Source organism: Prionailurus bengalensis, chromosome E2, assembly GCF_016509475.1.
Source record: "Prionailurus bengalensis isolate Pbe53 chromosome E2, Fcat_Pben_1.1_paternal_pri, whole genome shotgun sequence".
Lineage (NCBI taxonomy): Eukaryota > Metazoa > Chordata > Mammalia > Carnivora > Felidae > Prionailurus > Prionailurus bengalensis.
Window position 1 is genome coordinate 47,119,484 of NC_057352.1, and position 288,358 is coordinate 47,407,841.

The following is a 288,358-nucleotide window of genomic DNA, read 5'->3' on the forward strand; positions in this document are numbered from 1 at the left end:
GATGCCTGGAGGGCTAAGTGAGTGAAGCGTTGGCTTGGGCCCAGGTCATGACCTCCAGGTTTGGGAGTTGGAGACACCACTGGGATCTCTGTCATCAGCACAAAGCCTGGGATCCTCTGTACCACCAACCGCCCTCTCAAATATAAACAAACATTAAAAAAAAAAAAAAAAAGAACTTAAGTCAGAGAAGCTTTGAGACTGCTACAGAGAACATGAAAATTCTGGTCTTTGTCCATTACTCGGGTAGATGGAATTCTGCAGTCAAGAAGAACCAAAATTTAACTCGAACTGCACTCAGTGTTTTAAAACTACAAAACGCATACAATGTAGCAAAAAATTCGCACTGTAAGAAGTTACTGAATTTTCACTTTTTTCTTTTTTGAGTACCTGTTCCTTGCGTGACACAGTGGACGAGAGTTTCCATAACCCATTTAACCAGGAGATAGGATTACCCCCCGCTTACCTTAGGGAAACAACTTGCACTTTGTAACTGGGCAGGAATATCGTTTGGTTAGAGAGAAGGGTAAAGGAAACGAAGGACGGTGGTGTGACCCTAGCACAGGCCCGCCATTACTCTTGAGGAAACTGCCTCACCCCGACAGCTCCTCGTCCACCTAGCCGGGCAGCTTTTCCCGCGGAGTCTCGTCTTCCGGCCAGAAGTCACCTCGGCCCGCCCACCCGGAAGCCGTCGTCTTAGCAACTCAGTAACGTCCCTCCAGCAGTCCTTCGCCACGCCCACCGATTTGGGCATCTGGAGCCAGTCTGCCTTTGATTGGCCCGTCTCTCCTTCACTCTAGGAGACGTTGGGGGCGGCGAGATTCCAAGCCTCATACTTGAATTTGTGGCGCGTAGAGTCCCTGAGGTGCACAATTGAGCTGGGCGTCTTACTGGAGACAGCAATCTGTGGTAAGCGACACTGAAGGGAAAATGACAAAAAGGGCGGTCGGAGGTGGAGGGACAATGAGTCAAAGAGGCCGTTTCGATCTGGCGGACTTCAGTCGGGTTGCTTCACTCGCCTTAGGCGAGACCTCTGTTCGCGGACTCTTCAGTCTCTAGATTCTGACCTGGCGTCGTTTTTCTCTGGATTCAGAGACTGCACGTCTGCCCCCGTTCAGTCGCACCTGAAGGAAGGCTCCTCTTAAGGCCATCTTCTCTCTTATTTTAGTGCCTCTCCCAGAAACCACTCTCCAGCTCTGACGTGCTTACAACTACCACCAACTACACTTTATTCCCCACTGACGTCTTCCACAGTTCTATCCTCGTCTCCCTCACCAGCAGTATCATAAAGAAACATTACATCTTCCTTTGTCTCTGGAAAAAATGCCTTGGCAGAGATTGGTGAGCGTCCCGAACCTCACAAATTGAATCTAGAACTTTCCTCATCGAGAAAGAGGATGCTGCTGTGCTAATTATCCTAAGTGGGAATGTAGTGAAGGTCACGTGGAGAGCGCACGTGACAGCGCTCTATAAAGCACCACAGAAATGTAAGTTAACTATTGTTGCAGTTGCTGACTCTGAATGATGTTGGATTCATATCAAAAACACGGTTATTTTCTTGGACCCATCGATACATGCATTTCATATATGTGTTGGAGTACAGTCAGACTCTGAGGCTTGATCTCAAACAAAAGCAACCACTGGTTAAAACCTCTTCAGTAAATTTTACCTTCTTTGTCTGGAATGACGATTTCCCCCCACTCCCCAATGTATTTAATGTCAAAGTGAGATTCGGGACCATTTCAGGAGTTTTATGGTATAAATGGACAGCTTTCCTTAACATCTCCTGTCTATGACTATGAAAATCCTCGATTTCTAATTTGAAAATTTAACTTGTCGAGTGCCCAGCCTCTAGAACTTGGAAGTGTGGATGTCGATAGGACTCCAGTCCAGTTCTAAAAGTTTCTTTCTATTTTTTAGTTAAGTAGCAAAAAAACATAAGTGTTTTATTTAAAAAAAAAAAAGGCATTTAGCTTCTGAGTTGTTTTGAGACTTAAGTTCTGAAGGAAGTGGGGATTGAGAAGTCTGAAGCAGTTGCATTAGTAGCAACACTTTTAAATGAGCATTGGTTTAAGAATTTTAGAGAAGTCACTGAAATGCTTTTTAAAGTGTTAGGAAAGCCCTCCACAGGTGAGGGTAGTATGTGGGTACACAGGTATACAAGAAATAAGTTTACAAGATTTTGATTGTATCCAGAGTCTTCTTGAATTAACGTAAAAAGTAGAAAAATTCTTAACACTTAAAGTAATTTATGTGCCTTAATTTTTTGGATGTTTTATATTGAAATGATTTTTAATGTGAAATTCCACCAACATGTCCATTGTACATTGTCTTCTGAACTATTTCCAGCATTATTTTTTCACATTAGAAGTTTAGTTCACCTGAAAATTAGTTTTGTGTATGATGTGAAGAATGGCTTTAACTAAATTTTTTTTTTTACTTTGACGTGAAACTTTTTTATTTTTTTATTTTTTTAATATATGAAATTTATTGTCAAATTGGTTTCCATACAACACCCAGTGCTCATCCCAAAAGGTGCCCTCTTCAATGCCCATCACCCACCCTCCCCTCTCTCCCACCCCCCATCGACCCTCAGTTTGTTCTCAGTTTTTAAGAGTCTCTCATGCTTTGGCTCTCTCCCACTCTAACCTCTTTTTTTTGTTTTTCCTTCCCCTCCCCCATGGGTTTCTGTTAAGCTTCTCAGGATCCACATAAGAGTGAAACCATATGGTATCTGTCTTTCTCTGTATGGCTTATTTCACTTAGCATCACACTCTTCCAGTTCTGTGCACATTGCTACAAAGGGCCATATTTCATTCTTTCTCGTTGCCACGTAGTACTCCATTGTGTATATAAACCACAATTTCTTTATCCATTCATGAGTTGATGGACATTTAGGCTCTTTCCACAATTTGGCTATTGTTGAGAGTGCTGCTATGAACATTGGGGTACAAGTGCCCCTATGCATCAGTACTCCTGTATCCCTTGGGTAAATTCCTAGCAGTGCTACTGCTGGGTCATAGGGTAGGTCTATTTTTAATTTTTTGAGGAACCTCCACACTGTTTTCCAGAGTGGCTGTACCAGTTTGCATTCCCACCAACAGTGCAAGAAGGTTCCCATTTCTCCACATCCTCGCCAGCATCTATAGTCTCCTGATTTGTTCATTTTGGCCACTCTGACTGGTGTGAAGTGATATCACAGTGTGGTTTTGATTTGTATTTCCCTGATGAGGAGAGATGTTGAGCATCTTTTCATGTGCCTGTTGGCCATTCAGATGTCTTCTTTAGAGAAGTGTCTATTCATGTTTTCTGCCCATTTCTTCACTGGGTTATTTGTTTTTTGGGTGTGGAGTTTGGTGAGCTCTTTATAGATTTTGTATACTAGCCCTTTGTCCGATATGTCATTTGCAAATATCTTTTCCCATTCTGCGAGTTGCCTTTTAGTTTTGTTGTTTCCTTTGCAGTGCAGAAGCTTTTTATCTTCATGAGGTCCCAATAGTTCATTTTTGCTTTTAATTCCCTTGCCTTTGGGGATGTGTCAAGTAAGAAATTGCTGCGGCTGAGGTCAGAGAGGTCTTTTCCTGCTTTCTCCTCTAGGGTTTTGATGGTTTCCTGTCTCACATTCAGGTCCTTTATCCATTTTGAGTTTGTTTTTGTGAATGGTGTAAGAAAGTGGTCTAGTTTCAACCTTCTGCATGTTGCTGTCCAGTTCTCCCAGCACCATTTGTTAAAGAGACTGTCTTTTTTCCATTGGATGTTCTTTCCTGCTTTGTCAAAGATGAGTTGGCCATACGTTTGTGGGTCTAGTTCTGGGGTTTCTATTCTATTCCATTGGTCTATGTGTCTGTTTTTGTGGCAATATCATGCTGTCTTGATGATTACTGCTTTGTAGTAGAGACTAAGGTCTGGGATTGTGATGCCTCCCGCTTTGGTCTTCTTCAAAATTACTTTGACTATTCGGGGCCTTTTGTGGTTCCATATGAATTTTAGGATTGCTTGTTCTAGCTTCGAGAAGAATGCTGGTGCAATTTTGATTGGGATTGCATTGAATGTGTGGATAGCTTTGGGTAATATTGACATTTTAACAATATTTATTCTTCCAACCCATGATCACGGAATGTTTTTCCATTTCTTTATATCTTCTTCAATTTCCTTCATGAGCTTTCTATAGTTTTCAGCATACAGATCTTTTACATCTTTGGTTAGATTTATTCCTAGGTATTTTATGCTTGTTGGTGCAATTGTGAATTGGATCAGTTTCTTTGTCTTTCTGTTGCTTCATTATTAGTATAAGAATGCAACTGATTTCTGTACGTTGATTTTGTATCCTGTGACTTTGCTGAATTCATGTACCAGTTCTAGCAGACTTTTGGTGGAGTCTATCGGATTTTCCATGTATAATATCATGTCATCTGCAAAAAGTGAAAGCTTGACATCATCTTTGCACATTTTGATGCCTTTGATTTCCTTTTGTTGTCTGATTACTGATGCTAGAACTTCCAACACTGTGTTGAAAAACAGCGGTGAGAGTGGACATCCCTGTAGTGTTCCTGATCTCAGGGGGAAAGCTCTCAGTTTTTCCCCATTGAGGATGATATTAGCTATGGGCTTTTCATAAATGGCTTTTATGATATTTATGTATGTTCCTTCTATCCCGACTTTCTCGAGGGTTTTTATTTCGAAAGGATGCTGAATTTTGTCAAAAGCTTTTTCTGCATCAATTGACAGGATCATATGGTTCTTATCTTTTCTTTTATTAATGTGATGTATCACATTGATTGATTTGCGAATGTTGAACCAGCCCTTCAGCCCAGGAATGAATCCCACTTGATCATGGTGAATAATTCTTTTTATATGCTGTTGAATTCGATTTGCTAGTATCTTATTGAGAATTTTTGCATCCATATTCATCAGGGATATTGGCCTGTAGTTCTCTTTTTTTACTGGGTCTCTGTCTGGTTTAGGAATCAAAGTAATACTGGCTTCATAGAATGAGTCTGGAAGTTTTCCTTCCCTTTCTATTTCTTGGAATAGCTTGACAAGGATAGGTATTATCTCTGCTTTAAATGTCTGGTAGAATTCCCCAGGGAAGCCATCTGGTCCTGGACTCTTATTTGTTGGGAGATTTTTGATGACTGATTCAATTTCTTCGCTGGTTATGGGTCTGTTCAAGCTTTCTGTTTCCTCCTGATTGAGTTTTGGAAGCGTGTGGGTGTTTAGGAATTTGTCCATTTCTTCCAGGTTGTCCAGTTTGTTGGCGTATAATTTTTCATAGTATTCCCTGATAATTGTTTGTATCTCTGAGGGATTGGTTGTAATCATTCCATTTTCATTCATGATTTTATCTATTTGGGTCATCTCCCTTTTCTTTTTGAGAAGCCTGGCTAGAGGTTTATCAATTTTGTTTGTTTTCAAAAAACCAACTCTTGGTTTCATTGATCTGCTCTACAGTTTTTTTAGATTCTATATTGTTTATTTCTGCTCTGATCTTTATTATTTCTCTTCTTCTGCTGGGTTTGGGGTGTCTTTGCTGCTCTGCTTCTATTTCCTTTAGGTGTGCTGTTAGATTTTGTATTTGGGATTTTTCTTGTTTCTTGAGATAGGCCTGGATTGCAATGCATTTTCCTCTCAGGACTGCCTTTGCTGCATCCCAAAGCGTTTGGATTGTTGTATTTTCATTTTCGTTTGTTTCCATACATTTTTTAATTTCTTCTCTTATTGCCTGGTTGACCCATTTATTCTTTAGTAGGGTATTCTTTAACCTCCATGCATTTGGAGGTTTTCCAGACTTTTTCCTGTGGGTGATTTCAAGCTTCATAGCATTGTGGTCCGAAAGTATGCATGGTATGATCTCAATTCTTGTATACTTATGAAGGGCTGTTTTGTGACCCATATGTGATCTATCTTGAAGAATGTTCCATGTGCACTGGAGAAGAAAGTATATTCTGTTGCTTTGGGATGCAGGCTTCTATCTGTCAAGTCCATCTGATCCAATGTATCATTCAGGGCCCTTGTTTCTTTATTGACCATGTGTCTAGATGATCTATCCATTGTTGTAAGTGGGGTATTAAAGTCCCCTGCAATTACCACATTCTTGTCAATAAGGTTTCTTATATTTGTGAGTAATTGTTTTATATATTTGGGGGCTTCTGTATTTGGTGCATAGACATTTATAATTGTTCTTCTTGATGGATGGACCCTGTAATTATTATATAATGCCCTTCTTCATCTCTTGCTACAGCCTTTAATTGAAAGTGTAGTTTGTCTGATATAAGTATGGCTACTCCAGCTTTCTTCTGACTTCCAGTAGCATGATAAATAGTTCTCCATCCCCTCACTTTCAATCTGAAAATGTCCTTAGGTCTAAAATGAGTCTCTTGTAGACAGCAAATAGATGGGTCTTGTTTTTTTATCCCTTCTGATATTCTATTTCTTTTGGTTGGTGCATTTAGTCTATTTACATTCAGTGTTATTATAGAAAGATACGGGTTTAGAGTCATTGTGATGTCTGTAGGTTTCATGCTTGTAGCAATGTCTCTGGTACTTTGTCTCACAGGATCCCCCTTAGGATCTCTTGTAGGGTTGGTTTAGTGGTGATGAATTCCTTCAGTTTTTATTTTTTTGGGAAGACCTTTATCTCTTCTTCTATTCTAAATGACAAATTTGCTGGATAAAGGATTCTCAGCTGCATATTTTTGCTGTTCATCACATTGAAGATTTCCTGCCATTCCTTTCTGGCCTGCCAAGTTTCAGTAGAGAGATCCATCACAAGTCTTATCGGTCTCCCTTTATATGTTAGAGCACGTTTATCCCTAGCTGCTTTCAGAATTTTCTCTTTATCCTTGTATTTTGCCAGTTTCACTATGATGTGTGGTGCCGAAGATCGATTCAAGGTACGTCTGAAGGGAGTTCTCTATGCCTCTTGGATTTTAGTGCCGTTTTCCTTCCCCAGATCAGGGAAGTTCTCAGCTATTATTTCTTCAAGTACACCTTCAGCACCTTTCCCTCTCTCTTCCTCCTCTGGAATACCAATTATACGTAGATTATTTCTCTTTAGTGCATCACTTAGTTCTCTAATTTTCCCCTCATACTCCTGGATTTTTTTATCTCTCTTTCTCTCGGCTTCTTCTTTTTCCATAATTTTATCTTCTAGTTCACCTATTCTCTCCTCTGCCTCTTCAATCTGAGCTGTGGTCGTCTCCATTTTATTTTGTAGGTCATTAATAGCATTTTTTAGCTCCTCCTGGCTGTTCCTTAGGCCTTGATCTCTGTAGCAATAGATTCTGCTGTCCTGTATACTGTTTTCAAGCCCAGCGATTAATTTTATGACTATTATTCTAAATTCACTTTCTGTTATAATGTTTAAATTGTTTTTGATCAGTTTGTTAACTGTCGTTATTTCCTCGATGTTTTTTTGAGGGGAATTCTTCCGTTTTGTCATTTTGGATAGTCCCTGGAGTGCTGCAGAACTGCAGGACACTTCCCCTGTGCTGTCTTGAATAACTTGCGTTGGTGGGCGGGGCTGCAGTCAGAACTGATGTGTGCCCCAGCCCACCTCTGGGGCCACAGCCAGACTGGTGTGTACCTTGTCTTCCCCTCTCCTAGGGGCGGGATTCACTGTGGGGTGGTGTGGCCATCTGGGCTACTTGCACATTGCCAGGCTTGTGGTGCTGGGGATCTGGTGTATTAGCTGGGGTGGATCAGCAAGGTGCACAGGGGCGGGAGAGGCAGGCTCAGCTCGCTTTTCCTTCGGTGATCCACTTCAGGAGGGGCCCTGCGGCACCAGGAGGGAGTCAGACCGCCGCAGGAGGTGTGGATCCCCAGAAGCACAGCGTTGGGTGTTTGCACGGTGCAAGCAAGTTCCCTGGCAGGAACTGGTATCCTTTGGGATTTTGGCTGGGGGATGGGCGAGGGAGATGGCGCTGGTGAGCGCCTTTGTTCCCCCGCCAAACTGAGCTCTGTTGTCCTGAGGCTCAGCAACTCTCCCTCCTGTTGTCCTCCAGCCTTCCCGCTCTCCGAGCAGAGCTGTTAACTTATAACCTTCCAGATGTTAAGTCCTGCTCGCTGTCCGAACACACTCTGTCCGGCCCCTCTGCTTTTGCAAGTCAGACTGGGGGTCTCTGCTTGCCTGGTGGGCTGCCCCTCTGCCCCAGATCCCTCTCACCAGTCCGTGTAGCGTGCACCGCCTCGCCACCCTTCCTACCCTCTTCCGTGGGCCTCTTGTCTGCCCTTGGCTCCAGAGACTCTGTTCTGCTAGTCTTGTGGTGATTTTCTGGGTTATTTAGGCAGGTGGAGGTGGAATCTAAGTGATCAGCAGGACGCGGTGAGCCCAGTGTTCTCCTTCGCCGCCATCTTCAAGTCAAATTACTGTTAATAAAAACTCAGCTGTTGTGGTAGGAAATAAGTCTAATATTACCTAACACAAAAAGAAAATTTTAGGAATTTAAGATTATAACTAAATTTATAATTAAAATGAGATCCTATGGAAGATAAAATATATCTCAATATGGTGTAAATCCCGTTTTTATTTTTCAGAAAATTTTCATATTTCTTGTTCCTGCATTATGGAAGAAAAAATAACCTAAAATGCTTTCGCTTCCAAAAAAAAAAAGTGTGTATGCCATATAAATGGGAAATGTCTAGTGTCCAGAAGCAATTAAGGGGGGTGGGGAGCAGTAAGACTATAGGCTTTATCCATTCACCTACTGTAGGACATCTCGGTTGTTTCCAAATATGGGCAATTATGAATAAAGCTGCAATAAGCATCCATTTGTAGGTTTTTGTGTGGACATGATTTTTCAACTCTTTTGGGTAAACACCAAGGAGCATGATTGCTGGATTATATAATAAGGGTATATTTAGTTTTGTAAAAAACCACCAAACTCTTTTCTAAAATGGTTGTATCATTTTGCATTTCTGAGCAATGAAGGAGAGTTCCTCTTGTTCCACAGCCTCACCAGCATTTGGTATCGTCAGTGTTTTGAATTTTTGGTATTCTAATAAGCGTGTAGTGGTGTCTCATTGTTTTAATTTGCAATTCCCTAATGCATTATATGATGAGTGGCTAAATGTCATCAACATATAACGTATCATGGCTTATAGCCATGAAATTTAAATGAAGAATTACTATTTAAATAGTAATTAATATGCCCTTCTATCTGAAAGTTTTTGATTTCTGTAAGGGCTTTTGATAGAATAGATACATTTGTTTATTTCCCCTAGGTGTTTTAAAAGAAATGTAATATTTAAGACTACTCTCAGCTTTTCATTGGATTTCTTCAGTGTGTAGCAGGGACTTTTCATTTTTTATTACTAGATTTTTTTTCTCTCTCTCTCGTTGTTGTTTATGGAGTATTATGGGGCAGAAGAAAGGAGGATTGATTTGTGAATGACAGATTGACTTAGCTAGACAAGCCATATTCAGGTCAAATTGTTTGAGGGTGACCTGATAACATTGTGCAAAGATTTCATTATACTTTCATTTTATTGTGTTTAATTATTCTTGTAGGACAAATGGAAGGTGTAACTGCACTTGGTTTTGTGGCATTTCAATGTGAAGGGCATTAAATATAGTAAGTTTCTACACTGTTAAACATGAGGGAGAAGATTTTTAAATTTGTCTACCTTCCACCTATGAATTTTACACAAAAGTACAATGTAGTTAATCACTTAAACCTCTAGATCCATTTTGCCCTACTATATCTAATTGAGTTATATTTGAGATCCAAAAATTAGAATGACAATTTGCTTTTGCTGAGGGATATACTGTAAGTTCCAAAATATGTTTCATAGTTGTAGATTTATATAAATGAAACTGGGGTAATGGGTGGTAGATTGGTATTTGAATAGCTCTTTTCCATTGCTGTTAGGCTTATTGTATTAGCAACTGTGTTAATAGGCAGGATGTAATAAGATGCAGGTCAATCAACTTTTCCAAAGGATAAACTCTTACATGAAACCTAGAGTTTTTTGGTTATTGTTTTTGTTTTTTTAACTATCAATGTTTGATGCAGATTATGTACTAACTTTGTAGCTCTAGGACAAGTGTTGGTTGCTGGTGGCTACATTTAGAAAGTATTACAGGAAGGAAGAGCTCAGAGAGGAACTGTCATTTTTTAAAAACAGGTAATTTAAAGGTAATTAAATGTAAAGGTAATTTAAAAAGACAATAATTTTGAGAAATGTAATTGTTTTTTAATCTACCTTCTAAAAAAAATCAATAAAGGCTTTGAATGACAAATGCCAATTAAACTTTTAGCAAGGTTCAAATCAAGGCCTTGACCTTTACACGCATTGATAAAACCTCAAAGTTAAGATGTCACAGAGTGAAGTTCAATTATTGGAGGTATGGTATCTATTCAATTTCTTTCAATTAAACAGAATCTTACGGAAAAGTCTCTGCCTCTCCATCCTTGATAGGGCAAGTAAGATGTTCATAATTAAAAAGAAAGATAGAAACTATGGGGTCATTAAAAAAGATACCTAAAAACCTAAGCATGTCTAGAAAAGAACTGTGGCTCCTGGACTAAGGACCTGATTAAAATAAAATAAATAAGCCAAGCAACTTTTTGAGAGAAATGTTATATTTTAGCTTACTAGGTGCATCACAGTTTTCCAAAATGGTTGTACCAGTTTTCCCTCTAACAAATAGTATATTGGTTGATATGATTGATCAATCAGTCAAATAGTACTTAATCTTGTAACAGTTTAGTAGTAGTTTAATTGGCCTTTCCTTGGTATCTAATGGGACTGAATATATTACCTTATGTTTTTAGACATTTATTTACCTATTTTTTGAGAGAGAGCATTCCCATGAGCAGGAGGAAGAGAAAGACAGAGAGAGAGAATCTTAAGTGGGCTTCATGCCCAGTGTGGAGCCCAATGTAGGGCTCCGTCTCACAACCCTGAGCCTAAATCAAGAGCCCAACGCTTAACTGACTGAGCCACTCAGGTGCCCTGGAATTGTTTTTTTAATGAAGGGTCTGTTCATAACTGTTCTTGTTGCTTTGGTTGTTTGACATCTAGTGAAGAGTGTCAAGTGCACTAATCTTTAGTGTATAGTTCAGGAAAAAAAATTTATGGTTTTCTTTATAAATATATACATCCAGATCAAGATACAGAACATTCTCAGCATTCTATATTTTCCTGTGTATTCCCAGTCATTACCACCCATCTTCCCAGAGATAACCACAATTCTCATTATCAGCATCAATGAGGTTTTATTCAAAATTTTTTATTGTGTAAAATATACATATACACATACATATCCAGAAGTGGAATTTCTGGATTATATGGAAGTTCTATTTTTAATTTTTTGAGGAGTTACCATACTGTTTTCCATAGTTGCTGTACCATTTTACATTTCCACCAACAGTTTCGAGAGTTCTGATTTCTCCACTTCCTCACCAACACTTGTTATTTTCTGGATTTTTCCCCCTTGTTCGTTTTTTGTTTTTTTTTTTTAATTTTTTTTTTTCAACGTTTATTTATTTTTGGGACAGAGAGAGACAGAGCATGAACGGGGGAGGGGCAGAGAGAGAGGGAGACACAGAATCGGAAACAGGCTCCAGGCTCTGAGCCATCAGCCCAGAGCCTGACGCGGGGCTCGAACTCCCGGACCGCGAGATCGTGACCTGGCTGAAGTCGGACGCTCAACCAACTAAGCCACCCAGGCGCCCCGTTCGTTTGTTTTTTGATAGTTGTGCTTTTAATGGGTGTGAGTTGGTATTCTCATAGCTTTGACTTGCATTTCCCTAGTGGTTAGTGATGTTGAGCATCTTTTCATGTGCTTATTGGCCATTTGTGTATCTTCTCTGGAGAAAGGTCTCTTTAAGTCCTTTGCCCATTCTTGAATTGGGTTGTTCTTTGTTGTTGAATTTCAGAAATTCTCTTCACATTTTGAATTTTAATTCCTTATCAGATAAATGGTTTGCAAATATTCCATTCTATGGGTTGCCTTTTTACTTTGTGGATAGTGTCTTTTGTTGCACAAATTTTATAATTTTCATGAAGTTTAATTTGTATGTCTTTTCTTTTGTTACCTGTTTCTTTGGTGTCCTATACAAGAAATCATTGCCCAATCCAATGTTATGAAGTTTGTGCTCTGTTTTCTTCTAAGTTTTATGTTTTAGGTCTTACATTTAGATCTTTGATCCATTTTGAGTTAATTTTTGTGTATGATTAGGTAAGGATCCAGTTTTATTCTTTTACATGGGGATATCCAATTTTCCCAGCACCATTTATTGAAAGGGCTGTCCTTTCCCCATTGTATGGTCTTGTTACTCTTGTCAGAAGTCATTTGACTGAAGTTATCTGATTTGTTATTATATAATTCTCTATAGTAACATATTAGTGTACTATGTATTTCTGTGGTTACCTGTTGTATTGTTTTCTCTTCCATTTGTCAATTTGGGTTTTGAGTCTTCTCTTTTTTTTTTCTTAAGATAGTTAAAGCGTTACCTATTTTGATTATTTCTTTGGAAAAACTGGCCAATACTTTCAAAAGTATGTTATCATTTATTCTGGTCTCTATTTTTCTTTGTTATTTCCTTCCACTACTAAATACTAGCCAAGTTTCTTTTTTTCCTAGTTCCTTGTGCTATAATGTTGTTTATTTGAACTTTTTTTTTTTTTTTTTTTTTTTTTTTTTTGACAGAGCAAGAGAATCCCAAGCAGGCTGTGTTCTCCGTGTGGAGCCTGATGTGGGGCTCCATCTCACAAACTTGGAGGTCATGACCTAAGCCTAAATCAAGAGTCAGATGCCACCAGACACCCCTAAACTTTTTTCTTCTTTTTAACAAAATTTTTTTTTTTTTTAATTTTTTTTTTTTCAACGTTTATTTATTTTTGGGACAGAGAGAGATAGAGCATGAACGGGGGAGGGTCAGAGAGAGAGGGAGACACAGAATCGGAAACAGGCTCCAGGCTCCAAGCCATCAGCCCAGAGCCTGACGCGGGGCTCGAACTCCCGGACCGCGAGATCGTGACCTGGCTGAAGTCGGACGCTTAACCGACTGCGCCACCCAGGCGCCCCTTTAACAAAATTTTTAATGTTTATTTTACTTTTTGAGAGGGGGAGGGAGAGAGAGACTGAGTACAAGCAGGGAAGGGGTAGAGAGAGAGAGACACCCATAATCTGAATCAGGCTCCAGGCTCTGAGCTGTCTGCTCAGAGCCCCACACAAGGCCCCCCACTCGTGAACTGCAAGGTCATGACCTGAGCCAAAGTCAGACGTTTAACCATCTGAACATCCCAGGTGCCCTCAAACTTTTTTTAAAGTACAATCATTTATAGCATAAATTTCATTCTAACATCTGCTTTTGCTGCATTCCATAGGTTTTGGGGTGTTGTGTTTTATTTTTCTTTTGTTTTGAGACATTTTGATTTCATATTTGCTTTCTTATTTGGCCCATTGCTTGTGTGGTGGTGTGTTTAATATTTACAAAAAAAAATAAAAAATAAATTTAAAACAATCGTTTGACCATACATACATGTCTGGATTTATTTCTGGGCCCTCTATTCAGTTCCATTGGCCTGTACGTCTGTCTTTATACAATTACCACTCTGTTTTGATTACTGTAGCTTTGTAGTAAGTTTGAAATCAGGAAGTATGAGCCCTCCAGATTTGTTCTCCTTTTTCAAGATTGTTTTGGGTATTTGATGTCTCTTGATATTCCATATAAATTTTAGGATGAGGTTTTCTCTTTCTGCAAAAAGCATCATTGGAATTTTGATGGGAATTGCACTGAATCTGTACCTCACTTTGGGTAGTATTTGACATCACAATAGTATTAAGTCTTTCAATTCATGAGCATGAGATGTGTTTTCATTTATTTTTATTTTCTTTAATTTCTTTCAGCAATGTTTGTAGTTTTCATTGTACAAGTATTTCACCTTCTTGGTTAATTCCTAAATGTTTTGTTCTTTTTTTGCTATTATAAATGAAATTGTTTTCGTAATTCCCTTTTTAGATTGTTCATTGTTTGTGTGTAGATGTAACTAACTTGTGTGTGTTGACTTTGTATCCAACTTCTTGGCTGAATTCATTTGTTCTAAAAATTTTTTGTGGGATCTGTAAGGTTTTCTACATAAAAGATCACATCAACTGTGAACAGAGATAATTTTATTTATTTTACAATTGGGATGTCTTTTATTTCTGTTTCTTGCCTAAATTCTCTGGCTGACATCAAGTAGTTTTACTTGATTTTGAACTTCATTTAAAAGTATGTGCTATTTTGCAGAGGAAACCATCAACAAAACTAAAAGGCAACCGATGAAATGAGAAAAGATACTTGCAAATGACATATCAGATAAAGGGCTAGTATCCAAAATCTATAAAGAATTTGCCAAACTCAACACCCAAAAAACAAATAATCCAGTGAAGAAACCGGCAGAAGACATGAATAGACACTTTTCCAAAGAAGACATCCAGATGGCCAACAGACACATGAAAAGATGCTCAACGTCACTCCTCATCAGGGAAATACAAATCAAAACCACACTGAGATACCACGTCACACCTGTCAGCGGGCTAAAATGAACAAATCAGGAAACTACAGATGCTGGTGAGGATGTGGAGAAAGGGGAACCCCCTTGCACTGTTGTTGGGCATGCAAACTGGTGCAGCTGCTCTGGAAAACAGTGTGGAGGTTCCTCAAAAAATTAAAAATAGATCTACTTTATGATGCAGCAATAGCACTACTAGGAATTTACCCAAGGGATACAGGAGTACTGATGCATAGGGGCACTTGTACCCCAATGTTTATAGCAGTGCTTTCAACCATAGCCAAATTATGGGAAGAGCCTAAATGTCCATCAACTGACAAATGGATAAAGAAGGTGTGGTTTATATGTATAATGGAATACTAGTTAGCAATGAAAAAGAATGAAATCATGCCATTTGCAGCAGTGTGGATGGAACTGGAAGGTATTATGCTAAGTGAAATAAGTCATACAGAGAAAGAACTTGAGAACTTGAGAAACTTCACAGAAGACCATGGGGGAAGGAAAGGGGAAAAATAGTTACAAACAGAGAGGGAGGGAGGCAAACTACAAGAGACTCTTAAATACAAAGAACAAACTGAGGGTGCATGGAGAGGGTGGGGGAAAGGGGAAAACAGTTGCTGGGCATTGAGGAGGGCAGTTGTTGGGATGAGCACTGGGTGTTGTATGTAAGCCAATTTGACAATAAATTATATTAAAAAAACTATGATTAATAAAAAAATTATTCAAAAAGTATGTGCTATTTTGTGTCTAGTTTCTTTTACTTAAAATAACACATGATGTCATTTATATTTTTCATTGTGTGCACAATTGCCCTGTGTGAATATATTATAATAGTTGTTTATTCACATTGAGGTTGTTTGGCTATCAAGCTATAAATATTCCTATACATGTCATTTTGGAGACATATACACTTAGTCTTTTTTATGTGTATATATATACATATATCTGTATGTGTCAGTCTGTCTAGGAGAAGAATTGCTGGGTCATACAGCAGGTATCTGTTTAAGTTTAGTAAAAATTGCCAAAGAGTTTTCTAAAGTAGTTGTACCAATTTACAGTTCCCTCTGTATTGTATAAGTTTCGCTTGCTCTACATCTCTTCCCACATTTGGTATTGTCTTCAATTTTTACAGTTTTATTTAGTGTGTCAAGTTACCTTTCCCCTTTCATTGAGGACTTAGTTTGCTGGATAGTTCTAAAACTACCATGTGAAAAGCACTTTTGATTTTGTTTTAATTTTCTACCTCTGATTGGAGAATACTGCTTATGTTGTTTCTACTTTATGGAACATATTGAAAGTTTCTTTGAGACTTAGAATATTTGGTCAATGTGAATGTTTCATGTACACTTGAAAAGGAAATTATTTGTTATGGGAGTTTAAAGATGTAGATAATGATATAGTTTTGTTTAGTTCATGTCTTCCACAGATTTTTAAAAAATATTTTTTGTTCACTTGTCTTACACTGAGTTTAGGTATATTGATGTCTTCTGTTGGTTTTTCTCTTGCATTTTTATTTTCCTTGATTCATGTTATCAAAGTAGTTGCTGTGTTATTTAGCATGTAGATAGTCATAACTATTATATTTATTTTGAATGTGGCTTTAGGTCATAAAATGTTTTTTTGTTTTTTAAAAATTTTTTTTTTAACGTTTTATTTATTTTTGAGACAGAGAGAGACAAAGCATGAATGGGGAAGGGTCAGAGAGAGGGAGACACAGAATCTGAAACAGGCTCCAGGCTCTGAGCTGTCAGCACAGAGTCTGACACCGGGCTCGAACTCATGGACCGTGAGATCATGACCTGAGCTGAAGTCGGCCGCTTAACCGACTGAGCCACCCAGGCGCCCCAAATGTTGTTTTTTAGTATGTAATGTTTTTTGGCCTTAGTTCTGCCATGTCTAATATCAGAATTACAACACTGACTTTCTTATTGTTTTCATTTGTCTTGAACAAGGAGCTTTGTCTATCCCTTATATTTTTGCTTTTTGAATCACATTATTTTAGATGAGTTTCTGCAATACATTGAAGAGTTGAATTTTGCTCTGTAAATCAATTTGAAAGTATCTCACTTAAAAATAGGTAAGATAAGTCTTTATGTGCTGTTTTTATACTGACATTGTGTATATATATTTATCATATGTATTACATCTTCTCTCTTATTATGTAGTATATATTTTACTTCACCCTCTTTTTGTTTTTTCTTTGATATTCTAGAAGGTTTATATTTTTGTTCTAGTGGTTATTTTTATGGTAGTACTTATAATGCCATTAATTTTTTTATCCTCTTTTTGCTTACTTACAATTTCATTGTTTGGTTTGTCAGTTTAAATAGCATACCTTGATTCCTACCCTCCTATCACCTTTCTTTGTATGTTGCTGCTGAGTAGTCTGATACCAGTTTGATTTTGCTTCCTGTGTAAATGATCTCAGAGCTTTTTTTCTTACTCTGTAACTAAACCAAATGAGAGTTTATCCACCCAGTGAGCAGCAATCCAGTAAAAACTGACACTGAGTTTTTACAGTGAAGAAAGATGGGCTCTTTATCTTTTAGGACAACAGGGAACTAATTTGAAAAATCTTGAACTTCCTGATTAATTACAACCAGAAGTATTTAAAGGTTGAAAAATCAGGGTAATGTCTCAGGGCCTTGGATCATGCTGATGGACTGGGTCCTATAGATCCTCTTGTTCCTTCTGTCATCTCCCTATCTGGTTTTAATGTGATTGTTATAGTGAGGTTGTCATTCTGCATCAGGAGACTAGTCATTCTGCTTAGAGTCCCGGAACTACAAAATACTCTCCACGGTTTGCATTAGTAATGTATCTCTAGAGTACTAAGGCAGATGTTCTATATCCTGTAACTACTACTAAGCTGCAAAATATTACTACTTTTCTTGAAAACATGGAACATTATATTTGTTATCTCAAGCAGAACAGCATGCCACAGACTTTTGAGGAGACAATTTTATGTTATTTACTAAGGCAGTTTTACAGGTTTCTTTAATATTAACAATGGGCTATGTGACTCTAGTCAGAAGTAACTGGGAGCCATATGTCTCAATTGTGGGGGTTGTGGGGATTTGCATCCCCAGTTGCACCTTTCAGATCTAATTATGTATTGCATACATCCTAGAATTCAGTGTTTGTGTCAATTGCCCAGGTTTTTCATAGGCCTTTTTAATGTATAGATTCATGTCTTCTCTTATTTCTCGTTCTTTTTTTGTATTCAAGTTTTAAATACTAGCTCCACAATTTTATGTGTGTTGGATCCTCTTTCTCTTTCTTGTATGTTAACACTTTCTCCATGATTCTTATTACAGTGTTTCTTCATTTTGTTCTTTTGCTGTTTTCATCCAATGTCCCTTACTATATTTTCATTCAAGCCTATTCTCTGTTGAGTAATTTATAATTTATTCTTCATTTCTAAAATGATTTTTGTCTCTTTCTTCTCACTTTCTTTTATAGACCAGTTACCTCTCATTTCACATCTTCCTGATGTGAAGATATGAGACCCATTTTGGTTCTGAATTATTAAATGTTTTATTTGAAGGTTTTCCCCAATATTTGTAAATACTGTTTAACAACATAAATCAGGTTGAGGTATTTTAATAGTTGTCTCTACCTTATGACTGCCTTTCTTTTTTTCTTTTTCTTTTTTTTTTTCTGTTTTAGAGAGAAGAAGAAGAGGAGACAAGAGGAGAGGGGCAGAGGGAGAGTGAGAGAGTATCCCAAGCATGCTCCACACTCAGTGTGGAACCCAACACAGGGCTCAATCCCGTGACTCTATGATCATGACTTAGCCAACATCAAGAGTCAGATACTCAACCAACTGAGCCACCCAGGCGTGTGTCTGTCTTGTCTTGTCCTTTCTTTCCTTTCTTGCTTTCTTTCAAGATGTGTTTATCAGCTGAAGAGTTTTCTTTCATTCTTATGTTCCGTATTCTTTTATAAGTCTTTTTACAGTTGTTGCCAGCTGTTTTATGATCAGTTATAAAATTTAATTTTTTCTTTACCAGCAATAATAGTTTATATAGAAAATGGCTAGAGCGTTTACAAGGCTTCTTAGTTGAAAAGCCCTCTATTCTGTTAGTATAATGAAGTGCGGTATCTTGAATCTATGGTGCATTTGTTTAGGAGGGTGACAGGGTTTGACCTATCTCTAATTTTGTGCTTTTTTTTTTTTTATATCTGTAGGACCATTGTTGTTCTTTCTCTTTACCACCAAGCATCCAAGAAGTAGTACTTCTACGTCTCCTCCAGAAGTGATGCTTCCCCAAGACTGTCACTGCTGTTTCTTGTGATTGCAAACCTCTTCTTTTTGATTCCACAGTATTTAGTACTTGATCTAACAGGTCTTAGACATGTTTTAAGGACTTCCCCATTTCCTGGTGCTTATTTTATCTGTATTTTGCCACCTTCTCTTCTCTTATACATAATTTTCATTTATCTCTCTTTTTAAAGCATGGTTCCAGAAATGGTTGCTGGAATTTGTTGTTCATTTCTCTACTTATGTGTATTTGATGTTTATGCTAGTCTTTGTCTCTTGGTTATGGTGTAGATGTGGATTTTGAGGGTTTTTTTTTTTCACTCCCTTTTTATTTTTACAGTTTTGTTAAAGTTATGTGGAGATCTTGGATTTAGGTGGTAGTTCTTATTTTATAGGAAATTGGGGTCCTCTTCTATTTCTTTGAACATATTAAAGATATTTTTGAGTCTGGGATATACAGGTACTGATAATTCCAGGTGGAATATCAGTACTGGAATTATCAGTACCTGTGTATTCTGTAATCTTCTTTTAAATTTTAGTGTGGTTTTGTCTATTGATAGGCTTAGTAATGGTCAATGGAATATCAGACATTGCTTGTGATATTTAAAAACATTTTTTTAGTGTTTATTTTTGAGAGAGAGAGAGAGACAGAGAGAGAAACAGCAGGCGGGAAGGGGAGGGACAGAGAGGGAGACACAGAATCTAAAGCAGGCTCCAGGTTCTGAGCTGTCAACACAGAGTCCTTTGCAGGCTTGAACTCTTGAACTGTGAGATCATGACCTGAGCCGAAGTCAGCTGCTTAACCAACTGACCCACCCAAGTGGCCCTTTGACATTGATTGTGATATTTTGAAGATCTGAATGATAACAACTTTTCCCAAGGAGGTTTTTTGTTTGTTTTTGTTTTTGTTTTGTTTCTGATAGGTAGTTAGAGACAGTTATATGTAATACAACCTGAGATTGAGCTGGTATATAGCTGGGTTTCATTCTTCTAATACATTTCTGGTTTACCACTAGCAGTACCCAATCTCAGAAATTACCCCCTTCCACACAAACCCTCTCCCCACACTGCCGTCTGTGACTGCTAACAATTCTACTTAGCTTCTCAGCCTCCTGACTGAGAATTGGCAAATGACTTAAGAAAACTGATCCTCAAAGTTGAGCTTCTTTCTATGTACTTCTCTTTTGTATCTCTTGGCTGCTTTTGGTAGCTCCCCTGTGCCTTTGCTTAGTCGTTTTACATATTTTACTTAGTTTTTCTAGTTCTTTTTATTGGAAAAGTTAGTTTCTTTTGAGGTAATCTGTCTTATCCTCTCTACTGAGTTTTAAATTTTAATTATTATGTATTTAATTTGTATATGCATCTTTTGAACATTTTAGGTCATTTATTTTTTTCTGTGCTGTGAAATATGTTTACACTTAAAAATTTTTTTTATATCTATTAAATGTGTATAATCTCCCAAGAAATGAAATCCTCATAGGTTCGTTTTTGCTGGTTCTCTTTCATGGTGCCTTGTTTACTTATGTATTTAAGAGTCCGATAACATTTGTGTTTGCTGCAGTTTGGCTCCTGGGGATACTATCAGTTGTGCACCACTTTATGTTTGCTTATTTATTTATTTTGGGGCCCATTCTGGTGATATGAATTTAGCATATATATTTACAAGAGTCCTGGGTTGTCTACAACTCCTTGTGGTTTTATGTTTTCCTTGCTTTCCTCATTGCCAAGACAACTTTCCTTGCTGTCCCTTAGGCCCAGATTCCTGATCGTCTATACATTGAGGGGAGTAACCCTTTGAGTTCCCAGCTTAATGGGAGGAGAGTCTCCAGTTAGACTCTTAGGCGCTGTTCATGTTTGTTTTCTAATCCTCATCCCAAATAAGATTTATAAGTTTTAACTTTGGTCAAAATTGTTGACCAAATTTTCTCAAAAGCAAAGCAGATTCAGTGCTTAGCATTTCTGAGTTGCACTTTCACTAATTTTGAGTTGATTACTTCTTACTATTTTTATCAAGTAGGATGGTTTTAAGAAGGCATTTTTGTATATTACCCTGCAGTTTTAATTGTTTTCAGTAATGGAGTTGTTGTAAATACTCTGATTCTCCATATTGCCTGAAACAAAACTTTTTGTTTGACTACAGAATTTAGAAAGCCAGTAATAAGAACTTCCCTTTATTTGTCACTGGTTCCCCCCCCCCCCCCCCCACTGTGCTACCACACACACATCCATACACTCATAGTTTTAAAAGGAGACAGTTTCTAAACTTTGCTTTTATGCAAAAGGTTTTGAAATGCATCTGGCATTGCCTGTAAAGTTGAGTTTTACTTTTTGGTGCAGGATTGTAAGTATTACTGCTAACATTCTTTAGAATCTATGAAGCCCTTAAATAATTTTCCAAAGGTCAGGATTTATGCTACAATCAATTTATCTGGGATAGTTCTGTAATTCCAAGAATTTACTTGTACCTAAGTCATATTTGCTTTAATAGCGAAAAGTAAGTAAAGGTTTAACATGAAAAGCAGGAATAGTCCCCCTTTCTATTTTTGTACAACTCCTTACCTCTCCATATCCTGCGTGATTAAAAATTTGGTAAATTGGTGGAAGTTTTTCATGAGTTTGTATACTCATGTGTTTAAATTTTCTAAATACTTTCAGAATTTATTTTCTTCCTCTAAGCAATAATAGGCTGAAGTGAAGGACTTGTTTCAAGATGATTTTTTTTAAAGTCAGCTTCACACCCAGCACAGAGCCCCATGTGGGGCTCAAACTCAGGACTGTGAGATCAAGACCTGTGCTAAGATCAAGAGCAGGGACACTTAACCAACTGAACCACCCAGGCACCCCAAGATGATTTTTAGTTTCCTTTTACGAAAGATTACCTAATCGCTATTTGTTGATGAAAAGAGATATTTTGTGGTAGAGTAATATATAACTTTAATATTCCTTTAGTGTTTGGCTTTGTAAATAAATATGAAAACTGATTGTCTCATAACATTTTTTTAATTGACTTTCTTCTTTCCCCAGAAAGTAGCAAAGTAAATATAACCATCATTCTTTTCTAATCTTCATGAATAATTTCTCACTGATCCTGGGTGAGAGACTGGTTTCAAGACCATACTATAGTATCCACAAAGATAAAGTTTAGACCTTGCAGTTTAGGCCTCTGTGAAAGAGCTTCTAAATTATAGAAGTGAAGAGAGCTTACATTTAATCTTTGGATAATTCCAGTTGGGGACTTGAGAATGAAGCAGTTAGAGGAAAAAAGATTCCTTATTAGAAGCATAAAACCTACTGACTATATCTTGGCCAGTGTTCCCTTTTTTCCAGTAAGCTGTCTGCTATACAGAGGTGTATAACCCTAATGGCTTGTTGTATGCCATTAAAAGGTATTGTACACTCATAAAAGAATGACATTTTGATCAATGCTGTTAAAAGAATTACTGTCTTGACACAGAAAAGCTTTCCTGCTGCAAGTTTAAAAATATGCCTTTAAAAGCTTTTTATTGAATACCTTTGCATCCCTCAGAAATGTGCCATTTTGGCATGAGGTTACTCTGAAGTAGTCCACATTGTAACTTAAATGCAAAACCTCCTATTTACCTTTAGAAGTAGCAAAGCCAACACAGGTATTTCCCTACCAAATGGAGCTTAAAGACATGGTAGCATTTTAAACCACTGTATCTTATCTAAAAATAGAATTAATGTAAAGAGGAAGCTGAAAACCAAATTATTCCTTCATGTATTTTTTTTTCATGCTGTTTTGTATAAACTATGTGGTTTTAATTTCCCTTTGAATTTAAGAGTCAGGCCTTTTCATCCAGTTTCAGAGATCTTTTCTCATCACCTGGGAATTGGTTCTTTCAAATTTGAATGTGTTGAATGTTGATTTCCACTTTCTTTTTCTTTTATTATATTTTTGTTTAGGGGTTTATGAAAACCATGTCATAGTAGATACAGTCTTCCAAAACTGACAGGTTCTTCTGTACACAATCCTCTACAGATTTTCAATGTATCATTGCTATAATTTTAGCTTTATTTCATACTTTGAAAACTTTCTACTATTGCCTAACTTCTGACTTCATACTATATTTTCCTGACTTATGAACTGAGCATTCTAAAGTCCCAAACCCTGGAAACCACAGTTTTCTTAAAAATATCACTACAGAATAACTCTTTACTTGATAGATTTTAATTTTTATTCTTTTTGAATTTGACATTTAATCTCAGTCTTAGGAGGTTTTTATACATTTCAGGGTATGGGCGTATTTTAGGTAACATCAGTTTTTATGTAATACATTGGCTTTGTTCATCTGTTTCACCTATAAAAGCAGGTGTTTTGTTATCAGTAGTAGTGTTCATTGTTTTTATTATTCACTACCCACTAAGTGGCAGCAGATTTATATGTAATACTAATAATACTGAAACTCTTCACTTTTATTATGTGCCATATTCTGTGTTAAAGTACTTCACAGGCTCAAAGAAGTTCTATAACTTGGACAAACAACAAGTAAGTTGTGGTGTTGGGACTCAAATATAGGTAAGTGTGACTCCCAACTGTTGTTGGGATTATGTTATATGTACAATTCTAACCCTTTTTATATCTATTTATTTTGTTCTAGGTGACATTATCCCCATTTTACAAGTGAAGAACCTGAAGCTCAGAGTAAGTACTTTGCCCATTGACACAGCATAAAGGAGTGACAGAGCTGGCGTTTGAAACAAGGTCTGTTTGACTTCAAAGTATGTTTTCCACTACATTATACTAGTTATTTTTCCTCGGCCTTCTCATCACACCTCTTAATTATCATTGTGTATTTAAAGATGATTTTTATTAGAAATTTTGGAATAGGAATTTGTTTCATGATATTAACTTATGATTTGGAGAAAAGTATAATGAAAATATAATTAGAGTAGGTAGCGGGAGACCTGATTTATTGTAACGTCTCTGATTCTGGCCATGTGATGTTGGACAGCTCACCTTTTTGGTGTCTTATTTATAACATGAGGGCTTTGGGTTAGATTTTGGTTTCCTCAAACTTTAAAATCTAATTTGACTCTATTTTGATTTAATGTTTATACTTTTTTCTTTTACTATTTCCTTTTTAAAACAACAATTTTTAATGTTTGTATATTTTTGAGAGAGAGAGACAGAGACAGAGCATGGTCAGGGAAGGGGCAGAGAGCAAGGGAGAGACAGAATCCAAAGCAGGCTCTAGGCTCTGAGCTGTCAGCACAGATTCTGAAACAGGGCTTGAACTCACAAACTATGAGAGCGTGACCTGAGTCAAAGTTGAACACTCAACCAACTGAGCCACCCGGGCACCCCAACACTTGTTCTTTTTAGCACAGATAAAACTATCATCTGCATTTTAGCCCATTAAATATGGTAGTTTATTAAAGTTAGAGGGCAAGAAGCCCTGATTATTATTCTTTACTTGCACCATTACATCTGATTTTGAAATTCAATAATGGGAAGAAATTCCATATAAAGAAGTAATTTTATAAAGAGCATTCTTTCTTTTAAACTGCTCAAGATTCTCATAGTTTTTACAGTCAGAAATAATAATTCTGGAAATCTAAATATTATAAAGGAAATAAATTATTTTTAATAGAAAATGTTTCCACCAAAGAAGACAGGAATAGATGACTGCTACCTTCAAAGCACAGTTCTTTTTTTTTTTTTAATTTTTTTTTTCTTTTTTTAACGTTTATTTATTTTGAGACAGAGAGAGACAGAGCATGAACGGGGGAGGGGCAGAGAGAGAGGGAGACACAGAATTGGAAACAGGCTCCAGGCTCTGAGCCATCAGCCCAGAGCCTGACGCGGGGCTCGAACTCGCGGACCGTGAGATCGTGACCTGGCTGAAGTCGGACGCTTAACCGACTGCGCCACCCAGGCGCCCCTCAAAGCACAGTTCTTAACTGTACAATAATACTATTAGCAACTATCATAGTAATGTTATTGAGAATTTCATGCTACTGTATTGTACTAAGATTTTATATGCATTGCCTCATTTAATACTCAGGAAAATCGCTATGAGGTAAGTACTATTATCCCTATGTAATACACTAGGAAATAAAGAATTAAGGTTAAGCATTTTCTCCTAAGGTACATCACTGGTAAGTAATGAAGCTGATATTTGGACCTATGGAATGCCACAGAGATTTTCCTCATATTTACAACATAGAATAATTATAAGAAGTTGTCATTGGTAATGCTTAACTCTATAAATATGATTTAAGCCTGAAACATTTGTGGAAAGAATAGGTCTGATGATTTGTGATGAATGGCAGTTTCCAAGTTCTCAGATTTGATCACTGCCAGTTACATAGTTAATTGATGTAGTCATAAAGCAAGTTAAAGTTATTGGATAATTTTATAGCACTACTTATTTTCTGAAGAGTTAGTAAGTTCACTATAGTTTCAGAAAAGCATTCTTGGGAGTTTGAGATGTGGTTGGGTGAGTGTTGATCTATTTATTTATACACATATGTGCACATGCAAGGTGTAGCTGTAGATTATGGTAATTAACAATCTTAGTTTGCCCAGGCTTTGGTTTCTAAATCATGGAAGTTTCTGTGCTGTGACTAGGAACCTTGCTAAAACAGGTGAAGAGGGGCAAGTGTGTGTGTGTGTGTGTGTGTGTGTGTGTGTGTGTGTGTGTGTGTGTGTGTGTATAATATGGGTATGTGTGTATAGGTAGATGTGTATGTGTCTAAAGTAATGGTAGTAGTTAGACTATAGGGAATTCAGATCTTGCAGAGCATAAAACAGCTCTGAATTCAGTGCCTAGACTGATATTTGTCTGTTTTATTAGCAGAAAGCTCAGTCTCCTGTGTTTTCCCTGTTTCAGATAACCTTTTTCTTGTCATCTAAGAAATTAATTTCTTTGTTGGAATCATTGCAAGTAAACCTGATAGCAGGAGTGCTGTTATTGAGGCAGCTTACATAGTGATTTGCTAAGTACAGCCTCTTCATAAAAAGTGAAGCAGAAGTCGATTTATCGATCACCACCAGGATTTCAGTAACCTGTTGAACTACCTGATTTTTTTCCCATTTTCTTAAAACCCACCATTTTTATTTCTTTGTACAATCGCATTTAGTTGTTTGTTTGGAAACATTTACATGTATTTGCACATGATGTAAACATTTTTGTGTGTGTATTTGCTTTTTTCTAGAATAGAGTTGGAACTGTGTAAAGAACTATTGTTAGGGTAAGCCACATGAAATTACCATGATTTAACTGTTTTGACTTAGAATAATGGCAATTTCATATTGCTGATATTTAATAGTTCATTCAACTTTTGGTTATTTGGGAATACTAGGCTTCTCTTTTAAATCTAGAGAAGATTCCTTTGAAATATTGGTTAATGTTAGAGAGGAACTGATGTGAACTTTGGGCTGATTACTTTGGGCTGCTCATCTGCTAAAAATACATTTTAAAAGGTATAACTTTTAAAATGTGGTAAAAATGAGCATTGCACAGACATTAATATTAGACAAGCATAAAAATTTTTATTTTAACTGAAAGGTTAAGACCGAATTTAACCATTTTTCTTTCTCAGAATTTTGACCCACTATATTCTAAGCTATAGTGGCTTATGTAAATGTTCATTTTGGAAGAAGAATGCTCTGTTACTGGAGTCAGATTTAAAATTGTTGTTGTATTATTAACAGAAGCAAATACTAACCAAAAACATTACTTTCTGTGCCTTTTAGACATTCTCAGTTGAGGTTTGTCTACTTGATAATTTAGGCAAACAAAAAGTAAGTGAATTTTTTTGAAGAAATGAAGGCAGTTACTACTTGCCTCAGCCTCGTATGCTAATTATCAAAATGTTGAGATTTTTGTGATATGTATAAAATTGTACATGTGAAATTTTTTTTGAGCAAGAGCAAGCACACACATATGTGTGTGTGCACTTGGGAGGGGCAGAGGCAGAAGGAGAGGGAGAGTCTTAACCAGGCTCCTCGCCTAGTGCAGAGCTGGGCTGACTCTGCCCTTGGTCTCCTGACTGTGAGATCATGACCTGAGCCGAAATCAAGAGTTAAGACACTTAACTGACTGAGCCACCCAGGTGCCCTTGTACATGTGAATTTGAAAGTGTACTTTTTCTTTTTTTTTCTTTTTTTTTTTTTTTGTTTTGGCTCTTGCCTTTTTAATCCCACAATTGTGTAACCTGTGTCTCATAAAAAGGAAGGGAGGGGTGCATGGGTGGCTCAGCCAGTTAAGCCTCTGACTCTTTATTTCAGCTATACTCATAATCTCACAGTTCATGGGTTCAAGCCCCAGCTCTGTGGTAACAATTCAGAGCCTGCTTAGGATTCTCTTTCTCTCTGCCCTTCTCCTGCTCATGCAATGTTCTCTCTCTCTCTCTCTCTCTCTCTCTCTCTCTCTCTCTCAAAGCAGATAAACTTTGCGGGGGGGCGGGGGGAAGGAAGGGAACCCTCTAAGGTTCCTAGTAGTGGATACAGTAGACTAAGCTGATGCTGAGCTATCATTCCACCTTACAGAAATAGCAAGCTTATACAGAATTTTGAATAACTATAGCTTTAAGACTTTTGCATCTCTTAGACTTTAAGAGAGGTATATCATCTAATAGTATCTTACAAAGTTGGAATTCATATATGAGTCTCAGTCTTTTTCCCATTATGATCTTTCATAATTAGTTTCAGCAGTGTTTTAGTATATCTTTTGATTTGCCTTTGCTATCAACAGCACATATTTTGAGTGCCCTCTACCAATGAAATATTCTACTCAATCTTCTGTATTTTTCACAAACTACTTTGTGACTATTAAAGAGTAATGTTCATGAATTATGGTTTAGTAGGACTTTCTAGAAATAAAATATCTTAATTTTCAGGACTATTTAAAAAATAGTTTTGAAAAAAAACAAAAAATAAAAATAAAAAATAGTTTTGTAGGTCTTTAAAATAGAAATAATTGTCATTGTTATAAACTATGTTATGAGAGACCCAAACGTTTTGTTCTATTGCTCTAATGTGTCTAACTTGAGTCTCCCTTGAATAGTTGAGCTTGAAAAGCTGAAAAACAAGTATGTGTGAAGCTGAGATGATCTTGATCAAATGGGAATTTGATACTATAGCTTTTTGGAGAGACTGAATTCATGGGGCAGTTGACTGGAGGACATGATGTGTCTTTGATCACAAAGTTTCTTTGATCACAAAGATTCACATATTGCAAGTGTACAGCTCAATGAATTTTTATAACTTAGTAATACCTGTGTAATTAGCACCTTGATCAAGAAATAAAACATAACCTGCACCTTGGAATCCTTCTTAGTGTTAATGCCTCACTGAACATCAGGCTCTATCTCCCCAGCTAAATTTTAGTTGAGTATTAAGTAGTTATCTAGATTTAAAAAATGTATGGAGAGTAGGATTACTTAATGTTTGCACAAATTATCCAGATAGTTACATTATTTTTGTTTTTGGCATACTGGCTGGACATATTAATATTCAGTTCAATTCTACAGAATTTTAAATGGAGTCTCCTTAGTTGTCTTTGTGATTGCTGAATAAGGACATAAACAATTTCTGAGTGTGATCCTGATTTTTCTGATTAATTACATTGCTTGGACAGTCACTGACATTCAAAACTGATTGGATTGGCCCTTTAAGTTTCTCTGTTTTGAGCTGCTGAGATTACAAAACTCATTCGTATGCAGAGAATTTGCCATTCAGACTGACAGTTCTGTCAGGTCAGGTGGTAGGATTTTCATGCATGATGCAGGTACATTGCTTTTCCTAGTTTCATTTCATTTTGTTTTTTTTTTTCTTTTTTTCCTTGGAATCTAGGTGGAAGCTCTGGTATGTGAAGGTGAAAAGCTAGAACATCAGACTGCTATCTCCACTTAGCTTTAGTTTCTCTACTGTGTTTCCATCCATGTGTGCTGGGCTTTTCCAGTCACAGCCCCAAGCTCAGAGTTTTTCACTAATGTTTGGTCAAAGAAAGATCTGTCGTCTTTGGAAAGACTGAAATGAGTAATAGTCTTTCGACACTATTGGCAAGTGGCTTTCACGGTCCATAGCAGATGTAATGAGCTACATCTGCCTGCTTGGAAAATTCTGCTTTTGATTGTCTGAAAGGATCTCTGGAATATGGGCTTGAGTGTCTGTGCAGTAAAACAACAACAATCATACAATCTTAACAAACTTATTGCAGTTTAAACTTCAACACTTTTTGCAGAAACCTGGCAAAAAAAAATATAAACTATTTGACAAAGCTTGTTTTATATCAGGAACTGAATTTATGGCATGTTGGTTCTACAAAGTCAATTCATTCATGTTTAAAAGCAAGGAAATTATGTACACTCTACATTGTAGATTGTATATATTGCTCTTCTCAGACCAAAAGTAAGCCATTTTGTGTAAACTCTTATGAGGGAAGTATTCTGTCTCAGGGTGGATAATGGCTCTACCATTATGGGCTGGGATAATGGTATTTTATTAATTTAACTGAACAGCTTTAATGTATCAGTTTCAGGAAAGTGTTTTCTTTGAAATAGTTTGATCACTTTTTCAAAGAGGACATTGGGAATAATTTAGTTGATTATTTTCATATTACCTGCAAGCAAGCTCCAAGCAAAACTTGCCCAACCTTCTAATTTGTAAGCATAACTGAGTAGTGACCTCTGACAGCCAGTTTTGACTCTTCTTTACTGTTTGGATAAAGGAAGTATTGTTGCTTTTGAGAAACACGATGTAAGTAAGAAGAAATGCAGAGAGGTCATTCAGTAGCATTGTACAGATCAGTGGAATTACTATCGGCCATTGTAATAGTTATAACTATATAACAGAGCAAGTGGAGGATGTGTATTAAAGTGTGAACTTTCCACATTTACACCACACCAAAGATTCTTTGAATTTAATATGAGAGTCTTGATAGAAGGCGGCATAAGTCTCCCATAGGCTGTTGTGGCACATGGAATGATATTTCGGGCATACAGAGAATCATCAACACACAACCCAGAATGAGGGTGACAAAACATAAGCATCTAAAACAGAATCAAGATGAGAATGTCTCTTTTATCCATTGGGAGTTAACACCAGACTCACCTTCTAGATTACTTATGATTTATGAAATAAGCTTGTTATATATGTTGTATGTGTATATTATTGATTAGTAAATAAAAACCAAAAGAGGAAAGGAAAAGGATGGGAAATTGTGACTTTTCTGAGAGCACCATGTATACAAAACTAGGGTAAAGAACAAGGAGGGGGGCACCTGGGTGGCTTAGTCGGTTGAGTGTCCTACTCTTGATTTCACCTCAGGTCATGATCTCAAGGTTTGTGAGTTCAAGCCCCATGTCAAGCTCTGCGCTGACAGTGCAGGGCCAGCTTGGAATTCTCTCTCTCCCTCCCTCTATACTCCTACTCTCTTTCTGTCTCTCTCTCTCTCTCTCTCTCAAAATAAATCTAAAATTTTTAAAAATACTTAAAAACAAAGGACAAGGATGAAAGGAGTAGATATTAAGGAAGGATCTTCACTAAATTGGATAAGACCCTCCCTTCCCATTTAATCCTAGTGTTTAATCAGATCCTCCTCTTATTGTCTTCTCTTTGTGATCCAAGTGTGTTTTTGTTAACTTTATTAAAATATAATTCACATACTATACAATTTACCCATTTAAAATGTACAATGTAGAGTGCCTGGGTGGCACAGTTGGTTAAGCATACGACTTCGCCTCAGGTCATGATCTCATGGTTTGTGGGTTTGAGCCCCACATCGGGCTCTGTGCTGACAGCTCAGAGCCTAGAGCCTGCTTCAGATTATGTCTCCCTCTCTCTCTGCCCCTCCCCCACTCATACTCTGTCTCTCTCTCTTTCTCAAAAATAAATAAACATTTAAAAAAGTTAATGTATAATGCAGTGATTTTTGTTATTCTCAGAGTTGAGCAACCATTGCCATAGTCAATTTCAGAAAATTTTTATTTCCCAGAAGGAAACCCCACACTTACTAGCAATCTCTGCCTATTCTTCCCCAATACCCCAGCCCTAGGCAACCATTAATCTGTGTGATCCAGGTTTTAAAAGTTGTTGATTTGAAATTCCCAGTATAAGAGTTTCAGTTAAAGAAGAAGAAACCATTCTGGAGGTAGTTGGTGGTGATGGTTGCACAACAATGTGAATGTATTTAATGCAATAGAACCATATACTTTAAATGATTAATATATGTATTTTATCACAACTAAAAATATCAGTAAGTTTTATAAGTCAGGATCAGAGAACTAAGGACAATTTATACGTGGCCTGCTCTCCCCCCACCAAAATAATAAAAAGCAGAGAAATTTTTTAAAACTGAAATTCCCATTATAATTAGAAAAATGTGACTATTCTCTTATAAATTAAAAGGACTGATATAAAACTGCATTTTTAGGTATATCTAATTATAGTTTCTTTTTTCTTTTTTAATTTACATCCAAGTTAGTTAGCATATAGTGCAACGATGATTTCAGAAGTAGATTCCTTAGTTCCCCTTACCCATTTAGCCCATCTCCCCTCCCACAACCCCTCTAGCAATCCTCTGTTTGTTCTCTGTATTTAAGTCTCTTATGTTTTTCTCCCTCCCTGTTATATTATTTTTGCTTCCCTTCCCTTGTGTTCATCTGTTTTGTATCTTAAAGTCCTCATGAGTGAAGTCATATGATATTTGTCTTTCTCTGACTAATTTTGCTTAGCATAACACCCTCCAGTTCCATTCATGTAGTTGCAAATGGCAAGATTTCATTCTTTTTGATTGTTGAGTAATACTCCATTGTATATATATATATACCACATCTTCTTTGTCCCTTCATCCATCGATGGTGCTTTCCATACTTGGAGTATTGTCAGTAGACCTGATAGAAACATTGGGGTGCATGTGTCCCTTCGAAACAGCACACCTGTTTTTAATTTTTAATTTTTTGAGGAACCTCTGTATTGTTTTCCAGAGTGGCTGCATCAGTTTGCATTCCCACCAGCAGTGCAAAAGAGATCTTCATTTTCCACATCCTTGCCAACATCTGTTGTTGCCTGACTTGTTAATGTTAGACATTCTGACAGGTGTCAGGTGGTATCTCATTGTGGTTTTGATTTGTATTCCCCTGATGATGAGTGATGTTGAGCATTTTTTCATGTGTCAGTTGGCCATCTGGATATCTTCTTTGGAGAAGTGTCTATTCATGTCTTTTGCCCATTTCTTCACTGGGTTATTTGTTTTTAGGGTGTTGAGTTTGGTAAATTCTCTATGGATTTTGGATGCTAACCCTTTATCTGATATGTCATTTGCAAATATCTTCTCCCATTCTGTCAGTTGCCTTTTAGTTTTGCTGATTGTTTCCTTTGCTGTGCAGAAGCTTTTTATTTTGATGAGGTCCCAATAGTTCATTTTTGCTTTTGTGTCCCTTGTCTCGGGAGGTGTGTTGAGTAAGAACTTGCTGCTGCTGAGGTCAAAGAGGTTGTTGCCTGCTTTCTTCTCTAGGATTTTAATGGCTTCCTGTCTTACATTGAGGTCTTTCATCCATTTTGAGTTTATTTTTGTGTATGGTGTAAGAAAGTGGCCCAGGTTCATTCTTCTGCATGTCACTGTCCAGTTTTCCCAGCACCATTTGCTGAAGAGACTGTCTTTATTCCATTGGATATTCTTTCCTACTTTGTCAAAGATGAGTTGGCCATACGTTTGTGGGTCCATTTCTGGGTTCTCTATTCTGTTCTATTGATCGGAGTGTCTGTTTTTGTGCCAATACCATACTGTCTTGATGATTAAAGCTTTGTAGTATAGCTTGAAGTCTGGGATTGTGATGCCTCCAGCTTTGGTTTTCTTCTTCAAGATCGCTTTGTCTATTTGGGGTCTTTTCTGGTTCCATACAAATTTTAGGATTATTTGTTCTAGCTATGTGAAGAATGCTGGTGCTATTTGATAGGGATTGCTTTCTTGCTTTCTTTTTTAATGTTTATTTTGAGAGAGAGCACAAGTAGGAAAGGGTCCTAGAGAGAGGGAGAGAGGGAATCCCAAACAAGCTCTGCACTGTCAGTCCAGAGCCTGATGTGGGGCTCAGTCTCATGAACCATGAGATCATGACCTGAGCCGAAATCAAGAGCTGGTCACTTAACCAACTGTGCCACCCAGGCATCCCTATATATAATTTCTTAAACATGATTTTCAAAAGGTTGTTTTTATCATCAGTATGGACCTGTTAAATATGCCCCCCCTTCCCACTCTCATCCTTAACTTGAAGATTCAGAATACTTATTTTGTCTGAATCCTAGAGTTTTCGGACTAAGAGATTCTGACTCGGGGCGCCTGGGTGGCTCAGTCGATTAAGCGTCCGACTTCGGCTCAGGTCACGATCTCACGGACCGTGAGTTCGAGCCCCACGTCGGGCTCTGGGCTGATGGCTCAGAGCCTGGAGCCTGCTTCTGGTTCTGTGTCTCCCTCTCTCTCTGCCCCTCCCCCGTTCATGCTCTGTCTCTCTCTGTCTCAAAAAATAAATAAACGTTAAAAAAATTAAAAAAAAAAAAAGAGATTCTGACTCATTTTGACAGCACTTATGAGACACTAATGTGTAACTCAGAAAATACATTTTTCAATATAATGTAAAATATATTTGCCTGGGGGATTGGACGCTGTATCCACTGAAGAGTACATTCTCTTCCTATAAGTTACAGGGCAAGCCAAAATATCAGTAAAATGCCTTATACATGTGGGATCAGAACAAGGAAGCTGGTTTTGTGGTTCAGACATTGAGTTACACCACTCTCGTGGTGAAATTGGTAGGCAGAATAGCCCCCTACCCCCCCACCCCCCACACACACCATCCCAACAATGTCTGGGCTCTAATCTGAAGTCCCTGTTACTTTGCACAGCAAAGGGTACTTTTCACATGTGATTAAGTTAAGGTCCTTGGATAAAGAGATTTATGGTGAATTATCTGGTTGGTCCAATCTAATAACAGGTTTCCCTATAATCAAAAAAAAAAAAAAAACTCTTTGTGGTAAAAGGTAAATGGGATTATCCAAGAACTAGAGAGACTACAGCACATGGACTCAACCCACCATTGCTGCCTTTGAGGATCATGGCAGGGGACTATGAGCCAAGGAATGCTGGTAGCTTCAAGCAGCTAGAACAGTCAAGGAAGTAGATTCTTCTCTCAAGCCTTTAGAAGGGAATGCAGCCCTGGTGACACCTTGATCTGCACTTTGAGTCTCCCAGTGAGACTCATGTCAGACTTCTGGTATATGAAACTACATGATAATAAATCTGTGTTGTTTTAAGCCACTAAATTTGTGATAATTGGTTACCAGCATTAGAAAACTAATACACAGACATAATTTTTTTAATGTGTGGATCTAGATATTGAGCCTTGGATGGCTAACACATTCTCTCTTAGAACAGTACCTGAGTGGGACTGCCTATGTTTGTCTCACTGACTCTTATTTGTATCTCAGGTACTTCCCTTAAAACCCTTTCTTGAATAAATTATCTATTAAAATACATTTAATAAGAACATAGACTTGAGGATTCAATGGGTCTGGTTTTGAATTCTGGCTTTGCCCATTATACTAGTTGGAAAACCTTGGACAGGTGACTTAATATTCTAACCCTTGGTTTTGATGAACAAAGTGAAAATAATCATAATACCTGTACTTTGGGGATGTTTGGAGGATAAAAACGGATAATATGTGTAAAACGGCAAAATGCTTGATATATAGTGAGCCCCTATAAGTGATAGCTATTATTTTTCTTACCGTCTCTTAAAGGCTATAAGGCATTTGCCGATAGAATGCTTTCCAATACTTCCTCAGATATAAATGTATTACAAACTATATGTACTACGGTTACAGCTCTTGTGTTTAGGTGACTATTCCACAAAGTTCTCTCCACAGCCCCTTCTTCCTGATATTGAGCCTTTATCCAAGAGCTTTCTTTTGGATGTTTCAATTGGTTAAAAGGTGTTAAAACATCTTTTGGATGTTTTAATTGGTAAGTTAAAACTTTGGCTTCTAGTGTAATATGTAACACCGTTTAATATTTATTTTCATCTAAGAGCTAATGTGAAATAGAATGCATTAAGGAAAACCTGGGGTTGTTTTTTCCTACAATTAATAAAAATTCCTGACTGGAATTATGTCTTTAATATTTTTAATCCCTAATGTCTATCAAATGGCTGACACATAATAGGTGGCAATAAATGTTAGTTGAACTGAACTAAACTGAGTTCTAAGCAGTTATTCTTTCACAAGCTGTTTTGAATGTGTCCTTTTTGTTACTACTCTAATTTAAGTCCGTAATTTTTTGTACCCCACCTATGACAGTGGTTTTCAAACTGTTCTTTTTGCTACTTATCTTTTCCCTCTTTAAATGGTCTTCCACAGTACCACCAAACCAGGCAACGACTTTGGTATATTACATCCTCCCTATTTAGTCTTCTTTACCTTCGTCCCATTGCATATTGCCTAATAACCATATTCTTAATCACTTCCCAACTTTTTATGTCATTTTTATGACACTTAGAGTTGATGATATTTCTGTGGCACACTAGGGTAGAAGGGAAACAACCTTATGGCTGAAGGGTTTGGACTCCAAGAGCTAAGCTTATTAACATCTCAGTGTACCTGTCACCCAGTTAGGGCACACAGAGTTAGGAAGCTCTATTTAATCTAGCTTTTCAGACTGGATACAATTGGAATGTATCCCTTTACATAGCTATTTAATAAACACCTTAGCCTGTGTGCATGCTAAGCTATGTGGGAAAGGAATTGGGAGCACCAGATCAACTTTTTCCTATAGAAACCCTCAGTTCCAGGTAGACAAATCTGTTTATCAGTCTCGAAATGAGACTGCTGTATTTCTTTAATACTTTTGCTTCTGTCTTTTAGTGTTTTGAATGACCTGTTTTTTCTTCTTTGTCTGAATCTTTGTACTATCTTCTCCATGGTGCTGTCCCTAATACAGTTAAAATATGCAGTTTTATATGTTGTATTGTTTTTCATTACATCACTAACTCATTCAGTTTAGTGCCCTCTGTAAAGCTTGGATTAATTCTTAATTCTTATTCAGTTATTTCCTATCATATTTGTCATTTTTTTCCCATTATGCATGTTCCTATGGTTTTTAACATGTTTATGACTATTCACCAAAATATTTACCCTACTCCCTTTCCCTACAGCTTTATATCGTATAAATTCTGAGAAATATTTAATGCTATTACAATAAACATAAAATAATAGTCATTTACAGATATATTTGTTGGATAATAGCAAAAATTTTTTGAGCTCATATTTAGACCAGGTATTCTAATAGCTTTCCATGTGTTTAATATATTTAATCTTAACAGCAGCCCTATAAATATAAAATCTGTTTGGTTCCCCATTTTACAAATGAGGAAATTGAGGCACAGATAAGTAACCTGCCAAAAGTTTTGCAGCTATTAAGTATCAATGCCAGGATTAAAATTTAATCAGCTAATGCAGGCACTCTTGATATGAAAGCCCATACTGATAACCATATATAATACTGTGCTGAAAAAAAGACAATTTGTAAATGTATGAGCAGACCAGTAGGTCCTGAGACTTAATACTAAGCTTTCCCACTAAGGTGAGTTAGGCTACATTATAGTTAAAAAGAGAAGTAGTTATAAAGAATATAGAATCTGTAGAGTATGGTGAGTGGTCAGTTTTATAAAATTTGTGAGTGCTCAGTATTATAAAAACCTAAAGTTTTAAAGATTATTCTTTATGGAGCACCTACTCTGTGTGCCATGAAATGAACTGGGTACTTTACATATATTGTCTCATATATTGTCTCTTTGTGCTGTGCTGCTTCTCTGATGATAGGGTGTTCTGGCAGAAGAGCAGAGCGTAGGCAAGCAAGCTATTGCTAGGTAATTAGCTGTAATTAGAGCTGGGCTTAAATTTGGAAAATAGTGCTGTGATGATGCTACTTTTCCCTTCAAATTAAAATTTGAGGAAGGGACAGAGTTGCGGCAAGATGGCGGCTTAGGAGGACGCTGGTCTCACCGCACGTCCTGCTGATCACTTAGATTCCATCTACATCTGCCTAAATAACCCAGAAAACCGCCAGAGGATTAGCAGAACGGAGTCGCCGGAGCCAAACGCAGACGAGAGGCCCACGGAAGAGGGTAGGAAGGGCGGCGAGGCGGACTGGCGGGAGGGAGCCGGGGCGGAGGGGCGGCTCGCCGGCCAAGCAGAGCCCCCGAGTCTGGCTGGCAAAAGCGGAGGGGCCTGACGGACTGTGTTCCCACAACATGCGCGACTTAGCGTCTGGGAGGTCATAAGTTAACAGCTCTGCTCGGAAAGCGGGAAGGCTGGAGGACAAAGGGAGGGAGAGCTGCTGAGCCCCCTGACGACAGAGCTCAGTTTGGTGGGGAACAAAGGCGCTCGCCAGCGCCATCTCCCCCGCCCATCCCCCAGCCGAAATCCCAAAGGGAACCGGTTCCTGCCAGGGAACTTGCTCGCTCGCGCAAACACCCAACTCTGCGCTTCTGCGGAGCCAAACCTCCGGCAGCGGATCTGACTCCCTCCCGCTGCCACAGGGCCCCTCCTGAAGTGGATCACCTAAGGAGAAGCGATCTAAGCCTGCTCCTCCTGCCCCCAAGCACCTTGCCTACCCACCCCAGCTAATACGCCAGATCCCCAGCATCACAAGCCTGGCAGGGTGCAAGTAGCCCAGAGGAGCCACACCACCCCACAGTGAATCCCGCCCCTAGGAGAGGGGAAGAGAAGGCACACACCAGTCTGAGTGTGGCCCCAGCGGTGGGCTGGGGGCAGACATCAGGTCTGACTGCGGCCCCGCCCACCAACTCCAGTTATACACCACAGCACAGGGGAAGTGCCCTGCAGGTCCTCACCACGCCAGGGACTATCCAAAATGACCAAGCGGAAGAATTCCCCTCAGAAGAATCTCCAGGAAATAACAACAGCTAATGAGCTGATCAAAAAGGACTTAAATAACATAACAGAAAGTGAATTTAGAATAATAGTCATAAAATTAATCGCTGGGCTTGAAAACAGTATACAGGACAGCAGAGAATCTCTTGCTACAGAGATCAAGGGACTAAGGAACAGTCACCAGGAGCTGAAAAACGCTTTAAACGAAATGCATAACAAAATGGAAACCACCACAGCTCGGCTTGAAGAGGCAGAGGAGAGAATAGGTGAACTAGAAGATAAAGTTATGGAAAAAGAGGAAGCTGAGAAAAAGAGAGAGAAAAAAATCCAGGAGTATGAGGGGAAAATTAGAGAACTAAGTGATACACTAAAAAGAAATAATATATGCAAAATTGGTATCCCAGAGGAGGAAGAGAGAGGGAAAGGTGCTGAAGGGGTACTTGAAGAAATAATAGCTGAGAACTTCCCTGAACTGGGGAAGGAAAAAGGCATTGAAATCCAAGAGGCACAGAGAACTCCCTTCAGACGTAACTTGAATCGATCTTCTGCACGACATATCATAGTGAAACTGGCAAAATACAAGGATAAAGAGAAAATTCTGAAAGCAGCAAGGGGTAAACATGCCCTCACATATAAAGGGAGACCTATAAGACTCGTGACTGATCTCTCTTTTGAAACTTGGCAGGCCAGAAAGAATTGGCACGAGATTTTCAGGGTGCTAGACAGGAAAAATATGCAGCCGAGAATCCTTTATCCAGCAAGTCTGTCATTTAGAATAGAAGGAGAGATAAAGGTCTTCCCAAACAAACAAAAACTGAAGGAATTTGTCACCACTAAACCAGCCCTACAAGAGATCCTAAGGGGGACCCTGTGAGACAAAGTCCCAGAGACATCACTATAAGCATAAAACATACAGACATCACAATGACTCTAAACCCGTATCTTTCTATAATAACACTGAATGTAAATGGATTAAATGCGCCAACCAAAAGACATAGGGTATCAGAATGGATTAAAAAACAAGACCCATCTATTTGCTGTCTACAAGAGACTCATTTTAGACCTGAGGACACCTTTAGATTGAGAGTGAGGGGATGGAGAACTATTTATCATGCGACTGGAAGCCAAAAGAAAGCTGGAGTAGCCATACTTATATCAGACAAACTAGACTTTCAATTAAAGGCTGTAACAAGAGATGAAGAAGGACATTATATAATAGTTACAGGGTCTATCCATCAGGAAGAGCTAACAATTATAAATGTCTATGCACCGAATACCGGAGCCCCCAAATATATAAAACAATTACTCATAAACATAAGCAACCTTATTGATAAGAATGTGGTAATTGCAGGGGACTTTAATACACCACTTACAGAAATGGATAGATCATCTAGACACACGGTCAATAAAGAAACAAGGGCCCTGAATGAGACATTGGATCAGATGGACTTGACAGATATATTTAGAACTCTGCATCCCAAAGCAACAGAATATACTTTCTTCTCGAGTGCACATGGAACATTCTCCAAGATAGATCATATACTGGGTCACAAAACAGCCCTTCATAAGTTTACAAGAATTGAAATTATACCATGCTTACTTTCAGACCACAATGCTATGAAGCTTGAAATCAACCACAGAAAAAAGTCTGGAAAACCTCCAAAAGCATGGAGGTTAAAGAACACCCTACTAACGAATGAGTGGGTCAACCAGGCAATTAGAGAAGAAATTAAAAAATATATGGAAACAAACGAAAATGAAAATACAACAATCCAAACGCTTTGGGACGCAGCAAAGGCAGTCCTGAGAGGAAAATACATTGCAATCCAGGCCTATCTCAAGAAACAAGAAAAATCCCAAATACAAAATCTAACAGCACACCTAAAGGAACTAGAAGCAGAACAGCAAAGGCAGCCTAAGCCCAGCAGAAGAAGAGAAATAATAAAGATCAGGGCAGAAATAAACAATATAGAAACTAAAAAAACTGTAGAGCAGATCAACGAAACCAAGAGTTGGTTTTTTGAAAAAATAAACAAAATTGACAAACCTCTAGCCAGGCTTCTCAAAAAGAAAAGGGAGATGACCCAAATAGATAAAATCATGAATGAAAATGGAATTATTACAACCAATCCCTCAGAGATACAAACAATTATCAGGGAATACTATGAAAAATTATATGCCAACAAACTGGACAACCTGGAAGAAATGGATAAATTCCTGAACACCCACACTCTTCCAAAACTCAATCAGGAGGAAATAGAAAGCTTGAACAGACCCATAACCAGTGAAGAAATTGAATCGGTTATCAAAACTCTCCCAACAAATAAGAGTCCAGGACCAGATGGCTTCCCAGGGGAGTTCTACCAGACGTTTAAAGCAGAGATAATACCTATCCTTCTCAAGCTATTCCAAGAAATAGAAAGGGAAGGAAAACTGCCAGACTCATTCTATGAAGCCAGTATTACTTTGATTCCTAAACCAGACAGAGACCCAGTAAAAAAAGAGAACTACAGGCCAATATCCCTGATGAATATGGATGCAAAAATTCTCAATAAGATACTAGCAAATCGAATTCAACGGCATATAAAAAGAATTATTCACCATGATCAAGTGGGATTCATTCCTGGGATGCAGGGCTGGTTCAACATTCGCAAATCAATCAACGTGATACATCACATTAACAAAAAAAAAGAGAAGAACCATATGATCCTGTCAATCGATGCAGAAAAGGCCTTCGACAAAATCCAGCACCCTTTCTTAATAAAAACCCTTGAGAAAGTCGGGATAGAAGGAACATACTTAAAGATCATAAAAGCCATTTATGAAAAGCCCACAGCTAACATCATCCTCAACGGGGAAAAACTGAGAGCTTTTTCCCTGAGATCAGGAACACGACAAGGATGCCCACTCTCACCGCTGCTGTTTAACATAGTGCTGGAAGTTCTAGCATCAGCAATCAGAAAACAAAAGGAAATCAAAGGCATCCAAATTGGCAAAGATGAAGTCAAGCTTTCGCTTTTTGCAGATGACATGATATTATACATGGAAAATCCGATAGACTCCACCAAAAGTCTGCTAGAACTGATACATGAATTCAGCAAAGTTGCAGGATACAAAATCAATGTACAGAAATCAGTTGCATTCTTATACACTAACAATGAAGCAACAGAAAGACAAATAAAGAAACTGATCCCATTCACAATTGCACCAACAAGCATAAAATACCTAGGAATAAATCTAACCAAAGATGTAAAGGATCTGTATGCTGAAAATTATAGAAAGCTTATGAAGGAAATTGAAGAAGATTTAAAGAAATGGAAATACATTCCCTGCTCATGGATTGGAAAAATAAATATTGTCAAAATGTCAATACTACCCAAAGCTATCTACACATTCAATGCAATCCCAATCAAAATTGCACCAGCATTCTTCTCGAAACTAGAACAAGCCATCCTAAAATTCATATGGAACCACAAAAGGCCCCGAATAGCCAAAGGAATTTTGAAGAAGAAGACCAAAGCAGGAGGCATCACAATCCCAGACTTTAGCCTCTACTACAAAGCTGTCATCATCAAGACAGCATGGTATTGGCACCAAAACAGACACATAGACCAATGGAATAGAATAGAAACCCCAGAACTAGACCCACAAACGTATGGCCAACTCATCTTTGACAAAGCAGGAAAGAACATCCAATGGAAAAAAGACAGCCTCTTTAACAAATGGTGCTGGGAGAACTGGACAGCAACATGCAGAAGGTTGAAACTAGACCACTTTCTCACACCATTCACAAAAATAAACTCAAAATGGATAAAGGACCTAAATGTGAGACAGGAAACCATCAAAACCTTAGAGGAGAAAGCAGGAAAAGACCTCTCTGACCTCAGCCGTAGCAATCTCTTACTCGACACATCCCCAAAGGCAAGGGAATTAAAAGCAAAAGTGAATTACTGGGACCTTATGAAGATAAAAAGCTTCTGCACAGCAAAGGAAACAACCAACAAAACTAAAAGGCAACCAACGGAATGGGAAAAGATATTCGCAAATGACATATCGGACAAAGGGCTAGTATCCAAAATCTATAAAGAGCTCACCAAACTCCACACCCAAAAAACAAATAACCCAGTGAAGAAATGGGCAGAAAACATGAATAGACACTTCTCTAAAGAAGACATCCGGATGGCCAACAGGCACATGAAAAGATGTTCAGCGTCGCTCCTTATCAGGGAAATACAAATCAAAACCACACTCAGGTATCACCTCACGCCAGTCAGAGTGGCCAAAATGAACAAATCAGGAGACTATAGATGCTGGAGAGGATGTGGAGAAACGGGAACCCTCTTGCACTGTTGGTGGGAATGCAAATTGGTGCAGCCGCTCTGGAAAGCAGTGTGGAGGTTCCTCAGAAAATTAAAAATAGACCTACCCTATGACCCAGCAATAGCACTGCTAGGAATTTATCCAAGGGATACAGGAGCACTGATGCATAGGGCCACTTGTACCCCAATGTTCATAGCAGCACTCTCAACAATAGCCAAATTATGGAAAGAGCCTAAATGTCCATCAACTGATGAATGGATAAAGAAATTGTGGTTTATATACACAATGGAATATTACATGGCAATGAGAAAAAATGAAATATGGCCTTTTGTAGCAACGTGGATGGAACTGGAGAGTGTGATGCTAAGTGAAATAAGCCATACAGAGAAAGACAGATACCATATGGTTTCACTCTTATGTGGATCCTGAGAAACTGAACAGGAACCCATGGGGGAGGGGAAGGAAAAAAAAAAAAGAGAGGTTAGAATGGGAGAGAGCCAAAGCATAAGAAACTGTTAAAAACTGAGAACAAACTGAGGGTTGATGGGGGGTGGGAGGGAGGAGAGGGTGGGTGATGGGTATTGAGGAGGGCACCTTTTGGGATGAGCACTGGGTGTTGTATGGAAACCAATTTGTCAATAAATTTCATAAAAAAAAATAAAAAAAATAAAAAAAAATAAACACATTTTTACAAATAAAAAAAAAAAGAAAAAAAAAAGAAAAAATAAAATTTGAGGAAGGAATATGTCAATATTCTGGAATAAACCCAGTAAAGGCAATATTTGTTGTTGCTAAACTGTTACCTTGTGATCTTGGCTGAGTTTCTTTCCCTTTTTGTGCTTCAGCTTTATCTTCTGCAACCTATATGAGGTTAATAGGCATCTATTTATATCCAGAGATGTTTTATGATGTTAGGAGTAGTGTTTAGACTCTGGAAGTTAGTACTACATAAATACCATTTTTTAGTTCTTAGTCTGAACACTGACATTTGACACCACCATGTTTTTCCTTTATAGCATCACACTTTCCTCTTTTTTTTTCTCCTGACACTAACAAAGAGATTTGTTCATAGAGAACTGAGTCTGAAGATGACAACTTTTCGTTGTGTCTCAATGGCTTCAGCTCCACATGCGGTTTCTTCTCTGTCTTTAATTAAACTTGTTTTTTTCCAGAGTTGTAGCTGGGAGCACTGTGTTGACACAACTCACTCTTGTACAGAGCAGATTAAAATGTCAGTGTTCTAATGTTCTCATCTGTGGGAAAAAGAAAATATTTGGGGTATTTTATTTATAACTTTTAGAAGGCTTCTCTGTGGAGAAAGATTACTTGTAAGATGGAAAACCACTTGACAGTTAAAGGGGCAGAACTCTAATAGTGGTCTAACAAAAAAAAGAAGGAGAAAAAGCATGAACACCTAATGACACTCCTTTCTAGGATTTAAAACACGTCTATTTTCTTCTTAATTTTCACTTAATTGTATTTAATTCCCTAGTGTCCTGCTTAATCTTTCCAGATGCTGTATATGCAGAATATTGACAGTTTCCGCAAAAGGCAGTTGGTCAGTCATTACAGGAAACATATTTTATGTGGAAGAGGACTACTAGTCAAGGGAAATGGAGTTGGTGTGTTGAGCCTTTAACCTTCACATAAGTCTGAATGTATCTATTTTTTACAATGGAGTCGTTAATATTTGCTAGTTATTTATTGGTGAATAGGCCAACAAATTCAGCATGCTTCAGCTTGAGACCCTTGTCTGCCTATCAGACATTCACAGGGTTTAAATGACATCAGTTAATTCTGGGTGCCATGCAAATTTTGGAAGCCGTAGTAAAGAGATGTATTTGATGTAAATGTATACAGTAGGGACCTAATAAGGGACATAAGGTATGAGGTAAGACTTACTGAACCCTTGCAGTGTATCTGAAATATTTGTGATTATATATATCGATGTATTGACTAATCTTCACAGCTCTATGAATAGATAATTTCATCTTGATTTCACAGATGGGAAACTGAGGTCTGTAAATGTAAAATAACTTGCCCCAAGCAACACAGGAAATAGAGAAGCTGAATTTGAATCCAGGGGATCTGATTCTATAGCCTCGTCTATTAGAGAGTTTCTGAAAGTAATGAAAGTCTCTGAAACTTTTGATACTGCAATTTGGAAACTTTTACTCTGGCAGTGTTGTTAACCGACATGCAATATTGAGTAGATGAAGAAGATAAGTATTTAAATGACAAGGCACATTTGTTATGTTCATGTGATAGGGGTGGCAAGGCAAACTTCGGGTTTATCTTAATTGGCATAGGAATTATGAATTGTTGTGGTTTGCCCATATAAAGGCAAAAGGTAGCTTTCCAGAAAGGCAGACATTTAGCATTCCAAGTGCCCGCTCCATACTCCTGGTTTTGGAAGTTAGCTGCCCTCTAGCAGAGCATCTGCCTTTCAGACCTTATTTAGAGATTTGCCTGATTTGAGTTGTCCCCTGGGTTAACAGCTGCGGAATCTGTATTTCTTTGGCATTGCTCCCTTCTATGTAAATTACAGATGTTCTGTAATGCCCTTTTGGGCTGCATTTGGAAGAAGAGGAAAGATCGCAAGTTTTTTTTTTTCTTTTTAAAGTGACCTATTATCCTAGGTTCTCAGTAGGAGGAAATACATTTACTGAGTTTTTTTTTCAAACCGTTTATGTTTCCATTCAATTGTTGAACTACTGTCTATAGCCCTGGTGCAGTGGGATCAATTTGTTGGCAAGGGTTATTCAAACATGAGCAGAATTTGTGTCCTCTTTGGATTAAAGTGCTAAAGCCAACAATAACAATTTTCATGTGGGAACTGGTGCTGGATACCCAAGTCAGACTGTACTTGGTGGTCTGTAATTTACTCTAAAAAACATGTATTAGAGGGGAAGGAGGGTTCCCCCCCACCCAGGTTTTTGTTTGTTTTCATTTTCAGTCTTTTGTTATTTTTAAAAAATATCTATTGTTTTTAAACAGACATTAGAGGTCCCTTGCATTAAGTCTCTTGATTTGGAGGTGGGAGTGTAGGGTAAATGAAATGAGACATATAATAGAGTTATTTTTTTAATTAACACTATATTAAGATACAATTTATATTTTAGTAAATAAATCTGAAGTGTACATCTTGATGAATTTTTGTACTGATTTCTTCTCCCATTTACATTTTATTTAACTTTTACTCTTTTATGCTGTATGGTTGGAGGGGAAAATGATAGAATCTTGAAGACTGCTATTCTTAGTTTAGATTTTTGGATTTCAACCTCATTTGGACCCTCTTGTATCACATGGCACTTTTGCTCTGTGTTTCTAGTTCAGCTTTCCTCTTCCATTCTTTCAACAGTTCCTTTAAGTCTGCCACTATCCTCAGGGCTTTTTTCTTACTATTTCCATATTACTTTTTAGCATGTGACCTTACCTCTTACTTCACCAAGAAAGTGAAGGCAGTCAGGAGAGAATTCCCTTATCTCCTATTAACCCCTCCTTTCTCCCCTGCATTTTAGAAACCATATCCTCATCTATCCTTCATGTCTGAAACTGTGCTTTCATCCCCTTCAATCTTTTCGGTGATTGCCTTTATCAATTTATCCCCATTTTCCCCTTAGCATCTCTATCGACTTCTTTTTCTAAGTAAATATGCATAATTCAGAATTCTCAATTTAAAAAAAAAGGTAATATGAAGTTTAGCTTTGACCCTGTACCATCCTCTAGTTACTATCCAACCTTTATCCTTCCCATGTTTCCATTTCCTCCTCTCTCATTTGTTCTTCTTCAACTGCAGGATGGTTTTTCCTGAAACCAGTAATGCCAAAACTAGCAAATACCTTTTGCCAAATCTAGTAAATACATTTTTATCCCTTTTGAAATTTCTTTCTGTTGGTTCACAAACTCTGGAGCTTTCTGGGTATGATCTGAAACTGGCCACTTTAAGAGAAGGGCAGGAAGAGACCAAAGAAGTAGGAAGACCACACCAGATTGGTAGGTGGCAGTTTTAATAAGCAAGGAAATTTACTCATGGGCCTCTTCTTGAGCAGTCACAAGATGGAGAGACCTTCACACCTACCCACCAGAGACTTAAAATTATATAGAGGCCATAACTGAGCTCAGACACAGTTCAGTCCAGATGGTCTCATCACCTTTCCCTTGGAAGCCTATGTCCTTGGAACAGTTCCTACTACAAGAATGGTAGGCAGTTCATACATTCCAAGGACTGGGAAGGAGGTGATGACCATCTGATTTCCCAGGTCCAACCAGAGGGTCAGCCCGTAGTCACAACCTCTTGATTATCTCCTCTGACACTTTCTTGATGTCATTTTTGCAATATTTCCTTCTTCCTCTCTAATCCCTCCTCAGACTCCTTTTGTGAACTCCAGTTACTCTGCCCCTTCCTAAATGTACATTTCCAAGATTCTGTTTTTTTAATTTTATTTTTTATTTTTAAAAATTTACATCCAAATTAGTTAGCATATAGTGCAACAGTAATTTCAGGAGTAGATTCCTTAATGCCCCTTACCCATTTAGCCCATCCCCGCTCCCACAACTCCTCCAGCAACCCTCAGTTTGTTCCTCATATTTATGAGTCTCTTTTGTTTTGTCCCCCTCCCTGTTTTTATATATTTTTGTTTCCCTTCCCTTATGTTAATCTGTTTTGTGTCTTAAAGTCCTCACATGAGTGAAGTCATATGATTTTTGTCTTTCTCTGACTAATTTCACTTAGCATAATACCCTCCAGATCCATCCATCCATGTAGTTGCAAATGGCAAGATTTCATTCTTCTTGATTGCCGAGTAATATAACATTGTGTATGTATGTATGTATACATACATACATACATACATACATACATTGATGGACATTTGGGCTCTTTCCATACTTTCCATACTTTGGCTATTGTCAATAGTGCTGCTATAAACATAGGGGTGCACGTGTCCCTTCGAAACAGCGCACCTGTATCCCATGGGTAAATGCCTAGTAGTTCAATTGCTGGGTCATAGGGTAGTTCTATTTTTAGTTTTTTGAGGAACCTCCATACTGTTTTCCAGAGTGGCTGCACCAGCTTGCATTGCCACCAACAATGCAAAAGAGATGTCTTTCTCCGCATCCTTGCCAACATCTGTTGTTGCCTGACTTGTTAATGTTAGACATTCTGACAGGTGTCAGGTGGTATCTCATTGTGGTTTTGATTTGTATTTCCCTGATGATGAGTGATGTTGAGCATTTTTTCATGTGTCAGTTGGCCATCTGGATATCTTCTTTGGAGAAGTGTCTATTCATGTCTTTTGCCCATTTCTTCACTGGGTTATTTTTAGGGTGTTGAGTTTGGTAAATTCTCTATGGATTTTGGATGCTAACCCTTTATCTGATATGTCATTTGCAAATATCTTCTCCCATTCTGTCAGTTGCCTTTTAGTTTTGCTGATTGTTTCCTTTGCTGTGCAGAAGCTTTTTATTTTGATGAGGTCCCAATAGTTCATTTTTGCTTTTGTGTCCCTTGTCTCGGGAGGTGTGTTGAGTAAGAACTTGCTGCTGCTGAGGTCAAAGAGGTTGTTGCCTGCTTTCTTCTCTAGGATTTTAATGGCTTCCTGTCTTACATTGAGGTCTTTCATCCATTTTGAGTTTATTTTTGTGTATGGTGTAAGAAAGTGGCCCAGGTTCATTCTTCTGCATGTCACTGTCCAGTTTTCCCAGCACCATTTGCTGAAGAGACTGTCTTTATTCCATTGGATATTCTTTCCTGCTTTGTCAAAGATGAGTTGGCCATACGTTTGTGGGTCCATTTCTGAGTTCTCTCTTCTGTTCTATTGATCTGAGTGTCTGTTTTTGTGCCAATACCATACTGTCTTGATGATTAAAGCTTTGTAGTATAGCTTGAAGTCTGGGATTGTGATGCCTTCAGCTTTGGTTTTCTTCTTCAAGATCGCTTTGTCTATTTGGGGTCTTTTCTGGTTCCATACAAATTTTAGGATTATTTGTTCTAGCTATGTGAAGAATGCTGGTGTTATTTTGATAGGGATTGCATTGAATATGCAGATGCCTTTGGGTAGTGTCGACATTTTAACAATATATGTTCTTTCTATCCAGGAGCATGGAATCTTTTTCTATTTTTTTGTGTCTTCAATTTCTTTCATAAGCTTTCTATAGTTTTCAGCGTATAGATTTTTCACCTCTTTGGTTAGATTTATTCCTAGGTATTTTATGGTTTTTGGTGCAACTGTAAATGGGATCAATTCTTTGATTTCTCTTTCTGTCGCTTCACTGTTGGTGTATAGGAATGCAATCGATTTCTGTGCGTTGATTTTATATCCCGCAACTTTGCTGAATTCAATTGTAGCAGTTTTTTGGTGGAATCTTTGGGGTTTTCCATATAGAGTATCATGTCATCTGTGAAGAATGAAAGTTTGACCTCCTCCTGGCTGATTTGGATGCCTTTTATTTCTTTGTGTTGTCTGATTGCAGAGGCTGAGACTTCCAATACTATGTTGAATAACATTGACGAGAGTGGACATCCCTGTCTTGTTCCTGACCTTAGGGGGAAAGCGCTCAGTTTTTCCCCATTGAGGATGATACTAGTGTTGGGTCGTTTATATATGGCTTTTATGATCTTGAGGTATGCTCCTTCTATCCCTACTTTCTTGAGGGTTTTTATCAAGAAAGGATGCTGAATTTTGTCAAATGCTTTCTCTGCATCTATTGAGAGGATCATATGTTCTTGTCCTTTCTTTTATTGATGTGATGAATCACGTTAATTTTTTTTTTAATTTTTTTTTCAACATTTATTTATTTTTTTTGGGACAGAGAGAGACAGAGCATGAACGGGGGAGGGGCAGAGAGAGAGGGAGACACAGAATCGGAAGCAGGTTCCAGGCTCTGAGCCATCAGCCCAGAACCCGACGCGGGGCTCGAACTCACAGACCGCGAGATCGTGACCTGGCTGAAGTCGGACGCTTAACCGACTGCGCCACCCAGGCGCCCCGAATCACGTTAATTTTTTTGTGGATATTGAACCATCCCTGCTTCCCAAGTATAAGTCCCACTTGGTCGTGGTGAGTAATGTTTTTAATGTATTGTTGGAGCCGGTTGGCTAATATCTTGTTGAAGATTTTTGCATCCTTGTCTATTGGTCTACAATCTCCTTTTTAGTGGGGGAAATTGGTCTATAATCTCCTTTTTAGTGGGGTCTCTGGTTTTGGAATCAAGGTAATGCTGGCTTCATAGAAAGAGTTTGGAAGTTTTCCTTCCATTTCTATTTTTTGGAACAGTTTCAAGAGGATAGGTGTTAACTCTTCCTTAAATGTTTGGTAGAATTCCCCTGGAAAGTCATCTGGCCCAGGACTCTTGTTTTTTGGCAGATTTTTTATTACTAATTCGATTTCCTTACTGGTTATAGGTCTGTTCAAAATTTCTGTTTATTCCTGTTTCAGTTTTCGTAGTGTATATGTTTCTAGCAATTAGTCCATTTCTTCCAGATTGCCCATTTTATTGGCATATAATTGCAGATAATATTCTCTTATTATTTGTGCTGTGTTGGTTGTGATCTCTCCTCTTTCATTCTTGATTTTATTTGGGTCCTTTTCTTTCTGATCAAACTGGCTAGTGGTTTATTAATTTTGTTAATTCTTTCCAAGAACCAGCTTCTGGTTTCATTGATCTGTTCTAGTTTGTTTTTGGTTTCAATAGCATTAATTTCTGCTCTAATCTTTATTAATTGCTGTCGTCTGCTGGTTTGGGGTTTTATTTGCTGTTCTTTTTCCAGCTCCTTAAGGCATAAAGTTAGGTTGTGTATCTGACGACATTCTTCCTTCTTTAGGAAGGCCTGGATTTGTATATACTTTTCTCTTATGACCACCTTTGCTGCGTCCCAGAGGTTTTGGGTTGTGGTGTTATCATTTTCATTGACTTCCATACACTTTTAAATTTCCTCTTTAACTTCTTGGTTAGCCCATTCATTCTTTAGTAGGATGTTCTTCAGTCTCCAAGTATTTGTTACCTTTCCAAATTTTTCTTGTGGTTGATTTCGAGTTTCATAGCGTTGTGGTCTGAAAATATGCACAGTATGATCTCGATCTTTTTGGACTTACTTAGGGCTGATTTATGTCCTAGAATATGGTCTATTTTGGAGAATAGACTGCACTGGAGAAGAATGTATATTCTGCTGCTTTAGGATGAAATGTTCTGAATATATCTGTTAAGTCCATCTGGTCCACTGTGTCATTCAAAGCCATTGTTTCCTTGTTCAAGATTCTGTGTTTATCTGGCTCTTCAATTTTATGACAGTCTGGCCCATGTGTACAAGAGTTTAGTTATTGCCTGTGCTTTTTATGTCCTGATACTTACTAACGCTATACCAAGTCCCTGTCTTGATCTACAACTTTCTGCCCGACAATTGTATTTGGTTGTGTCATAGACACATAGGAAAAACTGACATTATTATCTTACCCCAACATGGCCCTTTGCTAAACTAAGCCTACTTCCCTTCTCATAGTCTCTATCCTAGTTGGTGGCACCTTCTGCATTCATTCTTTAATTCAAGAGCTTTTTTTTTTTTCTTTTTTTCTTTTTTTTTTTTTTTTTTTTTTTTCCTTTTTAATGTTCTGGGCAGGTCCTAAGTTCTGGAGTATAGAACTACAAGGACATTATAAGGTCCTTGCCCTTAATTACAGAGACTAATTAAAGAGACAGACACAGGAACAGAGAATTACATTATAATGTAGTGAATATAACGGTAGAAGTGTGTCATATGCATTTGTAATGTAATACAGAAAGGGACATACTATGCAAATTGTAGATTTAGGAAAAGCTTCTTGGAGAAAGTGATGCTAGAGTGGAGTTCTCAGAAGTAGGAGCTTACCACGACTTCTCCCTTTGCCTTTTCCTTTCTCCTTCGTTATTAGCTAAGCCTAATAATTCTAGACTCTTAGTATCTCCCAAATGTATCCCCTCTTTATCACCCCTGCTACTGCCCTTGTTTTCAGGCATTATCCATTCCAGTGGATTATAGCAACAGTCTCCTAATGATCTTCCTTTCTCCATTCTCAATATTCTCCCTAACCCCATCAATTATCCACATTGATACTATAGTAAATCTTTATAAAAAAACAAAACGAAACAAAACAGAAAGCAAATGCACAATACAATCATGCCCTTCACAAGAATATATATCAAGTAACATATCATTGCGTGTATCACATTTTATTTATCCATCAGTTCATGGGCATTTGGGTGTTTTTCTATTTTTTGGCTATTAATAATTTGCTATGAACATTCATGTAGAAGGTTTAGTGTGGACATATTTTTTTCATTTCTCTTGGATTTATACTTAGGAGTGCAATTGCTGAGTCATACATCCTTTTAGGCACTGCCAGACTATTTTCCAAAGCAACTGCCGCATTTTATATTCCCACCAGCAATGTATAGGTGTTCTAGTTACCCACATTCTTGCCAGAATTTATTTTCCTTTTTTTTATGGATACCAGCCAGTGATACTAATACTAATGGATGTGAAGTGCTATCTCATGGTGTTTTTGATTTGCATTTCTTTGATGGCTAAGAATGTTGAGCATCTTTTTATGTGTTTGCTAGCCATTTGTATATCTTCTTTGGGAAAATGTCTACTGAGATCTCATTTTTAAAGTTGAGGTATTTATCTTTTTATTATTGAGTTATAAGAATTTTTTTAATATATTCTGCTTGTAAGTCTTTTATCAGATATTGGCTTGCAAGTATTTTCCCCTTTTCTGTGGAATTGTGTTTTCATTTTCTTGATAGCGACTTTTGAAGCATAAAATTTATAAATTTTGAAGAATCTCAAAATACTTTTTTTTTTTTGGTCCTATGTACTTTTGGTGTCATATCTAAGAAACCATTGCTCAACCCAAGATCACAGAGTTTTATCCCGAAATTTTTTTTCTAGGAATTTTAGAGTTCTTATATTTAGAACTATGACCTATCTGTAATTAGTTTTGAATATGGTGTGATAAAGGGGTCCAACTGCATTCTTCTGGATATCTAGTTGTTTTAGCACTCTTTGCTGAAAAGACTGTTTTACCCCCATTGAATTGTCTTGGCACTTTTGTAAAAAAAAAAAAAAAAAAGTCTATTGACCATAAACATAAAGATTGATTTATGGACGCTTAAATTTTTTCAATAAATCTATACATCTATCCTTATGACAGTACCACATTATCTTTATTACTGTAGCTTTGTGTTAGGTTGTGAATTTGGAGGTATGAATCATCCAATTTTGTTCTTTTTAAAGATATTTTTGGCTATTCTACATCTTTTGCATTTCCTTGTGAGTTTTTGGGTTAGCTTTCCATTTTATGGGAAAAAGCAGCCAATATTTTGATACACATTGAGTTGAACCTGCAGACCTATTTGGGAAGAATTGTCATCTTCACGTTGAGTTCTTCAGTCCACTAATGTGGGATGTGTTTGCATTTATTTAGGGCTTCTCTAGTTTTTTTTTGACAGTGTTTTATGCTTTCACTGTATGTTTTAAATTCTTTATTTCAAAGTATTTTATTCTTTTTGCTGATATTATAAATGGAATCATATTAATTTCATTTTTGGATTTTTCATTTTACATTTATTAGAATTGTATATATTATATAATAGATTTTTGTATATTTATCTCACGGAACTGGTTTTTAAGATCTAATAGATTTTTTTATCTTAGAATTTTCTATATACAAGATTATATCCTCTACAAATAGGGATAGATTTACCTTTTTGCTTTCAATCTGGGTGCTTCTTCTTTTCCTGATTAATTACCCTGGCTGGAGCTTCTAGTAGTGTTAAATGCAAGTAGTTAGAGTGGACATCCTTGTTTTATTAGGGAGAATGCATTCAATCACTCATACCATTATGTATGATGTTAACTGTGCGTTTTTCTTGGATTCTTTTTATCAGGATGAGTAAGTTCCCTTCTATTCATAGTTTGTTGAATGTTTTTTTTTTTTTAATCATGAAAGGATGTTGGCTTTTAACAAATGCTTTTTCTCTTTCTATTTAGACAGTTGTGTGATTTTCCCCCTTCTATTGATACTGTGCAATTTGTGTATTACATAAATTGATTTTGGGATATTGAGCCATTCCTACATTGATATGATATACATATGACCTATATATATATATGTATATATATACATCTATGGTATATATGTGATAAATATATAAATAAACTGGGCATCATATGTAATCCTTCCTATGTAGTGCTGGATTCAGTTTTCTAGTTTCCTCTTCTTTTTTATAGTATTTCTAGTATTTTAATATAGAAAGTTGATCTATTGATTTAAGATCTTTTTTAATGGAGGCATTATAGCTATAAACTTTTTAATTGAAGTATAATTGACATACAATGTTATATTAGTTTCTGGTGTACCACATAGTGATTTGAGAATTCTATGCACTATTGGGCTTACTATGATAAGTGTGATTACCATCTGCCACCATACAAAGTCATTAGTGTTATTGACTATATTCCCTTTGCTGTATTCTCATCCTCCTGGCTTACTTACTCACTTTACAACTGAAGTTGGTATCTCTCGATTCTCTTCACCTATTTCCCATCCCCTAACTGATGGCAACCATCAGTTTTCCATATTTATAAATCTATTTTGATTTTGTTTCTTGGTTCATTTATTTGTTTTTTATATTCCACTTGTAAATGAAGTCATATGGTATTTGTATTCCTCTGTCTTACTTATTTTGCTTAGCATCATACCCTCCAGGTCCATCTAAGTTGTTACATGCTTTAATGACAAGATTTCATTCTTTTTTATGACTGAGTAACATTCCATTGTGTATATATATACTTCATCATCTTTATCCATTCATCTATTGATGGACACTTAGGTTGTTTTCATATCATGGTATAGCTGTAAATTTCTTTGTTAGCATTGCTTTAGCTGCACCCCATAATTGTCCCATATTTTTTCTTTTTTTGGTTTTCATTATCATTCATCTAAAAGTATTTTGTAATCTCCTTTGTTATTTCATCTTTGATTAATTGACTATTTAACTGTGTTGTTATTTTTTGCATATTTGTGAATTACTCAAAATTTCCTTCCATTACTGGTTTCTAATTTCAGTCCACTCTGTATGATTCAGTCATTTTAAATTCATTGAGTTACTTTATGCTCTAATGTATGGCCTGTACTAGAGCATGTTCCATGTGTACTTGAGAAGAATATGTATGCTCTGTTGTTGGATGGAATGTCTTATAGATGTCTGTTAGGCTGTGTTAGTTGGTAGTGTTATTCAGGTCTTATATTTCCTTGTCATTGTTTATGTAGGTGTTCTCTCTCTTACTGAAAATGAGGTATTGAAGTCTCCAAACACTCTTTTTTAATTGTCTATTTCTCCCATCAGTTCTGTCAGTTTTTTCACTCACGAACTTTGTGGCTTTGTTGTTAGGAGCATGTATGTTTATAATTATTAAATGTTCCCAATGGATTGACATTTCTACCATTATTAAATGTTTTTATTCATCTCTAGTAATATTTTGGCTTTAAAACCTACTTTGTCTACCATTAATATAGCAGCTCCAGCTGTCTTATGGCTTCTGTGTGAATGATATATCTTTTTCTATCCTTTTACTTTCAATCTGTTTAAAGGGTATTTCCTGTAGAGAGGTATAACTGATTTTTTTTAATCCAGCCTGACATCTGTGCATTGTCATTATAATAATACAGCTGTGCAGTAAATTGTTGGTTGTGTTTCATTGCCTAAGTAAATCCCCCAAATATAATGTTGCTCATGAAGGCTTAATATGGAGTACTTTCTGAATTTATTCTTTTTCCTGTCCCTCTTCTAGCATTTTGAATGCTGCCATTGTTAGAAACTAAAGTCAGTGTGCCTCATATCATGTAGGTTGTCTGACTAGTAAAAATGTGAGAAAACTAGGGTGTTCAGTGTTAGCCATTGTTGGATTACATTGAGTCAGTAAAATATAACATATGTATTATGCAGGACTTTTTTTTTTCTTTACCAGAATTCTCTCTTTTCTAAACCTAACAACGTAACAGTTAGAATTTTGGCTTTGGAGTTGCCAGGAATAACTTTGTTTTACATGTATAATTAACCAGATTGAGTAACAGGGCAAAAGAACAGAATTTATTTCCACACTGTGGTAATAATAAAACTATTACTAATTTTGGAACTCCACATTATTTCCATAGTTGGATATGTCTTAATAAGGGAGTGGCTTCCTCTCTGTAACTTAAGGTCACACTAAAAAACCTGCTTTTGCATGAAGCGGGTTTAACTTATTTTCTAAACAAAATAATTTTTTCAGCACAGGATGCTTAGGTACTTATTTTTCTTCAGGGTACAATCTAGAATCTTTTAGTAGGAAGGTAAAGTTCAGAGTTCCTGCTTTTGTTGATTCAGTGCTTTACAACCTGAAATGTTCCTTGGGGCAAACTATTTCTCAATTGCATTTTCCTACCTATGCTCTGAAAATGATAATTAGACACCATAGCTGTGAGGTAAATTCAGTGTTATATCCTGCTTATTTAAAACCAAGGATTTTGGGGGTGAGGGGAAGGTACTGGGAAAGAAGAACAAAAATATAATTTAAGCATTTTATAATCCAGACTTCTATGTAGTAACATTTAAAAATAGAACTATAAAGTGGTTTCTGGGTGATATTTTTAGATTTCTGTTTAATTTTTGGTTGAGAATATCAATATTCCATCAGTTTCTTTGCATTTCTTAAATAAAAGGCCCCGAAGAGTTCAAATTTTAACACTTTTGAGAGTATTTGTTGCTTAACTATGTATTACCCTCAAACTTTTTTGGTCTGTGTTCACTGAAATTTTAAAGCAAAATTAAAAGAGCACCAAACGCTAAATACTTTATCTAGCAGTACCTGATATTTTTTATGTTGAAAAGCTATGTAGCTTAAAGTTGATGGCTGACCACTTTCCCAACAGCCAGGCAACAAGTCCTTCATCTAAGGGGAATCTGTAATGTACCTGACATGGTCTCTCACATCGTGGTTAAAGAAATTCAAGAGCTGCTTGGAAACACAGACTTTTTTCTTCAAGTCTGTAAGGAAGAAACCAGAATTAGAAGAAGGAGTAATTGATAGCAGTTAAATACTAGAAAATTTATCATTACATATACTTACTTAAAACTTACTCTAATAATATCTTTCAATATAGTTTATGGTTTATTTAAGAAATATTTGAGAGTCTGTTTAAATGGAGACATTTATCTTCATTTTGGCCTCCTAGAAGATGAGCCTTTTTCTTATATTTGGGGACTCCTCTGTATAAGGCCAAGTTCACCTGCCACTGTAGAAGCTGAATATGCTTATATTCTCAACCTTCTTACAAGGAGTGCAGGCCTATAACCTAAGCTCTGCTAAACAGAAAGAATTTTGCATCAGATCTGCCTGGTGAAGGTCTAGAATTTTTTTTTAATGATGGGTTATGGCAGCAGAAGCAGTGAGTAAAGCAACATCTACTTTCCAGGCATAGCAACCCTTATGTCACTAAACTCCATTTTGGTGGTATCAGCTGCACAGACATCCAGAGCCAAATATGGCGGTTTTCTCACCAGACTGGTTCTGCAGCATGCTTTTTGGGCTTTGTTTCTGACTGGGTAGCCTATCTGTTTAATTAAATGAGTTGATGTCTATTGCTTGCCCTCAAAATCCCTGACTAATATAGCCCACCCTCTACCAAATGTTCTAGGCATTAGGGTTATTATGGTGAAAAGAAAGACAAAATCTATTGGGGAGAGACTAACAGTGAGTAAAAATACAGACAATACAGCTGGATGGCTCAGTCGGTTGAGCTGCCAACTTCGGCTCAGGTCATGATCTCCCCGTCCGTGGGTTCAAGCCCCGTGTCAGGCTGTGCTGACAGCTCAGAGCCTGGAACCTGTTTCAGATTCTGTGTGTGTGTGTCTCTCTCTCTGCCCCTCCCCTGCTTGTGCTCTGTCTCTCCCTCTCCAAAATAAAATAAACCTTTAAAAAGAAATACAGACAATACAATTTAGTGGCATGAAGGAAATAAACAGGGACAGATACAGGAGGAGGAGATTGGAGATGGGAGGCAAGGGATCCTTAAAAAGGCTAAGAAAGTGGGGTACCTGTGTGGCTCAGTTAGTTAAGCATCCGACTCTTGATTTCAGCTCAGGTCATGATCTCATGGTTTGTGGGTTCAAGCCCTGCATCGGGCTCTGTGCTAACAGTGCAGAGCCTGCTTGGGATTCTCTCTGTCCCACTTTGTCCCTCCCCTTCTTGTGCTCTGTCTGTCTCTCTTTCAAAATAAGTTGAAAACAAAAAAGAAAAATGAAAGTAAAATGATTGCCCTGAGACTAGTAGGCTGAGAGGAAGAGTGAGCTGAGTGAAAAGGAAAGGGATATGATGAAAAAGGATTTGCAGCCAGAGACAACCACATTTGCAAAGCAGGTGAGAATGAACTTGACTTAATTATTAAACAAATCAAAAGGAGTATTGTGGTTGTCAGTTATGTTTGTTTAGCTTTGATTAATAGAATTTCTCTTTTTAAAGAAAAATTCATTTGATATGGAAATTTATGCTATAATCGATGTCTCTATTAACTCTCATGTAACACTGTTTAGACCCAAAAGCTACATTAGTATCACCAGGGAAGCTTTCTGTAAATACACATTTCAGCATTCACTCATGGAGAATCTAATCAGTCAAGTTTGTTAATCAGTAGTAGTAGGCTATAATGTTATATGGGGTAATACTGGCTGCACAGCAGTAACTTACTTTAGGTTTGGGTAAATCACAAGGGAGTAACAGCTCTGGTTACTACAAATGGTGTGCATAACTCATGCATTTAAGATTGGTATAACCACTTTACTTGACAGACCTAAGGCTTTTACCTGACTAGAAATAAAATGAGAAAGTAGCCTTTCTTTCATTAAATTTTGCCTTTTAATGTAGAGGTCTATGCTAGTTGTCTTCTGCAAAGTGTAAGGTTATTGCTAATAAAAAATCACAGGTGGGTTTTTTTTTTTTGTCTTTTTTTTATTATTATGTAGGACCCACTTTTTCTGCAGAGTCTCCAGGGATACTGTGGAGTAGCTTCAGGCTTAGTTAATTTGAAGGAAACCCCAGTCCATCTTTTAATTAATACATATAATATTAAATATATCCTACAAAAGGGTCAACCTAACTAAAGAACTCTGAGCAAAAGGTGTGCTGTGTTTTAATTATGAGGCCATATGTGACTTAGAGTTCTAAGTCAGAACCAATGCATGCAAGTAGGAGCCATGTTATGCTTATTCTGATCACAGTCAGAAATTAGATAATTTTTCTACTGGAGTATAAAATTTTACCAGAAAATCTTTTGCCAAAAATCCAACATCATATTCAAATGTGAGAAAATTGTTTTCTTAGATCCTTTGTTTGTCATGCTGGTGTCTAGTACATTTTACCACACTTTACTCCCCCGAGCTGGGAATAAACATGGCACTTCTTTCTGAAACAGTACTTTCCCTTGATGCTCATGATATAAATCTAATTTTCATATGGAAACAAATATAGGTGTTTCTGGACTAGGGAAAATAATATTTTTATAAAAATGTGTTGTAAATATGTAATGATTTATTAATTGTTTTAAAATACTTAAGCAAATGCTCCAAAATGTTCCTAGTTTTAATTTCCATTATTGTACATATTAATTGTTGTAACACATAAACAAATTCTTTGGAGCCTCAATAATTTTAAGAGCATAAAGGAAGTCATGAGACCACATAGTCTGAACCACTGGACTAAGTGAAAGACTACTTTGTCCTAACTAAGCTGGCATTTATTTGTAACGGTCTTGTCCATGAAAGATATTTGTAACTGTTTATTTCAGTTTGACTTTTACTTCTTATTTTCTTTAAATTTTGCAGAGTTCATATAAAGTAAAGACCTAGGCTGAGAATAGAAAGTGAATAAGGATGCAGGTATGTTCCTATGATAAGAAAATAATTGAAAGTATTAAGAAGTGCCAAAAAATATATTTTGCTTCTCTGATAGAAATTAGTAATATTTGATACATTATAAGCTTCTTTAAAGAAGTATATTTTGAATATATCAATGTTTTATTTTTCTTTTAAAACATTTAGTTAATTTTTAAGGAAACTGTTTTAAAATAATTTTTAATGGTAACACATTTCTAGTTTTTAGTAGAAGTCATGGGGAGAATGATTGTATTTATATTTGTTTTACTTCTAAGCCTGTAGGAAATGGTTCTGTATATACTTCAAAAGTGATGAGTTGATCATTCATGTTAAACCTTTTTTTTAACTTTCTGATATGAAAAAAAAAAATAAAACATTACTTTTTAGAAAGATTTCCCACTTCTTTTTTTTCTGAAAGAACTTTAAAAATATAATTGTCAGTTGCAAGAATAAATGTCTCACCAAAACTCATAGGAATATAGACTTTTGAGAATTATTTCACCATTAATTGAAAAATGTCTGTGGAAACACTTGTTAGCATTCCAAGGGAATGAATATTTTTATAGTTTAAGCAGGCATCCTCTTCATGAATATTAGGCCTAAGGCTTGAGAACATTTGGGAACTAGTTAAATTTTGAATAAAGTCAAATTCTTCTTTTCCAAAAGCAGTAGCTTTGGTGACCATATGTTAAGATGACAGTCACTACCAAGAAATGACAGGAAGTGTCAATGGTACTGCTTGAGAGAACAACAAATTTCAAAAAACTGTAAGAGGGTAAAGAAGAAAAAGTGAGGGGTGTTTGTGGTGGAGTCCTTTGGTAGTATCTGGTGAAAATATTCTAAATAATTCAGGGCCATTTTACGTTTTAAGAACTAACCAACAAATAGGGCCAGCAAATCTCTACTTTGCTTAGCTGGTTAGCTAGTTAGTCCCCTAGATCATTATCACTATCATTGATCCTCTGAGTGCGTGGGTGAGGTTGAAAGAGGAGGATGAAGAAATACTTGTTGATCACATCAACTACCTATCAGATGTTCATTTAAGTGCTTTGATATCTTTTTTTAATTTTGGAATAAGTTTAGATTTATATGAAAGCTGTATATCTGTTACCACATTTCACTTTCTCATGTTATCATCTTATCTGCTTGCTTGCTTTTAATTCTTGCAACCAATCCTTGAAAGAAGCTACTGTTATTTTGTTTTCCATAAGAAGAAACTTGGGCCTCATTGTGAAGAATAACTTACCTATTAATTCAACAAATTTTGAGGGCATACTGTGTGATAGACATTATTTTAGGGTAGCCATGGGTATATAAGTCTAAGATGTTATGCCTGCCTTCATGGGGCTATAATATTTATATTATTGTTTGTAATACCATATCAAACTAATTTCCTTTTTGTGCCTCTAGGAAGTCCTTATAAGAAAAGCACTTATGGGTGAAATAATATTGAGTATCTCCCTACCACCCCACATTTCCTCAAAAACATCTGTATACTTAACCACCTTCACAAACTGCTCTGTAATGTTAATGTATGCCACTTAGGATTTCTGCTCATCTGTTATTGATATATGTTGTCATCCTCTAAACATTCTTTGTTATAGCCTAACTATATTGGCTCTTTGGTAGTATAGGTTATATGAAAATATAATTCTTAGCATCTTAAGGTTAGATTTTCAGTGAAGGAATATAACCTCAACTCCTGTTAACTGTAATGGGAATCCCGTGACTACCTTACCACACCCCTCGCTGAAAAAGCTACTATTCCTGAGGGGGTCACTGACCTTTACATCCATTATAGAAGTATGAGAGGAGCGGGGAGGGAGAAGTGCGTTAAGTGATAGGTTAGCCACAGAGAGACAAAAGAATAATCAGAAGACTTAGAAGCTGGGGGAAGCTTATGAAAGAATGGGGAAGTGAGATTCTTGTAACAGGGATCCCTGCTGTCCTCTGTTTTCAGCATAGCAAAGCAAACCAGGCCCCTGTGGACACTAGTACTAAAGAATGAATTATGGACCTGAATAGTAATGTGTTGGTGCTAATGATTTCATCAGTGACCATGGCCCTTGTCATTCCTTTGTGTGTGTGTGTGTGTGTGTGTGTGTGTGTGTGTGTGTGTGTGTCTGGGGTGATTTCTTTATTAAACAACCTATTTGGCTTAAAAAATGTAGTTTTTCCAGAGTCATTTGGTCGTCATGAATTTGGCAATGTGAAAAATGCACTTTACATATTTTTCTGCAGTCATACTCAGTAAAAAAAAAGGTTACATCATTAATTTTTGTGTTTAGTCCCATGCACATACAGCTTTTAGCCTAGCCCTTTTTCTTACAGTCTTTTAGACCTTCCTTCAAATTATTATATAAAAAACTGAATTTTTCACTTTTCTCTCTAAACTTTTTTTTCCACATTGCTCCTATAATCATTTAATTCATTCTCATACATCAGTTTTTATAACCTTATATAGGCAATCAGATTTCCTTTTGTTCATATTTACATTTTTTTCAGAAATCAAGATTTTAATCTTGATATTTTTGAGTAATACCTTTTGTGGCAGTTATGATTTATAATAGACTCCTACTTATCAAGAGAGATGTTCTACCACTATTAAGGCTAAAAGCAACAATGAATAATTTTTTGTAGGCCTGTTACTTGTTGTTACTCTGACCAATATCTAAGATTTAATCCAAACTTCAGTTTCGTTTTAGAAGAATATATGCTTTTCATGCTCTCTCTTTCCCAACTGCATCTTTATGTCATGAATGTTTTTCCAGAGTCTCATGGTCTTCTCAAAACTTATTCTGATTTCATACTACTAACTTTAAAGTTTTCTAAGATTCTCTCTTGGGATCCTTTAAGGAGTTGGTTGGAATGGAGGCAACCAAGAATTATTATTCAGTCTGTTCATCAGTATGTGACATTGGCCAGCATCTTACTGAAGACAAATGATCTCTTAGTTTTAAGTTAAAAATCACCTAATTCTCTTGATACTCCACTAAATTCCAACCTATGAACAGTGGGGATGGAGATACAATGCTATGCTATACTTTACTGTACTATACTAAAGTACACTACAGTAAATGAAAAGTGCAAGAATGGGCTAGTGTCCTCAATTTGCGTGAAGATGTGTGTGAGAAAAGTGTACCTGGAAGATGTGGCTATCCTCCAAAGAATATCTTTTGTACCCAAGAGTACCCCTTGGCACTAACAATAAAGAGCAACTTTGAGCTGGTAGTATGCAGTGGAAGATGAAGTGCAGAATTAATAATTATCTGTAAAAGTCTGGATGGTCAACTGGATTCATCTGGGACATCAATCTGTTTTTTTATTCTTCTACCACTAGAGCATGACCTTTATGCAAGTGATAGAATTTGCATTTCTGTTAAGCTTAAGACTTCTAAGAAATCCCCTTTCTTTTCTACACAGGGTCAGTTTAAGATCTCTCACTGAGACTTCTCACATTGTGTTATATACTGAATACTGCTTGCTAAGTTTAGATTGCCAATTTCTATCTAGTGGTTTTATCTTATAGAAATTGCATAAGCAAATAATTCTGTTGCCATTTTCCTTAAGGTGTGTATATGCCTTTCAAATACTTGGTTGGAAACAGAAGACTGTTCCTGTCTTGCTCATATGGGTAAAACTCATTTACTGTTTTTCCTTTTAAACTGTTAGCTCAAGTGACCTTACACATGAGTCCCAGCTGTGCATTAGCATTGCTTGGGGATGTGTTTGTATCTTTTGTCTAAAAATACCCAGCCGGTAGGATTCATGATCCATGAAAGCTAATTGAAACAATTTCTCTTCAAGTTTTGGCAAGTGAAGCATGCATTATAAGCATTAATATCTATAAATTGAATTGTTAATGAATCTAGACACTAATAATGAATGCAATTTTGCAAGCTTAACTAGAAACACTAAAATTATCAGGATCTGGAGCAGAATTTTCAATCATTTTTGCTTATTAAATAGCAAAGCTATGCTTTTAATAAGCTAATCATTTTTATTTGACCCCATAGGAGTAGCTCAGTTGATTAGAAACAGGTTTCTAAAAGCAAAACAATGTTGTTTTTCTCTTACTGTTTTAACCACCAAAGCACTGAAATTTTAAGATGGATATCTGATCTCACAGTCTGTGTCTTCTAATCACATTTGTACATATATTCAGTGCTTTATGGAATATTTACTTATTTCATTTCGCCTATGTTATACTGTATGTCAGATATAGCTATTGATATAGAGATCTCTTCAGTTTTTAAAACAGTCACTGTCACACTCAGTTTAAACCAGTGGTTTCATTTCACATGCAAATATCTAAGATTTCATTATCAAGATGATACATTGTTGAGCTTCATGGTTGCCTGATAGTTTTATTGTTTTCTGAGACTTAGTAACTCCTTTGATATATATTTCCATTTGAGTATCAACTCCTATAACTGCAGAGACCCAGTTTAAAAAGCAGCAAAATTTAGTAGGTAATGTTAAACAACAATGAAGTGTTTCCTTCCTAGTGCTTGAGTGACTTGAGATAGTTAAGTCATGCACTTAGGGGCATACTTAGTGCCTTTTAGTAGCTGTACATCATAGAGTTCCCAAGTGGCTTGAAAGAGTTAATGCGCCTTTCTGTGTTCTTTCAGTTACTACTCAGGAATGACTTAAGCACACTGGGTAGTGAAACAGTACTAACTCGGAATTTGTGACATCTCTTGTGTATATTCTCATAGAGGTGACTGAAAGCTTCCTACACCTACAGATTTAAGGATATTGGCCATTCTTTGGCTTTAAACTATGAAAAACTAAGAAGCTGAAGTGTAGAAGTTGAGTCTGATAGTAAATATGGAGTTCTGCTTCAGAGGCTATGGATTGGAACTTTTATGGAAACAGAGGAGCAGGGTTGTTAGGTTTCTTCGGTATTGGTTTTTTTCTTCATCATTACATATTCCTCTGCCAAATTTGAGAAACAACACATTAGGAGAATGAAATGTATGACAAATATGTATCATATGGAACTTCTGAGGAATATGGTATGTATTGCATTGCAATTGATGAAATTATTTTCAGGATTTGTCATCCAGCATAGGTATGACAATTATGGCATGCAGGGTTTTTTTCCTCCCAGTAGCTATTCACTTCACTGAATGAAAGCTCATACCTGGATTTTCTTAAAAATGGCTTCATCAAAATGGCACTTGAATAGTCTTACTTAGAGCATTTGTACTGTTCTTCCAAAATGGTGATAAGTTTGTGTATGTGACTGAATCAGCCCAGGAAAAACTTCGTAACCACAAAGCTCAGGAAGAAAAACAAACAGCAAAACAAAAATCTTCCCCAACAAACTGTTCAAAGAACATTCATTTCGTAGTTAATAAACTTTTACTATTTTCTGGGATTTTTAATCAAGATTTTAAAGTGTTTTGTATTGAATTTAGTCTTTCTTTACCTGTAAGAGATAAAATCTGGGTTGCCTATATTTTTTTATACCACTAAGTTTTTATTAAATGATTCCCTGGATTGCAGTCCTGCCTGGATTGGACTACCTAGTTTTATTAACTTCTTAGAACATCTAATTTTTTTAATGTTCTTTTTTTTTAAGGTTTTTTAAATGTTTATTTTTGAGAGAGAGAGAGAGAGGGAGCGCGAGTGGGGGAGGGACAGAGAGAGAGAGAGGGAGACATAGAATCTGAAGCAGGCTCCAGGCTCATCAGCACAGAGCCCGACGCGGGTCTCAAACTCACAAACTGCAAGATCATGACCTGAGCCAAGGTCGGATGCTTAACCTGTAGAACATCTAATTTTCAACTGTATGAAAATCTTCTCTAGAATTGTCAGATGGTTACCTTTTGACATGGCTACTTGCAGCAGAGAAATAATCTGTGCTCCTGGATAAGCAAGTTTTTTGCTTATTCAAAACTTTCTGCCATTATTTGGTCAGTTTCATGGAAATTAATTCCGCAGACAAGTCTTAATAGTTAAGATCAACCTGTTATAAGTAAGTATACTTTAGAGTAGCACAGGAATCCTACTTTTCTTTCTTATCCAAATATTTGAAAATTTTTTTCTACATCAGTTCAATGTTTTGAAGTTTTTATGATATTCTGGCCATGTGATAGTCTAATTTAGAAAGATGACTCAATATCTTTGTAATAAAATTTATTTCTATTTTTAGTTAGAAGGAAATGTGCTGCATTATCACTGCAATATTTGATTTCACACTAGCTCTGTTTCTCAAAAATGTTTCTTTTTCTATCTGTAGTGTTATTTATAGAAGGGCCAAAATATATGTTACACTGAATGACATATTCCATTCCAAGGCAGAGTATGGTTGAAAGGATGTCTCTAAGTGTTTTCTTTTCTTATAAGTGCTTTAGGAAGATAGCATCCTATAAAAGAAATTAAAAGCAGTAAATGAAACATGAACATTAGAATAATTCATATTGTGAGCTTAATTCTTAAAATGTATTTTTCATAAAATATATTACCATCTTCTTAAAATAGCCCTTTGTAGTTAAAATAGTAGAGCTTGAGGGTTTGTAATTTTTAAAAGTCTATTTATTGATGCATACTTTAAAATTACAGTATTAATAATTTTATATTAAATCCTGAACTATACCCAAAGGTTATGGTTAAACATGACCAAGAACTAGAATTCTCTTTAGATCCTCTCCTCTGTGCTTTTCACAGTCTCTTCCTATGACTCATATACGATAAAAAATCAGTGGGGAATACTTTCACATTACTTATATGAGGATCCCAGCAATCCAAACATATATCAACATGGATAATTATGATACTTGGAAGTTATGATTACTTGTTAATAGTGTTCTGAGAAGTTAACTTAAAAGTGCCTTAATGACATTATGTTCCTTATGACATCATTTACTTTCATCATGACCACCTGTTTGCCTCCTTTGCATTATAGTACACACTTTAAGTAGATTGCAAGACTCTATCAATTATAATTTTATCTAAAAAAAAAAAGCAAAATAACTTTATCTAAACTACCATAGATTAAGCCAGTATTTTCTCATAAAATAAGTAGCCCAGGTTTAGACAGTTCCAAGCTGTTCACCTACTTGAGGAAGTCATCTAGGACCTAGGTTCTTTCTGGCAACTTCCTATTCTTTCATCTTTAGTTTGCAGCTTTGTTTTTTTGTATTTGTTTTTGTTTTGTTTTTGTTTTGTTTTGTTTTTAGTCAAAATGCAGGCATTATATCTACATTCCAGGTAAGAAAAAGGGAGAGATAGCTAAGGAAAAAATTCATCTTGCTAGACTTGTGTTTATCAGGGAAGAGAAGCCCTCTTCAGGAACTTATAAGTCTTATTGCTAGGACTGTCACTTGATCACTACTAGCTGTGAGGGGAATCTGGAAAGGTGAGAATTTTTTTAAATTATATTTTCCTTTTTTTTAAAAAAATATCCAATACATTCTCAAAATGTCAAAGTATAAATCTATAAATCTGTGAAAACCTCCCTTTCCTATCACATCTCTATTCTTCCACTTAAATGCCTTTCTACCCCACTACCACAAAATAGGGAACAGCTGATGTTAGTCTCTTTTTTCTTCTTCTAAAAATTTTAAAAATGTGTACTCAAACTGATTCACATATGTATTCTCCTCCCCTTTTTAATTAATTAATTTATTTTTTAAATGTTTATTTGAGGGAGAGGAAGAGGGAGAGACTCCCAAGCAGGTACCACATTGTCAGTGCAGAACCTGATGTGGTGCTCAGTCCCATGAACCATTAGATAATAACCTGAGCTGAAAACAAGACTAAAATACTTAACCAACTGAGCCATCCAGGCACCTCTCCCCCACATTTTAAAAAACACAACTGGTGTACGAGGTAAAGATCTTTAATTTTCACATAGCTCCCCCCATCAAACTAAACCAAACAAATAAATGCAGGATTCTTTTAATTCAAAGACTAATAACATCTGCCATGGATTTAGTTATTTTTTGTCTGCATGGAGTCCAGTAGTATCCAGATAGCAGTGAAACTTTTGGTTCTTTTTAGCAACTCATAAAGGCATAAATGTTTTTCAGAACAGATACCTGAATTGTGTGTGTAGCAGTGCCTTGTACAGAGAAGTTGATCAATAAATGTACAACTCAATTAACAAAACTACTATTTGGTAAATTGCTCAAACCAGAAACAAAGGGTCATCCTTGATTCCTCTCTCCTGATCCTCCAGATGCCTCTCTTTCTCTTATATATCACATCTATTCAGTAAATCCTACTGGCTTTATCCTCAAAAGATATCCCAAATACCTCACCCATTCTGCCACTACCTCTCCCCTGGGCCTGATGACCATATTCATCTCCCTGCTTCCCTTCTTGCCCCTTTAAAGGCCTTAAAAATAAATTATTTCCCTGCATAAACCTTTCCAAAGGCTTTCAGCTATAATTAGAATGAAATCCAAAGACTATACAGAGTCAGTGAAGCCTTTGGGATCAGGTGTTTGTCTTCTTCTTATCTCCTATCACTCTAAACTTTGTTTCTGTTGAAATTTGTTGGACGGAAATATTGCTCCTGCCTCAGTGTCTTTGCATTTTCAGTTCCCTTTGCCTAGAATGGTCTTCTCTCAGATGCATGCAGAACTCTTTAGTCAGCACTCAGCTTACATGACACCTCCTCTTGGCAACTTTTTTATCATCTATTCTGCTCTTTCTATTTATACTCCAATATTTTCTATTCCATTCCTCTATTTTCCTCATGACACTCATACTATCTAAATATTATGGTTTGTATACTTGTTAACTGTTTTTTCCCCACTAAAATGTAAGGTCCTGAGTTCAGGGACTTTGTCTTATTTACTTATTCATTCTGCATTGTGCCAGATCCTATTTTTTTGTGCTCAGATAATAACAATAAACAGAATGTACCAAAATTATTTCCTTCATGGAGATTTTATTTGTATATGTGTGTGTACATGTGTGTGTATGTAGGAGGATAGATAAAACACAAAGAAGTAAAATATATAGTACTTAAAGTCCTATGAAGAAAAATAAGAAAAGGAGATGAGGATCACCTGGATGTTGACAGTTTTCAGTTTCTATTTGCTATGTTCACAGTAATGTGTATAAGAAGCCACCTAAAAATTAGTGAGTCACAACACCAGACATTATCTGTGGGTTTTCCAATGTTCAAATGATCCTGGCTCGATTTGGTTGCACTTTATGGCTGAGTTTCAGGTATGTTTCATGTGTCTCGCATTTTTCTGGCATCAGTGGAATACCAGATGATGTTATATTCAATGGCAAAAAGCATGAGTACGTGAGACCAGGCCTGGAAGTGCAAGCCATTTTAAGTCTGCTTGAACCGTGTCTCTTAACTTCGCAATAACCTAGACAAATCATCTGGTCAGGCCTAATATCTAGGGGCAGAGGAGTACATCCTGGCCACTATGAGGTCAGAGTGTGGATATGTAATACTGTTGGAGAAGAGTGAAAGATTGAGACTGAGAACGTAACCTAATGTAAGGCCAAAGAAGTCTTTGGTGTCAGTTGAGTCAAGTGAGAAGTGAAGGAGGGAATCATCTGGATATTTGGGGAAAGAAGGGTCCAGGCAGACAGAACACTAAACACAAAGTTTTTAAGGTGGGAATATGACTCTCCTGTAAAGAGGAACAGCAAGAATGAGGTCAGTGTATGGAATAGAGTGAGTGAGAGTAACAGACAGAAGGTCAGAGAGACTGTGGAGGATGGAGGGAAGGTGAGCTTGTAGATCAACTAAAAACGTGAGCTTTTCTCAGAATGAGATGAGAAGTCATAAGAAGGTTTTGAGCATAAACGAATGATCTGACCAGGACAGAGCCTGGTATAGGGTAATTTCCCAGTATTTATTTGTTGAGTGAATGCCTGATGAAAATACTGTAACTTCAGTAAACCTGAATAAATAACCAAAGCCTGAGAAATAATAGTTATTAACAATAAAATAGACATGACACATAATAAGGAGAGATTCTAGTGAGAAAGAAGTAAGGTATTGCTTGCCAAGTGACAGCCTTTGGTGAAATCTTTGAGTGGAACCCAAAGAAAGACCCATTGTGTTTGAAATTGAACTCCTTATCTAGACAGTGCAAGAGTGAGCTTGGTGGCCATCCTTCAGGAATCTAAAGGGGTTGGAGGGCTTGTAAAATGATGGGAAGGAGGTGATTTTAGATAAGAACATTTCACTGTAAATTGTTAAAGACCTGAACATATAGGAAGCACTTAAATACTTATAGACCTAAGAATATAATTGAATTGCATAGTTTTCGACCCTGACCCAAAGAAATCGGGCAAGACTTAAATCATGTGCTATGGCTCCTGTTACCATATGCAATTAAAAGAAATTTGTCAACTTCACCAACCCATGATTTTAGTTCCCTTCCTGGCCTAATGGGCCAGCTGTTTCCAAAACAACAATTTTATTCTTTTGTCCATCTCTCTTCTGTCTTGCAGCATTTCTATCAGAAGAAGATTCTTTTTTTTTTTTTTTTTTTTTTTTTTTTTAGCACAAGCAGCGGGTAAGGGCAGAGGGAGACAGAGAGAGAATCTTAAGCAGGCTCCATGCTCAGCTCAGAGCCCGACATGGGGCTGGATCCCATGACCCTGGGATCATGACCTGAGACCAAATGAAGAGTCAGATGCTCAACTAGCTAAGCCACCAGGCACCCCACTACCAGAAGATTTTTAGAGATAGAAATAGTTTTTGCAAGACATTTACTTTCTGGTTGGTTATCTAAGCTAGCCATGAAAAATTTTCCTGAGCAATATGAAGATTATTTTTCTGAGTATCTTTTGCTTAAGATTTTTAACAAAAGTTAAACTGGTCTGAAAATCTCAGTTCTCCTTTCAGCCCTTGTTTTGCGCTTTTCTTGTTCATCTTTTAAAGATAACAGTTGATCAACAAAGACAATATAAATCACATTTCTTTGATGTCATAAGTGTTCTTTAATCAAGTTGTACTTTAGTTTCAGAGAGAACTTTGGTTCATATTCAGACTTAGTCTGGTATTAGAGTTTACACTCTGTACACTGTACTGTCACATCACACAAGTTTTTAAACACACAGATTCTTATAATGATTTTATAATCAGTAATTATCTGTAATCACTAACATATCACATTAATATCCTTGCTCATTTTGGCTTTGTTCACTGTTTCCTCTTGGGTTTGATGTTCTTCTTATTAGAGTACATCTTTAATATTGCTTCCAACAAAGGCTGTGGATAGTAAAATTTTCATTTTTATATGTCTGAAAATACTTTTTCCTCACCCTCTTACTTATATGATGAAGTTTAAGTTTGCATTTATTCTGTGCTCCACATTTTAGTAATATTTGTTATTAATGAGACATCTGTTAATTTGGTAGTACTTTTTTTTTGTAGATAATGTATTTTCTGGAAAGTAGCTCTTGTTTTTCTCTTTTTTCTTTAATGCTCTATGGTTTCATTACAGTGTGGGTCAGAGTGTGATTTTTTTTTTAACTCCTACATGATGCTCGGTGGGAGTTTATACTCTGGCAATTAGTATTTTTCTGTGTTTGGAACATTCTCAGCTATTATCTGTTCATATGCTGCTACTTGAGTTTTCTGTACTCTTTTCCTGGTGCTTCTTATTATGTTAGAATTCTGTATTTTATCTTCCATTTCTACTGACTTCTCATTCATATACTCCATCTTTTTATTTCTCTTATTGCCCTTTGGGAGATTTCTTTACCCTAATTTTGGAATTCACTAATTCTCTCCTTAGCTTTGTCTAGTGAACTATTTACTCATATAAATGGATTAAAATTACAACAGCCATTTTTCATGCCCAGTTCATTTTAATATTTTTCTATTTTATGATCTCTTTATTATTTTATTAGTTCTCTTTCTTCCCATTGGCTCTTAGGACATTCATAATCTATTTAAATTCCCTCTTAAATGTTCTGCTACCACTATCTTCCAGGGCGAATGAAATGTCTTTGAGTTGCCTTTATTGACATCAGACTTTTTTTTTAAGTAGTTGTTAAAATAATCAAATATTTTGTTCATATAAAAGAGAATAAAACATGGGTATGTGGCTATAAGAGTAATAGAAAAACATCCACATACATGTACATACTACCCAATTTAGGAAATAGGACATACCAGGGGCACCTGGGTGGCTCAGTTGGTTGAGCGTATGACTTTGGCTCAGGTCATGATCTCACGATTCATGGGTTTGAGACCCGCATGGGGCTCTCTTCTCTCAGCACAGAGTCCACTTTGAATCCTCTGTCTCCCTCTCTCTCTCTGCTCCTCACCACCCCCCCCCCAAATAAATATAAAAAAAAAGAAAAGAAAAAGGACATACCAGTATTTTAAAAGCACCTTTTTGTCAGTCCCCTGTTATATCACCTTTGTTTCCTCAGAGTTAACCTACCATCCTGAATTTTGTTGGAATGAGTCTATTGCTTTCCTTTAGAAGTTATCTATGTATGGATACAGTCTTCAGTTTTGCTTGATTTTGAACTTGATATGTTCAGAAGCATCTTGTATGTATCCCATGCTGCTTTAAGTATACAATTATGTTTGTAAATTTCACTCATGATGAATGTAGCTACATTTTCCTTTTCATTTCCACTGCTGTATAACATTTATCCATTTCATTATTGGTGGAAAATGAGGCTTTTTTATGGTTTATGCTTTTACAAACAATGCTGCTAAGAAAATTTTTATATAGGTATCTGATGTACACATTCATCTAGGCTGTATTTTCTAGGCTGTGTTCACCTAGGAATGGAATTACTGAGTCAGAGAATAATAAGTGCTTGTTCAGCTTTATTAGAAACACCAAACTTATTTTCCAAAGTGCCTATACTGGCTTTTGCTTTCATTAGCAGTATGCATGAATTCCTCTTGTTTCACATTCTGGCAGAACTTAGATTTGTTAGGATTTTTTAATATTGTCATTATTTAATGAGTCTTACAAGTCTGAAATGGTATCTTTTGGTTTTAATTTGCAGTTAACTCATAATATTGTCATATGTCTACCAGCCATTTGTGTTTTCTCTGAAGAGCTCTTCTCTTTTGCTAACTTTTCTGTGTGTTTGTCATTTTGTGTTGATTTGGGGAATTATTTATATATTTTAGATGTAAATCCTTTACTATTAGATTTATACATATTGCAAACATTTTCTTATGTTGTGTGGCTTATCTTTAAAAGTTTTTTTTAGGGCGCCTGGGTGGCGCAGTCGGTTAAGCGTCCGACTTCAGCCAGGTCACGATCTCGCGGTCCAGGAGTTCGAGCCCCGCATCAGGCTCTGGGCTGATGGCTCGGAGCCTGGAGCCTGTTTCCGATTCTGTGTCTCCCTCTCTCTCTGCCCCTCCCCCATTCATGCTCTGTCTCTCTCTGTCCCAAAAATAAATAAAAACATTGAAGAAAAAAAAAAAATTTAAAAGTTTTTTACTATGCTTTGTTTTACAAATTTTCTTAATTTTAATATGATCCAGTTATCAATCTTTGTTTTTAATTTAATTTAATTTAATTTATTTTATTTATTTTATTTTATTTATTTTTGAGACAGTGAGAGACAGAGCATGAGCAGGGGAGGGGCAGAGAGAGAGGGAGACACAGAATCTGAAGCAGGCTCCAGGCTCTGAGCTGTCAGCACAGAGCCCGACGTGGGTCTTGAACTCATGACCTGAGCCGAAGTCGGATGCTCAACCGACTGAGCCACCCAGGCGCCCCTTTGTTTTTTATTTTTAATAGTGCTTTTGGTCTTTTGTTGAAGAAATCCTTCCCTGCTTTAATATTATAAAATTTTTGTTACGAATTGTCTTTTAAAGCTTTTGTAGTTTGCCTCTCACTTTTATGACTGTAATCTGCCTGGAAGTGATTCACTGTATAGTGACAAATAGGGAACCAGTTTCATCTTTCTCCATATTGAAACCCAACTGCCCCACCATGGGACTGGTTAGTCTAATAACCTTTCCTTATTTATCATCAGTGCCAGCTGTGTTATAAATGAAGTTTTTATAATAGATGAGTCTGTTTCTGTGTTCTTTTTCTCATTGATCCCTGTGCTACTGCCATTGTGTCTTTATCTTGGCTGTAATAAGTGTTGGTATTAGAAAAAGATTTTTAGTAAAACAGTTCCCCAACTTGTTCTTCTTCATGAGTGTATTGGCCATTCTTTGCTTTTTGTTTTTTCATATATATTTTATAATCACCTGTCAAATTCAAGGAAAAATCTATTAAAATTTTTTAATTTATAGTTTAATTTGGGGGAGAACTGCTCTCTTTAAAATACAGAATCTTTCTATCCATAGACATGCTTTATTATCTCTCCATTTATTTATATCTTTCTTACTGTCTTTTAATAAAGTTTTACAATTTTTTCATAAATCTTTTGTATGTTTTTGCTGTATTGGTAGCATATATGTTTTTGTTGCTATTATAAATGGTATTTATTATGAAATATTTTGAATATACACATAAGAATAGAGAAAAATATAATGAACACCTATGGACTTAATCTCAGCTTTGTGAAATATTATCACTATACCTGATTTCCTGCTGTTGCTCTTTCTCCTCCAATTAAGCATTGTGAATACAATTACTCTTCCCACTGTGTTCCTCTCCTATCTCATTCTCTTCCTTTCCTCCTTCTTTACTGTTTTACAAATCCAGTGTTTTCATTCTAATATATGTTTTTATATTTCCACTACATGTTTATGTATCTGTGAGCAATATTAAGTATTGCTATATGTGGTTTATAATGTGAATAGATCAATGCTTTTTATTAAAGCAGTAGGGTTTTTTTGTTTTGTTTTTTTGTATTAGTAGAAAGTTGTCTCTAAAGAAGGTCTTTCTACATATAGTATTGACAGTTCTTCTTTTTCTCCTTGGTTCTTACTAAAACATTCTATCTTTGGAACCCATACTATTTTTCTCTCTGAGAAAGTTCTAGAGAGAGAAAGGTATAAACTTTTCAAATGAAGGAGATTTGATCTCAATCATGTACATTTCCTCACTGACAGTTTCATGTCATATGAGAAATAATTGAGTTAATTATTTTAACTAGGTTAAATGGAATTTTGCTACCATTGACATTGGGCATTTTTAACTTTTGCCTCATTCACCCATAGCCCCACTTCTCATACACTTGAGCAGAAGGAATAAATGATAAGCAAATGACAACCTAAATTACATACAGTGTATTACAAATTCCTTAAACCAAGATAAGGCTGGATTTACACAAAAATTTTCTCTTTAGCTTTGACACTGAAGATAAAGAAGAAAGGCAAAAGTCACTTTTTTACTTGGTTAGTTACTATGTCTAGAAGTAAACTGAAGGATTTTCTTCATTGAATTAGAAGTCTGGTTTAGCTTTCTCTGGTTGTGGATGTATCCTTTCCCAAATTTAAACTAATTCAAGTGATGTTTTTCCTTCTTTGAGCTAAATATCAACCCATTTGTATGTTTCAAGGAGTGATGCATGGATGCATATCTACTTTTGCTCTCTACTACTGTAATGCTTATGTACATGTCTAAAGGAGCTAATTACTGCTTTGCCCGAAAAGAGTATAATAGTTTTACCCATGGGTAAAGGAAATCAATGGACATTTAAATGGAGCACTTCATGAAATAACTTAGAATTCATAAGATAAATTCCAAATACTGACTTCAATCACATCACTTTTTCTATATTAATGGTACTGTTAGAACAATTAAGTCAAACCAGGATTATTTGTTTTGTGGGTCATTTTAATAAGACAAGTTAGGTGCTTTATACAAAGATCTATTTAAATAGTAACTCAGTGTTTATAGTCTTTTATAAAATATGCTGAACCAAGACTGATAAAATTTATCAAAATAGAAATTTAAACCAAACCCCCCCCCCCCAAATTACCTTGTTTTAGAAGAAAGTAATAAAATCAGAGAGGGAAACTTATTCTAGAAGATAGAATAGAAACTGGCTGTTTAAAGAGCTGTACATAAAGTCACACTGTGCCTATAGTTCTAAACATAGAGGGTAACTTTAATTTTAAAATCTGAGAATTCAAATATTTTATCCAATGAATGGTAAATATTTTTATTTCCCTTCCTGAAAACTGTCTTTACCTGAGTTCTGGACATAGGGAAACACTACAATAGCAATTTCTGACTGCTAGCTTTGTGACTACCCTGTGTATGTATGTATGTGGTCATGAAGCGATTACTGCAACATTTCTTTTTGTCTTCATCAGAGATAGAGAGCAAAGGATACACGGTTGCTTAGATGGAATCTGCAGGCTCAAAAAACGATGCCTGAGTTGGGGCTACTTTGGTAGTAAATGGGGATTCCTGTGAGCTTGTCCATCTGTACCTTTTTAATCCCTTTAGGTATATAGCAAAGGCTTCCTGCCATGTTTGCTTTAGACACAACTGTAAGGGTAAAGAGAAAAAGACCACAGAAACTCTTTGTTTCTTCGTTGTCCTATCTAGATAAACAAGGGCTTGCTGTCTCAAAGGAGACTGCATATATAGAAAGCCAAGCTGTCTATATAACCTACCAAGGACCTCTTGACTCCAGTCCTTTTTATTTTATTATACCTATTTATTACCTTTTTTTTTTTGTGGTTAAAATATTTTTTAAATAGGGAATGTTTAGACAGTATTAAGTTTGAAAGGGAAAAATAGTATTCATGGAAATGTAATACTACCTTTATATGTAAACCACACAGGCCTCTTCTCCAGAAGCAACCACTAACACCAGTTTCTGGTGTGTTTTTCCACAGATGTTATATGTGTATGTAAATATATAAAAATACATAACACACACATACATTCCTGCTTGGGATTTTGTCTCCCTTCTCACTCTCTCTCTCAAAATAAATAAACGTTAAAAAAAATTTCTTTTAGGGGAGCCTGGGTGGCTCAGTCGGTTAAGCGTCCGACTTCGGCTCAGGTCATGATCTCATGGTTCATGAGTTCAAGCCCCGCGTCGGGCTCTGCGCTGACAGCTCAGAGCCTGGAGCCTGTTTCAGATTCTGTGTCTCCCTCTCTCTCTCTGACCCTCCCCCCATTCATGCTCTGTCTCTCTCTGTCTCAAAAATAAATAAACGTTAAAAAAAATTTTTTTAAATACATAACACACACACATACTTATACTTATGCTGCACTTATGCATACATACTGCACTTATGATAGTATCCTTTATATATTGTTGTACACTTTGCTTTTATAACTTAACAAGACATTTCAGTTCATTGCATGTTAGTACCTGTAAAGCTGCCACATTTTAAAGAAAACACATCATGCTGTTATATAGACTTTATGTAACCAGATCCTTCATTTCTAACATTTAAGTTATTTGTAGTTTTTTTTAATTAATTCTGTTTTGATAGAGATCATTATATGATCGTGATTTTGTGTATGTATGTCTAGTAATTGCTACGTTAAAATGTATGTGTATTTTACTGGTTTTCTCTATTAGTGCTCTGTTTTTCTAATTGAGTGATTTCCAGTCATATAGCCATTATTTCCTACTCTCTGCTTTTCTTGGTTTAAATTTGTGGGGTTTTGGGTGTTTTTTGTTTTTTACTTTTTAAAAAAAAATTATTCTGTTTTATTTATTTTTGTCATGTAAGCTCTACAGCCAATGTGGGCCTTGAACTCACAACCCTCAGATAAAGAGTCACATGCTGTACTGACTGAGCCAGCTGGGCACCCTGAGTTTTTCTTACTTATTTGTTGTTTTTACTCTAGAAGCTTAGATAATTGATTTTAAACCTTTTCTTTTTCTAATGAAAGCTTTTAGAGCTATAAATTTCCCTTCAAACACTACTTTAGCTGCACTCTGAATCTTTCAAATATTGTGTTCTTGTTATTCTTCATTTCAAAACATTTTGTGATTTTCCTGGGGTTTCTTATTTGACCTATGCGTTATTTAGAAGTATGTTGTTTTAATGGCAAACACTTGGAGATTTTCTAGATACCTTTTTGTAAGTGATTTCTAATTTAATTCTGTTTTGGTAACAAGTATACAATTCAAATGAAAAATATTGTACAATTTCAGTCTATTTAAATTTTACTGTAATATTTAAGTATTCACTGAGATACAGCATATGAACTGGTGAATGTACCTTTTGAACTTGAAAAAAATGTATATTCTGCAGCTTAAAGATTGTCTCTTCTATAACAGTTAATTTGGTCAAAATGGTTGTTGAAGTTTTCTATTCTCTACTTTTCTTAAAATTTTTAATTCCAGTGTAGTTAACATACAGTGCTATATTAGTTTCAGGTGTAAGATAAAGTGATTCAACAATTCCATATGTCACCCAATGCTATTTATAACTAGTGCCCTCCTTAATACCCATCACCTATTTCACCTATGCCCCCACCCAACTCTCGTAACATCAGTTCTCTATAGTTAACAGTCTGTTCCTTGGTTCCTCTCTCCCTCTCTCCTTCCCTCTCCTTCCCTCTCCTTCCCTCTCCCTCCTTCCCTCTCCCTCCTTCCCTCTCCCTCCTTCCCTCTCCCTCCTTCCCTCTCCCTCCTTCCCTCTCTCTCCTTCCCTCTCCCTCTCTGTCCCTCTGTCCCTCTCCCTGTCCCTTTCCCTCTCTTTCTCCTATGTTCATTTGTTTTGTTCCTTAAATTCCACATGAATGAAATCATATGGTATTCGTCTTTCTCTAACTTATTTCACTTAACATTTTACTTTCTAGCTCTATCCATGTTGTTGTAAATGGCAAGATTTCATTTTTTATGGTTGACTCATCCATTGTGTGTGTGTGTGTGTGTGTGTGTGTACATATATCACACTTTCTTTATCCATTAATCTTTCATTGGACAGTTAGGCTGCTCCCATAATTTGGCTATTATAAATAATGCTGTTGTAACATAGGGGTACATGTATCCCTTGGAATTAGTGTTCTTATATTTTTGTAGAAAATACCCAGTAGTGCAATTACTGGATCATAGGGCAGTTCTATTTTTAACTTTTTGAGGAACCCCCCATACTGTTTTCCATAGTGACTGAACCACTTTGCACTCCCACCAACAGTGTTCCTTTTTCTCCACATCTTCACCAACACTTGTTATTTCTTATGGTTTTGATTTTAGCCATTATGACCGGTGTGAGGTGATATCTCATTGTAGTTTTGATTTGTATGTCCCGGATGATGAGTAATGTTGAGAATGTTTTCATGTGTCTGTTGACCATCTGTATGTCATCTTTGAAGAAATGTCTGTTCATGTTTTCTGTCCATTTTTAATTAGGTTGTTTGTTTGTTGAGTGTTGAGTTTTATAAATTCTTTGTTTTGGATACTAACACTTTATCAGATACATCATTTGCAAATATCTTCTCCCATTCTATAGATTGAGGTATAATTTTGTTGATTGTTTCCTTCACTGTGCAGAATAAGTTTTTTATTTGATGTAGTCCCAATAGTTTATTTTTCCTTTTGTTTCCCTTGCCTCAGGAGACATATCTGGAACAAAGTTGCTACAGACAATGCCAGAGAAGTTACTGCCTGTGCTGTTTTCTAGGATTTTTTTGGTTTCAGGTCTCTGATTTAGGTCTTTAATCCATTTAGAGGTGACTTTTGCATGTGGCGAAAGAAAATCATCCAGTTGCATTCTGTTTTGTATATAGCTGTCTAGTTTTCCCAACCCCATTTTTTGAAGGGACTGTCTTTTTCCATTGGACATTCTTGCCTACTTTGTTCTGGATTAATTGACCATAAAATTTTTAGTTTATCTCTAGGTTTTGTGTTCTGTTCCATTGATCTATATGTCTATTTTTGTACCAGTACCATACTGTTTTCATTGCTACACCTTTGTGATATAACTTGAAGTCAGGAATTGTAGTACCTCCAGTTTTGTTTTTCTTTTTCAAGATTGCTTTGGTTCTTTGGGGTCTTTTGTGGTTTCATACAAATTTTAGGATTGTGTGTTCTAGTACTTCTATTCTCTACCTTTTTTGTCTAATTTTCATAACTTACTGAGAAGGGGATATTAAAATTTCTAATTATGATTATGGAATTGTCTATCTTATTCCTGTCAGTATTTTGAAATGTATTTTGAAGCTCTGCTGTGAGGTGGATACATATTTACTATTGTTGTGTCATCTTGATGAATTGACCTTTTATCATGAAGAGATGTCTTTCCTTATCTTTGATAATATTCCTTGTCCTGAAGTTGATTTTGTCTTATCTGAATATAGCCAATTTAGCTTTTTTATGCTCAATGTTTGCATGGTATTTTTTTATTCTTTTACTTTTAACCTGTCTGCACTTTTATATTTAATGTGTGCCCCTTATAAATATTGGTTCTTGTTTTTTATTGTTTCACAATTTCTGACTTTTAGTGAGAATGTTTTGTCACTTACATGTAACCTTTAATATGCTTTGGGTTAAGCCTACCATCTTGTTATTTGTTTTCTAATTGTCTTTTCTTTGTTCTTTTTGCTTTCTTTCTTGCCTCCTTTTGAATTAATTGATAATTTTTAATATATAAAAACTGGCTTATTAGTTGTCTTTTGTATTGCATGTTTAGTGTTTACTCTGGAGTTTACAATGTTCATCTTTAGATTATCACAGTCTGCTATCAAATAATACTATGCTACATCACATAATTTTACTTCCCCCACAATTCTTTGTGTTTTTGGTTTCATAATTTAAATTTTATTTATATTATAAACCAACTGTACAATGTTTAAAGAAATTGAGATATGGAAGAAAAATACATTTTGTGTTTACCCACACATTTTTCATCTCCAGTGCTCTTCATTCTTTGTGTAGATTTGGTATTTCCTTTAGCCTGAAAAACTTCTTTGAACATTTCTTGCAAGGCAGGTCTTCTGACAACAAATTCTCAGAGCTTTTCTTTGTCTGGAATATCAAATGCTGTATTAGAAAAACATCTTAAACTACAGATTTTAGATAACACTGTTGATGGTTCTAGATAAACTACCTGATTTCCTTGCTTTCCTTACCCCTCTTTATTCCTAGCTCCCCTTGAAGCCAAGTGCTTCATTTCCAAATTACAAAATGCCTTTAATCATTAACCAGTTTGGAAAATGAGAATTCATTAACCCTTTCCAGACTACTTAACTTCACAGCTTTGTTCCTCTTTTGTCCCAATTTTTAAGGAATGCCAGTGTGTCAAATTCAATGTAGGTGATCTGCTTAGAAGGACTCTAGTTTCGTCTGCTTTGAAGATTTGGTAGGGTGGGCTCAGTTATCACTACAGGTCTTTTTAGGAAGAGGTAACATGAGGGCATGGCAAGGCACTCTGTAAGACTAAGGCTATCTTTTGTTTGTAGTGATTAATAGTTCTATTGCTGTACATGAGCAGTTGAGACCATAAAAGGAATTGAGGGGTTTTCAAGTTAGGCAATATTTATTTCCCTAATTTACAGTTTAACATCTTTTATCTCTTGATGTCAAGATAAATAACTTTAGTAGAAGTGTATAGTAACCAAGCTTATCTCCATCAACTTTAGGAGACTGTTCTCCAACTGCCAGTCTTCTCTCATTCTACATGGAGTCCATCAAGAAAACTTGTCAGGTCCACCTCCAAAATATATCCCAAATGTGACTACTTTTCTTTACCTGTTGTGCTCCCGCTTAGGCCAAGATACTTTGTTCTCATATCTACACCTCTGTAATAAGCCTCTTACCTATCTCCTTGCTTTCATTCTTACCTCCTGAAAATCTGTTCTCAACACAATAGCTAGAATCATCCTTTTAAAATGAGTCAGATCATATCACTTCTCTGCTCAAAACCGTCTAATGGTTTGCCTTTGCACTTAGAACAGCTTCCCGTCTCTCCCATGGCATATAATGCCCTTCATTGTCTGGTCCCACCTCTCAATGCCCTCCATTTTACCCATCACTGATTCTGCTCCAAGCACACTGGCCTCCTTGCTTTTCCTTGAATACCAAGTATGTTCCATTTTATGGGCTTTATGCTTACTGGTTCCTCTGCCTGAATGAATGTTCTCTCAAATAGTCTCAGAGTTCGCATCATCTGTTTACACAAGCCTTTGCTCAAATTTATATCACAGAACACTTCTAAAGTAGGAACTCTCCCACTTTGCCCCCTTGCTGGTGTTGCTCTTTATCCCTAATAAATGAAGTGTAATATCAAGAATATAATTCAGGCTAAGTAAGGATTTTTAGCAGAAGTTTTTTCTGGTCATGTATGAAGCATATGTATACATTTTTAGTGTGCATTGTATACTTCTTAAGCAACTGGTTTACTACCTATTGTACATTATTAATTATATAACTGACAAAGTTACTGGAAAACTTAGGCAGTGACAAAAACGGTTATTAGCAAACTTTGTAACCTACCAATAGTAAATGTGTATCCCTACATTATAAATTCATTATTTATGATTTCATTCTGTTTCCACCTTGTTTTTCCATCTTTTGTTTCACTTTCAATTTATTTTCTAGTATTACGTAGTGTTTTTTTTTAAGCTGTGTTAAATTCTTTCTGGAACAAGGCAAGATATAAATAAATACATCTAGAAGTTACAACATTGTGACAGAAATGTAGGTTGATAGAAATGCCAAACAAAATTGGATAAGTTCTGTCTTTCATATGGCCAGCAGAAAAAAATGCATAGTGACATTAACAAATTTTAATATATAAACTTATGGAAGAGATTTAACTTTTTAGAGTAGAGAATATCTATGGGATAGTGTGTCCAGTGTATCTTTTCTAGAACTTTGTCCTTCCATTCTAATGTTTAACATATCTCTTGGTCCTAGATGTGCACTTCAGGAATAGCCAGCTATTTGTTAAGTTGGACACAGGTTCCCACCTACCTAGGCAGACTTAATATGCCCAGAAACAGATAAATAGCTCATTAGTTGGGCCAGTGAAAATCTTTGCTAAGAATTTTGGATTTGGGCCTGAAAGACTAAGATTAAAGCTGTGAAATGTTTACTCCCTAGCTCTAGACAGCCGTATTTTGCTTTATGTGGGAAAAGTCAGACTGCAGTGATATAGGGGATTAAGCTGGCCTGTGGAGATAGATGGGATCTGAGAAAGAATGTGTATAGATTCTAACTGTGCCTTGTCCTTCATTTTATATAATTCTTTCTCACACTCCATAAAGACACCCCAGTATTATTTTAGTAAATTCCTCATTTTGCTAAGCCAATTTGAGATAGTTTTGGTTATTTGTAACCAGAAGAGTCCCAACTGATTTAGGTAGTTATAGTTAAGGTGAGCAATATGAAATACATGTGGGTATAGAATCCATATCTTTCCCGACCTGAAACTGAGAGTCTGCCCAAAAATACAAAGCTCTTATTTCTAGAATTAAATTATGAAGATATACAAATTGGTGAGTAGTTAAGAATATGTAACAGTTTTCATTAAAGCAGTTTTCTTCAGGTTTAGACTATTTCAGATTTTTTGTTTAATATTCTTATTTCAAAATCTGATGCCTATTCTTTTGTAGGAGGCAATGAAGTCAGAACTAATAATAATATGAGGTTATATTTGGATTAAGAAGCCCTTGTAATAAAATGAACTTTCGTGTAATATACATCATTTCATGTGACTAAATGTTTGCCATGTCCCTAGGGACAAAGATTTTATCACTGGCAGAGTGTAGCAGCAAGAGCTTTCCTCTTCTCTTGCAATCAGCACTTTGTTTAATGTTTAAAAATATTTGGCAAACACAACAGAAGAAAGGTTGTAGGTGTTACCTTTAATTGGACTTTAAAAATTAATATGGTGAAACAGTATGCTTGGGTTTGCCCTTTTGCCATTGACCAGATAAAGAGAAGCCTGAGTACATATATGAGCTCTTATTTTGTTCTTAATGAAGGTAGAAATTATTTGTTCTAAATGGTACTGTGACTAGTTACATTTTTAAGTTGTGTGTGTGTATGTACACAATCTATGTTCAATAAAATATAATGACTTTATGTATAACAGAGGAATTAAATAAAAACAGGTGATCACAGACCACATATTTCTACTAATAATCTCAAAAATTTTCCCCCAACAAAGATGCTAGATGCAGGAAAACTGATTAATTTTGTTTGCATCTCCTAAGCCCATGGCAACTTCGAATGGATGTACAAATGAGACAGCAAAACAGAGAATACAAAGTAGTCATGATAACACACAAAGTGAAATTTTAATTTTTGACTTTTTGAATTAACTAAAAAGTGAAAGCACATATTTCTTGTAGCTTCAGAATTAGTTTGATGCGACAAGGTAAATGAGGGTCTTTCTTGATAAGAACTATGACTCTTGACTTCTCTCTGGTATTAATGTTCCAAGCCACCAGTTTATGTCACATCCAGCTCCATTAAGAAAGCTCTTCTACTCTTTAGGTACTGTTACGATTTCTATCAAGACAGAAAAAGTCTGGGTAATGAACTACTTTTTTCTAGTATATTGGGACTTAGATTCCTTTAGTGGGATCCAACATAATCCATGCAAAGATTGTTATCTGCTCGTCAGGGCTTTTCACCTAACTGAGGAATTGTTTATAATTCCTACTAAATTTGCATCTGGAAGCAGGAGCATCCATTGGGCCTAATGATAAAAGTATAGAGTTAGAATTCCAGCAGAACTGAGTACAAATCATTACTCCTTCCGTTAATAGTTATACATCCCTGAGAAAATTATTTAGCTTCTCAGTCTTGCTTTTCTTATCTACCACAAAAGGTTGTAATAAGATATTGTATTCAAGCTATTTTATACAATACCAGGCATTTTTAGTATCCCTAACATTGCTTAATTCCACCGTGTTCCATATCTCTATCTTCCTTGATCACGAATCCAAATACTAGCCCCTGTTGTAGTCCTTTTTTTTATCTTAAACTTTCATCCAAGTAATGCTCTGTGCTTGGTCTCATGATCTTTCAATGCTTTTCCTCCTCCACAACCTTTCCATTGTGCCCTGTGGAACTTGTCCTATGAGAAAAAAATTACCTTAGTTCTTCAGCCTTTTTATAAAGTTATTCTTGCACTGGTTTCACATTGGGAGCTACCTTAAGAATTTGATTACCCCTGGATCCCTCTTGAGTGGAAACTACTTTGTCTTCCTTGTTGTACATTCACATTTCTGGGATGTTGGTTGCTCAGTATTGTTCAGTTTCCTTTTTGCTGCTTATAATCCACCACTCCTCTATCTTCTGTAAAAAATGATCCCGTGACACAACTGTCTTTCAACAATCTGACTATCTTGCTTACTTGTGGTCAACTACCAATCTCCAAATTACTTTTCTATTTTAAATAAGGGCTTATACCAGGTTGATGGTCTTTTTCCCTATTTTTGTATTATTTTGTTGTTCTAGATGCCATCGATATACTCATTGGAGATGTCTTATCTGATAACATAATCACATAGTTTCCTGACATCCTTAACTTCAGTTACCTTCTGTGTCTTGATGACTCCATCCCTGAAATCTCATCTGCTATTGTACAGTGTATGGAGATATTGTACAAATCAGCCAGTGAATTATTTCCTACATGTATTCCATCTCAGTCCACCCACATGAAAGCCGTTATACTGCTATAGCATGCCAAAAAACACTGACTACTAATTTTGTCCTTTTTGACAGCCGGTTGTGAGTGAATCAACCCCAGAATCTCACCCTCAGATGTACTTTCGGGGACCACTTCTGTCACCACTTCTCTGAGGTGAGAAGAGAAGCACCTCAAGAGCGCAGAGCTTAAGAAAGATTCGTGTGCAGTGACTTATTAAGAGAGTACTCTTCAAAAGAAAGGAAAGCAGGAAAGGGCAGAGGAAGAAGATAGGCAAAGATGTGATCTCAAAAGAAGTCTAGCCTAAGCTTGATCCCATAGGGAGATCTGGAACGTGAATGGTACCACAGAATTATTCCTTTTATGGGACAGTCCCTCTGCGAGACCAAAATGGAATGGCTTGGCTTTTGTAACCTTGTATTTGTTACTTAACTGTGTGGGCCTCCTAAGTTGGTTGATTCTTATAACCCAGATATTATTGGGCAAAGAGACTCAATGACAGGAGTTCCAATTTTAATTAGGTTCCTAGTGTTCCATTGTAGGATTGCACTTGTATTGGTTTCCAATTTTTTTCTATGGTAAACCAAATGTTTACAATATAAATCATTCTTTAAATAATGGAGCACATGTAATTTTTTTAAAGCAATAACAGTTGGCAAATATGAAAAAACCCTAGATCATCAGCTTTTTACTGTGTAATGCCTCTACAGTTAAGGATAATTGAGTTAAACTTTGGTTTAAAAGAAAGAAATCTGTTGAAGTTGTGTGGATCTAGAGATGAGAAATAGATATTAAGATGGAATCAAATATGTAAGGAAAATCTTGATAACTAAAAAAGTAGAAGTTTAAATTTGTTAGAGAATAAATATAGTTCTTATGTTTAGGTAGCACATGAATTTTCTAATCCCTTAATTAATATATTGAAATGTAAGGCTTGGCTAAAAAGTAGGTTGAGGGATCCTCTTATTGGCTCAAGTATGTGAAATCAGACCTATATGCCATAATTAGGCCATAATAAGTAATATAAGAATGTGTATATACTCATAAATGAAAAGGAGGCAGCACAAAAGAAAAAAAATACTCTCCAAAAATAATTAAGTTAAGGGAGATGGTTTATAAAAAGAAGAAAAGAAAGTTGTATGTAAAGCTAACACTATGGAAAATTGAAATAAAAATTGTATGCTTTCTTCCAAGATTATTGAGGATGTATCATAAGGTATCTCTGTGGAAAAGTGAAATACTTAGAAAAAAGTATTTTGAAAAACAATACCTCTTACCTATATGGATGTATATATGATTATATAAACAGAAAAGATCATCTCTTTCCATAAAATTCACAGAAGCTCTTATCCCTAAGGGAGAGAAAAAAAGCTGTATTTAAGGAGCTATTAACGTTACTGGTAGTGACTTTTTTTAAATCTGGGTAGTGGGTTGTGTATGTTATTTCTAATATTATGTTTTCAGAACACACCTTTAGAAGTCTAATGTGTTTCTACATAAAGATATAATTAAAAATAGGTTTGGTTTCAATACAACAAAATAATTTTAAATAACCAATAAATTAAAAAGAAATCATAGTTATAAATGTAAAGGAGGAACAAAATAGTGTTGCCCAGCTTATCTGAACCATGAACTGGTTCAGCTTACCAATTCCAAAATATTTAAAATAGAAGCATTCTAAGTTAATTTATAATTTAATATAACAGGCTATTGTCTGGTAAATCAGCATCTAAAATTTAAACTCATTGCACAACAGAATTTGGAATAAGAAATATTTGATAATTTTATATTACGGACATGAGAACATCATACTGAGGCTTCCATGATGTTCGACCACATTTAGGAAATGTAGAAATGGTGGAAGGGAGAAAAGTGGTTGCAAAAGCATTGTCAATCTTGAGATAAATGGTCATAAAGGTATTTAGCATTAATATTAAAAAAAAAAAAAAGCATTGACCCTGAGCATGATTCTGTTAGTCCACCATCAACCACTCCTAAAATAATGAAATAAATACCAAGTGGCAAAAAAGTGGTATATTCTTAAGACTATAGCAAGACTATGGGGCGCCTGGGTGGCGCAGTCGGTTAAGCGTCCGACTTCAGCCAGGTCACGATCTCGCGGTCCGGGAGTTCGAGCCCCGCGTCAGGCTCTGGGCTGATGGCTCAGAGCCTGGAGCCTGTTTCTGATTCTGTGTCTCCCTCTCTCTCTGCCCCTCCCCCGTTCATGCTCTGTCTCTCTCTGTCCCAAAAATAAATAAACGTTGAAAAAATAAGTAAATAAAAATAAATAAATAAAAAAGACTATAGCAAGACTATAAACATTAAGCTGCTTTAGAGTTTTAAAAAATGAACAAATCATTGTAGAAGAACTTCATTAATGATTTATAAGAGAGGATACACATCACGTTAATTAAATTCACAGATGATACTAAATTGAATAGTGTTGACAAAACCAGTGAGGGCAGATAAAAGGGACCTAAAGTGGTTAGAAATATGGGCAGGAAATGAAATGTGATTCAACCTGGAAAAATGTAGCTGATACATCTGGGAAAAAATAATCAGAAACACAGCCATTCAATTGGCAGGATATATAGTACTTGGAAGGCAGTAATACCCAGAGACTTTGAGATGATAGTGGGTCGCAAATTATATATGATCTTGTAATGGAATATGAGCGTAAAATCAGTCAATGAGATTTTAGTCTGTATATGCAAAAGCTTCATGTCATATGGCTGGAAGATAAAAGTTACTTAAATTGTACTGCTGAGATCACAACACGAATACCAGTTTAAGTCATAAATGCCTCAATATGTAAATTGAGTAGTACTCAAACTAGAAAATAAATGCATAATGGGATTTAGACTCCAAATTAAATTTGAAGGAAAGATTAAAATAACAAAAAATATATTTGTCCATCTCTAAGTCCACTTATGATAACATTTGAAAAATATTTGAATAATGTAAACATCATGGAATCCAAGTCAATTTTAAGGGTAGAATAAGGAGTGTATAGTCAAGTAATGGGATGAAATTAAGTAACAGAAACTTAAGACTGAATCTGGGAATTGTTTCCTGACAGTGAAATCTATTAGTCTCTGGAATGGATTCCCTAGAGGAGTGAGGGGAAGTTCCATTGCTCTAGTCATTGGACTAGATCAAGGCTTGGACAACACGTTATTTTTAGAAAAAGAAAAAAAAAGGCAAAAACTAATTTGACCATTCTGCATTGGCAGGGATGCACACAATAGCATTGCTGGGTCTCATCTAATTGTTGTAGATGGTCTCAGACTTTCCGGACATATCCTGTAATTTTTTAATGAATGATTTCTAAAAGACCAAATTTATATTTTCCAGCTCATGGACTTCAGTTTCCTGGATTTTTTTTTCTTCCAAGTCCTAGGAATGCTAGAAAGAAAATACCCCTCCTTTTCCCTGTTGATGAGATATGGCCTTAAATATTCCAAGCCTTTTGGATCAAATCAGATGAGGTAGCTGAAGTCTCACTTACACCAGTGCATTGAAAACATATTTTTACTGCAGTTTTGCAACCACAACTATGCAATATATAAAAATTCATTCACTTCCTTTTCTAGGTTAATCCACAGAGAGATTTTTACCAGATGGTGTCCTGGAGGTACTATTTACTTTTAGCAAAGCAATATAACTGAGTTCGAAAAATATAAAGTATGCATTTCATCCCAACATTAAAACATTCTGTCAATTGTACTCTTAAATTATCTAGGCTAAAGTTTGTCTGTAACTTTATTCTGTGTCATAGCTGACTGAAATGAATGTGGAAGAATACTTGTAAATGACAATTGATTTTAACCCAAAGCGTGATTCTTCCAAGCAAGACAAATTAAAATTAGATTTTGTGCCAGACTTTAAGAGGTAAATTTTACATACATGTATACTTGTTTTAAGGTATATTACACACACACACACACACACACACGCACACGTGTGCTCACGCACACACCACACTATATTTCACAACATTAGTCCTTATTATTTCTGTGGAAAAAAGTAAAGAAAATAGGGGCTCCTGTTCTCAAAGTGCTTAACAGCCTAGCTGGAAAGAAATATTTAAAAAGCAAATATAGGCAGTGCAGATATATGTAAGTTATTTAATAAAAGCATTTAGATGGAATTATACAAATTATGTAGAAAATGACAGATTTTATTCTGTGGATTAGAGAATCTGTTGAGTTCTAATAAGAAATAAGCTGGTGAAATGAGACTAAAGTTGTAATAGAGAGTGTATTAGGGTTCTCTAGAGAAACAGAATCAGTAGGATGGAGATTTGTTAGGTAGATAGATCAATAGATAGATCGATAGACTGATCGATAGGTATAAATCAGTCTATGTTTATTGTGATGATAGAGGTTGGCAAGTCTAAAATCTACAGGTCTGTTGTTCCAATTCAAAGGCTTTCAAGCAGAAAGGCCCAGTATTACTACAGATTGAAGGCCATCAGGCAGGAGAATTCTGTTTTCCTTTGGGGGAGAATCAGCCTTCTATTCCATCCAGACCTTCAACTGATTAGATGAGGGTCACCCATTTTGGAGTGCAGTCTGCCGTACTCTGTGTACTGATTTAAATGTTAATCTCATCTAAAAACATCTCATAGAGGGGCGCCTGGGTGGCGCAGTCGGTTGGGCGTCCGACTTCAGCCAGGTCATGATCTCGCGGTCCGTGAGTTCGAGCCCCGCGTCGGGCTCTGGGCTGATGGCTCGGAGCCTGGAGCCTGTTTCCGATTCTGTGTCTCCCTCTCTCTCTGCCCCTCCCCCATTCATGCTCTGTCTCTCTCTGTCCCAAAAATAAATAAACGTTGAAAAAAAAAAATTTTTTTAATAAAAAAAAAAAAAAACCATCTCATAGAAACACCCAGAATGTTTGACCAAATAATCTGGGTACCACATGGTCCAGTCAAGTTGACATGTAAAATTAACTGTCACAGAGAGTGAGAGGAATTTGAGTTTTAGAGAACAATTGTAAGTCTTTGAATAGGAAAATAACATGATAGATAGCACTTGAGAACTATTCTAATAGTTCTCAATAGTTCTCAATAGATAAATAGCACTTGAGAACTATTCTAATAGCACTAAATAGAAAAGACGAGAGAAGCCGACTTGATTCTAGAGAAGTTGGTAGCTTTGGATAAAGAAAGGAAGGAGAAGATCCAAAAGACATTTCTAAAGGGGAAAGGATCACACCTTGTTCATGAACTATGAATGTAAAGGGAATCTACTAATTCGTACTTAAAGATATCAGTCTGGTGATTTAGAATTAAGTAGAAATGGGGACATTGAAAAGATTATTTATGCTTTATTTCATTACCAAAAAAGATTTCTTTTGTACACTCCTGAAAGAACAATTTTGAAAACCACAATTTTGTTCCTCTTCACCCTTAAATATATAAAAAAATATTTTTTGAGAAAAATAAGTGATCACTTCTGATTTTGGTATAATTAAAGTGTAATGTAATATGTCATATACAATTAAATAATATAATAGATTTTAGGTGTTAATAAGCCATCCAAGTAGAAGCAACATGAATTACGTAAGTACATGAGAGTCCAACACTGCCCTTTTTTTCTTAAGTAAGCAGTATTGCTCCAGGAATGCAGCAATCACTTTCTATCACAGAACTAGGGCACCTGCCTTTTAGTTTGGGGATATTTACATTTTTTTGTTTTTGTTACAAACAAAATTCGAAAGTCCCTATAGGTAAGAAAAAAAACACATAAATTAGAGGTAAATCTTGACTTTAGAATCATGCACACTTTTAAACAACATGCCCTTAATCTCAGATGCAAAACTCATATTTGCTAAATAGATATCGTATGTTTGTATGTTACTAACATAAAATACTTCTGAGTTATTATTACAGGCTAATAGCCTGTCGGGTAGCAAACACTTCAACTCGCAGAGTTTTTACTTTGTTGTAGTTATTCAATTATTTGTGCTGCTTTTTGCAGGAACTTGTAAATTCTTCTTCCCCAAACCCTGCACGTTCCTTAGATGCCAATACTGAAGAAAGTGCAGGAATCTGAGTGGTAGAGGTCTGAATCTCCGGCTTCAACCAGACCAGATTATTTTTGTTGTATTGAGTTTCTAAAAAAAAAAAAAATTTCTTTTGTCCATTCCTGAAAAAACAATTTGAAAATCACAATTTTATTTCATTTTACTCTTAAATATATTAGAAGTATTTCTATATTTGACAGAAATATTTGTCAAAGAATATGCATAAAGGTAAAGCTATATTCTAGATATTTTATAACCTGTATATAGCTCTTGGGAATAGACCCCTTTTAATAACATAAAACCATGATTCCACTTTTTTAAACAGAATTATTGAAATAACATTCTCACACCATTCAGTTCACCCATGTAAGGTGTACAGTTCCATGGTTTTGATTATAATCACAGTTATGGAATTATCACCATAATCAATCTTAGGACATTTACATCAGCCCAGAAAAAAATCCACTCCCCATTTACCCCTAACTCTGCCAGCCATCTACTTTTTGTCTCTATGGATTTATCTATTCTGGACATTTCATATAAAAGGAATCATATAATATGTAGTCTTTTGTGACTGGCTTCTTTCACAAAACATCATGTTTTTGTGGTTCATCCATGTTGTACCATGCAGTACTCCATTCCTTTTTATTCTTGAATAATATTCCATTGTGTGTATATTACCACATTTTATTTTTATGACATAATTTTCACACATTAAACTTGCATTCCAGGTTTTAGAAACACATGTATGAGGGCAGATTACATGTAAACCATGCAAAATTTTCAGTTGATTCAGAAATGATATGTTAAACATTGTAAGAAAGGCCGAAAGAAAGTTAAATGATCACTATCTTAAGAATACTGTTTTATGGTTTACTAAGTTCCTTCCCATATTTTCTAATATTCTAACTTTAGTATTCTTTGGATAAGCCTCTTGTTGTTAATCCCAAAAAATTAGGACTTTATGCAAGTTATATAACCTTTCTGGGACTCAATTTACTTATCTGAAAAACGAGAATGATAAAAATAGAAAAGTATAAATGAAATAATATGTACAGAGTGTTTAAATGAGACCTGAAACATAGTTATTTCTCAATTTAGTACTCTAAGATCAGAAAACTAATTTATTGCCTCCCAGGAACATGCTTTATAATATAGCCACTAGCCACATTTTAGATGCTCAGTAGCCACAAATGACTAATGTCTATTGTATTGGACAGCACAGATAATATTTGTGTCATCATAGAAAGTTCTATTTAACAACACTGCTATAGGAACTTAAAATGCAGAATTATGGATAGGACGTGTACATGGCTACCAAACAAGGAAGAAAATTTCAAGGGAATGATTTTGACAGTATCACATATCCTCACAGTGGGTTGGGATGTCTTCCTTCTGTAACAGACAAAGCCTGTGGATAAGATGCTACTTGAGCCAGACCTTGAAGTATAGGAACACAGAAAGGAAGGGGATTATTTAGTAGTATCAGATTCATTGTGTATATATACCAAAGCATGAGGCATTTAAATGAAGAAAAGGATTAATGGAAGAGTAATGAAAATAGTATTAAGGAATTAAGGATTATAGAAGATTTTTTCCTTGTGTAAAGTGTTTTGTGCTTTCTGTCAACACTGGAAGTCATCAGATTTTGAGAAGGGAAAGGATGTTAAGTTCTATATGACAAAATGGTTAGGGTGGATCACAGTCCAGAAGAATTATTGAGATGTTGCTACAGGCCAAGTTCGGACAGTCAGCAGCCTGAATTATAATAATGACACAAGAACACAAAGGAAGGTTTGAAAGAATACAAAAGAAGAACAATGATTGGTTGGAATAGGGGAGACTTGATGAATGACTGGGTTTAGAGAATGAGGAACCAAGAAACTAAAAAGATCTGAAGTGTGGAGCCTATAAGAACAAGAAATAAGATGCCACTTTATTTTTTTTTAATTTTTTTTTAGAGAGAGCATGAGAGTTGGGGAGAGGGGCGGAGGGAGAGAGAATCTTAAGCAGGCTCCATGCTCAGCACGGAGCCCAAGTGGGATTTGATTCCGCGACTCTGGGATCATGAGCTGAGCTGTAATCAAGAGCCAGACGCTCAACCAACTGAGTCACCCAGGTGCCCCAAGATGGGCACTTTCGAGTAAAATATGTTAATTTCAATTTTATACCAAAAAGGAAAAATTTAGACCTGGGAATAATTTGTTTCTGTCTCAAAGATTAAACTAACTCATTTTCAAAGATGATGGTCTAGTTTTAAAAGAACTAGTATTATTTGAATGCCTTTTATGTAGCAGGCACCATATGGAGTGGTAATATACTTTATCCTTTTTAACACTAACTTATAACAGGGGCGCCTGGGTGGCTCAGTTGGTTGAGCATCCGACTTCAACTCGGGTCATGATCTCGCGGTTTGTGGGTTCAAGCCCGCATCGGGCTCTGTGCTGACAGCTCGGAGCCTGGAGCCTGCTTTGGATTCTGTGTCTCCCTGTCTCTGACCTTCCCTCCCTCTCTCTCTCTCTCTCAAAAAAAAAAAAAAAAAAAAAGAAAAAACAAAACTTTAACACTCACATATATATAACTGTTTAAGGTAGGAGTATAGTAATTATCCATATTTTATAGAAGAGAACATTGACATTGAGAGAGGTTAGTGGGAAGGAACCCACTACTTGTTAGAATCTTCCTATTATTTTTTTGTTGGTGCAATTCTAATTGTTAAAAATTCTTCTTGAAATTTGTTTCTCTGTAACTTTACCATCAGGTCTGCTTCGGCTCTGTGAAGTAACCAAACAGTGCCATATCCTCTTCCCTCTTCTAAGCCCTCCCTCCCATTCCTTTGCCCCAGCCCAGAAAGGTCTTCACATATTTTAGGACTGTTATGTCTTTTCTTTCATCATATCTTTTTTTTTAATGTTTGTTTATTTTTGAGAGAGAGAGCGCGTTCGCGCGCACACACACACGCACACGGGGGAGGGGCAGAGAGAGATGGAAACACAGAATTCAAAGCAGACTCCATTCTCCGAGCTGTAAGCCCAGAGCCCGAAATGGGGCTCAAACCCATGAACAATGAGATCATGAACTGAGCCGCCCAGGTGCCCCAATCTTTCATTATATCTTCTGATGATTAAGCATCCTAACTTCAACATTTCTTCTTAAAATCTGGGTCTTGTACCATTCATCTTTCTTATTCCCTTCTTTGGATTCACTCTTGTTGGTCACTGCCTCTCCTGAAAATGGGCCCTGAATAAGTCATGGTATTCCTGGTATGGTTTGATCAATGTAAAATTCAGGACAACTATTTCTACTACATATACAGGCATTTTATGTGTTGATGTGTTGGTGACTAAGGGGCGTATCAAATGAAATTTTGAACCAGAATCAGAAATTTAGCATTGGTACTCTTTTGTTCACTAAGTATTTATTTCATACCTACCATATGGCAGATACTTTTTAGGTGCTCAGAACTAAAGATAGAATTTTAGTGGTAATTGACCTTAGAGAGAGATAAAAATTGACTATATATGCATATATCTTTATATATCTTTAAGGGAAAATAGTAAACCAGGGACACAGATTGTTTTTCAATGACTTTCTCTGATAAGAGGGAGCTAGGGAAAAGGAGTGAGAGAAGGATGCTGAGTATCTAAATGAAGCAAAGAAAGAAGAGAATTTCAAGAAGGGGTAAATGGTTAACAGTGTCTGGAACTTCATAAAGGCAAGGGAAATCTGAGAAAATAAAGAGATTCTTGATTACTTTTTGTTTAATGAGAGTGATTCAAGCTTTTAAGAGATTAAAGTTTTAGTGTTAAGAAGAGAGAAGTAGAAATCTTATGAACAGAAAAAGAGAGTAGGCTAAAGAAGATAGTAAGAGACGCATATAGATATTTTTTAGGTAATTTTTAGAATTATCCAAGTTTACTCTGTTGTTTACATGAAAAATCAAACAAGTGATAATCCAGAAAATTCTTTAAAAGTAGCAGGATGAGGAGAGACTGTCCCCCTCAAATGTTAAACATAGTATAAAGGTAAGTTGATCTAAATAGTGTGGTAAGAACACATGAAACAGTAGAGCAATTGATTAAATAGAAAGTACAGAAGTGGACAAAAATACATAGGAAATTTAACATAAAATAAAAAGGTGGTATTTTGAATTAGTGTGAGAAAACTGGATTATTCAATAATAAATGATGTGACAAAGGTTAGCCATTTGTATACATACAAAATGTTGGATTCTTACCTCACACCTCACACCTTACAACAAAATTTTCAAATGGCGCAAAGATTTAATCTTGAAAAATGAAAACATAAAAGTACTAGAAAAAAAACTGGGATTTTTTTTTAATTTTTTTTTTCAACGTTTATTAATTTTTGGGACAGAGAGAGACAGAGCATGAACAGGGGAGGGGCAGAGAGAGAGGGAGACACAGAATCGGAAACAGGCTCCAGGCTCTGAGCCATCAGCCCAGAGCCCGACGCGGGGCTCGAACTCACGGACCGCGAGATCGTGACCTGGTTGAAGTCGGACGCTTAACCGACTGCGCCACCCAGGCGCCCCTGGGATTTTTTTTTTTTAATTACAGAGGTAAAAAGGACACAAACCTCAAAGTCATAATGGAAAAGATTAATTAATTTAATTAAACAAAAAATAAAAGAGTGGTGCCTGTGTGACTCAGTCAGTTAAGCATCTGACTTTGGTTCAGGTCATGATCTCATGGCTTGTGGATTTGAGCCCTGCATCAGTCTCTGTGCTGACATTGTGGAGCCTGCTTTGGATTCTCTCTCACTCTCTCTCTCTCTCCCCCCCCCACCCCCCACTCATGCCCACACTCACTCACTCTCTCTCTCTCAAAAATAAATAAATAAACTTAAAGAAAATAAAAGACAAAATTTCATGATTAAATAAGAACACCATAAGCAGAGTAAAAAGACCAACTATAAACTGGGGGAATGTATTTATAATTTTGTATTACAGATAAAAAATAATGTTAATATGGAAGGAGCTCTTATAATCAATAAGAGAAATACCAACCATCTGAAGAATATACATAAATACTGAGAAAGGAAATATAGTGACTCCTAAAATCCTGTACTGATGCTGTTTTTCTTAGAAGAGAATTTTGAATTAAAACTACACTGAGATACTATATCTCACTTATTAGATAGGCAATGGTAAAAGTATTGATAGCATTGACAGGTGGTGAGGAGGAAAGGCATTCTCATAAATGGAAGTCAAAGTGGGTAAAACATCAAGAAAGCAACTTGTTAGTAATTCCCCAAACTGTACATGTGCTTGCTGACCCAGGAATTCTACTTTCAGGAATTTATCCCAAAGACAGACGTACCCACACATGAAAGGTTCTAAGAAGCATCCTAGCAGCATTGCCTGTAAATACCAAGAGTGTAAATAAGATAAGTGTCCACCAGGAGAAGACTGTTTAAAGACACTCTGATTAAAGCCTGTGTATAGTTTATAAGTAAGGAAGTATATTTATCATTATAACAAAGAAGTCATGGTGATTCCAGTGTGATTTTCCCTAGCATGTTAATGCTTTGCACCAAGTAACAGTGGCTCCAAGTGCTTTTTTTGTGCTGTGCTACCTAGTCTATTGATAATGACTTCAGCTTGAACATTTCCTCTAACCAGCTCTGATTATTGAGGGGCCTACAGGCTGGAAACTGGGAAGAAGAATGTCTTAGTTTAGGTTTCCCAGGAAAGACTGTCAGATAAGGATCTAGGTACTTTATTTTGGAGGTGATCCCAAGAAACACTGCTAGATGGTGCTGAAAGAAAAGAACAGGTCACTAGTCAATAAAGGATGCAATATCAAGTTAGGAGTCCTGTGTATAAATTCTGTCTAACAGGGGAATATAGATGCTTGAGTTATCCTACTCAGATACAGGGTAGATTCGCACTGAATCCAATCAGTCTTTGGTTGACAGCTTGTACTTGTTTTTGTTTTTAATCCCCCTGCCCCTCCAGCCTGCTGCACACAAAGGCAGAGTGGCTTAGGAGAAAGTCCTTAGGCTGTACTAAGCCCCCTGTTACAAGCAAGGAGAGGAGTTGTGTGTGGGGAGGAAGGGGCAGGAAGGCAAGAAAGAGGGATAATATCCACTCTGTAGGCTGCAAGATGGAATGAAATCTGCTTACTATAGGCTGCGAGAGATAACCAAGGCCAAAAGGACATGGACAGGGAGTTTGCTTAGTCTCCAAGTCTGCAAGCTCTCTTTCTTCAGGATAATTTTCCAACAGTATTTTTCTCAGCAGCCTGATTTTGCAGAAACACAGGTATTTCAGAACTGTTGTAGCATAAATACCTGTATTTGTTGTAGTCATGCTGCTTAAATGAAAGATGGGACTGCCTAGTTCAGGCAGAAGTGCCTGTGCAATGCAGCTGTTTAAAAGGTTTTTAGATGGATCAGCCCTGTATCAACTACTGGAAACATTTCTGAGATAAATGAAGCACACACATACCATGGAATAAAATAGTGTGAAGAATGTGTTTAAAAGACAGCTACTCTCCAAAAATTTGTGCTACCCTTTGTAAATTTGGGTAGGTGCCAAGCCAGGGACTATATTTCCCAGCCTCCCTTGCATCTAAAAGGACCATGGGACTGTTATTTCCAGGGGAATATGTGCAGAGTGACCTGCTGACTTACGGGCAAGGTAGTTGAAAAACAGGACTTCTCTCTTATTTTTCCTCATTTGCTGCTGAAGTAAAGACTGACGCCCTGGGCTATGGCAGAACTTGGGCTCTTGAAGCACACATGGAAGGCTGCCTGCCCAGTGAATGTAGGACTGTCATGTGTATGCAAATCAACCTTTGATTTTGCTAAATCACTGAGATTTCAGGGTTTAATTATTACAGCAGCTAACATTACCTTATCTAAACAGTATATTGATACTTGAACGTTCTATAAAATTGAATATATAAATATATGCTTCCATATGTACAGAATGTGATTGAAAGAATACCTAAGAAACTAGGACTGGTGGTTCATTCTGGGGGTGAATGATGTTTAAGTTCAGCGTATGAAGGAGAGTTACTTTTCATATTCTACTTTATATCATATTGTTTATATGGAGTATCTTGCCAAAAAATAAGGATAAACATTTGAACTTAGGAGAGAATGGTGAGAATATTAAGGATACTGGAGGAATAGGGAGGTTTTGAAGAAATAAGTTCCTAGATGTATAAAGTAGAAAACTGAGTCAAAGGTGTATAAGTTGACAGCTTGAAAAAAACTTGTAAATGTGTAAGTCATTGGGGCGCCTGGGTGGCGCAGTCGGTTAAGCGTCCGACTTCAGCCAGGTCACGATCTCGCGGCCCGTGAGTTCGAGCCCCGTGTCAGGCTCTGGGCTGATGGCTCAGAGCCTGGAGCCTGTTTCCGATTCTGTGTCTCCCTCTCTCTCTGCCCCTCCCCCGTTCATGCTCTGTCTCTCTCTGTCCCAAAAATAAATAAATGTTGAAAAAAAAAATTTTTTTTAAATGTGTAAGTCATTAATAATTACTCATCATCTGATGTGGAAATAGCAAAAATAGCAGTTTATGTTTCTAATAACAAAAATACAAGTGAAAACTATACTGAGACACAATTTCTCACCTATCAGATGGACAAAAAAAACAAAAGTTTGATAACTCTTTCAGTTGGCAAGGCTGTGGGGAAACAAGTATTCTCATGTATCAATCAGGAGAGAAAGAAGAATCTGGTAAAATGTTCCCAACATAACCTTTGATCCAGCAATTCCCCTTCTGATAATGTGTCCTACAGGTAAACCTGCAGAGGTACAAACTGGCAAAATATACAAGGTTATTTTTTGTAGCATTGTTGGAGGAATACCAAACTGGAAATGACTCAATGGTCCAATAATAAGAGATTAGTTGAATAAACAATGCAGCACACACACATGAAAATAAAGTTCTATATGCCAGTATGGAGATATCTCCATGACCTATTAAGATGGCGGTGGGGGAAAGGGAGGGACAAAGTATAGACGAATGTGTATTACATGTTCCTTTTTATAGAAAGAGTGGAGAAACAATTTATACATACATATTTGTATTTCCTTATATTCTTGAGAAGAAACTAGAAAGATAAACAATCAACTAATAATAAGATGGTTACCTATAAGGGATGACTTGACAAGAAATGTGGAAATGTGAACAGTGAGAATGATATTTCTCAGTTAATATTTTTATATAGGATTGACTGTTTAAAATTTTTCATTACAGACATTGTAGACAAGAGAAAGTAGAATAATGAACCTTCATACTTATCACCCAACTCCAATATTTATAGATGGCCCATCTTATTTCACTTATAACCCCATATTCCTATCCCTTCACTAGGTTATTTTAAAGCCAGTGTCAGACATATTTAATTTGTAAATATGTATATATATTTCAGTGTGTATCTTTAACATATAGGAACTATTTAAAAAAAACATTGTTACACTAAAAATTATAATTCCTTATATCTAAAGGAAATTGAAAGAACAACTAGAGTACATTTTTATAAACATTACCTTATATTCCAGCTGCCCTATTTTATTCTCTGCCTACTGAATCTGAATTTATTGTAGGGCTTTGTAGTATAATTTGTTGATAAATTTCCATTTAGAAATAATTTTAATCTCAGAGTAGAGCTGTAAAAATATTACAAAGAGTTTCTATATTCTCTTCATCCATATAACCAAATTGTTAACATTTTACTGCTTCTGCTTTGCACCATTCCCTTTCTCTATATGAATTATGTGCATCTATTTATGTATATGTAAGTTTTTTGAACCATGTGAGAGTATGCAGATATAATGTCTCTACCCCCAAAATACCTCAGTTTGTATTTCCTAGAATATCTTGATACAAAGACACAGGGGAAACTAACAATGGATAATAAATATAATTATTATTTAATCTACAAACCTGATTCTTATTATGCCTATTTTTCCTTGTAATAGCCTTTATAGCAGATAAAATAATATTTTTTCTGAATCAGGATTCAATTCAGGATCATAAAGTGCAATTTTTGTCCTCTTAGTCTCATTTAATTTGGAATTGTTTCTCTGTCATGTGTTTGACATTTTTTAATGAGTATAGGCAGGATATTTTAAAGGATAGCCCTCATTTGGGTTTGCCTGGTGTTTTCTCATGAGTAGATTCAGGTTATGAATTTTTGGCAAAGATATTACAAAAGTGAGGTACGTTTCTCAGTGCCTTGTCTTGGGAGGCATTTGATGTCTTTTCATCTCATTACTGTTAATGTTATCTTTGATTATTTGGTTTAGGTGGTAGTTGGTAGATTTCTCCACTGTAAAGTTACTATTTTCTCCCATGTAATTAATGAGAATTTGTGGGGAGATGATTTGAGGCCAGAGAGATCTCCTTTCCTCATCAACTTTCACTTACACTTACTGGTGATTTTTGCCTGAATCTCTTATTGCTGTGCTATTTGCCAAGTAGTGACATTTTAACTCTCTTATTCCTTCTACATTTATTAGTTGGTGTTCTATTCTAAGGAAAAACTTATCTCCAACATAAGAATAAATTTATATCAATTAATATGGACTTGGATTTCTCATTATTAGAACCTCTTCAGGCTGGCTTTTGTGTCTCTTTCAGTGTCTGTAGCATTTTTTTTTTAAATCACTTCCTTGCTTGCTGATATAACAAGACATTCCAGGCTCATCTTATATATTTCTTCCCTCAGTCTTAAAATAAGCCATTCTCCAAGGAAACGGTTTCTTTTAATACTTAAAATCAAGATCTGCAGACTTAGCATGTTAATTATTTCAAGATTTTCAATTCTTCTGGGCCCAATGTTGACTTTTGAATCATGTAAGTGTATTATCTTTTTAAAAATTATAATTTAAAAATTTAGACCTCAAATACACCTGAAATCACAAATTGATTGTAATATACCATTAGGAAGAGTATTTATTTTTTTTTAACTTTTTAAACTATAATTTTATTTTTTTTCAATATATGAAGTTTATTGTCAAATGGGTTTCCATACAACACCCAGTGCTCATCCCAAAAGGTGCCCTCCTCAATACCCATCACCCACCCTCACCTCCCTCCCACCCCCCATCAACCCTCAGTTTGTTCTCAGGTTTTAAGAGTCTCTTGTGCTTTGGCTCTCTTCCACTCTAACCTCTTTTTTTTTTTTTTCCCCTTCCCCTCCACCATGGGTTTCTGTTAAGTTTCTCAGGATCCACATAAGAGTGAAACCATATGGTATCTGTCTTTCTCTGTATGGCTTATTTCACTTAGCATCACACTCTCCAGTTCCATCCACGTTGCTACAAAGGCCATATTTCATTCTTTCTCATTGCCACGTAGTACTCCATTGTGTATATAAACCACAATTTCTTTATCCATTCATCAGTTGATGGACATTTAGGCTCTTTCCATCATTTGGCTATTGTTGAGAGTGCTGCTATAAACATTGCGGTACAAGTGCCTCTATGCATCAGTACTCCTGTATCCCTTGGGTAAATTCCTAGCAGTGCTATTGCTGGGTCATAGGGTAGGTCTATTTTTAATTTTGTGAGGAACCTCCACACTGTTTTCCAGAGTGGCTGCACCAATTTGCTTTCCCACCAAGAGTGCAAGAGGGTTCCCGTTTCTCCACATCCTCGCCAGCATCTCTAGTCTCCTGATTTGTTCATTTTGGCCACTCTGACTGGCGTGAGGTGATATCTGAGTGTGGTTTTGATTTGTATTTCCCTGATGAGGAGCGACGTTGAGCATCTTGTCATGTGCCTGTTGGCCATCCGGATGTCTTCTTTAGAGAAGTGTCTATTCATGTTTTTTGCCCATTTCTTCACTGGGTTATTTGTTTTTCGGGTGTGGAGTTTGGTGAGCTCTTTATAGATTTTGGATACTAGCCCTTTGTCCGATACGTCATTTGCAAATATATTTTCCCATTCCGTTGGTTGTCGTTTAGTTTTGTTGGTTGTTTCCTTTGCTGTGCAGAAGCTTTTTATCTTCATAAGGTCCCAGTAGTTCATTTTTGCTTTTAATTCCCTTGCCTTTGGGGATGTGTCAAGTAAGAAATTGCTATGGTTGAGGTCAGAAAGGTCTTTTCCTGCTTTCTCCTCTAGGGTTTTGATGGTTTCCTGTCTCACATTCAGGTCCTTTATCCATTTTGAGTTTATTTTTGTGAATGGTGTAAGAAAGTGGTCTAGTTTCAATCTTCTACATGTTGTTGTCCAGTTCTCCCAGCACCATTTGTTAAAGAGACTGTCTTTTTTCCATTGGATATTCTTTCCTGCTTTGTCAAAAATGAGTTGGCCATACTTTTGTGGGTCTAGGTCTGGGGTTTCTATTCTATTCCATTGGTCTATATGTCTGTTTTTGTGCCAATACCATGCTGTCTTGATGATGACAGCTTTGTAGTAGAGGCTAAAGTCTGGGATTGTGATGCCTCCTGCTTTGGTCTTCTTTAAAATTGCTTTGGCTATTCGGGGCCTTTTGTGGTTCCATATGAATTTTAGGATTGCTTGTTCTAGTTTCGAGAAGAATGCTGGTGCAATTTTGATTGGGATTGCATTGAATGTGTAGATAGCTTTGGGTAGTATTGACATTTTGACAATATTTATTCTTCCAATCCATGAGCACGGAATGTTTTTCCATTTCTCTATATCTTCTTCAATTTCCTTCATAAGCTTTCTATAGTTTTCAGCATAAAGATCTTTTACATCTTTGGTTAGATTTATCCCTAGGTATTTTATGCTTCTTGGTGCAATTGTGAATGGGATCAGTTTCTTTATTTGTCTTTCTGTTGCTTCATTATTAGTGTATAAAAATGCAACTTATTTCTGTACATTGATTTTGTATCCTGCAACTTTGCTAAATTCATGTATCAGTTCTAGCAGACTTTTGGTGGAGTCTATCGGATTTTCCATGTATAATATCATGTCATCTGCAAAAAGTGAAAGCTTGACTTCATCTTTGCCAAGTTTGATGCCTTTGATTTCCTTTTGTTGTCTGATTGCTGATGCTAGAACTTCCAACACCATGTTAAACAACAGCAGTGAGAGTGTACATCCCTGTCGTGTTCCTGACCTCAGGGAAAAAGCTCTCAGTTATTCCCCATTGAGGATGATGTTAGCTGTGGGCTTTTCATAAATGGCTTTTATGATCTTTAAGTATGTTCCTTCTATCCCGACTTTCTCAAGGGTTTTTATTAAGAAAGGTTGCTGAATTTTGTCAAAGGCCTTTTCTGCATCGATTGACAGGATCATGTGGTTCTTATCTTTTCTTTTATTAATGTGATGTATCACATTGATTGATTTGTGAATGTTGAACCAGTCCTGCATCCCAGGAATGAATCCCACTTGACCATGGTGAATAATTCTTTTTATATGCCGTTGAATTCTATTTGCTAGTATCTTATTGAGAATTTTTGCATCCATATTCATCAGGGATATTGACCTGTAGTACTCTTTTTTTACTGGGTCTCTGTCTGGTTTAGGAATCAAAGTAATACTGGCTTCATAGAATGAGTCTGGAAGTTTTCCTTCCCTTTCTATTTTTTGGAATAGCTTGACAAGGATAGGTATTATCTCTGCTTTAAACGTCTGGTAAAACTCCCCAGGGAAGCCATCTGGTCCTGGACTCTTATTTGTTGGGAGATTTTTGATGACTGATCAATTTCTTCACTGGTTATGGGTCTGTTCAAGCTTTCTATTTCCTCTTAATTGAGTTTTGGAAGCGTGTGGGTGTTTAGGAATTTGCCCATTTCTTCCAGGTTGTCCAGTTTGTTGGTGTATAATTTTTCATAGTATTCCCTGATAATTGCTTGTATCTCTGAGGGATTGGTTGTAATCATTCCATTTTCATTCATGATTTTATCTGTTTGGGTCATCTTCCTTTTCTTTTTGAGAAGCCTGGCTAGAGGTTTATCAATTTTGTTTATGTTTTCAAAAAACCAACTCTTGGTTTCGTTGATCTGCTCTACAGTTTTTTTAGATTCTTCATTGTTTATTTCTGCTCTGATCTTTATTATTTCTCTTCTTCTGCTGGATTTAGGCTGTCTTTGTTGTTCTGCTTCTATTTCCTTTAGGTGTGCTGTTAGATTTTGTATTTGGGATTTTTCTTGTTTCTTGAGATAGGCCTGGATTGCAATGTATTTTCCTCTCAGGACTGCTTTCGCTGCATCCCAAAGCGTTTGGATTGTTGTATTTTTATTTTCATTTGTTTCCATACATTTTTTAATTTCTTCTCTAATTGCCTGGTTGACCCCTTCATTCTTTAGTAGGGTGTTCTTTAACCTCCACGCTTTTGGAGGTTTTCCAGACTTTTTCCTGTGGGTGATTTCAAGCTCCATAGCATTGTGGTCTGAAAGTATGCATGGTATGATTTCAATTCTTGTATACTTATGAAGGGCTGTTTTATGACCCAGTATGTGATCTATCTTGGAGAATGTTCCATGTGCACTCGAGAAGAAAGTATATTCTGTTGCTTTGGGATGCAGAGTTCTAAATATATCTGTCAAGTCCATCTGATCCAATGTCTCATTCAGGGCCCTTGTTTCTTTATTGACCGTGTGTCTAGATGATCTATCCATTTCTGTTAGTGGAGTGTTAAAGTCCCCTGCAATGACCACATTCTTATCAATAAGGTTGCTTATGTTTGTGAGTAATTGTTTTATATATTTGGGGACTCCTGTATTCGGCACATAGACATTTATAATTGTTAGCTCTTCCTGATGGATAGACCCTGTAATTATTATATAATGCCCTTCTTCATCTCTGGTTACAGCCTTTAATTGAAAGTCTAGTTTGTCTGATATAAGTATGGCTACTCCAGCTTTCTTTTGACTTCCAGTGGCATGATAAATAGTTCTCCATCCCCTCACTCTCAATCTGAAGGTGTCCTCAGGTCTAAAATGAGTCTCTTGTAGGCAGCAAATAGATGGGTTTTGTTTTTTTATCCATTCTGATACCCTCTGTCTTTTGGTTGACGCATTTAGTCCATTTACATTCAGTGTTATTATAGAAAGATATGGGTTTAGAGTCACTGTGATATCCGTAGGTTTCATGCTTGTAGTGATGTCTCTGGTACTTTGTCTCACAGGGTGCCCCTTAGGATCTCTTGTAGGGCTGGTTTAGTGGTGACGAATTCCTTCAGTTTTTGTTTGGGAAGACCTTTATCTCTCCTTCTCTTCTAAATGACAGACTTGCTGGATAAAGGATTCTCACCTGCATATTTTTTCTGTTCATCACATTGAAGATCTCCTGCTATTCCTTTCTGGCCTGCCAAGTTTAAGTAGAGAGATCGGTCACGAGTCTTATGGGTCTTCCTTTATATGTTAGAGCACGTTTATCTCTAGCTGCTTTCAGAATTTTCTCTTTATCCTTGTATTTTGCCATTTTCACTATGATATGTCATGCAGAAGATCGATTCAAGTGACATCTGAAGGGAGTTCTCTGTGCCTCTTGGATTTCAGTGCCTTTTTCCTTCCCCTGATCCGGGAAGTTCTCAGCTATTATTTCTTCAAGTACACCTTCAGCACCTTTCCCTCTCTCTTCCTCCTCTGGAATACCAATTATGCGTATATTATTTCTCTTTAGTGCATCACTTAGTTCTCTAATTTTCCCCTCATACTCCTGGATTTTTTTATCTCTCTTTTTCTCAGCTTCTTCTTTTTCCATAATTTTATCTTCTAATTCACCTATTCTCTCCTCTGCCTCTTCAATCTGAGCCGTAGTTGCCTCCATTTTATTTTGCAGCTCGTTGATAGCCTTTTTTTAGCTCTTCCTGGCTGTTCTTTAGTCCCTTGATCTCTGTAGCAAGAGATTCTCTGCTGTCCTTTATACTGTTTTCAAGCCCAGCGATTAATTTTATGACTATTATTCTAAATTCACTTTCTGTTATATTGTTTAAATCATTTTTGATCAGTTTGCTTGCTGTTGTTATTTCCTGACGTTTTTCTGAGGGGAGTTCTTCCGTTTCGCCATTTTGGATAGTCCCTGGAGTGGTGCCGGACTGCGGGGCACTCCCCCTGTGTTGTCTTGAATAACTTGCGTTTGTGGACGGGCCACAGTCAGACCTGATGTTGGTTCCCAGCCCACCGCTGGGGCCACAGTCAGACTGGTGTGTGCCTTCTCTTCCCCTCTCCTAGGGGCTGGATTCACTGTGGGGTGGCGTGGCCTGTCTGAGCTACTTGCACACTGCCAGGCTTGTGGTGCTGGGGATCTGGCTTATTAGCCGGGGCGGATTGTCAAGGTGCATGGGGGCGGGAGGGGCAGGTTCAGCTCGCTTTTCCTTCGGAGATCTGCTTCAGGAGGGTCCCTTCTTCCGTGGGCCTCTCATCTGCGCGTGGCTCCGGAGACTCTGTTTTGCTAGTTTTCTGGTGGTTTTCTGGGTTATTTAGGCAGGTGTAGGTGGAATTTTGGCCACACAGTTTTCAGTCTTCATAGCAGTGCTTGCTAGACATACTATTTCTTGGTTTAAGCAGAGTCTGGCACAGCTGTTGTAAGTCTGTCTAAGTGAATTCTTCTCTGGTATTATCTTCCTAGGGGGTTCGCCATTATTACAGTCTTCTCTCTCTGAGGAATTCTCCTCTCCTAGGCCTTACCCAAAACCCTGACACCGAGAAGGCCCTGCCAGTAGCCTCACGGCGTAGGAAGAGTATTTAATACAACATTTGAGGATGTAGACTTTTGAGTTGGATAACTATGGGTTCAAATGTATCACTTACTAGTTTTGTAATTTTATTTCATTTACCTGCCAGTTGGAGATGAACATATATACCTCCTTAGGTTGTTGTAAGGACTTAATGAGATGTAAAATGCTCATAATATAAATTTAACATAATATTCATTTGAACATAGCTGTTGGTTTATGAACACTTATATTAATACTTAGCACACTATTGAACATTGTATTTAGGAATTATTTCTTGAGTTGAATTATAATTTTTTTTCTCCCTTAACTATAAGATAGACCTGTAGATTCATTAATGGTGGAATGTTCCTGAACACTCCTCAAGACCATGAAAAAATATGGAGTCAAATAACTTATAGTCCTGGGGACAAAAAACAAATTGGAGTTGCTCTTCAGCTCTAGGATGTTCTGAGTTGACGGAAACTTGGGTTAACAATGCTTAGATCAGACTTGTTAGATAAAGACAGAAATAATTTATGAAAGCTATTTATTCTAACTTAAACCTATATCTGCCTTATTACTAAATTTCAAGTCTACTATTAAAGTATTTTATACTTTGTCATTTTAGGAGTAGAGAATGAATGTGAGAAACAGGAAGAATAGCAGAATATTGGACTTAATATAATAATAGAACTCATGCAGTTTAGCAGAGAGAGGAATAAAAAGAATGTTAGCAGAGAGAGGAATAAAAAGAATGAGAGGAATAAAAAGAATCTAATTGTAAATTAGATTTTCAGCTGGTTCACACTTGTCATACAATGTAGAAGTGTTCACATAGATTCCTAAGTTCAGGAAGATGGCAAGTTGACTGCTTATGCACTCACAACTGTTATATTTTCTTACACTCCAATAGTTACGAACCATTTTATATTAAAAATACAGAAGTGGCCACTGATGGAACTACTATTACTGTTACTAGTATTCACTCCTACCCTGTCAAATCAGAAGTGTGTTCAGTGTTTTGGGCGAAGAAAAACAGGGCAAGCCAGTGCAACATGGTGGTAGTTAGGCACATATACCGTGCAGAGAACAGGGCTGAGGAAAGACCTTTTCATTCAGCATAAGTCTATATTTCATACCCTTTTCTTATTTTTTGAACCGAGGGGAAAAAAAAGAACAATCCTAATTTTTAATACAATTGGCAACATGAACCAGATGTTTCTCCTACTTCTCTTTAACATGGCTTACCTGAAAGGAATGTATGTTCTTGGGGTTCTTGGAGTCCCTCTCCCTCTCTTCCTCCCTCCTTCCCCCTCTCTCCCCTCCCTTTCCTTCTTCCCTGACAGGTGTGCACTCTCTCTGTCTAAAATAAAAAATAAATTAAAATTAAATTAAAAATAAGTAAGCTAAGATATTCTTATATTCTATACACATTATATTTAGATTTATTTTCTGAGCAACATAGTAACGATTAATGAATACTTGTATGACAGTTAAATGATAGTGAATAGTTACTGCTACCGTAAAAAAACAATGCATTATGACACAAACTTGTGGCAATATGTGCAGCTGTTCTCAGAAGACATTCTTGAGTAGTATAGGGTTGTTACTGCTCTAAACTTATCAGTGATTACTAGTGAATATTTCAACTTGAGTATATAAATCCATATACTAGATTGCATTATCTCAGCACAAAAAAAAAAAATTTGTTAGGGAAATGTTCAGGTTTTCAATTTTCATTGGTTTTTAGAATTTAAAGGTCACTTTGATACTACTGTTTCTTACAGTATAGAACAAAGATTGAGATGAAGGCCTTTATCTTTATTACCCCTTATACTGACCCCGACTCTGTTTTTTAAAAACTGTTTTAAATGTTTCTATTTATTTTTGAGAGACAGACACAGAGCACCAGTGGGGGAGGGGCAGAGAGAGAGGGAGACACAGAATCCAAAGCAGGCTCCAGGCTCTGAGATGTCAGCACATAGCTGGATGCAGGGCTCGAACTCATGAACCTCGAGATCCTGACCTGAGCCGAAGTCAGATGCTTAACCGACTGAGCCACCCAGGTGCCCTGACTCTAATAGTCTTAATAAGCTATGATTCATATATGTCAACTTAAATCACACTTCACTACCACCATTTTTGTACTGTACCATTACAGAAATAACTTTTAGCGTTCCAAATAGACCATACTATTTTACTTCTTCATACTGTTCACTCTACTGGAGATACCTGACTCCCAGGAGCTTCCTTGTTTTACTCCAGGTCTTACTTCCTTGACTAACTTCAAGATAGCTTGCAAACCACCTCTACTATAAAGATTTTCTTAACCACCTGCCACCATCCATGGGCTTTCTCCCCATTACCACTGTGGTTGGGGAGTTGCCTTGACTTTTGTTCCCATAGCACTTTGTACTTTCTGGTGTCATTCTTCAAAGCATATTGAATAACAGATTTTTCGATAATAGACTACATTTCACCATTTTTTAATTTTTTTTTATTTTTCTAGCTTTCTCAAAATATAATTGACATATGTTATTTAAATGGAAAAAAAGTATAACCACTATATAACAATCCACTGAGAATATGTGCAAAACATAAAGCCTTTAAAAACTACTGTCTAAAAGCATACATAATGAACTCAGGGAGCATGTTTGTATGCAGTATGAGATGATAAATGCACAGTATCAGATGTAAATTTCATTATCTTTCTGTATTGCAAAGAACATATGTTAAAATGTAAACAAACATGAAATAATACATTTAAGGTAAATAATACAAAGCACTTTTGAAATAGCAAAGTAAGGACCTCCAAAAATCTCCTCCATTAAATTAATATTCTGGCAAAAATTGTCGAGATCAACTTTTCAAGACCTTTGAAGTTTAACCCAAAGTTTGCCACAATCTGAGTAGCGCTAAAGAAAAATAAGTGAATTTTGGTAGGAACAATAAGCCTTGTGATGTTTTAACTTGTCTTATTCCTATAATCCTCTTCCAAGTTCCACAAGAGCCTTGAAAAACAACACCGTCAGAACCATAGAAGCTGTGAAAACCAGCAGTGTAACAGCTACTAGAAGAAGCAGAATGGGTTTGGAGCTCTCCAGGAAGTTCCATCCCAAACTATTGTCACTATTTGACCTGACAGATCTCTGGAAAAGCCGTGTTCACAGGGCTTCTCTTGGTTTGACCTGAGTCAGAGCTCGTTCAGTAAGGAAATCTTCATTGTTGCGGAGCTCGTTGAATACAGTTAGAAGGAATTCTTTAATATTACGGCTACCTAAGGCAGTGACACAAGTTGAAGTCAACAAAAGACTGACCAAAATACATAAATGGAAAATCTGAGGAATGCTGTCTATAGGAGACTTTGAAAATCTTGAATATATTCCTGTAAATCTAAAAGGCAATCTACACGTACAGACTTTTTGTAGGCCCCAGAAATACCTGAGCAGGTCTTAATATTTTGTCTGTTTGGACTTGATGCTTTGTACCAGCAGGAATTAAAGAAGACAGTAATAGAGAAATAAGGAACAAAAGAACTATGTGCCCTAGTGAAAGCAAATGGACAAATGGTGAATGTAAATCCTATCTTTTTCTGTAATTACATTAAATATAAGTAAATTAAACACTCCAATAAACAGAGATTTTCAGAATGGATAAACAAGCATAATCTCACCATACAGTACCTACTGGAGATTTATTTTATTTTATTTTTGGCTTCCACAATAGAAATTCATTTTTTCACAGTTCTTGAAGCTGAACATTTGAGATCAAAGTTTTTTCAGAGTTGGTTTCTTCTGAGATCTCTCTTCTTATACCTGGCCATCTTCATATCCACATGTTCTGTGCCTGTCTATATCCTAATATCCTGTTATAAAGACACTAGTCACATTGATTAGGGTCCAAACGTATGACATTGCTTTACCTTCATTACCTCTTTACAGCCCCTATCTTACAGGAGACCTACTTTAGATTCAAAGACGCAGATAGGTTAAAAGTAAAGAATGGAACTTTATATTTTGATGTAGTCTCAGAATTTTAATTTTGCTTTTGTTTCCTTTGCCAGAGGAAACTAGAAAAAATGTTTCTGTAGCTAATGTTGAGGAAATTACTGCCTATGTTTTCTTTTAAGAGTTTTATGATTTGGGGTTACCCAGGTGGCTCAGTCAGTTGAGTGTCGGCCTCTTGACTTCAGCTCAGGTCATGATTCCAGGGAAGTGGGATCAAATCCCATATGGGCCTCCGCCTTGAGCATGGAGCCTGCTTGGGTTTCTTTCTCTATCTCTCTCTCTCTCTCAAATAAAAATTAAAAATTAAAAAAAAATGTTTTGTGGTTTCAGGTATTACATTTAGGTCTTTGATCTATTTCAAGTTTATTTTGTGTATTGTGTAAGAAAATGGTCCAGTTCCATTCTTTTGAATGTAACAGTTTTCATAAAATTATCTGTTAAAGAGACTATCTTTTTCCCATTTCTTATTCTTGCCTCCTTTGTCGAGATTAATTGACCATATAATCATAGTTTTTATTTCTGGGCTCTCTATTCTGTTCCATTGATCTATGTCTGTTTTTGTGCCACTACAATACTGTTTTGATTACTACAGCTTCGTAATATAACTTTAAGTCTGGAATTGTGATACCTCCAGTTGTGTTCTTTTTCAAGATTGCTTTGGCTCTTTGCGGTATTTTGTGGTTCCATACAAGTTTTAGGATTATTTGTTATCATTCTGTGAAAAATCTTGTGAGTTTTTGGTTGGTACTACACCAAAGTAAGAAGGTTCTGCACAGTGAAGGAAACCATAGACAAAATAAAAATAGCCTACTGAATGGTAGAAGATATTTACAAATGATATATTTGATAAGGGGTTAATATCCAAAATACATACAGAATTTATACAACTCAACACCAAAAAACCCAAATAATCTAGTTTTTAAAATGGGCAGAAGAGGAGTACCTGGGTGGCTCAGTCACTACATCATGCAGCTCTTGATCTCAGGGTCGTGAGTTCAAGCCCCATGTTGGGTGTAGAGATTACTAAAAAAATAAAATAAACTTCAAAAAAAATGGGCAGAAGCCATGGACATTTTTCCAAAGAAGACATACAGATGGCCAAGAGACACATGAAAAGGTATTCAACATCACTAATCATCAAGGATGTGCAAATTAAAACCACAATGAAATATCACCTTACACCTGTCAGAATGGCTAAATAAAAAACAAGAAATAACAAGTGTTGGCACGAATGTGGAAGAAAAGGAACTCTCTTGCACTGTTGATGAGAATGCAAATTGGTCAACTAATTTGGAAAATTGTATGGGAATTCCTTAAAAAATTAGAAATACCATATGATCCAGTAAATTCTACCACTAGGTATTTATCCAAAGAAAACAAAAACACTAATTTGAAAAGATATATGCAGCCATATGTTTATTGTAGCATTATTTATGATAGCCAAAATATGAAAGAAACCCATGATTCTGTCCATCAATAGATGAATGGGTAAAGATGTGGTATATTTGTACTATAAAGTATTAGCCATAAAAACGAATGAAATTTTGCCATTTGCAACAACATGGAAGGAGGATATAATGCTAAGTGAAATAAGAGAAAGACAAATACCATACGATTTCTCTCATGTGGAATTTAAGAAACCAAACAATGAACAAACAAAGAAAAAAGAGACAAACAAAAACAGAATCTAAAATAAAGAAACAAACTGGTGGTTGCCAGAGGGGAAGTTGGTAGGAGGGTGGGTGAAATAAAAGAAAAAAAAAGGTGGAAAAATATATATCATGGAAACAGTAACAAAACAAAGCTGAGGAGGCTATATTAATAACAAAATAGACTTTAAGACAAAAATTGTTACTAGAGTCAAAGCAGAACAGTTTATAACAAAATGTCAATCCATTAAGAAGAAAAATTATAAACATATGTACTAATAACCAATCCCAAATACACACAGCAACTGACAAAATTGGGAAAAAAAAGACAATTAAAAAATAATGGACTTCATACCCCAGTCTCATTACCTGATAGAACAACTAGGAAGAATCTCAACAAGGAAATGGAAGGGCTAGGGACATTACTAAATAACAAGAACTGACATCTATAATCATTCCACTCAACAACAGCCAAATGTACATTCTTCTCAAGTGTATAAGGAAAATTTTCCAGAGTAGGCCATATACTATGTCACAGAACAAATCTCAATAAATTTAAATAATTGAAACCATACAAAGTATGTATTCCAGCACATTGGAATGAAATTACAAACAAGTAAAGGAAATTTGAGAAATCCAGAAATACATGAGTAATAAACAACATACTCTTAAGTAACCAATGAATTGAAAAGGAAAAAAAAGAAATTATAAAATTTCCTTGACATAGGCAAGGGAATTAAAAGCAAAAATGAACTACTGGGACCTTATGAAGATAAAAAGCTTCTGCACAGCAAAGGAAACAACCAACAAAACTAAACGACAACCAACGGAATGGGAAAAGATATTTGCAAATGACATATCGGACAAAGGGCTAGTATCCAAAATCTATAAAGAGCTCACCAAACTCCACACCCGAAAAACAAATAACCCAGTGAAGAAATGGGCAAAAAACATGAATAGACACTTCTCTAAAGAAGACATCCGGATGGCCAACAGGCACATGACAAGATGCTCAACGTCGCTCCTCATCAGGGAAATACAAATCAAAACCACACTCAGATATCACCTCACGCCAGTCAGAGTGGCCAAAATGAACAAATCAGGAGACTAGAGATGCTGGCGAGGATGTGGAGAAACGGGAACCCTCTTGCACTCTTGGTGGGAAAGCAAATTGGTGCAGCCACTCTGGAAAACAGTGTGGAGGTTCCTCACAAAATTAAAAATAGACCTACCCTATGACCCAGCAATAGCACTGCTAGGAATTTACCCAAGGGATACAGGAGTACTGATGCATAGAGGCACTTGTACCGCAATGTTTATAGCAGCACTCTCAACAATAGCCAAATGATGGAAAGAGCCTAAATGTCCATCAACTGATGAATGGATAAAGAAATTGTGGTTTATATACACAATGGAGTACTACGTGGCAATGAGAAAGAATGAAATATGGCCTTTGTAGCAACGTGGATGGAACTGGAGAGTGTGATGCTAAGTGAAATAAGCCATACAGAGAAAGACAGATACCATATGGTTTCACTCTTATGTGGATCCTGAGAAACTTAACAGAAACCCATGGTGGAGGGGAAGGGAAAAAAAAAAAAAAAAGAGGTTAGAGTGGAAGAGAGCCAAAGCACAAGAGACTCTTAAAACCTGAGAACAAACTGAGGGTTGATGGGGGGTGGGAGGGAGGTGAGGGTGGGTGATGGGTATTGAGGAGGGCACCTTTTGGGATGAGCACTGGGTGTTGTATGGAAACCCATTTGACAATAAACTTCATATATTGAAAAAAAATAAAATTTCTTTGAGATGAATAAAAATGAAAACAAAACATAGCTAAATTTATGAGATGTAGCTAAAGCAGTGCTTGCAATGGAAACTTATATTGCCTATATTAAAAAAGAAGAAAGAATAGCCCCTGGTTGTCTTAGTTGTTAGAGAATGTTACGCTCGATCTCGAGGTCCTGAGTTCAAGCCCCATGTTGGGCACAGAGTTTACTTACCAAAAAAAAAAAAAAAAAAAAAAGAAAAACTGGAATAAATAACCTAATGATAAGAAGTGATAAAAAGAAGAATAAACTAACACAACAAAGCAGAAGAACAAACAAAGTCTAAAGCAGAAATAAATAAAAATATAGAACAGAAAAACAATAGAGACAATCAACAAAACCAAAATTTTAGTTAACAAATTATTAGTTAACAAAAGTTAACAAAATTAACAAAAGATTATCTGGACTAACAAAAGAAGACTCAAATTACTGAAATGAATTGAAGAGGGAACAACACTAATTAACTTACAGAAATGAAATCAAAAGGTAACCTAAGGTAACACTATAAAAATCCGTATACCAATGCATTAGACAACTAAGATGAAATGGAAAAAGTCTTAGAAAACTAAAAACTTCCAGAAGATGAAAAATCTCAGTAGGCCTGTATAATAAATTAAAGAAATTGCGTTAGTGGGAGTTAAGAAGGTGGAGTAGAAAGGGGACCAGGGTTTTCCTCATCCCTCAAACACAGCTGTATTGAGGTCAGATCCTTGAAACACCCAGGAAATCAATCTGCAGAGTGGCAGAAGGATCTCCACAGTTGGAGGGAGGCATCTTGGCAGGGTTGAGGTGTACGTATGTGAATTGGGGAAAGTAAAAACGGCATAGGCATGGAGGGGAGGCTACCCTGTCTGTGTAGAGACAAAAGGGAGAGAAAGAAAAAGAGTTTCTACAAGTCTGTATCTAATTAGCATAAGAGGAAAATCTCTCTGGACCAATGACTGAGAAATAAGAAATAGAAGAGTGCCAGTTTCTATTTTGCAAACAGCTTTAGGAGCTGAAACTCAGAGGTTTCAGAAATACTCACCTTTCTCCAGAGGGAAGCTGGGAGCTGTGTTCGCATTCCTAGGGAGGAGGGAGCTGGCCCCAGAGCAAATAGCGTGGTGTAGTGATCTCAGGGGCACCCTAGAAGAGAAGAGTGCTCTTCCTCAAGTACTGTGGGAAGAGGGTTCATTGCCTTCCCAAGGACAAAAGACCCTGCAGGTGCCAGCCAAAAGCCTTTTATCAGTAGAATGGAATGGCACTACTCCAGAACAGGGTCCCTGCAGTGTGGGGTGGGGGAAAGTGCGGGGAGTCCTTGAAAACATTGGGTTTTGAATGCCAGCTGTGCCTAGGAGGCACAGGAGAAGTGTAGAGCCGGGCAAGCCGACTACCCTTGCTATTCTGTGTGGGTTGCCAGAACAGCATGGTTTGAGACTCAGTCGGGGGAGGGGAGATTGGGGTGTTCACCATTTTTCTCCCCCTCACCAACACAGTGGGGCTTCAAGGAGTGGCACCGCAGCCCCCTGTAGAGGTGGGACTTGCTCACACCAAACTCCACCTCTCCATGCCTGGCAACTGCTTATCTACTGGAGTGGGACTGACACTGAGTGAACCAGATGACCTGTTCTCCAGACCAGCACAGTCACCAGTCCCAGGCACCAAGAAACAACTGATTTTTCTTTCCTCTCCTCCCTCCTCCCTCCTCCCTCCTCTCCTTTTGGAATCAGGCTTTTTTTCTTTCCTCTCCCTCCTCCCTCCCTTCTCTCTTTTTGGAATCATGCTTATAATTTCTGATTTGTTTTTGGTTATTATTGTTCTGGTTAATATATTAAACATATATATATATATACACACACATATATATATATATAAACATATATATTAAACATATATATATATGCTATATAAAATTTTTTCCAGTTTGTTTAATCACCCATTTTTCCTCTACCCTTTTTACACCTTTTCTATATTTTCTTTTTTATTTTCCTTTCTCTTTCTCTGGATTTATTTAGCCTTAGAGTTTTTTGATTCTCTGTTTTGTATTCTTTTCTCCCCTTTGATTTTTCTCTTTTTATAGGATCAGGTTTCCACCCCTTTTCCTCTTTTTCCAAGGTTATCTCAACAAACACATTCAAAATACACCTGTTTAAAGTCTAAACACTCCACCACTACCAACAAGGAGGAGCCTTACAGAGGACTGACCAGTGGGATAGAGCAGCCAAAACACTACAGTGGAGTGCCTGCACCATAAACCAAAAACACTTCCTGAAGCGCCAGACCCTGAATGGTGTATGACCCCTTTTTAATATAGTAGTACTTGCAGGTGCAGGGAGCATAACAAGGTTTAAAAACACACAAAAGACAAACACAGCCAAATGACAAAATGGAGGAATTCTCCCCAAAAGAAAATTCAGGAAGGAATGACAGCCAAAGTATTGCTCAAAACAGATACAAACAATATATCTGAACAAGGATTTAGAATAACAGTCATATGACTAATAGCTGGGCTTGAAAAAAGTGTAGAAGACACCAGAGAATCTGTTGCTGCGGAGATCAAAGACCTAAGAACTAGTCACAATGAATTAAAAAATGTTGTAACTAAGATGCAAAATAAACTAGATACAGTGACAGCGAGGATGGAAGAAGCAGAGAACAGGTGAAAAGAAGATAAAATTATGGAAAATAAGCCGAAAAAAGAGGAAAGGAAATTACTAGATCATGAGGGGAGAATTAGAGAACTAAGTGATTCCATGAAATGAAACAATATCCGTATCATAGGTCCAGAAGAAAATGAGAGAAAGGGGCAGATTTATTTGAGTAAATTATAGCTGTGAACTTCCCTAATTGGGGGAAGGAAGCAGGCATCCAAGTCCAAGAAGCACAGAAACTCCCTTTAAAATCCACAAAAACAGGTCAACACCATGACATATCATAGTGAAACTGACAAAATACAAAGAATTATGAAAGCATCTAGGGACAAATGGTACATAACCTACAAGGGTAGACATGTCCACTGAAACTTGGCAGTCCAGAAGGGAGTGGCAGGAAATATTCAATGTGTTCCATAGGAAAAATAGGAAAAATATTCAGGCAAACATCCTTTATCCAGCAAGTCTGTCATTCAGAATAAGAGATAAAGACTCCTAGACATACAAAAACTAAAGGAGTTCATGACCACTAAACCAGCCCTGCAAGAGATTTTAAGGGGGACTCTGTGTGTGGAAGGCAGCAAAGACTACAAAGAACCAGAGACATCACAACAAACATGAAATTACAGATAACACAATGGCATTAAATTAATATCTTTCAATAAATTCACTATGAATATAGATGGACTAAATGCCCCAATCAAAAGACCTAGTGTATCAGAATGGATTTAAAAAACAAGATCCATCTATATGCTGCCTACAAGAGAGTCATTTTAGACCAGGGGACACTTGCAGATTGATAATGAGGGGATGGAGAACCATATGTCATGCTAATGGATGTCAAAAGGAAGCCAGAGTAGCCATACTTATATCAGAATAGATTTTAAAACAAAGACTGTAACAAGAGATGAAGAAGGGCATTATATCATAATTAAGGGGTCTATCCATCAAGAAGAGCTAACAATTGTTAATATTTATGTCCCCAACAAGAGAGCACCCAAGTATATGAATCAATTAATCACAAACATAAGAAAACTTTGGGCTAATGAAACTGTATAATTGTAGGAGACTTTAATATTCCACTTACAGCAATGGACAGATCATCTAGGCAGAAAATCAATAAGGAAGCAATGGTTCCGAATGACACACTGGACCAGATGGACTTAACAGATATATTCAGAACATTCCATCCTAAAGCAGGAGAATACACATTCTTTTCAAGGGCACATGGCACATTCTCAAAAATGGATCATATTTTGTGTCACAAAACAGCCCTCAACAGGTACAAAAAGATTGAGATCATACCATGCATATTTTCAGATCACAATGCTATGAAACTTGAAATCATCCACAAGAAAAAAACTGGAAAGCCCCTAAATACATGGAGGTTAAAGAACATCCTACTAAGGAATGAATGGGTTAAACAGGCAATTAAAAAAGAAAGTAAAAAATACATGGAAACCAAAATGAAAACACGACAGTCCAAACCCTTTGGGATGCAGCAAAGGCAGTCTTATGAGGAAAATACATTACAATTCAGGCCTATCTCAAGAAGCAAGAGAAGTCTCAAATATTCAACCTAACCTTACACCTAAAGGATCTAGAAAAGGAGCAGCAAATAAAGCCCAAAGCCAGCTGAAGAAGGGAAATAATAAAGACCAGAGCAGAAATAAATGATGTCGAATCAAAAAAAAAAAATGTAGAACAGATCAATGTAACTAAGAGCTGGTTTTTTGAAAGAATAAACAAAATTGATAACCACCTAGCCAGACTTCTCAAAATGAAAAGAGAGAGGACCCAAATAGATAAAATCAAAATGAGAAAGGAGAGAACACAACCAACACCACAGAAATACATTTATAAGAAAATACTATGAACAATTATATGCCAACAAACTGGACAATCTGGAAGAAATGGACACATTCCTAGACACTCACATGCTATCAAAACTCAAATCGGAATAAATAGAAAATTTGAACAGACCCATAACCAGCAAAGAAATTGAATCAGTTATCAAAAATCTCCCAACAAATAAGAGTCCTGGGACAGATGTCTTCCCAGGAGAATTCTACCAGACATTTAAAACAGAGTTAATACCTCTTCTTCTCAAACTGTTCCAAAAAATAGAAAGGGAAAGAAAGCTTCCAAACTCATGCTACGAAGTCACCATTACCTTGATTCCAAAACAGGGCAAAGACCCCACTAAAAAGGAGAATTACAGGCCAATGTCCCTGAATAAACTGGATGCAAAAATTCTCAACATGATACTAGCAAATCAAATTCAATAGTACGTTAAAAGAATTATTCACCATGATCAAGTGGGATTCATTCTTGGTTTACAGGGCTGGTTCAGTATTCACAAATCAATCATCGTAATACACCACATTTATAGAAGAAAGGATAAGAACCACATGATCCTGTCAATAGATGCGGAAAAAGCACTTGACAAAATACAGCATCTTTTCTTGATAAAAACCCTCAAGAAAGTAGGGATAGAAGGAACATAACATTATAAAAGCTGTATATGAAAGGCCCACACTAATATCATCATCAGTGGGGAAAAACTGAGAGCTTTCCCCTCTAAGATCAGGAACACAACAGGGATGTCCACTCTCACCAGTTGTTGGAAGTCCTAGCCTCAGCAATTAGACAACAAAACAAAATAAAAGGAATCCAAATTGGGAAAGAAGTCAAATTTTCATTCTTTGCAGATAAGATGATACTCTACCTGGAAAACCTGAAAGACTCCACCAAAAAACTGCTAGAGCTGATACATGAATTCAGCAAAGTCATAGGATATAAAATCCGTGTACAGAAATCAGTTGCATTTCTATACACCAATATTGAAGCAACAGAAAGAGATATCAAGGTATCGATCCCATTTATAATTGCACTAAAAAAACATAAAATACCTAAGAATAAACCTAACCAAAGAAGTAAAAAATATGTATGCTGAAAACTATAGAATACTTATGAAAGAAATGGGAGAAGACACACAGAAATGGAAAAACATCCATATTCGTGGATTAGAAAAATAAATATTGTTAAAATGTTAATACTACCCAAAGCAATCTACACATTCAATGCAATCCCTATCAAATAACACCATCATTCTTAACAGAGCTACAACAAACCACCCTAAAATTTGTATGGAACCAGAAAAGACCCCAAACAGCCAACGCAGTCTTGAAAAAGAAAACCAAAGCTGGAGGAGGCATCACAATCCCATACTTTAACCTGTATTACAAAGCTGTAATCATCAAGACAATCCTATATTGGCACACACACACACAAAAACAAACACATAGATCAATGGAACAGAATAGAGCACCCAGAAATGGACCTACGAATATATGGCCAAATAATCTTTGACAAAGCAGGACAGAGTGTCCAGTGGGGGGCGGGGGGACCAGTCTCATTAGCAAATGGTACTGGGAGAACTGGACAGTGACATGCAGAATGAAACTGGATCACTTTTTACACCATACACAAAAATAAGTTCAAATGGATAAAAAACCTAAATGTGAGATGGGAAATCATCAAAATCCTAGAGGAGAAAACAGTCAGCAACCTCTTTAACCTAGGCCACAGCAACTTCATACTTGACATGTCTCCACAGGCAAGGGAAATAAAAGCAAAAGTGAACTATTGAGAATTCATCAAGATAAAAAGCTTTTGCACAGCAAAGGAAAGAATCAACAAAACTAAAAGCAACCTACAGAATCGGAGAAGATATTTGCAATGACATATTGGATAAAGGGTTAGTATCCAAATCTATAAAGAACTTATCAAACTTAATTCCCAAAAAACAAGTAAACCAGTGAGGAAATGAGCACGGGACATGAATAGACACTGTTCCAAAGAAGACTTCAAGATGTCCAACAGACAGATGAAAAGATGCTCAATATCACTCATCATCAGGGAAATACAAATCAGAACCACAATGAGATGTCACCTCACACGAGTCAGAATGGCTAAAATTAACAACTCAGGAAACAACAGATGCTGGCCAGGATGTGGTGTAGCCACTCTAGAAAACAGTATGGAGGTTAAAAATTAAAACAGAGCTACCCTACAATCCAGCAATTTTACTACTAGGAATTTATCCAAAAGGATACAAAAATGCTGATTCATAGGGGCACATGCACCCCAATGCTTATAGCAGCACTATCAACAATGGCCAAATTATGGAAAGAGCCCAAATGTCCATCAACTGATGAATGGATAAAGAAGATGTGGTGTGTATGTGTGTACACACACACACACACACACACACACAATGGAATACTATTTAGCCATGAAAATAAATGAGATTTCGCCATTTGCAACAATGTGGATAGAATTAAAGGGTATTATGTAAGCAAAATACGTCAATCAAAGACAGATATCATATGATTTCACTCATTTGGAATTTGAAAAACTCAACAGATGAACATAGTGGAAAGGAAGGAAACTAAGAAAAAAAGAGAAAGGGAGGCAAACCATAAGAGACTCTTAAATACAGATTAAAAACTGAGGGTTGCTAGATGGGAGGTGGGGGTGGGTTACACGGGTGACAGGCATTAAAGAGGGGACTTTCTGGAATGAGCACTCTGTGTCATATGTAAGAGATGAATCACTGGGTTCTACTCCTGAAGCCAAGAGTACACTGTATCTTAACTAACTTGAAAATAAACTAATAAAAAAAATCTATAAAAATAAGATTGCATTAGTAATTTTAAAACTCCTCACAAGCCCAGGCACAGGTAGCTTAGTAGGCAAAAAAAAAATTTTTAAGTTTATTTATTTGTTTTGAGAGAGACAGCGCTAGTGGGGGAGAGGCAGAGGCAGAGAGAGAGAATCCCAAGTAGGGCCCTTGCTGCCCACGTAGAGCCCAACATGTGGCTTGAACCCACAAAACCGAGAGATCATGCCCCAAGCCAAAAGAGTGGGTCAGTCGACTGAGACACCCCTTAATTGAAAAAATTTACTAAATGTTTAAAGAATAATTAACACCAATCTTTCACAAATGCTTATTACAAAAAAAATACCTGAGAAGATACACTTCCTAACTCATTCTATCAGACTAGTATTGCCCTGATACCAAAACTCAGCAAACGTGAGCAAACATATTGACCAGTATTTCTCACAAATATAGATGCAAAAATCTTCGATACAGTGCTACCAAATGAAATCCAGCAATATATATTTTTTAAATCAAATGCTATGATCAAGTGGGATTTTATCCTAGGAAGGCAAGTTTGGTTTCACATTTGAAAATCAGTTAATATAATATATGAAATTAATAAAGCAAAGAAAAACATATTATTTCAATAGATTCAGAATAAGGTTTTGGCAAAATTCAACAACCGTTCATAAAAACACTTACCCAGCTAGAAATAGAAAGGAAATCCCTTAATCCAATAAAAATCATCTATGAAAAACCCACAGCTAACATTATACTTAATGGTGAAAGACTAAATACTTTGCATCCAAGATCAGGAACAACAAGAGGTTGTCCACTCTCAACATTCCTATTTAACCTTGTACTGGGAATTCTAGCAAGGAAAGAAAAAAAAAAGGCATCCATATTGGAAAATGAAAAGACGTGAAACTCTTTTGCAAACAGCATAATATTCTATATAGATAATCCTAAAGAATCTGCAAAAAAAAAAAACCCATTGGATCTATTAAATGAGTTTACCAAGGTTACAGGATAAAAGATCAATATGCAAAAATAAATTGTGTTACTATACACTTGTTCATACAGTGTGGACCAAATTCCAGAACTCACTACAGAGCTATGGTAATCAAGACTCCGTGGTACTGACAAGGATATACAAAAAATGAATAGTGTTGAAATCCCAGAAACAAACTCTGGCATTTATCATTATTGATTCACCTTGACGAAAACAATTCAGTGGGGGAAGAGAAGACTGTTTTCAACAAATTGTGCTAACAGAAATTTGGAAAAAATGAAATTTGACCCCTACCTCAAACCATACATAAAAAAATAACTCAAAATAGATTGTGTGCTTAAATGTCAAGAGCTAGAACTCTTGGCAAAAAACATAGGAGTAAAATTGATGACCTTGGGTTAGGTGTTAGTATCTTAGTCCCCAGAAGCACAGTGATGAAGAAAAAATAGAGAAAATGGACTTGATCAAAACTAAAAACTTCTCTGATATAAAGGTTTGTGTCAAGAAAGTGAAATGACATCCCACAGAATGGGAGAAATTATTTGCAAATCCCATAAGGGACGTGTATATTTAAAAAAACAAAAAAACCCACCTCTTCTATCACAATAAAGAGTACCAAATTCTTCCATCTAAAAATCTGCAAAAGATTTGAAGTTTTTAAAAGAATATATACAAATGGTCTATGAAAAGATACTCAATATTATCAGTCATTAGGAAAATCCAAATTGAAACCACAATAAGACACAACTTCATTCCTACTATAAAAAATAAAACGGTAACAAGTGTTGTCAAGGATGGAACCCTCATGTATACTAGTGGGAATGTAAATAGCACAGCCATTTTGGAAAGCAGTTTAATAAACTATTACATAAAATTATCATATTGCCCAGCAATTCTACTTCTAGGAATATATCCAAGAGAATTGAAAATGTGTCCATGTAAAATGCCACGTTCTTCCGAGCATTTTTAATAGTGTCAAAAAGTGAAAATATACTCAGGGAGAAATAGAAAATAGCCTGAGTAGACATTGAAAATGTGTCAAAACTGTCTTCCTAGGAACTGGCAGAATTAGCCATTATTTCTGGGTGTATTCTGGGTAACTTATATTGCATTGGCTGCTAAGGGGACCCAGCTTCTGCCAGTAGTAAGGCCCAGTATGAATGGTGTTTTTCTGGACTATGATTTGGATGAGCTTTCCTTTTACAATATGAATAATGGGTCTCTTCTCTCTACTTTTAATAATTACTTTGCAGAAGCTGTTTGGCCCTATTTATGTACTGGAACCTATTCTGAACCTCTTAAAAATCTCTTAAGTAACAGATTATGAAAGATGAAATACCTGGGGAATTATTCTGTTTTAGTTTTTAGGGTTGACTTAGTAAATTTAGTCTCAGTAATCCTGGATTCTTTTTAGGTTTTACCACTGAAAATCAGAATAGATTTTTCTTCTTCATTTCCAACAATAATAAAATATGATAGTAATGCCAGTTACATAGACGATACAGGTATCAATTATCAAGTGCTTTGAAATTATAAGATAAAATATTTGAGAATTATGTTACTTAATACCTCCAATAAAATATTTTATTTTTTTAATAAAAAAGCCCCCAGAGGTCCATGAACTGATGAATGAAAAAATAAGCTGCGATATATCCATACAATGAAACATTATTTGATCATAAAAAGGAATGAAGTAGTGAAAGCATTATGCTAAGTGAAAGATGACAGTCACGAAAGGCCATATACTGTCTGATTCCCTTTATATGTAGTAATGTTTTTCTTAAAGCATTCAGCCCTTTTGGATAACAGATGACTTAGTGTTAAATATCATACTTGCTTCATTTATATCTTTGGTAAGTAGAATAATGGCAAACAGAATTACTTCTTTTGAATAGCTATAAAAGGTCGAAAGTGAAGAGTTCCTATTTATTTAGCTGTCATATGCATTGCTGATAAAAAGGAAAACAAAGAATTTCATTTGGTGCAGTGCAGTGTGAAAGTTCATAAGGTTAGAAGTAATTTTCATCTTGACTTAAACTCATAGGTAATTTTCAAAAAAGATTTAATTACAGTTGTCATTTTTTGATTTCTACTCAGGAAACAGTAGGGAGAATACCCCACTGAATGTTCTCTCTCATTCTTGAATAATTATTAAATTTTTTGAAACAATGACCTTGTCAGATGACACTTAATAGGAAGGCCGGAGAGCGTCTGATTTTCAAAGTGTTTGAATTCATGCATAGTAATTTCACCTTTTTAAAAAATTTAACATTTTGACTAAATGAGTCCTTTGACTTTTAGTGATACTTCACTGCTGCTCAAGTAAGTAATATTTGCCCTCAATATAGTGATTGAAAAACAGAAAACTCCTTTGAGGAAATTTACTGCTTAGGGAAACTTAAAATTTATGGGATCATGCCATTTTTGTGTGTGTTAAAATGCATTTTAAACCTACTGAAAAAAAGACACTAATATAAGCAATACCTATATGCCTATTTTATAAGTTAATAAGTTCTTATAACTTTGTATGACTACTGCAGAATTATTAAATAATAATAACACATTATAAATACAATTCATGTATCCTAAATCCCATTATCTTCCTTCTCAGAAGTAATTCGTACCTTGAAATTAGGTTTTATTCCTAAGAATTTTAGCATGATTATTATATAATTCTGTATCCCAAAGTGGCATGTGATGTCATGTATTGTGTTTTTGACCTATAAGTGGTATCACACTATGTTTGTTATTCTGCAGTTTCCTCTTCCCTCACCATCCTATTTTTGACATTTAATTCCATTGATATATTTTGTACAGTATTATATTTTGTAAGAATATGCCCCAGTTTATCCATTCATCTCCTCATGAACATTTGAATAGTTTCTATTTTTTTTAACTACTAAACAATGCTACAATGAACATTCTTGGGCCCACCTCCTTGTGCTCACATGCAAGATTTTTTGCCTTGTTATATACTTAAGAGTAGAATTACTGGGTACATGTGTATATTTAACCTTATTAGATATTGTTACCAAATTGTTCTTGAAAATGGCTGTAGCAGGGTAGCTGGTTGGCTCAGTTGGTTAAGAGTCCATCTGTTGGTTTTGGCTCAGGTCATGATCTCAGTTGTTGGATCAGGCTCCGCACTGAGTGTGCAGCCTGCTTAAGATTCTCTCTTCTTCTGCCTCTCTCCCTTCCTCTCTCATGCGCTCTCACTCTCTCGCTCTGTCTCTCACATGCACACACACACACCGGCTCACTTTAGAAAATGGGTGTACCAGTTTATACGTCAGCCCTATCCGCAGCCATTTTGCAAACTTTTTATTGAGATATAATTATATGCTATAAAGTTCACCAATTTAAAGCATACTCTCAGTGGCTGTTCTGAGTAGTGTTTTTATGAACATTTATTTACAAGTTTTGTGTTGTGTGAATATATGTTTTCATTTCTCTTGTTTGAATTCCTTCCTAGCAGTGGAATTGTTGGGCTGGATCATACTGAAATCTCTTCTGTTTGACATTTTGAAGAACTGCCAAAGTAGGCTGCAATATTGTGGACTCTCAGTAGCAATGTACAAAGGTTCCAATTGTTCGACATATTTACGAATACTTGTTTTCTGTATTTTTATTATAATTATCCTAGTAGGTATGAAATAGCATCTTATCGTGGTTTGGGTTTGCATTTTCTTAATGACTAATGAGCATCTTTTCACGTTTTTTATAGTTTTATAGTTAGCTCCTATATTTAAGTGTTTGATCTACTTTAAATTAATTTTTATATATGGTGTGAGTTAGGGACTCTCTTCATTCTTTTGCATGTGAATCTCTGTCATAGCAAAATTTGTTGGAAAGGGTTCTTTTCCCATTGATTTATTTTGTCACTGTTGTTGAAAATCAACTGATTATAAACATACAGTTTCATTTCTGGGATCTTAATTCTATTTTATTAATCTATATGTCTGTCTTTATGCCAATATCATGTAGTCTTAATTATTGTAGCTTTGTAAGAAGTTTCGAAATCAGAAAGTGTGAGTTGTAGAGTTTTATATTTCTTTCTCAAGATTGTTCTAGTTATTCAGTTATTCTTGCATTCCCATATGAATTTTAGGATCAGCTTGTCAGTTTCTGCAAAACAACACCTGGGGTTTTGTTAGGCATTGTGATGAACCTGCAGATCAATGTGGGTAGTATTGCCATTTTAGCAACATTAAATCTTCTAATCCATGGCCACTAGATGTATTTCCACTTATTTAGGTCTTTAAAAACTTTTTCAATAATCTTTTATAAGTTTTAGTCTGCATTCTTTTGAAAGATTATTCCTAAATATTTTATTCTTGTTGATTCTATTGTAGGTGGAATTGTTTACTTAATTTTATTTTCAAACTGTTCTCTATACATTGGTAGATAAAACTGATTTTTATATTCTTTATATATTGGTCTCATATCCTACAAACTTGATAAACTCACTAAAATATCTAATAGCTTTTTGTTGTTGATTCCTTAGGATTTTCTATACAAGATCCAGTCTAGAATTTATACATGCTATTGGATTTTTAATTTCGGTAATACTATTTTCACTTCTAATTTTTTTCCATGTCTACCTGTTCTTATTTTATTCCTGCCTCTTTGATTTTATAATTTATTTTTTCTGAAAATGTTTTATACCTTCAAACATTCTGAATGTTTTAATACTTATTTTGAAGTCTTTTCAGACTGTGTCAGTAGAAATGATTTTATATTGAGTGAATTTATTTTCAGACTTTGTTGGATACCTTTGTTAAAATTAGATTTCTGTGAATTTTGGTTTGCAGGCCTTATGGTTTTATGAGTGTTTTTGTTCTTTTTATTTGATTCTCTTCATTCCTCCTTCTGATGATTTTTCAGTTACTTACATCTAGCTCCCCAAAGCTCCTGTCCAGACATAGATCTTACAATGACAGTTTGGTGTTCAGTCCAGAGTGATATTAGGAGTTACACAGATTGAGACACTGAACCACCTTTCATGGGAAAGGGAACCCCACAACATCCACCAATGTCAAACCATAAATCTTTGTATTCCTTGTTTCTGTGAAACGTGTGTACCCTACAGGAGCCTAACTCCTTGCTACCACTGTTTGTCTCCAGAGTCAACCAAGCCAGTACCCTCAGCACTACACACTGTTTTGCATTTCCTTTTCCTTTCTTGTCCATAGCTTATAAGCTTATTTATGTCTTTTGCTTTTAGTTATCCATATTTGTATTTTTCTGCCATGTTTTCTATTTTGAGCAGAGGGCATATGTCATATTTCACATCAAATTATGAAGTCACTACATCTTCATTACTGAACTCCCAACAACAATATTTATTCTTTTTTTAAAATTTATTTATTGATTTTGAGAGAGAGGTAGGAAGGAGCAGAGAGAATCCCAAGCAGGCTCCACAATTTCAGCTCAGAGCCGAATGCAGGGCTCAAATCAAGAGTGGAACACTTACTTAACTGAGCCACCCGGGATCCCTGCAATTATGTTTATTATTTAGGTTAATTTTAAATTGTCAAAAGGTTTAAACATATATTTGCTCTCTCATATGGAATGTTATCTTATTATAAAACAGTTCATATAAAATGAGTATTATGTTTACATTAACAGATAGGTCCCCCCCTTACAGGAAAATCTTTTCAGTAATAACTATCACTTGAATATTTATTTGCTCTATTACAAGCACTTTACTGTTTTACCTATAACATTCAATCACAGCAACCCTACAAGTTGACATTGTCATTATTATAGAATAATAAGGTGAATTTTAGACTGTTCAGGAACTTGTAGGAAGTCCATAGAACCAATATTCATGTCCAGGTTTGTCTGATTTGAAAGCTTGTACTTTAAATCACTTTTTTATGTGTTTATATTTTAATTGTTGACATGTTCGCATTCTCTTCTCCCTTTTGACCAATTAGAACAATTTGAATGATGTTTTGGTACAGAAAATTAAGAAACTTTCTCTGAGAAGGGAACAGGCTAGATGTTTTCAGCATTTGGCCAGAGCTTTAGCTATTTGCTGCAGTTAGAATTTCAGAATATATTTGAGTGGCATTCCCTAAACTGGTGGGATCTTCCTTGATATATTACCATTTTTATTATTATTTAAACTGATTGTGAGATGCCAGTCAGATGCCAGGCTAAAATGAACAAATCCGGAGACTATAGATGCTGGAGAGGATGTGGAGAAACAGGAACCGTCTTGCACTGTTGGTGGGAATGCAAACTGGTACAGCCGCTCTGGAAAAGTGTGGAGGGTCCTCAAAAAATTAAAAATAGATCTACCCTATGACCCAGAAATTGCACTGCTAGGAATTTACCCAAGGGATACAGAAGTGCTGATGCATAGGGGCACTTGTACCCCAATGTTTATAGCAGCACTTTGAACAATAGCCAAATTATGGAAAGAGCCTAAATGTCCATCAACTGATGAATGGATAAAGAAATTGTGGCTTATATACACAATGGAATACTACTTGGCAATGAGAAAGAATGAAATATGGCCTTTTGCAGCAACATGGATGGAACTGGAGGGTATTATGCTAAGTGAAATAAGTCAGGCAGAGAAAGACATACTATATGTTTTCACTCATATGTGGATCCTAAGAAACTTTATGGAAGACCATGGGGGAGGGGAAGGGGGAAAAAAGTTACAGAGAGGGAGGGAGGCAAACCATAAGAGACTCTTAAATACTGAGAACAAACTGAGGGGTTTTGGGGGGGGAGAGGAGGAAGTGGGTGATGGGCATTGAGGAGGACACCTGTTGGGATGAGCACTGGGTGTTGTATGGAAACGAATTTGACAATAAATTATATTTAATATAAAAAATGATTGTGAGAGACTTTTTTTTCCATCTTCCCATTTTCATTACTTCTTTTTTTGTCATTAAGATAGGGGTTTTTTTTGTTTCTTTGTTTATTTTTGTTTTTACTTTTTTAATGTAATTTGTCAAGTTGGCTGACATACAGTGCATACAGTGTCCTCTTGGTTTTGGAGGTAGAGTCCCACAATTCATCACTTATATACAACACCCAGTCCTCATCCCAACAAGTGCCCTCCTCAATACCCATCACCCATTTTCCCCTCTCCCCCGCCACCCATCAACCCTCAGTTTGTTCTCTGTATTTAAGAGTCTCTTATGGTTTGCGTCCTCCTTCTCTGTTTGAAACTGTTTTTCCCCTCCCTTCCCCCATGGTCTTCTGTGAAGTTTCTCAAGTTCCACATATGAGTGAAAACATATGATATCTGTCTTTCTCTGCCTGACTTATTTCACTTAGCATAATACTCTCCATGTTGCTGCAAATGGCAGGATTTCATTCTTTCTCATTGCCAAGTAGTATTCCATGATATATAAACCCTATCTTCTTTACCCATTCATCATTTGATGGAAATTTAGGCTGTTTCCGTAATTAACAACTCAGGAAACAACAGATGCCAGGATGTGAGAAAGGGGAACCCTCTTGCACTCTTGGTGGGAATGCAAACTGGTGCAGCCACTCTGGAAAACATTGTGGAAGTTCCTCAAAACATTAAAGATAGTACTACCCTGTGATCCAACAATAGCACTACTAGGAATTTATCCAGAGGATACAGGAGTGCTGATTCATAGGGGCACATGTACCCCAATGTTTATAGCAGCACTTTCAACATTTTCATTACTGCTGTATTTTAAGATCACTAAATACTTATGGGGGGATACTTAGGATCACGTGTCTTGGTAACTTTATTTTTTGGCATAGGGTTAATTATTTTTTAATTTTTATTTATTTATGTTGAGAGAGAGAGAGTGTGTGAGGGGCAGAGAGAGGAGAAAGAGAATCCCAAGCAGGCTCCATGCTATCAGTGCAGAGTCCGATGCAGGGCTCGACCTCAGGAATCTTGAGATCATGACCTGAGCCTAACTCAAAAGTTGGACACTTAACCTACTGAGCCACCCAGATGCCCCAATTCTTTTTTTTTTAAGTTTATTTACTTTGAGAGAGAGTGAGATAGTTGGGGAGGGAGAGAGAGAGAGAAGGAGAGAGAGAACCCCAAGAGCCTGACACAGGGCTCAATTTCAAAAACCATGAGATTGTGACCTGAGCAGATACCAAGAGTCTGACGCATAACCAACTGAGCCACCCAGATGACTTATAATTTTATATTCTATGGGAAGTACAGAGAATCTGAGACAAACCTAATTATAGAAGGCCAAAAGTAAGGCAGAGTTGGCAATAATGAATTCAGTGATGTTTTTGGAAGTTTTTAGCAACAGGTCTGTAGTAGGAATCTATAGATGAAGAATTAAAGTTAAATCTCATATCCTTCCAGCATTTATTAACTAACTGAAATATGCAGGTATTTCCAGGAAGAGAAAAAGAAGTTTTCACTCTATACTGGATAATTGAACTTAAGGATAAAGAACAATAATGACTGGACAAGAGTAGTGTTGTGAAAGATTTTAATTTGTAAGAAACCAAGAATTAAGGTAGCAGGTATCAGAATCAAGTGACTAAGAAGGACACATGTGTATGCCACTGCTCTGCTAGACTTAATGAGTTTTAGTTCTAGTTTGGAGTAGAGCATTGGAGGGACATGATTTTAGTTAGATTTTTAGTGATGAAGTAATTCTTAATAGATGGAAATTACTTTTCTAATGTATGTGTTATGCCTCTTGGCTTTTATGAAAGACTTAGGTTAGTACCTGTTTTTGCTGACTGAGAGAAATCTGAAGAGGATGTTTGCTTTTATGAAAAAGGAATAAAACAAAAATGGCGTTCAGCAGTTGTTTTGCAACCATCAGGCACCCCTAAGCAGCAAGAGTGGCACCACCAAACTCCTTCCCTGGGAACTACATTCAACATCTCAGCATTAAGCCATCATAGCTTTGAACTGCATCTGTAAGCATGTGTGCTTTATCTTGATTTATTTTGTGCATCTGTTAGCAAGATGTGTCCTAAGTATCAGAATAACCTAAGAAAGGTTATTTTTTTGGCTCTGGGAATGCTCAAAAATTTTTCCATGTAAATTAATGGTAATTGTTTCTTCACTTTATGCCATTTTGGCTTACAAAAGTTTCCATAGGAGTGTTCTACTTTCCAATAGCAGGGGAAACCTGTATCTGCTGAAATGAATTTCCTCCGTGCCTTTCTTCTAATTGTGGGAGATGGTTTATTGGAAATCTCAAGTTTGAAGTACTCAGACTCTGTATCCCATCCCTCTAGGGCCAGCTCAGCCCTTCATCCTGTCAAAGCAGATGAAACAGATCAGCCTGTAATTTGCTATAAAGGGGTCCTTGGGATGAAGCATTTTAATGTCCATAAAGAGGAGACGATACCTTCATTTTTAAAGACTCCCATGGAACATTTCAAACAGCATGGATTTGTCTTGGTGCACTTTGCCAAAATTAATAGATTTGGGCTGCAGACTTAGAGGAAAGCTAAGTGTTGAGGCCAACTTATCACCCTTTGATATTTTACTATATTTATCTTATTTTAGCCAAGATGCCTTAAAACTGACAACATAATGAGTAAATAATACTTAAATAAGGAAGGCTACTAATTTTTAGGCCTATATCAATTAAATATAGGAGATATACAGAGTTACAGCAGTATTATTTTAGAAATTAAAAATCAAGTGCAATGATCTAGAGAACAGATCGAATTGATCCAACTTAATCATTGTTTTTAAATTTTTTGCCTCTTTTTATCAGTCTTGGGTTGAACTGTGTTTCAGATTCCAAAAAGGTATTCCAACCAAGAGCATTCTGATGAGAATGGCACAGAGGGCCTGGAGTGTAATAAAATACCAAGTGTGTTATTTTGAATTCTTCTCATGCTCTGAGAACAGGAATATCTTAAGCTTTGATAGAATGGTGCAATTTTATATTTTCCATTTGACTACTCTAAAAGGTTCATTGTCTTTTAATTAAACTACAGGGGGGAAGAGCAGAGATTAAAAGATGTAGTACTATAAAGGGGATGGCTTTTAGCTACTAGTACATGAGTGAAGACACCACAATAAAGCAAGATGGAGTACAGCAACAAGTTTTGTGCCTTGAAGCCTCCTCTTGTCTGACTGTGGTAGTAATTTGGAGTTAATTTGTGCAGCTTCTCAATCAAAGATTTTGTGTTTTATATTCTTTGATACTTTCTAGCATCTTTTTTTTGGGGGGGGCAACATACTAGTTCCCTTTATTTATTAGTACTGAGATAATTTTTATTTCTCAAATGAAACCTTATCTAAAACAGATATTTTTTAAAGTTGTATTCTAGTTGCTTTGGAGAGGCATCTAAAGTATCCATCATGTATCTTAACCATCACTCCATGATGTGTTCTTAAAGCACAGTATTAGAGCTTTCCCTCCTGTTCTTTTATCTTCCCTTTCATGAGGTTCAATGCAGCTTATACAACTAGATATGATAATTAGGTAAACCAGTTTAGGTGAGAAGGTTGGACCAGGTTCAGTGCGTAGATATTTCCTATTCACTACCTGCTTTTTACTTGAGGTAGTAGCACCTTCCTTGAATCTCCCACTTTCTGTGGTTACTGACAAGTGGAAGTCCACTTTCACCTCTATTGATTTGTATTTTTATCATGGGGTGAATGTTTGGGTTTCTTCATTTGGGAGTATTACTGCCTGGTAGTTGGCTTATTTTCCTTTGTCTGCATGAAGATTTTTTTTTCTTTGTGTCTGTTTTTCTCCCTTTGCTTTCTACTCCCCCACATGTCCCCAAGTCCTTCAAGCCAATGAGGCTGTGGTGACACCTTCTGGGCAGTGATGGGAGTGAATTACAGCCATAAGTTGCATGGTGGTGTTAAGCATACCAAAGATTAGGTGTATGCTACTAAATTTAGTTTGCTTCGTCAAATAAACCCATACAGAATTCTGCTTCTTCTCAGAGTTTCTAACAGTTGTTAAATATTGATATCGTTTCTTGCTAATGAACAGAGATTTGTAGTTAGCTAAATAAAAAGCCAGTGGACCTGCCTCCTTAATCAATATAAAGGATATGGTACTTGGTTGGCCTGAAAATGAATGTCAGCAGAGGAAAAAATTAATGATTGCATGTTATTAGAATATCAGCACTGTACACTATAGTTTTTGCCATGCTCTGGTACAACTGTATCCGGTTACATGTCAGTGCTTCACAGCAGTAGGAAAATGTCCTATAAGAAGAATTTGAGTAGAAACAATGTCTTCTATCATGACAAACCATCATTGGAACCATGGAGGGTGAATGTTTATCCAGAGCCATTCTTTTTTTTTTTTTTTTTAATTTTTTTTCAACGTTTTTTTATTTATTTTTGGGACAGAGAGAGACAGAGCATGAACGGGGGAGGGGCAGAGAGAGAGAGGGAGACACAGAATCGGAAACAGGCTCCAGGCTCCGAGCCATCAGCCCAGAGCCTGACGTGGGGATCGAACTCACGGACCGCGAGATCGTGACCTGGCTGAAGTCCGACGCTTAACCGACTGAGCCACCCAGGCGCCCCTTCAGAGCCATTCTTGTCCACCCATACCTTTCATCAGTTTTAAGAAACATGAAAGGAGTCTTCCCGGTAGAGGTTCCTTCCTCTATAGGAACCTTGCTTTTTTCTGATGAGACTTCATTCCTTCCACTTCTACTTCAAAGCTAATTTAACTCTTATGTTAAAAGATTTTAAATACAGCTTTTTCATACACAGCATGACTATAATAAGAATGTACTATTACTAATGCACTTTTTTTTTCTGACAGTGAACATGATACAGCTGTAGTTCTAGGAAGGCTTATGAAGTTTGTTATTAAATAATTTCAGAGATCTCAGGAGTCTTTACAGTCTTCAGTAACTGAATAGCAAATGTAGTGGGCAACAAAGGTATAACTGGCTGTCAGAGTCGCTGTGAAACTACCCATGTCTATAACATTACCTTTGGGCAGTGTTGAATGGGAAAGCACAAGACACTAAATTTAAGGGCGAAGACAACTGCTACAATTGGATATATAGCCTTTAAAATGGCACTGGATGGCTTATCTTAGCGCTTTGCATCATTCTGTGGCCAAATATTGCTTACTCAGTATATAATATATGCATTTATATTTGGTACAGAGCCCAATATTTCTATTACTACTATATAATAAAATCAAGGCAAGGACACATTGCCTTCTAATTTTGATTTGCAAACAGATGGTAGATGTCTGGAAAATAGGCAGGAGCTATTAAAAAAAACTGGGGAAATGCTTTCATGAAATTAAAATAAAGCTAGCTTAAAATACTCAAAGTGTGAATGAGTAACAAAATACCATGTAGTAACTGTGGAGATGATGGTTTTATTTGAAGTGGGGGGAGGGAGGAAAAAACTAGAAGGAGGCAAAAACACAATTTGGCCTAAAATTGAATTTCTCTGATAAGGCATTTCAGAAGCGGCTTGTCTTATTCACTCAGCAGCAAAATAATCATATGCGCTTTAATAATCTTTATTTTACAGGAGTGCGTTGCCAGGGTAACGGAATGTAAGCAGGGGAACAGCACCTTGCAGATCACAAAGGCAAATCTGCGGAAAGAAATTTCACTGAGTTTCCTCACCAGTGTAATAACGACTCTTATTTTTCCTACACTATTTAATAATCTCACATAAACGTTTTTCGTTTTCCCTTTCTGTATCTCTTTAAACATAGACAATAGCATATATCTGGAACTGCCAAGATCAGTGGGCTAAGCAAAAAAACAGATGTTATATCTTTAGCATTTTTATATAATTACTTTTTATTGCTGTCTTACCCCTATCTCCATCCCTCTCAACCTTATTGTTATTTCCTGCTCTCTGTAAACCTGATGATAGTATTCCAACCAAAGGGGGCATGAGGTGGGAGTTGATATTTGGCTACATTAATCAAAATTTATTAGCTAAGCTTGCCTGTATGAAGATTCTAAAGAGGCAAGAATTCCAACTGAAACATCTATCTTTGCGTAAGGGGATAAATTGAATTATAGCAAATAGAATGACAAGCAAAGCTGCAAAAATAACGTATTCTCTACACTCATGCACACAAGCAAACATGTATACACACAAATACCTGTACAAGGGAGGAAAGAAGAAGGAAAGAAAGCAGTGTTAGATTCCTTGAGCTTTCCATTGGGCCCTGAAACCTCAATTCATTCTAGGAAATTGGCTGATTTGAAATTAATAAAATCAAAGTTTCCCGTGCATTTCCAAAAGAGACAGAAAGATAGAAGTAAGAAGTAAGAATGTACCTACTGATCATTTGATTGGATCAAATTTATGACTCTTAGTTTTAACTCTTAGTTGTAACCTGCCTACTATGCACCCAAGCTGTATTTTTCACAATTGTTTCTCTAGGTCTAAAGAACAATCAGTAACCAAAAACAGGTGCTCAAAAGCTAGTTTCTGGATGGATTGCCTTTGAAATTATATTCTGTCTTGGTTTTGGTGCAGTTTACTAAAATGTAGTTTTAATTATCATTTTTAGTATTTTCCTAGAGATTGTTCTTTTATCCTGGCTAGATTTGCACAACTACTTAAAATTCAAACTAATTAAAGCTAACTTAAAAAAGATAATGGTAAAAGACCAAGTAAAATTTGAAAAGGCCAAACAAAGACTTATTAAAATGGCAAATTGTGGGGAAAACATTCCATCAAGGTCTGGCTAGTGTACCTCAGAAGTTGAGAAAAATGGGAAAGGGTCATGTTGAAATAATAAGATTTCTGATGTTCCAGAAAGAACTTAAAACCCAAATGCCACAGTTGTCAAAAGCTTCATTCTCATCAAGTACCACTGAAAATTATTAAAAATTTTAAACTCAACCGAGTTTATTTGAAATTGTTTCTCGTTATTATGAACTTGTTGACTTAAACTCAGCTCCTAATTATTCATTCTATATAGAGTCAATTCTTCTGGAGCTTTCCTATAGTTAATGTCTTCTTTGCTATAAAATCTCAATTTGGCTTCTTTAATGTTAAATTGTTTTTTAAGAAATAATAAGTTTCCTAAGCTAACACAGCCAAGAGAGAAGACATGTTTCTCTCCTTGGGCTCTTGTTTACGTCTTAGATGGAATGTTCTATGGAAATAACGTTAGCAGTTTTGCAAACAGAGCAGCATGTCTATTTTCTTAGGATTTGAGCCATAATTCATTCTTGGTGTATGAAAATCACTAGTAAGTCTACATTTTTATTTAATTGTTATGATGATGAGCATACGGCTGGCAAATGAAAACATGGTGGTAAGTAAATACTGTTCCTTTGGTAATCTTACTTCAGCTGTAAACATTTTCAAACCATCTGGTGGCATTTGCTATTCTTTATTTGATGAAAAATAATTCTTTCTCCTCAACTATTAAACTTGGTACACTTTTGGAACCATGTATAACAGGATCCTAAAATGGGTTTCTCCCTTTGGGTGCCTGGGTGGCTCAGTCAGTTGAGCGTCGGACTTCGGCTCAGGTCATGATCTCACGTTCCCAGTCTGTGGGTTCGAGTCCCGTGTCGTGCTCTGTGCTGACAGCTCAGGGCCTGGATCCTGCTTCAGATTCTGTGTCTCCCTCTCTCTGCCTCTCCTCTGCTCATGCTCTCTTTCAAAAATAAATACAAATATAAAAAAAAATTTTTAATGGGGCTCTCCCTGTTTGTCTTAGCTGGAGCCCTAAGAGAAAAGATTTCTAAGTAATAAATGACAACACCCTCTAGTTTATACATGAATAGGAGAGAGAAAACCAGTTATGTGATTCTAAGGTACTTAACCATGTCAAGGATATAAATGAATCGGAAAGCTGGAAATTCAGAAAAGGGAGATTTTGGAGAGAGTTGATTTGCTGAGTGTCCCATCACACCTCCAAAGGAAGGAGTAAGGATGCATCTCCCTTCATTAAGAGAGAGACAGGCTTGAAGGATATGACTTGGAAAGCTTAATAACTGACACCTGCCACTTAAGAACTGCTATCTCACTTATGACTGAAAAATCTAGAGCTTGAAACGATTGGCCAGCTGCCTTGAAAGTATTGTAATGAAGAGGTGGTGTGTTAGGTGACCTAGATTCTCAGAGTTTTTTGGAGCAAATTTTGCTTAAGTTTAGGTCATGGATCAGAGGTAGGCCATATGCACAAGAGAGATGATGTAAGGTTGTGTTAGTCTCAGACTTCCTAGAGGAGCCTGGTGATCTGAATGGTGAAGTGAACTACCATCTTTTCAAGAGCAGTAAGCAGAAAGAAAGCTCCACCTAGATCAAAGGATCTGCAAGTGAGAGTTAAGACACCTTCTTTCCCACTGCAAGTGGCCAGCTTATAGCAGGAATAAATTGGAAAACAAAAGTAACCATAACTTTGATATTTAAAGTTTTTATTACTAGATGAGATGTAATTAATTACTAGATGAGATGTTGAGTAGTTTGAGTGCTTGTAAATGAACAGAAACATGAAATCTGCCCTAAATTTCATGCATGAGAATGGGAAGCCCCTAGAATAAATTAAGTATCATACTGACAGACAACAAAAAAATTTATATTTTATACTTAGTCAACTTAATGATATTACATTGTGTGTGTGTGTGTGTGTGTGTGTGTGTGTGTGTGGTCCAAAATGGTGATCTTGAAAAAGAAGAGTTGCAGTTTGGGAAATCCTATTACCCATTTATTTTGATCCCTAGCTTATTATTTCTGTCTTTGTAGACAATATTGGTACCCGTTCTACGTGGTTCTATCCATACTTCAATAGATGGTACCAAGCCAGGCAAATAAGATTTCTGACAGATTGTTTTATCTATTTTATTTTATCTCTTTTCAAAACCCTTTTACTTGATTTAATACTTTGCTATGTCTTTCTATCTCCAGAGCTCAAGTTAGGGGTATTAAAATCAAGGAACCCTGATTAACCTACAAATTGAGTCACACATTACTAAACATCTGAAAGTTAATGGTAGTATTTTTAGGAAGATATGCTCAGGTTCCTAATATAATGGATTAAATAATAAAAAACAGATACTGTAAGTTAATGCAATGTTTTCTCAAGGCTATTAGTCTAATTTTTAATAAAATTTAAGTAAGAAAAATCATTAAAACTTTGTCCAAGTATATGTTATCATTGCTTCCAGTTTAGTTTCTGGGGGACGCATTGGCATCTGAGTTTTACTGGACTTGAATGGGCTATAGCTATACTTACACCTTTTATTGAATTACTCTGTAATGTTGGAATTATTTAGAATGTAGGAGAGATAATGACAGGGAAGAATGGAGATGGATGGAGAGTGAGATAGTAGTAGACAAATGTTAGGAGAAAATAGTATTAAAGCGAAAACAACATTGAACTCTTTGGAAAACATATGGTACAAAAACTGAAAGTTGGGGCGTTTGGATGGCTTAGTCATTTAAGTGTCTAACTCTTGGTTTTAGCTCAGGTCATGATCTCACACTTTGTGAGATCAAGCCCCGCTTTGGGCTCTGACAGTGGGGAACTAACAGTGGGGAACTTGCTTGGTACTCTCTTCTCTCTGTGCCACTCCCCTGCTTGCAGTCTCTCTCTCTCTCCCTCTCCCAAAATAAATAAATGAACTTTTTTTTTTAAGAAAAACTGGAAATCAATGCTGATGATGTGGGCATGAACAAAAGGAAAAATTATGTGAATTATCTATCTTCATAAGGTCTTCTTAAAGCCCTTTAGGGTGATCCCGTAATGCCCTCTACAAAAATATTCTTCTCCCTTGACCTTAACAGGAATTACATATCTTTTTTTTTTAACGTTATTTATTTATTTTTGAGAGGGAGGGAGGGAGGGAGGGAGGGAGGGAGGGAGGGAGAGAGAGAGAGAGAGAGAGAGAGAGAGAGAGAGAGAGAATATCCCAAGCAGGCTCTGCATTATCAGTGTGGAACCTGATGCAGGTCTTGAACTCACTAACCATGAGATCGTGACTTGAGCCAGAATCAAGAGTTGATGCTTAACCGACTGAGCCACCCAAGCACCCCAGGAATTATGTATCTTAATCCAAACAAAGAAATCATATTTTCTAAAGTCTGTCTCTCTCACACACATATACACATAGAAACACACAGCCTTAAGGGGCAAAATCCAATTTTTAAAAGTAATTGGTCTCAATGCTCTTTTACTAAATAATTCTTATTATTTGAATGAGATTTTACTTATCATTTACAAAGTGGCTGATATTACAATCTTTGTAAATATCAGCGTTCTTTTTCCTGAAGTTTATCTGTTATATACAAGTGTATGTGTATACAAATATTTGTATTTACTATGAAATGTAGTTGGTGCAGATATTGCTAAAAATTTTCACTAAAATATACATTTAAGGAAATTGACTAAATCTTTATTGAACATTGCTAGCTGTGCTTATAATTTCGTAACAGTAAAGCATACTGAAAAGGATGTCTGACTAGTTCTAGTCTTAGCTCTACCACTTAATCTCTGAGGGTTTGGGGCAGTCACTTACCTTTCTGAGTGTCTTCTGGATCTCACCTGTAAAATGGAAATAATAATTCTTCCCCTGCTTAAATGATGGAGTTATTGAAAAGATCAAGATAAGGAAATACAGAGAGTAGTATATCTGTGTAGATATTTCTTTATCACTATGATATTCTTTTTCATTATTGTAATTTTAAATGCCAAAAGTATCTAGTTGTGCTTCCTTCTTCCCATTGCTGAAAATTGCTTATTGAGTGTAGATATATTTTCAGTCAGTAAGAGGATTTATCAGGTACCACAATTAAAGGCAAGTCATGAATTTAAAGGGAAAATAGGAATTTCAGTAGTTTTCATTCATTCTGGAGAATTGAGTCAAAGCTGTTATAATAGGGATATAGGGAAGAAGGAATCTTATTTAGAAGAATACTGAAATAACTATAAAGAGCTTTTCTGAATAGTCTATGTAACTGGTGTTTTGGCTTTTGGATAACAGACCTTACTATCTCAGTAGGAGCATAAATTAAAATCCTTTAAAAACAAAAACAAATGTACTATGCTTTTTTTTATGGAGCCCACACACATCCATAGAAGTCTGTTAAAATAAGGAGGATATAGTGTCTCTGACTAGAAGCAAGTATAATGTAATTCATCACAGATAAAATATGCAAACTCTTCAAAAGCAAGTTTTGGGCTAGGGCTAAGCTTGAAACTTAGTTCTTTTAATCAACAATGGAAATAATTTTTAGAAATAGCATAACATATTAACCCTGAGAATCCCTCCAGCCCTCCCCCTACCACACCCCCTGAATCACAAGTAGTTGAATATATTGGACATATTTGAATGATTTGATGTTAGTGAACTGATGGGCAAGTTATCCTCTTGGTTACAGTTTCAGCCCAGTGTAATGTGTGATAGCCAAAATATGTTAAACCTTCCACATAATGCACAAATCAGAAGTAGGGATAAGTGTCTTCTTGAGACAACAATAAACATCTGTCCCGTTCCCAATTTTAAGAATCATAAAATAAGAATTTTGGTGTAAAGTTAGAAAATAAGAGAAGTACCTTTTGATATCTTATGTTTAGTTCATGAATAAATTTGTTTAATTTTTATTAAACATATAAAGCATTATATATTTTTATTTCTTTAGCATGTACCCTGTTTATAATGCCTATTCCCTTACTGGAAAACAATACAGGCTTATAGGACTTTTTCCCCCCACAAATTAACTTAGGGCATGTGTGTACAGGTCAGTGAGAAAAACCTGATAAACATTCCTCTTCAGATTTTAAAAACTATTTCATCATTAAATTAATTAGTACTTTACAGTGTCTTCTTTGTGAATTACTTAAGAAGTGTTTTCCAAAGGATAAGACAAGTATATTCCATGAACAACAAGAATTTGCACCTTGAAAAATTATTTCAATGTCTTGTTTGGATAAGAGAAACTCCCTTTGTTTAATGTCAAGTTGAATTCATAGTTCTCTAACTTGATTTATTTTGTTAGAAGCTATATCGTGGGCTGAGAGAAAAGAAAGTTTTTACTTTGTTAATACAATTGCATTAACCTTCATGATATAAAGCATTTACTCATTTTAGAGGTGATTAACTGAGATATTAATAAGATTGTAACTGGAAGTCTGGGTTGCTGTTCAGATCTCTGGTCCTCAACATACTAGGCCACATACATAGGTAATTGTGGTGCACTTTGAGGGTGAATTTTGGCATGACCTACTTCAATATAATTCCTATTAGTAACTCCATTGAAGTGTTAAATGATAGATCCTTTGAAATTTTTTCTTAGGGTAATCCAACTTTATTATGAAAATAGAAATAGCTCTCTAAGGAGGCAAGAGGGGTATGTGTATGTATCTGTATGTGTGTGTTAGCCTTTCGTCCTCTAAAGAGCAGATAATTTGGGCTTCCTTTTGTCTCTAGGAATGTTATTTAAAGCTGTAATTGACATTTTCTTATATAAAGCAAGGATTTGTTGGCACCAAAACAGACACATAGACCAATGGAATAGAATAGAAACCCCAGAACTGGACCCACAAACGTATGGCCAACTCATCTTTGACAAAGCAGGAAAGAACATCCAATGGAAAAAAGACAGCCTCTTTAACAAATGGTGCTGGGAGAACTGGACAGCAACATGCAGAAGGTTGAAACTAGACCATTTTCTCACACCATTCACAAAAATAAACTCAAAATGGATAAAGGACCTAAATGTGAGACAGGAAACCATCAAAACCTTAGAGGAGAAAGCAGGAAAAGACCTCTCTGACCTCAGCCGTAGCAATCTCTTACTCGACACATCCCCAAAGGCAAGGGAATTAAAAGCAAAAGTGAATTACTGGGACCTTATGAAGATAAAAAGCTTCTGCACAGCAAAGGAAACAACCAACAAAACTAAAAGGCAACCAACGAAATGGGAAAAGATATTCGCAAATGACATATCGGACAAAGGGCTAGTATCCAAAATCTATCAAGAGCTCACCAAACTCCACACCCGAAAAACAAATAACCCAGTGAAGAAATGGGCAGAAAACATGAATAGACACTTCTCTAAAGAAGACATCCGGATGGCCAACAGGCACATGAAAAGATGTTCAGCGTCGCTCCTTATCAGGGAAATACAAATCAAAACCACACTCAGGTATCCCCTCACGCCAGTCAGAGTGGCCAAAATGAACAAATCAGGAGACTATAGATGCTGGAGAGGATGTGGAGAAATGGGAACCCTCTTGCACTGTTGGTGGGAATGCAAATTGGTGCAGCCGCTCTGGAAAGCAGTGTGGAGGTTCCTCAGAAAATTAAAAATAGACCTACCCTATGACCCAGCAATAGCACTGCTAGGAATTTATCCAAGGGATACAGGAGTACTGATGCATAGGGCCACTTGTACCCCAATGTTCATAGCAGCACTCTCAACAATAGCCAAATGATGGAAAGAGCCTAAATGTACATCAACTGATGAATGGATAAAGAAATTGTGGTTTATATACACAATGGAATATTACGTGGCAATGAGAAAAAATGAAATATGGCCTTTTGTAGCAACGTGGTTGGAACTGGAGAGTGTGATGCTAAGTGAAATAAGCCATACAGAGAAAGACAGATACCATATGGTTTCACTCTTATGTGGATCCTGAGAAACTTAACAGGAAGCCATGGGGGAGGGGAAGGAAAAAAAAAAAAAAGAGGTTAGAATGGGAGAGAGCCAAAGCATAAGAAACTGTTAAAAACTGAGAACAAACTGAGGGTTGATGGGGGGTGGGAGGGAGGAGAGGGTGGGTGATGGGTATTGAGGAGGGCACCTTTTGGGATGAACACTGGGTGTTGTATGGAAACCAATTTGTCAATAAATTTCATAAAAAAATAAATAAAGCAAGGATTTGTGAGAATGCATTTTCATTTCAGGGCATGTATATAAAATTCACATATCACAAGACGTAAATGATACAGTTTTTTACTCTAAAGCAGAGTAATAACACATCTTTATTCTACCACAAAGTGTCATGAAAAGGGTGATATACTCCAATTGTGATAAATCATGTCAGAAATAAAATAATTTGTCTCTAAATTTTGAGTGTATTTACACCTAAATTTTCAGACAGTGGGACTCGTTTGCAAATATCATAAGTGATCAGCTAACATGTTCCCCCATTGAAGCAGAAATAACCATAGCTAATTATAGACTGCCAAACCTAGGGAAGTTTCATAGATTGTTACAACTGAGAAGGAATTTAAAGAAGAAACTGACAAATCTGCACAAAGGAAAGGGAATCCCATCATTATAACCAACTGTTTGTTACTATCTGCCTTCTCTTCTCCACCTCCTTTTTTCCCTGCACATGTTTCCATATCAGGTGAAAGAGTGAAAATTTTTATGATTTTTTTCTCTAATCAAGCTCCATTCTCTCTTGAGAATGAACAGTGAGGTGACAACATCATGGTACTAATGTAGTCTTACATGGTAGAAAGATTCCTTAGCTGTCATGACTATAGAGGGTCTGCTGCTTCTTCTTTTTTAAAAATCTCTTTTAGCTGGGAAAGAATTAACTAATAATGTACCCTAATTTTCAAAAGGAAAGGTAAAAGTTGTTTTTATTTAAGTGAGCCATCATATTTTCAATAGCTTAAATTACATGATTTACTTTTTGCCATCATGGTAACCCAGATTCTTCCGCCTTTTGAAATAGAAACTGTCCTAACCCCATAACCTCAACATCACTGCGAGTAAAACTCTTTCTAATTATATGACTGTGTACTGTGCACATTAGCATTGCTAATCAGCTTACTGTGGTGGATTTGTATCTTCAGTACTGATGTTCATAGACTGTCCGTTGATATAATTGCAGCTCTGTACCAGTGCCTAGATGCTAGTATATTTAAAACTACAAGTTTGAAATTCATAGTGCATTCCACAATATATGGAAAATTTTTAAGCTGTGTATAATTTTAGGTCACTAGCTTGAGTTTCCATAGAGTTTTATTTACCCAAACCTAATGCTATATTACACTGGATCTTTAGCTTAAAACAAAAACTTTTTTTAATTAAAAAAGACTTGATCTCATTTATTTTGCTATATTTTTGTTTGACTGAAAGGTAATCATCCCTTTTAGAAGAAAGCTTCTTAATCTACATAAAAGAATACCTGATGATTTCTAGAATTCATTTTCAGAAAGCCTGAGTGAGATATTATTTGTCACAAATGAATACTTATTAAATGTCCGCTGGGTTCTTTACCTTTTACTAGGTTTTGCAAAGATTCCACTGAAGATAGATCATAGTATGTGACTTTCAGGGATGGGCTATAGGGTAAAAGGGAAAGGATTCTTGTGAATATAATTTTGTACATATATAAATGTGAAGAAAATTATTACATAATTGGATTCTATGTGTATGTTTTAGCAAATATATAGTATACTCTACTACTGAATGTGAACAGTCAGAAACATAATAAGAGATGTATATGAAGCAATTTCTGTATTTACTTCTGGAAACTGAAACAAATCCTTAGATAAAATCTTCCTCAAGTTAATGAGTTACCAAGAATAAAGCAGAATGTAATAACAGTAAATGATTAAGAATCATATTATGTGCTACTCACATTTGACACTATTTAGTAGAAAATTTAGTTAAATATAACTGCTGAGAGAAGAAAATAATTTAAGATGTTAAAAATGATAAAAATAAGGTTTTTCAGAAGTCCATCAGCCACAAAATGACATAAGAAGAGTTTTGTTTTAAAAAGATGACTGGCAAATCCATGTGAGGCAAACAGAAGGAGAAAGAAGCTGAGGGAAAGATTATCATGACTACTGTAGTAACCAATGTGAGAAAATTATACAGACCTAAATGGAGTCCATAAAACATGAAATCACAAATTTATAATAAGAGATTTCAAAAATAAACGTTTAAGAAAATGAATTAATGAAAGAAAGGAATGCTGATAAAATATAATCAGTCATTCGTTCAAGCAGTCACTCCACACACTTATTATGTACTGCTCTTTTCCAGATACTGTGCTAGGGGGTTATGTGAAGGATAAAAAGATGTATAAGAGAATTCCTGGATGGGCAACCTAGAATTGACTTGAAAACTCTCCTACTACTAAACATCCAGAAATGGTAAATAAAATGCAGCACCTTTCCTTTTGAATGTGTAGCTGTGCTTGTGAAAAAGTAAGGAAGATCCTTAAGACCTAAAAATGGAGAGGGTTTAAAAAATAGAGTGGTAAGCATGAGGAGTAATATGGGCTACCCTGGGGATGGGGGTGGGGAAATGTCCTGGCCCAAGGATAAGGATTTAATAGCCACTCAAGATCAGGAGACAAGACTTGGGGCCTACACAGTGAAGGGAGTTAGAACTGAGACATCAGTTTGCAGGAATATTAGGAGTTTTATCAAAGAACAAGATATTAAAAAAAAAATCTTGGGGCGCCTGGGTGGCTCATTCATTTAAGCGTCTGACTCTTGGTTTCAGCTCAGGTCATGATCTCACAGTTTGTGAGTTTGAATCCTGCTCCACACTGTCAGTGTGGAGCCTGCTTGGGATTCTGTCTCCCTCTTTTTCTGCCCCTCCCCTGCTCTCTCTCTATCTCTATCAAAATAAATAAACATTTAAAATAAAATAAATCTCTCTAGTATAGGCAGATCACCGAAAGATTTTTTTCAAGTCCGTTGGCTTGGGCTCTGTGTCTGAATGGATAAAAAAAAGCTTCTCTGAGAATTTTTAACCATAGGTATACTATTTTTTAGGTTTGAGATTTAAATTTACACTCCTTACACTCCATATGCTGAGAAAGCAACATGAAAGTAGTAACTTAAAATGAATGTTCAAGGTGTCTTATAAGAAACTAAAATAGAAGCCATTCTAGAATCATGCACCCCCAAACTAGGCAATACTGTATTTCCTCAAAAAAAATGAACTATTAACATAGACTCATTATCCAAAAGCTACAAAATATGAAAGAACACAGCCAATGTGAACAAGAGTCAGGAGACCCAAAATACACCAGAATTAGCCTTTATCAACTTGAGATAATTGAATAGAGAATGTATGTAGAAAAATATAAAATATTTTCAACAAAACACTAAAACATAAAAGCAGAATATATAAAAATGAAAAATTTGGCCAGTGAAGAGAGAATTAATTAGAAGATAGATCTGAAGAAGTTACCTTAGAAGCAGTACACAATTATAGAGACACAAACTGTGGAGTTTCATAGACATGGCAAATAAAGTGAGAAGATCCAACATACATGTAATAGGAATCCAGATGGAAACCACGGAAGAATGAAGGAGAGATCATATTTGATGAAGAAGTGATTAATATTTTTCCCAACAGGTTTGTAAGCACCTAAGTTTCTGTATGAAATACTTATAACCTTTAAGTATTTGAAATGTTTTGTTCTTTTTTTGACCCATGATTGATACATAATCTCACTTAAGCTCTTATTGAAGAAAGGGAGCATAACAAGGCCATTTTAAAAACAAACAAGAAGTGAAACACTTCGCTCACTTATAGACTCTCTGAAAGAATTACCAAAGAATACTTCAAGTAATAGAAAAATGAGTCTAGAAGGAAGAAAGGTATTATTCTGAGTGAAAAAAAAAAGCCAACTCAAAAGGTCATATAAGATGTGATTCCATTTATACATCTTCAAAATTGCAAGATTATAGAGAAGGAGAGCATATTCATGGTTGCCAGGAGTTAAGAATGGCGGATGGGGAGTGGCAGAAAGGAGTGAGATGATTATAAAGCATGAGAGAGAACTCTGTGGTGATGGAACATTCTGTATCTTAGTTATGGTTATCTGAGTCTGCACGTGATAAAAGGACATAGAACTGTATATAAATATTATATCAATGTAAATTTTCTGGTTTTGGTGTTTTGCAGTAGTTATTTTAAGATATAACTATTGTGGGGGAACTGAATGAAGGGAACATGGAACCTTCCTGTATTATCCTTGCACTTCCTTAAAACTATAGTCATTTTTTAATTTTTAAAATTTTTTTCTTTTTAAAATGTAGGTCCAAAATAGCATCTAGTGCAACAATGGTTTCAGGAGTAGATTCCTTAGTGCCCCTCACCCACTTAGCCCATCCCACCACCCACAACCCCTCCTGTAACCCTCAGTTTGTTCTACATATTTGTGAGTCTTCTGTTTTGTCCCCCTCCGTTTTTATATTTTTGCTTCCCTTCCTGTATGTTCATCTGTTTTGTCTCTTAAAGTCCTCTTATGAGTGAAGTCATATGATTTTTGTCTTTCTCTAATTTCACTTAGCATAATACCCTCCAGTTCCATCCACATAGTTGCAAATGGCAACATTTCATTCTTTTTGATTGCTGAGTAATACTCCATTGTATGTGTATGTGTGTATATATATATATATATATATATATATATATATATATACCGCATCTTCTCTATCCATTCATCTATCGATGGACATTTGGGCTCTTTCCATACTTTGGCTATTGTCGATAGTGCTGCTCTAAACATGGGGGTGCATGTGTCCCTTCGAAACAGCACACCTGTATCCCGTGGATAAGTGCCTAGTAGTGCAATTGCTGGGTCATAGGGTAGTTCTATTTTTAGTTTTTTGAGGAACCTCCATGCGGTTTTCCAGAGTGGCTGCACCAGCTTGCATTGCCACCAACAATGCAAAAGAGATCCTCTTTCTCCACATCCACATCCAACATCTGTTGTTGCCTGACTTGTTAATGTTAGCCATTCTGACAGGTGTCAGGTGGTATCTCATTGTAGTTTTGATTTGTATTTCCCTGATGATGAGTGATGTTGAGCATTTTTTCATGTGTCAGTTGGCCATCTGGATGTCTTCTTTGGAGAAGTGTCTATTCATGTCTTTTGCCCATTTCTTCACTGGGTTATTTGTTTTTTGGGTGTTGAGTTTGATAAGTTCTTTATAGATTTTGGATACTAACCCTTTATCTGATATGTCGTTTGCAAATATCTTCTCCCATTCTGTCGGTTGCCTTTTAGTTTTGCTGATTGTTTCCTTTGCTGTGCAGTAGCTTATTATTTTGATGAGGTCCCACTAGTTCATTTTTGCTTTTGTGTCCCTTGCCTCCAGAGATGTTTTGAGTAAGAAGTTGCTGAGGCCAAGATCAAAGAGGTCTTTGCCTGCTTTCTCCTCGAGGATTTTGATGGCTTCCTGTCTTACATTGAGGTCTTTCATCCATTTTGAGTTTATTTTTGTGTGTGGTGTAAGAAGGTGGTCCAGGTTCATTCTTCTGGATGTCGCTGTCCAGTTTTCCCAGCACCACTTGCTGAAGAGACTGTCTTTATTCCGTTGGATATTCTTTCCTGCTTTGTCAAAGATTAGGTGGCCATTCGTTTGTGGGTCCATTTCTGGTTTCTCTCTTCTGTTCTATTAATCTGAGTGTCTGTTCTTGTGCCAATACCATACTGTCTTGATGATTATAGCTTTGTAGCATAGCTTAAAGTCTGGGGTTGTGATGCCTCCTGCTTTGGTTTTCTTTCTCAAGATCGCTTTGGCCATTTGGGGTCTTTTCTGGTTCCATACAAATTTTAGGATTATTTGTTCTAGCTCTGTGAAGAATGCTGGTGTTATTTTGATAGGGATTGCATTGAATATGTAGATGCCTTTGGGTAGTGTCGACATTTTAACAATATTTGTTCTTTCTATCCAGGAGCATGGAATCTTTTTCCATTTTTTTATGTCTTCTTCAATTTCTTTCATAAGCTTTCTATAGTTTTCAGCATATAGGTTTTTCACCTCTTTGGTTAGATTTATTCCTAGGTATTTTATGGGTTTTGGTGCAACTGTAAATGGGATCAATTCCTTGATTTCTCTTTCTGTCGCTTCACTGTTGGTGTATAGGAATGCAGTCGATTTCTTTGCATTGATTTTATATCCCACAACTTTGCTGAATTCATGAATCAATTGTAGCAGTTTTTTGGTGGAATCTTTGGGGTTTTCCGTATAGAGTATCATGTCATCTGTGAAGAGTGAAAGTTTGACCTCCTTCTGGCCGATTTGGATGCCTTTTATTTCTTTGTGTTGTCTGATTGCAGAGGTTAAGACTTCTAATACTATGTTGAATAACATTGATGAGAGTGGACATCCCTGTCTTGTTCCTGACCTTAGGGGGAAAGCTCTGTTTTTCCCCATTGAGGATGATACTAGTGTTGGGTCATTCGTATATGGCTTTTATGATCTCGAGGTATGTTCCTTCTATCCCTACTTTCTTGAAGGTTTTTATCAAGGTTTTTATCAAGGTTCCTTCCATCCCTACTTTCTTGAAGGTTTCTATTGTATGTTGTCAAATGGTTTCTCTGCATCTGTTGAGAGGATCATATGGTTCTTGTCCTTTCTTTTATTGATGTGATGAATCACATTGATTGTTTTGTGGATATTGAACCAGCCCTGCATCCCAGGTATAAATCCCACTTGGTCGTGGTGAATAATTTTTTTAATGTATCGTTGGAGCCAGTTGGCTAATATCTTGTTGAAGATTTTTGCATCCATGTTCATCAGGGAAATTGGTCTATACTCTCCTTTTTAGTGGGGTCTCTGTCTGGTTTTGGAATCAAGGTAATGCTGGCTTCATAGAAAGAGTTTGGAAGTTTTCCTTCCATTTCTATTTTTTGGAACAGTTTCAAGAGGATAGGTGTTAACTCTTCCTTAAATGTTTGGTAGAATTCCCCTGGAAAAAACTATAGCCATTTTTAAAATATTTTTTAATGTTTTATTTATCTTTGAGATAGGGAGAGAGAGAGAGACAGACAGACAGACAGACAGACAGACAAAGCATGAGTGGGGGAGGGACAGAGAGAGGGAGGGAGACACAGAATCCCTAGCAGGCTCCAGTCCCTGAGCTGTCAGCACAGAGCCTGACACAGGGCCCGATCCCACGAATTGCAAGATCATGATCTCAGCCAAAGTCAGACGCTTAACTGAGTGAGCCACTCAGGTGCCCCAAAACTATAATTATTTGTTTAAAAAGCTTTTTTAAAAGGAAAATTAAGAGTGGAACTGAAATACTGAACAATAATGTCATGTAAGAAGGAAGAGAATTTTGCCTTAGAGTGCTGAATGCCTTGTATTATTTGAGAAGAAGATAGAAAAACTTTTTGAGAAGAAGTTAAATTGATTGCTTTTAGATTTAAAGTAAGTTTTCTATGGTAAAAGCTTAGATGTATCCATTAAAAATGTAAAATTGCAATGTTATTTCCAAACATGAAAGGAAAAGAGGCAGAAGAAAGAAAATTTAGATGAATTTTATTTGTAGCAATATGGTTAACTAAGTACTAACACCACCTTCCCACTAAAAACAATTAAAAATGCTGAATAAAACTTAAAAAACAATTTAACTCTATCAATGAGTTGGTAAGAAAGTAAGGGAAACTGAAGCCTAAAATTAAATGAAACAAGAACCTCAGTCAAGTAAGCAGTTCACTTTCACCTTAAAGACATTCACAGAATTGAGTTGAACCTTTGGTTTTTATGAGTCCAAGGTAGAAAGAACAGTAGTCAAAATTCAGGAACTGCCCAAGTAAATATCTCCTTAAAGCTGAGAACACAGACTAGAACTATAAGGAGGATACAAAGTGATTGGAGTTAAAAGTTAAGGTCTCTCTAATCTTCAGAAAGAAAGATTGGATATTTAGATATTTATTATATTTAGGCTGTGATAAAGTAGGTATGTATGCAAGAGTTTATGTGGAATTACTAAAAGAAAGTAATGGTAGGTAATATAAATATTTTTTAAAGTTTGAAGGACTCTATAAATGCCATGTAGACTTTAAGGGCAAAGTTGTAATAGAGATAAAGATAGCTACTACATAAGTATAAAATCTTCAGCTCAGTAGAAAGATACATTTCTAAGTGCACATAATAAGAGGGTGTAAAAGTAAATAAAGCAAAAATTGACAGACCTATAAAGAGAAATAAATAAATTCACCAACTTATTTCAGAAGTGTTTAACACATCTCTCAGTTTTTGCAAGATCTAATGTTAATCAGTTGATTACTATATCCACACGTTAAAATCAAGAGCTAGTCATACCTTATGCATATTTTATAGTATCCATTTTTATTCCCTCAGTACTTAATATAAACTATTTTTTAATTTAAAAAAAACTTTGTCAAGTTAACAGAAGGCAGGAAAAGACAAGGAAGTTCTAAGAAAGAGCAAATAAAAATACTAAATACAAAATATTATGATAGAGATATACTCAAATATTAGTTTTCAGTTACAGCAATCTTACCAGATCAGAAAACCAGGTTGTCATATTTTTTTAATTCACCTGCATTTTACTTATAAGAGGCATACTTGACAGGTTAAGACACAGATTAGATGTATGAGGCAAACACTATTAAAAAGAAAGCTAATATAATACATTGATATCAGATCCAATGTTCTTTAAGGCATAAGCTTTGTTATACTACAAATTATAAAATGAAAAATTCAAGTATGTATAAAAAAGTTGGTATGCACCTATTTACACAGCCACAAATATATACAGAAAAAATTGACAGTTACAAGAATAAAATGACAAATCTGTAGTTGTGATGGGAGACATAATACCCTTTTCTAAATAAATGATCAACATACAAATTATTAGTAAGACTAGAAAGAATTTGAAGAAAGCTGTTAACAGTGTAATCTCTAATCCAGATCTGCACAATGATTCTAATATTCATGTATACACATTCCAGATAAGTAATATTTGGAAAAACTTGCCATATACGAGGACACAAAGCAAGTCTAACAAAAGCTTTAAAAAATCAGTGTCACACTAATTGTATTCTCTAACCCACAAAAGTAGAAATTAAAAAATAATTCAAAACATACCTTAGCTTTGGAAATTTAAAAATAAACTTCTAAACTCATAGGTCAGAAATTAAAATTGCAATAGAAATTTGAAAATATTTGGAATATCACAATAATACAAATATACCATTCCAAAGCTTGTGAGATGACGCTAAGGAAGTACTTAGGGGAAGAGTTATAACTAAATGTTCAACTTGAAAAAAGAGAATAAACCAAAAGAAAGTAAAAGGAAATAAAGAGCAAAAATTGAAGAATTAGAAAATATAGAATTAAAAGATCATTCTTTGAAGAGATGAATATTAATAAACCTGAAATGAAACTAATTAGGAAGAAATCTACAAATAATCAGTATTAGGAATGAAGAGAGTCCATAACTGCAGGTACATTAATATTTAAACAAATAAGGGAGTACAATTGTGAGTCAAGAGTTACCTAGCTCTGTTCCCCTAGAGTTGCAAATAATAATTGCAGCTGACTTTTGGAATGTGAGATATGTTTGTTTATACCAGGCACCTTTGCTTATGTGAAAAGTGACATTTGATGAGTAAATCACATGGGCCTGGGAAGGCTGTAAATAAGAAATTAGGAAACCATAGCTCTAAACTTACCTGAGTGTGTAATGACTTTGTGCTATACCTGTAGAATTATGAAAGGAAATATTAATGACTCACGCACCCATCCAGTGTGATTATGTTCCTTCATGTCTGATATTAGCTTCTCTTTGGATTAGTGGCCTATTGTGATGACTACTCTTACTGAAGAAAAATGGCTGACATTGCCCTGCCAATATGCTCTCTATCCTGATCTGTACTCTGCTAAAAGAATTTATGTCAAGAATGGCCTATAATAGTTACGTGAATCTAATGGTTAGTTAAGCTCAAGAAACTTCCCCTGGTGGGCATAAATTATGCCAATAAATTTGAAAACTTAGCTGAAATGGACCATTTCCCAGAAAAATAAAACTTTTCCAAATTGACTCAAGAGCAATTAGGAAACACAAATAGAACTATAAGTCTGTAAGAAATTAATATACCTATAACTTTTTAAGAAATTAAATTTTTTGTTCACTGATATAAATAATTGAAAATATAATCCAGAGACAGGGAAATAATTTTGATAACTTGTAATAAAGATAGAAATGTTCATACCCCCACGGTAGAGCAAATGCACTTATAGGTACTCCTCTAAGGAAATGCTCATATGTACACACAGAGACTTGTATAATGTTCATTGTATCACCATAAGAGTGAATAATTGGAAACAAACTATCCATCAAAAAGAGAATAAATAAATTCATGAAGGATCAAAAGAAATCCCACAGCCAGTTAATGAATGAACTATAGTTGTTTGCATCAATATGAACAAATATGGTAAACAGTGTAGGACAAAGTAAGCCCAAATATACTATGTACATTGGGATCATTAAAGTTTTAATATGCAGAGATAGTTATACATGTAATACAAGTATAAAGGCATGCATGGGAATTTAGGATAATGGCTACCTCTATTGGAGCAAGGATTAGATGAAGAGACCTGTACAGAGTGCTTTAGTTTTATCTCTAATGTTTTATTTCTTCAGGTGCATGCTAGTTAAATTTATCTTAACTTTTTGGGAAGCATTAAATATTTTATTAAAGATATGTAAGTTGAAATACCAATTTTAACCTACTTATATTACAACAGGGACTCTAAGATTATAACAAATCATGTTGAAAGGCGTTACATAATCACCATAAGAATAATAAAAAGAACAGGTATTGTAAGATTTTAGGTAAATGGACAATGCCTTTTCCATTATTGTAATAAAGTTTCATGGAGAGGGAGGCATTTCATCTGGATAGAATTCTGATAGAATTGTTTTTAGGGTTCTATTTTGTCCTTTTCCTTTCATTATATATTTAACAAAATCCCTGTAGCATATCTACAGAAATATTTAGTTGACAAAATATGGGGTGTGTTTTAAGGCAAGGTAAGTAGATTAATTTAAGAAAGGCAATGGATTTGTGAAGCAAATAGTGGACAGTAAGGACATATAGGAGTAAGCTTGTTATAGGTCTTGAATGTCTAGTATAGACATCTAGACCTTACTCTTCAGTCTGTTGTTTTTTCCATTTGTTCTATTTAGCCGTGATGCACAGGATACATTTATGTTGTGACAAAACAGATGACTAGGAAAAAGGTTTATCACAAGATTATGCACTGTTTGAAAACCCTGTTCTAAGTAAATAGCAATGTGATGAAATGGAAACAAAAACAAAAACAAACATGTATTCGACCATAGTTTGCAGTCTATGTTAAAGTGAAACGATTGTGGATTTAGGGAGACCAGATACAAAGCTGTTGCATTTGGCTGGACATAATGGTCTTATTATTTGAAAATCAGTTATGAATATCATGAAAGAAGAATTAGAACTTAACAACATTTAGAGTCCATATAAGATTTTATTACCAAGGGTGTTAGAAGCTTTAACAAAAATGGAAGAATAAGGCACCTGGTCTTTGTCCTGAGGTATTTGAATTCTCATGACATATTGTAAAGGGACAGATTTTGACCCACATTTGAGGTTGGTGGTCTGACAATGTTAAAGAAAACGCAAATAATTGAAGAACAGTAGTGAAGGTATGAGGGCTTTTACTAAGGTATTTGGGGTCCTAATGTAAAGTTAAAGTTAGAAACAGGTAATTTGGCAAATGGTGGCATCATGGATGTGGATATTGAAAACTAGCAAGGTTAAACAAACTGTGTATAGACACTTGTTGGACATAGATTAAGGACAAGTAAAGCAATAAATGTAAACTGGATGGGAATTGGATTATGGTATTAAAGTAGGCTGCACTTCAGAGTAAAATTCAGAAAAAAAGATATGAAGCATTTTTCTAACTCAATAGGAAAATAAGAGTTAAAAACAATTGGTGAAAGAAAAGAGAGAACAACCATGGGGTCGATTATAGAACTGAGTCTGAAGCGGTTTACCAGAGGGAAATTTTATAACATCAGCATGCTGATGATTTTGTTTCTTAATATTGTAGAAGAATAGAAAAGAATAAAAACAAGAAAGCGATGTTACCTTTTAACACCAAAGCTGTTTCATTTGTAAGAAATAGGATAAAACACTTGTCAGATGGGAAACTGTAATTTTAAATTGACTACATTTTATCTTGGGGTACATTGGAATCTTTAAGATGATGGTTCTAAGTTGATTTTTGTTGGGGCGCCTGGGTGGCTCAGTCAGTTAAGCGTGCAACTTCAGCTCAGGTCATGATTTCACAGTTCGTGAGTTCGAGCCCTGTGTCGGGCTCTGTGCTGACAGCTCAGAGCCTGGAACCTGCTTTGGATTCTGTGTTTCCCTCTCTTTCTGCCCCTCTCCCGCTTATGCTCTGTTTCTCTCTGTCTCTCAAAAATAAAAATTAAAAAAATTTAATAACTTGACTTTAGTTTTTTACTTCTTTCTACCCAAGCTGATCAACTTTTTAAGTTATTTTTTTTTTATTTTGAGATACTCATAGATTCACAGTCATTGCAAAAAATAATATAAAGAGATCCCATGTACCCTTTCTTCAGTTTCCCCCAGTGGTCATATCTTGCATATCTATAGTTCCATATCAAAACCAGGATGCTGACATTGATACAGTCAACATACAGAACATTTCCATCACCACAAGGAGCCCTCGTGTTGCCTTGTATAGTTAGACATACTTCCCTCCTGCCTCCAACTCTCCTTAACCCCTGGAACTTCTGGTGGTAATGAAAATGGTTCAACTACTTTGGGAAACAGTTTGCAGTTTCTTAGAAACACACACCCATATCATATGACCAAGACATTTCATCCTCAGATCCTATGAACATTTGTGTATAAATCTTTGTATGGACTACCTAAGAGAAAAAGAAATATATGGCTATACAAAGATACATGTTCATAGTATTTGTAATAGGTGAATTCAGTAGGTGAATGGATAAATTATGGTATATCCATACAGTAAAATACTACTTGACAATAAAAGAAATAAACTGATTGCACAGCAGCATAGATAAATCTCAGAATAATTATGATGAGTGAAAGAAGTCAGAGAAAAAAGAATATATCAAATATTGTTTCATTCATAAAATAGTCTAGAAAGTCCAAACCAATCTACAGTGACAGAAAAGAGATCTGAGGTTGCCTAGAGAAGAGAGTGAGGGCAGGGTAGGGCAGGAGGGAGGGGTTACAAACCAGCACAAGAAACTCGTGTTTTCTGGGTGATGCAGATATTCATTATCTTTATTGTGATGATGGTTTCACAGGTACAATCATAGGTCATAACTTACAAATTATACACTTTGAATATGTGCAGTTTACTTGAATAAAGCTGTTACCACAAAAGAAATAACAAGTGTGTTCAAAAATTGGAGAATGACTTAATTATGTTATATAAAAGTAAATTTTTGAACACTATGTAGCTTTTAGAAATCATGTTTTTGAAGAGTAGTTAATGTCATCAGAAAATGCTCCTAATATTCAGAGACAAGTGCAGCTCTGATTTATAACAATCCATTAGTATTTGTTGAATGTTAAGTGAATGTTGTAGTGTTAAATGAAAAAAGCAAGTTTTAAAAAAAATGTTATATAAGTGAAATTGGCAGTATGTAATCTTTGGGATTGTTTTTTTTTTCCCCCACTCAGCATAATTCCCTGGGGATTCATCCAGGTTTTTGCATGTATCAATAGTTTTTTTCATTTTATTGCTGAGTGATACTCATTGGTATGGATGTACCACGGTTTAACTATTTACCCTTTGAAGAATATGAGTTGTTTCATTTTGAGCTATTTATGAATAAAGCTGTTTATATTAGTTTCCAGTGGCTGCCACAACAAATTACCACAAATTTGGACTTAAAACAATAGAAATTTATTCTCATACAGTTCTCTGAGGCTTGGAGGCTGAAATTTGTCACTACTCCATTGCCTCTGAGTGCTCTGGAGGAGAATCCATTCTTTGCCTCTTCCAGCTTTGTTGGCTTCCTCATCCTATAGCCAGTCTTTGATTTTGTCTTCACATTGCCTTCCTCTCTTTGTATGTCAAATATCTTCTAGTGTCTCTTGTAAGGACACTTGTGGTTGGGTCTAGAACCCACCCGGATAATCGATAGTGATCTCTTCATGTCAGCATTTTTGACTATGTCTGCAAAACTCCTCTTTCCAAACACACAAACATTCATAGGTTCAGGAATCAGGACATGGACATATCTTTTGGGGAGCCATTATTCAACCCACTACACTGTTCTAAACACCCATGTAGACATTTTTGTTTCAAATTAGGTCTTTGTTTTGTTGTGATACATGACCTAGAATGTGAGTACTGGGTTGTATAGTAACTGCATTTTTACATTTTGGGGGGCTTTTTTGTTTTGTTTTTTAAGAAAATGACAGTCTATTTTCCAAAATTACCCTGCCATTTTACATTCCCACTAGCATTGTATGAGCAATCCTGTGTCTCTGCATCCTGAGCAACATTTGATGATGTTGCTATTTTTTATCTTAGTCATCCTGATAGGTGTACAGTGATACCTTTTTGTGGTTTTAATTTCGGTTTCCTTAATGGCTATGAGCCAATGATGCTGAATATATATTTGTGTGCTTATTTGCCATCTGTATATATTGGACAAATATCTCTTCACATCTTTTGCCCATGTTCTAATTGGATACTTTGCTTTCTTTATGGTTGACTTTTAAGAGTTATTTATATAGTCTAGATACTAATCCTTTGTCAGGTGTTTTTCCCTCTCTGTATCTTGCCCTTCTCTGCTCAACAAGGTATTTTGTAAAGGAAATGTTTTTAATTTTGATGAGATTCATGTGAGTAATGTTTCTTTTCATGAATCATGTTTTTGTTTTCAAGTCTAAGAACTCTTTTCCCAGCCCTAGATCTGGGCTTTTCCTCTATGTATTTTTCTAAAAAGTTTTTGTGATTGGGGTGCCTGGGTGGCTCAGTCAGTTAAGCGTCCAACTTCGGCTCAGATCATGATCCCAGGGCTTGTGAGTTTGAGCCCCACGTTGGGGGCTCAGAGCCTGGAGCCTGCTTTGGATTCTGTGTCTCCCTCTCTTTCTGCCCCTTTCCCACTCGTGCTCTGTTTCTCTCTCTCTCAAAAAATAAACATAAAAAAAAAAACCAAAAAGTTTTTGTAGTTTTACATTTATATTTAAGGCTGTGATATATTTTGAATTTTTATATAAGGTATTATGAGACCTAGATTGCGGTTCATTTTTTTGCCTATGGATGTCCAACTGCTCCAACACCATTTGTTGAAAGGCTGTCTTTCCTACATTTGGCAATTAAAAAAATCATTTGGACATTATTGTGTGGGTCTATTTCTGGGTTCTTTGTTCTCTTCTATTGATATGCTTATCTTTCCATGAATACTGCACAACTGTATACTGTAAGTTATGTCTTGAAAACAGGTAGATTAATTCCTTACACTTCGTTTCTTTTGAGAGTTGTTTTAGCTCTTCTAAGTTCTTTGCCTTTCCACATGAATTTTATTTTTCAAAAAAAATTTTTTTTCAACGTTTATTTATTTTTGGGACAGAGAGAGACAGAGCATGAACGGGGGAGGGGCAGAGAGAGAGAGGGAGACACAGAATCGGAAACAGGCTCCAGGCTCTGAGCCATCAGCCCAGAGCCTGACGCGGGGCTCGAACTCCCGGACCGCGAGATCGTGACCTGGCTGAAGTCGGAAGCTTAACCGACTGCGCCACCCAGGCGCCCCATGAATTTTAGAATAACCTTGTCTATATAAAAACTCTTTGTGGGATTTTTATAGTTAAACCTGTATATTAACATGGGGAGAATCAGCAACATTACTATGTTAAGTCTTCCAATCCATAAACACAATGTTTCTACATTTATTTTTATCTTCTTTGATTTCTTTTATCGTTGTGTAGTTTTCAGCATACAAGTCCTATATACATTTTCTTACATTTACTCTTACGTATTTAACTTTTTTAACTCATTGTAAATGGTACTGATTTTTTTGAGGGGGAAATGCCTTGTGTTCCTTACTTGTACATAGAAGTACAATTGATTCTTGTATGTTTATCTTGTATCTTGCCAAACTCAATAGTTAGGAGTTTTTAGTTGTTTTTTGTAGGAGTTTTTGGTGTATAATCCTTTTTGTGTGTTGCTGAATTGTATTTACTAATCTTTTTTTTTTTTTTTTAATTTTTTTAAATGTTTATTTATTTTTGAGACAGAGAGAGACAGAGCATGAACGGGGGAGGGGCAGAGAGAGAGGGAGACACAGAATCAGAAACAGGCTCCAGGCTCTGAGCCATCAGCCCAGAGCCCGACGCGGGGCCTGAACTCACGAACTGTGAGATCGTGACCCGAGCCGAAGTCGGCCGCTTAACCGACTGAGCCACCCAGGTGCCCCTGTATTTACTAATCTTTTATTAAGCACTTTTATATCTGTGTTAGTAAGGGATATTGGTCTGTAGTTTTTTGCTACCTGCTTAAAACTTCTTCCTTTCCAATGTATATGTCATTTATTTCCTTTTCTTGTCTTCTTGTATAGACCTTCAGGCACTATGTTAAGTAAGACCAATGAGAGCAGACTCCTTGTCTTGTTCCCAGTCTTAGAAGGAATACATTCCATCTTGACTACTCAGTATGATATTAGCTGTCAGTTTTTTATAGGTGCTCTTTATCAAGTAGAGGAAGTATCCCTCTATTCCTTTCATTCTGAGCATTTTATCATGAATGGGTATTAAAATTTGTCAAATGCTGGGAGGTTTTTTGCATCTATTGATATGATCATGTGATCTGGTCTCTTGAATTTTGAATATTAACCAACCTTGCATCCCTGTAATAAACGTCACTTGGTTTTGGTGTAATATCCTTTTTGTTTGTTGCTGAATTGTATTTACTAATCTTTTGTTAAGCACTTTTGCATCTATGTTAATAAGGGATGTTGGTCTGTAGTTTTCTTTCCTACCTGCTTAAAACATGCAAAGGCATGCATGGGAATTATGGACATCAAATTCAGAGTGCAGTTTACATCTAGGGAGGCAAGAGAGAGAGGGAAATGACATGAGGATGCATTCTCACCAAGGTTTAAACTGTAACTATGATGTTCTATTTCTTTTTTAAAAAATTAAGCAAAAAGAAATATGTTAGGTTTGACAACTAGATAGTGGTTATACAGGTATTTAGTGCCATTATTCCTTTTACTTCTTTGTATGCTTGGGATGTTTGATATGTTGTTGTTTTTGTTTGTTTGTTTGTTTGTTTTTAAAGAAAATAAAAACACAGGGCACCTGGGTGGCTCAGTCAGTTAAGCATCTGACTTGGGGCTCAGATCATGATCTGACTGTTGGTGGGTTCGAGTCCTGCGTTGGGCTTTGTGCTAACAGCCCAGAGCCTGGAGCCTGTTTCAGATTCTGTGTGTCCTTGTCCCTCTTTGTCTCTGTCTCTCTCTGTCTCTCTCTGTCTCTGCTCCTCCCCCATTTGTGCTCTCTCTCTCTCTCAAAAATAAATAAGTAAACGTTAAAAAATAAAAGAAAAGAAAAAGAAAAATATTTTGTTAATGGTCTCAGGTCCACATACAGCTTATTTGAAGAATAGAAATCCCCACAGAAAAAGTGTTAGTAAAAATTAACAAAGACCTCTGTGAAAGGAGAATGACACAGTGTATGTAAAGTTAATCAGTTTGTACCTTTGTAGCTGGCTAATAAATGTTCACTTTAAACCTCTATATTTTAGGTACTGAGTACCTACGGAGTCCACAGGCTGAGTCTCATGTTACAACTATTTCTTCTCTTTTGCTGTTTCTCTCTCTTTATGTGTGTTCCAATGTCTTTTTTTCCTTCGTTCCTAGATGTGATGCTAGTCTAATGTTTTGTTCTTTCATCTGTTGATGAGAAGCAGGAAACATTTCTTTATTTCAATTGATCCCTTTTCTAAGTCAAAGGGCACACACACGAGAGACTTAAACCAAGTCGCTATGCCTATAAAAATCCTCAAAGGGGTTTTTTTCAAAAAGTGGGAGGTAACATTTTCAGGATCCTCCTGTAGAAGCCAGTTCTCTTTTCCTTTTTATCTCTAGCCTTCCTTACATAGAAAACTCTCTTTGTTGAAGTTCACTACCAGGACAGGTATGTGTGTCAAGAGTTTGTTATCTATTAAAAGAGCTACTAATTTGATAATATGTAATTCTTAACCATGCACACATAAAATCCTTTGTTAATTCCTATAAGAAAATATCAGACCCATTTAATGTAAATATTACATAGAATCTGATTCTATGAGGATTCTGCCTAATTCATCTTAAAAATTGAAGGACTTTGTTAATACATGTCATGGATTTCTAAGTCAGCGTAATAGGTAATAGGACAAATTTTCAGTGAGCAATCATATTTAGTTTAGCCCTATAGATTCTGTTATCACCAATAGACAAATCTAGGTTATTTATGTTAGGTGGTGATAAGTGCTATGGAGAAAAATAAATTAAGGTAAAATAGAGAGTGCCAAGGCTGGGAATGATTGCTCTTTTATTTGGATGATCAGGGACAATACCTGAAATAAGTAAGAAAGGGAGGCATGTGATTCTGAGGAAAGAATATTTCAGCTAGAGGGAGCAACAGTTATAGCGCTCTGAAAGTGAGAATGTATTTGACACATCAGGAACAAGGAGACCAATGGAAGCGGGAATAGAGTGAATAAAGGAGATGAAAAATAGTAGGAAATGAGGTCACAGGGGTGGGATGGAGGTGGTCAAATCAGGTAGGACCTAGTAAGTCGAGGTAAGAACTTTGACTTTGACTTTGAATGTTAGAGAAAGTCACTGAAAGATTTTAATCAAAGGAAGGACCTGATACAACTTAAATTTTTAAAAGGATCACTTTGGCTGTGGACAAGAGAAGATGCCTATTAAATTCTTCCTTTATAATTTAGGGAATTTTAGGGGCACAGTCGGTTGAGCATCCAACTTCAGCTCAGGTCATGTTCTCACAGTTCGTGAGTTCAAGCCCCGCATCGGGCTCTGTGCTGACAGCTCAGAGCCTGGAGACTGCTTTGGATTCTGTGTCTCCCTCTCTCTATGCCCCTCCCCTGCTCACACTCTGTCTCTCTCTCTGTGTCTCAAAAATAAATAAACATTAGGGGCGCCTGGGTGGTTCAGTTGGTTGAGCATCTGACTTCTGCTCAGGTCATGATCTCACAGTTTGTGGGTTTGAGCCCCGTATCAGGCTCTGTGCTGATAGCTCAGAGCCTGGAGCCTGATTCAGATTCTGTGTCTCCCTCTCTCTCTCTGCGCCTCCCCCAATCATGCTTTGTCTCACTCTGTTTCTCAAAGATAAATAAATGTAAAAAAAAAATTTTAGGGGCGCCTGGGTGGCGCAGTCGGTTAAGCGTCCGACTTCAGCCAGGTCACGATCTCGCGGTCCGTGAGTTCGAGCCCCGCGTCAGGCTCTGGGCTGATGGCTCAGAGCCTGGAGCCTGTTTCCGATTCTGTGTCTCCCTCTCTCTCTGCCCCTCCCCTGTTCATGCTCTGTCTCTCTCTGTCCCAAAAATAAATAAACGTTGGAAAAAAAAATTAAAAAAAAAATTTTAAGTAAATAAACATTAAAAGCATTTTTAAAAATTAGTATAGCGAATTTTAATGAAATAATAATGGAATATTTATGCTAATAAATACTATATTTAATATTATATTTTTCAAATGTTCTGTTATTTAATCATTACAACACTATGAAATAGGGTCATAATTATCTCCCATTTTACTCATGAGGAAAGTGAAACAAAGAGGTTTAGTAAATCACCCAAATCCACACAGCCACTAAGTGACAGAGCTCAGGTTCCAACTCAGGCAGTCTAACTTCACTGCTTCCACTATTAATTAACAAAAGTGCTAAACTGTCTCCTGTACATACGTCATAGTGGTATTATGAAGAATGTGTGGGTGTATATATCTTTAAAATGTTAAAATCCACCAAGTATATAAAACCAATGAAGTAGTGGAAGGAATAGGATTATTACAATTCTATAAATTCTATAAACATTCAAATAAATTCTATAAGTAGATTTAAGGGCAGGGGATAAAACTTGTGGTAGATAGTTTTTATTGAAGGAAGAACATTTCTTTAAATATGTAATTAAAAGGCTAGCTTAAAGGACAGGAAGGGATTGTAATCTAAGTTGCAATATTTAGTCTAGGTGAGAACTGATTGTTGGATAAAATTAAATTTGATAAGATCAGCAAGTATCACAAAAAAAACTAAAGAACTAAAATTTTTTGTCATCTTATGCTTCCGATATGCCACAACATGTTCTGAAAGTACCTACTTCAAAAATTCTTTACCTGTTTGCTGGATTGAACTGGGTTTCAAGATCAGTTCCATTTCGAAGGAAAATGTTTCTAGTGGTGGTTTAAACCCTTTTTTCCTGTTTGGAATTTAAACTGAGTCATCCAATTTGAGACTATTGTGTCACATTTTCCACCTTTCATTCTCAAGAGGCAGGAATCAGGAGAAACACAAGTGATGAACATTAGTGGCAGAGTGTGTGGTTGCAAGAATCAATGAACCACAGGATGCTTCAGATTCTGAAACAGTGAAAAAAGGTGAGGCTACTACGTGGAGTCCACAGAAAGTGTAATTGTCTAAACCTGGTGATATTCAGAGTGAGAGGACCCAGCCCATAATTACAGCTTCCCTGTCTCATTATAACTCCCTTTACATAGACATCCTGAGAGAACCCATAACCTTGACCATATCTGAATGTTTTATGAAATTAATGTTTTACAAAGTAACAATGCAATTTAGTAAAGGAATACACAAATACTGTTTAGTTTGTACATTGTTACTGCTACGACGTTAAACAATCTTGCATGCAGATTAAAGACAACCTCCAAGCTCAGATTTTAAGACCTTAAACCAGTTCATCTAATCTCTCCAGTCTCTTGTGATGTGATGACCTAAAGCATCACAACCTCAAAAAAAACTGTTTAGGATTTATATTTTGTATTTTTATTAAAATTCTTTCTTGCCCTGCCCTGATTTTTCAACTTCATTTTAATTTCTTCCATATTTAATTGCATAACTCAGACTGATAAACTTTTATTGCCAGCTCTTTAATTGATCCTTTAATTGAACAGATAGAGGCTGTACTCTGTGAATTCTAGATTACCCAAACAAAAGAGAAAACGAGGAAAGCCCTGACAATGCTTCCAGTTTTAACATGTCACTTGTCTTCATTTCTTCAATTCCGGCTTTTATCCACTTAAATCGAGTGGTGTTAGCTTAGATAGAGACTTCATAATAGAAGTAGGCTTTTAGAAATGAATTTTAAAAGCAGAGGACTTTTTCATTGTTTCAGCAATGAAACAAAATATGACAGTAGACAGGAGACAGTAGGAATGAAGATAAACTAATGGTTTAAAAAGACACAGTCTTCAGGATTAAAGAGAAGAGGGATGTTGATGGGGGCAAATTGAAGGTCTTTCAATATGAAAACAATAAATATAGCCACTCCTTGTGCACATTTAAAATGAGCAGCCCTTTAGCTTGCCTGTGTAAAGCCAACATTCACTGAGCACCCACTATGTGCCCAACAGTACTTGTCTTTATTTACTTTATTTAATCCTCACAACAACCATATAAGGTCATTCCCTTTATTTCTCCCATTTTATGTGTAAGTGAGGCATGAAGAAGATAATTAACTTCAAGATTATATACCTTGTGAGTGTTGATGTCAGGTTTCAAACTCAGACAGTCTAGCCCTGCAGCCTGTGCCTTAACCACTAGGCTAAATCAACTGTTAAGATTGCAGTCCTCATTTAAGAAACAAAACAGGTGAACACAGGGGAAGGGAAGGAAAACTAAGGTAAAAACAGGGAAGCAAACTGTAAGAGACTCTTAAATACAGAGAACCAACTGAGGGCTGCTGGAGGGGTGTTGGGTGGGGGGATAGGCTACATGGGTAATGGCATTAAGGAGGGCACACGTGATGAGCACTGGGTGTTATATGTAAGTGATGAATCACTAAATTCTATTCCTGAAACCCGTCTTACACTATATGTTAACTAACTTGGATTTAAATAAAATTTTAAAAAAGATTGCAGTCCTGTACTCTTTGTACAATGTTATACATCAAATTTAAAAGAATTTTTGCACAACTCTTAAGTTGTTGTGTGTCAGAAATGAGGATAGTTTAAAGATAGTAATGTGCCAAGATATAGGACCTACCAAGCATGTAATGGAAGCTTTCTGAGTTGAGAGCCTTGGTGTGGTATCATATCTGATTGAGGAAAAAGGAATTTCATTTCATACGTTCAAAAGGTTCCTAAACTCTATACTTTTTTTGTGTTGATAAAAACTACAGAAGCCCTTTTCTAAGCTTACCTTTAAAAAATGAATAGGTATATACAGATGACAAAATAGGAAGTACCAACTATGGAGGTGCCTATTAGAAATAAAATATGAGAATGAACACACTGAAGATGATCTAATTTACAACAAAATTTAAAAGTTAGTAATGGTTGTGTTTGTGAGTGTGTCTCAGTGATTTTGCACCTTCTTTCCGCTCTCCTTGAGTTCCCATTTTTCTTTCACCAACTTCTTCCTCCTTTATAATAGAAATCATTTTTTAAAAGCTTCATAAGTTTGAATGAAGAAATTTAATTAGAGATGATTCCATAATTGATTTGTAATTTTTTAATGGACTGATATAACTTACTGCATTACAAACTCATGGAGGGCAGAGAATATATGGTCTACTTCTTATAACTGCACACAGTATTCTGACAGATAGTATTGGTCTAATACGAAATCATTAACAAGCAAAACAAAACAAAACCCTTACAAAAGCCTGAGGGAGAATTCACCAGAGGGAGAAATAAAATAAAATTTAGAAAATGTAGCATCTTTAAAAGCCTGTATAGGCTTTTGTGTAAAAGAAACAGGTACTGAGGAGTCATGAGTTGTGAAAATAAGGAAACTGAAAGCAGAGTAAGAAAAACCCATAAGCACCACAGCTCCCTATGCCATTATTATAAAAGTATAGAAGCTTCAGTTTCCTCCAAAATTTTCTCTTTGCCCAAGGTAACTGTTGTGATTTCACCAGAGACTTTCTTAAAATGTAAGGGAGATGACATCAAAATCAAAAAAGATTACTACAAGAAAAGAAAATTACAAAATGAAATTTCTCATGAATATAGATAGAAAAGCCCTTAAAAATATGCTGGCAAATTGAACCCAGGAATATATAGAAATTATTATAGATTATCGCCACATGCAATTTATTCCAGGAATACATGGGTGCTTTAACATTTTTAAATCAATCAATGTAATTCACCATATTAACAAAAACAGAGAATCATATGATCATCTCTGTAATTTTTTTTTGTCTTTGATAAACTTTATAATAAAAACTAGGGGTTGAAAGGAAGGAACTTCCTTAACCTAATTAAGAAGCTCTACAAAAATCCAGAGCAGAATACAAAACAAGACAAAGATGCCTGCTACAATAACTTCTATTCAACATTTTACTAGAGGTTCTAACTATACAATAAGACAAGAAACCAAAATCAGAGAAGAAAGAAAATTGTCATTATTCATAAATGATATTAGTATACATGAAAAACCCAAATGAATTTACAATCTTCATGTATTGGGATAGTCCATATTTCTTAAACAGGTCACAGAGTGCTAACTACAAAGAAAAACTGAGTTCATTGAGCTACATGAAAAACAGGAATTTCTGTTTATCAGAAGATACCCTTTAAAAGAACAAAAAGGTACACCACAACCTAGATGATAATTACAAAAGATAAGCTGAAAAAAGACTTATATCTTTAATATACAAAGAACTCCTACAAGTCCATAAGAAAAAGGATAACCCTGTAGAAAAATAGACAAAAAGACTTAACTAGATCCCTCACAAAAGAAAATACCTAAATGGCAATAAACATATGAAAAACTGCTCTTAGCTGTATTAGACATAAGGGAAATGCATACTAAAACAGTAAGAATAGCTAAAATACGAACAGTCAGCGAAAAAAAAAGCAATTGGAATTCTCATGCATTGTTCGTGGAAGTACAAATTGACAAAAAGTACTATGGCAACAACTACAAAACAACATATACATTATCTATACCCAGCAGTTCCACTCCTAGGCATGTTCTAGAATGTCTATAGCATATATTTATAATAGCCCAATACCAGAAACAACCCAAATGTTCTTTAACAATAGAATAGATGAATATGTGGTAATCACACAGTGGAACACTTTACAGCAGAAGTCAACAAACTTTTTCTGTAAAGAGCCAGATAGTAAATATTTTAGATTTTGTATGCCAAAGTTCTACCCCAAGTACTCCATTCTGTCATTATAGCATGAAAGCAGCCATAGACAATACTTAAAACAGAAGATCATGGCTGTATTTTTTTAATAAAACACTTTATTTATGGACAATGAAATTTGAATTTCATTTTCACATGTCATGAGCATTATCTTTCTTTTGATTTTTTAAGGCAATTAAATATGTAAAAATCTTCTTTAGCTCACAGGCCATACAAAAACAGGCAACAAGGCCACATTGGCCCACTGGCCATAGTTTGCCAAACCCTGCTCTACAGCAATCAGAATGAATGAACCACAAATACATATGGTAATGTGAATTAATCTCATGTAATTTTGAGTAAAAATTTAGATGCAAGATACTGGAGGTACATACTGGATGATTCCATTTATATGAAGTTCAAAAGTATGCAGAATTAATTATGACATTAGAAGTCAGGATAGAGACTACTTTCGGGGTAGTTGATAGTGACTGCATAAGGACTTCTGGGACATTAGTAAAGTGTTCTGTTTTTTGGTCTGGATGCTGGTTAAACAAGTGGGTACACTTAGTGAAAATTCATAGATTACAATTTTGATTTAAGCCCTTTTCAGTATGTAGGTTACTTGAATAAAAACCTTATTGAAATGGGAGACTGTTAGTTATGTGGAATTGGAGAGGGGGGACAAGAGGTATATTCAACAGTAGTTTCCTACTAGGACAAAAAAATACACACAACAGAAAAGACATAGCAATCAATGACAGGTATTTTTTAAAAGGATCACTGAAAAAGTTAAATAATTATATCAATGATGCACAAATTCCAAAACAAAAAAGAGCTGGTGAACATAAAATGAAATATAAAATGGCTGAAGTTTTAAGTCCTCATTAAATGCTGTTTTAAAATGTTATTTCTCTGTTTCTTAAGGAAAATGATATAGATGGACCTCATTGCTGAGGAATCTCCAAAAGAAAAAAAAATTGGGATTATTTGACATTTCATTAAACCTCTAGCCTTTTCAAGCATCTCTGAATATGGACTGATTAGTTCCCTTCTGATGTCTTTGGATCCTGCTAGTACTCTAGTTATAAGTAGGTCATACTGAAGTCCCAGCCATGCAGCCTTGAGAAAATATAGCCTTTTCATTTTATGCTCTAGATCCAAAATTTAATTGTCAGTTTTTATATCTAAAGATTTTTAAAATTTTTATCCAAAAAGACATATTATATATTTAAACTTACAGTGATTTAAGTTCCCACAGGTTGATTCTATTGTTTCAGTAGTACATGCAGGAGATTTAAGAATTTGTCTGGGGTTTGCTGTGGCAGCCAAGGACAGCTTTAGCCACAATTCCACGGAATTTTAAAATAATTGTTTAAACTAAGAATGTATAGAGGGAAGAGCAAGGTGTCACATTAGAAACTGATAAAAGAATTTTTGGGGCACCTGGGTGGTTCAGTCGGTTAGGCGGCCGACTTCGGCTCAGGTCATGATCTTGCGGTTCGTGGGTTTGAGACCCGCATCGGGCTCTGTGCTGACAGCTTGGAGCCTGGAGCCTATTTCAGATTCTGTGTCTCCCTCTCTCTGGCCCTCCCCTGTTCATGCTCGGTCTCTCCCTGTCTCAAAAATAAATAAAACGTTAAAAAAATTTTTTTAATAAAAAAATTTAAAAAAGAATTTTTACTTTTAATCTGTCATTGAGATTTGGAATAAGATGAACATGGTTTTTGTTAAGCTAGAATACTATATACTTACTGAACACTCTCTTTACAGCTCCTTGGAGTATTTGCATAATGTAACATTAACTTATTTTCCATTGCTTTTGCAATTCACCTTCTTTGTAATGTTACTGAGATTTTTTAACCATATATATATATAATCCTCTTGAATTGTCATCTTCATTTACAGACCAGCACATACAAACCATTCCAGCATGATTTCTAGAATTTTTTTTATAGTTAAAAAAAACCCTGCTGCTTATGGCTGTGATACCTGGTATTATTTATGGGTTTTCATAAAAAAGAGGGGGGTGAGAAGAAAAAATACAGTACTCTCTGGCCTCTCTCTACCTTCTCCTCCTTCTCTATTCCCCCTCTCCACAGAGGAGTTTAATTTTAAATGATAAATGTGGAAATTAGAGACCATCGAGAAAATCCAATTTGGTGAGGAGTTTTAAAAATCCCATAATAAACGCAGAGTGAAATGTATGATTTAATGCAGGGCGCCAATGGCTGCTATTATGGGCTATTAGCAAATCGGGGCTGAGAGTGAATCTTTATCACTTGGTGAGTGCGGGTTGGTCCTGCCTTTCCCTCTGCTATTGATTTGTAGCCGCTTGTCATAATGACACCGGGAAGCAATGAATGGAAGATGTGCTTTTGATAGGATTCAGGGGGGTCTTGGAGGGGGGGAGAGAAAATTCAGCAAGTTTTCTATCTCTTCTGCCTGATTAGATTTTTTTCTTCTTTTAAGAGCTTTCACATTCCAATAAAAATGCTAAATCAGCTCTGTACCAGAATTGTTAGGGTGTAAATAGCTAGTCACATTTAAAGGAGGAAAAGATATAGAAATACCAACCACACTATGTAATGTTAGATGAATTTGACTTTGTAGAAATGGAGTTGTGCGTGTGTGTGTCTGTGCATGCATGTGTGTGTCTGAACACATCAAGAGCAGCGTGAAGGAGTGTCAAGGCACAATGCTATCGGTATACTTATATAAAGTGTATACAAGGGTACACCTGTATTTTTGTAAGGATGTGATGTTTTCCATTCCATATATGATAGAAGGTGGTCTTGCTTTATGTGAATGTCCATTTTGTAAAGAAGATACATTGTATGTGTCTATGTGTGTGTGTGTGTGTGTGTGTGTGTGTGTTTAACTCCATAACACACAGAAAGATGTGTACTTGTACTGATGATTAAGAAAATTAAACCCCTTAAATCTAACTGGTCACAGCGGAGCTTCACACAAAATTTTCAGCATAGGAAAAGCATACTGTTTGAAAACAAAGGCGCTCATAGGGCGAGCTAATGGGGGGAAAAAGATTTCTCTATAGAAAATCTACACAAAATTGTCTTTAGAATGAGTTAGCAATGGTTATATGGAAATGGTTGGTTGCAGTCTCAGCGCATTGTATTCTCCCCTTTTAAGAGGAAACAATTGCTTTCCTTTCAGGTTCTTTTATTCCAAGATGATGCAAGGCATTAGAGTCTCTGTCCTGTATGCACAAGTACATGCATGCAGGCAGTATGATAAAGCAATGGATATAGCAGATGCGAGCATGGAGGGAGGAGTGCATTCAAGGGACGTATTAGACCATTTTGTGAGTTGTATCATGGGGTAAAACCCACTTTCCCACCTGTTTCATTTCTGAGGCAAGTCTAGATGAGACTTGTAGTGAGAAGAGCACAAATTTTCAGCCTACTATAAGAATACTGACTGTTAGATACTTGTTAAATGTTTGTGGTTAAAATCTAGCCCTTTATCTTTACTGGTTGAGCAAGAATAAAAAGTATTAAATTACACAGTTTGAACTTAAGCAAAGACAAGGTATGGAAAATAAATACCATCTGGATTCTTACAGACAAACTTAGTTTTTCTAGTCTATTGAAATATATGTGAAAAAATTAAATAAGCCTGGTTTATGGAATTTAATTTTATGGAATTTAATGCCCAAAAAGTAGCTCTGAAAAGAAAATCAGAACTATTAATATAAATGTATTTCTCACATTTGTGAAGTAAAAAGGGCTGTGCCCTACTCTAGGTATTAATTTCACTAAAACTGTGTGTGTGTGTGTGTGTGTGTGTGTGTGTGTGTGTGTGTGTGAGATTTAAAATCAATAGTAAATGATATGGTTGTTTATAGAGATGTAGACCAAGAACAGACAATTTATCTGCCGTTAGAACTTGGGCTCTACAGGGACTTCTTCCTGTTAGCCATACCAACTACCTAAAAGAACCTTATGAGAGCTTGTATCTTTTCAAACTTTGACAACAATACCCTTTAACAGCGAAGGCTTCACAGACTTATGTAAACAGCTGTCAGAGTTCATACAATTCTACCCCCTATTCAGGGACTATCCCTAAACTTTGATAAATTAGAATCTTGCCATTTATTATGTATCATTTATTAAAAACTAATTAGGGACAGAAAGAGGCATTTCTCCATTTTTCAGTGGGGTTTTTATTTATCGTATATAAGAAGTGATTATTGTTCGGTCTATATATGACTTTCATACTACAATGAATTACCTGTATTAAAATAATAATACCGTACGTTCACAGGGCCTTTGTTCTGAAGTAAAAGCATAATTAATCATTCTAAGAGCACAATAAGGTAGTCATTTCCATATTTTATATATATTAAGTGATTTCTACTTTTATCCAACCAAAGCAAGAGAGTTGCAAATAGAAGTGTGAAGCATTTTTTTAACCTAAGTTTCTATAAAATATAAATGTAAGATATCTCATTCTGTAAATTGGGGTAAATACAAATTTTATAACTTAGAAATTTTTCTGAAATATCTGTACTATTATTTGATAGGAAGTGTATGCAAAATTATAATAAGGTTTATTTTTGGTATAATATGTCCAGTAGTTGTTTCCTTTTTCAAAGTGACAGGGTAAACATTTTTCTACTATTGAACATTTTACCTGCTTGAGGCTTACAAGTAAGATATATAAACTATCAACAATTTTTCTGATTGAGATCAATTTGAATAAATACATGAAATGAGATTATAGTTTGTTTACAAAACATTTCACATATATTAGGTGCTAGTATCATTGTTATGGTTGCTTTTATTATAATTGAACAACATAGGGTTAAGTCATAAAAGAAAAATAGCCATGGTTTTACATATATAAATAGAATGAGTGAAAGGAGAAACTCACGGCAAAAGTAAACCATTATTTTGTGTAAATAGGAGCCTAAAAATAAGGCAAATAAGATGGAAGGAGAATTAAAATTGCTGGACATAAAAATAGTAACAGATAACAGGTAATAGAAACAGCACATTGATGAAAATGTCAGGATAAATGGAAATGAAGATGTTAAGCAGAATTTAACCTAATGTTTTATACATCCATTATCTTCTTAAGATTTTGAACCTTTTGTGGGATAGCAAAAGAGCAAGAGCTTTTCCAAAAGTGTTTACAGCACAGTAAAATTTCTATAAGCTCTGTGCATTATTACACTAATCCTCCCCATTATCAACACTCCTATGCGGTTTCTGGCAAGAGTTACTGCCCCTGTTTGATGGAGAAGCTGAATCACAGTGGAGATCACTGACTTTGTCAAGGTCAATGGTGAGTCAGAGACAGAAATAGAACTCACAGTTTTTTACTCCCAAGTATTGTGGCCCTTTTATACCCCTTTCTCTCTACTGTGGCCATCGATTTGCTAGAGCCCTAAACTTGTGTTTAGATAACACAAGTACTTGAAGGCCCTCTTTGAAGAATATTCCATCTCTAAACGTTGTCTTATTCTAGAAACCATAGGACATGCTGCCTTCTATTTGTGCATCTTCTATTTTTGGATTGGCATTATTTAACATTTTGTTTAATTGCTTTTTCATACATTGTGCACATTTAAACTTATTTAATGTCCACAGTGCAGAATAACATACCCCCCCCAAAACAAACTAAACAAAAAGTGGAAGAAAACTAAAAGATCTATCAATACTACTTCTTTCAGTGTTGTTAGTTTCTTCATTTGTCAGAACACTGTTTCAGAGATCTTACATTTACACATGTTCTGGGCCAAATGTCTGATCGATGCTCACTTTATTAAACAGAATGACAGCAATACATGTAAACATGTATACATACACAGACCTACCACCCACATACATACATGCCTTAACATTCTTAATGGTGGTTTTGAGTATTTAGCTTTTTCTCATATTTCTCAAACTCTGGCTTTAATTCATTGTACATAGCCTCTTTTAAAAGGGAAAAAAAATTATGCCAAAGTAAAGGGGTAGTTTATGGAGTTATACCAGTCTCAATTTTAAATTCACTGGTGTGTATAAAACACTGGTTTCCTTCACTTCTTTAAATTTCTTTGTACTAGTATCAAAACCGTTTAAATGAATATTTTACCATTATTTAATGCTACCTTTTGGAATATCTTACGTTTTCTTTTTCCTGGGATTTAAAGATACACTTGCCATATAGTCAGGTAATTTGTTCTTCTACATTCTCCCTTCTGGATTTTGATTAAGCATGAACAAAATTTTTACTATATGTCACCAGAAATAAATGTTTAATTCAGATAGGTTTTAAAATTTTTTCTTAGGATACCTTCAGTCTAAGTAGGTAAGTTTCCAGAGATTGAAAGGTTGAGAGAAGCAATTGCTATCAATGCTAACGTTTTTTTTATTGACAATACTTCTGGTTTTTAGATACTGTGAAGCAGACTGAAATTTTTGCAAATTATTTTCTTTAAAAACTTATCCTTCAACAAAAAGCATGTTATGTTAAAAATAGATGTGCCTCAGGGGCACCTAGGTAGTTCAGTCACTTAAGCATCTGACTTGGGCTCAGTTCATGATCTCACGGTTTGTGAGTTTGAGCCCCACATCGGGCTCTGTGCTGATGGCTTGGAGCCTGGAGCCTGCTTCAGATTCTGTGTCTACCTCTCCCTCAGCCTGTATCCCACTTGTGCTCTGTCTCTCTCTCTCTCTCTTAAAAATAAATAAAATATTTTAAAAAACCAAATTGTTTTAAAAACAGATGTGCCTCATTTCATAGAAGTTAAAAAAAAAAATCCAAACCCTCTCACCCTTTAATTTATTGTGGTAGTCTTACTTGGCTAGAAATACAATCCAGAAAATTGTTCTAAAGCATCATTTATCTTTCTCTTTTGACTAACATTTCAAAGAAAACCTAAGGTCCAGTATAACCAGAACAATTCATAAAAAAAATTATAAGCACATTTCATTTGCAAGACAGCACTAGAGGGCGCTCTTCAGCAGGTTGCAAGATAAGGCCTTTCCTACTGGTAAGGGAGCCTGACTTGGTAATGAAGGTTTGAGGAGCTAGGAGGAAGAACGGGGGCTAGGAAAGGCATTTAACCTTTTAGAAGATCTCCTCTTTCTAAAAGACTAGAAAATCACAATCATTGCCAATAATACAATACTATATCTCTTAAACCATATTCTTAGAATTTTCCATGAAGCATTCATGTCTTAGAAATTGGTAATCTCAACTATGTCCAAGTATCTCTCCTTTCTACATGAATCAAAAGTGGCATTTCATATTTTTAATTAACTATCATAAAGTTATTCCCCCATGTTTCTGTTTATGTCAATATTCTCTTTCTATAGTAGGTGAATAGAAAAAAATTACTATTGGTATTTCATTTCTAAAAAAAAAAAGAAAAAAGAAAAGTCTTTTTTCTCCTCTTAACTTAAAACAGCTGAAATTAAACCCAAAGTAACATTTTTTATCCTTTCTGACAAACCTTTTTCTTTTTTCCTTTAGAGTTTTCTTTGAAAAAACTTGTACATGCATTCTGATCCCCATTTTTATTTTATTCTAGTCCACAAAAGGGATATGATCTCTAAATCTCTTATAATCCTTTTTTTTCTTCCCCCCTTTTTTTCCCTACATTTTCATTTTCTTTTTTTTAATACACCATGTTATAAGGCTACAGGAAGGAGAGTAGTATCTAGAGGTCATTAACTTAATTTTTCTAATAAGAATTCTAAATCTTTGTCAATAATTGCATTTAGATCTCTACATACAGTAGAGATACAGATGATAGATTATCAGTATTAAGTGGTTATGGTTAGGAGGTGGCAAAGCATAGCAATTAAGAGATTGGGCTTTGGACTTAGATCAACTTGAGTTCCTACCAGCTGTGAGTGTGAGCAAATTATTTAACACTATAGGCATTAGTTTCTCTCTGTATAAAAGGGCAATAATAGTAATACTTTAAGAGGTAGTACTGAAGGAGGTAAACATGTATCACATGATAAGCACTAAAAATTGTTACAAGTTATGATATTTAGATGTGATCTCTAATTATTAATACCCTACTTATCTAATTTTTATGCAATACCTGTTTGTTATAAAATCTTAAAATTATTTACTTAATTTTTGTTAACTGTTGAACAACAACAAAACAGTATGAAACCAGAGATTGCATTGCCTTGATTCCTAAAAGACTTTGGGAATAAAACAGTGCCAGGGCCAGGGTGGCAATAACAAGGTGACTATGTAGTAAATTTAAGGAAGTACTTGCTCTTAGGTGCCAACCCTGTACTTGCATGATGCTGAGACTGAGTGCCTCCTTAAATTTTGAACCCTAGGCATTTTCCTTGCCCCATTGTAGCCTGGCTCTGATAAATTTTCACTTTGGCTTTTGCTTTAAGTTCATGGAATCAGTACTTACCAAAAAAGATAATTTACATATGGCTTAGTCTACATGCAGGACCTGGGCATAGAAAAGTTTTAAAAGCCTTATTTTTCCAAGACCTTTCAATCTATGGACTGACTTGAAGATTCAAAGTCTCTTTGTCATTCAGATGAGTATTTAACTCATAATAACAAAATGCCTTAAATATCTTGAATACTAGGGGCGCCTGGGTGGCTCAGTCAGTAAGCGCCGACTTCGGCTCAGGTCACCATCTCATGCTCTGTGAGTTCGAGCCCTGCGTCGGGTTTTGTGCTGACTGCTCGGAGTCTGGAGCCTGTTTCGGATTCTGTGTCTCCCTCTCTCTCTGACCCTCCCCCGTTCATGCTCTGTCTCTCTCTGTCTCAAAAATAAATAAACGTTAAAAAAATATCTTGAATACTAAATATGATATAATAACCATATTTATTTATGTCAGGTATATTATGACCTAAAAATCCAACTTTCGCCATTAAATCCTTTGGGGGATTAAATTTGTCTTTGACACAGCATCTTTTAGAGCATCCTAGTAAGGTTACCAATCATTCTTATTGCACACAAGTCATTTCAGTTGAAAAATGACTAAAGTAAAATAAGAATCACCAGTGTTATATCCAGAAGCTAAAATTACATGCAGGTTTAGACTGTAAATAGCTGCATTGCAATTTAGTAAAGTGACAATGCTAGTGTTTGTTTTGGTCATCATTGAGAGATATACATCTATAAGGGAAGAAAGATTACCTTCTAGTGTTTTCTTGCCACGCTAAAAATTTATATCTGATGGGCAAACCAGTATTCCTGCTCAGCAGAGACATTATGTCCTCCACATTGCACTCAGTCCCAAAGCATTCCTTATACTAATAGTGGAAACACTTCTGTTCATTACTTTAGTTTTAAATCTAACTCTGAAACTTGTGTATTTTTTTGACCCCGTTCTCATACTTCTGGAACCTCAGTATGTGAACAATTGCAAAGATAAAAGTGTATGTGTAAAAAAGACTATAAGCATAAAATAAGGTTTCTCCATTAGGTGATAATACCAAAAGCCATCTACCTAGAACTCTTTCCTAGATCCTCTTTGTTTACAAGCTCTTGTCACTTAGTAGGCTTTTCTTCTTCTCTGGCTATGATCTTTGTTGGGTCTAGTAAACTGAGTTAGATTTTCATATAGCCCAAGAAAAGTAAGTCTTTTAAAATTGATGACTTTTTAGGAAGTGTTCCTTCCTGTAAGTCAAAACTGTTCCTAAACAGAGTTGCTATTAGATAAGATATTGCTATAGATGATTTTTTCATAGTTATATAACATGAAGCAATTTAAGGTAACTGAGCAAGACACCAATTTCTATGTCATTTGAACAAACCAGTAAACTCATTTGATATTCTTAAAATCTTTGTTCTCCTTATAGTTTGTATCAGAGTAAAGCTGTCATCATTTGTTCCTACATTATTACTATAAATATACAATGTTTACTCTACACAATAAGTCTTCAAAGGATGTTGACTGCTATAGTTGATACTGTTTCTGAAAGGGATGTTTAGTGTAAGGTGTACTGAGAAAATAATCCTATAGAATGATTAGAAAAGCAGCCCAAATTTGAACTCTGGCTCTTGAATAAGTTAAATTCATCTCAAAATCCTAGTTTGTTCATATGTAGCATGAGAATAATGTAGCACCTATCCCATAAAGTGATTATAATAGAGTTAAGATAAAACATTAAAGTGCTAATTATTGTTTGACACAGGAAAGCTTGTGAGAATTTGGTACAGTATATGTTTCTTTTTTTCCAAAAGGTATTAAAATTACTTTGTTTTTAAATTTTTATTTTAAATATTTAGAGAATATTCTGTCTTTTAGGACATCTCACCCACACCCTGGCTTCAAATTATCTGCCTATAATTTTTTTTGATTCTTAAATTTCTCTCTCTCATCTAGATTTTTGTTCTACTTGACATCTCTAAACATGGCCCAAAATCAATATGTCCAGAACTGCACTCATGACCTTCAAACCCCTGACCTTGAAAAATAAAAACAAAAATCTGTTCTTTTGTGTTGCATTCCTTACCTTCTGTAAATGACTTCACTACCTATCCAATTGCAGAAACATAAGAATCACTTTTTTACCTCCCTCCCCATGTCCAGTTCAAGTTCTGTTAAATTTACATTCCAAATATCTTTTAAATTGAGCCACTTCTAAAAAATAAAAAAATAAATAATAATAATAAATAAATAAATCGAGCCACTTCTGTCCATATCCACTGCTACCATCCTAAGCCAAGTTACTATTGTCTTCAGCTGGCCCACTGTAGGAGCCTCCTGGTTTTCCCACATCCATTCTTGCTTCTGACAGTCAATTCTGCATATCACAACAAGGGTAATCTTTTTTAAAAACACAACTCTGATTATTTCTCTCCTGTTTATGAAATTCTTCAAAGGCTTCTCACTTCTCCCAAGATGAAGACTTGACATCCCTAATATGGCATTTCAAGGTAATCACGATCTAGACTTTTCCTGACTCTCCAACTTCATTATATCACAGTCTTCCCTTTCCTTTGTGTTTCAGTCACATACCCGTTAAATAGGATCTTTGCCCAAGTCTTTCCTTTTGTCATCATTGAGCTTTTTCTCCCATCTCCATTTTCCCTAGGTAACTCCTACTAATCCTTCTTAAGATCCTAGTTAGCATTGAATTCCTCAAATCTTCTCATACTGTCATTCCTTCCCCACCAAACTGAATCATTTCCCTCTCTTCTATGCTTTCATAGATCCCTGTGCTGTTTTTACACCACTTATATAATTTTTGACAATATACTTGTATAATTATTTGATTCCATACGGGAGTGGAATCTATGTCTGGTTTTGCTCTCACCTATACCTACAAAGATGGCTAGAATATAATAAATATTGTCACAGAGAGAAGGAAAGTAATCACACCTGACAAAGGATTGGCTATATTCTAGATCTTTAGATATAAAGAAACCTTACAGCCACGCCACTGGTGTGGGTGACAAGAAACTCTTACTTAGGATTCAAGCAAAGATTTGCTGGTGAAGGGGTAGACAGGAAAGCCATCACACTCTGTAGGATAACAGCTATCATTATGGAGGAGTTGAGTGAATGTAATCAGTAGTTGAAAACAAATATTTTTTTATCTCAGTCTTTAATACACACAATGTTCAGGATTCAATTTAAAAAATTACAAGACATGCAACTGAAGGAGAAACAATTTCAAAGAAGGAAAGCTATTAACAGAACTAGACTCCGATGGTGCAGATGTTGGAAAGCTTATGCAAGGACTCTGCAATAACCTTGATTAAGAAGTTTAAGGATCTAGTGGAAAGGGAAGATGACACTCATGAACATGTAGGTAATTTCAGGAGAGATGAAAAATATAAAAAAATATTCAGTGATATGCTAGGAATACAATACCACAGATGAAGAATTCCTTTGATGGCTTATCAACAGATAATATACACCTAAGGAAACAATCAGTGAACCTTAAGATAGATCATTAGAAATTATCCAGAGTGAAAAACAATACCAAAAAGAAAAAAGGCACAGGAAAACAACCACAACAACAACATGGTAGGCTAGAACAGTGAGGTGGTATCAAACCATACAATTTATGTGTAATTGTGGAGTCCCAGAAAGAGGAGAAAGAAAACTAGAGAGAGGAAAAATGTAAAGATCTAAAACTGAGTATTTTCCAAAATTAAGAAAAGGCTAAATAGCACAAACTCAAGAGGACAAGTAAGATAAAACAGTGATACATGTCCCAAAGGACATCATATTTAAACTGCTAAAAAACAAAGATATAATCTTGAAGACAGCCAGAGGAAAAAGGAATATTATAGAGAAACAAAGATCAAAATTACAGCAGACTTCTCACCAAAAATTGTCCAAGTTTGAATACAGTGTACCAACACCTTTAAAGTGCTGAAATAAACTATCTTCCCAGAATTCTATATCTAGGGAAATTTAAGGAGACATAAAGATGTTTCAGTGAACAAAGTTGAGAGAATTCTTTACCAGCAGACTAGTGCTACAAAAATATTAGAGGAAGTTGATCAAGCAGAGACAGTCTGATACCCAATGGAAATTTGGGTCTACCCAAAGAAATAAAGAGTAGCAGATACGGGAAATGTTGGTAAATATAAAGAAACTTTTTTTCCTTATTTTTAATCTGTTATGTAAAATGGCTATGCAAAACAAGGATCAGCAAACTACAGTCCATGGACCAAATTTGATCCATGACAGTTTTACGTGCAGCCTGTGAATGAAGAATTTTTTTCCACGTTTTCAAAAGATTATAAAAAGAAAAAAAATTAATGACAGAAACCATATGTGGCCTCAAAAGCCTAAAATATTTACTGTTATATCAATAGCAAAAAGAATGGGGAGAATGGAATGGAAGTCTACTGTCAAGTTTGAACATTGTACATGAAGTGATACAGTGTTTTGAAGGAAGACTATGATAAGCTGAGTACATGTGTATGCTATAAACCCTACAGCAATAACTACATTTTTTAAAAGAGGCACAGCTATTAAGCCAGTAGTGGAAATAAAATGGAACCATAAATGAATACTCAGTTAAATAGAAAACATGATGTGGAGGGTGGGATAGAGAAGAAACTAACAACTGCAAAATGATAGATATAAACCAAACAAGGTGTTTGTCTATGTAGAAAATCCCAAAGAATCTACAAACTGAGTGCATTCAACAAGTTCATGGGATACAAAGCCAATATTGCAAAAAACAATTATATTTATAAATTTCTATAGTAGTAGTAAAAATTTGGAAATTGACATTTCTCACATACCATCTACAGTAGCACCAAAAAGCATGAAATAAGAGGGATAAATTTAACAAAATGTGTGCAAGATTTTTATAATGAAAATATAAGATGCTGCTGAAGGAAATTAAAGACTAAACTAAATATAGAGATGTACCATATTTATTGATTGGAATTTTCAATCTTGTTAAGATGCTGGATCTCCCCAGATTTACCTATAGATTTAGTGCAATTCTGATAAGAATTCTGGCAGGCTTTTTAAACATAGAAATTGACAAATTTATGTGGAAAGCAAGGGAACATAGAACAAAGTTGGAGGATTTACCCTGGTTTATTTCAAGACTCACTAATTTAGTAATGAAGACAGTGTGGTATTTGCATACAGTTAGACCTACAGAGGAGTGGAATAAATTAGAGTAAAAAAAGAGACTCACATAAATACAGTCAATTGATAATTGACAGAGGTGTCAAGTTAAGTCAAATAGGGGAACGGTAGCCGTCAATAAATGATGCTGCAACAATGAGGCATCCATATGCAAAAATAAAGGGAGGGAGGGCAGAAAAACTTAAACCTTGACTCATACCTTGTACCTTGTACATATACAAAAATTTTCTCAAATGGATTAAGAGCTAACTATGAAATCTATAGAGGAATATAGAAGAAAATCTTTGTGACATTGTATTAGGCAAGGATTTCCTTAAAAAGAAAGAACCATCAAAGAAAAACATTGATGAATTGGGTTTCATCAGAATTTTTAAAAACTTGTTCTTCATAGTGTTAAAAGGAAAAAGCTACAGACTGAGAGAAAATCATTTCAATACACATAGATGATGAAGGACTTCTCTAAAGCCTATATAAACTCTTACAACTCAATGAAAAAAAGACAAAAAGGAAATTTTAAAATGAAAGACTGATTTGAACAAACATTGCCTTAAAGTAGTCAGTTGGAAAATAAGCATAGAAAAATGCTTAACATTATTAGTCCTTAGGGAATTGTCAGTTAAAATCTGCAATGAGGAGTGCCTGGGTAGCTCAGTCAGTTAAGCATCTGACTCTTGATCTCAGCTCAGGTCATAATCTCACGATTCCTGAGTTTGAGCCCCGTGTCGGGTTGTCACTGACAGTGAGAGCGTGCTTGGGATTCTCTCTCTCCCCCCTCTCTTTCAGGCCCTCCCCCAAAGTAAATAAATGTGAAGAAAAAAAAACCTGCAGTGAGAAACCACTACTACGTTAATAAAATGTTTGAAATATTTTTCAAATCATAACAGTTCTAACTTCTGGGAGGATATAGAACAACTGGAACTGCCATACATTGCTGATGGAATGGTACATCCATCTTCAATAACAATTTGGTAATTATAAAGTCAAGCATTCATTTTAAGAGATGACCTAGAAATCCCACTTCTCAGTATGCATAGAAGATGTGAAAACCCAGAAAAGGCAGAACTGTAGGGATAGAACTCAGGTCAATGGTAGCCAGAAGCTGGACATGGGAGGAGAAGATTGTATTAGGGGACATGAGAACTTAAAGGGTGGTAAGAATATTCTATACCTTCATTGTGGTGGTGGAATTACAACTCACTATATTTGTTAAAACTTGTGGAACTGTATACTTAAGAAGGGTGAATTTTATTTGACCTAAGAAAGACACATGCTGCCATTTTTGATAACATGGATGAATCTGGACGACATCATATTAAGTGAAATAAGCCAGATATAAAAAGATAAATATCACATGATCTCACTTACATATGGAATCTTAAAAAAAAAAAAAAAAGTCAAAATCATGGTAGCAAAGAGTATCAGGGAATAGATTGGTGGTTACCAGAAGCTAGGGGGTTGGAGGAGAAGGAGAAAATATGTACCCTTGATGAAAGGGTACAAACTTTCATTTCAAGGAAACAAACTTTCGGTTTTAAGATGAGTAAGTTTTGGAGAACTAATATATAGCAGTCTGACTGAAGTTAATAATAATGAATCACATGCTTAAAATTTGTGAAAAGAGTAGATAGATATCAAGTGTTCTCACCACAAACACACACACCCTACATATACATACCAGCAGTAATTATGGTTGGTTACAAATATGTTAGTTTGATTGTGGTAATCATTTCATAATGTCTGTGGATATCAAAATATGTTTTACACCTTAAATAATTTTTATTTGTCAAAAATAAATATTGGAAAAATAGATGAATTTATAGTATATAAACTATGTCTCTTCAAGCTGATTTTTAAAAATAGAATAGACAATATAATAAGGTTGTAACATTGGCTAAAGACTTTATATAAAAAAAATTGTCTTGAAATTTTGAATGTCATCATCAGAGTAGGAAACTATGCTGCATAATTTCTAATATAACTTTGAGTACTGGTGTTCAACTCTGGCTTCTAAGCTTCAGTCCTATCACCTCAAATATTATAAAAGTATCATATATAGATTTTGCTTCTATAATTTTGTATAGTCTGTATTATGTTTGGAGATATCTCTATTAGTGATACTGCTATTTCCAACTCCAAATGTGGTACAGTTTCTATTTTGATAGAATTTGTATCCCTAAATCACTGTAACCAGAAGCTCATATTACATCTATTTAGGTAATGGGGGTTTCTATCCCATTTTAGATGTTTAATAGCTATAATTATATTTATAACACAATAATATTTTTGAGCACTTTTGTGTTTTATGCACTTTTTTATTCTTCTATATTGTTGCTGACCTTCAATCTACTGTTGAATCTACATGTAAGAGTATGGAAATAAATTTATATTTGGAGATTTGTCTCCTTTTTTCCTTTCAGGCCTATAGATTTTTTGGTTCTGTATTTTGAAGCTCTGTTATTAGGTACATACATATATTTAGGATTTGTATGTCTTCTTGATAAATTTATCCTTTTATCATTGTGAAATGGCCCTCTTTGTCTCTGATAATATTCTTTATCCTGATGTCATTTTGTCTGATGGTTAATATAGCCATGCCAGTTTTCTCATGATTTGTTTATGAACATTATATATTTTCCCATCCTTTTACTTTTAATCTGTGTCTTTGTACTTAAATTAAATTTGTTGTAGACAGCATATGGTTAGGTTTTGTTTTTTATTCATTATAACAGTCTCTGAATTTTTTTTTTTAGTTTGTTTATTGAGAGAGAGAGAGAAACAAGGGAGAAACGGCGGTGGGGCGGGGGGGGCTGCGGACAGAAGATCCAAAGAGGGCCCTGCACTGACAGTAGGGAACCTGATGCAGGACTTGAACTCATGAACCATGAGATCATGACCTGAGCTAAAGTCTAACTCTTAACTGACTGAGCCACCCTGGTGTCCTTAACAATCTCTTTTAATTGTTTAAACTTTTGCATTTAATTTTATATTACATTCATTTTATATTATCAATATAGATGGTTTAAATCATCTGTTTTGTAATTTATTTTCTCTTTGTCTCATCTTTCTTTTTTTTTCTGCTTCATTTTGAATTACTTAAATATTTGTATTTTACCTCCTTTGTTGGCTCATTAGCCAAACCTATATGTTTAATATTTTTAGTGATTGCTCTAGGGTTACAATATACATTTTAATTTCTTACAATCTACTGTGAAATAATGGTTTGCCACTTCTGTATAACAGAACTATTTTACAATAATGTACTTTTGTTTCCCCTTCCTAACCTTTGTGCTACTGTTATCAAACATTTACTTCTATATAGTTACAAACCCCACAATACAATTGTATTTACTTTAAACTAGAAGCCAGCAAGCTTTTTCTGTAAGGGTCCATATGGTAAGCCATATGGTTGCTACTCCTCAACTCAGCCATCAGCAATACACAGTATTTAAAGAAAGAGTGAGCTTGGCTATTTTCCAGTGAAACTTTATATTCCAAAACAGACCATTCTGGTTCTGGGGCCATAGTTTGCTGACCATTGCTCTAAACAATTATTTACCTCTAAAGAGGTAAAAAGTAAAAAAACAGAATTTTTGTATTTACTTGCATTTTAAACTTTCCTTTACTCTCCATTTTCTTCCAGAGATCCATGTTCCCATCTGCTATCATTTTTCTTCTCCAGAAGAACTTGCTTTAACAATTTTTTTTTTAGTTTACATCTTCTGGGAATTGAATTCCTTAGCTTTTGTTTATCTGTAAATGTTTTTATTTCACTTGCGTATGTAAAGGTTATTCTTGCTGGATGTAGAATTCCAAGTTTACAGTTTTCCACACCTACTCCCACCCTCACAGCACCTTAAAGACACTATATTTTTTGTGGCTTCATTGATTTTGAAGAGAAATCAGGACTTACTGTTTTCTCTGTCTGCTTGTCTGTAATATATCTTCTTTTTCCTCTAGTTACTTTTAAGATTTTCTTACTACTATTTTCAACAACTTGATTATGTTTTTCCTTGGCATGGTTTCCTTTGGGTTAAATTTCCTTGCTTAAATTTATTGAGCCTCTTACATGGGTGGCTTTGCACTTTTCATCAAGTATGGAAAATTTTCAACCAGTACTCCAGCAAACATATTTTTATGCCTTTCCTTATTTTCCAGGGATTCTAATTATACATATGTTAGATCAGTTGCTATTGTCCCATGTGTCATACAGGCTCAGTTCATTTTTTCTCACTTTTTTCTTTTTGTGCATCAGTTTGGTTGTTTTCAACTGCTGTATCTTTAGTTATTCTCCTTTTAACCTCATCTAGTGATTTTTTTTTTCATTTTGAATATTGTATCCTTCAACTATAGAATTTTTATTTGGTTATTTTTTATATCTTCCATTTCTTTCCTCATTATGTTCATGTTTTTTAGTCTTTGTACACATCAATAATAGCTATTTTAAAGTTCATGTATTGCCATCATATGTGTTGTTTCTAGGTCTTATATTTACTGATTTTTCTCTAGGTGTTCAGTCCCATTTACTTACTTCTTTACATATCTAGTGAGGGTTTTTTTTAATTGAATGAGTATTATGCTATTAAGTATAGATTGTGTTGTCTTCTGTTAAAGTGTGTTAAACATGTATTATGAGGCAGCTAAATTACTTATAGATCAGTTTGATGCTTTTGAGGTTTGATTTTAAAAGCTGTTTTTTGTCAGGGTACCTGGGTGGCTAAATCAGTAGAGCATCTGGCTTCAGCTCAGGTCATGATCTTGTGGTTCCTGAGTTCAAGCCTGGAGCCTGTTTCAGATTCTGTGTCTTCCTCTCTCTCTCTCTGCCCCTCCCCCACTCATGCAGTCTCTCTCTCTCTCTCTCTCAAAAATAAACAAACATTAAAATAATAAATAAATAAACAAACAAACAAACAAATAAATAAATTTTTAAAGAGCTGTTTTGGTCATTCTAAAGTAGTCTTCACTTAAGAGTTAAGTTAGCCCTACTGCTACCTCAGGCATGATCTTTGTGAGGGCTTTACTGAATGTTCTGCATGGTCAACAAGTCTCTCTGTGCTAACTGGTCAGAATTTTGATATCTTCTAGTCTTGTGTGAGCTCTGAGAATTGTTGAGTTTATAGTTTCCTGGTAGTTCTTTTCCTGGTCCTATGGAGTTTCACCCTATGCATTAGCAGTTTACTATTTGGCCAAAGACTCTAGGGGAAAAAGTGCCAGAGTCCTCTGGGAGTCTTTAAGATCTTTCAGGAATCTGTAAGTTTAAAACTACTATAAAATTATACCAGGGCCCATAAGTTCAAAACTATTTTTATAATTATACTAAGATATTTACCTTTCTACTCTCACTGACTAGGTAGTATATAGTAGTGTTTTCCAGAGGTTACGTGATATGTAATACTGCAGTAGATTGAACTTAGGAGCGGATATGGCTTCTCTGAATCTGAAGTCAGAAAATAACGAGAATCAAAAAAAAAAAAAAGTAAAACAATGCTACTATTCTTGTCCTGTTTTTTGTTTTTACAAATTCTAGTTATTTTTCATAGAAATATGTTATATATGGCTTTTGTATCTACATGAATTGATAAATATAAATATTTTAGAAATTTACATTTTAATATTTTGTTTTTATTTTAACTTATTTATCTTGAGAGAGAAACAGAGTGCACAAGCAGGGGAGGGACAGAGAGAGAGAGGGAGAGAGAGAATCCCAAGCAGGCTCTGCACTGTCAGTGCAGAGCCGGATGCAGGGCTCAATCCCATGAACTCTGAGATCATGACCTGAGCCAAAGTTAAGAGTTGGACGCTTAACCGACTGAGCCTCTCAGGCACCCCACATTTTAATTTCTAATAAACTAAGTATTGATAGATATAATACATATAAGTAAACTCTCTTTGAGGTCCTTAATTTTTAAGACACTTAAAGGGGTTCTGAGACTGAAAAGTTTGAGACTCTAGGGAATGATTAGGCAACGTTTTGGATTTCTTTCTCATTGGGTCACTCTCTTCTTGGGTACTCTGCAAAAATTCCAGGCACTTTGGCTTCCCTAAACTTTTTGCTCTGTTTCCTAAACTTCATGAAACTGTCTGGCTTTGTTTGGTGTCTTGTCCCAGGGCTCTGGTGTGGAAAGTGTCTCCAACTAGAAAGTTGGGATGATTTGGGGCTTGCTTTATTTGTTTCCCTCTCTTAAGAATAATAATTCTTTTCTGCCTTTTATCCAGGGTCTGTAATGAGTTGTTTCCTATATTTTGTCCAGTTTTTCCACAATCACCCCAGCTTTCTCTCTGGAGGCACTTTCCGGACCATAACCTAGGGAGGAGGAATGAAGCAGAATATGGGCAAAAGGCAGATCTGATACCAGTTACTCATTGGTCATCCAAAGAAGTTAAATGCTTTTACATGAACCATCTAATTTAATTCTCACAAGAACACTACAGGTGAGAATCATAATTTTTTCCCATTTTAATAGAACAAAAATGGAAATTTTGTGAAAGCAGGCTGTGCTTCAACCAGATCCTGAGCCCTGTCAGTCAAATTTCAAAGACTTAAACTCTATACCACGAACGCCTTCCATTGATTAAACTAGTAAAAAAAAAAAAATTTTAATGAAATAACATAGAGTCTGAAGAAAAGGCTTCACTGAGATGATGATGTTGAAGGAGGTGACGAGTAAATCATAAAAACATCTAGTGGTATACCAAGAAGAGGACACGGCATTGGCAAAGCTTTGAGGTAGGAGTCTGAGGCAAGTTTAAGGAGGCCACCATGAGGAGTAGAGCATCGCAGGGAGAGAGCAGTCATAGGTGAGATCTTTGAGGAGGTGGAGGACCCGGTTGTACAGAGCTCTGTAAAATCTGTGTTTCTCACTCTGAGTGAGATGAGACCTCTCTAGAGGTTTTTAAGCAGAGGAGTGACACGAAAAGACGATTATGGCTATTCTAAAAAAATACACTATTACAAATTTGATGTATTTAAAAATAAATGGTCATGCACACATGCGCATAAACACACACCAGAGTTTAGTTACACTGTCATCTACAGCTAATCATTTGCTGGTGCTCACTTTACACACAGGCCATTTTGGCTGATCCACTCACCTCTTGGAATCTTTTGTTTGCAAACAGTGCCTGAGGATCCGTATCTTTCTCTGAGGATTAACTCTATAGAACACAGCTTGTCCCTTCTTACCATGTGTACATGGGAATTATCTGCCTTAAAGCTACAGCTTTCTCTGAGACCTACTGGGAATGAGACAGTGCCTTCTGTTTCAGTTTACAGAGAGAAACCTGACATTCATGGTCATTCTTTAGAGACGATAGCTTTATCCTGATACTTAATTTTTCCTAGGGACAAACAAGGAAAAGGAAGTACAGCCTTTCTTTAAAGGGCAAAATGAAAAAAAGAAACAAAAAACAAAAACAAAACAAAAAAAAAACCAAAAACACAGAAAAAAATCTATGATCTTCAGTTGTCTATGGACATTTGGCTTATATAGTTGTTAACAATTGGCTTTGGGAATTACAGATTTAGTTTGTGCTGTTTATTTTCACAGAAGTGAATTTAACTTTATCAGATTGAGTTGAAAACCCTTAAGACACAAGAAATTGATTCTCAAACCTACTAATTTACTATCTTCATTAACACATCTCCTTTATAATAGATCTTTATACCTTGGGTCCAAGATAGTAAAAGAGCTGGTTGTCAGTCCTGTTACTCATCTTGGGTTTATTTTTCGATACTACACACAAATGAGTATTAGTTGCCCTTTGGAACTGTGGTTCTCAAGTGTGCAAATACAGAAACTGAGTCTTAATAAATGCCTTCAGAACAGTACCAAATAGCAAAAACTTACAGCTGTTATTTTCTGCAATAGAATTTTGATTTATAAGATTATTGGAAGAGATCTTAACATTGTGGTGTATTATCGTTTGAGTCACAAAGTAGGACTCTTGTACTCTTTGACTTTGACTTTTTAAAAGCTGTTAGATTTTGCTCTGTTAAATTTTGCATTGATTAAATTCACTTAGGCATACTTACTTTTCCCCATTGAAAATTAAAGAATACTATAAATAACACCTATGCCAACACAAAATTGCCATATTGAATATATCCTAGGAGTCTGACTCCTCACAACAGAAGGATTAAAGAATGCACTGTGGCTATGTTGTCATTCCAGAAAACATCCCAGTTTCCCTTTAATACCTATACACTTAATATCCATTTATTTGTTTAAATTGCTTTAAAACTTTTTTTTTCTTGAAGCAGCATTTGCTGAAACTTTACTATGTTATGTCAAGTAATCAATCCACTGTTTGATTTCATTTCGTCATGGGTGTTCTAGGTTTACCACTTCTAAACTTCAAGAGATACCCCTAATTATAGGATTTGGTAAATCAGCTTTCATCCTATTGAGAACGTTTATTATCCTCATTTCTCCAGACCAAAAACATCCTCATCATTTCCAGTGTGTCTCCCAGTTCATTAGCCCCATTGACTTTAGTGACATTTAATGTTGTATTTTTTAGGTACCAGATCTATGCATAGACTGTCAAGCATGGGGACACCATAGTTGGATGTAAGAAGTTACTTACAAGTGGACTCATTCTCATTTACCATGCCTTCTCAATGGTTCCAGCATTTTATTTTTAATTACAGTTTTGGTTGCTGCAACACACTGAGCCAAACTCTTCAGGGAACACTTAGTAACCACTTAAGAAGAAAAGCACTCATTAACATAATGGATTATTTTTTAGCTTCTAAAGTTTGAATGACCTTAATTAGTTAATGTTTTTGCCAGTTTGTTTCTGATACTCATTTTTTGTCTCTTTAGCCTGTAAATTCATTTCTGAGAGAAATGAACTTTGAATTTTTACATTTTATTTTAACCAATTGAGCTTCTTTTTTGATAAGACATTTAAAATAGTATAACTATATGCACTCATCCATACCTAATATACACAAAGTAAATTGAATTTCCTTGATACCTCCCATGTTAGGAAAACTTTAGAAGGGAAAATTTCACATTAAAAAAAATTTTTTTTTAATAAAAAAATGGGGCACTTATGTGACTCAGTCAGTTAAGCATCCGACTTCTACTCAGGTCATGATCTTGCTTGCGAGTTCGAGCCCTGTGTCAGGCTCTGTTCTAACAGCTCAGAGCCTGGAGACTGCTTTGGATTCTGTGTCTTCCTCTCTCTCTGACCCTCCCCCACTTGCACTCTGTCTCTCTCTCTCAAAAATAAATAAACATTAAAAAAAAACACATTTAAAGAAGGGAAAATTTCAGAGAACAGTGGCTTTTGTTATTTAATAGAGTGATTGCCTTAAAATATGGTATCTTTATTTCTACTTGAAAGATAAAGTTATTCCCAACTATTAGCCAATCAATATTGTCTTCAGTTACATTCAATTACAATACCAACTCAGTGTTCGCTTTATCCTCTATATCATCCATTTTTATTATACTGGCAGTGCTGAATTTTGAGATACAAGCAGCTTTTCTCTATTGATGAGAATTGGGGGAATGAGGAAATTTACACACCAAAAATAGTTAAGTTATTCTTTCTCACAAAGAAGCCTTTGAATCATGTTCTAGAAAGTATCTGAATGTACTTTCAGATGTATCAAATGGATTTTCTCTCTGTGATATAATCTTATAGAAACTACCTAGGAATTGTTATACTTAAAAAATGGTGAGGTTAGAGGCAGGAGCATCAGTGGTTCAGTTTTTACAAACAAACTGCCTAGTGCTTTCTCTTCTGAATAGGCACAAAGGATTTGAGCTGTAATTTTATTTGACTTACAATGTGTATGTTGTTCAATTTACAGACAGCAAGTGGAACTTCAAACTCAATTATGTAGAAACCAAATGATTGTTTAAATTTGAAGGCAGAGAACAGAAAGGAATAGAATTCCAAATTAGTGTATCCAGAGCACATAGATGCTGTGACTTTCACAAAGTCAAGAAGAGATGACTTCCTCTGACATTTAAAATTATGAACACTTTTAGGATCTCAACCAGTCATTCTCATAAAGGATGAAAAAGAACTCATCCTCCCAGCTAGTTAGTGCATGAAAAAAAAGCTATATCATCAATTTATCCAAGAAAGAGCCAACATTTCACTAATAGCATCCTATTATGTCTAACTCTAGAATGACTTTGGATAGGCAGATTATATTCTCCACTTCTCGCAGAGAATATATAGACTCAAGTTTTATCCACTTAAAGCTTTTTTTTTCTCTTCACAATACCATTATCCAAACTGGATTGAAATACAATTTTATGAGGAAAAAAAATTCACAATTTCTAACTGAGGGATGATTTTGTGGACAAAAAAAGTTCAGGATTCTAATTTTAAAAAGAGATTGGGGAAAGAAGGTGATTGTGTGGAACGAATATTGATCTAGGAAATAGGAGGCCCAAGTTTTAATCCTTATTCTGTTGTTAATTAACTGTGTGAACATGAATGAATCACTTACCCACCTTCAGCTCAGTTGCCTCTTTTCTGATCTAAAGGGATTAGATTAGGTGATCTGATCTCTAATATATATAATTCTGTAAGGAAGGGATGGATATCTTTCTTCAAAATCCCATAGCCTTATTTATCTAGTAAGAAAAGAAAAGAAAATGAGGTAAGTTATGTGGGTGTCTAGATCTAACATCTATTAGTTTCGAACTGTATCCATAAAGTCCTTGCATAAAAGTTCTGCGTGCTTTGCAGTCCTTTCCCCTGTATTAGTGGTGGAAGATCAAAGCAGAAGTAAACATTTTGTTCACTGAAGGCCTTTAGCAAATACAACAGCCTGAGTTGGTGTGACATTGCTGGCTACCATGTCCTGTTTTGCTAGTCTGGAAATTTGTAGCTAACTTAGGGATTTTATAAAGCATTTGCACTCCCCATTCTTTATCAATCACTGACAGACTCATTGTTTTATAATGTACTTCTCAGCAAGCTGTTTGCGACTCATCGCCTGCCTTGCTTTATAGTCTATAAATATTTAATTCTTTAATAAACTGCTTATATGTAATATAAAATGACTGATGCTATTCTCCCTTCCCTCTTTTAATAGTGCTACTATTTGCAAAACAATTCTTATTTTTTTTCTGAACAGCAATATGTTTCATAAATGTTTGACTTTCCTTTTTCTAAGTAGCAATTTATTCTGGGAGGTTGGTCGAATGACAGGCAGAAAAACAGCCCCTTGCTCCTGAGAGTCCAGCATAACTCTTCCCTTACCCTCACCCCTACCAAGCTGCAAATTGATGAGGTAAAGAAGATGGACTTTGGAATTGTAACAGAGAACAATCGCTTGTCTCTCTGTAGACCCAATGTGCAAAACAGCCTTTAAATCTGTAGACTAAATGTATGCTTACAGTGAGCAAACATGGTTCTCTCTTTGCTTTGACATCCTTTGTCTAGGGGAATCATAAAAGATAGTCAGAGATAATATACCAACACCTTAGTGTTCTTGTTCTCTTTATAACTGTGTACTTTATTTCTGAATGTTGGCTGATTTGCTTTCTGTGCCATGAAATGATTTTCAATATTTAATGACTCATTTTTTAAATCGGATAAGTCAGACATGTATTGAGTGCTTATTGTGTGCCCTGCGCAGCTGTTAGGATGTTTTCAAGCAAGCTACTATTGTTTTTCCTTGATATTTAATATAATTTATGAACCCCTAAAATGGTGAACTCCTTTGGGGGAGGACATAGAGGATGAATTGGACAATGCTTGAACAAATAATGTTTCTTCAGTGCCTACTACTAATCAGATACATGTATTATCCTATGGCACTAACTCATTTCTGCATTTCTTTAGCATGCTACCTTCACTTAGTGTACATTCTGAATTTTCTACTAGAACCTAGTATATTTAATCTGGAAAAGGCATGAGGAGAATGGAAGTAGAACCTTTGTCTACAACTTAAAAAATCTTCTTTGTATCTACTTCCGCCATGTATTAGCTATTACTTTAGACCTTTCACCAGTCTTTCATATCTGTAATATAAGCATAATAAAAATATATAGTTTATATGAACACCTATATAATGGACCTTCAAATAATGTTAATTCTCTACCTAAATGTTCTCAAGAAGAACATCAAGACAAAGTCAAAATGAGCAAGTGTTATTAATGCAAAGAAGTCATTAATTTTATGTAAATAGGACATATAATTTCAGTTGTTTAATAATAATTATGGGTTACTTTAAGCAATAAATACTTTAAATTGAGGCTCCTTGTTTAATTGAGAGCACACATTTGTGAGGAGACTCATTAGGGTCTTTTACTCTGGAACAGGTTTTTTTATGCAAAACTTGTTTGCAGGTCAAGCTTTTATCCTTGTTCTCATAATCAGTATGATAAATCTAAGTGAGATAATTTTCTTATACATGTCATATTATTCCAGCCTCATGTTCCATGCACTCTGCCCCATTTTATCTACTATTCCTTATTTCACAAATACTGTCCATTTTTTTTTTCTTTCATTCAACATTGACATCCCACATGTACTTCCATTTTACTCTTCCTAAGACAAAATTACCTGTGGTGCTATTGGTATAGCTTTCTACCCTACTGAAACATCATAAATTCAAACCTGTGTGCATGTCATGCCAGATTCCTTAATGAGTTCCATTTCCCTTGGTTGTACTATCTAATTTGCTTCTGAAACAGATTTTTACTTATACTTCTCTTCCTGACTTGATCTATATCAGACCAGTCATCGTCTCATATCTAATCACTTCCTTTGCATATTTTTATTGAAATGTTATAATGTCAGTGAGAAAATGTAGATAATTTTAATAATAGTAGCTAGTATTATTATCATTATTAACGATTGAGTTCCTACTGTATGCTAGGTCTTGCTTTAGGATATATAAATGTTTTCCCTTAATCTTATTTTATTAGGTTAGAATTTCAAGTTCACAGATGAGGAAAATAAAGCATATATAAGTTAAGTAACTTGCTCAAGGACACACAGCTAGTAAGTAAATAAAACTAGGAGTCTAACAGAGGTCTTAATGACTCTAAAGCCTGTGGTTGGCCATATGGCCTTTTGAGAAGCTCAGCATAACAAGGGCTGTTTTATATTATAAAAATTATATGGGGCGCCTAGGTGGCTCCGTCGGTTAGGCACCCGACTTCGCCTCAGGTCATGATCTCATGGTTTGTTAGTTCTAACCCGCATCAGGCTCTGTGCTGACAGCTCAGAGCCTGGAGCCTGCTTCAGATTCTGTGTCTCCCTCTCTCTCTGCCCCTCCCCCTCTCGCACTCTGTCTCTCTCAAAAATAAAACATTAAAAAAATTTTATATTATAAAAATTACAGGCATAGTGTCTTTTCCCATTTTAAGAGCATCATTATTCATAGAATGAAAATTTAGTGTCTGTTTATATTCTTGTGATGCCTTTCTTTTCAAAGAAACCATATGTATCAAGGTACTTTGTACACTGTAAAGTTCTAGATAAATATAAGGTATAATTATAATTGTAGTAATGAATTTGAAGCACCTTTATTATAACCTTGTCAATAAATATGGCGTTCTTATACCAAATAAAGGTGTATCTTACTCTTTGTAACGAAAGTTTTTCTGAAAAATTATAAAAAATTAAAAAAAAATTTTAAACATAATACCATTTTCAGTGTATAAAAGAGCTTATTATTTCTGGGTGAATCCTATAACAAAGTAAAGAATTAGTTTGTAATATGACTAATTGCCTAATTATCTGCTTTCAATCTTGAATTTTTTAGCATGAAATTTTTTAAAGCAAGATTCTCTTAAATAATGTCTACTGACATCTAGAATCTCTTGAAATAATTGCCACAAGACACCATGGAAAAGCTGCTAACATATTTTTGAGGTCATAAACCATCATAATTAGAGCTACACATTACAGAATCCTAGCTTTATGTTAATCCATAATCTGAACTATTATGTCTGCACATCGATGTACACTAAAATATCGACAACTAGACATGTTTCATTAGAAAAAAAATATTAAGTCCTTGTCTATATTTCATTAGGAAAAAAATTAAGTACCTGTCTATAAATCAGTTCAAGTATTTTATGGATGCTGTGAACACATATACAAGCACAATACTTACACTATTATGAGAGGCCAGGTGATTTCTGTATTATCTCTCATTCATCTTCAAAAAACATAACATCTAATTCTATCAAAATAGTATTTTTCAATTTTCTTCTAAAAACCCAATAAAAACTTTTACATCTTTTTTGTTAATTAATTCTCAATATAGGACACCCATCACTTTATAAGACTAAATTCCTTATGCTGCATTCATTAAATTAGCCATTTATTTTAATCTTCTGAATAACACTATTCCTGTTTCATGCAAAGTTATGAAATATATGTATTATATATGTATCTATCTGGACATGTAAACAAACACAGGCATTGTGCTAATGAATTAAAAGTCATGTTGTTAATCCCTAATATCTTCATGATCACAAACTGCACTCCTTACTTTTGTTATAGCATTCATTAATAACTATAATGACAATAGGGGGCAGAATTTGAGTGGAAACATGGTAGAAAGCATCTGGGTAAGCATAAAAAGAGGTGTCAGAAACAAGCATAAAATTAGGTATTGCTTAGGTTAGACATTCTACAATTTCTTTGGCCAAGTAAAGATAATATATCTAGCAGATCCTTTAAAAAGTGCAGACTTATGATATAATGATCATATAGAGTCAACTGTTCACTTGCATGCCCAAAGTCTCATTATACTGAAAGTAGAATTTCTGATAGATTCATGGCTTGCCTTGCTAATAATTTGCATCCTCAGTAGATGGGAGAAATGATAGGAAGACTAATTATGTGAACTTAATTTTGATCAACAAGTGAGAACTTCTCAGAGAGGTAAAAAAAAAAAAAAGAAATAATAACCCTGGAAGAAAGTAGTCATTTAATCTTAGAGCTTAAAATATCCAAGAATGATGAATATTGGACATAATCAGACATATGCCCTACAGCTACCTGTCCAATAAGTTAGCTCCTTTGATTAAAATTAAATGAAACTAAAGATTCAGTTTTCAGTTGTTACTAGCCAGTGGCTACCCTATTAGAAATCACAATTCCATCATTGCAGAAAGTTCTTTTGGGCAATGTTATCCTGGACTTCAGGAAGACAGATTTTTAAATATTTAGATTAAGGATACATAGAACTTTAGGGACATCATCTCTAAAAAGGTAACTCAAGAGTGGCTGCACCAATTTGCATTCCAACCAACAGTGCAAGAGGGTCTTAAAAACTGAGAACAAACTGAGGGTTGATGGGGGGTGGGAGGGAGGATAGGGTGGGTGATGGGTATTGAGGAGGGCACCTTTGGGATGAGCACTGGGTGTTGTATGGAAACCAATTTGACAATAAATTTCATATATTGAAAAAAATAAAAAATAAAAATAAATAAATAAATAAAAAGGTAACTCAAGAAAAATAGGAGGACCTACAAACACTAAAATTGCACCTGACACCTATCACGTTATATTGTAATTGGCTTATTGCCTATATTGCATACCAGTCTTTAAGTCAGGATTATGTCTTTTTGTTTAACTGAGTCTGAGACATACTAAGTACATTAGTAAGAACTTATTAATTGATTAATTAAATTTAAAAATCATCAGGGAAAAAGCTAAGGGGATAAAGGAGAGCAATGTGATTTCATAGGGATCTATTTGGTTATTTTAGATAATAAATGAATATAAAAGATAGAAGAATGGGCATATAAGGGCGAGAATTTGGGAGTTTTTAGGGAAAAGTAAAAGGGAGACTTTCAGGATTTTGACATTCTATTAAGAAATTGCTAAAAGAGATAATAGGAGGGATTGAGAGAGAGAAAATGAATTATTCTTTATTTTTTTCTCTGTAAATAAGCATGAACTTTAGATAGGAAAGGACAAGAATAAGAAGATATATTACTTTCAAAGGTACTATGATTTGGCAGCTGAGCTTGTGTAACTTTATCTGCAGTTGGGCTTGAGGAATTACACATTTTTGAGAAAATAGGCAGATTGGGAGAGGTGCCAATAGCCTGAATAAAAGGAAAAAAAATCATTCCTAATTTTCAAAAATGTTAAGTTTCATTGTGAAATCAGTTATTTAAAAGTTATTTTGTAAACACTTGGAAAAGGGAATTTTGATCACTAGGAGTAAATTCAAGTTCACAAAGAACAAAGACCCTCACTTCCTTTTTTGATAGCATTATTTCAAAAGAATTCTGTAATACAGTATATTTCAAACTTTCAGTTTTCCTTGTTTAAGGTAAGATGCTAAGAAGCAGATCAGAAAGTTGCTGAGAGCTAAATAGAGCTTTCAGCATTCTTAAAGTGCTAGGAAGACAAAAATTGGAGTTCAAGAGCTGTCAAGGAAATGTGATCTAGGAGATAAGGTGAACCAGATGTACACTTTACAAAGACAACAGTCTAACTTTAAATCAACTTATTCACTTACTGGATTGAGGTGATCTGCCCTTGCTTTGCCTTTCTGCTTTAGATGATACGGTACATTTTCTTCAGAGGAAGATAGCATCATCCAGAGCCTCTAAAACTTTCACACACACAATATCTGGCATTCATTTAATAATTTCCAGAAATATCAAGAAACGGGAACAAAAGAGGGGGTAAACAAAAAGCAGACAGTAGAAACAGACCCGTACAGTAAACCAGATACTGGAGTTTTGAGAAATAGCTGTTTATCCCTAAAATGATACTTTGGAGAACAAAAGAACTGCATCTCATGAAAAAAATCAAACAAATTCTGGAATTGAAAAACATAATAACTGAAATTAAGGCACCTATAACTAGGTTTAACAGCAGATTGGAAACAGATGATGACAGGATTATTATATGATCAGTTAAAAAAATTCAAGCCAAAGCATAAAGAGATAAAAATATGGAAAATAAACATAAAATACATGAGACATATTAAAAATATCTAACACAGTTGTAATTGGAATCCTACAAGGAAAAGAGAGATTGTAATAAAAATAGTATTTAAACTGATAAGAACAACAGTTTCCAAAAGGGAGGAAAAAATAGCAAGCCACAGATAACCAGGCACAATATATACAAAGAAAAGCATATCCACCTAGGCACATCTGTAAAACTGCTGAAAGTGAAAAATGAGGAGAAAACCTTAAATGAATGTAAAAACGTATTATTTCACAGAAGCACCAATACGACTGACTGCTGACTTCTCAACAGAAATGATGGGGACCCAAAGCAAATGGAATGACATCTTTAAAATACTGAAAGAAGAGAACTGCCAATCTAGAATTCTATACTCAGTGAAACTATCCTTCAGAACTGAAGATGAATTAATTTTATAGACAAACAAGAACTGAGAGAACTTATGAGCAGCAGACTTGTCCTAAAATACCAAAGTGAGTTCTTTAGATAGAAGAAAAGCATTCCTAGAAGGGAACATGGAAATGAAGGAAGGAACAAAGCATGATGCACAAGGCCTATATGTTGGTGAGTTTAAATGAATTTTAACTGCACAGTGAAATAACTAAAATATCTTGTGAGATTTAAAATACATTAAGAATTAAAATGCATGTTAGCAGTAAACATAAAAGGTGGGAGGGAGTCAACAAAATGAGACTAAAGTTGTAATATTGTCTGGGAAGTGGTAAAAGCAGTAATTTATAATAAATAGACTATAGTAAGTCAGGGATGCATGTTGTAATGTTTAGGGTAACACTTAATAGCAAAGTAATGTATTACTAATAAGCTAACATAAGAAAATGGAATAAGAAAATTTTTTTTATTTCAAGGAATACAAAAAAGGAGTGGAAGAACATAAATCAGGTATAACAAGTAGGAAACAAATAATAAGGTGATATGTATATAATTTAAAGTATATCAGTAATTACATTAAACATAAATGGACTCAATTCTGTTAAAAGACAAAATTGTTAGATTGGACTAAAGATAATAGCATAATGTATCAAGAAAAACAACAACAAAAAAAGGAGGTAAAATCCAACTAAAAAAAAAGTTGAAGGTAACAAGATTTTAAAAATCCAACTCTACCAAAATATAACTAGAAGAGTTATATTACTATTAGACAAAGTAGATTTTAAGATAAGATATAAAGGTGTATATGGCATAATTATTAAAGGGTCAGTTAAACAGAATATTCTTAATTTGTGTGCATTTAATAACATAGTCACAAAATATATGAACCAAAAATTGGCAAAACTAAAAAAAATGTACACAGATTCACATTTTGATGTAAGACTTTAACACATCTTTCTTGTCATAACCAATAAAACAAATATAGAGCAAACAAAAAAATCAGTAAGAATATAGGTAAACTATGGCACAAAAACAGACACATACACCAATGGAATAGAATAGAAACCCCAGAACTAGACCCACAAACGTATGGCCAACTCATCTTTGACAAAGCAGGAAAGAACATCCAATGGAAAAAAGACAGCCTCTTTAACAAATGGTGCTGGGAGAACTGGACAGCAACATGCAGAAAGTTGAAACTAGACCACTTTCTCACACCATTCACAAAAATAAACTCAAAATGGATAAAGGACCTAAATGTGAGACAGGAAACCATCAAAACCTTAGAGGAGAAAGCAGGAAAAGACCTCTCTGACCTCAGCTGTAGCAATCTCTTACTCGACACATCCCCAAAGGCAAGGGAATTAAAAGCAAAAGTGAATTACTGGGACCTTATGAAGATAAAAAGCTTCTGCACAGCAAAGGAAACAACCAACACAACTAAAAGGCAACCCACGGAATGGGAAAAGATATTCGCAAATGACATATCGGACAAAGGGCTAGTATCCAAAATCTATCAAGAGCTCACCAAACTCCACACCCGAAAAACAAATAACCCAGTGAAGAAATGGGCAGAAAACATGAATAGACACTTCTCTCAAGAAGACATCCGGATGGCCAACAGGCACATGAAAAGATGTTCAGTGTCGCTCCTCATCAGGGAAATACAAATCAAAACCACACTCAGGTATCACCTCACGCCAGTCAGAGTGGCCAAAATGAACAAATCAGGAGACTATAGATGCTGGCGAGGATGTGGAGAAACGGGAACCCTCTTGCACTGTTGGTGGGAATGCAAATTGGTGCAGCCGCTCTGGAAAGCAGTGTGGAGGTTCCTCAGAAAATTAAACATAGACCTACCCTATGACCCAGCAATAGCACTGCTAGGAATTTATCCAAGGGATACAGGAGTACTGATGCATAGGGCCACTTGTACCCCAATGTTCATAGCAGCACTCTCAACAATAGCCAAATTATGGAAAGAGCCTAAATGTCCATCAACTGATGAATGGATAAAGAAATTGTGGTTTATATACACAATGGAATATTACGTGGCAATGAGAAAAAATGAAATATGGCCTTTTGTAGCAACATGGATGGAACTGGAGAGTGTGATGCTAAGTGAAATAAGCCATACAGAGAAAGACAGATACCATATGGTTTCACTCTTATGTGGATCCTGAGAAACTTAACAGGAACCCATGGGGGAGCGGAAGGAAAAAAAAAAAAAAAGAGGTTAGAATGGGAGAGAGCCAAAGCATAAGAGACTGTTAAAAACTGAGAACAAACTGAGGGTTGATGGGGGGTGGGAGGGAGGAGAGGGTGGGTGATGGGTATTGAGGAGGGCACCTTTTGGGATGAGCACTGGGTGTTGTATGGAAACCAATTTGTCAATAAATTTCATAAAAAAAAAAAATAAAAAGCAATGGTAAGAAAGAAAATAAAAAAAATAAAATAAAAAAAAAGAATATAGGTAAACTAAACAACATAATTATCCAACATAACTTAGTTATATGTGGAATACTGCATCTAACAATGGCAGGATTCATTTATTTCAAGTAGACATTTGCCCAAATTGACCATAAAACAAGTCTGAAAAACAGTCAAAAGGTTGAAATCATTCAAAGTAGACTATGATGACAGAAATCTGGAAAGCAAAAATAAGAAACTAAAAATCAATTAATAGTAAGGTAACTAAAAATTTTGTGAATCCTCAGAGGCATGGAATTTAAGCCATAAACTTCTGAATAACACATAGGCTGAACAGGAAATTATGGTGTAAATTGGGATATACTTTGAACCAAGGGAAAATGATAATTTGACATGTGAAAACCTGATAATTACATCTAAAACTATGCTTATAGGGAACAGTATAGCCTTTAAACAAACGTTTAAAAAGAAAAATAGGCTGAAAGTCAATGATATAAATACCTCCTCAGAAAATCAGAAATAGAATAGAAAAGAAACCCAAAGAAAGTAGAAGAAAAAAGATAAGAACAGAAGATAATAGAAATCAACTGTATAATCAAGGAAATCAATAGCAGAATATCTTCTCAAGTACACATGAAATTTAAAAAAGATAGACTATATATTGGTCCATAAAACAAGCCTTAAATTGAAATTTACAGAATATATCCCCTGAATGCAGTGGTATTAAGTTAGAAATCCACAGTAATAAGATGCCTATAAAATAACCAGATATTTGGAAATAAGCAACATACTTCCAAATAGCATAAGTGCCCAAGGAGAAATTGCAAGAGAAATTGTGTTTTTAATCTCAAATAAATGATCATGAATATACATCTTATTAAAGCATGTGGGGTGCAACTAAAGCAATCCTTAGAGGGAGGTATATAGTTCTACATATCTATGTTAGAAAAAAAAAGAAAAGTGTAAAATTTATTATCAAAGATTCAGCATTGTGAATCTAAAGAGAAGGAAATTAAACCCAAAGTAAGCAGAAGAAAGGAAGTTATAAAATTAGGAGTAGACATCAAAGAAAAATCAACAGACAGAAGTTGATTCTTTGAAAAGATTAATAAAAGTGATTTATAGGGGCGCCTGGGTGGCGCAGTCGGTTAAGCGTCCGACTTCAGCCAGGTCACGATCTCGCGGTCTGTGGGTTCGAGCCCCGCGTCGGGCTCTGGGCTGATGGCTCAGAGCCTGGACCCTGTTTCCGATTCTGTGTCTTCCTCTCTCTCTGCCCCTCCCCCGTTCATGCTCTGTCTCTCTCTGTCCCAAAAATAAATAAACGTTGAAAAAAAAAATTTAAAAAAAAAAAAAAAAAAAGTGATTTATAAAAGACCAAGAAAAAAGGGAAGAAAACAGAAATCACCAATACACATGAAAAGGGACATTACTAAAATTGTGACAGGCAAATGTAGGGTAATACCAGGACATTATGAACACCTTTGTTCTGATCAATCTGATAATTAAGATGAAACGGATAAATTGCTTAAAAAACAAAACTTGTAAAAATTGACATAAGAAACTGAAAATCTGAAGATCTAAATCATTTTCTTAAAAATCAAATCTATGATTGGAAAATTGCTCCACAATCTGCAGCCCCAGTAGTTTCACTGGTATATCTATCCAACATTCAGCAATAAAATGATAGCAATCTTACACCAACTCTTTCAGGGTATAGAGGAGCACACTTTCCAACTAATTCCATAAAGCCAACAAGACCCTAATAACAATACCAAACAAAGTCATTTCAAGGAAAGAAAATTATAGACCAGTATCTCTCATGATCATGGATTCAAAAAATCCTTAACAAAAAAATATTAGCAGGTCAAATATGCAATATACTTATATACATATATATGATTGATAGTTTGGTCCCTCAATCAACCGATCATGACCAAGTAGTGTTTGTCCCAGGATTGCAAGGTTGGTTTAACATAAAAATCAGTCAATGCAGTTCACCATGCCAGTAACTTTAAGCTGTTAATTTGTTTCAACAGAGGCAGAAAAGATATTTGACACAATTTAACAACCATTCATGATTTTAGAACAGTTCTTAGCAAGTTAGCAAGAAGGAAACCTTTTTCACTTGATAAAGATATCTGTCTGAATGATGAAAGACTGCATTTTTTCTCCCCTAAGTTCAGGAACAAGGCAATGATGTCCCCTAAGGTTGGAAACACGGCAAAAATGTGCATTGCCCCCACATACCCCTTCTATTCACCATGGTGATAGATGTCCTCACCAATAAAATAAGGCAAGCTAAAAACAAAATTAATGGACATGGTTACTGGAAATGAAGACATTAAGCAATCTATTTACAGATGAAATTATTGCATTTTTTAAAAATTCTAAGTTACCTTTCAAAAACTGCATTGTGTATACAAAAGCATGGGAGGGAAAATATATTAATATCTTATTGGTATCTGGGTATACCATAGTATACCTGGAAGGAAAAACAAGAGACCAGTAAAAGTATTACCAATTGGGGGTGAGGTTAGAAACTCATGTCTAGAGGAGGGACTGGAGAGAGACTTTCTCCTTTCTACATTACTTAAATTATTAATATTTTTAAAATAATGTTTTACCTATTCAAAGAATAACTTTTTTTGAAAAACACTAAAAGTTGGCATTGTCCTGTAAATGAAGTAAATAATGAGCATCTCTCGGTTATTATAGCCATCCTCTCAGTTCCCATACACCAACCATGATAGAACTCTTATCAGATTATAGATCCCATGCAACGTAATCATCACTTCAAAATTACACATACAATTTTAAGAAAACTTTTCAAGAATCTATTATGAACTGCATTAACATAAGCTATAGTTTAACTTTTGATTGCTGATAAGTTGCAGTCTATCCACCATGGAAACATATTAAATGCTTTCTCATTAAACTTTTATATGCATCACTATTTAGTAAAGACTGAATGTTATTTCCCTCCTTATTTCTCTCAAATACCAACCAATACACTTGAAATAACAGTAACATAGCAACAATAAAATACAGATTTAGTGCTTACGTGCAAACACAATGCTAAATTCTTTACATGCATTGTTTCAATATTTAACAGACATAATTCTGTCAACAAAGATGGAAAAGATAAGAGGTTAAAGGCCTGGTTCAGATTCAGATTAAATAGCCATTCTCCACATAATCATTAAGTCCTTGTACTCTAGTTTGTTATGCTGTACCTCTTGAGAATCGTATCACAGAATTTGTGTGTGTGTGTGTGTGTGTTAAAGAATACTCATAAATGGAGGTTTTGGAGATGAATGGATGAAGAGCAGCAAAATTTAGAACATGCTTACATGCTCATATATAAATAGAGACCAGCTCCAGGTTAACATTATGCATTCAAAGTAGAAATTTGTACAGATACACAGACTAGAGCAAAACTGTTTTTGTCTTTAGGTAATTTAAACAGAAGTATAAAATTGTTTTAACCTGAATTATCAAAGTAATTTGAACTATGTCCACCTGAGCAAGGAAGTGATGAATTCTCTTTACTTCTGACTGTGACTTCTTGCTTTGGTTTTCTTTATTAATACTTTAAGGCTATTAGTAATATTTGTAATACTTTATCAGTTCTGAATCAAACCAATAGGCCCTTTCACTATTTGTTCATTTCTATGCATTGTAAACATGCACTAATCCACACTAGTAATTTCAGCATTCTGAAAATGTTAGCAAACCACAGTAATCATTACCCTGATAATTAACCGGCATGAACAGTATCAGGCCTGCTTAAGCACCCAGATGATTCCATCTACTCTTTAGCAATGTACACTATGATAGCACCAAGAATTCCCCTCTGTCACAAATACCTGGACCAGGAGGCACTCTACTGCATCCCCAAATTAGGAGTAGCTGTGCTTTTGGCTTCCGAGCTGTTGACAGCTTGGTGGGGGACAGGCACCAAGTTGCCGCTGCTTTCCTCAGCCTCAGACCTAGAAGGGCCTGTCTCGGTGCTCATCTTGGTAAACCCTGATAGCTCCCTGCAACAGGAGCCCCCATCTGAGACTAACAAAGTAAGGATGGTTTCTGAAAACCTCCTGTACTATAAAACATTATGCTGTGGCTCTGAATATACTCCTCTTCGTATATTCTCTCTTCTCTCCCTTCCACATCCGTGCCCTTGTTTAGTTCCAGTTTCCATTAGAAATGCTATTTGGGCAGCAAATTTCACAGATTGGATCCATCTCGAAGCTGCCATGCAAAGAAAACACATCTGTCTGACTCTTCATTTAAAATAAGGAAAAAATTGAAATAGCAAAATGCTGTAGTCGCTCTGAGCTATTTCCTAATGAACCAGTTTGTCCCATGAGCTGTACTGAGGAGCTTCTTCTCCTCGGTGAGAACTCTTTATGCATATTAATATTATGCATGTTTTCCATGTGACTCCTTCTGACTTGCCCTCACCCCATCCTTTGAATTCATTTAAATAAAAATAATTTATGTGGACATTCCTTCAGTCAGGATTTTTTCTCCCCTTTTCTTAAAGACATTCATAATATTTCGTTGATGCTTTGCATCCAAACCGAGTCGTTATGCTTTTGCATATCATTAGGGCTTATAAAGAACAACAGCGACATCTGCATGTGCCTCAGCGCCAAGGAGATAGGAAAAATACCGAAAACAAACTCCGTATTGGCTTGGAGGCTGTCTGGCTCTCTGTCTCCCCAGCAGCCCCTGCCACCACTATGGATAGGAGTAATTGTACAGTGTAATCACATCATGCCTCATCTGAATATTCATAGCAGAGACAAAGCTTTGGAGGATAAGGGAGGAGTGGGGTAATTTAAATATAAAACAGCATCTCATTTCCAAATCAAGTTGTGCCAGTTAAACTGTGCACCAGGATTCAATATTAAACCAACATTGTTTTACAGTTTGGAAATTGGAAGTGAAGAAGATGATGGAGGAAAGAAGAGACTTGATAAAGAAGAGATGACATGATATTCTCATTCTTGACCATGGAAAAACAAAACAACACAACAACAACAGTGACAGAATAAAAATACTTAAAGTGATATTTGAAGAGTCACCAACAGTGGCTAACCAGCTGCTGTTTTACCAGGAATGAAACAGCCTATTGAGCAAGCTTTAAAAGCTCCCAATTAATATGTTGTGCATGTATTAGATCTACAAAGAACTCACTGTATTCCTCTCTCCCCACAAATCCCCCCAATACACATATATTCCCTAACCACCACCTTTCTTTCCTGTCGGGTGCAGGAGAAAAAGATCAGAGCTACAAAATAATTGACTAATTGCTTCAAAAGTGACAACATCCCCCTTAAAAGAAAGAACAAAAACAAACACATACAAAAAGGTGACTGTTCATTAAGGAAGGGATAAATTACCGATGGCTTCTTCATTCTCTTTAGTTCATTACCCCCCAAAAGAAACAAATATAATCCACATGTTAATATTTCTTGTCTTCGTTGTCTTTTGTTTTAATATGATGCTCTTTATTGTTTTTTTTTAACTGTTGGTATTTGTAGAAGCCTCTGCCACTGCATTCCCCAAAGAGCTACTAGTTTCAACCCACTGGAGTTTATATTCCTTTAATTGTCTAGTGCAGGAACATTTCTGCTGTTTTTAAAAATATACCGCTCTGCAGGAATTAGAAGAATCCAAGGTTGTATCCAACTTCAAAGGCTTCCAAGTCATAATGATTTTAGCAAAAGTAGAAGACAGATCATGGAACAAGTCCCTGTTTGAAGATAAGCATCATAGGGACCTTTTTTTCTTCCCTCTCTCCCCAACTTTGTACTTCTCCTGGCTCTGAATGCCCCTCGCTAACACGGTTTAATGATATGCAAATGAAATATGCATAAAACCATTCTACTGTATGATGATTAAACACTGGAGACATTAACAGCGGAAGCTTCACTCTTTGTAATAATCCTTCCCGACCATCCACTTTGATTGCGGAGTTATGGAAACCCATAGCAGTTGGCAGAGTGAAAGAACAAGAAGGAAGGAAAGACGCAGGGACACATCACCCATCTCGGTGCTTCTCCCACTCCAGGAGAGGTCCCCCCCTTTGTACTGCATTCCTATTGCTGTCTTTTGTAATCCATCCATGCAGTCGCACCAGAGCGATTAACGGAAAAAAACCTCTTTTCTCTTAATGTTTCAAAGCTCATTAGCCAAACGATTATTCCTCATTAACAGCGAAAGCTCATTCATTAAAAGGAAGAATATGCCCAAAAGATGCCAGCGCGGTTAATCCTGAGTCCCGTACTGGGCTGTAAATCCCATACTACTTGTATATTCCATGCGAAAGGGACACGCGCCAATCCACATTTAAAAAAAAGAAAGAAAGAAAAAGAAAACAGTTTGTGTGTTTTGTAAAATCCACAAGAGCAGCAATTAATATTCCCATAGAATGACTTTATTTTTTTTTTTTTTTTTGTCTCTCCCTTTTGTTTCCAGCGCCTGCCCCTGGCTCAGCGCCTGGTGCCAACAGAACACCTTTCAGGATCCACAGCAACGCAGACAACGTAAGTACCAGCTGTTTCCTGAAACCCTTTCTCAGATTTTTTTTTTTAAACGACCACCTAAAACATAGAGAGAAACAAGCCTCTTTCCCCTTCTTTCCCCTTCTTCTCCCCTGCGTTATGCCACCAGGGTTTCCTAAGTAGCACCTTCCAAATCCCTCTGCCTTCAAGTTTGTGCATGTCTGTGTGGCATCCCTCCTCCTCCTTCACTCCCATAGTGGATCTTGTAAAAGGGCTTCAGATCGGCCCCATTCATCTCCCTGGTGATAGCAGTGAATGTAGATAAATCTCTGACTGCCTGCTTGCTGCTCGAGTATGATTTTTATTTTGTCTTCTGTGTATACCTGGGTCAAAAAGTGGGATTGTATGCACACACATACATGCACATACACACGTTTCCTTCTCTCTCCTTCTCTGTCCTCTCCTTTTTTCTCACACATGCATACATCCCACATATGTGTATATATGCATAAACATACATACCTATATACACACCCATACCTATAACAAAAACATATACATATCTAAATGTTTAATTTGTCTGAAAATAATGTGCATTTACATACACATACAGCCTTACAACTGTGTCTATATGCAATCGATAGGTGCCTATCTTTTAATTTATACCCATCTATATCTCCATTTAAATATCCCCTCTCTTCTCCCAGCAGAAGCTGTGTGCAATTGCAATCCAGGATTGTACAAGCCGTATTCTTTCCTTATGATTTCTCTTTGTAGACCTTTATGCTCCCTTCTCTGCCTTCTTCCGAGCTGTAGAATTGGCATCTTTCCCTGAGGTTTTCCGAATGGCAAGTGGCACCGGCTGTGGCATGCATTCACTCCGCTTCCTATGGCATTTCTCTTCCGATGTCTGCTTTTTCTCTTTGTTTGTTGTTGACTAGGCTGAATGGTGGGGTTTTTTTTAAGTTAATTATAAACGAAGTTGAATAGCAAACAAACCAACAGCTTGCCCAAAAAGAAAAAAACAGCCCGACACAAGCGCCTTCTGCTGCAACAGATGCCCAGATCACCCCTGGCATGGGCAAATGGGCACACGATTTTTGTGGTTGTTAATTTTTTCTGTTTGTTGCTGTATTTGTTGTTTGTTTTCCTTGTTTCCTTTTGATTTTTCAAGGAGTCCAAGATCCCGGCCTCTGCTTGGAACGGAACAGTGTCATGGCGGAGACGACGGCCTTTGTCTTGCTGGGTGTGAAAGCATCCGCTGTGCTGGCTCCACTGCGGCAGAATCAAGTTTAAAGGAAGAAAGTGATTAAAGTCAGCTTTGTGCCTCTTTGGTGTGGAAGACCCCCAAACCCCAAGTAGCCGAGTCCCTGGGTCCGAGGAAGGGCTCATAGTTGGAGCAGCCTAGGCTGTAATCCTGGCACTTGCGCCTTCGGTTGCTGCTTGCTGTTCGCTCCTGGGGGTCTGGATAATCTCCCTTGGCTTTACCGCACTGTCTGGCCCGCATACAGGGCCCTCGTAACATATACCCGCTGCTGCTATCACACGAAACTGTGGCGTTGCCCCTGAATGGATGGCACCGTGCCAACTCTTCTGCCATCCGCCCTTGCAGCTTTTTTCTTTCCTCCCTCCCTCCCCTTCTTCTCCTCCTCCTCCCGTCGACTTGACGTTAATTAACACACGGGTTAATTGATTTTAAAAGCCGAAGAATTACAGTTAACTTTTCCCACAGGGTACAGACGCCAGCCGCTTGGCACACTCTGCCTTTCACACTGGTGCAGGGGGGCAGGGAAAGCCCGCAGCAGAACTGGCAACTGCTGAGGGAACGTTGCCTGCTTATTGGAGTAGAGCCGATAGAAGTCGACGTGGTGCTGCCTCATCCTTACAGTATATATAGCCATTCGATATTTTGTTAAATAATCAAGCACACCCTGTCTTTCTTCTCCCTTCGTCTTCCAAAACAGGAAACCCCTTCAGAAGTTATGGGGGGAAAATCCCTTCCCCTAGACCATTTATCTCATCTATAATATGTTTTTTTCCCAATAATAAGAAAATGCCGGGGGACTTTTTTTTTTTTTAAGTTACAAGGAGGAAGGCTACCCCTTCCCTAAATATCACATGTAAAGAAGCTATTTTTTTAAGGAAAAAGTTCCATAAAGTTTCTTTCTCTGTTATCCCAGTGTTTTGTTTTGTTCCCATTCCTCTTGACTCCGATGGGTGATTTATGGTAAAGGATTTCACTAAGAGAGTAGGTACATTGTAATTAAGAACAAAATTCGTATGAAGGCTCTTTTTGTTTGTTTGTAGGTTTGTAGATTTTGCTTTGTGTCCTCTTTACCCCTTATCCTGTAGAAAATGAAAGCAATTGATGCTGTAGTTGGGAAGGAGACAGGCAAAGCTGGAAACTTGATGCTTCCACCTTTTCATGCTTTCATTTTATTTCATTTTGTTTTTTAAAAGCATGCAGCAAGTGAAGCGACAAGAGGAATCCATTATGCAAATCATGTCACTTTGCATAATGTCTCATGACTGGAATATGCAAATGAGCTGTATAATTTATGAGTGCCAGTGTCTGTCTAAAAGTGTTTCACATAATTTACAAAGTAAGTCTGAGAGACATGGGGAAGGCAGCTCTTCCAACACCATTGCCAAGGAAGCTCTGTATGTTTTCCTACAAGTGCTCCCTGGTAATATTATCAAGTGCTATTTTTAAAGAAATTAAGGTTCCAAATATTCATGAAAGACGAAGATTTTCCTCTCTCTTCACCCAAATTCTTTGCCTGAAAATTTACAAGAAACTAATAGTTTCTAAAGCATTAATTTTTGGATTCAATGGGGGGGGGAGGAAGTTGAGCCAAACTTTTGCGATTTGTATATGGATTTTCCTTTCAAAAGCAAGGAATGTCTTAGAGAAATAGACACCTTATCCATTTATCAGGATCTTTGAAGGCAATAAAGTGGAATTTCTCATTTTGGTTGGTTTTGTGTGTGCCCTGCTATGTGCAGCATTTTATAAATTATATTTTCTTGGATGTGTTAGGCATGTAATATGGAAACCAGATGCATTTAACATTCTTCTGAAGTTATAATTCTGCTTTCAGAGATGTCTTCACAAGAGAAATGCTAGTCATTGAAAACCAGGTTTAAATTAATTAAATCAGCTTAGTTGGCTGCTGTATGTCTCATTTCGGTAACTTTTTTGAGTTGATGATTCTGAACCTTTCGAGAAGTCATAGCATCTCTGATAATCTCAACTAATCTGCCCTTATATTTTTCATTTCAGTCATACTAAGTTCTGTGAAAGAAAGATACAGGGTGCCCTGAAAATGTACACGAGGAGGACCTGATCTTTGTAGAGCATGTCAGAAAAGGCTTTCTGAAGGTGAATTCAAGGTGAATGCTGAAAGTTGAAGAGAGATTAGACAAAAAGAGGGAGAACATATTTTCCATGTAGAGAGTATGTTCAGTAAATCCTGAGACAAGAGATCATGGCTGCTTGGAAGAACTAAAATAAAACCAGTGTGGCTAGAGAATTATGAACAGTGGGTCATTGGATCATACTGGGAACAGATTAGAATGTAAGCATGTGAAGAGGTCACTTATTAATTATCTGCATTTATTTGCTGGTATGTGGTCTCTTATGTCACTATTAATTGTATATACATGTACTTGGTTAACTTCACATTGAAACCTATCATTCTAGTACTTTTTTACATAAAATATAATTTTTGATTTTTCAGATGCATTGAAGTATCAGATTTCTGAATCCTGCCTTATGTGACCTATTCCTTCTCTTTGTGAAGTTTTATTTTCAAGAATTTAATAGCCATTTAAGAAAATAAAAATAAGAGGAACACTTCACCCAACAAGAGCAGAATACAGATTCTCTTCAGGTATACTTGAATATTCACAGAAGCAGACCAGTTTCTGGTCTTAAGAAAAAAAATTAAAAGCATCGAAGTCAGACAAAATATATTATGTGACCACAAACAAAGTGAGCTAGAAATCAATAACAAAAATTTCAAAAATCCCAAATTTTGGAAATTAAGTAAATTTCTAAATAACACATGGGTCAAATAAGCAGTCACAGGGAAATTGGGAAATATTTTGAATCGAATGACAATGAAAATGCACTACACGATATGTAAGATACAGCTAAGGAAGTACCTACAGAGAAATCAGATTTAATGCCTTATTTTAGAAACCAAAAGTTTTTAATCAATAATCTGTCTTAAGGAAAAAAAAAAAAGCTCAAAAAGAAGAAGTAAGGAAATAACCAATAAAATCGAAAACAGTGGGGAAAATTAATATGCCCAAAATTTGGTTCTTTGCAAAGCATACAAAAATTGATAAGCATCTAGCCTGACTGAGTAAGAGAAAAAGTAAGAAGACAAAAATTATCACAACCAAGAATGAAAGAAGGGAGTTTACTGAATATCTGACAGATACTATCTGGATAATAAGGGATAAATAAATAACTTTGTCAATAATTTTGATAACCTAAATGAAATGAAAAAGTTCTTTGAGCAACAAACTACCAAAATGCAGTCAAGAGTAAATAACCTGCATAATTTTATGTCTATTAAAGAAGTTGAATGTATAGTTAAAATACCTCCCTGTAAAGAAAACACCCAGTCTAGACGGCATCACTGGCACATTCTACTAGCACTTAAGGAAGAAACATGACAATCCTAAACAATCTCCTTTAGGAAATAGAAAATGAAGGAAGACTTTTCCACTCATTTTATGAAGTTGGAATTACTTTGATGCCAAAATCAGACAAAGGCATTATAATAGAGAACTACAAACCAATAACTCTCATAAATATATGTGTATATATCCTTAACAAAATATTAGCAAATTGTGATGAATAATTTGTAAAAAGAATGATTCATCATAATCAAGTCAGATTTATTCCAAGAATCAAAGGTTGGTTCAACATTCTCAAATCAATTTGATTCACCGTATCACTGTATTTTTTTAATCATCACTTCATTGGACGTAGGGAAAAGCCACAGGATCAAAACAGTGAGATAATGGTGTAAGGATAGACTTAAAGATTAGTGGAACAGAATAGAAAACCCAAAAATAAGCACAATTTTTTGACACAGGGTCAAAGACAATCCTATGGAGAAAGAATAGTCTTTGCAATACATGGTACTGGAACCAAGTAAATAAGTGCCTTTGCCCATTTTTGCTATATACCAATATTTTAAATTGGTATTAAAACAAAATACAAACCTAGCACTCTACAAGTTCTTGAAGAAAATATAAAATCTTCATGACCTTAGGCTAAGCAAAAGAGTTTATAGATGGGAGAAAGAAACCTGAACCATAATTGAAACAGATAAGTTGGACTTCAGCAAAATTGACTTTTGCTATTTGAAAGACATTGTTAAATGAGTGAACAAATAAGCTACAGACGGGGACAAAATATTTGCCACCCAGAATTAGAAGAAAAATTAATATAAACAGAAGATAGAAAATAGAAATGGTAGATGAAGACAGCCAGCACAAGTGGATTTCATATATTCACTGAGTTAGAAGAAATCAGGAAAATATTAAATAGAAAGATTTTTTTAAAAATCTCTAATTGAATTTGTAGTGACTAAAAGTACCATGTCTAGGATGAAGAATATCATGTCAGGAAGGGATTCACAGATTAGGTATTTCAGAAGAAAAGATTAGTCACTTTCAAGACTTATAAAAAGAAACTATCCAAAGTGACACAGAAAGAAAAATAACAGTAAATAATGACTGAAGCATCTGTAAGTTGTCAGATAACTTTCTGTGGCCTAATATATGTGTAATTGAAGCCTATGAAGAATAGATAGAATGAGTACAAAAAACATATTCCAAGAAATAGCTGACATTTTTCCAAATTTGGTGAAAACTATAAACCAATAGGTACAACTATATCAACAAACCCCAAGCACAAGAAACATGAAGAAAACTACACAAAGCACATGACCAAATTGCTGAAGTCAATAGAAAGAAGAACAATCTAAAAGTATCTGGAGAAAAGAAGACGCATTATGTATACAGAAACAAAGATAAAAATGACAGCAGATTTCTCATTGGAGTCAATGCAAGCCAGAAGACAGTGGAGAAACATCTTTAGAGTACTGAAAGAAGAAAGTAAAACTGAAATTCTATAAACAGCAAAAATACATTTCAAAAGAAAAGTGAAATACAGATTTTTTTCAGATGTACAAAAGCTGAAAGAATTTATTACCAGACCTACACAACAAAAAATGTTAAAGGAAATTTCAGACAAATGGAAAATTATACCACATAATGAAAAGCCTTGAAAATGGTAATTATGTTGGTAAATTTTTTAAACTTTTTTATTAAATATATTTAAAGGTAATTGTTTCTTTGAAGCACATATAATACCAATATGTTGTTTTTATAACACATAAAGTAAAATCCACGACAACAGTAGCATAAAAGCTATTGAAGAAAATGGGAAAATCAAAGAATTCTATTATAAACTTCTTATACTGCACATGAAGTCGTATAATATCACTAAAAGGTAGACTGAGAAATTAAATTTGTAGACTATAAAATCTTTTAAAAACAAGCTAAAATGGGGGCACCTAGATGGCTCAGTAGGTTAAGTGCCTGACTCTTGATTTCAGCTCAAGTCATGGTCTCATGGGTTCATGAAACTGAGCCCTGTGTTTGGTTCTGCACTGATGGAACAGAGCCTGTTTAAGATTTTCTCCCTCTCTCTCTGCCTTTCTCCTGCACACTTGTGCATGCTTTCTCTCTATCAAAAAAAAAAAAAAAAAGAACTTTAAAAAAAATCCAAAATGACATTTTAAAAGAGCTGTAGTTAATAAGATAACAAAAGAGAAAGTGAAGTTATCAAAAATGCTCAATTAATTGAAAACATATAGCAAGATAATAGACTTGAATGTCATCTTCACTAATCACATTAAATGTAAATGACCTAAGTACCCTAATTAAAGGACAGGGATTGCCAGATTGTGTGAAAAACAGCAAGATCCAAATATCTGCCTACAACAAATGTACTTCAAATATAAATATTCAAATAGTTTAGAAGTTAAAAGATGAGAATAGATATATTATCACCAATCAAATAAAAGTTGGAGTGTATATACTCTGTGGCAACAAGTAGACCCCAGCCTCTCTTTCAATTGATGGATTCTGGATCTGAGGACTGGGTCTGATCTGGAAACAGAGATTATGACTTTCCATTGAAGTGACTGACTTCATCATTCTGCTCATTCAGTCTCAATCTCTTTTGAATATATGTCATAAATATAAAGCACCTTTATTGGCTGACCATTTCTAGTAACATCAAGTTCTGTGAGCCATGTCCATAAATCTCTCTGGATCAGGTACCCACTGGTGGCCATTTGAAACTTTCTGCCTGTTATAGTACTAATTTCCACCATTCTCCTGATAATTGAATGCTGCCACCTAACTTCTATTTCTGGATCATATCATCCACAATTATAGTAGGTGTTCTTCTTTAACACTGTCACCTTCAAAGACCCCACCTACAGAGGACAGTCACTACTAAGCTATTCAGCAATGTTGGTAAATGAAGCAAATCCTTCCAGGAAACACAGTAAACTGGGATTTCATCTTATGTATCATGTTCACTCAGGCATATCCACTTCTCTGGTTTTTATTACTTTTTGAATAGTTTATAACACCAGTTATCATATCCCTATTTAATATGGGTCATCAGTCTTCATGTTTCCAAAAACCACCTCATCATTGTATTAACTGATTCCAAGGGTCCTTCTCAGGGGATTAGGTCTGAGTCATGGAAAAGAGCTGCCATTAAGTCTATTATATTTCACTTCCCTGGTCCAGCACCATCAGGCTTTACTTCCAGGCATATTCTGCCAGTTCCTACAGTATTTACTAGCCGGGTGCTTCCATTCTTTGTTGACATTAAATCTCTCTCCTCCCTTAGCATGCCCAAGAATTTCTCCAGTGGGGCCTTTTTGAGATTTGACACTCCTTCTAGTACCTAGGAAGTGAAATGAAGTCAGGTTCTGAGAAGGAAAGCATTATAAGGCACCTGCACCTCCTTCATTTGAAACCTCTGTGTGGTCAAGTAAGATAGAGTCCCTATCCTCTAACCAGTGGAAGTGGGTCTCTTTCACAGTCCCTAGGGATTGAGGGTAATCTGGTATTCAAAATTCTCAGATGCATCAACTCTAATGTCCCCACCTCAGGGCTTGGGGTCCCACTTCTCCAACAGGGCCCTGACATTAGCATAGAAGACTTGACTGAGATGAGAAATCAGCCTTCTCCTTAGCTCTGCCACTCTTATAATTAAGTCACATAGCTAATCTTTTTAATTTTTTTTATTGTTTATTTTGAAAGAGAGAGCGTGAACACAAGTAGGGGATGGGCAGAGGGGAGAGAGAATTTCAAGCAGGCTCCCTGCTTTCAGTGCAAAACGTGATGCAGGGCTCAAGCTCATGAACCATGAGATCATGATCTGAGCTGAAATCATGAGTCAGATGCTTAACCAACTTAGCCATCCATGCGCCCCACATTGCTAATCTTAAATCATATTTGTTCTCTGGTTTTTTTTCTTTGCTTTAGTTGGTATTTAATTGCGGCACCTGGGTAGTTCAGTCAGTTCAGCATCCAACTCTTGGTTTCAGCCCAGATCATATGATCTCACAGTTCATGGATTTAAGATCCACATTGGGCTCCACACTGGCAGTGTGGAGCCTGCTTGGGATTCTGTCTCTCCCTCTCTCTCTCTCTCTGCCCCTGCCCTGCTCACTACCCCTCTCCTCCCTCCCTCCCCCCTCTCAAAAATAATAAATAAATGTTAAATAAATAAATAAATTGGTACTTAATTGACCTAAGTCTGTCATTCTCTTCAGTAAATCACTGGTGCTCACCAATAACCACCCAGTTCCACAGTCCTAATACTTAACTCTCTTCCTCATTGGTCTGAAATGCCAGAGAAATTACATAGGCTGGTACATTTCTTTTCACCTTTATCACATCACATTCACCATGGGTGAAACTCTTAACTCCTCCATTACTACAACCTGCTAGACCCTAGGACCTTTCCTAGACTATGCTTCTAACTATCAGTCCTGGTAGCAACTGTCCTAGATAGAGTTCTCAAAATCCAGAGCCTTTATTGGGCAGAGCCCTCATAACCTGTACAATAGCCCAGTGGGCTATAAATATATAAAAGTGTGTCTATGTTCATTAGGTCTGAAAATTAAAATCCAATGAGATGTCACATGTTTCACATGCATTTGAAAAAAAATGTGTATTCTGCGGTTGTTAGGTATAAGTTTCTAATAGGTCCAGTTGATATTCACATCTATATCCTTTCTCACTTGCTTTTTGCTAATTCTATCAATTACTGAGAAAGGAGTGTCAAAATCCTCAATTATGATTTGGTACTTTTTTATTTCTCTTTATTTCTGTCATTTTTGTTTCATATAATTCGAAGTTTTATTATTAGATGCATACATATTTAAGATTATAATGTAGGGGCGCTTGCGTGGCTCAGGCGGTTAAGCATCTGACTCTTGGTTTCAGCTCAGGTCATGATCTCACTGTTAGTGAGTTGGAGCCCCGCATTGGGATTCTCTTTCTCCCTCTCTCTCTGCCCCTCCCTTGCTCACTCTCTCAAAATAAATAAATGAAAACTTAAAAAAATATATTTAAAAAAAAAGATTGCAATGCATTTTTAGTTAATTGAACCTTTTATCATTATGAAATGTTTTTCTTTGGCAATATTATTTGTCTCAAAATTTACTTTGTGTGATATTAATTGATTAGTCATGTTTCCATAATATACCTTGTTTCATTAAATCATAGGTTTCAGTAATGCATCTTTAGGTGAAATTTATTAGGAGAAGCAGGTAACTCGGTAACTGAAAACTTAAGGCATTAGCTTTACTTGGGAGAGGTGGGGTGTTTAGCAAGGGTGACAAATTGGAACAGCACTTAGGATGTTTTTCTGTCACTAGAAGATTCTATTTTTTTCACCTGGGTAGTGCTAACACAGGTATCTGCTTTATAACAATTCACTAAGCATGTAACTATGGGATGCCTGGGTGGCTCAGTTGGTTAAGCATCTGACTCTTGATCTCTGCTCAGGTCATGATCTCACAGTTTGTGAGTTCAAGCCCTGCATCAGGCTCTGTGCTGAGAGTGTGGAGCCTGCTTCAGATTCTCTCTCCCTCCCTCTCTGCTCCTCCCCTGCTCTTTCTGTCTCTCTCTCTGTCTCTCTCAAAATAAATAAACTTAAAATAACAATAATAATTCACTAAGCATATAATTATAAATGGTACATTTCTATATGCTTTATAATTCACAATGAAAAAATCAAAAGCAAGGGGCGCCTGGGTGGCGCAGTCGGTTAAGCGTCCGGCTTCAGCCAGGTCACGATCTCATGGTCCGTGAGTTTGAGCCCCGCGTCGGGCTCTGGGCTGATGGCTCAGAGCCTGGAGCCTGTTTCCGATTCTGTGTCTCCCTCTCTCTCTCTGCCCCTCCCCTGTTCATGCTCTGTCTCTCTCTGTCCCAAAAAAATAAATAAACGTTGAAAAAAAAAATTTTAAAAAAAAAAAAAAAAAAGAAAAAATCAAAAGCAAAAAAGAATGTTACGTCATGCATACAAAGAATATTTACAAAAAATTAGCCACATGCTTTGTTACAAAGGAAATTTCAATAAATATCAAAACTGATACTATTCAGATTGTGTTTACTTAGCAACACACAATCATATTCAAAATCAACCATAAAAAGTAATTTTTAAGAACCCACATGAATAGAATGTATAATTCAAGTAATGGATTACAAACCATAGCATTAAATAAATCTCTTTGAAGCTACACTGATATAAAAAAAATTTAATAATCTGGGGCAAAAGGGCAACTCTTTGTCATAGTAAAATTCCAATAAATGTAGAAAGAATCATGGTAACAGAAAATCACTATTTGGCAAATACTCAGAAATAATTTTTGCAGGCAATAATTATCCATCCATGGATGCTAAAATTGCTGGATGGAAGTATGACAAGAAAGAGACTATCCTTTACTTATTTCTCTATCCCATCTCAAATTATTCCTTCTGTAAGATATGAATTAATTACAAAGGGGAAAATATAACTTTATTGTGGGGAGTCCTGGCATATCCCACCTTAAGGACTTGTTTTTGTTTGCCTGTTAATACCCAAATTATATTTCTCATTTAACTTGTTTTCTTTAGTGTTATTAAGGATGATGGAGGACAAACCTATTTAATCTGCCAATACTTACGTGCATTGTTGGAACATGGTTTGTATTAAGACTGAATTTAGCTATCCAAAATTTCTTTTTTTGTACTAAACTGAATAATGATATGTTGACTGCCTAAAACTAAGTAATAATTTATTGTCCTCTTAAAATACAGATAACGTTTACCTAAAACAGATCTTAAATCCATTTGCATTTCCAAAGCATTTGAGAATTCCATTTGGCAGCAAAGTTTAAATCAAGGAATAAATATACACTGCTTTTTCTTAATATAGTAAATCACTTTTAACCTCTTCCTTCAGTGATGTGGGATATTGCAGTAAAATGCTGAGATCACCTCAGTGTGTTCCCCAAATACCCAGCTTCCTGGCCAGGCACACTGCCTGAGGGTTCAATAAGTAGGTTAATTCTTCCTTCAGGGTTGGCCTGAGGGTTAAAGTTCCTGATGAACCAAGTAGACCGTGCATACAGAAAGAAGGTGGGTAGATAAAGTGCAGGAGAATGCTTGGGGAGAAAACCACTCATGTGCAGCTGAGGTCACAAGATGATCTTTATTCTATTTCACCTATTTCATCTATTTCTGTTTTCTTGTTCACTCTTTGTTTTTGGCTTCTTTTACAGCCCTATTAGAACCAAGTTCTTTCCACATCTGACAAATGATTATTATGAAAACATCTTCCAGTATCTTCACACAGCTGTTATAGTGTAAGTTTTAGATCCTATTCTTTTTGCATTTTCATTTATCCAAATCTGTTTCCTATTTTACATTTTTATCAATTATGAATAAGATGAATTAAGAGAAAATAATGATGTGGAAAAGTTTAGTTTTACTTGATTAATTTTTTCTATGACATTTCTAATAGTAATAGTAATGATGGTCTCCTTATATGCTGGTATTTTATGTACTTTTTTGTGTTAGCCATTTCCCCCATTTTGAACAGACTTTACATTTTCCTAGAGGAAAAAAAGCAGACTCCCTGAATTTAAGTAATTTGCCAAAAGTCATGCAGCCAGTAATCCGCAGAGTAAGAGTTAACAGCTACAAAATAGTTTCATCTGAAGTCTCTCTGGCTGCTAAGCCAAAACTTTTTTTCTCCCCATTCCCATATTTCAGTATGGGAATCCTAAAAGGTTGGAGTGTCCCCAGATGTCAGCTTATGACAAATGTTTCATTCTTCCAGCACATTGACTGAGTGCTTCTGTGTGGGATGCTATTCTAGGTGTTTGAAATACATTTTGGAGGAAGAAAACTGTTGTGGCCCTAATGAGCTTACATTCTCATAGGGACAGAGGATATAGACAATGAACAAAGAAGTAAAATATATGTGTTACAAGGTAAAAGTGCTATGAAAAAAAAGAAAATTATGACAGCTTTGAATTGTGCTTTCATCTTACTGATTATAAATATTTAATGTAATAATATCATGAATAATCTTAGTGACCTCCTATAACAAAATATTCAGTAATTTCAGAACAGTTATTTATATTTGTGTTTTCTCTCACATTTTTGGCTAGTGAATGCAAAGAAATATCATGGTGCAATTCAAAAGTGAGGTTGTCATAATGGTTCAAAAAGGGTGGACTCATAACATAACATGGCAGTAAAGGCACCATGAATCCAAAAGAACATGCATTGCAGCAGTGGGTTCCATACTGAATTTGTATCACTGTTGTTTGACACAGTCCCTATCTGTGTACCTCCTTGAAATAATTCTAGGGTGTTCAATACCTTGTTCTAAATCCCGTCAGATCACTTGTGTACGTTTAAATTACATGACTATTTAAATGTATTCTCGAATAAAAGATTACAGTGTTAGCAGTTACACCTTATTAAAATAGGCACTCAAAGATTTTTATAAGCAAGAGTTTTTTAAGTATAAATCTGATCATACTGTACTATCAAACAAAGCCTTTAAATTGTGAGGAAAATTGGGGCTTTTGGGTGGCTCAGTTGGTTAAGCGTCTGACTTCGGCTCAGGTAATGATCTCAAGGCTTTGAGTTCGACGGGCTCTGTGCTGGCAGCTCTGTGCCTGGAGCCTGCTTTGGAGTCTGTGTCTCCCTCCTTCTGCCTCTTCCCCAGCACTCACACTCACTCACTCTCTCTCTCTCTCAAAAATAAACATTAAAAAAAATTTTTAATTGTGAAAAAAATTAAGGTTTAGCTTATATATGGTAAAGTACAGATGTATTTGGTATGAGACTCAGTGAGTATTAGGGCCATTTTATACAGCATACTTATGTGAAAAGGCAGTGTCCACATTAGTAACATTAAAATTTAAAAATACAGGGGCGCCTGGGTGGCTCAGTCGGTTAAGCTCAGCTCAGGTCGATCTCGTGGTCCGTGAGTTCGAGCCCTGCATCGGGCTCTGGGCTGATGGCTCAGAGCCTGGAGCCTGCTTTCAATTCTGTGTCTCCCTCTCTGTCTGCCCCTCCCCCATTCATGCTCTGTCTGTCTCTGTCTCAAAAATAAATAAACGTTAAGAAATAAAAAATTTTTTAATTTTAAAAATACAGAAACACATTAAATATAGAACCAGACCTGAAGAAACATCACCCTATATTAAACCCCAAATTAACAACTTAGTTTTAATGAAACAAAACTATTGTCAAATTGTGTTTGAATAGTATTGGGTTTTTAATTGTTTTTAATTTATAAATTTTAGTTTTATAGTTATAGGAGCTTAAGAAAATGCATTATATCTAATTTTATGATATTATGTTTGTACATATTTAAGTAATATAACCGTAAGATTCTGTGATATTTTATTTTAAAATTTTTTTATTTAATGTTTATTTTTGAGACAGAGAGAGACAGAGCATGAACAGGGGAGGAGCAGAGAGAGAGGGAGACACAGAATCTGAAACAGGCTCCAGGCTCTGAGCTGTCAGCACAGAGCCCGACGCGGTGCTCGAACTCACAGACCTTGAGATCATGACCTGAGCCAAAGTCAGACGCTTAACCGACCAAGCCACCCAGGCACCCCAAGTGATATTTTATTTTAAAAGGTTTGCACATTTCTTCATTTGAGAAACACTGCACTATGCAGCATTCTCTTAAATAAAACTATTTGATAAACAGTGAGTCTATTTGAGCACCTTTCATGCACCAGCCAAACTCTGTTTCCTTGACTGTGAAGTTACCATATAATTAGGTGTTATCCTCTATAAAAAATATAATCTATATCCCTCTAGTTCCCATTTGTAATGCTGTCAGCAAGTAGTGGTCATTCAGGTTTGGGATCATATTCAAACTATGTTGTCATTTCAAAAGTTACAGTTTGGTTGGGAAATTTTTACATACAGTAACTCTTCCTATATATATCTTTATAGAAATTCTAATCATTCTATCCTTCACTATGTTTTCATGTCAACATTTTTATAATTCTAAATTCCTGAATTTCTGAATTTAGATTATTAAGAGACTTGATTGAAGTAGAATTAACTTTGTAATCATAAATTATACTCAATAAGTAATCCATGTTTCCCAGGCCAGTTTGGGGGAATATTTGGGGCAGTGAGTTAGAGCACATGTTTATATCATGGCAACTTCAATTCAGTATTAGACATGCCTATTAAGAATGTCTTATGCTACTCTACTGTGAATATAATTAAAGCCATTGAAATATATGCTTTAAATGGGTGAGTTGTATGGTATGTGAATTAAATCTCAACAAAGCTGTTTAAAAAAAATTACAACCTTTCAACAGTCTATTTTCACTTACCATCTTTTCCTTTGTAATATTATTTTCATATGTAGTACATCTATATGCATTAACCCAACATTGCATTATTATGTTTACCTTAGTCATATTATCTTAGATATTAAGAAAAGGAAAATGTATTCCCCTTTATATTAACCCAGGTATTTACTACTTCTGGTTCTTATAATTTCTTCCTATAGATATGTTACCATCTAAGTTTCCTTAACCTGAAGAATTTCCTTTAGAATGTTTTTTTAAGTTTATTTAAGAGAGAGAGAGAGAGAGTGTGTGTGTGTGTGTGTGTGTGTGTGTGTGTGCGCGCGCACGCGCGCGCGCGCGTGCACGTGAGCAGGGGAGGGGCAGAGAGAGAGGGAGAGAATCCCAAGTAGGCTCCACCCTGTCAGCTCACAACCTGACACAGGGCTCTATCTCATGAACCGAGAGGTCATGACCTGAGCCAAAATCCAGAGTCAGCCACCCAGGCGTCCCTACAATTTCTTATAGTACTGCTCTGCTGACAAGAGGTTCTCTCAATTTTTGTTTTTCTGAAAAATGTATTTATTTTGCTTTTATTTTTTAAGAAAAATTTTCCCAGATACAGAATTCTAATTTGACATTTCCCACTCTCTCAGCACTTTAAAGATGTTGTTCCATTCTCTCCTACCTTCCATCATTTCTGATGAGAATTCAGTTGTAATTTGTATCATTTCCCCCTTGTTTGTAATGGGTTTTCCCCCACTGGCTGCTTTTCCCTTTTTCTGTGTTTTATATCATTTGATAAATATGTGGCTAAGCATGGTTTTCTAAGTATTTATCTTAGCAGGTATTCATTGATATTCTTGGATCTGTAAGTTTACATTTATTTAGCAGTTTAGGAAAAATCTATCCATTATTTTATGAAAGGTATTTTCTGACTCATTTTCTCTCTCTGAGAATACAGCTGAATATAACTTCAATCACTTAAATATGGTCCCACATATCACCGAGCTTTTGTTCTATTTTTTCCAATATATTTTTCTCATCTTCAGATTGAATATTTTCTATGATCTATCTTCAAATTTACTGTTTTCTTTATTTGACTATCTGTGATCTGTTGTTCTTATCCAGTAAATTTTTAATTTTTGATATTGTGTTTCATTTCTAAAATTTCTACTTGTTTCTTTTTTTTGATGGTTTGTATTTTTCTATTGAGATTCTCCAACTATTCACTAATTGTAACCATATTTTTCCTTTAATCCCTTAAACATCTATTTTTTAATTTTTTTCCTCTTTTTTTTCTTAATTTAAATCCACATTACTTAATATACGGTGTAATAATGTTTTTAGGAATAGGATTTAGTGATTCATCACTTACATATAACACCCAGTACTCATTCCAGTAAGTGCCCTACTTAATGCCCATCACCCATTTAGCCTACCACCCCCAACACCCCTCCAGCAACCTTCAGCTGTCTGTATTTAAGAGTATTTTATGGTTCCCTCCATCTCTCTTTTTATCTTATTTTTCCTTCACTTCCCCTATGTTCATCTGTTTTATTTCTTAAACTCCACTTATGAGTGAAATTGTAAGGTAATTATCTTTCTCTGATTGACTTATTTCACTTAGCATAATACATTCTAGTTTTCATCCATGTTGATGGAAATGGCAAGATTTCATTCTTTTTTATTGCTGAGTAATATTCCATTGCATATATATATATATATATATATGTGTGTGTGTGTGTGTGTGTGTGTATATATATACATATACATATATATATATACATATATATATATATATATATATATATATATATATATCCCATCTTCTTTATCCAGTTGATAGACATTTGGACTCTTACCATAACTTGGCTATTGTTGATAGTGCTTCTGTAAACATTGTGTTGCATGTGCCCCTTTGAATCAGCATGGTTGTATCCTTTGGATAAATACCTAGTAGTGCAATTGCTGGGTCATAGGGTAGTTCTATTTTTAACTTTTTGAGGAACCTCCATACCGTTCCAGAGTGGCTGCACCAGTTTGCATTCCCACCAACAGTGCAAAAGTGTTCCCTTTTCCCCACATCCTTGCCAACATCTGTTGTTTTCTGAGTTGTTAATTTTAGCCATACTGACAGTTGTGAAGTGGTATTTCATTGTGGTTTTGATTTGTATTTTCCTGATGATGTGTGATGTTGAGCATCTTATCATGTGTCTGTTAGCCATCTGAATATCTTATTTGGAAAAGTGTCTGTTCCTGTCTTCTGCCCATTTCTTCCCTGGATTATTTGTTTTTTGGGTGTTGAGTTGCTTTGTTCTTTATAGATTTGAGTACTAACCCTTTATCCAATATGTCATTTGCAAATATCGTCTCCAATTCTATTGGTTACCTCTTATTTTTGTTGATGGTTTCCTTCTCTGTGAAAAAGCTTTTTATCTTAATGAGGCCCTTTGCTTTTGTTTCCCTTGCCTCCTGAGACATGTCTAGTAAGAAGTTGCTACAACTGAGGTCAAAGAGGTTGTTGCCTGTTTTCTCCTCTAGGATTTCTCCTCTAGGATTTTGAGGTCAAAGAGGTTGTTGCCTGTTTTCTCCTCTTGTCTTATGCTTAAGTCTTTCATCTATTTTGAGTTTATTTTTGTGTATGGTATAAGAAAGTGGTCCAAGTTCATTATTGTGCATGTAGCTGTCCAGTTTTCCCAGCACCATTTGCTGAAGAGACTGTCTTTTTTCCAATGGGTATTCTTTCCTGCTTTGTCAAAGATTAGTTGTCCATATATTTGTGGGTCCATTTCTGGATTCTCTGTTCTGTTACATTGATCTATGTGTCTGTTTTTGTGCCAATACCATACTGTCTTGATGATTACAGCTTTGTAATACAGTTTGAAGTCCAGAATTGTGATGCCTCCAGCTTTGGTTTTCTTTTTCACCATTACTTTGGCTATTTGGGGTCTTTTCTGGTTTCATACAAATTTTAGAATTGTTTTTTCTAGCTCTGTCAAGATTGCTGGGGTTATTTTGCGAGGGATTGCATTTAAATGTGTAGATTGCTTTGGGAAGTATAGACATTTTAACAATATTTGTTCTTCCAATCCATGAACGTGGAATGTTTTGCCATTTCTTTGTGTCTCCCTCCATTTCTTTCATAAGGTTTCTGTAGTTTTCAGCATACATATCTTTCACCTCTTTGGTTAGGTTTATTCCTAAGTGTTTTATGATTTTTGGTGCAATTGTAAATGGGATCAATTCCTTGATATTCCTTTCTGCTGCTTCATTACTGGTATATATAAGTGCAACGAACTCCTGTACATTGATTTTATATCCTGCAACTTTGCTGAATTCATGGATCAGTTCTAGCAGATTTTTGGTGGAGTCTTTCAGGTTTGCCACATAAGGTATCATGTCATCTATGAAGAGTGAAAGTTCGACTTCTTCCTTGCCAATTTAGATGCCTTTTATTTCTTTTTGTTTTCTGATTGCTCAGCCTAGGACTTCCAATACTATGTTGAATAGCAGTGGTGGGAGTGGACATCCCTGTCATTTTCCTGACTTTAGGGGGGAAAGCTCTCAATTTTTCACCATTGAGGATATTAATTGTAGGTCTTTCATATATGGCCTTTATGGTGTTGAGGTATGTTCCTTCTATCCCCACTTTCCTGAATATTTTTATCATAAACGGTGCTATATTTTGCCAAATGCTTTTTCTGCATCTATTGAGAGGATCAAGAAGTTCATAGCCTTTCTTTTATTAATGTGGCATATCATGCTGATTGATTTGCGAATATTTGCAGGAATATTCCTGCAGCCCAGGAATAAATCCCACTTGACAGTGGTGAATAATTCTTTTGACGTATTGTTGGATTTGATTTGCTAGTATCTTGTTGAGAATTTTTGTATCCATGTTCATTAGGGAAATTGGTCTGCAGTTCTCCTTTTTTGTGGTGTCTTTGTCTGGTTTTGGAATCAAGGTAATTCTGGACTTGTAGAATGAGTTTTGAAGTTTTCCTTTCATTTCTATCTTTTGGAAAAGCTTCAAAAGAATAGCATTACCTCTTCTTTCATTGTCTAGTGGAATTCCCCTGGGAAGCTATCCAGCCCTGGACTCTCATTTGTTGGAGATTTTTGATAACAGATTTCAACTTCTTGACTGGTTATGGGTCTATTCAAATTTTCTGTTTCTTCCTGTTTCAGTTTTGTTGAATGCATTTAGATTAGCGGTTTAAAAATTCTTCTAATTCTATCCTCTGGATCATTTTAGTATCAGTTTTTCTTAACTGTTTTTCTCTTGAGTGTGGGCCACATTTTCCTGTGTCTTTATGTTCAGTAGTTTTTTATTGTACCCTTGTAGAGACTAGGGATAGCTTCATCTAAATAGTGTTGATCATGTTCTAGCAAGCAATTCAAGTGGCTGAGCTCAAACTTTAAATCTTCACTTCTTTCCACCTTCCAGCCATTGCTTTCTGCCTGGCCCTCTGCACATACATTAATCAAGATCATCCAAGGATTTGAAGGAGTTTATACGTGGATTTTTCTCCTCCAGCTCCTTAGCTTCCTTTTTTTCTGAGATTTGTCATTTATTTTCTAGCCATGCCAGTAGTCCCAAACTCTTCCCTCTCAATCCTCAAGTCACTTAGGATTGCAGTTTTCTGTTTGAGTTCCAGCTACTCCATGCAGTGCAAACTGAGAAGTGCTATTCCCTTCTTTTGTGTGTCAACTCCCTTCCAGTTTCTTCCTGCCTTCAGTTGCTCTCAAGTGCATTCAAACAACTGTTTTTATATTTTTCCCATTATTGTTATCTGCTGGCAAGGTTAAGAAGGTTAACTTAATAACAGGTACTGCACCATTATTAATAGTGTAATTTCTGTATCATATTGAAATTTAAAGAATAACTATACACAGAGAATGCTCCTTTTTAATAGCATCTTGTCTCACGAATGCAATCAAGATGTTTTCTTAATTTACTGAGAATATTCATTATAGGTCTTCCAAGGTTATGTTTTCCATCCTATTCTCTTTTTCCCCAAACTTCTTTCTTTTTCTTGTGTGGCTTTACATTGTGTCAAAAGAGGACGTTTGTTCAAATATCTGGCTCTTGACTTTCCATTCCTATTTGAGTGCAAGATATTAAAAAGATGATTGAAAGTTCCCTGTACATAAATGTGGGTTGCTACTTTCATTTGTTGGTGACTACTTCGTTTCATTGACCAATGACTGGCCATTTTATGATGGACCTCTAAAGGTGAGTATGGTTTTTCAAAGATAATATTTCCAAACTCTTGTCTTTAGAATATGAGTTTGTCCTCCAGCATTCTTGGAGTCAGGTTTGGGAAAGAAGCTAGTATGGTCCCCACTTAGTACATAGAGTTTCAATAATTCACCTTTTTTCAACATGAAAACACAGTTGTAGCCCAACTATTTTTCCACTTCAAAGTCCCACTGGTTGTACCTCCTCAAAGAGTAAATCTCTGGTCTTCTTCATAGATGAGGGAGGGCAAGTTGCTCAGATATACGGTTGACAAAGGCTATATGTAAATCCAGCTGCTTCTTATACAAACTTTTACCCAGTTCACATCATGTTATGTGTTAGTTGTACCCCCACCTTCAGACCTATAATTTCTATGTGTATGAGTGATAAGAATTTACTTGCTGCTGAGCTCCCTCCCCTACTGGTTTAAGTTTCTGTTTTCAAAAATTTGTTGAGCCAGTTTGTCTTTATCCACCTGCTTTCTGGCTTCTAAAATTTTAATGTTTTTTTCTCCTCTTCTGTTACCTTTGGACTTGTGGGTTTATTCCTTTTTTTATCATTCTATCATTTTAGTGGAGTTTTCAAAGTGAGAAATGTAACTTTATATGGGCAAGCTACTGTCTTTAACTGTAAGTTGGTCTTCTTTATCCTTGGTACTATTACAATAACTTACTATGTAATCTACTTGTCACTATTCTCCTTATTATAAATTCATTTTGACATTAATTTGCCCGCCCCCCCCCACTTTAAGCTTCCAATGGACAAAGATCCAGACTTGGGTGACTTAGGTTACAGTAGAATTTTTTGTATAAATAACTATAACTATAGCTATAACTATAACTATAAATACTTTGTCATTAGTCAAATATGACATGAGTTTTCTACTTTTATCTCCCCACAGAGTATCAGTTGACAGTCAACCACAGATAACTTTATGGGAGTCCAGGAGTCCAGCAGGGAAGTTCTAGCACACTGTTTGAGCAAAAAAATCTAAGAATAAATATAGTGAATAAGGTAAGAACAGTTTCATTTTACTTATGTCACCTTGCCCCCAAAGCAGCACAACTCAGCACCAAGAGACACCCCCTTGGCCAGTGATTTCTCTCAGAAAAAAAAATCTTAACAAGTTTAATAAGAATGAAATCATAGCAATCTTTTCTCCCCACAGTGGTATGAAACTGGAAATCAAAAACAGGAGGAAAGCTGTACAATTCACAAATATGTGAAAATTATACAACACTTTTAAACAACAAATGGGTCATAGAAGAAATCAAAAGGGAGATACAAAATATCCTAAAACAAATGAAAATATAAACACAACATACCAAAACTAATGGGATGAAGCAAAACAGTTCTAAGAGGCAGGTTTATATCAATAAAGGACTACACTAAGGAAAAAGAAAGATCTCAAAAAAGCAACTTAACTTTACACTTTAGGAACTAGAGAAAGAAGAACAAACAAAGTTCAAAGTTATAGAAGGGGGGAAATAAAGATTACAGCAAAAATAAATGAAATAGACAATAGAAAAACAGACAAAATCAATGAAACTAAAAGCTAGTTTTTTGAAAAGATAAAATCAACAAACCATTAGCTAGACTAAGAATAGAAAACATTTAAATAAATGAAGTCAGAAGTGAAAGAGACATTAAACATACCACAGAAATACAAATGATCATAAGATATTGTTATGACAACGATATGGTAACAAATTGGAGAACCTAGAAGAAATGGACAAATTCCTAGAAAACATGGTCTTTTAAGACTGAATCGTGAAGAAATAGGAAATTTAAACAGGCTAATTAATAATAAGGAGATTGAATCTGTAATCAAAAACTTCCCAACAAAGGAAAGCCCAGGATCAGGTGACTTCACTGGTGAATTCTTCCAAACATTTGAAGAATTAATGCCAATCCTTTTCAAATTCTTCCAAAACACTGGAGAGGAGGGAACACTTCCAAACTCATTTTATAAGCCAGCATTGTTCTAATACCAAAGCCAGTCAAGGACACTGCAAGAAAAGAAAATTATAAGCCAGTATTACTGATGAACATGCTAACTTTTCAGCAAAATCTAGCAGACCAAATTCGAGAGCATGTTAAAATAATCATATAGCATGATCCAGTCAGACTTATCACTGGGATGCAAGGATTCTTCATCATATGCAAGTCAATAAATGTGCTACATCACTTTAACAGAGTATAAAGTATAAAATCATATGATCATCTTAGTAGATACAGAAAAAGCATTTGGAAAAATGTAATATCCTCTCATGATAAAAACTCAACAAATTAGGTATAGAAGGAATGGACCTCAATATAATAAAGGCTATATCCAAAAACCCCACAGCTAATATACTCAATGAAGAAAAACTGAAAGCTTTTCCTCTAAGATCAGGAACAAGACAAGGATGCTCACTCTTGCCTCTTCTACTCACCACAGTAGTAGAAACCATAACCTGAGCAATTAGGCAAGAAAAAGAAATAAAAGATACAAAATTGGAAAGGAAGAAGTAAAATAGTCTCTCTTTGCCAATGACATGATCTTAAAAATAGAAAATCCTAAAGGCCCCAGCTAAATGTTAAAACTAATAAATTTAGTAAAGTTGCAGGATAGAAAAACAGCTTACAAAAATCAGTTCTGTTTCTATACACTAACAAACTATCTGAAAGAAAGAAAACAATCCCATTTAAAATAGCATCAAGGGGTGCCTGAGTAGCTCAGTCAGTTGAGCGTCCATCTTCAACTTGGGTCATAATCTCCTGGTTCGTGAGTTCAAGCCTCACATCAGGCTCTGTGCTGACAGCCTGGAGCCTGCTTTGGAATCTGTGTCTCCCTCTCTCTCTCTCTTCCCCTCCCCGGCTCACACACTCTCTCTGTCTCAAAAATAAATAAAAACATTTTTTAAAAAATTTTAATAAAATAGCATCAGAAAGAATACAATACTTAGGAATAAATTTAGCCAGGAGGTGAAAGACCTGTACCCTGAAAATGTAAGACATTAGTGCAAAAACTTGAAGAAGCCAAAAATGAAAGATAACTCATGTTCAAAAATTGGAAACATTAATTTGTTACAATGTCCATACTACCCAAAGCAATCTACAGATTCAATGCAATCCCTATCAAAATTCCATTGGAATTTTTCACAGAAGTATAAAAGACGGTCATAGTTTGTAGAGAAGCACAGAAGACACAGAAGACAGAATAGCCTAAGAGAGCTTGAGAAAGGACAAAGTCTGGAGGAATCAGACTTCTTGATTTCAAACTATATTACAAAGCTATAATTTTAAAAGTATAGTACTGGCTTAAACACACACACACAGATCACTGGAACAGAATGTAGAATACAGAAATACATTCACCTAATTAATCTCTGTCAAGGGTACCAAGAACACAAGAGGGGAAGGGATAGTGTCTTCAATAACTATTGTTGGGAAAACTAGATAACACGTACAAAATAATGAAATTGGACCCTATCTTACACCATACACAAAAAATTAATGGAAAATGGATTAAAGACTTAAACATAAGACCAGAAAACATAAAACTCCTAGAAGAAAACAGGAAAAAGTCTCCTTGATACTGGTGTTGGCAATAATTGTTTGTCTATGACACCAAAACCACAGACAACAATAGCAAAAATAAACAAGTGGGAATACACCCAGCTAAAAACCTTCCGCACAGCAAAGGAAGTGATTAACAAAATGAAAATGCAACCTATGAAATGGAAGAAAATATTTGCAAAGATAGGGTGCCTGGGTGGCTCAGTCGGTTAAACGTCCAATTTCAGCTCAGGTCATGATCTCACGGTTGGTGAGTTTAAGCCCTGCGTCAGGCTCTGTGCTGACAGCTTGGAGCCTAGAGCCTGCTTCGGATTCTGTGTCTTCCTCTCTCTTCCCCTCCCCTGCTCATTCATTCTCTCTCTCTCTCTCTCTCTCTCTCTCTCTCTCTCTCCCTCCCTCCCTCCCTCCCTCTCTCTCTCTCTCTCTCTCTCAAAAATAAATGTTTAAAAAAATTTTAAGAAAATATTTGCATACATCTGATAAAGGGTTAATATCTAAGACACATAAGGAACTCCTGCAACTCAATAGCAAACACATAACCGGATTAAATAATTGGTAAAATACCTAAACAGATAGTTTTCAAAAAAAAAAAAAACTTACAAATGGCCAACAAATACATGAAAAGATGCTCAACATCACTAATCAGGGAATTGCAAATCAACATCACAATGAGCTCTCACCTCACACCTGTTAAAAGGATTATTATCAAAAAGATGAGAAATAAGCGTTAGCAGGGATGTGAGGTAAAGTGAACCCTTGTACACTGTTGGTAGGAATATAAATTGGTACAACCATTATGGGGATGAGCATGGAAATTTCTCAAAATATTAAAAATAGAACTATGTGATCTAGCAGCCCACTTGTGTATTTAAATTCAAAGGAACAAAATCAGAATGTTTACGAGATATCTGCAGTCCTATGTGCCTTGCAGCATTATTCACAATAGCCAAGGAATAGAAACAACTTAAGTGTCTGTTGAAAGAAGATAAATGGATAAAGAAAATGTGATACACCCAAACCACACACACACACACACACACACACACACACACCCCACACGTGCGCAATTGAATAATATTCAGCCATAAAAAAAGTAAATCCTGCCATTTGCTACAACACGGGTGAACATGAAGGACATTATATTGGATGAACTGAGCCAGAGAGACATTTTGTCTCGCTCATATGTAGAATCTACAAAACAACAACAAGAACAACAAAACCTTGAACTCAGAAACAGAGTAGAATTGGTGGTTTCCAGGGGCTGAGGAGTAGGGGACATGAGAGATGTTGGTCAAAGGACACAAACTTTCAGTTATGAGTAAGTTCTAAGGATCTAATGGACGGCATGGTGACTGTAATAATGCTGTATTGTATACTTGGAAGTTACTGAACAGTAGGTGTTAAATGATCTTTTAGGTTTATTTATTTATTTTGAGGGAGAGAGAGGGAGAGTGTGGGGGGGAGGGGCAGAGAGAGAGGAGGACAGAGTATCTGAAATGGTCTCTGTGCTGACAGCAGAGAGGCTGTTGCAGGGCTCAAACTGACAAATCATGAGATCATGACCTGAGCTGAAGTCAGTCGCTCAACAGACCAAGCCCCCTGGCACCACATCACAGTGTATATTTATTTCAAATTTATCACCTTGCATACCTTAAACATATATAAATTTGTCAGTTATACCTCAGTAAAGCTGGAAAAAAAATTTTGTGATTCGTAATGAGGAATTGAATTTCAGATACGAAGAATGTCATGAGCTGAAAAATGCTTAGAGTCAGAAAGTAAAAGGTATGTTCTAGGAGCAGCAAGCAGCTAGTTCTGTTAGATATAGAGGACTTGGTTTTTAAAAAAAATGGCAATGTGTGATGGGGCAAAATAAAGACCTTTAATACCTAGCTGAAGAGGAACAGATGTGTTAATGAAGCTGTTTGTGAATTATACCTTCAGAGACAACTACTAAACTAGAAAAGGAGTTCTGTTTGTCTGGATTTGATTCAACTTTTCTTATTTTCACACACTTTTCTCCAGCATATTCCATGTCGGTTTAAGTAGTCACAACCAATGACAGCCTAGAAAAAAATATTTGTTTTTCTTCAGCTTTTTTAGTGGAGCTGGGCAAAGGCTCTTGAGATTAAGGACTTGGTCAACCAAACAGTATGTCTAAAAGTATCTATCACAGTAGAGACTGAGCAAATAAGAGAAAAGAAATTGATTGCCTGAACCCTAACACTAGCTGGATAGGAAGGTTTTTCTTTAAAAGCTTTGTTATTTATCCTGGGGCAGAACATGAGAGTGGTCTTGGCAAGCAAGACAGTATACTCCTTTTGCTCTTAACGCTGATATGCAAAAAACCAACGGACGAGAGTGTTGTATTAGTCACTCTGGTAGCTGAGTGTGGAAATCTCTTCAAATTCATCTACTCGGGTATTACTAACAGCCTTACAGAAAAAACTGCATATGTGCCAGCCTCAAAGATCTGAGGCTCATCTATTAGTATGTGAAGACCTGGCTGTGAGCCAAAGCCCCAAAAACAAAGTGGTTAAGCACAGCTGAGCCCCTTCCGTGCCTTGGGGGGTTCTCACAGGCTCATAAGCTAAGCAGAATTTCTCTGGGCAGGGTGACCAGGTTTTCAGCAGAAAGCTATGTCCAATTTATTGTGGCTCATCCAGTACTAAACACAGAGTATGGTAACAGAATATTTTAATAGTTACAATAAAGACTGTGTTGGGCCTACTGAGTTGTCTTTGTTTCAACAGGTGTATCTTGTGCCAGTGACATTGGTAACAGCTGGAAAGAATTTATTTCCTTGATTGACTAAGTAGAAGATGGTTCCCAGAACTGATCTTTAAGTCTAAATAAGCATCCCCAGAGGTGTTGGAGTTTTCAACAAAGTGAGTATCCTGAGGAGAAAATAAAGGGATAGAGACATTTAATTTGAAAATTAAAGGGAATGTGACATTACTTTGTGTCTTTGGCTGATGATAAGAAGTGTATATATAGACATATAACAAACTGAAAAGCATGTACCCAAAAGTACTTACTATAATAATACTATATCAACAACTGCATACAGAAAAATTTTAAATAAAGAGCACAGATACTGAGTATATTTTGTCCATGTACAGTCATCCAGGAAAGATTCCTGAAGTTAAAGTTTGAACTGGATTTTGAAGAGGATGAAGCCTATGAATCTCAAAAGATGAAAGAAGGTAGTAGTATAAAGTTAAAATCTAGGCTACCAAGGCAGGAAAAAAATTCAGTTGAATTCCTTTTTTGATTGCAGAACAAATGATCATCTGCAGAAGTTTTTCCCTTCCTTTTGATGATCTCCCACTCTCATCACACTAATGAAGGTGTTCTTTTGGCAGTATTATACCTGTGGCAGACCTCAAAGCATGGAAGGCAAGTAAAGTCAAACTTGGGGATAGCAAGTGCAGCACAGTAGTTGAAACAGCATGTCTTTTGTGGAAGTAAAATTGTGGTTTATAAAATTGTAGTTCCAATCATGATATATCTTTAGTGTTGGACTTACTAATTAAAATTCTATAAAATAAGGAATAGGCAGCCACTGTGGACACATGAACTGAAGAACAAAATATTGTATGAATATTCTCAAGGGTATGTTGTTGTGGGAAAAGTCAAATGATGAGGGGAATTCCTAATAAACCATTGTGATAATCCATAACACGAGTTAGTTAAGGGCAGCTGGGAAGTAGAGGAATGGGGAAGTGAGGTGAGGAAGTGATGCGATTATAATGCAGACAAAAAGTGAAGCCCAAAATTATTACAGAGAAAAGACTAGTAAAATCTATAATTGTTGGTTAAAATGGGGGAGTGGGAGGAAGACACCAAAGGTTATCAGCCTGGAAACACTGAAGGTGTTGTGGATAATTATGGGGAAATGTGCAAAGATGGGTCTCAGGGGTAGGGGAAATGAACTTGTTTTTCAATATGTTGCAAGACTTGTGGCATTTAAATTAAATGTTCTATGCACATTGGTGAATAGGGAACTAGAAAGAAGGTAAGAAGTGTATGTGTAGATGAGTAGATGGTGTCCCAAACTTGGTTTAGGTCCTAAGACTCATCTAGAACCTTAAAGAAGAATAATGTCAAAGAAGTGAAAAATTTGCCAGTTAGCCTTGGGAAATTCCCAGAGTTATAGAAAATGAACTAGTGAAGGACACATTACTGAGACTTGGGAGGAATTTTTTAATTTCCAAGTTCTCATATAATCCACAGTGCTATGAATTCATCTCTAAAAATTTAGAAAAATGGACCTCCAGTCTGCTGTTAAGAACATGAAGACACACACAGTGTTTCATTTAGGCTAAAGCAAAAGAGAGAGTGGAGAAATAACAACTTCTCTGGTTTACAATATATGATAGTGCAGGATTGTGCTGGGCTTGCTCAGACAGTATCTTTACTTCTACAACAACTCAGTGAAATGACTTACTGTCACCTTTGTACTGATGAGGAACTGAAAGAAGGGATAATTGTTTAAATATCAGAAGGAAGGAAGGGGGGATGAGAGGAAGACTGAATTTGGATAAGGAAGTCTTTTGAGAAAACACAAGAGTTTCTCAAATTTTGCATTGTGATCTGAGAAAAATTGTTTCCATAAAGGTCGGTTAAAATTTGAAACTTCTAGGGGCACCTGGGTGGCTCAGTCACTTGAGCCTCCAACTCTTGATTTCAGCTTCGGTTGTGATCCCGAGGTCTTGGGATTGAGCTCTGTGTCAAACTCTGCACTGAGCGTGGAGCCTGCTTGGGATTATCTGTCTCCCTCTGTCCCTCTTCCCTGCTCTCTCTCTCTCAAATAAAGATAAAAATGGGAACTTCTTCTCTCTTAAAAATCCTTGCTGATGGGGAAAAACTTTCTTTAGTTTGTCATGGATCATTCTCTCATAATGCAAAGCAGTAATAAGCAAACCAAGGCATCTACTCTTAAAATTCTTCCAAGTTTATTATAAAAAATTGATGAGTTCAGTGTTGAATAAACTTTCTTAATATTTTATTGAAAATACATATATCTATTTAGCTAGAAATATTTCATTTTGATATAACTTTATACTTCTATGCCTTCTATTCTTGAGGATCTTCTCTGGCTTTCCAGAAACTATTGTTTTAAACTGTAGATAGGTACTGTTATAGAAAATGCCAGAAAGAAAATAAATTTATAAATATAATAGGGAAAGTAAAACTATCATCATTTTATTGTAGATTCAAAGAAATACCTGTTAATCCATAACCCTTCTCTTCCTCCTTCTTAACCCACCTTAACACTGTTTTCGATTCATTGTACTTCTCTTTCCCACTCTACAGAACTTTTCTGCTCCTCCAGCACCTCCCCACCCTCCCCACCTTCCTCTTTCTCTGCTCTCTTCTTTTAAACCTGCCCAGGGTAGATCTATTTTCTTTAGCATGACCTATTCAATCACAAGGGAGAGTTCATCAGACTGTCTTACCAATATGTGGCCATCAAAGTGGGAAAGTAGCCTTCAAAGTGGGAAAATGGGATGTGAGGTGGAAGAAGCTTATTTCCTAAGTTAAATATAGCTTTGTACAGTCCTAACAATTAAAAACATTTCCCTGTCATATGCATTAGTATATTTGTATATATATGCATACCTATTCATTTTTTGTTTTGTAGAATATTTAATGTAAACTTTGTAATGTGTAATGAAGATACTTACTAGGTAGTCCCATCATTCCCTACTAACCTGCCCCCAAATTAGTTATAGTCTTTGTCAGTTCTTAAAATCTGCCTTTGTGTAGGTGTCCTATATGTTTTCTATTAGTTAAGTGACTTTTGAAGACTACTCATAAACATCAGGAATACAAAATAGTCCCATTTGTCCTATATCCACATTGTCCAGTTGTCCATGGACCCCAAACTCTGCACCTCTGCCAAAGTGTACCACCAAGGCGCCGCTGGGCATTACAGTGAACTCACAGGGACACTGCAGGACTTTTTTAAATTTTTGAGAAACAGAGTGACATCTGTTGGGCATGACCTGAACTATTACTAAGTTGGGATTTTCTTTTCTGAAGAAAAGGGTCCCATGAGCTGAGAAAGTTCAGAGTTTGGGAATCTCTTGCTCTAGGCATTAAAATTCCTTTTGTATCAAAATAACGTAATAGTCATTCTTGGGGTACCTGGGTGACTCAGTCAGTTAAGTATCTTACTTCAGCTCAGGTCATGATCTTGCAGTCAGCGAGTTCAAGCCCCATGTCGGGCTCTGTGCTGACAGCTTGGAGCCTGGGGCCAGCTTTGGATTCTGTGTCTCCCTCTCTTTCTCTCTGCCTCTCCCCTGCTGACACTATTTGTCTCTGAAAAAATAAACATTAAAAAAATTTTAATTATAGTCTTTTTTTTGTATACAATTTGATCAAAACAATTTAAATATAATAAGTAATTACTTTTAAAAAGAAAATTTTGGGGGCATCTGGGTGGCTCAGTCGGTTAAGCGTCTGACTTTGGCTCAGGTCATGATCTCACAGTTCGTGAGTTCGAGCCCCACATCGGGCTCTGTGCTGACAGCTTAGAGCCTGGAGCCTGCTTCAAATTCTATGTCTCCCTCTTTCTCTGCTCCTCCCCTGCTCATGTTCTGTCTCTCTCTCCTTCAAAAATAAATTTAAAAAAAAAAACATTAAAAAAAATTTTTTTTAAATAAAAAGAAAATTTTTATCAAAAACATATCTATTAATGAGCTTCATGGAACTTCCCTCCCTCATTAGTTCATGTGTCTGTATATGAATTTTACTGGCTGGACTGAATCAATTTTTATTTATATTTTTGTTTTGCTGATGTAAGCCTTGAGAAAACTTGTTTACATAAGTAAATAGATGGATATAAGCATAAATTTATTATAGCAAGGTCATTATTCTTTGAGCTCCTTTTGAGTTATATGCAAACATATATGTAAAGAATTGGAAAACTATCATCCCTGTCTAGACCTATACTGACTAGTAGGCATTAGTCATGTGTGACTATTAAATATAAGTAAGATTAATTAAAATTTAAAACTCAGTTCCTTGCACTAACATTTCACATGCTCAAAAGCTGTGTATAACTAGTGGCTACTGTGTTGGACAGTACAGATAAAGAACATTTCTATCGTTGCGTAGAAAGTTCTATTGGATATCGCTGGTCCAGACATTAAAACTATCTTCTTTGCCAATATTTATATCAATATTTTAAATGCTTTCTGGGATTGATACCCCAAGGTTCTTTCCACCCCAGGGTAAATGCAGTGTAGTCTTTTATGTTAATAAACATGTTATCATATCAATGTATTTTTTAGTGATTTGCCTCTTTTATTCAACTTTATATTTTTGAGATTCATTCATTGATATATATAGCTTTTGTTCATTTGTTTTACTGTTAAATATTCCACTATATGAATATGCTTTGTCAACTTCCAAACACGTGGATCGGTTTTTTCCACTTTCTTTGTCATTAAAATCAGTGCTGTTCTGAAATTCTTGTTTGTGTCTCCCAAGGCCCATTTGCAAATTTCTCTAGGATAAATACCCAGGAGTTGAATTCCTGGGTCATAGGATATTTCCCTCTTCAATTTGACTGGATAATGCTAAATTGCTTTCAAAAATGGCTATCTTAATCCACACTCCCATCAGCAGTCTTCGTTTCTTCATGTATTATTTCAAATACATGTCTGTGCTTGACAAAAACAAAGAAACAAACATGAATAACATTGGCTTAAACAACAACAAAAATTTATTTCTCTTCAGCTAGATAAGGTTCAGAGGTAGCCAGTCTAATGCAGCATGGTGGCTCCAGGCTCATTAGGGTCTTTGTCTCCTTTCTTGTTGCTCCACCATCCTCAACACGTGGTTTTTACTTTATGGTACACGGAGGCTGCCTGATCTCTAGCCATCATATTTGCCTTCAACCGCTTAGAGGAAGAGAGAAAGAAGTTAATGCCTTCCCTCCCTGACATTTATAAAAACATTTCCTAGAATCTGAGCAATCTATATTTTCTCATAACCTATTAGCCATACCTTAATCACACAGTGACAGCAAGCTACAAGAGTGACTAGAAAATGAGGTCTTTATTCCAAGTGGTTATGTGCCCAGGCAAAAATTGGTGGTCTTCTGACCAAACAAGATAAAGACTATGGGAGGACAGCAAGTGATTTCTTCTACTTTCCATACATTTTGCAATACTTCCCTGATTAGTGGAGAGGATGAACATCTTTTAAAGTTTATAGGCCATTTGAATTTCCAGTTCTATGAAGCAGTTGTTTATTTCTTCTGTTCATTTTTTTTTCAATCTTATTTTATTTTCCTTGTTAGGTTTTAGCGTTTTATTATACATCCTAAGAGAATTTTTAAAACTCTATAATCTAAAATCTTTTATCTGGTGAGTTAGTGCATTTATTGTGATTACTAATATGTTTCTGTTTCTTTTACCATTGTATTTTGTGCTATTTGTTCTGCTTTTTTGTCTTTTGAAAAATTTCTTACTTTGAGTTGTGTCTTTTTCTTTTGCTCCCCTACTGGTTTAGCAGTTATCTACTATATTACAACTATTTTAGTGGTTACATTTTAAATTCTAATATGCATGCATACATAAAATCTAAAAATAATCCAAGACTCCTACCCCTTTTTAGGACTATACAATAATTTTAGAATATTTTAACTCAAATTGTTTCTTTCCATTTATTTGATGTTTTCCAGTGTCTTAGTCCTGTCTTATCTTTCAGTCATAGAAATTAGATGTTTTTGTAACATTTTATTTTTATACAATCTCAAATACACCATAAATTTGCAGAAATTATATAAAATTATACAAAAAATTCATATATATACATATATAGATATATACACACATATATACTGTACCCAAATTCTCCAGTTGTTGACATTTTGCTCTATTTGCTTTATCATTCTCTCTCTTTCTATTCTTCCTTTCCACCTCCTATCCCCATCTAAGTGTAATTTGAAAGGTGACAGTGTAATTCTCTTTTACCACTAAAGATTCCAATGTGTATTTCCTAAGAACAAGGCATTCTCTTACATAAGCAAAGTACACTTGTCCATATCCCAAAATTTAACAGTATACTGCTGTGTCCCTATTTGTATTTGTCAATTGTTCCAGTGTTCTCACAGCCATTGCCCACCTACCATTCTAAGACCTAATCCAAATTCCATGTTGCATTTAGTTGCCATATTTCTGTAGGCATATTCAATCTTGAACATCTCAGATTTTCTTTGTCTTGCTTGACCTTGAGATTTTTGAAGACCAATTACATTTATAGAAAGCCCCTCAATTTGGTCTTTCATAAAGTTTGCTCATAATTACATCCAGATATGTTATTTGGGGCAGAAATAGCACAGAATTAATGATGAGTCCTTCTCAGAAAATCATGTCAGGAGGCTAATGATAATTGGTTTGTCCTAACACAGGTCATAATAAGTTACATCACTTGGCTAAGGTGGTATCTGCCGGGTTCTCTCCACTGTGTAAGTTACTGGTTTTTTCTTTTTAACTAATAAATGATGTGTGGATAAATACTTTGAGACCATGTAAATATCGCATTCCTTATCAAACTTTCACCTCTTAGTTTTAGCAACCAAATGATTATCTAATTCCACCATTCCTTTTCTATTTATTACTTCACATTTTAATGTAAGGAATATCTTTACCTTCTCCCTTATGGTTGTTTGTTTATATCAGTATTGTTATGGACTGCATGTTTTTGTCTCCACACTGCCCCCCTTGAAAATTCATATGTTGGGGGCACCTGGGTGGCTCAGTCGGTTAAGCATCAGACTTTGGCTCAGGTCATGATCTCACGTTTGGTGAGCTCAAGCTCTGCATCGGGCTCTGTGCTGACAGCTCAGAACCTGGAGCCTGTTTTGGATTCTGTGTCTCCCTCTCTCTCTGCCCCTCCCCCATTCGTGCTCTGTCTCCCTCTGTCTCAAAAATAAATAAACATTAAAAAATTTTAAAGAAAGTTCATATGTTGAAACCCTGGTTCCCAATAGAATGATGACAGATTAATGAGTATCCTTCTCAGAAAAAGAAGAGAGCTAGACATCCTGTTCTCAGTCATGTGAGGATACCAGAAGATGGCCATCTCCAAACTAGGAAAGACACTTTCACCATACACCAGCACCTTGATCTTGGACTTTGCAGCCTCTAGAACTGGAGAAATAAATATTTGTTGTTTTAGCCACCCAGTCTATGATAATTTGTTATAGCAATATGAACTGAATAGGGCAAGTATGAACTCATAGACATTTACTTTATTCTACATGTTGTAGTCCAACACTGTCATCATTTATTTTGATATGCAAATTGTCCCAGATTTGTCAAGTAAGAGTCCTTTTTTTTTAATATTTTTTGTGAGAGTGCTAGCAAGGGAAAGTCAGAGCAACACAGGTTCTAAAGCGGGCTCTGCGCTGACAGGCTGACAGCAGCAAGCCCTGTGGCAGGGCTCCAACTCACGAATGGTGAGATCATGACCTGAGCCAAAGTTGGATGCTCAGCCAACTGAACTTCCCAGATGCCCCTCAAGTAGGAGTCCTTTTTTTTTTTTTTTTTAATTTTTTTTTTCAACTTTTATTTATTTTGGGGACAGAGAGAGAGAGAGCATGAACAGGGGAGGGGCAGAGAGAGAGGGAGACACAGAATCGGAAGCAGGCTCCAGGCTCCGAGCCATCAGCCCAGAGCCTGACGCGGGGCTCGAACTCACGGAGCGCGAGATCGTGACCTGGCTGAAGTCGGACGCTTAACCGACTGCGCCACCCAGGCGCCCCAAGTAGGAGTCCTTTTAAACAGTCCTGCCTCTTTTTCTTTTTAATGTCCTCACCATTTTTTTTAATGTTTATTTATTTTTGAGAGAGAGAGAGAGTGTGTGTGTGTGAGCCAGGGAGGGTCAGAGAGAGAGGGAGACACAGAATCTGAAGCAGGCTCCAGGCTCTGAGCTGTCAGCCCAGAGCCTGATGTGGGGCTCAAACTCACAAACTGGGAGATCATGATGCCCAACCAACTGAGCCACCCAGGCGCCCCAATGTCCTCACCATTCTTTGAGCATTTCCTTGCTTTCTGGAACAAAACAGTCCAGGCTCATCTTGTACTTCCCTACTCCAGTCCAAAATTTAGCCTTTTTCCTGTGGAGCCTAATTGCCTTTAATGGACAACAGAATTTTTTAAATATTTATTTATTTATTTTGAGAGAGTGAGAGAGCAAAAGAGCATATGAGCTGGGGAGGGGCATAGAGAGGGAGACAGAATCCCAAGCAGGGTGCAAATAGTTAGCAGAGCCCAGTGTGGGGCTCAGTCCACAAACTGTGAGATCATGACTTGAGCTGAAATCAAGAGTTGAATGCTTAATCACCCAGGTGCCCCAACAGTAGAATTTTGAAACCAAGCTCTGTGCACTAAATGTGCTCATTGATGTTAGTGTTATCATTGCCTCTAGCCTCTCAAAACTGATTGAGCTAGGAACTATGTTTTAATATTTCTAAAACATACATATATTTTTACATACATATATGTGTGTGTGTATATATATATACCCCTACATCAATATTTTTTGTCAAAAAGTGTGTTTATCCTCATAAGAGGATTGCGGATCATAACTCCAATTTCAATTTAACACCATATGTTATATTCTAGTACTCCCCCTTTCCATATTTGTAATCCCCTTCTATAACAGTGAGAAATTAGGCTTCCATTATCCTCAACGTATTTGCTCATTTGCTCTAGCCTAGAATTCAAAGAAGTTACTTTCAAATTGCTAACAGATATCATTGCAAAAGTAAGCATACTAACTGGAATTTAATATCTTATACTTCTTTTTTTAGCTAAAATTCACATATAGTGAAATGTACATGTCTAAAGCATACTATTCAGTCAGTTTTTCACTTGTTAATTTTACCTTTTATATGTAGAGAGAGAGACAGAAAAAGAGACAGAGTATGTATAGTCTCTAGATTATATAGTTGTTATCTATAGGAAGTTTTTTCTGATATCATTTACACCATTATTGCCTGAAGTAAAGACCTCATGTTATTGTTTTATACAGCAGTGTTAATTTAAATATACCCATATCTAATGTACCCCTGTCTAAAGTTTTTTTTGTTGTCATTTCTTATTGTACCACATGACTTTCTTGATCAGTTACCTTCTTCCTAAGGAATAGCCCTGAAGAATTCCTCAGTGAGGGTTAGTTGCTCAAAACTCTCAGTTTTTGTCTGAAATGTTTTTTTAATGCTCATCCTTTAAAGATGACTTCCTCAGGATACAGGCTTAGGTTGCAAATTATTTTCTCTCAGTAATTTAAATATATCCATGTTTTCTAGTTTCCATTGTTGCAGTTGAGACATCCGATATTAGTGTTTTTTCTTTTATGTTTAATTGTCATTCTCTTTGCTTTTAAGATATTTTCATGTTTTGTGTTTTGCAGATTCACTTTGATGAGTTAAATGTATGTGAAGGTTTCTTTATATTTATCCTGCTCGGGATCATTATGCTTCTAGATTCTAAATATTCATGTATGCCAACTTTCTGAATAATTCTCAGTAATTATCTCCTTGAATAGCTTTTTAAATTTTTCTTTACTTTCCTACTTAAAAACTATGAATAGATGGTTTTTAGACCTTTAAGTTCTACTCCACATATCATAATTTCTTTTATCATATTTTCCACCTCTATGTCAGTGCTTTACTTTAGCTAAGTTCTTTAGTTTTATCTTCTAGTTCACCAATTCTTTCTTCATCAATATCAAATCTGATGTTTTACCTGTCCATTGTATTTTCAATTTTATTATTTTTACCATAAATAATAAAGTGGAGTCTTTTTCAAAAATATGTTTATATTCTCCTATATCTGACTTATATTTCTATTCTCTCCTTTATTTCTTTATACATAAACATACTTATATTATGAATTATGTAATTCCAGCATTTGAAATACAGTATTTCTTCACCAGGTTTTTCTCTCTGTTATTTCTGTTGGTTCATACTATCTTGTTTCCTCATGGGTTTTGTGATTTTTTCATTTATTTTCCATTATGAAATTATGCAAACTGGGACTCTTTCTGAGCAACTTCTCTGAGGTCAGGGTTAAGGATAAACACTCCTAGAATGGATTTGCATTTTTTTTTTGTCCTAGGTGCTTGGAAAGAACTATTGACCAAGTACTACTTTAATTTTTCAGCTTGGATATTATTCATTGCATATAAGTAGTATGATTTCAATCCAGTACCCAGGATTGACATGACAACTAACCTATGGTTCTGAATTAGGGTGTTCATACATCCAAATTTTCCCAGTTAAAGTGCCCTTTATTTTGGTATAATTATTAATAATGCCTTCTTCCACTTTCACAAGATTTTCCATTTGGATTATAAATTATATGCTACCCTTGTAAGAATACAGGAGAAACTTTTTGTCCCTTCCAACTTTAGCAAAGGCCGAAAAGATATGTTATTATTTCTTATTTGCAGGGCAGAATTTCTAGTTCACCCTTTCACTGAAAGTGTATCTCCCAGAATCCTGATTTTAAGTTGGGGTTTCCATTCCAGCTTCTCAAATAAGAAGCTCTAGGTTTGTGGGGATTGGCAGATGCCCTCAGGGCAGCTGCTGGCTTTAGCATGTTTACCTCTTTGGATTCATGCTTCTCCTTAGTTCTTTGCCTCTAAGGATTTTCCTTACTTTATTGTGAGCTCAGCTATATATTTAAGAGGATGCTGTAAATCTTTTATTCAGAATATTTAGTTGTTTAGTTGCAGGAAGTTATCCCCCCAGAAAAAGTCCCTGGGCTCCTCATAAATACTGCTTTAACTGTGTGTGGTTTTGGAAGAGCCAATTTTTCTGGTATTGAGGTAGCCCAGAAACTTCAAAGGGCAGGTTTCCTACTTGAGAGCTTTTACTTGTCCCACTTTGTCGAAAATATGAGGACAATTTACCTGAATAAAAAGTGTCAAAAATTTATCTTTTAATGTTCTGTGTTCTCCAGATACAAACTGAGAGCATAAAGTAAAATCACTTTTATTTTTCTAACAAAAGAAGTAGACAAGTACCAGCCTGTAAGATAAAACATACTATTATTATATTCACTTTATATATATATTTTTTCAACGTTTATTTATTTTTGGGACAGAGAGAGACAGAGCATGAACGGGGGAGGGGCAGAGAGAGAGGGAGACACAGAATCGGAAACAGGCTCCAGGCTCTGAGCCATCAGCCCAGAGCCCGACGCGGGGCTAGAACTCACGGACCGCAAGATCGTGACCTGGCTGAAGTCGGACGCTTAACGACTGCGCCACCCAGGCGCCCCTATATTCACTTTATAGATGAAGAAAGTGAGGCACAAGGAAGCTAAATAACTTACCCATGGCCCACTATTCATAAGAGCTTATATTAGAACCCATAGCCAGCTGTCTATAATATGCATGCCCTTAACCACTAGCTCATATGCTCCTTGGCCCAAATATATGCATTTTCCTATTTCATCATCATAAAATGTATACTATTGAGGGAAAGTATTACTACATTGATACCATTCAGTAACAGATACAAAAGGATGAAGAAAAAAAGAATACAAGCTTTGTTACAGATTATAAGAATTATGAGGAAACAGAGTTTTTAATCCTAAATCATAAATGCTTTCCATTTCTCCATCCCTTCTCTTCTTCCATTCTGTCTCTCTGGAAGTTTCTTTCCTGTTTGCTTACCTGAAAATTTCTTGCTTTTTTTTTAAATACATTTTATTGTCAGGTTACCTAATATACAGTGTAAACAGTGTGCTTTTGCTTTCAGGGGTAGATTCCCGTGATTCATGACTTGTATACAATACCCAGTGCTCATCCCAACAAGTACCCTCCTCAATGCCCATCACCCATTTCTCCTCTCCCGCCCTCACATCAACCCTGTTTGTTCTCTGTATTTAAGAGTCTCTTATGAGTTTGCCTCCCTCTCTGTTTGAAACTATTTTCCGGGGCGCCTGGGTGGCTTAGTCGGTTAAGCGTCTGACTTCATTCAGCTCAGGTCATGATCTCGCAGTCTGTGAGTTCAAGCCCCGCATCAGGCTCTGTGCTGACAGCTCAGAGCCTGGAGCCTGTTTCAGATTCTGTGTCTCCCTCTCTCTCTGACCCTCCCCCATTCATACTCTGTCTCTCTCTCTCTCAAAAATAAATAAATGTTAAAAAATAAAAAAGAAACTATTTTCCCCCTTCTCTTCCCCCATGGTCTTGTTAAGTTTCTCAAGTTCCACATATGAGTGAAAACATATGATAGCTGTCTTTCTCTGCCTGACTTATTTCACTTAGCATAACACCCTCTAGTTCCATTCACGTTGTTGCAAATGGCCAGAATTCATTCTTTCTCATTGCCAAGTAGTATTCCATTGTATATATAAACCACATCTTCTTTATCCATTTATCCGTTGGTGGACATTTGGGTCTTTCCATGATGTGGCTATTGTTGAAAATGCTGCTATAAACATTGGGATACAAGTGCCCCTGTGTATCAGCACTCCTGTATCCCTTGGATAAATTCCTAGTAGTGCTAGTGCTAGGTTGTAGGATAGTTATATTTTTAATTTTTTGAGGAGCCTCCATACTGTTTTCCAGAGTGGCTGTACCAGTTTGCATTCCAGTTTGCATTTTAATACAATTTAAATATCTCCATTAAAAAAAAAAAAAGCTATCATGAATACAATTGTCCCCATAGGCTTTCTCAGAGAGAATTAATGATTTCCTCATCTTTTTTCTCACAGCATTTTTACGTATCTTTATGATAGCACTTAACAGTTGTAGTATGCTGAACCACATTAAATCATTGTTTTTACAAGTCAGGAATGATTGAATGTCAACAACATATGGTTCAACCTTATTTATTGTATATATGTATACTCCACTAGATTTAGAAGTAGAGACCATGTGTCATTTGCCTTTTTTTTAAGGACTGAGCATGTGCTCAAAATATGATTGTTGAATTGGTTGGATGCTAATACTCTGGGAAGAATATTCAAAAATACTAATCACTGACATATATTGTATGGTCATTGACCAACCAGAAAAGATACTGGTATTAAACAGCTGCTAAAACTGTGCCCATTTTTTAGCTGCACATTAGCTCAGCCTGTGCCAAGGATACATGCAGAATAAGACTTTTGGGGTTGTAGTGAACCCCCAAATGTGGCTCTAACCAACTACATTCAATGCTTGAAACTTCTCTATAATAGTGTCAGCAAATCTCACTTCAACATCTAGTAACAGACAACTAAGAACTTTTTGTTGTAACCAGTTCTATCTTTGAGCATCTCTCACCCCCAGGAAATTCTTTCTCCCATTAGACACTACAGTCTGTCTTCCTTTAACTTCCATTCACAGGGCTTAATTATATCTCTAAGGGCTTCAGCACTAGTCTCATTCCCCTTCTACATGACAGCTCTTAAGATATTTGAATATGGCCATATCTGCCTGTAATTCATTTCATCTAAAAACAAAGTATCCTTGGTTTCTTAAACCAGTTATTATTTTACATGGCTCATATTTCCCAATAATAGTATTATTCTTTGACTTTTTCTGTCTACCTATGATGCCCAGAACTGAGCCTTGTATTCTGATTGAGATACACCCAGAACAGAGGACAGCAGAACTACTCCATCCTGTAACCCATTTAGCACATGGTTTGATAGACCATGGCATATAACAGTGTGATACACCAAGGCATTTCCTGTGATATAAAACAAGAGTATAGCCCCGTCCTGGGGAGCCATGTTATAGGAAGGACAGGCTAGATAACTGAACTAGATCTGTGGTTCTTCATCCTGGCTGTGCGTCACAACTGTCTGTGAGCTTTTAAACAACAAAGATGCCTGAGCACCATGCCAGATTTACTGAATATAGCAATTTCGATATGGAGTCTTTGGAAAGGGTATACAAGGCAGTATAAAGTGGTTGAGAATGCATGCTCTGGAGCAAGACTGACTGGATTCAAATCTGGACTCATGTAAATTAATTTACTTCTGTAAATTGCTTTAATTCTCTGTGCTTTCTCATCTCTAAAAAGAAGTGTAGACTCAAAGAACTGTTGTGAGGATTAAATGAGTTACTATAAATAAAGAATCAAGAACAGGCCCTCTCACTTAGTATGTGCTAAGTGAATATTGTCCATTATTATGATCTGAGTATATGTAAATCTGTGCTGCTGGTTTTCATGCACATGCTGAGAAAGTGCTGGTATAGGATACAATCTGACATGATAGGCATCTCTGTCAGGAGAGGTGATCCTCCTATGTTTCTCAAGCAAGAATGGCTAATTTTTAATTCCCTCCTTTCTGGTGAACTTTATCACCACAGTGACCCAACTGAAACTTTAGCTTGCACATTATCACCAGGACATAACTTCTGCTGCTGAAACAGTGCCTCTCCATTCCCTTCATGACCCTGAATGCTCTGCATCGTGGTCCACACACAGTTGGATCTTACAGTATACTTTAAAAAGTAGGAACATGGATTTGCCAACCTTTTATATTACCAAGCAAGAACATTCAAAAATTATAATTACATCTACCGCTGTAATAAAAGAAAAGACATTGAAACCCTAAAGAACAAGGAAGTTGTAATCTCAGGATAAATTGATAAGGCTACCATAATTAAGTTAAACCTACGACCTCTCTGTCTATGACTGCAGTTTGTTTAATTGCGTATCTTTATTACAGATGGCGAAAATTTATCATTAGTAAACATCATCGCTTTCTTTACCTAAACCCTCACTCTCAATTATAGCATATGCAGTAAAAGTCTTTAAATTTGGTAAATGCTGCCAGAATAGAAAAAAGACATGCCATTTTGATTTACATCTAAGTTTTGGCATATTTATGTTTCTGTGGCTTTTATTTACTAAATTGGGTTTGTTTTGATAATCTATTTTAGTAGAATATTTATGTAGCTGTATTTTAGAATAAGAAATAACATATATTTTCCTATACAAGTTTTTCTCATTTTAGCTAATGAAAATTCTGCCGATTAGGCACTGGGAAAGTGTCTGCCAGTAGTTAATGCTAATAGAGACACCAGAGCATTCTTTCCACTATTAATCTGTGGATAATGGAAGGCCCATTTCTTAAGTACACACAGAAGGAAGAATAGGAAAAATACTGGCTATGACACCTAATGAATTGCCTTCCTCCCACACTACTGTGCCCTTATAACCTAGGGCATGTAGAGCAGGCTGGCAGCCATCGCATTACAAATTTAAAAGTGCTAGAATCTCTTGGTTCTGTAGCATGTTGCCTGATGGATTGGTGAGTAATGTACTTGAAGAGTGCATTACTGAGCTCTAGACTAATGGCCACCTCTTGCCCATGGCCTTTATGGTAGATCATTCATTGTGCTGCCTCATCAGCTTCCTGCCAGCCTGTATCTGGCATAAGCATTGGCTGTTCCAAAGCTGATTAATCCCCCTAGGAATTAGTCCCACTGCAGCTCTCCGTGTGGATTACACAAAAATGGGAATGCTCTGGTGCTATGGAGACAACACAACTTTTCTTTAAGTTCATATACTCACTCTAGAAGATGAAATTTCCTCACCAATGTATGTATTGACATATATGGCAAATATTATACAATTTTAAGAAATTTCCCATAAAATAAATGCAATGATTGATAATTTCAAGGTTTTGAATTTTACAGGAAGAAAAAATTTTAAAGGGAATATCTACAACGTAAACTTTAACATGTCAATCTAAGGAGACATCACATCACAACGTAACTGTATATTGCATTTTTGTTTAGTTTTTCTCAGATGTTTTACTGATTCCAGAATTTTTTTAAAGTTGCAATTTCTGTACTCTCTACTTATAAAGTAACATAAAATTTCCTCTGAAAGACTTACAATGTAACATTTACTATAGAGAGTTACAAATGGAATTTGATGGTAGAATTTTATTCAGTGGAAATGCATGGCATAACATTTGCTTTTGATTTAGTACAGAAAATTATCTTAATTTTTAACAGAAAAAAATCTTAATTTTTGTATTGTCACAGTTGAGGTCTACACAAATTATTGATTTTCTATGTGGTTATTAATTATAATTAGCACATTAAAGGAATAAAAACACATATTAAATATCTTAGGTCTTTTTGGTGCTTTATTCAGCACAAGGGTATCATATGTCTTCAAATTCAGTTTCCTAAAATTGAGAATGTGAAATAAGACAAAAGAAACAAAACCAAATAATAGAAGACCATGCATAAGCCAAGACTAAGTACAGACTATTATTCTGGGAGAATTTGGAGGAAAGGGAAGTCAATGATGACTGGAGAAATAAGAAAATCATGGAAGAGATGAAGTTTAAGCTGACTCTTAAAAACTAGAATTAGGGTAGACAATGTGGAGGCCAGGTATTTTGAGTCAGTAAAATCACATTAGCAAAAGTACAGAAGTATTAACATGATATATTAATAGGTTAGAACGAAGAGGGGTGCCTGGGTGGCTCAGTCACTTAAGTCCGACTCTTGATTTTAGTTCAGGTCATGATCTCACAGTTTGTGGGTTTGAGCCCCACATTGGGCTCTGTGCTGATAGCTTGGAGCCTGCTTGGGATTCTCTCTCTCCCTCTCACTCTACCTCTTTCTCTCTTTCTCTCTCTCTCTCTCTCAAAAATAAATAAACCTTTTAAAAAATAGACTAGAAAGAAGAAAATCCTGACCAGAGTGGAGGGTATGGGTTTTGAAGTAGTAGAAAATAAAGTACAGTGTGAAAGGACTTCTCATTCTGCCAGTATGGTACACTAGACCACCTGGAAACTCTCTTGCTATAATCATCTGGAAATCTAAATAAAATAGAATGAATTTCCTTTGGAAATTCAGAAATGAACTAGAACTTATAACCAGAGTGGTAAACATGTGCACTGAGGCTGTGACTTCCCTAAGAAATTGAATCTGGTGGGAGATGAAGTTTTTTGGTCTTGGAAATCTAGAAGCTTGAATAAACAATCCTGAGTCGATTGAAGGTGAGGCCCTGAGCCCACATAATCCAAAGGGCTAGAACTAAAATATCACTTGCTTCACACTTCCTCCTTTAAATCAGCATTCTGAAGTCCTTAAATAATACATAATTTTTCAAAGGATAGAATAGGGGGTAAATGTACCTACTGAACAGGGAAATAATAAGGAAGCTTATCAGCCCTGGGCTGGACTGAATGTAAAAAAAATAAAATAAACAATAATTTTTATTAATAATAGCAATGACCTGCATATATGAGTCTAGAGACTCATATATGTACCTGCATGGTACTTATAGTACCTGCATGGTTTGGTAACTACCAAAGCCAGGAATTAACATAGAAATTTGCTCTGGAACAGTAAAACCCCTGGAAAGAACTAACATAAAACTCTGTGGAAGTACCTTTTACAGATAAAAGCCTTTGAGACTAGATGTCGATTCAATGTTATGTAACACCAAGCTGTCGATTTAATGTTATATAACACCAAAATAAACTCTATGTAGTAAGCGACAGTCATTAAACACAATAAATAGCGGAATTAAGCTCCCCAAGCTGTCGATAAGTTGTTTAGGGAGAAGGAGAATCAGATTAATAAATATACAGAACAAACTGATGGTTGCCAGAGGGAAAGGGAAGAGGAGGATGGACAAAATAAGTAAAGGGGAGTAGGAGATATAGGTTTCTAGTTATGGAATGAATAAATCACAGGAATAAAAGGCACAGCACAGGGAATATAGTCAATGAAATTGTAATAGCATACTTCGGTGACAGATGGTAAGTACACCTGTGAACATAGCATAGCACGTAGAGACATTGAATCACTATGTTGTGCATCAGAAACTAATGTGGCATTGTGTACCAACTATACTGAAATAAAAAAATATATATTTTAAACAAAGCAAGTTTGAAGGTGATATGAGAACCAATGGAGAGAGGCACTAATTAAAAAAGATAATGAGGGGCACCTGGGTGGCGCAGTCGGTTAAGCGGCCGACTTCAGCCAGGTCACGATCTCGCGGTCCGTGAGTTCGAGCCCCGCGTCAGGCTCTGGGCTGATGGCTCAGAGCCTGGAGCCTGTTTCCGATTCTGTGTCTCCCTCTCTCTGCCCCTCCCCCATTCATGCTCTGTCTCTCTCTGTCCCCAAAAAAATAAATAAACGTTGAAAAAAAAATTTTTTTTAAAAAAAAGATAATGACTGGGAATTTTCTAGAACAGATGAAAGGCATGAGTCTTTAGATTCAAGGAGCATGACAAAATCTAATCTTGGTAAACCATTCCAAGAAATTCTTTAGTGAAACTTCAGAATACAAAAAGCAAAGAGAAAAATTTTTAATCCTTTAGAGAATCCTTTTTAATCTTTCAGAGAATAAAAAGGGTCATTGAAAATAGAAAAATAATAATAGCTACAGCAGACTTCTCACTAGTAACAAAAGACAATAGAAGGCAATAGGGTAATTTTTTTTAAGTTTATTTATTTATTTTGAGAGAAAGAAAGAGCAGGAGAGGGGCAGAGATAGAGGGTGAGAGAGAATCCCAAGCACTGAGAGTGCAGAGCCCAAGGCGGGGCTCAAACTCATGAACCATGAGATATGACCTGAACCAAAATCAAGAGTTGGATTCTCAGCTGACAGCAACCCAGGCGCCCCTGGAGTAATATTTCTTAATGCTGCAGGGAAAACAACTCCCAGTCTGGAATTCTATACCCTGATAAGTTTTCATTCAAGAGTGACAATTTAAAAAATGACATTTTCAGACAAATGAAAACTTTTAGAGCTTATCATTGGCATGCTTTCACTGGAAAAAAATACTTTAAAATGCTCTTCACAAGGAAGGAAGTTGAACCCAGAAACAAGGTGGAGAAGGGACAAAGCAGTGCTGAACAAAGAAAATGACAAAATATGTAGGTAAATCTAAATCATTATTAACTATAAGACAATAAAAAAAAATAAATAACATGTATTTTGGAGTGGTACAAAAAAGAGGAACTGAAATACTAAAAATCAATAACATGAAAAAAGGAGGCTTAGTTCTTTTATTTTTGTTTTTTACACTAAGATATAATTAACATATTAGTTTCAAGATGCAGACTCCATTTATAGTTACAATGAGTTACCAACTATTAATTCATATGTGTGTGTTCAAAAATAAGACAAGCAAACAAAGGAAGGATATGGATTAGAAATAAATAAAAAAGTGAATGATATAATTGTTTACATAGAGGGGCACCTACTTGAGTGGCTTAGTTAGTTAAGCATCTGACTTCAGGTCAAGTCATGATCTCATGGCTGGTGAGTCTGAGCCCCACATTAAGCTCTCTGCTCTCAGCACAGAGCCTACTTGGATACTCTGTCCTTTCTCTCTCTCTCTGTCCTTCCCCAGCTCATTCTCTCCCTCTCAAAATAAATAGACAAACATCAAAAAAAATAATTGTTTACATAGAAATGCAAGAAAATCTAATGAAGTATTAAAGCTAACAAAAGAATGCAGTCAGATTACTGGATACACATTTAATAAGCAAAATGTCATTTACATTCTACACATCAGCAACAAGCCATATAAAATGTAATTTTAGAAAAATGTCAATTTACAATAGCAAAAATTGTAGACACCTAGGAATAAATCTAACAAAATATTTAGAGAAACTTCAGGGAGAACATTGTAAAACCTCATTGAAAAAACATTTTTTAAAAAAGATTTAAATGATGCATAGGTATATACCATGTTTTTAAATGGAAAGGATTAATATTGTAAATATTTAGATTCTCCTCAAATTAACCTATAAATTCAATCCAATTCAATTAAAAATCCAAATCATGGAAGTAGGCAAACATCATTGTAGTAGGCTTTAATGCCTATAAGAGTAGTCCTCTCATAGTTTTTCACTTTCAGTGTTTTCAGAGCTATTCTTACATGTTTTTTTCCTATGTGAAATTTAGTATCAACTTGTCTGGCCCCACAAAGTAGCTTCGTGATATTTTATTATCATTGTATTTAATTTATAAATTAGGGAGAACTGAGATCTTTATCATGTCAAGTTGTGCTCTCCAAGAACACGTGATGTCTTTCCAATGGATAAAGTCTACTTTGGGGGCTTTAAGGGTGTTAGTAATATTTTTCCCATAAAATTTGACACATTTATTGTTTAACTTATTTATAGGTGTTTACATTTTTTGATACCATAAATTTGATTTTCTCTACTATTATTTATTTGTGTATATAAAGGCTTATGATTTTTATATATTAATTTCAGATCTTACTATCTCACTGAATTATTGTTTCATTTAGTCTTATCATCTGTTTTTCTGGAATTATGCAGGTTTACTATCATATTTTTAAATAGAGGCAGTTTTACTTCTTGATCTATTCCTGTGCCTGTAATTGATTTTTCTTGTCTAATTGCATTGGTTAATACCTCTAGTACAATGTCAAATAGTGGTGAAGATAGTGGCCATCTTACTTTGTTTCTAATATTAGTGGAAATGTCTCTAGTGTTTCCCATTATAGGAAACTGACTTTAAGATTAGGTATAAAAATTTTATTATGGTAACAAAGTATTCCACAGTTTCTATTTTCTTACACATTTTTGTCATGAATTGATAATGAATTTTGTCAAAGATTTTTTCAGTATTTATAGAGGTATTAATATGATTCTTTCCTTACATTTATTAATATGGTATATGATATTGATGGATTTTAAAATATTGGACCAAACTTGCATTCCTGAAATAAATTCCACTTGGTCATAGTGTATTATTTTTTAATGTAGCATTGGATTCTTTTAGATATTATTTAGTTTAGAATTTTTGCATCATTATTCATTGGATATAGACATAGAACCATAATTCTCTTCTTTTGAATTATGTGTATCTAGTTTAGCTGTCAATGTTATATTGTTTCACAAGAGAGATTAGAAGGGTTTTTTTTTTCTCAATACTGTGGAATCATTTACAGAGCATTGGGACTATCTGGTCTTTGGAAGATTTGTTGAATTTCTTTGTGAAAACAACTAAGCCTGCTGCATTTTTGTACGGTAGTTTCTTAATAACTCACACCATTTCTTCTACAGTACTTGATCTGTTTAAGAGATTGATTGTCTTTTTTTAAGTTTTATTTATTTAAGTAATTTCTGTACCCTATGTGGGGCTCAAACAACCCCAAGATCGAGTTGCATGCTCCTCCTACTGAGCCAGCCAGCAGCCTCTGTTTAAGAGTTCTAATGCTACTGGAATTAATTTTGGCAATCTGTATCTGAGAATTTATCCCCTTGATATATGTTTTCAAATTTGCTTGTATAAAGGTCTGCAAAATGGTCTCATGAGTTTTAAATTTCTTCTGTTTTAATGGTCATTTACTCCTGTCATTTGATTTTGTGTACTTGTGCTTTCTCTCTTTTTTTTCTTTTGATGAGTTAGCTAGTGATCTTCTCAGTATTGTTGGTTTTTTCAAATAAATACAAAATTGTTATTAATTAATTCATTATACTGTTTTTAATTCAATTCTTCATTAATTTCTGCTTTTGTCTTTATTATTTCCTCCAGGTATTTTTATTTTGCTTGACTCTGTTCTTTATTTTTAATTTTGTTGAGTGGGGAACTTGATGAATTTTTATGCTTTCATTTTTTAGATTGTTTTTAAAGTTTGTTTAATTCGAGAGAGAGAGAGAGAGGGAGAGAGAGAGAGAGAGAGAGCAAGCAGGGAAGGGGCAGAGACAGAGGGAGAGAAAGAGAATCCCAAACATGTTTTGCACTATCAGCTCAGAGCCAGACTCACAAACTGTGAGATCATAACCCAAGCTGAAATCAAGACTCAGATGATTAACTGACTGAGACACCCAGGCACCCCCATTTTTTTTTAGATTTTGAAATAGTTTTAAAAGTATTACTGCCATTCTTGTAGTAACATTTTTCTAGATATGTTTCCTTGAGGCAAGGGAAATAAAAGCAGATATAAATTACTGGGACTTCATCAAAATAAAAAAACTTATGCACAGTGAAGGAAACAACCAACAAAACTAAAAGGCAACCTACTAAATGGGAGAAGATATTTGCAAATGACATATCTAATAAAGGGTTAATATCCAAAACATTTAAAGTAATTATACAACCCAACACCCAAAAAACAAATAATATGATTAAAAATGGGCAGAAGACATGTATAGACGTGTCTCCAAAGAAGACATACAGATGGCCAACAGACACACAAAAACATGCTCAACATTACTCATCATCAGGGAAATGCAAATCAATGACAATGCGATGACACCTCACACCTGTTGGAATTTCTAAAATAAAAAACACAAGAAACAACAAATGTTGATGAGGATATGGAGAACAAAGAGCTTCATACACTCTTGGTGGGTTTGCAAACTGGTACATCCACTGTGGGAAAAGTATGGGGGTTCTTCAAAATTAAAAATAGAACTACCCTACAATCCAGTAATTGCATTACTGTGTTTTTACCCAAAAAATACAAAAGCACTAATTCAGAGGGATACATGCACCCCTGTGTTTATTGCAGCATTATTTACAATAGCCAAATTATGGAAGCAGCCCAAGTGTCTATTGTTAGATGAATGGATAAAGAAAGCATAGGATATATATATATATATATATATATATATATACACACATGTATACATATACATATATATGTGTATGTATATACACATACATAAATGTATGTATATGTGTATAGTATATGTATACATATATATAGTGGAGTGTTTAGCAATAAATTTGATAATTTCGATAAAATTCTATTTATAATTTTTTTCTCTTATGGTTTATGATTTTTGTGTCTTATGAAGATACCTGTGCCTAGCCCAAGAATACAAATAGTTTTTCTCCTTCTTTCTTTCATAAATTTTAGTGTGCTAGAATTTACATTTCATTCTATAATGTTTTATAGATTATGGAATGTATATTGAAGTTAATTTGTATTGAAGTTCATGTGAAGTGCATTTCCAGTCCTAGCAGTATTTGTTAAAGAAGACTAGACTTTCTCTATCAGACTGCACTCATACCTTTGTTGAAAATCAGTAGTCCATATAAATGTAGATCTATTTCTGGTCTCTCTATCCTGTTCCTTTGATTTACTTGACTTTATCAAGAACAATACTATACCATCTTAATTACTATAGCTTTATTATGTGTCTTGAAACCATGCAGTTTAGTCTCCCACGTTTGTTCTTTTTCAAAGTTCTTTTCTATCCAAAAGTTTGATTTCTGTCCAAAATAAAATATCTTCTGGGATTTTGAGTGAGATTGCATTCATTGATTCTTTTAATTGATTTGGAAGGAATTGACATGTTAACAATGTTGAGTCTTCTGATCTATAAAAATGTCATATCTTTCCATTTATTTAGGCCTTCTTTAACTTCTCAGCAATGTTTTGTAGTTTCCACTGTACAGGTTTTGTACATGTTTTGTCAGATTCAATACTCTTGTAGGCAGTTGTATTTTCAATTTCAAATCTGACTGTTGCTTGTACATAACACAGAATGAGTTGAAAGTATTCTCTTCAGTTTTATGGGTATTTTATATAGAGTTGGTATTTATTCCTTAAATGTTTGATAGAATTGTCTCATGAAGTACTTTGAGCCTAGAGTTTCCTTTGTGGGAAGATTTTAAAATCAGATTAAATACTTTAATAAATATAAGGCTTTTGAGTTCTCTTTCTTCCTTAGTGAACTTTGCTAGTTTGTATTTTTCAAGGATTTTTTTACACTTGTTGAATTAATTGTTACAAAGCTTTAAAAATAAAGTTCCTTACTATTCCTTTAATATATGTAGAATGTGTAGTGCCATCACCTTTTAATTCTTCGTTTTGGTAGTCTGGGTGTTTTTTCCTTTCTTCCTGATCAGGATAACTGCAGGTTTATTAATTTTATTGATCTCTCCAAAGAACCAGCTTTTGGTCTTTTTAATATTTTTCTATTCTTTTTCTTTTTTCTATTTTATTGAATTGCGCTCTGACTCTTACTAGCCCTTTACTTTTCATTGTGTTGGGTCACATTTACTGTTCTTTTCTTATTTCTTAATACAGAGTCTAAGATCCTTGGCCTGAGCCATTTATTCTTTTCTAAAATAGGCATTTCATATTATCTCCTCCTCAGCAATACATTAGACATATTTGACAAATTTTGATATGTTGTGTTTTCATTTTCATTAAGTTCAAAATAATTTCAAATTTCCTTTTGGATTTCTTCTTTAACCTGTGGTAGTTGTTGTTGTTACTGTTTTATAAGTGTGCTGGTTTCCAAATATTTGTCGATTTTCTAGTATCTTTGTGATATGAATTTCTTAATTTAAATCCATTGTGATCATAGAGCATACCTTGGATCACTTGAATCCTCTTAAATTTATTGAGACTTGTTTTATGTCTAGTAGTACAGTCTATTGGTAAATGTTCTGTGTATACATGTAAAGAATGTGTATTCTGCTGCTGTTGGGTCGTTTGTTCTCTAAGTGCCAGTTAGATCAAGTTGGTTAAAAGTGTTCACATCTTCTACATCCTTACTGATTTATTGTTTACATGTTCTATCCATCATTGAGAAAAGGATATTTAAATTTCTGACTATAATTGTGAATTTGTCTATTGCAGTTCAATCAGTTTTTGCCTCCTGTATTTTGAATTGGTTTAATGCATTTTAAAACTCTGTTATTACGTGCATAAATGTGTAGGATTATTATATTCTCTTGATGATCTGACCCTTTATCACTATGAAATGACCTTATTTATTGCTGGTAATCTTATTGTCTCTGAAATGTACTTTGTCTGATATATTAGATATAGTTACTCCAACTTTTTTTTGCTTAGTGTTAGCATGGTATATATTTTTGTATTCTTTTTGTAAAACTACTTTGCACCTTTACATATAAAGTGCCTTTCTGTAGGCAGCAAGTAGTTGGGCTTATTTTTTTATCCAACATGACAATCATTGCCATTTAATTAGGGTGCTGAGCCATTTAAATTTTGTGTAATTGGGGTGCCTGCGTGACTCGGTTGAGCACCCAACTCTTGATTTCTTTCTTGATCAAAGCCCCATGTTGGACTCCACAGTGAGCATGGAGCCTGCTTGGAATTCTCTCTCTCTGCTCCTCTCCCCCACTCACACTCTCTCTCTCTCTCAAATTAAAAGAAAAAAATCATGTGATTGTTGATGCCTAATTTATTTCATACAACCAATTTTTTTGAAGTATAGTTGACACATAATGCTACATTAGTTTCAAGTGTACAACATAGGGATTCAACAACACTCTATGTTATGCTGTGCTCACCTATTGGTGCCTATTTTTTTTAATATAAAATGTTTTAACGTTTATTTATTTTTGAGAGAGAGAGAGAGCCAGAGTGTGAGAGGTAGCAGGGCAGGGAGAGATGGAGACACAGAATCTGAAGCAGGCTCCAGGCTCTGAGCTGTCAACACAGAGCCCAAAGCAGGGCTCGAACTTATGAACTGTGAGATTATGACCTGAGCCGAAGTCAAATGCTTAACCGACTGAGTCACTCAGGTGCCCTACATTGGTGCCCAGTTTAAATCTATCATCATTCTATTTGTTTCGTTTTTTCAAGCTGTTGTTTGTTACTTTATTCCTCCTTTTTTTTACCTTCTTTTAAATTGAATATTTTTATTCCATTTTATCTCTTTCCTTCGTTAACTAGTTATATTTCTTTGTTTTTTATATTAATGAGATTTTTAAGGGTTTATAGTATACATCTTTAACTTATCATGGACTACATTCAAGTGATACTGTACTGCTTTGTGTATACTATAAGAACCTTCACTGGAATACTTCCATTTCTCCCTTTATAGCCTTTATGATATCATCATATATTTTCCTTTTATTTATCTTTTAAATACCACACCACGTTATAATTATTTTTACTTAAACAGTCCACTATAGTTGTGAATTTATTTTATATCATTTGAGGGATGTGGAATTTGGAGTTGATTACTTCATAGTCTTCAACTACCTGGATATCCACCATAATATGTCTTAATAAAATGGCAATATTTTGGGAAGATAAACATACTTAATCTCTTTAAGGTAAGATTGTTTACAATGTGCTAGAAAGTAACTTTATATTGAAAGATACTCATTTTATAGAAAACATTTTGAAAATACTTTAAAATATTCATTTCATCATATGATTTTGTAGCTATACAATCAGTAATTATAAACTGGAATGATGTCAGTATAGTACAGAAGGTATGTTAGTTATAAGTGATTGTTCCCACAATGTAAATATTTTATGCCACCAACTAAAAGCAGCTAAATGCAATGTATCTAACACAATTGAACATAACATGCTTCAATATTGAACATGATGTCCATTCATTCAATGTTTTTCTCCATGGTTCAGTTTGACGTAAGCTCTTGTAAACATAACTCATAACCTGAATGGGGGATGAAAACAAGAAAATGTATCTTAGGAGACACATATACAATTACTTACAGTTCATTGTAGTAAGCACCATAATTGACATAAAATTCTAAGGGATCATACACAAAACAACACCTGTCTGGAAAATTCAGAAAAGTTTCAAACTAGAGGCATTAGTCTTAAATGCTGAAAAGGAATTTTCCAGAGCATAGAGATGTGTAATAAATCATGCAGGTATAAAAGCAAGTTTCAGAATGAGTAGGTCAAGCGGTAACTAGAAGGAATTGATGGGAATAGTGTGCAGTGTAATTTGGGGGGAATGGCTATAAAAGAAGTCAAATAGATAGGCTAGGTCAAAAGTGAAAAAAATATTTGCTGTCATGAAAAGGAATTTTCACTTCATTTTTAAGGGCAGAGATTCTTACTCTGATACCCAGTGCCACCACCTGCCCCACAGTTTTCATAGATGGACTTTAGGGAAATCAGCAAATGCAGAAATTGAATAGGAAAAAATTGTATGTTCTGTTCACAGAATTTGTTATGGTTTTGTTGAATTTATTTGCATAAAGTTGTTAATGATATTTCCTTTTTATTCTTTAATATCTTAGAATCTATAGTGATGTTCCTTCTTTCATTACTGACATTGGTAATTTATGTTTTTTCTCTTTTTTTTAATTTTTGTTAGGGATTTTGAAACTTTTTCAAGTAACCAACTTTCTTGGCTTTGTTGATTTTCTCTATTGTTTGTCCCTTTTCTATTTCATTGATTTTCACTCTTTATAATTTTCTTCTACTTACTTTGCACTTCTTTTCTTTGCTTCTTGTGGTGGAAGCTTGGATCATTGATTTTAAGTCTTCCTCTTTTCTAAAATAAGCGTTAAATCAATTATTTTTTTTCCAAGCATTGCTTAACTCTCTCCCACTACTCTTGATGTTTTGTTTTATATTATTATTCACTTCAAAATATCTCATAATTCTCTTGTGATTTCTTCTCTGACCCATGTGTTATTTAGAAGTTGGCCATTTAAGTTCTACATATCCAGGAGATTTTTCTATATAGTTTTTATTATTGATTTCTAATTTATATCTGTAATCATAGAATCATAGAATACTCTGTATGATTTAATCTTTTGACATCTACTGAGATTCATGTAATGGTCTACCATATGATATATGTAGTCAAATATTCCATGTGCCCCCAAAAAGTATGTGTATATTTAAAATCTCTATTATTATTCTCTCTTTAGTATTGCCAATTTTTCCTTCATATACTTTAATGTTCTGTTATTAGGCATATACATACTTAACACTGTTATGTATTCTTTGTTAATTGACCTTTTTTTTAATTTTTGTTTTAATGTTTTTATTTATTTTTGAGACAGAGACAGAGCATGAGCAGGGAAGGGGCAGAGAGAGAGGGAGACACAGAATCTGAAGCAGGCTCCAGGCTCTGAGTTGTCAGCACAGAGCCTGATGCGGGGCTCAAACTCATGGACCGTGAGATCATGACCTGAGCTGAAGTCGGACGCCCAACTGACTGAGCCACCCAGACGCCCCAGACCATTTTATTATTTTAAAATGTCCTTCTCGGGGTGCCTGGCTGGTGGCTTAGTCGGTTGGGCATCTGACTTCAGCTCAGGTCATGATCTCCCAGTTTGTGGGTTCGAGCCCCACTTTGGGCTCTGTGCTGACAGCTCAGAGCCTGGAGCCTGCTTTGGATTCTGTGTCTCATTCTCTTTCTGCACCTCCCCAACTTGTGCTCTGTCTCTCTATGCCTCTCAAAAATAAATAAATGTAAAAAAAATTTTTTTAATAAAAATAAAAAAATGAATAAAGTGTCCTCTACCTATGACAATATTACTTGTTTTGAAGTCTACTTTGTCTGATATTAATATGGTCACATTAGCTTTCTTATGATTAATTTTTGCATAGCATTTTCTTTTCCATTCTCCTATCTTCAGGATATCAGTGTCCTTATATTTGTGTACATTTCTTGTAAATACTGTATAGGTGTATCTTTTATAAAAATTTCATTCTTACCATCTCTGTCTTTTAACTAGAACATTTATGCCATTTAAATTTAATGTGAATATTGATATGGTTGAGTTTATGTCTGTCATCTTGCTATTGGTTTTGTATTTATCTGTTATTTGTTCCTTGGATCCTCCTTTCCTGGATTATTTTAGATTTAGTATGTTTAGGTATACTGTTTTATCTTTTAAACTATATCGCTTCTTTTATTTTTTAAGTAAAATATGTTTTTATTGGGATTTTGGTGTTTTTCTTCCAAATTTTTATTTAAATTCTAGTTAACATATAATGTAATGTTGGTTTCAGAACTAGAATTTAGTGACTCATCACTTACCCAAGAACAGCCAGTGCTCATCATATCAGGTACCTTCCTTCATACTCATCACCCATTTAACCTGTCACCCACCCATGTCCCTCCATTAACCCTCAATTTGTTCTCTATCATTAAGAGTCTTTTAAGGTTTGCTTCCATCTCTCTTTTTTGTTTTCCCTTCCCATATGTTCATCTGTTTTGTTTCCTAAGTTCCTCATATGAGTGAAATTATATGGTGTTTGTCTTTGTCCAACTGACTTATTTTGCTTAGCATAATACACTCTAGCTCCATCCACATCATTGCAAATGGGAAGATTCCATTCTTTTTGATGGCTGAGTAATATTCCATTGTGTATATATGCCACATTTTCTTTCTCCATTAATCAGTGGATAGGCACAGGCTTTTTCCATAGTTTGGCTATTATTGATAATGCTTCTGTAAACATTGGGGTATATGTATGCCTTCAAATCTATATTTTTGTATCCTTTGAATAAATACCCAACAGTGCAGTAGTTAGATCATAGGGTAGTTCTGTTTTTAACTTTTTGACAAAACTCCATACTGTTTTTCACAGTGGTTTCACCAGTTTGCATTCCTACCAATAGAGTAAGTGGGTTCCCCTTCTCTGCATCCTTGCCAATACTTGTTTCCTGCATTGTTAATTTTAGCCATTCTGACAGATTTGACATGATATCTCATCATAGTATGAATTTTTGTTAATATCGCTTTATCATATATGTCATTTGCAAATATCTTCTCCCATTCCATAGGCTGCATTTTAGTTTTGTTGATTGTTTCCTTTGCTGTGCAGAAGGTTTATCTTGATGAAGTCCTAATAGTTCATGTTTCCATTTGTTTCCCTTGCCTACAGCAACATGTCTAGAAAGAAGTTGCTGCAGCCAAGGTCAAAGAGGTTGCTGCCTGTGTTCTCCTCTAGGATTGTGATGTCTCCTGTCTCACATTTAGGTCTTTCATCCATTTTGAATTTATTTTTGTGTATGGTGTAAGAAATTGGTCCAGTTTCATTCTTCTATATGTTGCTGTTCAGTTTTCCCAACACCGTTTGTTGAAGAGGCTGTCTTTCTCCATTGGGTATTCTTTCCTGCTTTGTCAAAGATTAGGTGACCATATAATTGTCACTCCATTTCTAGGTTTTCTATTGTATTCCATTGATCTCTGTGTCTGTTTTTGTACCAGTACCATACTGTCTTGATGACTACAGCTTTGTAATTTAACACTTCTTTTCCTCCCAATGGTTACATTAAGGACTACAGTATGCATTCTTAATTTACCACAGTCTATCTTGACTTATTGTATTCACTCACATATAAACTAAGAACCATCAACATTATAATTCCATTTATCCCCTTCTATACTTTGTGCTATTTTGTCACATATTTTACTATTACATATTTTATAAACTCTTCATTAAATATTGTTAATTTTGTTTTCAACAATCATCAAAGGAATTAGAAAAAAATTTATTTATCTACTCTTTCTTTTTAAGATGTATTTCCACTGCTCTTTATTTCCTTCTATAGAGTGAAGTTTCTATAACAGATTATCTAAGTTTTTGTATATCTGAAAATATCTTTATTTTGCCTCCATTTTGAGAGATAATTTCACTAGTTGTAGAATTCTAGATTGTTAATTTTCTTTATTCATCACTTTAAAAATGTCATTCAATTATCTCCTGATTTCCATTGTTTTTTTTATGAGAAGTCAGCCATAATTCTTACCATTGTTTCCCTTCTGGAACTTCACTTACATATGTGTTAGACTACTTGATATTGTTGCATGAATCACTGCTACTCTGTTCAATATTTTTTCAATCCTTTGTGTCTCAGTTCACATCATTTCTTTTGATTTGTTTTCATATTTCCTTAGCCTTTCCTCTGCATTTAGTCCTCTTTTAAGGTTTTAATTTCTCACATGAAATTACCCTTCTGTTCACCAATTATGTTCATCTTATTCTGTAAGTTTTTGAACATATTTACATTAGTTTAAAAGTCCTGGTCTGCTAATGCACTATCTGGAGCATCTGTGGACCTGCTTATTATTGTTTTTTTCTCTTGATTAGGCATCATATTTTCTTGCTTCTTTACTTGTATTATAATATTTTCTTATATGCCAGACATTGTGTATAGAAGGATATAGACTGTAATATATTTTTGTTGTTGTTTTATTTGGTTTTTTTCTGCAATAGAATTTATTCTTTCTATGTCTGACTTCTAAGATGAAGAGGTGATAATTCAAACTTCACTAGAGGTCAGTTTAATCTGTGGCTGAACTACAGTTTTAATAAAGATTAATCTCATCTTGAATAGCCCAATATTCAGTCTCCCAGGTGCCTCCATTGAGAAATTAATCCCTTTAATTTTATTAGTATTGGACTTTAGAAGGTCCTGCATTTTCAGCTAATTTTCATTCATCTTTGTATTTAGCTACAATAGGGTCCTAGGTTCCAGGCACCTGAAAAATGTAAAATATTAATCAAATTCTTTATTCTTTTAAGCCCTACTTTCACTGTTGCTCTCTCAGCAAAATTCATAGTGGAGGAAGAATTATTATGCCAAGTAAAGTAGTGGTGGGTGTGGAGCTCCTCCAGACTCCAATCTGCCCTCATCACTATTTCTAGTAACTTGATTGATTTCCTCATCAGCCGACAAAATCTCTCCTTTTTTCATATACTTTTTTTTTTTGCTGCTGCTGCTGCTGCTGCTGCTGCTGCTTACCTTTGAGATGAGTTTATCACTATGACCTTATATCCACCACTCTTTTAAAAAAATTTTTTTAATGTTTTATTTATTTTTGACAGAGAGAGAGACAGAGACAGAGCATGAGTGGGGGAGGGGCAGAGAGAGAGGGAGACACAGAATCCAAAGCAGGCTCCAGGCTCTGAGCTGTCAGCACACAGCCCGTTTTTTTTTTAATTTTTTTAATGTTTATTTAATTTTGAGAGACAGAGAGACAGAGCGTAAGTGGGGGAGGAGCAGAGTGAGAGGGAGACACAGAATCCAAAGCAGGGTCCAGGCTGTGAGCTGTCAGCACAGAGTCCAACGTGGAACTCGAACCCACGAACCGTGAGATCATGACCTGAGCCGAAGATGGACACTTAAGCGACTGAGCCACCCAGGCACCCCTATCCACCACTCTTTACTAACCTTCTACATGTATTTTTATTTTATGTTATTTTTTTCTTCTTACCATGGGGAAAAACAGAACAAGTTTGATTTTAGAAAATTTTCTATCATTTATATGGCTCTTGAATTAAAGTGGTAAGTGAATGGAGACTGTGAAGCTTGTTATAAGGTGATTGTCATAGTCTGGACTAAAGACAATACCCTAAACCAAATCTATTATAGAGAAATGTAGAACAGTGAACTGCTCTAAGAAATCAGGGCCTGTAACTATGGCAATGTGGGAATTGTTCTAGAATGGAAATTAATAATGAGAAATAAGATTATAATATTGTCTAGGGCCAATTTCTGAACCTAAGAGGATTTTTAATATTTAGCAAGTCTCAAGGATTTTTGAGCAAAGAAGTTTAGAGAGTAGTGTTTTTAAAATATTAGTCTAGGGGCGCCTGGTTGGCGCAGTCGGTTAAGCGTCCGACTTCAGCCAGGTCACGATCTCGCGGTCCGTGAGTTCGAGCCCCACGTCCGGCTCTGGGCTGATGGCTCAGAGCCTGGAGCCTGTTTCCCATTCTGTGTCTCCCTCTCTCTCTGCCCCTCCCCCGTTCATGCTCTGTCTCTCTCTGTCCCAAAAATAAATTTAAAAATGTTGAAAAAAAAATTTTTTTTTTAAAAAATATTAGTCTAGAAAGGGCAAGGAAAATAGATTGGAGAGGAAAATTAAGAAAAAGTCATATGGAAAGGATATTGGTATAATATGCAAGACTTACTAAGGTTTTAAACTAGGGTCGTATAGCAGGAATGGTGATGGAAGAATAATAATGATAAGTAATAATAATCTTAATGTTTATTATTTCCATATTTTGAAGGGATACATCATTACCACTCAAAAGACTAATTCAAATCTATGTCATTTCATCATATTCAAAGCCACTATGAACTTCCAGGATTTGATACCATATTATTAAGTGAGTACTCAATGTGCAATTGGAGAATAAGAGAAAAATAAACCAATTTAAATGATTAAAACTTTGTTAACATCTGGCTACAATTAGAATCCAAGCTCATAAATGAAGCCTCATAAATTCTAAAGAATGTTCCCTATAAAATATATTTTAAATAGGAACAGAATAATGGTTTCAATAATGTAAGAGAATAGTGCAGTTAAATACATGATTATCAAAGGTAGGGTAATCCTGATTTTCAACTACTATCATGACAATATTTTTCCAGATATAGTCAAACTTTCTATATACAAAGGCTTTATCTAGTCTGACTAGATAAGTAGATTCTGGACTATCCAGAAAAAGAAAACAAAGAGGCCTTTTCATCTTCCCTCTAAAGCAAACTTTTTCTGTAAAGACACAGATAATAAAAGTTTCAGGCTTTATGCTATAAGTCTCTGTCACTAGTACTCAGCCTTGTCATTGTAGCATGAAAGTAACCATGGGAAATTTAAAAGAATGAATATGGCTGAATTCCATTACACTTTGATTTACAAAAGTAGGCAGTGGTCCACATTTGGCTCATGGGTCATAGTTTGTCAGCCCCTGCTCTACAGAGTCTGTGTGTATGGGAACATCCTAAAGACTTTACTCTCCCAGTATTGTCCAGAGCAGTACTCTCTAAAAGAAATGTAATGGTAGCCACATATAAATGCTTAATTTTCTAATAGCTATATTAAAAAAGCAAAGAGGTGAAATTAATTTTAACAATGTTTTATTTAACCCAATATACCCAGAATTTTGTCATTTTAACATAATACCGTCATTAGAAATTGGTTAATGAGATATTTTACTTTCTTTTTTTCCTACTAAGTCTTCAAAACCTGGCCCATATCTTTGGATTAAAGTACATCTTAATTTGGAGTAGCCACATTTCAAGTGTGGCTGTCAGCTACTCTATCAGTGCATATCTAGAGACTTCATAGTTATCTAAGATCTAACTGCTTCACTTCCAGCCTGGAAATTACCCACTGGTAAGACCATTTCTCATTCAGAAAGATGTTCCCAGTACCCTCCTTCTTCCCCAGCCTCAACTTTATCCATCTCATCACTAGAAACAACCTCAAGCAATGCATCTCAAACTTTAATATACATAAAAGATCCACCTGGAAATATTGTTAAGTTGTAGATTCTGATTCAGTAGGTATGGGACAGACTGAGAGTTTGCATTTCTTTTTCTTTCTTTTCTTTTCTTTTTTTTTTCTTTCTTTCTTGTTTTTTGAGAGACAGAGAAAGAGAGAGCCGGGCAGAGGGAAAGAATCTTAAGCAGGCTCTACGCCCAGCAGGGCTTGATGTCGTGACATGAAATCATGACCTGAGCTAAAGATCAAGAATCGGACACTTAACTGACTGAGCCACCCAGGTGCCCTGAGATTTTGCATTTCTAGCAAGCTCCCAGGTGGTACCAGCAGTACCAGATGGTTCTGCTGGTCCAAGGACCATACTCTAAGTAGCAAAAACAGAAAAGACCACTCCCAAAGGGATAGCCATAACAAACTGATTGCCTACTTTCCCTTAAAAAGCTAATCAGACCTAATCCCAGCATGCCTAACATCCTTCTTCAGGTCATCACCAGAAATGAAAGGTTCTAAAATAGCACCATCTAACAGGAATGTAATTTGAGTTATATATGTAATTTTAGATATTTTTTTAGTGGCCAAATTTGTTTTTAAAAATTGAAATTATTTTAATAACATATTTTTTAACCTGTTACGTCCAAAAGATTACTTTAATGTTTAATCAGTATGAAATATTTGATTCTTTTTTTTATGTTTATTTATTTTTGAGAGAGAGAAAGAAACAAAGCATGAGTGGGGGAGGGGCAAAGAGAGGGAGACACAGAATCTGAAGCAGGCTCCAGGCTCTGAGCTATCAGCACCTGAGGGCTGAGGGCTCAAACTCACGAACTGCAGGGTCATGACCCAAGCCAAAGTCAGCTGCTTAACTGACTGAGCCACCCAAGCGCCCCGAGATAGATATTTTAAATTCTTTGTGAGTGTCTGCACTGCACACACACACACACCCTAAGTCTTCAAAATCCAGTATGTGTTTTACACATACAGCATATCTTAATTCTGAACAGGCACATTTCAAGTTCTCAATAGACACATAAGGTGAGTGGTTACTGCATTTGAATTGTGCAGCTCAAAGGTCATCATCATGACTTGTACGCTTATCCCCATGTGGCTCTGTATATCCCCAAGCCTGATCCAATTTCCTATACCTTCCTATTCCCACCAAACCCTCCAACTAGATTTTCTGGAACTCGTGGCCTGTCATCAGAAAAAAAAAATTCCCTGTGTTATTAACTTCACATCAAAAATGTTTCTTTCAATTTCTCAAACTAAAACCTGGTTATCCCTTAGGGCTCTGCTTTTCCTCCTGCCCTGTCAAGTGGTGGCTGCTTTTCTTCACATATCCTCAGGGACTTGAGGGGGGATAGACATCCTCCTTCCTCCTCATTGCTCCATTTAGGTCCTTCCATTTCCTCCTCTCAAAAACCGGTCTTTTGAGTCAAATGCCAATAGATTGTATTACCTGCTATCTTTCCTTTTTGTGGTCATTTGCTTAATTTCCTGCCAATTTATGTAGTCAGCATCTGGCTCAGTATATTCCTCTGCACCATCACACATGTCAATGTTTTTGGTGATTTCACCAACCACATCTTTGATTTCCTCATTTCTACTACTCTTTTCCTCTATCCATTTTCACATACCCACCATACCACTTCCAAAACCTAGATTTAAGAATTCCATTTTAAAATATGTTTGTAGCTCACTCTACCAACACTTCTTCAACCCATTATATTTACATATCAACTGATTCAGCCTCACATTCACCCTCATACCATCAGCCGTCACATCATCAATATTATATTCCACGGTCCATTATTGTAATCATTCTGCTGTACACCTTCTTCCCCCTCTTTCCCTTCTTATGCTTGTTGCTAAACCCAATGTTGGTAAATCTAACACACCACCTATTTTCACCCTTATCTAAACAGCTAAAGGTGGTTGGGAGAAAACAACAGTCATGCTGACATGTCTCATTTAAAATTTTTTACTACAAATCTCAAATCATCCTTTGTATTACTCTCAGTTGATAATTTTATGTCTTGTTTCATTGAGAAATTAGAAACTATCACAAAAGAACTGGTTTATCTCACTACCAAATCTAACACCTGTAACCTCTACTTTCCCTCCTATTATAATGAATGTCCTGTCCCTGCTCCGGTCTAAGGCCAGTGACTTGACTTGGGAATTGGATCCCATCCCTTCTTTAGTCAAAGCCATTGTTCTTGTCATTATACGCTCTCTTACACATCATTCTTTTCCTTTTCTGTTAAGATCATTCTTGATGGTGTACAAACATGCTGTAGTTGTGCCCAACTTAAAACCTTACTTCATCCCAGTTTAACTCCAGATACCACTTCATTTCCCTGCTCCGCTTTCTGAGAAAACTCAGAAGTAGAGTCTACTCTTGCTGGCTCATGTTTTTAAGCACCATACTCCATTTTGTCTTTAATTCACTTCAGTCAAGTTTTTGTACTTATCACTCCTATCACTTATGGAACTATTTGTCAAGGTGACCAATGACTTCATCTCATCCTCAAATAACCATCAAATACCAATACTCAGATCTCATTTACTTAAACTCTTGGTGGCATTTTATACAGTTGATTACTCCCTCTTTCTTCACGTGTCTTTTTTTGTTTTTGTGGTGGTTATTCTTGTGTAACCCTGGTTACTCCTTTTCAGTCTCCTTTGATGCGTCTTTTTCTCTTCCTGACCTTCATTTTTTAGAATATCCCAAAGCCATCTTTGGGCCTTTTAAAAAACTATACTCACTCCTACAATAATTTCATCCATCCTGAAATAATTTTTTAAGTTTGCAATTACAAATACATATCTGTCCTATTTCTAGACTCCTCCTATGAGCTCTACCATACCTACTATTGTAAAACTATCAGTCACCTCAAATTTAACCTGGCCAAAACGAAGCTTTTTAATTCTATCTTTAATCTGTTCCCACTTCAGTCTTCTGGACTCAGTTAAAGCTGTCACCATTCCCTCACTCATCCATTTCCTTAACAATAGCTCTATCTTCAAAATATACCCTGAATCTTCACCCCTCACCACCTCCACTGTTACCACTTTAAGTCCAAGATACCATAATAATTTCTTGTTTAGACTTCTGGTATAATCTCCTATCTGGTTTCCTTGCTTTTATTCTGCTCTCCTATCCCCACTCTTGAGCGTGTTTCCCCCCCAAAACCATGGGAGTTAACTCAAGGCATAAATATGTACTCATTGATTGCTTTCATCATGGTCAGGACAAAATTTAGATTCGTTATTATGGTCTTTAAGTGTCTACTTCTCCTGACTACTGCCTATTTCTCCTATCACTTTCTTCCCCATTATTCCACTCCAGCCACATTGGCTATATTTACATTTTTAAGATGCTAAGCTTATTTTAGTCTCAAGGCCTTTATATTCTGTCTGGAATACTCATCCCTGAGATCTTCATAGGGCGTGCTCTTTTGCATCATTAATGCCCCAGCTTGAATGTCAGCTTCTAAGTAATAGATCACCCTGTTTCAAATAATTCACCTTAACACTCTCTATTCCTTTACATGGCTTCATTTTCCCTTATACTGCTTATAGCTACCTAACGTCATATTTTTGTCTCCTTAGTTTCTATTTTTTCACTCCTTCACTAGAAAGTAAATTCTGCAAATGAAGGGATATTGTCCTACCCCCTGTTGTATCTCCTGCATCTAGAACAGTACGTGACAAACAGTGAATACTGAGTAAATGAGTCTGAAAGATTTCAGGAGATAGGTCAGGTGTCTGACCAAATCAGAATTAGTTGCTTGGGTTGTCCTCTAATGCTGACCTAGCCTATATTAAACTCTCTTGTCTTCTAAGAATAAAAGGTTCTAGTATAGTATCATTGTTGTAACATTTTCCATACCAGGGAGCTTGTTAGTAGTCGTATACAGAAATTCTCACTGATCCCTGCTAATCAGCTAATTTGCCTGTTTCTATCAATAGTTACTAGCTATTAGTTTCTCCTGCCCAGTCTCCACCTAACTCGCCATACAAGAGCTTGCTTTTAAACCAGGAATTTTCTTTGCTTGCTTTGCCATCTCTTTGCTTGGCTTTTCTTTCTTTAACAAGCACAACAGCATGCTGCAGCATCTTCAAAGAGTAAATTAATTCCGTCCGCAAAAGGGTCAAGTGCTAGAAAGTGCATAGCCATGCAGTTTGCATGGCAGGATACAGAAGATATGATGCTAATAAGATTCTAAGATGAGAACAGCAGACTGTCTCTGGGGATTCAGATGAAGGGGTCTGTAAATTTTAAAAGAAATGGTCTCCGAAAACTAATGATGTCTGCTTTCCAATTCATTAATAATGTGGAGTGGGAAGATGGGAGTGAGATCCAGGCCATGCTTTGAAATATCAAAATGTAACGAGGAAGAAAACAGTAAGAGTGATCTCAATGGGGTCATAAAGCTGGGAGAAGGAGGCAAACTTTAAGAAGATGTGGTGGTGCCGTATGTAGGGGAGGGAATCAATCCACCCCATGTGTGTATATTTATGTGCATATAGTACCTTTATCTATACACGAGTAGAGAAAAAGTTCTTCTGCTAGGAAAAAAAACCCCTGCAACATTGATAAGGCTTTTGCCATTTTCATATTTAAGGTGACTCAGAGAGAATATTTCAAGTATTGTAAAAACATGTCTAAGCTGTCTGCCTTTCCATATTTACAAACCCTGCCCTTCACCTCTTTGCATTGCATATACGGAACTGAGTAACAAGAACCTCAACCTTGTTTGTAGTTAATAGTGGAAGAAAAAAAACCCTCAGGCAAAGCCTAATGAACCAAGAGCAATTCTGAGCTCTCCTCTGTAATATCTGCCGAGGTAGTGTCTTTCCAAGGGCTGCCTGGACATATCGTGTGACCTTGCTGCTTTACATCATTAAAATTTCCCATTACTGGAATGGTGTTTGCATGGAGGGGCCGTTGTGCAGATATTATGGCTGAGTTTCTCCCTGCTGCATTCAGAGTTTGTGCTAATAGAAAATGCCTCTCTGCTTGAACAGTTCCCTCAAGCTGGGAGGTGGACAGCAGCGGGAGAGTTTAGCTTTGGCTTTTATTTTGACAAAGCTATTACATTTTGCAGATTGAGGTTATGGTCTTTCCTCCTATCTCAGTATTTTATCTGCATGATATTTTCTGATCTCCCTTTTAAACCCCCATTAGTTACGATTGAGGCTCTGGGGTGGCAGCCTGCCTTGGAGCCGTGATATCGTCAGCTTTTCTTACAAGCTACTAAATAGACTGACTGATTCAGTAGTGTTCAGTCATGTGGAACCTTTCCACAGGGGCTAGCGTTAGAAAGAAGACCCTTGTGTGCGTGTGTGTGTGTGTGTGTGTGTGTACACCGCAGCCTATAACAGACCAACAATCTCAAACACGAAAGTGCAGCCTCATTTTCCTGTTGGCCACATCCTCCTTTAGTGCTTTCTTCTTCCGCAGGTGGCCGGTTGCACCAGGAAGCTGTGAAAGTTGACAGCATTGGTGGCATTTCCAAACCCCAGGCCTACCTGCAGCCCGTTTTACTACCATCCTTAAAAGCTACCGTCTGGCTATGCCGTTCTAAACATTGTTTCATCCATAGTCACCCTGTCACGTGTTCATGGAACTCTAATCTTGGGATTTCAGCAGCAAGTTTCACAGTAATGAACGTTTTTACCTAGAGGGAATGGAAATATTTCAAAGTACTGGTTATATAGCCATAACTGTTTAGAACCAACTGAAAAATGAGAGATTGCTTGGCTAGTCCTTCCAAGTCTAAGTAAACCCCAGCTGACTGAGAAATTTTGGACTCAAAATTGGTGCTCTAATTTCTAAAGCAAGATAGTGTGACCTTTTTTTCTCAGTGGCTTTCCTAATTTTAAGTAAGTACAGTGAATTCTTCCTGATAAACCCTTCTGAAGCTGGGAGTGTCACATAGCCACGAGCCTCAAGCACTTTGCTTTGTCCACCTTCTCTTGAATGTGTGGGACGTGGCAGTCTAGAGGAGGGAGTGTCACGGAAGGGGGGTGTAGAGGTGAGGAATTTATTTCCCCAGGAAATCTCATTAGTGATGCAGCGCCTGTTTTTCATTGAGGTTTCTGCTCCTTCGCTTTGTTTTCGGCTGAGTAACCGAGCCTGAAAGCCGTCTGGTGACTCACAAAAGGTCACTCTGAGAGTCAGGGGCATGGACCAGAGCACGCTGCCTACCTGTGATTGATGTGTATTAAAGCTGTCTTGAGCTGCTCATAAACACAGCAAGAATCCTGTTCTCTTTTCATCAGTGCTCTTGACCAAGACTTGATTTACTATTTTGAAATCAGCTGCTCCTTCAGTCCTCTACAATAGCTTGTCATAACAGTTGATGACAATTTGGAAAAGCTCACATATTCAATATATTTTTAAAATTGACTTTGCACTATTCCAGGTACCAAAGCTTTATAAACAGTCTAATTGTTCCCTGAGTGTTTGCTGACCTAAAGGAAAGTGTTGATGAATCAGATCCTCCTTTTCTATCTACAGGGTATTGAATGTGTATTCAATATTGTAGCAAATCACTGCTGAAAATTGGTTCCATGTCCCTGAGGCTACTTACCTCAAAAGGTGAAACAGCAGAAGTACCTGCTAGAGACTGGCCAGCTCTGCTATTTCTTGATGAGATTGCTTTAAAGTTTATATTGGTAGAATGAATTGAAATTGGATCTGAGTGTTATAAGTGACAGTACAGGTCTCATTCTGGGAAAGAATAATAAGCATCATCTATACCCATTGAGTGTGTTTGTTGGTTTGATACGTATGGCCATATGATAATGAAGTTTAAGACTGATGTCAATATGACTAAGAGATTAGTCGTATAACCTTAGAAGAAGTGTGTGCAAAAACTTAACTGAAACACAGCAACAATTAAAGACAGATCTCTATTTCTGCTCACTTTAATTTTTGCCTTTGAAGGCCCAAATAAGTTGAACTACTCCCTGACCACATAGTCACTTCCACATTTGTGTCCTGAAATGCCTGCTGGGATAATCTTCACAATATCCAACAACCCATTTGGCAGGAACAGCAACGATTCAGAATGAATTCTCCAGTCACACAAAATAGATGCCAGTGCCACTGTACTGGAACATCCAACTGAATAGTAGCTCTGTTCCTTTTTCTTCTCCACATGTACAAATTCTGTCCTTCAAGTCTTGGCTTAAGTTTCTTTAATAAAGCCTTCTTGTTCTTTACAGTTCTATTTCTTGATTCTAAATTCCTGCAATACTTAACAGCTTATGTTTCCAAATTATCCCTATATCTTGCACCATCTTGTATTGTTATTCTTTTTTATGTTCCCTATAGCACAGTATTGAGTGCATATAGATATTTCAAAAATATTTTTGGACATAGAATACTGTGGTGAAAATACCCAGAGGTGATGTTGAAAGTGCTATGTTTGGTGTGATGCTAATTTGAATTTCCTTTGTGGACTTGAGCTTGGTATCCAAGTAGCCCATTTTCTTTTAGACAAACCACCTGAAAAACTTACATTTCAGCAAAGAACTGTAACATCAAGACACTGTCACCAGTACCTTTCCCACTGTAAGTTTTCTTTTCTCATATACTCTGCCTGTTTTCCAGATAGTGAGACACTTTGCTCCATTCTCTATAATTTGGAGTAGAGTTGTGATCTGCTATAGCAATGAAAAAGCTCAGTTTTCACCAGAACCTACTGAGAGTTGTGTATAGTATACTTGATCCTATATTTGTAAGGTCATAGTTTCAGATCTGCGCAGCATATATAATTTCTCTTCAGAACAGGAGAAAACCTACATACACAGATAAATTTATAGGAAGTTCCCAAGTATTTGGCTTTTTGTTGAAAGTTTAGTTTGATTATTTGGAACTGGGAAAATATCCCCCCCCCCAGGAATGATATCAAGAAAGTAAAGGTTTCAAGCTAGCCCTACAGTGAGTCATTATCAGAGCCTCCAGCAAAGAATGAGGCCTGCACTCTGCCAAAAATGTTTTTCAAAGAAAGGTGGAGATGAACTCTCTGAGAAAAACTGTGAGGGCAGCACCTTCAAGGCCATGGTTGTCATCCACAAGTGATGGCTAATATATTTTTTTTGTAAAGCTAGAGTGCTGCAAGGGGTCTTGTAAAGCAAGTGTGAATTAAGAGAGGAATTGCCAGTTGTTTCCTGGAAACAACTAGGACAAGTCTTGTAGAACAGTAAAATGAATATCAGAACAGAATTACAGTTTTAGTACTGGCTCTGCTGAAAACCCTCTGGTTGACCTTGAGGCTGTCATTGCACCTGTCTGGACCTGTTTTCTCATCTACAAATCAAGGACTTCAAAATACAATGCTTCTTTTATATAAAGCAAAACATGCCAATCATCTTTTAATAATGCCATCTCTACCCAAATCTCTGTTCTGTCCTGTTCATGGTGCCTCTGTATCTTCTAGCCTTTATTTCATTCTGCTGAATACAGCCACTCCTTCCACTTCATCAACTTCCTTTCCCTTCTCCACAGGCTAACAATAAGAAACAGAGAGAAGAAAAAATGCTTAAGCACCTACTGGTTATCATAGACCATATTCTGTTAACTATAAATATGTCCATATTTTTTCTCTGTCTTAATCTGAAAGCCCCTTGAGAATAAACACTATGCCTTTCTTTTATTTATTGCATATTTTGAACATCTGATGGATTTGGAAAATATTTAATGAAGATAGTCATGCTAACATGTTGAATTAAATGTAGTATCCCTCCAAAACTTTTCTTAAAGTATATTTGCAAAGCAAAGGGAACAATGCACTGCTAAAATCATTTAGACCAATGGGGCACTTGAGAAGAACAACTGGGATTTCAGGGTAGGTAGGGGTGGGGGAGAAAAACAAAGATAAGCTAGTTGGCTTATTCACATTTGATTTCTGCATGATATTCTCCCAGTTGAAAAACCTGGCTTACCAGCTGGGATACCTCAGCTATAATTTTGGTTCACCTCTAAAATGCTTTACTTGGGGGTTACACAGAGATATGAGGAAACTTTTGGGGAGATGACAGAGTTGTGGAAACATTTGATACCTTGATTCCGGTAGCAGCTATTCAACTGTACTCATTTGCTAAAATTCATAGAACTATACACCTGAAAAAAGAATGAATCTTATTGAATGTAAGTTATCTTTTTAAACTTGACTTAAAATAAAAAGATTATAAAAGATACCTGAATTTATGCTAGAAAAAAGATTAGTAAAGTTTGTAGGCTTTTTAATTCAACAATTTTAAACTCATAAGAGCAAACTATAAGAAAATATAAAAGACAGTATTTTAAAAAATTTTTTAAATGACTCAGAAAGTAATGTCATTTTTTCTATTCTTTTAATATTTTTGAATGTACAGCAGAATAGTGCTACATGTGTATACAATTGTCATTAACTCCACTAGTTCTAGTCGGTACAAACCAATGCTAATTGCTTTTATGACAGTGCCAGTTAAACCACCTGTGACTATTAATTTAAGTTGAATTGTGTCTGACTTCATAGTGAGTTGAGAAGCCAGTCAGTTGTATGCTAGTGTGTATGTGTGATCCCCCCCTTACAGAATTATGGATAGGCTTTCCTCCCTTACAGAAATATTATTGCTTCAAATGGACTGCTCAGGCTTTATGTCATTGCTTACTTGAATCTGATTTTTGTCACTCAAGTTTTGGTATTTTTGTCAGGTAAAAGTGCTGGTTGGATCCCCTAATATTTGGATGAATATCTTCAAAGTTCAACTTTTTTCCATCTAGGCCCCATAAGGATTATTGAACAACTTCCAAGCTTGTGCGTTCATGAGTAATAACTTATATATATCTTTTTATTTTATTTTTTATTTTTTAAAATTTACATCAAAATTAGCATATAGTGCAACAATGATTTCAGGAGTAGATTCCTTAGTGCCCCTCACCCATTTAGCCCATCCCCCCTCCCACAACCCCTCCAATAACCCTCAGTTTGTTCTCTGTATTTATGAGTCTCTTCTGTTTTGTCCCCCTCCCTGTTTTTATATTATTTTTGTTTCCCTTCCCTTCTGTTCAACTGTTTTGTCTCTTAAAGTCCTCTTATGAGTGAAGTCATATGATTTTTGTCTTTCTCTGACTGACTAATTTCACTTAGCCTAATACTCTCCAGTTCTAACCACGTAGTTGCAAATGGCAAGATTTCATTCTTTTTGATTGCCGAGTAATACTCCATTGTATGTATGTATATATATATATATATACCACATTTTCTTTATCCATTCATCCATTGATGGACATTTGGGCTCTTTCCATACTTTGGCTATTGTGGATAGTGCTGCTATAAACATTGGGGTGCATGTGTCCCTTTGAAACAGCATTCCTGTATCCTATGGATAAATGCCTAGTAGTGCAATTGCTGGGTCATAAGGTAGTTCTATTTTTAGTTTTTTGAGGAACCTCCATACTGTTTTCCAGAGTGGCTGCACCAGCTTGCATTCCCAAGTAATAACTTATATTTTTAACTGTTGTATAATTGGATGTGGGAAGAGTTGCAAGTAATAGGCTAAAAACCTATTTTCCAGATCTGTTCTTTGCTTCCACAGTGATAGGGTTGTAGCTACCAACATGGCTAGTCATTTCCCAGCTTCCCTTACAAATAGTTCTGACTAAATGAATAAGTTCTGTCCAATGGTATGTGACAGGGCATATATATATACAATTTCTGGCTGATGCTTTTAAGAAATCAGGTGTGTCTGGGGTGCCTGAGTGGCTCAACTGGTTGAGGGTCCAACTTCAATTCAGGTCACGATCTCACAGTTTGTGAATTCCAGCCCCACATCAGGCTCAGTGCTGTCAGCACAGAGCCCACTTCAGATCCTCTGTCCCTCTCTCTCTCTGCACCTCTCCTGCTCATGCTCTCTCTCTCTCAAAATTGAATAAACATTTATAAAAAGAAAAAAGAAACCAGGTGTGTCTTCTCCATACACCGTTTTCCTTCTACTCACTGGAGAAAAAAGAGAGTTGGTGTATGTTTCTTTGCTTTAGTGAACAGTAAAAACAAACAAAAAAATCCAAATATGCCCCCTAGAAGTCTTCCTTTTACATCAGGAGGACATGGCCATACCTAGTTCCAAGAACATCTGGGAAAATGTGTATCCTGCTATTTCAGCCTCTATAGTTGGAAGTGGACAAGGGCTAAGGGGATAGGAATGGATAGCCAATAAACAATGTCTGCTATAAGGACTTCCATACACAATGTAAGAAATTAGAGGAAAAAAAAAAGTAAACCCTATATGGATAGAGAACATTTAAAGCAGAAAATAATGAAGCAAAACCCTAGTGAAAGGACCACTAAATAAAACCACTAAGTTGTTCTTGAAAAGCCCAACATAATTGTGAAATCTCTAACAATTCTGATCAAGAAAATAAAGAGGAGACGTAAATACAGATGCAGAAATTTTTTAAGTATAAAAGAAAGCTATATATGAATTAATGCTAACAAATTTGGAAATTTTAATTTTAATTTTAATTAAATTAAAAGTAACTTATCTAGAAAATATATATCATAAAAATTGACTCAACAAGAGATAGAAAAGTATCATAGAAGAAATTTTAAAAATAGAGATCTAGTCCTTAAAAATACCCTATACGAAATGGTATTATGGGGAAATTATTTTAAAATTTAAAGAGATAATTTCTAGGTTAAATAAATTTTCTAGAATATAAAAAAGATGGGAAACTTCCCCATTAACTCTATATGGCTAGCATAATCTTTATAAATCCATACCAATAATAAATGACAGAATAAGCCAATTTAATCTGTAAACATATGTTTAAATCCTAAATAAATCAAACTGTACTGTTTTAAAAGAAAATATATTTCTAACAAAAGATTCACGTTATTGATTGTTTAAACTTATTTCTGGAATGCAAGGACAGTTGAACAATAGAAAACCTATAATTTAATATATTATCAGATGAAAGTAGAAAACTCCTATAATCATCTTAAAAGATGCCAAAGAACATTTTAACACTCATTTCTAATTAAAAGCAATGTTAAATCCTTTAATAATCTGAGAAAAAAACAAATACCTTAATCTAATTAAAGTATACATCAGAAATCTACAATAAATATTATAATTTATAGTGTTTGGCAGAGATGGCTAGCTGTACACTACTGCCAGTTCCCCTCTTTTCCCTAAGTAATATGTATCTTGATTTTTGGCAAGGCTCATGATTGCCTGGACGAAAAACTACATTTCTCAGTTTTCCCGGCTCTTGGGGGTAGCTAAGATTGGCTAAATCTGACTGATGGGATAGAAACAAAAGTATCATGAGCAACTTTAGAGACCTGTCCTTGTCAACAAGGATGAATTTCAGAAGCCCACAATATCAAGTTACAAAAGGCTACACATGTTATACCGACAATGTAAATGCTAAGAACCCACATAATAAATCACATAATAAATATAACTTAGAGGTGCACAGAAAAACCATAAAAATATTCAACACATGTCTAAGAGTGAAACACACCAATATCAGAGTGAATGAGAAGGAAGGGGGTGGTGTTTTCAGGTGTATTTGTAATATTTTCTTCAAACTAATTTTTAAAAAAGCACAATAGTTCCAAATCAAATATGGCAAGCAGTTAAGAGCTACTAATCTTGGGTCATATTAAATGACTCAGCTGTTAAATTAAGGTCATATTAATTTATGTGCATAAAATATTGCATGATTTAAAAGTTTTTAGTTGTATAAAATAAAGACTTGAAACAAAAGGAAGTCCAAATTCACAGCAGGGGTGAATATAGAAAGAAGGAGAAATTCCAGCTGTGGTTGCTTTGTTTTCAGATTCCAGGATGACTAAACATGTATGAGCCTTAGGGCTTGGCCTAATTGCCTCCTCCCCGTGTAAATAAATGTCCCAAAGCAAAGGCTAAAGGTAAACTCTTTGATTTGTCATATCCCATAGATTTTTCTGATGATGGAATCAATTCAGATCCTCTATCCCTAGCAATTGATTATTAAATGGCTGCAATCAAAGTAAAAGTACCCTTGTATCTTTATTTGCTACAGGGTTTTCTGGTATTTTTCCCCTGGAATGTATCTTATAAAGTTAAATCAAGATAGTAAAGAATAAAATTTAATACAACACATTTATAAAAAACAACACAAAGCACAAATTGTCTAGGAACAAACCTAACAAAAATATGCAAGACCTATATGGACCAAAACTGTAAAATTTTACTGAAAATTATGAAAGGAAATCTAAATAAATGAAAAGATACTATTTTCTAGATGAAAACACTCAATATTTTACAGATATTAATTCTCCCTGAATTAATCTATAAAATTAAATAATATCCCAATAAAATAGACCTAGATAAGCTAATTCTCAGATTCATTTATAATAGAATCTTCAGAAATATTTTAAAAAGACAGTGAAGACAAGCGATCCATATCAGATATCTAAATACCTTATAAAGCTTAAATAATTGAAACAGTGTGGTATCAACAGGGAAATAGGATATAATAGAAGAGAGGGTACAGAAACATTAATATATGTGAAATTTTAATATATTAATGTTATATTTCAAGTTAGAAAAGGAAGTAAAAAATAACATATGCATATATTATATGATTATGCCTTCACTGTGACATTCACAGATATAAATCTCAAGTGGATTAAGGATTAAGCATAATAGGGGTACCTGGGTGCCTCAGTTGGTTGGGCATCCAATTCTTGATTTCAGCTCAGGTCATGATTTCATGGTTTGTAAGTTTGAGTCCCACATTGGGGCTCCCTCTCTCTGCCCTTCCCCTGCTCACTCACTTGCTCTCTCTCTCTCTCTCTAAAAAATAAATGAGCTTTAAAGATTAAACTCTCGGAAGAAAATATAGGAAAATATTTCTCTATCTTTTAAGCTAAAAATCATACCCTGGAGTCATAAATAAAATGTACAAGTGGGATTTCATAAAAATTGAGACAAACTGGGAGAAAATACTGGCAACATATAATCGAAAAAGGATTAATAACCAGAACAAATAGATTCTAAAAATCAGTAAGAAAAATCAAAAATGAGAAAAAGGAATGAAAAGACAAATGTAGAATGATAACTAAAATGGCCAAGACTTCTATGAAAATGTTCATCTCATTAGTAATCAAGCAGAATACAACTTGAAAAAAGGGAGTGGATTTGTCAGTGGATTTGCCAACACTTTAAAAATGAATAATTCTTCGTATCAGAAATAGCTTGAGGAGATGGACACTCTCATATACCCGTTACCTCTCTCCTTCTTTCCCCCTGCTCACTTCAATCCTGCCACACCGGCCTTCTTGCTTTTCCTACTACACACCAGTTATCTATCCATCTATCTGTCCACCTCAGATACTTTCACTTCCCTCTACTTCAGATCCTCCTCTCTCAGATGTCTGGGTGGCTTGTTCCAATGCTTCCATCAGGCTTTTCTCAGAGATTACCTATTTATAGCAAGCTACAAGTATCACCTCATTTAAATATGTAACCTGTGCCTGACCTGTCATTCCTGATACCTCTTGGTCTGCTTTCTTTTCCTCCACATGTTAGATAAGAGAGAGAAAGAGGGAGGGAAGTAAGAAGCCACTGCGTAAGCCTTTTTTGAATGAATGACAAAATATGCCACTGGAGAAAGTGGTACAGATTTCTAGGACATTTTGCATTTAATTGAATGCTAACATAAAATGCAGTTATTCTCTGACCCAGCAATTCTGCTTCTAGGTTCTTAATGAATACATTTGTGCACAAAGAAGCATATACTAGGATGAGCAAGTATGCTCAGCCCAACATCGCTTTTAATAATAAAATGAAATAACATAAATATCCACCAACTGGGGAGAGGTTATATAAAATATGGTATGTGTATGCAACACAATATGATGTTAAGTGGAAAAAAGCAAATCACTGAGAAATATCTAAAATATAATCTTATTTATGGAAAAATAACCCACTGTGAATGCAGGTTATCGACATAGATAAACACATGCACACATATAACTGTGTACAAATGCAAATTTAATATGTAAAGGATATGTACCAAACTTAATAATTTATTAACTTCTGTCTGTGGAGAGGAGGAGTATGGATGTGAGAGAGCAGGTACAGGAATATATTGTATCTATTTCCATATTATTTTAGTCTTTTATAATAAGAATATATTCATGTATTACATTTTTAATTTAAAAATAGAATATCTTCAAGGTTAGCCTCTTCCAATGTCAGTCCCACTCATTTGTATCTTGAAATGCTCTCTTGGGTGGCAGTGAATGAGATGAAGTAATGGCCAGTGTACTGGGAATTGCTATTAGAAAAGCACTGTGTGGGGAACATTAGTCAGCCACGTGTGCCCCAGTAGGGGGGGGTGGTGGAAATGGTTGAGAACCTGTTCATGCCCCATTGTTACATTTATTCCAGCAGCATCTAGAAACAAAAGAAACCTCATGTTGCCTTTACTGTGGTCACAATGTGTCAAAAGTGCAGGAAGGGGATTTTATTACAGTTTAGACGCATTTCATACCAAAGAATAGCTCTTTGTGCTGTATTCTGAGTAATTTTAAATAAATAAATGCTTCCCCGCTAACATCAAATGTGGTGAAATAAATTGCAGGGCTCAGGGTGTGTAAATGAGTATACTGGCAGTCCCTTCTTTTAACTCCCATGTGTAGATCAGAAACCGTAAGGTTATATAGCGTTCTGACCTCACCTTTGCGGTATTTAAAAAGTTTTTTTAGGGCATTCATTTACAGTTGTTGTATTGGTTCCTTCCAATGTATACCCAAGCATGCTTATGTTAACAACATGAGAATATTCACACACGCATGTGTTCGTGCACTCACTCACACAGCCAGAGCTGCCTGTGTCAATCCCAGGCGTTTTTCTGGATAAGCATTGCTTGACCTTGTGTCTTCTCTCCATCGACATCCTTTTAATGACTACCCAGGGTTACAACTCACTGACCCATGGGCCAGTGACAACCTTCTGGGGCAGCTCTATTTAAATCAGATCCTCTTCTCTTCTTCCTTTTCTCCTTGATTTGACAGGATAGAATGAGTTGATAGGGTATGAGAACGAGGAAAGTGATTTGCATTCAGATATATTAATAATGATAGAAATAACAACAAAATAATGATAAAGACCACGACTAATATTATTCAGCACTTCCTATTTGCCGAGCACTATTTTAGGCGCTTTATGGCTCTCATTTAATCTTCATGATAAGTCTACAATCCAGATATTATCACTACTATTACTACGTCCATTTTACAAATAAGGAAAATAAGGTGTATACATATTAAATACCTTGCTCACAGGTCACACAGCTAGTAAGTGATCTATATCTATATCCCCAAACTTACTGGGCTATTTTCACATAAATAAGATTATATTTTAGATATTTTCTGGTGTCTTGCTTTTTTCTACTCAGCATCATAACATTGGCATATCTTTCCCTATGGGTGCACACAGACCCACCTTGTTCTTTACAGCAGCTGCACGGCATTGTGTTGCAAAAATATAGCATGTTTTATTTCACCTCTGGCCACATCCCTCCACTACCATCTCCCCAAGGGAACTAGGATTAAGAAGGCTGGGGTGTATCTGCCCATGCCTTTCTCCTTACTTATACCAACATAGGGCTGGTGGTGGTGGTGGCGGCGGTGGTGTGTGTGTGTGTGTGTGTGTGTGTGTGTGTTTTCAATGACTACATTTACCAGGATTCCTTTCCCTAGAAATCCCTTCCTTGTATGGTTGTAGGCTGAGAGTGGCCACAGAGAAATTTGCATGGTATTTGGAAAGCAAAATTGAAGCAGCAGGAACAATTAGATGGAGAAGATTGCTACAGGATCAGGTGTTACAGCAGCCTGTACACACTTGTATGAGTCTGCCGATTCACCTTGTTGGTGTCAGGTGGCAGCTGTGCCACACATTCTCCAGCTTCCACAGGATCTCCTCCTTCAGGTTCTATTCCTGAGTCAGCTGCCTTTTCCACAACATTACCAAGGGCATCAGCTTCTTCAGCAAGAGTCACCCACATCATCAAAGTTGTACGTTTGGAGGAAATGAGAGGGCCACTTGGGTTCCAGCTTGTCTTCTTAGACTCCAGTTTACCTTTGGAATTGCATGCCACTTCATGTTCACCTTTCCTTTCCAACTTCCTGCCATGAAGACTTCAGGCCCCCAACACTGGACACAGAAGCAACAGCCATATATAAAGTGTTTCACTAGCTCCCACTTTCACCTTGCATCAAATTATAGTCAAATATCTGTGATAGATTCCTTATTCTGTATGACTCCCAGAAGTTCTCCTTCTCTCACTAAACCCTGATTAATACAGGGCATCTATTTGTTTTTTTCTAAACAGAATGAAGTTACACATGTTAATCTTCAACTTGCTTCCTTCACTGATACACCATACAAATTCTTACAAGTCAGTGTCTCTCTCTCCCTCTCTCTCTCTCTCTCTTTTTCTTATCCATTTTCCATATATGTTTGCACACAGTCACACTAAAATATAATTATATATGCATGGTATAAATCATATGTTCTAAGTTTGCTTAGTGATTTGTTTTCTTTTTGTCACTTTCTTCTCCCCAACTCCTGCCTTTGGTCCCACATCCACCCTATAGACAACTTGTATTAACAACATTTTGTATCCTTCTGAAACTTTCAATACTCATAGATCAATATATGAACTAGTGTAAACACCATTGCTTAAGTATAGTGTACCCCACCAAACTGAGTTACAGATTTTTCATGTTAAATTCTTATATATATTATGATCTATTTCTGATCTTCTCATTTGTCAACTGATCTATTCTCATGCGGAGACCATACTGATTTAATTGCAAAAGCTGTATAATATGTTGTCGTATATAGTAAAGGGCCCCCTACCACATACACTTCTTTTTAATATCTTTCTAGGTTATTGTAGGGTATTTATTCTTACATATGAATTTTCAAATAATAACCATTTTGTTAAATTCTGTTAGGATCCTAATTAGATTAATTTAGATTAATTTGAGAGAATTACCATTTTGTCATCTTTGGTTTCCCACCCAAGATCATGAAAGGCCTTTCTAATTGCTTGCATCTTGATCTATGTCATTCAATAAGATTTTCTAGTTTTCTTCATATAATGCTGTACTTCTGTGATTTTTATTCCAAGTTATTTTATAGTTTTGTCACTGTTGTGAAAAAATACTCATTTTTCCATTTTTATTTCTAGGTCCATATTGCTAAAACACATTTATTTTTAGCATTTATCTGTATCCAGACCCTTAACAGATTATTAATTCTGTCAGTCAGAATTTAGTCAGAGAAGCAAAGCAAAAGGTGTCATGAAATGAGGTTTAATTATAGGAACAAGGTCTTACATAATTGTAGGAGCTGTTAGGAAGTAAAGACCAAAAAGGGAAGTTGAAAGATCAAAGAAAAGTTACTACCCAACCTTCTTAAAAGTGTTTTCATGAAAATCTGAAAAGCTAGAGACATCCAGGTGCAAGAGAGGGAACATTAAAGGGAACTGGCAGAAACGTTTCTGGAAAACCAGCACCTCTGTGCAGTTCCCACGTATGAGGTCTTCAGTCAAGCATCTGGTGGAGGGCCTGGGGCTACTTTTGGTCAGGAGGTCTACCAGTCAGGAAGTAGAATTGGATGTGGCCTAGGGGGAAATATGACAAACTGGAATTCATTAGGCAATCCTGCATCTGTCCTTCATCATATCTGAATCAAAGATCTTCAGAGATAGTGGTTACTGCTATATGTCTACCTCCCAAGTCTCAGGTGACTTTCAATTTCAACCAACTCTTACACAAAATCACAGGGAAGGGCTTCTGAGAAACAGTTCTTTTTGTCATCTAGTTAAGAGTAGAATGGTTCAGCATACCTCTCTTAGTGGCTTCTTTTCCAATGCCTGTTTTTATGATTTACTCTTCCTCATTTATGGCAATAACGAGAATCTCCAAGGCAGTGGTAAAATAGGAATTATGATGAGTGGATCTTCCTAAATAGTTCCTTATTTTAATTGAAATGTTTTAGAGTTTTGTTATTTAGACTGACATTTTCTGTTGGTTTCTAGAAAATTGCCTTTATTGTAGTTAAGTAGAGTCTTATTACTTATTAGGATGGACTTCTGAACTGTATCAAATGCCTTTTCAACAGGTACTGGTATCACAGTTTTGTTTTTCCTTTTGGATTTGGTGATGTAATCAATTGTGTTGATTTTCTAGTATCGCAATACTCTTTTATTCCTGGAATAAATCCTTCTTGGTCATGCCATATTATTATTGTGAAACATTGCTAAATTCTTTTTGTTACTGTCATAACTTTTGCATATAGTTATAAATGAGACTACCCTTTTTAGATTCATCTGTGTGAATCATGGATTATTTTTCTGGGATGCTTCAAAATGAAGACTTAATAATTTGAATAGATCACACAAGGCATTATAAATGACCAGCAAAATAGGGAAAGAAGAGGAGATTCAGTGTTTACCCTCATGGCATCTTTCCCATTGGTTGACCTCTGGGTCCTGAGATAAATGACTTACTGCACAACTGATCTGCAATCTCTCATGTCTTTCTCTTCACATTTGTTATTTCATTACGTAGTTATTAATGGGAAAGACCATCTGCTATGATGTTTTTATATAACAGATTTAGTCATTCATTTGTGCTGAGAAGATAGAGGAAGATATTCAGTACAAAATGCTCTTTTATTTTCTCTGAATTCAGTAGAACATAAGCATTATTTTCTGGTCATCCCCTTAACAAAATTAATATTTACACAATGTTAAAAACATAACTTTGATTCTATAAAGACCTCACTAGAAATGCAAGTTTTTTATAATGTCAACCACAGTAATTTCAGTAAATTTGTATCAAGTTCATTCCATGAGCCTGATAATGTTATTCAACAAAAAAAATCCACTTTATACATCTTCAAAATATATACATTTCCTACTTGAATTACTAAAAGAAAACAAGGATCTGTATACATTTATAACTTGTACAGTCTTTTTGCTATGAGGGAAAAGGTACAGGTTGCCTTAGTTTTTGCTTGCCTTTGTGGAGGACAAGTAGATATAGGCTTATGGGGCTAAGGCCTGACTTCTGTTGGAAGGGCTCAGAAACAGAGCAAGGACATTTAGGGGTCAAAGAATCCATAAAGGCAAATTGGTTTGTGCCTGCCTCAAGCTGTGGTGTTAATATTAGTAGAGAGGATGTTGTAGAAATGTGAGGAAGAAAACGATAAAAGTGATATTTAAATTGCTATGAAGCTTGAATCTGAGCCCTTTTCCATTATTCCAGAATCATTACTAATATGAGAGAAGCAGAGAGACCCAAGCCCAATGAAAAACCATAGGAAGTTATTGGAACACATGAAAATCCCAGCTAGTGAATAAAATCTATCACACTGGCAAAACAGTGTGAGTGAAAATCTTTTAAACATGCACCACCTGCAGGGCCTGAATGTGGAGGAATACAAGATTAAGATGATGCTGGGGAGAACTGGGGGTCAGTCAAACTCACCTCCCTAAGAAAAGCCTGTCTATGATGTATTGAGTCACAGACCATTAGGGTGATAAGACAAGCTCAGCTGCTCAAGACTCATCTCTCCTATAATGTATATATCAGAACACATGGCAGAGATGTTAAGGCTCAGCTTCCTAAATCTAGTCATCTCTAAAATGAGGATTAGATCTTAAATAGTTCTATTGCTTTATTATTAGAGTTATAACAAGTATAATTGCTAAATTATTTTATATTGCCCTTCATACCAAACTGGCAATACCATAAAGATAATAACTGTGATAGAATATTGAAAATTTATTGATCACCTACTATGTGCAAAACTACAAAGATAAATCAGACATTGTCCTGGACTTCAGGAGTAAAATGTAGTAAAAATCTAGGGGTGCCTGGATG

At 35.9% G+C, this 288,358-nt stretch overlaps 1 long non-coding RNA gene across 1 annotated transcript; it reads left to right on the top strand.

The window, feature by feature from the left end:
- The first annotated feature begins 612 nt into the window (after positions 1-612).
- Positions 613-210,464, top strand: LOC122494410. Its single transcript, XR_006300158.1, has 4 exons — positions 613-1,484; positions 23,386-23,489; positions 206,694-206,761; positions 207,894-210,464. It is a non-coding gene; the product is annotated as an uncharacterized LOC122494410 (long non-coding RNA).
- Positions 210,465-288,358: the final 77,894 nt, after the last annotated feature.